Genomic DNA, 237,910 nt, shown 5'->3' with positions numbered 1-237,910 from the left:
GAATGTATAAAAAAAAAAAAAAATAAAACAATAATAAAGAACGAAAATTAATTGATAAAACAAAAAAAAAAACTCGAATCACACAGCTGCTGGCGAGGTCAGTTTTACCTCTCGTGTAACCAAAAATTCTCTCCTTTTTTTTTTATATATACATATATGCGTGTATATATACTGTATACTACATGTATATGTATATATATATATATTTATTTATAAAATATACGTGGCGAGATGTTAACGTTACAATCGATATTTATATATTTTCACGGAGCTGATGCGATTTCGTACGTGTCTCGACAGGCTATGAAACCGTCGACGTTCCGGTGTGTCCCGAGCTGGTCTCTCTCGCTTCGTTTCTTCTCCCTCTCCTTCACCCTTTTTCATCCCCACCACACACCGGAACCCCGTTCCGCCGGTAAATATCCATTCTTAGTTCTCTACGTTCCGCGATGCCGAGAGAGCACATGGCTCCCCCCCCCCCCCCCCCCACCCCACCCTCCCCCCCACCGAGCCTCGCTTCGGGCAAAAATCATCAATTCGACGTAGACTTTATTCCCTCCTACTCCTACTCTCTAACGGCCCGCTTCCTCCCCTCCAGCCCCGCCGGCGCTCCGTCATCCCCTCCACTCTCGATTACTCGCGTTCTATTGCTCCCAACCCCCGTTAGCCGGTTGATCCATGAGTCGCAGCCGGCGTTTTGGGATTTTTTACCGCTACGAGCAACCCTCGAATACATATACCTATATATATATATATATATATGTGTGTGTGTGTGTGTGTACAAGTGGAGATTCGAGGTAAAATTAGGAACGACGAAGATCGTTTTATTATCGTCGTCGTCTGTGAAAGACCCCGCGGGTTTTCAAAGCCTCCGCAAACCGAGTTCCGGACTGGTATACATAATAATGTTTGTGTGATTTATGAGGGATGACGATGCGCGAATGGAGTTTTATGATTTTTAACTAGCGCGCGCGTGTTTGTCGTGTTTTTGTACATTTGTTGTAATTCACTGATGTCGGAATGTGTGTAATAGAGGAATTGATATACGGGGGGGGGATTTTGTCGGGAGAGTTTGACGACCGGAGATATTAATGCAATTGTTTGGAAAGATTGTTGCTCGATTACGTGTACCTACCTAAGATTCAGGTGAAAATTTCTTATAAATAGATATATTTATTACGCGCTTGTGACAAACGATTAATATTTATTATACGATATTTGAATTGTAAATTTATTATAATTATATATACGCATTATACGCATATAATATATATATATATATATACATACATATTGTCGACGAGTGAATTAGAATTAATTCCGTGCATCGGAAATTTTTCGAGTATTAAGAATCTGTTGAATCGTTCTCCGATCGATTTGACGTGAAATTAAAGAATAAAAAAAATTTTTTTTTATACACCAATCACGCAACTTGAACCGTCTGATAAAATGAAGCTTGCAAAGACTAAAAATATGTTCGTAATCACCGTGCAAGCGTTATTAAAATTTCCCGGGAAATTTGTCTCGATGTTACAAACAGTTTTACACGATGACGAAAAATCACGTTGTTGTAACGTTATCATGATTCGGATGATAATATATGTAAATTAAAAAAAAAACCACTACTGCGAGTCGATTCATTCTCATTACGTATATCAGTGATCAAACATCGAAATTCGCGTGATTATGATTCACGATCTGCGGAACTGAACGAGAACAAAGCTGCGAATGATTACCGATCGGAAGAACGATACTTGTACTTGTAAAATGTACAAAGTAAATTTTCACTTCTTACCGCGAGACACGGAATTACAACGAAAAATAAAGAACGCGGTTTAATCGTAAAAATTGGGAAAATCCCACAGACATTATTTAGTTCGTTATAACGATATATACGCACCAATATTATATACAACATATTATAAATTCCCAGAACATTAGATTCGACGCTTTGACTTCCGATCGATAATTAATCACTGCGAGAAACGCCGAATCTTTATGACTAAACATTTCTACTTATTAACACATATACATGTATACATATATTATATGTATACAGTTATAACAGGCTTAGAATGTTTTCACTTTCATTTTATAGTAGAATATAAAAAAAAATTTCAAAAAAATGGCAAACTTCGTCGATACTTTTTCACGTCTGTAAAATATATGCGCAAAATATTAGATGACGATGATCATTGTTGTTATTACTGTCGGTGTTTTTTTTTTTTTTTTTTCTTTTCGTTTTCATTATTATTATTATTATTATTAGTGCTTGTCGACTTCGTTTGACAGAATGTAAATTATTTGCATATTAGGTGTGTAGGGACGACTTTGACATAATACGTACCAAAGTGAATTATCCGCAAATTTGCATGTCGTAACTTCGTGCCTTGTCTCATAAAAATTTGCCACTGTGGACGTTTTATTTTTTATTTTTTTATTTTGTTTTTCTTCATTTTTCTTCTCAATATACGCTCAATGATTCACTCTGTCTCTGCGGTACAACTAACAGTCATCGCATCTATTGTTTAGTGTACGTATAAATATATATATATATATATATATAGGTATACACGTATAGGTATGTATGTTGTATAATATCGGTGAAATGTTTAATACCGCGAATTGTTGAGTGCGTGTATGTATAAATGTAAGATTGCCGAGTCATCAAGACGTTCGAACGTTCAAATTTTCCATTCCACTACATGCTAAATAAATGTAATTTGGAATATTTTTTCGCAAACGCGGTACACTTTTTAATCGCACAACGTTAATATCGAATATTACAGGAAATTGACATTCCAAATAATACACGCTTGTACAACAATGTTAATCAGGTGCGATTATCGTACGCGGTAAGAAAAAAGGCAAACGAAAGTAACGATTAATTGCGATATGCGGACGCAAAAAAAAGAAGTAAAACGAAACGCCCTAATTTTGTACTCATTGAGTTTGAAAACGCGAGAGGCAAAACAAAAAAAAAACCTTCGAAACGGTTTACAAGGTATTCAATTATCGGTTTGATGTCGATATCGGACGTATAATAATCCTAAATATACATATATATATATATATATATATATATATGTGTATGCATATGTATGTGAACGATTAATTATTGTATTACAGTTTCGACAATTATTGCAATTCTGCAGATACGCTTACGATTATAAACAGAGAATATATTTTTTCATCGATATAGGTATATCACGATAACGTAGATCGATTACTATTATTATTCGGCGAAACTGAACGATTAAAAAGAATCTCGAGATATATTCTACGTATGTGTACATAAGCGTCATCATCATCGACGATATAATAAATATAATGAAACATTCTTCTCGTATCTGGAAAGATATGACTTACAATATAAATTTTCCATTCAATGTTTCTTTTTTTTTTTTTTTTTCCTCCCAGTGTGTCGTATTTTATTTCGACACGTTACGTGTTACGTTTGATTGAAAACGAAGCGCGAGTAAGGAAAAAAAAAAATTACGGAAGCATCGAACTTGAGTTTTTTTTCTAACCAATTCGATTTTTACGATTTTCTCGAAATATAAAGCACACTGAGAAAAATTTCATTTGTTAAAGTGACTAGAAAAATTCGGTAAGAAACTGTTTGAATATTGTTGGAATTACGAAAAACGAGGTACGCGTAAACATTTTGCGTTATCGTCGATAATTTTTTGGTTATTGCAACGGAAAATCTGTTTCCGAGGTTTACTCTACTTTTTTAGTCATACAAGGCTTTGACGTTAATTTATCGTTGCACGATCGTTAAATTTTCGCAACAGTTGCAAGAAAATATAGCAACTAAGGGCTGAGCGGCGACCGGAATTAAAAATTTCTCTCAGTGCGTGTTAAATAATAGTCGAAATATTTGAAATAGGAGTTAAATTTTCTGACCAATCGATCGCCGCTATTTATTTTTTAAGAGTCATTCTCGCAAGGCGAGAAAAAACGTAAATTTTCGAGTAAAGAAAAGAAAGAAAAACTCGATTTCTGAAACATTTACAAAAAACATCTCAATATCGTTCAAAAAGTATTTATTTACTCAAATGACGGCATTTTGAGTCCATATTTTCATTAGCAACTTGGCAGTGTGTATGTTTTATAGAAATAAAAAATAAAAATAAAAAAAAAAAAAACACTGCAGTAAATCACTTATATTGTTTATTCCAGTCTCTGACTTGTTATATTCATTGTAAATATATCAACGACCTTTCTTCACGTATGAAAATTATTCTTCGGATTGTTCGTTTAATCCCCACTCCCCGATAAGTTGTAATAAATATTCACACGACATAAAAAGCAATTTATCTTTATGCAGAAACTAATAACCTCTGCAGAAATTGTTGGGAATATTTACGGTACTTTTCCTACTTCACGTATAAATACCGCATTATAAGTTCTCGATTAATTTTTTTCTCAAACATTATTTATTCGTATCAGGGTGATTTTTTTTTTTTTTACGTACACTTCGAAAAGTTAGTTTTTAGTCTCGAACGAAGCCTCGTGAAACCGGAACTCAGTGGCTAAAATTCTAAAAGGCGACCAATCCGTTTTTCAATTTTCCAGACATTCTAGCCGAAATATCTCGAAAACCATACAAGTTGGAAAGTTGTTTTTGGTTTCATTTTGTATATTATCAAATTTTCTATAAAAAAAAAAAGGTCGAGACTACTTTACACTTAAATGTTCATCTCGTATTCGATACGAACGTTTAAATTTGGGTGCATCGAGTAAACGAATGAAGATGCTTGTTACCTTGTAAATTTTTATCTCACCCGTCTTCTAAGCTGATAAAAATAACGTCACGCAGTAGTCACGACCTGTTTCAAAGAACATTTGCCTATCTGCAAAGTGAAACCAAGAACAGTTTCCGAACTTGTACAGTTATCGCAATATTTCGTTTAAAGTGTTCCGAAAAATTCAAACCTAATGCGTCACCTTTTAAAATTTTGCCTACCGAGTTCCGCTTTCACGAGCCTTCGTCCGAGGCTAAAAAAAACTAACTTTTCGAAGCGTACGTAAGACGGTAGAAAAAAAAAAAAGAAAAAGAAGTTTAAAAAGAAACCCTAACCTAACACGTACGTTTAATAATAATTTCTCACACACGCCTGTAACATATATTATAATTATTATTACATGCACAGGAAATATAAAGCGTTGGCTAATTTTTTTTTTATTTTCTCATTTCATACTTCACGTATGCTTATAATTGTTATTACGAGACGTCACCCGGTGTAAAAATCAGTCTCAAGTATCGAGGTGGATAGTTTGTACGATGTGACACAAAACGAGAGATACGTAGAAGAGACGAATCGTATTTCACCTAATGTTACACACATGCATACACGCGTAATATATATATATATATATATATATATACACACACACACATGTATAATAATTGAAACTAGACGGTGGCGCATTAGCGGCATTTCACCTTTGTCGGCGGCGTCGATCCGTTTCGCACACACGTCTAAATTTGCATTTCTGTATACGTATGTAAAAATCCACATACATTAAGTGCAGAAAAGCATGAAACTCTACACCCATATACGTGAGAAAATAAGTCTGCACAATTATATACATATATATATATATACATATATATCGTCTATTTATTCTCATGCAAATGTACACAACATTTGTCGTATGTATATATACATATATGTATACAGACACGCACATTATTCGCACACATTAGCGATGCTATACGACGAAGATTTTGCAAAGGTATAATAACGCACGCCTCGAGAGTCACAGTCCGTCCTCTTCCTATTCTTCGTCTATATTATAAACCGGCAAAACTTTAACTGCGCAGTTAAGAATCGTTGGACCCAGGCATATATATATATATATATATAAATATGTTTATATACATAGATATATAATGTACACCACGTACCCTAAGGAACGTTCACGTGCCGTTCAGCAACGGATTAGTTCCAGGTTCAAGATTTTGCCTACAGCAACCGTGCACAGATGGAAAAATAAATTCTTTATATAACTGTTGACCGCTGCTTTATTCTTCCAGGCTCTTTCCTATTTTTAATATTTTTTAATTTATTTTACCTGCGATCCCATTTTTTTTTTTTTCTTTTTTTTTGTCTCGCAACTCCGTTTCTATTCCTTCTCCTTTTTCGTCGCGATCGCGCTGTGGCACGGTGCAAATCACTCGTACGTACAATGTGGCACAAAACTGGTGAGAAAAGAGTTGAATAAGAACGGGTATCGAGTCGGGTAGAGGTAATGAATTGAAAAAAAAAATTAAAAAAAGAAAAAGATGTAAAAAAAAAAAATTCCTACGGTTCGTAATAATATTGCAATCAAGGTCCGACTGGCGGATATACTTTTACACGTATATTTATATATATATATATATATATATATGTGTGAACATATTATCCGTATCTATGTAGTTACACCTGGATAACTGGGCGTCTATAACGTATAACTACCGATAAATTGCGTGGCAGTCTGTCGATCGATGACTGTGAAAAATCGCGACGACGATAGTGAAACAGGACGAGAAATCGGATGGTCGCGAGTAAATTCACGTTGTTGAATAATGACGGAGAAAAAACGTCATTTTTCAAAAATCATTTAAAATAATAATAATAATAATGATGATGACGATGACGACGATGATGATAATGTCGCACGGGGCGTGAGAAAATTAAAAACTCTAATTTTTTATTACACTGACGCATCGATACACGACAATTATTACTGTACAAATTACGCGAAATATTTTTATTGCATCGCTTTATACAGTCCAATATATATATATACTAGCAGCCCATCCCGGCTTCGCACGGGCATATAATAATATTAAGTAATAATATAAATGTTATTTTTCTAGAAACTCACTGTAAACATTGTGTATTTTCTTTTATTATATTATTATATGCCCGTGCGAAGCCGGGATGGGTTGCTAGTTATGCTGTTAAAATGTAGCTTATATGACACGTTCGTAGATTTACCATAGCAGCGCCATCTATTGATTACTTACTCAACCCAGTCGAAAGGTATCGACATCTGTTAGAATCATTCGGAGTTAACAGATAATTGTGACTGTCAAATAATAACAGACAAATAATTAGCAATATATTATAATTGCGACTATAATTTGAGATTTAAACTATCCTATCTCTCAAGTTGGATCGAACTGCACATGGTGTGCGTATTTTATTGTAATCGGTTAAGTGGTTTAGGAGTCCATTGAGGACAAACATCGTGACACGAGATTTATATATATTAAGATATATATACAATAATATCGCGTGACTAATGCCAAAAGGGCGTACTACAGCAGTTAGATAGGGATCCATGCCAAAAGGGCGTATAAAAAAAATTTTTTTTGCCATTCGACTTAAAATCACTCGAAACGTAAAGATCTGCAAAAAAAAATTTTTCGATGTACTAACGCCAAAAGGGCGTATCTCAAGATATACGCCTTTTTCTCAAGATATACGCCCTTTTGGCTTTAGGAAATTGCCGGCCTAAAGCCAAAAGGGCGTATAAAAAAAATCAAGATTTTTCAAAATTTTGAATAAAAATTGCATATTATTGAGTAAGGAATAAATTAGAAATTATTATCAAAAAAATAATACGCCCTTTTGGCTTTATAACTTGAGATATACGCCCTTTTGGCTTTGAAAATTTTTTTTTCATTTTTAGGCTTAGAATATATTGACAAAACGATTGGCACAAAAAAAAAAATTATACGCCCTTTTGGCATTAGTCACGCGATATATGATTTGCCGAATACGCGATTAGTTATACGTAACGTACGTAAAATATGTTTGTATGTAATAAGTATAAGAAAAAATAACGAGTTTGGTTTTCTTTTTTTCTCTTTTTTTTTTTTTTAATTATTACACTATGATTCGTTGAATTAAAAACATGCGAGTAGCCAGTTTCGTTTCCTTATCGCGCGGGAATTTTAACAAGAGTGACGAAAATGTATTGCTGTTGTTGTTGTTGTTATTGTTATTATTATTATTATCGTAATCGGTGAATGTCGAAGGTCAATATGTTTCTTAAACTGCGATCGGTTTGTCATATATACACCTACGCACGCCTAAATATATGTGAATATGTATAAATAAAACGTGCGTATTTGTTTAACGTATAAGCACCTACCACGCGTCAATGTATAAAATAATATCCAGTTTAAACTAGATCGGAAACTGGTTGCTACGGTGCCTGCTTTGATAATGATATATCGCGTATCGATATACTTGCATGTACTTATACATACATGTATGTATATAAATATGAATGTAGATACAAGAAATCGTAATGTTACAAGTCCAGGTCTTTGAGGCGTGATTCGGTTATAAAATTCTATGATAATTATTACCGACGATTGATTATGCCGATACATACAATATATACATGTTATACGCGTATACCAACCGATATGGTTATGTCCAACAGTTTATACGTAATGTTCGTGTAAAATTTGAAGAAGAAAATAAAGTGAGATGGAGAAAATAAATAACTGATGTAAATGATGAAAGGAAATACAAAAATTCTCAAGTTTCTTTCTTCCTTGTAACAAGGAACGTACGTCCGATGTATTAATACAAACGATAAATAATTGGCTAATGTATTTTTGTATTTATTTATTTGTATTCTTTTTTTCAATCATTTTATTCCCTGCAGATGTGCGAAAATTGTCGTTAGACTTGAACTTCCCTACGTTGATTATTATCCACGCGATCTGTAATGTTATGTAATAACGGTGTGAGGGGTTACCTTACGTGCGGTGCATCGATGTGACCGGAAGTCGTCGAGCAGGGTGCGACGCGTTGTCCGATAATAAAGTCATCCTGAAATTATAGACGGAGAATGAAATTAATTGAATTTATTTACCGAAACAATTCATGTACGTGTATCGTGTAAACACGAATTTTGATTTCTTCCAACTAACGAATAAAAGAAAAACCAGTTTTATTTTAACGAAGTTTGCTTTTTAGTAGAAACCAGAAAGATGTTTCGGATTATGAGAAAAATTACCTACTCTTTCAAAACATTTATTGTAAATAACAATTGAAAAAAACTTCAGATTTACATTTAAATCACTTTTGTACAAAAATAATATTGTTTCGGTTTTTTATCATCTGAATAATTGAAACGACAGATTTTCTTCAATCGGGAATCAGACTTTTTCGAAAAACATTAATTTTCATCCGTTTAATATCACTTGACGTGTAATAAATCACGTACACAAATCCCAGGCACAAAATCTCTGTATACTTTTGCTAGGGAAATTATCAAATCGTTATTATTTCACCCAAGACTACAGAAGCAAACTTCCAAGGGTCGGTGTATATATTTTTCCATCGTTTTGATGCATGAGAAATAAAAAAAACTAATTAACTAAACCGGGGCACAAAAATAAAATGTTTTTTTTTTTTTTTTTTTTTTTTCGTTGAATCAATTTAATAATTCCACCGTGAGATTTCCGCGGTAAAAATATTTGTGAAATAATAATAATAATAATATGTATCGTACATGAACCGTTATCTCGTATAAATAACGCTCGTAAAGCGGCAGTCCGATTAATTATCAATTATTTCTTGTTCACATCCGTCAACGCGGTTTTCAAAATATTACAATAAGTACGTACATGTAACATCATGTATTACGTACATCTAATCAATCTCCGGAGGAATATCATTTCAAATGCATGCGTGTCAGTGTCACGGCCAATCGGCGGTTATCTGTGCGTATAAAATATATGTACGTAAGGTCAGGCAGAAGAGCGTGAATGATAGCAAGAAACATCGCAGATATGAAACGAAGCCGGACGGCGTGAATAGATTACAAGCGGAAATTGTACATCACGAGGTGTTTTCCCCTTTCTCGAGACTCTGGGCGAGCGTAGAAAGTAAAGAGAAAGATAAAAAAAACGTCGGGATTTCTCGCTGCGTCACTATTTACATGTAATAGTAAAACTGCACGGATCATCGTCGAAGTTGAATGAAATTTTTCATTCAATTAACGTGATATGAGGTTTGCAATTGTTTGTCGCGATCTATGCATATATTTATAATTACACGTTGTACGTGAGATTTTTTAAGAATTTGATGTAACAAAAAAAAAAAAAGGAGGAAGAAGAAGTATCATCAAGCTTCTTCATCAGTTATTATACACTAATCAGACCCGTTTTGCACAATTTATACAGCCTGTTTTACTCGGGCAGATCTGAGTAAGAATTTGAAACAAGTTTCATGTAAATCGGTCGACTGGTTCTCGAGTTTATAACAAACAAGGATGCAGTTGGTACGAAATTGAGGTTAGGTTTTCGTAGTGTCAAATTTGTTCGCAACAGCGCATGCGCGCAGCAGGGTTGCCACCCTATCGGACGAACATTCCTTTAAATGGCGCCGAAACAATTATTTACATTTCTTGTTCGGATGGCACGACAATAATTCTTCATATTTCTCCTTTTCAACAGTGATGTTTGACGCTACTGAAACTCAATAAACAGAGGAATACGTAACATATTTCATCTTTTCGCTCTACAATATAGACAATTTTCCTGGTAATATATAATGATAATTAGTGGACGAGATAACGCAGACTGATTTATATATTCTCCAATCTGAATTGTAAATGGATATAAAGATATTAGGAACTTTTACTTATGTAATGTATGTTTATTTTAATATTTAAAACGACCAACTTATCAAATAAATGGGTTTTAAAATTACAGAGTCTATCTAACTCATGCATATCTTCTCAGAGACCTCACAATTGATTGATTTTTAGTCTGTTGTTTCGATTTCACAGACCATATTTAGATATTTCGTCAAAGACCTTCAGATTTTCTTCAGATTCCAGCCTAAGCGACAAAATTTCATAAATAAGAAGACAACTTTTCTTTTTTCTTTGAACGATCTCTAACTTCTCTACATCTAATTGTAAACAAACGTCTTCAAGGTTGGCAAAGCTGGCCAGCAGTATTGAAAAGACCGCTTTTAACTCGTGGGACAAATATTGAAAACACGTGTGGCAAAAAGACCGTTGCCTCCTTGCAGCGCACGATTCTTTACATAACAAGAGTATGTCACGCGTTTTTTACCAAGCACAAAATTGAGGTTAGGATCGCGCAATGTCAGGTTCGTTCGCGACAGCGCATGCGCGTAGTACAAAAAAAAAACCCACTTTCAACTCCTAGTACTCAAAAGTAGTCCTTTCAGCACTCCGCGCATGCGCCTTCGCAGTCTCTTTCTACCGTCATAGAAACGGGTACATTTTGTACGGAAAACACGAATAGAAAAAGATCTAAAACATGCTCGCGTTATGTTAAACATTTTCTACGTTAGTATAGATTTAGCCCGAATCGGCTCGGATCGAAGCGTCTTGCGGATTGACAGAGAGATAGAGAGAGAGAGAGAGACAGAGAGAGAGAGAGAAACCTCGTGATCTCGACGAGTCTCGAGCTCGCACAGGCAGCACGGTTTTATCCGAAGCACGTGCAGGCGATTCGCGATCAGAGCCTCATTCACGGCTGGAATCGAGTCTCGCGCGTCGAAGTCGACCGAACGTTCATCCGTGACTCGAGACGGCCGGCAATCAGCCACGGGGCGAATTACCCAGACGCCCTTGAGTTGTGCAACCGGATGACAAGGAGAAGTTACTATCGGAACGGCAACGCCAACGCGAAAGACCCTGCGGTGCTTTCCGAACCTTGTTATACGAGTCTATCATTGAATTCGTGTTCGTACCTTGGGTTCGTTCTATTTTTAGAATTCGATGCTACTGGTTAGGCGTTAAGGTGTTATATATTTTCGTTTTCCAATCGTTGGCGAATAAGTAGAGAATTTCGATGCAGATTCCGCATCAGCTTCGTACGACATTTTGAATTTATGTGGTAGGGAATTTATTTCTGGTGATTAACTTTACTCGGCGATTCTCAACTTTTGACTAAAAATGGTTATTAATTTACTACGAACTTGTGAAAATTTTTATTCATCTACGACTTCGGTAGCGGCAATTGTTTTTTTTTTTTTTTTCTTCATCTAAGACCGTTATTTTCTCGCTTAAACCATAAATTCAAGATGGCGGACAAAGCTACGGGAGATTCTGAAATATATTTGGAAAAAAAAAAATAAATGAACAGCGCATCTACAGCTTCTATTCGTCCGTAATGTGCAATGATCATTATTGTTAGTGGATTATAAGCGGATTATGAAAATACAAACGAAATATCGTTGAATATTAGTCACCTGGTTTTTTTTTTTTTTTTTCTACTTACACTAACTGTTAAAATTTATTTTTAACTCATTCAATGAAACAATTGTGTGATTATATCAATTCCGTATACCCAATAATTGATTTTAATTGGTGTATAAGAAGCGTTTGAAACCACGGCATCCATTATTTTTTATTTTATTCTTCCTTTAGTATTTTTCAGGGCGTGACCAAGAAATAAAAAATAAACAAAAAAAATTCGCATCAAAAGTTAACAGGACAAAAACGATCTATACTCAAACTAGCAATGATTTCGGTAATAAAAAAAAAAAAAAAAATGTTTCCCATTTTAGACGCAAGATCTTGCAAAGTGTATTTTCCACGTCATGTAACAAAGTCCCGCGACACCCTAAAACAAAAAAAGTAGAATAAAATTGTCAATTATAAGGTTCACAGCCTCATCAAGATTGTCCGAAATGCCCCGTACAGATATTATCATACCATATACGGACGTGGCACATACAGCAATAGCTACAAGTGTACGTAAATCTTTCAAACGTTATAAAACATGACGATCTCCTTATAGAGGATATTTTAATAAAAAATTTTATTGACTGATTCACCGTAACACATATACCTAACTTTCAGTGGGTGTATTAGGTATGTCGCGTGCGATGATGCATAATATGGGAAGAAACGGCGAGTTCACATTTGCAGTCTTTGCCATGTCCCACCTACCTAGATGATCTCTCTCTCTCTCTCTTCTCGCTCTCTCGAGTAATCGCGTTGGTCCAAAAAACATTTAGCATATTCTCACGTACCGTATAACCTCTGTACACGAATGAGATATAGATCTAGGTATATTACATCGAATGTTGTATAGGTTGGTAGGCATTGGTATGCGTGGAAACGCGTTGCGAGAAATGCGGGGAATGACGTCACTCGACGATACTGATCGTGAAATTCATTCGCCGGAACGTCACTCGCTATACCCAAGACGTTGCTTTACAAGCTGTAAGAAACCAAACCAAATCGAAGCAATCGAAATCGTTATTTTTGCCGCGTGTTTAAAATCCTGTAGAGAATCAGGTTCAATCGGGTCTTACACTCTGTATACGTAACTGACATACCGACAATGCAATGACTCAATTTCTAGAGTCAAGGACGACAAGGAATTCTAAATTCGTTTGTAATTAACGTACACACTGAGAGAAATTTTTATTTACGGTTTGCCGCTCAGTCCTTAACTATTTTCATTTTTTAACGCGACCGAAAAATATAGTTCTAGGTAGAAAATGAAAATTAGTTTTCTAGCTGTTACCGGAAAGTCTAGTATCCGTTACTATTCTTTCTCATTACGATCGCTGTTGCTATATTTTCTTGCAGCTGTTGCGAAAATTTAACGCTCGTGCAACGATAAATTGACGTTAAAGCCTTGTTTGACTAAAAAAAGTAGAGTAAATCTCGGAAACTGATTTTGCGCTGCAATAACCAAAAAATTATCGACGATAGCGCAAAATGGTTAGGCGTACCTCGTTTTTCGTAATTCCAACAATATTCAAACAATTTTTTTCAACGATACCTGTTTTACTCAATTTTTCTAGTTGCTTAGTTGCTTCTAGTAACTTACTGTCTGACTATAAATTTACAAAAAAAAAACACAGCCAGCGATATTCCGAAAGAAAGAAAAAAAAAAAAAAAATGTAACTCGGCAAGAACGAGGTTCATTTCATCGAAAGATTAAAAAATTCCACTCTTACGATATTCAAAACTCCCCGACTTTTCCTCAACTTTTACATGGTGTAAAAAAATACGTACACAACAATCCTCGAATCTCTGTACAATAATCTCATAACTTAACATTACACGCAACTGTTGTAACGAGTTTAAAAATATCAACGAAATTTCATACCTCTCGTTATAAATGTAACAGGAATTACATCCGTATCTTTTTGTGTAAACGACGATAAGGAGAACGAACGAACGAAATGGCGAATCTATCTACGTACATATGTAGGTGTACTTGGTTAAATGCATGGTGTGTATGGTTATTGTATAACTCAAAATAGGTACCGTCGAATGGTTAAAGGCGAGAAGTTGAAGGGAGATCGAGGGGAATCGACCAGAGAAAAGTGGTGGTTAGAGGGGAGAGGTTGGTAGGTAGATACGACATTCTTAGAAGTGCGCAGCAGCAGCAGCAACTGCCTTTCGCCGTAGTCCAAGAGTCGTGTGCTTCTCTCTCTCTCTCTCTCTCTCTCTCTCTCTCTCTCTCTCTCTGACTTCCACCGTCGGTACGCGCGTGCAAATGGATAGACAGAGACAGAGACAGAGAGAGAGAGATAAGAGATGCGGAGAAGGGGAAGAAAAGAAGGAGAGGGAGGGATGGTGGGTAGGGATTGGGGGGGGGGGGAGTTTTGCGATAGGATCGCGTGTTCGGAGCGCTGACTTCGGCGACTCTTGCCGAGGGCAATATCTCTCTCTCTCTCTCTCTCTCTCTTTCTCTCTCTCTCTCCCCGACGGTAGGTATAATGCACACTATATGCCATGCGGATCAGGCAAGCTTGTGTTTGTAAATATTGATTACACAACGTTTTATACGTCACGTGCAGTCGTGCATGGTCTTCGACCAACTTGTGTCCCAAACCTATTACATATATACATAGGTTTGCGACTCGAGAATGACCAAGAATAATCGATTATTCTCCCCTCCCCCACCCCGGCAATGCCGATCAATCGAGTATAATCGATTATTTTTCAAACACGATAGGTTTTTGTTTTTGTTTTTTTTTTCACACTCACGTGAACTAAGAAGTACAAGTATCGATATGCGTTATTAAAGTATCGATTATTATCATCTTCTCAATTACCGTGTACACACCTATTTGATGTTATTGGTGAAAGACGGATGAATATTTTTACATGAAATTGAAATATATTTTTAATGAAATTGTCGTATTGTCGGAAAACTTTTCCGCTATTCGGACTAGGGATTGGGAAAATTTATGAAATTTTTTTGATTTCAAATGCACAGTTTTAAAAAGAAAAAAAGGATGTGATCGATTAATTCTTTATCGATTCGATCGAGTAGTGTTGGATTATTTTTAGCCTAATGACCACCGCTGTTAAATGCGTTAAACTCTGGACAACTTTGTGCTTTTCGTAGTACCATGCTAACTTACACATGACGCACCATTTCGGGAGTTTCACTATTGCTTGGACAATTCAATTTATATACTCCATGCCGTCCGTAGTCTTCGGCATTTACGGCCTGCAGTTGGAGACGAAAAATCGAATACTGTAAGGTACGAGCAATGGTCGTAAAAAAAAAGCCTCGGAGCTATGAATTCGAATTCCTATTTCCCACTCTTTTATGTGATATATTTATGTGAGGTAAATTGTTTTTTATTTTTTTTTTTTAATACACGCGAGGACACGTTTATCTGTATATTTATATATAATGTGAGAGTTTTCATTCGTTTCAACGTTATAAATTAAACTTCCATTACCTATTAACAAATGGATTTAGACGTAGATGAAGATCTTTTGCCACAAGCTTCTGAAATTCTTTGAATGAATTTGTCGATCGATTCGGATGACATATCGGCAGGTTGGAGTATCAAGTTTAAGGTATTTGCCGCAGGACATTTTTCGGATCTTATAATCACTTATTTATTGGATTCGAAGATATGACGAATGGCCATAATTAATTGAAAAGAAAATTTATCTATCGGTGCTGTACGACGATTTATTGAAATTTATTTCAATATCATTCTCAAGCTTCCCATCGCACTTTCAATGTCGAATTAGCAAAATATTTAACCTAGTTGATTTAGGTGAAATTCGGACGAGAAATCAAGCCCGAATGCGTGACAAGAAACTGTTCGAACCTGACACTTTAGAGTTAAAGCAACTTTCCAGCGAAGGCATTTCGAATGATACAAATCTGCTAACGACCTGATTCGTTTAACCCAAATGCTTAAACTCCATCGATCTCTTATAGCTAATTCTTAATGCAAAAGCTTGTCTTCGATCAGGTTTGACGGAATATCCAATCTATTCGCTTGGCGATTCAAGGATTTAATCACGATTCTCAAAAATAATGGTACGTTGGTAGGACAGAATATGCAAAATTTGGAAGATGAATGCATTCGACCCTAACTTATAGATACAACACTCGCATGTCGTCAAGTTTCTCATAATAGGTACCCATCATCTCTTCCATTGAAGACGAAATTATTTTATCTGTGTAAAACTCTCAAAGAATAAAAACCAAACCGATGGTGAAACGTTTCCCCGAAATTGTGAACCCCACCATCTGTTTTGCGTCAGGGTACGTTGTACATCATGGCTACACTCGAGACATAACAGCCACTAAAAGCACTTGAAACGCAACGTCGAACCGTCGGTTTCGTACAAATCAACCCCGAGGGCAATAATTTCTAGTATACCTGGGTAGGTACCGTAGTCCGAACATTAATAATCGTAAGAACAAATGATAAGCAAATCGAAGTAGAGGTGCATCACATTCGACCGATGAAACACTTCCAATTTTTCATCAGTCTGCGCATATCCAACATGACGACGTCACAGAAATCACGCAAATAGTTTACTTGAGGTTACTACATTCATTTCGGTGTATTCTGTTTGCTGAAAATTGCAAATTTTTTTGTGGGATAAAACGTTGCGTAAATAGTAATCCAAACACTACCAGGACAAAGTATCAATCCTACACGACGTCACCTTGGATATCTGTTCCGATCGTTTCACCTTGTTTCCTTGCATCGTGATCAATAGTGATAAAAAAAACAAAACAATATTCAGGGGATGAAAGACGAAGAACGTTGTTAGACGCAGGAATGTTTATTTCCACCTCCTTTGCGGTTTGGCTTGGTTTCATAAATTTACGACGTCATTACGAAGATACACGAGATCATCCACGTATAGGTGTACGTTACCCATACAGAGAGAGAGAGAGAGAGAGAGAGAGAGAGAGAGAGAGATATGAATGCACTGTGTATATATATATATCATATGGACACACGCATAGCGAAGCGAGAGTTAAATGTATAAATAGATTCCCCCGTGTCCCGGGAGTGGCGCCGATAGTCTGTGGCTCGGAACTACATCCTCGAGTTGGGATTGGTCGGAATAAAGTGACGTCATATCTCCTCACCCTACCCCAAGTGAGACACCACCGAGAGTAGCAAACAAGAATCCGACCTCGGTTTTTATCTTTTTCCGAATGCTTGGGTCCTACCGTTCCTACACAAGTCTTCCCTCCAGTACGCTCCAAGGAAAAGACGCCGTCCCGTCCGTCTTCTTCTTCTTCGTCTTCTTCTTCTTCGTCCCTCGGGTGCTCATTTCGCGAGTAAGAAGTGCAGCCCCTCTCTCTGCTCCCTCAACTCCACGCCCTCGTTTCATCCCCCGAGTCTCCGAAACCCTCGGCACCTTGCCATAACCTTGAAAACACGCCAACGTAATCAGTCGACCGCGTCTCCTTTTCTGATCTTGCCCAGATCGCGGTTACACATCGATTTTGTCCATAAGAGGGGGAGTTTTTTGCCAACGTGAAATAGACGTATTCGTGACGTCACGGTTCGTGTTATACATGACATATTCAAGATGCGTGTATGTACGTGACGTTGCTGGTATTTGTAGGCGAATAAAGTCTCGCAAAAGTCGGTCGAAACCGTAGCCACGAGAATGGTGTGCGAAAAAAAGAAAGTTAAATGAAAACAACGCCCCGAATCATTGTGTGGTATGAAAATGCACGCGTCATATACCAATATGCCATTTTTTGTTGACACTGTATTATAGCTTTCGACCGCCATGACGGTACGACTAAAACTCAATCCCCAACCCTTTCATGCGTACGTTTTTTCCTACATGCGATTCACTTGATGTTTTGCATTAGTGGGCTTTTGGGGTCGCTGATTACGAATCTGAATTCGAAATTCGAAAATTCAAAATGGCTGATCCAATATGGCGGTCGTAAATTCAAAAAAGTTACTTGATTTTGATAAAACTTTACGTTACCAGGTTTTTGGGGTCACTGATTATGAATCTGAACTCTAAAATCAAAAATTTTAAATGGAGACAAATTGCTGACAATGAAGAAGAGACTCGTAAACGACTAATTCCCTTTCTCCTTGTATTCTAGTATTTCAAGTCCCTATTTTTTCGAGTGTTGGGCAAATAATCAGGATCAATGTCTTCCATAGTTTTCTCGAATGATCGCTACCATGGTTTATAAATACATTAGAAACGTACAGAGAGAAGTGCGTATGAAGTAGCAGCGAGTCGATCGGTTCGTTACAGACTCGTTTCTCGAAGCAGCCGTTGTTGAATGTTTATTGCCTATACACACGTGCCATAAATGTATGACTTAACGGACAATAAGTGTCGTGGGTGAAATCAACTCGACGCAAGTAATAAACTGGACGAGAAAACGTTAAATTTTTATTACCAGTAGTTATTTCATATTGACTAACGACGTGAGGATGATGGAAGAATAGGTAGACACGTAAGGGGTAGGTAGACGAAACTAGAAAAAGACACTTGTCTCTGACAGTGTAAAATATTTATAGTGACAAAAAATTATGGATTTGTCACGCGTCACAAATTTCCCTTTTAATCATCGTCGAATCTATAATTAGTCCCTTATACAGCGATGACAATAAATAAATCCAGAGTACGAAATTGAGAATACAATTTATCTTCGTTCCGAAATTTCTCGGAATCGCTTTCGTCTCTCAATATGTATTTTTATCCTCCAATGATAATCAATGTGTTATTGTAACACTTGATACCTTATACACCGGATGATAAGCATTACAGTGTCAAGCTTAAATGCGACGTACAACAATCATAACAACAATGTGAATAATTTCGAAAGGGGAAATAGTTGCATACGTATGTATGCATGTACCTCGTCGTCATCTTCGTCAAAAACAATCCAGTCCTCAATTATTTACTAACTGACGTTACGGATACGTGTAACTGAAATGTTTGTCGGCTTCATTATACGTTGGCAAAATTATAAGTCGCTCTTCTGGATTGCAATAACGCGTAGAAAAATTTATTAATTGATCCATGACGACCATATATATGTATATATGTATAATAATAAAGCATAGTTTAAGAAATTATACCATCGTTATATAAACGCTACAGATCCCATCCCGAGGGAGACGATATTATTAATATTATATCAAATTGAGCGGACTGATCAAGTCTAATGACGACGATGATCAGCGTTCTGGGAAAATTAATCCTAACGAGACTCGCTTTCGTCAAACTTACAAGGCATTCGCGAGCCTTGTTTTGTTATAGACGTAGATCCATCTCGGCGACGTTACATCAGTAGTATAAGGAGGGCGCCTAGGGTGAAGGCTTAAAGATTTTCTTAAAGATTTTTTAGGTATTTTTTTTTTAAGACAAAACGTTGAAATCAAATTTCTCACAACTTTCACGTTATATTTATCGACATTTAAGCAAAATTTGCGAATTTTTTGGAGACGAAATATTGAATACAACCCAACGTATAACGCCCGATAGGAACGTATGTAAAACAAAAAGCGTAGACATAATATCTGAAAGCAATAGACTGATTCTGCTCGAATTTTAACAGCTCTTTATTACGTGCCTGTACATATCGCGTGAACTAGGATAACTCAAAAAATTCACAAAGTTTGTTTAAACGTCGATGAATATAATGTGAAAATTATGACGGATTCTGTTTCAATGGTTTTGCTTGAAAAAAAAATAAAATGTCCAAAAAACCTTTAAATAAAAAGCCTTCGCACTAAACGACCCCCGTAAGAAAGACATCCGTAAGTGATATGAACGTGACGAGATTCGAAATCGATAACTAATATTCCCTGCAATTGCGACATATCGTATGAATGGCATGTGTAATTGATAACAGGCCACATTTGGAGAAGTTTCGTCGAATCCGAAAATCTCTAAAGTGTCGAGGATGGATACAAATCGTCAAGTGTAAGCCTCGCAGCTTCGGAGCTGCGGCATTATGCTCTTTTACGTGTAATAGCTCTCCATTGATAAGCCGCGGGAAGCGTAGACTGGGTTCCGTAATATCATAATCGTTCCGTATATACACATAAGAGTTGATTGTTATATTATCGTCGAGTTGATGCTGCGGTTGCTGCCGTTCAATGTCAATCTCTAACGTTAAACAACGACGTTATAAGGAGAAACGGTGAGGGTTACACAGTCCGGTGTAACAAATGAAACGTACATTACTGACCAGCATCCATGGTCAAGTTCCACCTCGCGTTGTGGTTATACGGGACGTACAGTCGGGTCGAAAATTTGTCGAAGCAAGAAACGGTCTTACAATTAGCAAAGGTTCGAAAAGTCCAACGTTCAGCGTTGATCGAAACATGTAAAAGAGTCGAGAACTTGGTTAAGAAGCAAGTCCTTAGATGATATCCAATAACTGAGTGTTCCAAGTATTTTCCTCGGATCATTAATTCAGCGACTTTGTATGGTTTTTGATGTAACTGTAGATTAGCTTCGGTGAAACATTTTGAACTATATATTGTTTCACAGCGATCTTGACCCAACTGTCGGTTCCACACATCCTTAATAGATGTAACGTAATACAACAACCTCGAGGTTCAATTCCCAACCAACCTTCCAGTGATGACTTAAAACTCTGAATGCTTAAAATGATCCGGCGGATACTCGCCATTCCTTCAAGTTTAATCAACGACATTTGTCAAACGGTTTTTTCTTATACCTACTCACGACCACATACACGCGAGGGGTTAATCGCTCGTCGATTCAATGTACACCTGATTTCAAGATTACAAGGAATTAAAAAGATTTTAACTTCAGAGGATTTCAAAAGATTACACGAAAGTATGAGATTTCAAAGTATTTCAAATGATTTCAAGAGATTTCGAAGGATTTTGAAAGATTTCAAAAGATTTCAGGAACTTCAAATCATTTCAAATGATTACAAAAGACTTTATGGGACTTCAAAGAATTTCAAATGATTTCCAAACGTTTCAGGAATTGAAAGTGATTTCAAAAGATTACAAGAGACTTTGCGGGATTTCAAAGGATTTCAAAAGATTTCAAATGATTTCTAAAGATTACAAACGATTTCAAAAGATTACAAGATACTTTATGGGGTTTCAAAAGATTTCAAATGATTTCCAAAGATTACAAACGATTTCAAGAGATTACAAGATACTTTGTGGGATTTCAAAGGATTTCAAAGGATTTCAAAAGATTACAAGATACTTTATGGGGTTTCAAAAGATTTCAAATGATTTCCAGAGATTACAAACGATTTCAAAATATTACAAGAGACTTTATGGGATTTCAAAGGATTTTTTCAAAGGAAAGTTCCAGAGATTCCAAAGGATTTCAGAAGATGTTAAGAGATTTCAAAGATTACAAAAGATTTCAGTGGATTTCAAATGATTTCGTGAGTGACTAACCTCTCGCAGATACAGGATTTGAGAGAAGGCATAAGTTCCATACCGTATATAAGAAGCGCAACCAATGGTCCGATGTGTGTACGTACTGTAAGAAAATACAGATACGGTATTAAATATGGTTCAGGAGGGAAGCGTACGATAAAAACAAACCCGTAGGACCGCCTATCCTCGATTGAGGCAGTTAAGGATCGAGTATTTGTCACTTATCTTGATCGTGACGAGGATCGACGACGGCGACGACGGCGCGTGCATGACGGTGACGATACCCATTATTTTTCCCACTGCGCAATCCCATCTGCGTTATAGACGCGATTGGATATCAAGGAGAAAATCATTATTGGATGTATTATATGTACATATGGGGCATTCCACGTCAAATTAGCAGTCCATGTACCTCACCCCCCTTCGATTCTGATCATTTCTTAGTACGACGTTCTTACCGATACAAAATGGTATCATTTTGGGAATTTTTTCAGATTTTCTTCAGTCACTGGTGAAATTTATTCAAAATCGCAAAACTAATTACGATAACGCAATTTTGAAAACTCTTGAAAAATTCACACTAATTCGGTGATTCAAAATTTGATTTTTTAGCAACACACGATAATGGGATCTCAGTATTGACTATTTTTTTCGCAAATCTTTAGTTTCACAGTGTCGAAATTTTTTTTTTTTTTTGCTTTCTTATATGCGCCTTGATCTAAATAGATTTCAGAATCACATTATTTTCATGATTCCGTGATCTATTTAGATCGGGGAATTAAAAAAACAGAAAAAGACTGAGATCCCATTATCTTGCGGCGCTTGAAAATCACATTTAAAATCACGGAATCTGAGGTCAAATTTTCAAATCTTCAAAAAATGCCATTCTCAGAATGGATTACTCGATTTATTTCCAATTTCACCAGTGACTGAGAAAATTTGAATGAAATTTCGAAATCTTTTTGCCCTGGTACGAACATCATACTAAAAGATGGTTAAAATCGAAGAGGATTAGGTACGTGGGCTGTTAATTTGACGTGGAATGCACCATATACACATATATACACACGTATACTTGTCGCGATGCAGATCTACGTTATTATATGGATCATGATCGTACGTACGAACATACATATGTGCGTAGACATACGTAATTAGGTATAATATACACACCGCGAGTTACGTCGCAGCGGATTTGATCATTTTGTCGTATAAATTATACGAAACTGACAATGAATAATTTTACGTTAAATCCTCAAGTCTTTATCCAAATACAGGAAACGAATACAAAATTAATAAGCGGATTGGCCCCAATTTTTTGTTTTGTTTTTCATTCGAAAACATTTTTATTAAAAAATAGACTTCAAGCCACCCTTCCCAACTAACCTCATTGTCAATGAGATAAGTAACGTTTTTTTTTTTTTTTTTTATTACAATTTCTCTGTAGAAAATTGTAATAAAATGGTTTTCCATCGTTATAATAACCGTTCAAATATCATTGCAATATTAAATCGCTTTGGTTTGCTTTGCTGAAATCGTTTTTTTTTTTTCTCTCTCTTTCACAATTACACAAGACGTCATCATCAGTTTATTACGTTTTATCGACACGAAGAATCATCGCAAAAGTTACCTGGTAAATAGAACAAAAAAAAAAAATATGTCAAGATTTTTTTAGCTCGCAACTGCAAAACTCATTTTCATTTTCCACCTTATAGGTACTTCGTTTTTTTTTTTTTTATATCATGGAAGAGGACGAAAATGACAAACACGGTCGTAAATTTCACTCGGTGCAATAAAAACGAGGAGGCGAGAGGAGACGAGAGGAGAAGATATTTGGAACGCGACCTAGGTCAGCTCTTGAATTCCCGGATCGAAGGAGCTGCGTGTCCTTGAGGAGAACGGTATCCTGGATTCCTGGAGACTTAACCTCGGTATCAAGAGCGGCAGCATCCCCTCGTCGAGGATGATGACGTCAATCGACGATACCCGGCGTCACGAGTCTCGGTGGCGCCTCGTTTTTTCTCCCTCAGCTCCCCTTCCCAGCATCCCTCGATTCGGAACTGTCGTTTGGAGAACGACATCGCCGAGGGGTCAGGAAATATTTCTAATACACGGTCAGGAGATGGAAAAAAAAAAAATGTCCGATGTAAAACGATTTACAAAAAAAAAGAAAAAAATTTAAAAGGAGAGAAGCAATTAAGAAGCTACTAACGAGTCACGATTAATCGCCATAATAACTAGGCGAGATACGCGTGTAAGTATACAATGTGTAGTATAGGTACGTACACATTGTATATACTAAAGTCAATCTCCGGACACATAGACCCTACAAGTGTTGTACGTCAAGTGTAACGTATTGTAGGTATGTACCTAATAAAGTCAAATAATTGGCGGGTTTAAAATTAGAACGATAAACATCAAGTATATGGGTAGTGCAGGAGATGTCAATTGGGGCTAAATGGAGTGCACAACTGCTGTCAAATCTGTTAGCCGACACGGCTCATCGGCGACCTGCTTCTCACTAAACTCTACCTCGTATGCAAACACGCGCACACGCGTTAACATATACACATACACCGTGACAATCTCTTGAAAGTTGAAAATCAACCGCGCGTGCGCCGAATAATTCAATCTCATTGGTCGGCCAAATCTTCCCGCAGCGATGTTCTTGTCCGCGATGCAGGTGAGCCAACCTAAGCATTAAGCGTTAAATTCCGACCGTTCTTTGAAGAATCGACTTTTCGACCCAATGACAAATGCTTCCGAAACCTTTCCGAGCCGCTGCCTCGATTATTTGCGATTCTAACCTCGAAAATTCGTATCAACTACATCGCGGGCAGAAACAGTTTGACAGCTGAAAACTCGGGATGGCAAGCCTGCACGAAGAGCCGATAAAACTCGCGCATGCGCGGTTGATTTTCCAGTTTCAAGAGACTGTCCCGGTATATGAGAAACTTTTTTGTTTTTTTATTTTTTTTTTTTTTGATTGGAAACAGGTTCAAAAGTTTCATTTATATATAAAATTACGCCTGCTAAAATTTGAGCTCTCAATATCAATATTGAGAGATTTCGGATCGCACTTTTCTATTTTCCATAAGAATAACACGGGAAATAATAGTTTCTTCTCTTTATGATCTGTACAACTAGCCAACGATACGTCGTACGGAGAATTCACAGACATATTTTTCTAGGAAATTGAACGATCTCGAAAAAAGGTATCTTATCATATCATGATAAATCTACGCTTTCAAAAGTTAATTGAGGTTAAAATCTATTTAAGGATCTTAATATTTTATTCTGAATAACTTTTGAAATACTAGACTTATCATAAAATGATCAGGGACCTTTTTTCTAGAGCGTTCGATTCTCTACGAAAATATGTCTGTAAATTTTCCGTACGACGCATCGTTGCTTAGTTACAAAAATAAAAATGTTCAAAAACCATTTTCTCCCGCGTTATTCCTAATGGTAAATAGAAAACTGTCATACGCAACCTCTTAATGTCAACATTACAATCTAACATTTCAACAGTCTTATTTTTATACCTAAAAGAAACTTTTGAACCTGTTTCCGAGAAAATCCTTCCATTTTTTTTTTTTTTTTTTTTCTTTTCATTTCCGCACTCAAATATTTATGCATAAATATAGCGCGTGGATGGTATATACGAATAAATTTCTACGGCACATATTTCATCGTGCCAGTTGATATCGCGACGCGTATAACGATACGATACGATAGTGGGAAAGGAGGCACTTCTGCTTATAGTTGTTACAATATACCTGAGAGAGTGAATAAAGAGGCGGTAAAAGAAAATATAACCGTCTTTATACGGAACCGATCACGAAGTGATCGCGTGATACGCATTGGTTTTTTTTTTTTTTTTTTTAATCATCGTTCGTTTCTTCGATTTCTTTTTTTTTTTTTTTTTTTTACCTTTATTTTTTTATATCCTCAAGTACAATAATACATAATATACCGCACCATTCACGGATCGTTATACCTAACAATAAGTATAACAACGCGGTGCAAATATTTTCTCGCACACGGTGTGTGCTGCTTCTTCAGCTCGAGCCGATCATGTGACTGACAATGAACGATGAAAATAACTCGACGCGACGCTTTAATTACAATCAGACAGTTACGATATGTTTTACTCCTTTTTTTTCTTTTTTTTATTTTTTTATTTTTAATTTCTTTATTCTCAATCCCCTTCTTCGTCTTCCTCTTCCTTTCCTTTTTTTTCTTTTCATTCTTATCCAGGTAATAATCGTAACATTTTTTGCTCGTCGATTCTCATTCGTTTGCCCTCCGACGATGTGTTCTTTTTTCTCAATCAACTCCACACGGCGCAAGTATCACACGTGACTTTTCGTTGATATTAAAACATTGAGGAAAGTTGAAGAAGAGATGAATGCGAAAGGAAAATTAGTAAAAAAAAAAAAAAAAACCTCATCGCGGTAAAGAATTTTCCGAAAAAGGAGAGGAAAAAAATATTAACAACGATGGAAAAAAAATTCCAAAAAAAAAAAAATAAAAATCAACAGCGATCATCGAAAGAAAAGATGTTTCAATCGATCAAGAGTTTATACATACGATTTGAAAATCGTTATTGAATATTTCTAATCTGATCCGTGACGATGCGTCTCACGATTCAAGGTACACGATAACGAAACGAAGAATTTTTTATCATTATCTCCGCGCAAGCCCGAAGCGTCGTATATTTACGAGCGGTGAAAAACTGTTGTATCAATTAGATGGAAAAATGTGTATCGGATAGATTTTGGATGAGAACGCGAGATGTCGTAAGTTGATTGTGTGAAAACAACAAACGCGGAATACTCGATTAATACCGAAAATATGTATCATCATCCGGACTTATGAATATCGTCATAATCTGTTTGTACAACGAGCGAAAAGTAGCGTCGCTATTTATTGAGCGAGAAATTGATTCTGAGCCGAGCTGAGCTGAGAGTTGATGCCGGGGATCGTGTGAGAGAGTTTCCGAGCAGAGTCCTCAGAGTCGCCACTACGCGTTGTCGAAACGCTCGGTGATCTCGACGTTACAAGCCGTCGGTATAAACGGAATGCCGAGAGACGCGATAGCCGGTAACGTTGACGTCGCTAAAACCTTCCCTCAATATTCGATTTCGGTATCGAAGAGAGGGGGAGCGAAGGAAAAAATAAAAAAAAAAAAAGAATTGAAAAAAAAAAAAAAATTGTCCACCCGATCGACGATCGCATGAAAATAATTTTCGACTACTCGTTATACTCGCCAAATTTGCTGCAGCCGCAGCGTTTCTTTAATTATACGTATATACAATGTGTACTTGTGTTGGGTCGGTTTTTTTTTAAACTTTTTTTTTTATTGTCTTACGTACGCTTTGAGAAGTTAGTTTTTTTTAGCCTCGGACGAAGGCTCGTGAAAGCGGAACTCGGTAGGCAAAATTTTAAAAGGTGACGCATTAGGTTTGAATTTTTCGAACACTTTAAACGAAACATTGCGATAACTGTACAAGTTCGGAAACTGTTCTTGGTTTCACTTTGCAGATAGGCAAATGTTCTTTGAAACAGATCGTGACTACTGCGTGACGTTATTTTTATCAGCTTAGAAGACGGGTGAGATAAAAATTTACAAGGCGACAAGCATCTTCGTTCGATTACTCGATGCACCCAAATTGAAACGTTTGTATCGAATACGAGATGAATATTTAAGTGTAAAGTAGTCTCGACCTTTTTTTTTTACAGAAAATTTGATAATCTACAAAATGAAACCAAAAACAGCTTTCCAACTTGTATGGTTTTCGAGATATTTCGGTTAGAGTGTTTGGGAAATTGAAAAACGGATTGGTCACCTTTTAGAATTTTGCCACCGAGTTCCGCTTTCACGAGGCTTTGTCCGAGATTAAAAAAACTAACTTTTCGACGGGTACTAAAGAAGAGAAAAAAATGTTTTTCAAACGCAACCTCATTCATATGCAGAGAAGATGCTGTATAACATATTTCTATTTCAAATCCATTGTATACATACATGTATAGATTTAATAAAAAAAATGTGTGCACGTGATTGAAAAATTTAACGACTTTAGAATAAATTTACAAGTATGATGTAACAGATTCGATGAGAGTTGAAAAACAAGCGATTATTATACACGTACCTATTTACGTACACATTGTACGTACTTCAACGTACAAAGTATATCAACGTCAATTAATATATTATGTCGGTCGTAAAAGAAAAACTGACGTAGTTTTATGCGCTATAAAATAATTATGTGGGTACATATGACGAAATTGTACGCCTCGACAATCGTTTATCAAAAACATTAAACAAAACGAATGTGTACAACAAACGCATTAAAACCTTGTACCGTAGCGGGGCAGCTGTATATATATATTAATATATCATACGACCGATTGTGCAAGTTTAAGAAGACTTTTGGCCGTTGTTTAAACGACGACGTTTTAAAAATAAGAGATAACGAATTTTTCAATAATTCTTCCTCGCGCTTGCGTTTCCTTTCCGTAGATACATACATATATGTATGTTATAACAAATGACCGGGTCTCTTTTCTTTTTTTTTTCTTTTTTCTTTCTTTCTTACAAATATTATAATCAGAATCAGCGACCTTCGCATAAGCTAATTACGCAAACAATTGTACAATATGTGTACTTGAAAATATGCCTATTTGGTTGGATGTTAAAGAATTACATACCGCATGAATAATTCATGTCCGTAAGTAACTGCATTAATGTATTTCGTTCTGTCGTTCGAGAAATCATTATGCGTCCATCGGACGGCGTTAAAATTGAATCTGCAAATTTTTTTTTTTTATCATCAAATAAAAATAAAAGAATGAAAACTTTTGACGGTGAAAATCGGGGAAAATATTAAACGCATTTAACCCTCGAAAATCATACCGTTGTACACGCGTAGTTGTGAATTAAAACGAAAGGGAGGGGGGGGGGGGGATACCTAAGAAAAAATACGCACGTTAAAAAATTTACAAACACCGCGTGTAACTTCCGAGGAGAAAGTTTCGCAAGTTTCGCTACCGAATAGAAACGTACAAGTTATCATACACAAATAAAAAGAGTGCAACGGTTACGCAAAACTTGTTTTAACGGGGATTAAAAGATTATAGACGAATTATTTTGTTCAGAATTTTTGTACGGAAAGTGAAGAAAAAAAGTGATCGATAAAAATAAAAATCGACTGAAAGAAAAAAAAAAATTATTAAATCAGGCTATTTTTTCTAGCTCAGGCCTTTATTTTTTTGCAACATTATCCATAATGTAAGATATAAAACCGGTGATCACGAATTTTGAGTCTGGATTCTAGATGTCAATTTTGATTTCTTCCACGTAACGAATAAATGAAATAATAGTTTCATTAGATAATGTTTCCTTTTTTCTAGAAACCACAACGGTATTTCGGATTAAAAGACAAATTAGTTATTTTCTCAAACATTTATTGTAAGTAACAATTAAACAAACTTCGGTTTCACATTTAAATCACTTTTATACAAAAATAATATTGTTTCGGTTTTTTATCATCTGAATAATTGAAATGACAGATTTTCTTCAATCGGGAATCAGACTTTTTCGAAAAACATTAATTTTCATCCGTTTAATATCACTTGACGTGTAATAAATCACGTACACAAATCCCAGGCCCAAAATCTCTGTATACTTTTGCTAGGGAAATTATCGAATCGTTATTATTTCTCCCAAGACTACAGAAGCAAACTTCCAAGGGTCGGTGTATATATTTTTCCATCGTTTCGATGCATGAGAAATAAAAAAAAAAATAATTGACTCTACCCAGGCACAAAAATAAGTGTAAAATTTTTATCTTTTTCTTATCCGGTGTAACAAATGTACCATCTATATTTTTACAAGTGAATAATACGCGTGACATTGGGAAACAAATAAAAGCGTAGACATAAAATTTCGCAAATTGTCACCGTAAATGTCTCCTCTGAATTTATATTTCTTTTATAATAGATCGCGTATCTGCGTCAGGCGAATATAAATTTATACGGCTCATCGGATGCTCGATGACGATCCAGACAGACGAAATTTACGGCGCCGAATTGTCGTCTCGCTGGCTCAAAGGCGATCATTCGCAACGATATGATTAGTGGGTGTATAAAAAGTGTACATCACACATATGTACAGAATTTTTTTCTCTTCAAGCTGGCTATCCGTACATGTAATATTAATACACCCACTTAAGTTCGGTTCGTGTAATAATTGGGTTACATGTATAACGTATAATATATGGGTAAGAAAATATGAGGAATAAGAATAGACTCTTTCTTTGTAAATTTCAAGACGTTGAATAAAATAAATTATCTACCTATCCGGCAATGGTTTGTTGAAAGATAAAACAAACTACGTGGATTGCGAATATTAAATTACACCTGTAACACGAAACAAGGGCGAAGAAGATGAAAAAAAAAAAATAGATATTATTCCCGACTCAACCATAAAGTAAAGTTTTCTGACCTCAAACGCGGGACAAAAGTGAAATATTTTTCCCGAAAAGGAATTTACGGGAAATATGAGATCGTGAGATCATAATTTCCCGCAAATCTGAATCAGCGGGATATATGAGATCAATTTAAAATTCCCAATTTTCAAATAAATATTGCGGCCAGAGTTGAATCGAGAATAAAGTCTTAATATGTAACACAGGAATAAAAGTCGCCTTTATTCCCTTGTTACATAATGTACTGTTAGGTACACTTCGATTATGAATTCAGTGTTGACTTTTGTTTTACTTTATTTTTTCTCAACATTAATATTTAGTATATACGCTGTCATTCGACCTCACCCCCTTCAATTTTGATAATTTTTTAGTACGATGATGCAACCGACCAAAAAGGGTCTCGGAATTTTTTTCAGATTTCTTTAGTTACCAGTAGAGTAGAAGAAAAATGAAAACCAATTCCGAAAACGCCGTTTTTAAAAGTCTGAAAAAATTCCTAATAAAAAACGTAGTCAGTGGACTTCTGCTTACCCAACACCTCGTCCAATTCACACGAATTTCAATATCTCCGTCTTAAATTAACCCAGACACCGCCTTGAGCCCTCAAAGTAATCCTGTACTTCAGCCGTAACTCGTCCTTCCCTGGTACCGTACTAAGATGAAAGTTCCGAAGGACTACGCTGATCAACGCCTTCATTTCCAACATCGCAAACTTATACCCTGAAGCGGAGAAACGTTCCAAGATCACTCGACTCGCGATCATCATCCGCACCTTGACTTACCGATACAGTTCCTCGGCCCCGCGCTGAAAGGGAAATAGGCATAGCGGTGTCTATTTTCATTGCTGTCAGGGTCGAATCTCGTCGGATCGAAGGTGTGGGGATCTGGATAGAAATGTGGTAGTCGGTGGGTGACGTAGGGGAGAAACATAACTTCGCATCCTGCAGGGATCACGTATTTTCCTAGAAGAGAAAGAGGAGTATCTTGAAAAATATGCTACAGAGGACATGGCTAGCTGTAGAATGAGAAGAAGAGGAACCTCCACCAACCAACTTTGGTGTCCTCTCTCAACTTTCTACCGAAGACCGGAACGCTCGGATAGAGTCTCAGCGACTCTTTTATGCACATCTCGAGGCAGCGCATCTTCCTAAGATCATCCGTCGTCGGTGATCTTGAGTCACCCTCGAAGATATCCTCCAGCTCTCGAACGCACCTCTGCTGCCACTCGGGGTGCGCCGCAAGAAGAAACATCGTGATGGTAATTGCAAAGGCGACGGCATCCTGGCCGACGAGCATGAACGCGCAGCACTCGTTGAGGATGTCGTTCTCCGTAATGCTCGGATTTTTCTTACTTGCTTCGATCATGAATTCCAAGATGGACGTCCTCCGCTGGGAATCGTCAACCTCGTGTTTCACATCCGGCTTCCTCTTCCCAATAACTTCTCGCCTCTCGTCCATCATCTTCTTGCAGATCGTAAGGAGCTCTGCGTGAAAGGCCTCTTCACGTTTTGCGGCGGCTGTCATCTCGTAGATCCGGTTCACCCAGAGCCACGGACGCATCAGACGATACAGAGCCGTTAATTGACCCCTGCCAATCGATGAGAAAAAAAAGCATTACAAATTTCTCTGCACATCCCCCATGAGAGAGTTGGTGACCTCAACGTTGTTCGACCAAATGTCAAGTAACTGTGCAAACTGGAACACCTTTCAGCTATGTCCGCTATATGTATTTAACAACGATTAACGAGACGGGATACTTTCAATACCGAGCTAGTTTTCCTTGGCTCTAGAATCACCGCCTTGGGTTCGTGGCACGTTGTCACTTACTTTCTGAAGGGTGATTCTTCGTCTTCCGTCTGCCTCTGCTCTTTGGAAGCTACAGTCACTCCAAAAACGATCTCTGAAAGTTTCACGTTCGAATTCACGGTCCATTCGTCGTGGCAAAAACATTAAAAAAAAAAATAAAAAGAAGGGAAACAAGCACGACACTCACCGTTCAGAATGTTGACGACCGAGTCGTTCACGAACTTGGTCAGATCGATATTCTTCTCGGCAGAATTCATGAGCTTCCGGATTAGGCGATTGGCACCATCGATAAAAGTGTCGGTAAACCGATTAAGAATATTCATATTGAAAGCTGGTTGAAGGATTTTCCGATGAATTTTCCAACGGTCAACATCACTCAGTACCAATCCATCGCCGACCAGATTGTGTAAAAAACTGTAGAAGACGTTCTTCTCCAAGTGCTTGGTGCTGCCAAGAACCACCTGAATGTCGGCCGGCTCGAGGAGGATCACCACCGGTAACACCGTCAGCCATATCCTGAAGATGGTACCGTACATGTCGTACCTCGTATGAGACATACGCTGCAAAACTGAGCAGAGGAAGACAGCGGTAATGGGACGTTAAAGGGTCCTCTCGTGGGTGGTCCTGAGGGGATGGAGATTACATCAACTCACGATCTTTATCTGTGACAAGACGGCAGTTCCCTACCAAAGGCAATGCCGGGGGGCCGTTTAAATTGGTCAGGATGAATTTAACGGTCCTGAAGTAATTCCAGAATGCACGAAAGGCGTAGAGGACTGCCAGCAGCGCGACGCACGCCCAAGCATGGCTCGCATTGAAATCCGACTGGAAAAATATGTCAAAGAACGATAAGGTTTTCGACCTCGGTACATTCGAGACGTGCAATGAGGTCCAACTGCCATTAGTGTCCTGACTGGTAAAACATGTCTCCATGCGATCCGTTCTCACGTATATCGGTGTACGTGAATTAATACCAACTGGACAAATCATAAAACAAATCGTATCGACGTATACACCTATTATTAAAAAATAAGTAGAGACAGTATTATGGTCAAAGTACAGTTGCTCATCATTATAAATTATACTATACCGATTGTTCATATTTGTGAATAAAAAAATGGAGTTTTCAAAGTAGATATAAGAATAATAGACAAAACGTAGATTGTATTGGCAATTACCTTGACGGGATATAGCATAGCCATCAACGGAAGAGGTAAACAACCGTGACAATATTATTTGCCACATTTTTCTATGGCCACTTGAATAACAATACGTGGTGTAATGGTTAAAAATAATAAATTTTCATCCGGGAAAATCTTTGGATAGAATTTCAAACGAGCTATCATTCCTGATGTCTGGAACCTTACTCAGCCAGTTTCGCAAAAGGTACTGAAGACCGTTTTGAGAACTTGTGTCGATGAATTCCGGGAGTACTTAAAAATTTTCATTCTCACAAAATTTATCCTCCGTGAAATGAATTATTTGGATAAATTGACCGTTCGGAGGTTTGAAAGACCGTCTGAAACTCGGTTCGATCCGTTCCAACCGATTCTTCGCAATTATTTTATCACGACGAACGATAGATTTGAAAAAAAAAATAAAAATTAATTCTCTCACGGTGTAAATTTTTCAAACAGTTCTTCGCGCGTGATTAGTTCGATTTTTCACCGTTGCTTGTAAGTGCGATTTGTCCGCCTCGAGTCACTCGAAGACTTGAGTAAAAAAGTTTGTACCGGCCATCCAATAAATAGCACATAAAGAGGATAAAATTATTTCATGTATTATAATCAATTTTTCAGTTCACCTTGTGCAAAAAAATTTTGCAAAGCAGTGCAATTAGTATGTAATACAGGTAAACGAAGAGAGAGAACAAATGTCTGTAGAATATGATCAAGTTCCAGCCCTCATTGGAGGAGCCTCATTAGATACGTTATACCTTGATCGAACTCCAAAAACCAAATTGAAGTATTTACCAAACGAAATTATCCATAAAAGTATAAATCGATAGACAAACAACCCCAACAACAAGTACAAAACTATATGGGATGATAGATTGATTAATGATAACAATCTTGAAATATACTTACGGGAAAGACGTGAACGGAAGACAAAGATTCGAAACCAGGCCATTGGATCGCCATGTTAGATTCTTACATAAAAAAACTTGAGATTTTTGAATACATAAATTGCTTGAACACTCGTAACCAAGACGAAGAAATTCATTTACTCTTAACTTCGACGTAGGTTACGAATCGATGGCAAAAGATGTATGAATATCTGAAGTGAACTTTCCTAGGACTATCAAGAAGGATGCCCCTACTATTCCGAATACCGGTTTCGTACGAATTAACAAAAATCAGACTAAAAACCAGTTTGTCACAAGTGGGAGCTTCCAATTGCGAAGCGCTCAGGAAACAAAATTTAACTAAAATAAATTTCGAAACTGCCAAGACAAAAATCGGAGTCCAAGGTCCCCGTGCGGGAACCTTTTCTTTTTTTGACCTTCAATTTCTACGATACTTTACATCTTATTAATGAAATTAAACGTGTAACGTATGTATACGTACATACAGGGTGTACTAATTTATAAGTACAAGCATTACGATTTCAGATGACCTGATAGTTCAATTGGAAAATGTGTCCTAGAAAAGTTGTAAAATGGTTCAGACGGTGGACGCGTGTGGAATTTTTTTCATGTGGTCCAGCATCATAACTGATGATGATACAGAGGAAGAAACAGATTTTTTTTTCTTTTTTTTTTTTGTAAACGGAAATCAGCCATTTTTGTCTCAACTTAAATATTTTTTATTCGAAAATGTACGAAATGAAACCACCGAAACCAGCTTCCCCGAAATAAAAATCCCTCGTATATATTGCGCATATACGCGTATATTTACAAATCTCTTGTATAACCGTAAGTGCATGTTAAATATTTGACTTTAGCGGTAGATATTTTACGCAGTATGAAGAGAATTTTTCTCTCCTTTCTTGTCACCCTCGAAAACAACCGACGTCAACACAATACACTTATGTACATACATGTATAATAAGCTAGATGATGATTTGTCACGAGAAATAAAAATCTTGGTATAATAAATACTTGACTTTCAGAAAGGAAAAAAAAGGAAGATTTTTTTTTTTTGTTCTTTCATCACATTTCATGCACATGGCAGATATCCAGAGACACATAAATTATATCTTACAGGTTAGAAATTAAACGCTTCATTTTGCGTTCTTTACATGTCACACCGCCAACGCAGACATACATGGGCTATTCCGCGTCAACCGGATCAGTCATCTCTCAGATATTTTTTTAATTTGGCATGTGGATTGTGTAGGGGGAGTTAGATTTTTGTGCCAAAGCGCGAATCTCATAATGCAAAATTCGATTTTTTATTAACAATAACAAATTAGACTCCCATTTTTTTCAAAAATTCATAACTTTGGCAAAAAATTAAATACAATATATTTTTTTTTTTCAAATTACGCGGAAAGCTCCATAGAATTTAAAAAAAAATACGAAATGGTAAAAAAAAGTTGTTATCAATTGTTTATTTAACAATTAATTTTTCAAAGATTTTTAAAACAGTGACTGACACGATCAAAAAATTTTTTTAAAATTCTGACATGTTCCTTGAATCTTACTACAACCTGTGAATTAATTCCAGAGGGGTGTTTTTTTTCGTTTTCGAGTAAAAAATCATTAAAGGTGTCGTTGCGCATGAAATTGCGGCGCGCCGAGTCTCTACGTAATGGCGGGCGGCCGGTTGCCGTCCACCGCTACCCCGCGGTGGCGTCACAGCGTTATTTTAGAGTCATTTTCACGATGTAGGACATGATTGAAGAATCTGAAAAAAATACTGTACCTTCACAAGGCCTGCTCAAAGCGATAAGTGAAGTTTCAGGAATGTGTTTTTCACCGTTTTTTTATTACAGAGATTCAAAATAACGGTTACACACCATGAGAGTGCACATAAATGATAATAATTACATAACTTGCTACTTATTTTGAAATAAAAACACATTCCTGAAACTTCACTTATCGCTTTGAGCAGGCCTTGTGAAGGTACAGTATTTTTTTCAGATTCTTCAATCATGTCCTACATCGTGAAAATGACTCTAAAATAACGCTGCGACGCCACCGCGGGGTAGCGATGAACGGCAACCGGCCGCCCGCCATTACGTAGAGACTCGGCGCGCCGCAATTTCATGCGCATCGACACCTTTAATGATTTTTTACTCGAAAACGAAAAAAAACACCCCTCTGGAATTAATTCACAGGTTGTAGTAAGGTTCAAGGAACATGTCAGAATTTTAAAAAAATTTTTTGATCGTGTCAGTCACTGTTTTAAAAATCTTTGAAAAATTAATTGTTAAATAAACAATTGATAACAACTTTTTTTTACCATTTCGTATTTTTTTTTAAATTCTATGGAGCTTTCCGCGTAATTTGAAAAAAAAAAATATATTGTATTTAATTTTTTGCCAAAGTTATGAATTTTTGAAAAAAATGGGAGTCTAATTTGTTATTGTTAATAAAAAATCGAATTTTGCATTATGAGATTCGCGCTTTGGCACAAAAATCTAACTCCCCCTACACAATCCACATGCCAAATTAAAAAAATATCTGAGAGATGACTGATCCGGTTGACGCGGAATAGCCCACATACATAAGTATATATATATATATATATATATATATATATATATATATATATAATATATATAAAACTGCGCTCGATCGTTGATGATAATAAAAAAAAATTTCAACAGTATATATCTTTCACTTTATTTTCCGACGATATGTGCGAAACGATGAGAAAAAAAAAAAAAAAAATCCAAAGTTATAAATCTTGAATGCTTGTTTCAAGGAAAAAAAAAAATAAAAATCGGATACGACTGTAAACGATGTATACTGAATTTATTATAACAACAATTAACATTGAGAATACCGGATATCGTACACGTGTGTAACATTTGCATGTAATACGTTACGTAGCAGGTATGTATTAGTGAAAGGGAGGCTGCCGCTGCCTGCATATAATGCGCTTTGAATAGGAGAATTAGGAAGGAAGCTGTATTACACGTACAATACGTTTGCATAATCACACGCAATAGTTCCAAGGTGGTATTATTTTTTCTCGAACAATCTATGACGACTTTCTCTCCCTCCCTCCCTCTCTCTCTCTCTCTCTGTCTCTCTCTCTGATCGTCGATCAGCTGCACCGGCAGGTCAAATTCCTGAGTCCCTTATATATCCATGGTACACGTATATCTATATGCATATGTATATAACGTATACATATGTACACCTACGGATCCTAGATATCATGGAGGAAGTAGGAAAGGATTTCAATATCACGCCTGATCCGAGTGCGAGGCGAACGAATGACGCTGCACAAAATTATACACCTATATGTACACGTTCACATTGTACACGTATGTAATAATTATACATGTATATGGGACACGAGACACGCGGACGAATATATTTTATTACACGTACAGTCTCAACGGTATCGTTACGCATACCACAGATACATAATATACTTGCGATAGAAGAGCACAGGCGGTCGGGCAAACCGGAAGGAGCTCAGAGCTACCTGCAGGATATCGCGGGAGATTTGAATCGAGCCTCCCAGGGTGAACCGGTTCACTCGTACCCGACGCGTGTGTGCGTTCAAGGTCGCATATCAAGGTCAACGCTGTGTGTACACATATACCAACGTCATGTAATATCTTAGACCCATCGCCCCGGGACTCGAGACCCGGGAAAAAGTTGACGTTAAGGCTATAATACAATGCAGATGGGTCATGTCTCTCCATTTACTTTTGTTTATTTCGAATACAGGTTACGTAAATTAACGACGAAAATCTGTGTGCAAAAAATGTCCCGAAGTGTTACGATTTTTTTTTACACTTTTTTTTTTTTTTTTTTGACACATCAGGGATAATCTCGATCGAGGTAAACTTGGTCTAAAATATTTTTAAAGCATTCCTTACGGAATTTCAAGGCTAAACTTCCTTTACACGATATTCGTGAGACGCTTCGTTTTCGAGTTACAGAGCCCGATAGTTGGGCCCAATCGGCATGCTGACACGTGACCAGTGAGGGCGGGGCGAGTAGTCGCGGTCAGCCACGCCCAGAGAAGCTGCACCATCAACGACTCGCTAACTTGGAGTTTCTCTATCTCGAAAACCATCGATCCCTCGAAATTCGCATAAAGGAAGAATCGTCTCGAAATTTCGTGAGGAATCTATCGGCTTCGTTAGGAATAATCTAAATTTTACCGTACTGTAAATATTCAATCGTACGTTCGATTTTTTTTTTTTTTTTTTCTTGCATGTTTCTTTCACGTCTCAAATTTGAGATAAGATTTTCACTATTCGAAAATAACTATCCGTTTACGTGTCAATATCTGCATTATATGTAGAAATATCGCAAGTTTTATTGTTTTGCGATAGTCGTAATTGAAAACAAAGAAAATAGACATGTTGAAACCGGAACAGTCGACCTTTCCCATCGAAATTTCCGTACGTATAATTCGTATATATATTACGCACGGCCCTGCATGATCAAGAATCCATTCCAGAGTCAAAGAACTTTGACTAACTATAGAAGTAGATTAGCGAGTTGAAGGACAGAGAGTGCCGTGTATGTTAGAAGAAGGATGAAAGGGGGGGGGGCCGAACAAAAATGGTGTAATAGAATTAAAAAATTCCAAGAATATAAAAAAAAAAAAAAGAAAGAAACACACCACGACCTCAAAAGTTTCCAAGTGCTCTCGGAGAGGCAAAAATATGTATATACGTATATATATATATATATATATACATAGAGTGGTAATATACAAAGCTGATTGTTAGTGAGTTACACGGACGACCGAGAAACTAGAAAGGTTCAACGGGTCTACCGCGTATTACAAGTACGTTGAAACTGAAACGAGAGATAAGAACCAGTTGCTACAGCCATAACACTCTTGTGCAGGTTATTACACGATGGACGTAAGTGGAAAAAAAAATAAAAACTAAAAAATAAAAATAATGAAAGGAAAATAAAAATAGTCAAAGATGCTCGAGGACAGGGATTGTTCAATGACTGTTCCGTACAACGTACACCAACTGTATCGTGACTTGCGGACACGTGATTCCTAGATGCATAGTTTGCGTAGATAACAAAACAAGTGGTTGTTAACTTCGCGAACTAAAAAAAAAAAAAAAAAACAAAAGGCAAACACCCTGATTAAGAAAACCGTAATATTGTTAAAAAGTTTTTTGCGCTAAACACAAAATCCAACGGAATTTCGAAATAAATCGACAAGGGCAGCGACGTACTTCAGCTTCTCGCAAACAAACAAAAAAAAAAAAATAAAAAATCCATCCATGACCCAAGGGTGAAAAAAAAGCAAAGCGTTGAGTCTAGCTTGTGTATAATATAAAAAAAAAATAAAACACGATCAGTCAACGTCGAACGCCAGCTTCAACGAGTAGAATAAATGTTTATTATTTCGTTTAATCTTTAGATTTATTTATATTACTTTCCGTTTTTCCTACAACGATTTACTGCACACACTGCGGATGCATACTTAAACACTATCGTAGGACGTGAAAAAGCAGAGGACGGGGTAAAATACGGGTTCGAAATTTTTTTTGGGTTTTTTTGGTTTTATTTCTCTCTCTCTTAAATACCAGCGCACGTTGCAGTAAAAACTGTTCAGTTTTAGGAAACATCCATGTAACTGTTTTCGCGTACCGGGTGGTCAGGATGAAAATCCATCAACTTCGGGTCAATTCGTAGAATTGAGTCAGGTTATTTACCCAAACTTGGGTACGATGCTATTCGAAGCCGCCTAGGAAAACTATACTCTACCTAAATATATACGTATATTATATGAGATATTCCAAGGCAATTGTTGGACGATAATTATCTTAAAAGTGAAAATAATTAGTTCCAACTCTACGTGTTGTGAAATTTCAACGAATGGCCTATAAATTTTGTTCAGTAAAGGTAATAACCATACCAACGACTTGTATAAATCTTTTTTGTTTCGGTTTTTATCCAACGTACGGTTGAATAGATTCTCATGTTGGGTATAATGTTTTTTTTTGTAAATTACAAAAAATTTAAAAATCAATTTTCATCGCTTTTTCGTCACAGGTAAATTCTCTTGAGAAAAATATTGAAAGCAAAACTATGTGTGCATACATTCAAGTTTCTCAAGTTGGCAATGGAACGTATGCTATACACCGGGCTCCTCGTACGCTGAAAATAGATGAAATATTTGCCCGTTTACAGTACAGATAAAGAATAAAGCGCTGCTGCAACGTCTGAAGAAGCTGTCTTAATTCACGCCTGAATAACGCAGTACAACATCAGGCTTTCCACAAATTTTGGAGAAATTTTCCCAGTCCTAGTAAGTTACTAAGTTTTTAATAATTAGTGATTAAAATTCGAATTAAAAAAAAGCTGTAACGTGGGACGAAAAAAAACAAAAATCCCTTTCAATTCCAATGATGAAAAACTACGTATTTTTCCAGCTTTCTCCACGACGAAAATAAAAATTCCCTAACGATTCCTGGTTTTCCAGACTTTTCAGATGAGTGACCACCCTGTGTATCATCTTTTTTCCTGTAACGCACTCGTCTCTGTAATACGTACATATATGTATATAGCTGAAAAAAGAGACACTTTGTCCAAGTATCCGAACGTTCACATATGCATATACGTACATGTATGGATCTAAGGATGAAAAAAAATTTGAAGAATTTCTAGAAATAGGTATAACAAAGTTCGTCTACCGGTACTCGGCAGCATTCGTCGCGAGATTCTAAGGAGTCTAATTCTCGCTGTGCTAGCTCGCATAGGTTAAAATAGTTCCGTGGTGTGTATTATTGTACGAAGCGGCACGTGAACCGGCGAGAAGTAATAAAAGTGAATAGTTCAAGACAGACCCTTATCACCAGCTGTATCAGCTTATTCATATATTGTTTAACATTATTATTAACGCAAGTAAAATTCAAGGTCAAACGATAAAAACGCATAAAGGATCAATCGATGTATATATATAATAAATATAACTTATCCGAGCACCGTTATTCGTATACATACATGTTATATAAATTTAACACTTAACGTTTTAAGGGTCGGAATATCGGAGTAGCGAGAATTTTTTTCATAAATAAAGGAAAAAGAAAAGAGGAAACAAATAATGATAAAAACATTAAACATAATCGAACCGCGTCAGTTTTAACCTTTTCTTTCTTTCGTTTACGATCTGTAGTTATAAATTTAGGTGTATCGCTATCTCGAATATACAAAACACGGAGTCTTTTGTAAGATTAAAATCAACATCGTTTAACTTTTAGCAGCGATAATAAACGGGATCGAGGTGGAAGAAGAAGAAGAAGAAGAAGAGAGAGGGTACATCGATAAGAAAAACTGAAATGAAAAAAAAAAAAAAAAAAAACACGTTCTTATCTTAAAATTATCTGGTAAATAAAGAATTTCGTATCGCAGTCTTGGGGAGGGGGGGGGGGGGGGGGGGGATCAACAGAAATTTATGAAACGTGTTTGAGAAAGTATAACGCAGGTTAAAGAAAATCATCCCATGTACGAGTCTCATCCGTTTGACGAAATTTCTCCCAAACGTACGTTAATGAATTATAACGGTGTATAAAAATCTTGCAGCAGTTGATTTATATAGGTTAATACAATTGTTTTATTATTATTATTATTATTTTTTTTTTAATCAATTTATTTCGTTATTTAATTTTTTTGGTTTCTTACTTTCTCAATCTTTTAATTTCAAGAAAAGATATAAAGGAAAATTGACTGACAAATTAATAATGATACGTTTATACGATGTAATTTCGTTTTATCTGACACGAAAATCAACCGTGTTTAAATCAACGCGATGAAAAATTTCTCGTTTGCCAATTAATTTCTTCTTCTCTATGATAATTCAAGGATTTTCAGTGAATTCCGTTTTTTTTTTTTTTTTTTCAATTTACATAAACATATTTTTATATATATATATATATATATATATATATATAACAGATCTTGTCCTCGTATAAATTTACAAAGTTACAAAAATACACAATCACGGTTCCTTTCCAATCAATTATTATAATTTCGTTTTTACAGAGTCGTGATGAAATCAAATCATTTCGTAGAATTGAAATATCACTTTCACGTACGGTTTTGGTGAGAAATAAATAATATTCAAGATACGCGCGATACCCAGCATTACAGTCACCGAACTGTCCAATATGTTATAAACATATATATACATATATATATATATATATATATTATACTTATCGACAATAATCGATTCTATAATATTAACCACACATAGAATTATTTTTAACCGCAGCAAGTAAAGATCTATTGAATTCTAATATTATTACCCTATCATACATATTGAAATAATACATCGGAACTCGAAACGATATATTCCTATCATATACGTTACATATATACTTGTAAAAATAATTACGGTACGGTATAAGAATTACATAAGCGTGAAAAATTTTACAATGGCAAAACGCTTCAGTTTCGATTATTATTCCTATCATTATATTCGTCATTAAAACAAACTTTCAAACATGTGTAAAGCTCGTTTGATTTCTTTATCGTTTTTTGTTTTTTTTTTCTCATTCTCTTTTCATCTCGTATAACCGTATAATACAAATATGTATACAAACAGTTATAGTGCCAAATGCGGTGCGATTTTGGTGTTTTATTCAGGTACAAGACGAATCTAACAACGCGCACGGTTAAACCTGGATATATATATATATGTGTTAAAAAGTATATATGTAAAATATATAAAACGTACCAAATTATATTTACATATGCACATTCATGTAGCGCAGTTCTTTCAAAAGTTTAAATGTCGCTGGATGAATGGAAACGGACGTATATAATGCGCATAACATATATATATATATATGTATATATATATACATTGCCCGCATACCTAAGCAAAGGAGAAGTTTACACGAGCAAATGAACAGGCGCCATGAGGCCCCCATGGAGGGGACGGGAGGGAGGGACCCCGAGAAGACGGGGCCGCAATGCTTACGTACATTATGTATATATATATGTGTGTGTGTGTATTTACACACATTTATACCGTTGGTACAGTCCGTTGCAAAGGAACGGCAAATATAACGTCAATTCTCGTGAGACGAATAAAATAATTACAAACGAAAAGTAAAGGAAAAAGGGAGGGGACGAAAGTAGAAAAACAATAAAATCACGATTGGATAATTATAAGTGAGTAATATAACAATAAATTTGGTACACTTAGAATACAATAACGTACAGTACACGTAACATGTGTTAACATATAGGTATTATGATAATTTATAACGAGTTGTCCGCAAAATGGCAATGGTTAAAATATAAGCATGACCGATGAAATAAATCAAAATACCTGTGCGGTGTTGAGAATTCTGTTTTTTTTTTTGTTTTTTTTTTTCTTTTTTTTATCGGTAACCGGACGTTTTTGATTCGTTGATGTTATTTTATTGTTATTATACGGATGAACGGTTGTCGGGAGTTACAATGTTGCGATGTATGTTTTCGCTGCGGGTTACCTAGAACCTTAATCTTCGTATCTTATTAAGGGGAATTCGTCGAACCGCGAAGGCTGTGAAACAGACGTAGTTTTGCCAGGGAAGAAAAAAGGAAAGAGAAAAGTAAAATGCAGTCAAGTGTCGAGATAGTAAAAAAAAAAAAAAAAAGAATATCCATAAGGTCGGTTCTGTGAATTAGTTGCTGCGGATTCGTTCGATCGAGGTATTTTAACAACGTCGCGTCGCCACGTGTAGGTAGAATTGTTTTTCTTTTTTTGTTGTTTTTCTTTGCAAATTTTTTCTCATTTCGTCTCATTCTTTTCTTCAAACAAGTGTACAGGTATACGCACGTATAACGTAAAGCCGAGAAGAGTGAAACCGAGAGTTTTGTCAACCTGACTTGGGACCGTAATATTTATTTAGAATAAACGTGTGTATTTTGTATCCATATATCTAATCATCGTACGGTATTATGGCGAAGGTTAGAACAAACTTCCTTACCGACCGAAAACATGACCGGTTCAAAAATCGTTCGAATCATCGCTCACAAAACATCCGGTGATATGGAATCGGGATAAAATCAAATTATACACGCGTTCGTAAAAAGATACGCTAGTAATTATTCAACGATATACCGAGACAATCTCTTGAAATTTAAAAATCAACCGCGCATGCGCCGAATAATTCAATCTCATTGGTCGGCCAAATCTTCCCGCCGCGATATTTCTGTCCGCGATGCAGGCGGGCCAACCTAAGCAAAATGTGTACGTTTGAAGTTTCAAAGAGCGTAAGCGTTAAATTCCGACCGTTCTTCGAAGAATCAATTTTTCGACCAAATAACAAATGCTTTCCAAACCTTTCCGAGTCACCGCTTCGATTATTCGAGATTCTAACCTCGAAAATTCGTATCAACTACATCGCTGGCAGAAACAGTTCGACAGCTGAAAACTCGGGATGGCAAGCCTGCGCAAAGGGGCGATAGAACTCGCGCATGCGCGGTTGATTTTCAACTTTCAAGATATTGTCCCGGTATATACATCGCAACAATCAGCGTATCTAAAGTCAAGAAAATAGATAATCAGCCGCCCAACAACACGTCGAATTACCGACCGAGAAAACTCGGGCGTTACGTAACCGACCGATCATAGTTATCGCCACTGGTTAAAATTTCTCCGTAAAAACGAGCTTAAGGCCCGATTATACGAGAGGGACATACGCGTACGAAAGGCGGAGACGGTCTGCAGGTTTTTTAGGTGCGGCCCACCGATAGCTGACGAAGAGACAGACGTTCACGAACACATTGGAGGTAGACTCGTATTCTACACTTATACCACGTTACATCCGCTCTTCTCGTCGTCGCTCATCGGCATTGAGCATGCGCACAGAGAGAGAAAGAGAGAGAGAGAGAGAGAGAGAAGCGCACAGGCGCGTTACTCGACCGGCATGGCAGTGGAAATTTCCACTACAGTTGGCATGCCACATCGGTTGTGAGACGGAGTCGGGTACAGTCTGGTCAAAGAATATTTATTTCAAAAATTCAATAACCCGCTGTCGAACGATACGATTTTTTTTTGCACCCTCCGCGAGGATGAATAGAAGGAGAAATACGAAATATAAAAATAAAAACACAATTTTACACAGAATTTTACACCAAGTAAAATCTTACCATTTTTCATTTTATTCTCACATCCGTAGTTTCTCGAGTTAATCTAATCGATATTTCATCATCCTACTTTCTTCCTTACCGTACAACCATAAATTGTCAAATTACAAATTACAGAAACGGTAAATCGGACGATTATTATGGCTAGTTGTATAAAAAATCTACATTTATCAACCACTGTTCCAAGACTATATTATACCGTATAAATATTTCCCGATGCACGGAAATATACATACGGCACACCGACTTTCACTTGTTTTATTAACTTTGATACATGCCGACGATGCGTGTAAAGGTAAGGTGCATACATTGTTAGTGGAGTGTCGTCGTCTCAACGGGAGAAGGAACAAACCGAAACGATAAAGGAGAGGAAAAATACGGGTAAAGAGTAGAGGTCAAGACGGAGAGGGAGAGAAGGAAAGAGAGAGAGAGAGAGAGAGAAAGAGAGAGCGGAAATTGAAGGAGGAAGCGCGACGAAATGACGAAAGTATTGCAAAGAATTGAGAAGCTAACCAGTTTAATCCAGATTTCGAAGTTCCCTACATACGTATGTTACATATATTATATTTACAACCCGTGCATGTCGATAACGGCAAGATTATCGTCGTTCTATGACGTGCGAAAAATTATCACTGCCGTCATTGTTATCATTATCATTATTAATTTTATTATTATTGTTATTATACTATACATATGCGATTTTATTTCACTCCTTGTAACCCACGTTATCAGTTATACGATTCGCGAAATGGCGCTAATTATATATAATATATGTATATATTTATTTATAACCTAACATTATCATTATATTTTCGATGATTATATGTCTAATGATTTTTTTTTTCTTCTCAATTGTTTACCGATGTTTCACGTCAAACTCTCGACAACTGTCTCCAAATGTGATTATTATACTCTATTGTACAGCTGTATCCCTATAATAACAACAACAACAACAACAACAATAATAATAATATCAACAATAACCGTATCATTACGCGTGGGAATATAAGATTCGCAAACCTGAATATTACAATATTACATACCTGTGTATAAATTTGAAAAACGTGACACCGTCACGACGAATATAATAAAATGATCAAATATTTGTGGTATTAAATAGATTTAGTACTTCGATGTTACATACCGACTGTGCGTGTAATTAAAAATTTATTATGCTATGAATAGAACAACGCAACGACTATCAAAGACGTCGCCGGTTTCATGCGAGTATCCGCGTTGTCATTCTGCGGGTGATCGAAGGTTTGCGTTGAAAAAATAAAATCTTACGAAAATATTGAGAAACGGTGTAAAAGCCGTGAAAACGTTCTCCGAGATATTTAACCCAATCTCAATATAAATACCTGTATCGTGCAGCGATATAAGTATAACTAAGTATACGTACAGCGAGCGTAATTATAACCGGAAAGAATTTGTGTCGACGAAAAAAAAAAATATCGTCGTTGGGGGAAAGATTTCCGAACAATTGATCGTTCGTTATATTTTCTCTTCGCATGTTCGAAATTTCGACATATCGGACATTCGAAATATTCTTCACTCTTCCAACTTTTGAACCCGCCCCCCACCACCCTTAAATAATTCTCGATTATATGAAACATGGACAGAATATTTTGAAAAATCCTACAACCGCTGTTCAATTTGCATAGAATTGTTATCAAATTGCGAGAAAGACGCGTATTTTGAAGATGAGAAAAAAAAACAACAAAAAACCACTCAATTTCACCGAAACGTCACCGAAAACGTCTCAAAGTCTTTCCCTACTCAAATAAAGGAGGTTTTTTGAACCGAACGTGTTGATATAATTGGACGAAAGTCTTAGACTCGAAACGCGTTGGGAGGTAAAGCAAATAATAGGAAATTTGATTTTCAAGTAAATACGATAACGATAACGACATCGATAATTTACGATACGTTCCCGAAGTACTGTATAAAGATATTCGATCGTGACTCACACGGTATTAAACATCGCACCAGCGCGTCCACCTCCTTTATTTTTTTTTTTTTTTTTTTTTTTTTTTTTTTTTTTTTTTTATTTACCTCATTATACGTTAAGCGTATACATATAGGTATGTAAAAAAAAAATATGCAAGTTAGATAGACGTTCCGATTGTGAGTCACGCTTGCAATTAGATTAGACGACGTACGTATAATATGCATACACAAGTATTCTATGAGTTATACATTTATATATATATATATATATATATATACATTTATATATATATATATATATTATGAGTATCTTCTCCGGTAACGAATATACCTGCAAAGTACACACGTACGAGATGATACATTTAACAAATAAGATAAGATTGCTGGTTTGAGAACGTTTTTTATTTATTTTTTTTTTTATGTTTTTTCTTTTTACTTTTTTTTTTTTTCATTTTGCTTCTCCTTCTCCTTCCATGCCGCGAATAGAAAGATGGATGAGTGCAGAAACCTCGTGCTGTGTCACTGCTTGCTGTATTGCGAGGTGACGAAATAGGCATAATGCCCTGTATGCGTGTGTGTGCGTGTGTGTGCGCGTGTATTTACATCCGTGTATTTGCAGGCGGCGCAAGCTCTTGTTCGTCTTCTTCTATTTACCGCTTTAATTTCATGCGATTAAAATTCTGACACCGAACGAACGACGCTGCTTTAATAATACCAAGAACTGCGTAGTTGGTACCGTGATACGTGTACATGTAGGTATATGGGGCATTCCGTGACGTCTCGATCGGGATTATAATTAATCAATGTCTCGGATTGGTTTTATAATTTTTTTTTTCTTTTTTTTATTCTTCACACGAAAGTACGCGACGAAGAACGCTATTTCAATTTTTTTTTTAATAAAAATTTTCATACCACCGTATCTCGGGTATGATTTAAAAACTTGGAAACAAAAAGCCCTACTTTTTTTAAAGCTGAAAATGTTTGGAAAAATTTTATAAAATATAACGGAAAATTTGGATACACGTTAAACGATGGAGATTTGATTTCGTAACTTCAAAAGATTAATAAGGAAGAATGGAGAAAAAAAACGTTATCGTTATTATTGTCGGATTGAATTTTTGACGTAAAAATAAACGTATACATATATATGTAAAATATGCAATGGAATATTGATAAATTTTATTTTCTCACTATTTTTCTTACTTATCTTTCAAAGTCACGAAATCTCAACTCTTTGATAGTTTTCACAAATTTTCTTATATATTTTATAAGATTTTACTGAATTTTTTTTCAGATCGTCACGCATGTGGCAACCGTTTGATCAGTAATCAAATGACGAAATTGCGATTTCCAAACAGAGGAATAATGAAGACAATTAGGTATATTGTAAACCGCAACAGGGGATTTCCCTAGGCATTGACGCAGATGTGTTTTTACATTAACAGTCTGGCATGAGAGATAAACGGGTGAGTACTAACAAGTAATTAAAACGAGACGCGATATACATATATATATATATATATATATATACGTATATGTCACAGAAGAAAATAGGAGAACAGCTGCGGTTAAATTCCGTTCTTATATGTAAGCAGCAACGAGTATCTTCGGCATAAATTTTTCCAAACTGAATGAGGAATGAGGAGAAGAAAAATTGTTATCAATCATCAGGTGAGCACGTGACGCGACCTGGATGCAATTTTTACGTACATGAACCTTAGGTTAAACGGTTAATGCCCCGTGTACCGAAACATAATTAATTTTAAGAATCTTGTATTTATTGTTAGATACCTGCACGAGATGCGATAAAAACAGTTGCGCCGCGTCGTGATAATAATATAATAAATAGATTTACGATTCTTAACGTATTTTTTTCTTGTCGTCAAACTACAGAAACAAATTCAGTCCCCGTTTGTAATGTAATACAGTTGTAGTTGTGCGGTCTGGCAAAAAAATTTCTGATGAGAAAAAAAAAAAGTACGGCAAAACTCTGAACAATGAAAGGTGTTGTTAACGGTGAATATAATATCGGCTACCCGCGTTTTAAAAATTTGCAAACGACGAATGTGTATGCGTAATTCGTACAGATATGTCTGCGAAACGTAGAGACTATTGATGAAACAGTGAGAAGACAATCGGCATGTACGATTATTACACAACGGTGATAATGGCACGCGTGTGTTCGAAGAATTATAAAAGAACAAAGGAAAGGGAACAAAATATAAAGAGTATAGTATATTTCAAGGTCAACGTTTATCTGTCGCCAGAGTTTTGATTATAATTCTAACAATTGAGTCGCAAATGTTAAGCATGATTTATTCCTTTGACAACATAATAATGCAGACAATACATGTAATGCTTGTTATTGAAAAATAATATAATGTACGACCAGACCGCGAGCTACGATGGACGAATCTCGTCTTCGTTTTAAAGTCGCAGGGTCCCGATAATGCAGAAGAAATAATCCGGCAAAACTTTCACGGCGGGATGAATTGTAATGAAAAAACAAGAGAGAGAACGAAAGAAGGAATTAGCCACGTGGCACGTTGACCACGTGGCAGCCGAGTCAGCTACAGCAAACGGCCGCGTGTTACGTCAGAAAATCCCGCAACGCATACATATGCAATGGGCAACGTATGCCTAACCTATCCCAAGCACACTTGATCCCTTCCAGTCAACCTTTATTTCTGTTTCCTTTTCTCTATTCAACGAACTTCGTGACAGGCAATTCAACCGAACGCAAGTTCATTACGGAGATCGGATATCGTCGTTGCGAGATATGCTCTCTCTCTCTCTCTCTTCTCTTCAAAAAAAAGAAGCCAGTTATGTATGGACGTGCCTCGGTGGGTAACTGGCATAAAACGTTTGGAGATGTGTCGGTAAGTATTACCGCCGATCGGTAAGCCTGTGTTACCATTTATTGGTAAGATAACGACGTCGATAAGATCAGACGCGCTCAACCGCTATCCATTTTTATCGGTAAATTGTGCGCGTCGAATATTTAGTTGCTCGCGAATTACCGCTCCGGCAGATATTTGTCTGAAAAAAGGGCCTTGTTTTATACTTGGAGAATACTCTTGACTCAGCGATGAAGCTTTGATATTTTTCACTGAAATTTTCAGCGATTTTTTGGAAAACATTTCTAGACAACTTTTAGTGTAATTTTGTTTAAAAAATGGCAAGATACCGTACACAGTCCCTGGCGTTGATCGACATAATACGTAAATAACGAACAGCGCAAAAATGCAGCCGTCAAATTAGTAACATGCCTTACAGGAGTTTTCTTACCTCGTCTTCGGCATCTCGACGAGTCTCCTGAAGAACAAGCAGAAAAAAATGAAGGTCAGGTGATACCGGGCAATATGGACAAGTCGAGCACTTCGGAAATTGGTCGTATTAACTCACAACGCGTCGACGGCATCCGTATGCCGGGTATTGAGCGACTGGTAATTTTCCACGTTGTAAACACCATCGCCCGCTGACCCGAGATCTGAGATCTAATCTATGTTTGTAAACAACACAGGATTACCGATCACGATTGAACCGACACTGCACTCTTTGTCGCGGGAAAGAAGGTCGCTGAGGTCGATTTGACCGTGCAGCGTCGTTTTAGGGTTCTATGATTTCGGTCATCATTCCCGTCTCACGATTATTCCGCGTTGTTCATTGTTCAATTCAGATGCTTAATTTCATCCGTACGGAGAAAAGAGAATCGGAGAATCAAAACGACACTTTGCGGCTCAAACAATACTTACTGCGTCGCGAACGATGAAGCATGATACGACTTACAATGACACAACGAAACGAACACTTCGTCTCCGCGGTCACCGGCCTACTAAATCGACAAATTACAACAGGAATAATACCGGCACCAATCACACAGACCCGCCGACGAGTCGGGAAGAAAATTTGTTACGAATAATTATCCACTCGGTCTCGTGGGCGAAATTACTCCAACAATTTAAACGTAATCAGTCGAGACGAACGCACGGTCACGTGACTCGGCGGCGGGCGACTGTGGCGCTCTCTTCTGGAATTCCATCCAACTAGTGTGGAAATTTTTAAGTCAACGTCGAGTTGTACATTCTTCTTACCGATCGTGGATAGATTGGCGAGCAGCTACTAAGCTTCGGTAATTGGTATAGTTAGATCGTAGGTAGTTAGTTCAGGAGGTTGATCCGGGTTTTAAATTTCAAGCATATACTACTGGAGATAGCTTCGCGTGTGCAGAAAGTGTAGCAGAGGAGTAATAGAGAGAGTTACATATGTTGCTTATAATCTGTCTCTCTCGCCCTACTCCTGATTGGCTGATACGATTCCTCTCAGCTAATAAAATGCAGAGTGAGAAAGACACATATATCTTTCTTTCTCTCTCTCTCTCTCATCACTTCGGCTGCATTTTTCGCGAGATCAATACTTGAGATGGGTGGCTCCCTCCAGTAGTGAATGCTCTGAGGTTTTGGAAGACGAAGACCGGATACAGTGTTCATACCACAGCTCGGGCTGTCTCCTTTCCATTCCGCGGTGTGTTTTATGCCGGCGGTCGCGTGGTTGTAATTTTTGGGAATAATATTTTCAATTGAAAACCGTCAGAAGAGCGTGCAAACCAGGCAAAGATGCTGGTTTTATTTGAAACCCCGGCGGGGTACGCCATATTTAAGGTAAGCTATTATCGGAGTTGCATTTTATCGGAACATAACCAAAACTCAAGTTCGGCCACAGGGACGCACGTGGCTAACGGAGTGAAAACGTTGTAATAAAAATTATATACTCATCGAGATTGTTTTCACCCTCACGTTCGTAATTTTTTTTTACAGCTACTCGACGAAAAGAAACTATCAGAAACAGAAAACCTCTATCATGACTTTGAGACGCCAGAAGCTGCTAGCAGAATGTAAGTATCGCGTACTCAGCAAACATGAAAATTGATTAATCTTTGGTAATTCTTTATAGTTTGATTATAAATACGATATTTAATTTTCATATTTTCCTCAGCGTCAAGCTCAAGCATTTCGAAAAGTTTGCGGATACGACCGAAGCTCTGGCAGCAACAACGGCAGCGGTCGAAGGAAAAGTAAGCAAGTCATTGAAAAAGATGCTGAAGAAGTATTGCGCCGAGGTTCAGGAGCAACTGGCAGTGGCAGATGCAAAGTTAGGAAATGCGATAAAGGATAAACTGAGCCTTTCCTGCATCAGTAACACTGCCGTTCAGGAATTGATGAGGTGTATACGAAGTCAGATGGATTCGCTGTTGACCGGCCTGCCGAAGAAAGAAATGACTGCCATGGCGCTTGGTCTAGCTCACAGCCTTTCAAGATACAAGTTGAAATTCTCACCTGATAAAATCGACACAATGATCGTCCAAGCGGTTTGTTTACTAGACGATTTAGACAAGGAATTGAACAACTACGTAATGCGATGCCGAGAATGGTACGGCTGGCATTTTCCTGAACTAGGAAAACTCGTGACTGATAACGTCGCGTTTGTAAAAACAGTGAAGATTATCGGCACCAGGGAAAACACGGCAAACTCAGATTTATCTGACACACTGCCCGAGGATGTAGAAGAAAAGGTTAAAGAAGCGGCAGAGATATCAATGGGGACTGAAATATCGGACGACGATATTCTCAACATCCAACACCTCTGTGATCAAGTTATAGAGATATCCAGCTACAGGACACAGCTTTACGACTACCTCAAGACCAGGATGATGGCTATGGCTCCGAACCTGACGGTTCTTGTCGGCGAGCTAGTCGGTGCCCGGCTAATTTCCCATGCCGGATCGCTCATCAATCTTGCGAAACATCCCGCCTCCACGGTGCAAATTCTTGGTGCAGAAAAGGCACTTTTTAGGGCTCTAAAAACCAAACGAGACACCCCCAAGTATGGATTGATCTATCACGCTCAGTTGGTCGGTCAATCGTCGACGAAGAACAAGGGAAAAATGTCAAGGATGCTTGCAGCAAAGGCGTCGCTGGCCACAAGGGTAGACGCTCTAGGTGAGGATGGCAACTTTGACCTAGGAGCTGAACACAGAGCAAAACTGGAGGCAAGGTTGAGAATACTTGAAGAAGGAAATCTGCGCAGGATCAGTGGTACTGGGAAGGCCAAATCAAAGTTTGAGAAGTATCACACGTCTTCAGAGGTGAAGCAGTACCCTACTGCTGCAGACTCGACTATACCGAGCAGCAAGAGAAGGCATTCACAGATTGATGATAAAAAGCCATTGATCGAAGAGATCGAAACAGTTGCAGAAGACGCTGCCGAAGTGCCACAGAAAAAAAAGAAAGTCAGGGATAGCGTTGGGGAACAGGAAAGTGCCGGAACTCCTGGTACCTCAAAGAAACAGAAGAAAAAAGTCAAGCAGGAAACTGAAGAAGAAGATATTGCTGCTGTAGAAGTCGAAGAACCGGAGCAGGAAGTTGAAGGTAGAATTAGAATTATCTATATTAAATGCAAATAGGTATTGAAGTTGGAAAATTGTCGTATCGTTGAAAAATGTTCGGTAATAACATCACTATTTATTCACAGTTACAGAATCAGCAAAGAAGAAGAAACAGAAAAAATCTAAGGTAAAGACGGACGTAACTGAGGAAGAAATCGCAGAACAGGTCGAGGGTCCATCCAGTGAAAAGAAGAAAAAGAAGAAGAAGAAGAAATCGATGCCAGACGATTAACTATTCCTCCATATGTGACAAGATAATTGTCCACGCAGTAATGCTATTGTTACTCTACTACACTACAAATGTATAATCGCTAACTTGGATATCTCTGCAGCGACATACATTGCTCCTAGGCCAATAAGTTGTTTAATTTTTTTTTTTTTTTTTTCGCCACCCTTTTCCAACCACGTATGAAATATTTAAATATCGGATACATGTGTACATTTCTACAAAAAAATGTTGTACAATTTGATCATGAAGGTTAATTTCGTGCAGTGTGTGAAAAAGTAAGAGTTGTATAATAAGTAGAATTATTCTTGTATTGTTGAAATCCGTTTCCATATTATAATTGTGCTAAAGGATTTATAAAGTACGTTTGATAAATGAGCATACTAGAACATTATTTTGAATACATAAGTTTTCCTGTTCTTATAAGCAGTACTGCTGTGTTGCATACTATTATAATTCAGAGAAAAGAAAATGTGTATCTATTTTTTAATAAATCTATTATTAACTACCCCACGTGTATTTTTACCTAATTATAAGTCAACATTCTTTCCGTGAAAAAGTTTTGACAAGATGAAACGGAGCGATCGAGGTATAACAAAATAAAACTATGATGCATCGAATAATCTGAAATTTATTGTTAAAATTTTCCGTACCCTTAATTATCGTTTATGGATAATTATATATCTGGTTACAATACAATATTTAAAAAGTATAAAATATGCTGTTGATTTTTATATTATTTTATTTAATTATTTAGTTATTTATTTATTTATTTTTTTCATTTATATATGTGCCTTAGAGCCTAACTAATTTTTAACATCTGATTTTAATTCTATCTCTACTGTATTTGTAATTCAAATTGAATCCTGATTTAATCTGGATTTAGTAAATTATGTACCACACACAAATTGCATCGAATCGGTTTCAATGCACTGAAATGAAAAGCTTCTAAAATATGAAATCTGAGAGTGAGATCAATGCATTTGATATAATATATATATAGCATATATATATCTGTATAGTACGTATTAGAAAGTGCAAACATTAAATGAGATTTTCATGTTAGTTTCGACGCTTTTCTTCCCACCGCATTGCCTACAGACCAGGTGTGATAAAAAATTTCATAACAATATACATATTGAGGTAACAAATTAAATCGAGACGAAATTTTTCATTTTCTTGCCTATAATATACACATATATGTATTTTTTTAAATTCTTTTTATCCTATCTAAAAATAAGTCACACTACATTCAAAGCTTTTATTGTTTATTCGGCACTAAACTTATGCATACATACATAAATACATATGTTTTATGCATGTGTAATAATATGTATATATACATATAAATTCGATAAATGTATTTAAATAGAGGATTTATAATCACACGTGGAAAAATGGACGACGCATGCTCGAATATAGTAACTATATTACAATGATAAGATTTGTGAATTGCGATACATTAATTATCCTTAATAATCATTAATTGCGATTAATATTTAGTGAATTAGTGGGTTCTATTCAATGACTTGATGCATTAGCCAAAGTAATTTATTCATTATTAGCAGTGTGTTTATATCCTAAATATGCAATAGCATCGTTATTAATGACAATTTATTCAAAGAATAGAAAAATTGAACGGAATTTCTTTCATTGGAGTACAAATAATAATCGTCGCTAATTATCGAATTGCCAAACTGATTGAAACGAATATAAAATTCCGTCTAATTTAATTCTTACTTATTGGTTGTTATATAGCATAGAATCTGCATAATATAAAACGCAAATTACCCCACAAATGGATATTTATTTACTATCTTATCTTGCTTGCAATTCTATCGATGGATCGTCAATACATGAGGAACAATTCACTTATCAATTGAATTTCGAATGAAATATATCAGGCTTTGCATCGAAGACGAAATTTTTAGCCTGCAGCGAAAACTGTTTGTAATTGCAAATTTGCTCGTAAGCAGTTTAGGTCAGCGTTTAATTACATAACATTTGAAACGAATGGCCAAATATTCATGTCATCTTTTCAATGTTAGTCCCTTCCACGCTCTGCGTATTATAATGAAATCGATAATGCGGTATTGCAATTTGGCACATTTCTGTCAAGGTATGACTGCAAACTCTTGAGAAAAATAAAAAAATTTGACTCTAGTTTAAATTTAGAAGAATATGAAAAAGAAAAGGCATAAAATTAGATTACTGAATTTAGTTTTGAAAAGTATTTTTTATTTTTTTTTTTTTTGTAGCTACTACATGATTATTGCCAATCAAAATGCCTGCATCTTGTTACAAGCGATTTTTTTTTTTCTCTAGCAATACTTGAATAAAATCCAAAATTGTACCTCGTTCAAATATCTGAGGAAGTGAATAATTCTTTTTTTTTTTTTTACACACGACAGTGAATAGATAACTATAATATATTAGTTTTGCTTTATATAAATTAGTAAATTCATGTTTCAGTTTAAATTTGTACAAATTACTTGACTTTGCAAAAATATTAGGATATTAAATTTTCGTTTTTTTTTTTTTTTTTTTCTTCATTTTTCGTTGGTAAATTTTTTTCTTTTCTTTCTATGCGTTTCTTGTCAGGTATAGTATATTATCGAGAAGTATGAGAGAAAAAAAAAAAGTAAAAATATATATATACATATATTATTTTTCATAGTAAGAATAAATGATGTATCTAAATTGAAGGTAAAAAAAAAAAAAAAAAAAAAAAAGAGGGATAAAAAATGAAAACACGTTTTCTAAGCAATTATACGTATAATTCATAATTTAGAAATAAATCCCCTCGACAGGAGGGGCAAGGAAAACAGCCTTCTAGTGTCTGTATAAATTTTTAAGGGGTCTGACTGGCCAGCCTGCCAATACCCGAGCGGACACAGCACATACGTTACAAGAGAGATAAAAACACATAATATGAATAATCTGCCCTTTTAAGAAACTACAACCAACTGAAAAAAAGTGAGGGAGAAAAAAAAAAAAAAATAAACAATTAGCGGGATAAAGAATCGAAAGAAAAAAAATATCTACACATTTATGGGCTCCTCGCCTTCGTTCAACTAATAATATGAAAAATTATTACAGGAATTTTATCCTAAGGTAAGCTAGATTCTAAGAAACATAAATAAAAATTTGTATATAAAATAAAAAATAATATTAATTCTTCACTTCCCGGCTGTACGACGTCAAAATAAACGCGAGCGAAATGACGGTGAGGATAAAAAAAAAAAAAATATGTATATATATGTTTGAAACAAAAACGTATACATATATATACAGTATATAGTTGAATAAATATGTATATATATATGTATATATGTATGCATTCATATATCCTAAATTAATGGCCCAAGTTTAAACTGCATACGAAATGTGTTCCGCAAACATAACGGCCGATCACAGCGTGCTATAAAAATATGTATATATATGTCTCAAAGACGTAAGTGCTTCCTAATAAGGTAATATGAATAATAATAATAATAATAACAAAATAATAATAATAGTGATAGTAATAAAGCTTGTCCAAAAATAATCGACAATTTAGTACTTTGTACTGGACAAAATTACAAATGACACTCATCTACCAGGATTGTCCTCTGAATATATTTTCTTGCTTCAAAGAAAACAAAAGTGAAAACTAAAAGCTCCGTTCTCTCAATATTTGGTAAGCTTTAGTTTTTGTTACACGTACCCAAGAAATTCATTTCCTTTAAAATTCAGCCGTTCAATAATCTACAGCGATTATTATAATTTCCGAACTCGTTGAGTGGGGGGGAAAAAAAAAAAAAAAAAGGAATATAATTTACACAATCTGTGCATAGTAAATAGATGCACTTATAATATACAATATATAAAGCGTAACTTTATTTACGCCCTGCAGTTTGCTTTGGTATTTCTCTTCTTGAAAGGGCAGATTCGGTCTCGACTGTAATAATGACTTATTGCACACAAGGCTCGGCGTGTCGCAGGCTGCATATAATATATAATATATAAATATATACATATATATATGCGCGTGTATATATATATATATATATATATTTGCGTGTGTGCGTCTCCATGAACTTACTCTAGTACGTGGTGTATTGTAATATTTGTCTAAAAAGCCTAGATCCATACTCACTGGTATTACACAGCTTGTGGCGCACCCATACTCTTATGTTATAACATTCATAAATTTGTTGGTGTTTATGGTTATTAGAAAATAGAATTTAGAGATGCCCATGCTGATATTCTTTTACCTCAACTCTTCAAATCTATCATTTCTAGTCTTCAACAAATATCCACGAGACTCTAGCATATTTCATTTCGTAAGACAAATTCTGATTTAAAAAACAGCATCTTAAGGGATCTTTGAATGCTACTTGAATAACGGGTACACACTGTACATAAAAGGTACAACAATACTGAAGTTGAATTTCATATTATCATCGATGAATTACGTCAATTGAAGGAGCGTAATAGAAATAAGTAATTTTGAGATTTCTTGATACAGGCAATAAAAAAATGAAGACACGAATATCAGACTAGATACGAAACAGATTTGAAGAGTTAATAAGTAGCGAGAATATATGAGAAAGAAGAATACGAATGAAAACCAAATCGAGGATTCTTCATTCTATCGCTAAGCACGCCGATATACATATACACACGTAATACATACCCATGTACATATACTGCATTCGTGTATATATCATGATTACTAATTTTGCATGATTTACAACCGATATATATATATATATGTATAAATTTATACAGGTATATATAATATGTATATATAATTTGCGGTCTATCGTATATTGCATATACATATTATACATATACATGTATAAATTGTATAATGTTTTTGTATAACATACAAATATGTACATTTGACGAGAGAAAGAGTGTAAAAAAAAAAGGAAAAAAAAACCAGAAGTATAAGTAATGTCTATCGGCTATCTACTACTACCTATTACTCCGAACAAATATTTACCTAATACTGGTAAATAAATTCAGTACAGACTTGTTCTCCTTTTGGCTTCTCGCCTTACTAAAAACGTTCCAAAATCTCAAAGTCTCGTCGCCAGCACCAGTCACAATGGCCTCGCCATCAGGCGACATTGCAAGGTACAAAACTCTGTACGAATGACCGGTGAGCTTAGCGACCTGAGTAAGACTCGGATATTTCCATACCAGAATCTGGTTTTGAGAATATCCGTGCGTACTGACCAGCTCCGAGCTGTGTTTACTCCATGCCAGATTGCAGACCTGAGATCCAGTGTCGACACACTGCATCGGCTGACCGGTCAAGGTGTTCCAGAACCTAATGCACCTGTCGGCGGTGCCTCCACCCGAAGCGAGTAAGCCGTGGTGATGAGGAGACCAGGCGATCGCTTTGACGGCTGCCAAATGTTCGGTGTACGTCTGAACAGGCGACAGGGAGTGAAGATTCCACACGTACAAACGGTTGTCGTTGCCTCCTGAAGCCAGGTACTGATTATCGGGGGACCACTTGAGCCCGCAGACCTCCTGACGATGGGCTCCGAGTCTCCGCTCTCCGACGACGCTCGGCGTTCTGACGTCCCTCTGGAGAATCAGTCTGTCCCTGCTCCCTGAAGACAGAACTTCGCCGTTCCAGGCCAAAGCTCCGACCCTGGCGCTATGTCCCTGTAGCTTGCTGACCTGTTTGTTAACAGCGACATCCCAGACCTGAATGTAGCCGAGATGAGTGCCGACCGCGACAAGGTTCCCCCTCTCGTTCCAAGCTACGGATGTGACGCTGTTGTTATCGCTGGAAAGGTCGCACAGCCGGGTGACTTGACTGGTGCAGGCGGACCAGAGATATACACAGCTGCCTAGGCCGACGCTGAGGACATTTTGGGAAGACCAGTCGACCAAGTTCAGATAAAAGTCATCCTGGAGCTCGGGGGCGTCGAGAACCTTGAACGGTATCCGGGATATCTTGCGAGTTGCTTTGCGGGGCGAACGCAGAAGCTTTTGGCTCTTGGAGCTTAGCGGAGACAGCGAGTAGGGCGAGCTCTGGTCCAGCAGGGTTCGATCCTTTGTCGGTGTTGTATACTTGAAAAGATTCTTACTCGCGAGTGGCGAGAGGACTCTGCGTTCCTCGCACTGGCCCTTCACGTCCTCGATGCTCGCTCCCAGGAGTTCGTTTTTCAGGAGACAGGAATAGGCGATACCGTCGCGACTCGCCTCCCCGCTCTCTCGAGTTTTCTTCGCCACCAGGCCGGCCCTGCCGCCCTCGGATATCATGGAAAACGTTGTCTGCCAGTTGTTGCCCGATCGCGTAGGTATGAAACGATCGAAACTGTTGTTCGTTGATTTCGTAGGCGAGAAATAAACGGGCGTTCCACAGCCCGAGTTCGCACCGCTGCCCATCATCATCGTCGTCGCGTCTATCGTGATATCATTATTAGGCTTCAACAGTCGCTTCTCGTATTCGTGATTGAACATTTTTTCCCCCAGAACTGAATGTTTTGTTTTTTTGCGTATTTTATTTTTTTCGTTTTCTCGGTCAACCTTTCCTTTCTCCGCTTTTCTTTTATCAGTTCAACAACAACAATAATAATAATAATAGTAATATATATTAATACCTACGCACTTCACACAACAACCGATCACCACATACTCGTGCGCCAGGCACTTTTTTTTTTTTGGAGTAACGTGTGTGCGTTTTTCCTCTCCTCTTCTCGATTTCCTTCTTTTGTCTCTCTCTCTCTTCCTTTCTCTCGAAGCACGCACTTTAATCGGTTGTAATACAACTGTATCGAGGCATATTTTCACGTCGCACAACGTATCAGTTATATTTTTTCACGCAATTTAACCAACCCGTTGTAACTACTAATTCAACCGACCAGCCAGCCAGCACGACGTCCATTCGATTCGATGTCACTGCGGTACGTATGAATCTCCTCTCGTTGCTCTTTAACTTGATGTTCTTTTTTCTTTCTCTCTCTTTTTACTCGAGCCGTGCAAGTTACAACCCGTCCAAGTCGCAACACGGACTGCCGCTTCTACGACTGCTGCTGCTGACTGCAAACTACGGCTCTACGCTGCGTGAGGTTCACATAGCGTATCGTCCTGTCCTCTTTATTTTACCACCCAGCATTCGACGGCCAATGGGGAAGAGCAGGATGAAGCTAATTTTTCACCCGTGCTTAGAGTCTGACCCGACAGGGGCGCGCGGACTGCCGAGACGAGCCTACTTCACGCCGGTTGAGTTCATTGGAACAGCGAAACGGTCGGCCGCCGGCAAAGGGGTCGGTGGGGGGAAATCACGCAAACCTTGGCTCACGGATTACGGAGTTACCTAGAGTCGCCGCCTCACGGCCGCGCGTGAATTTCAACTACTAGATCGCATACGTCCCAATGGCGTAGACTTCACTCAGCGTGCTCGGAATAATCGCCCGCGTCGTTGAAATTCAGATTCAACGATGTTTGTTCAGTATCGCATCATCATTATACGATCTATTTGTTGAGTTTTATGCAATTCTATGCGAGCTGTAAACATTTATTTTGGATTATTGTTCTATTCGCGATTTTATTGAAGAAAAATAACACATTGCAATAATTCTGTTGGTTAGGTAGTTACGGCGTCAAGAGATCTTGTGGTACAAAATTTACGATGTAAAAATGCTTGCTAATGATGAATCGTCAGATTAATTACTAGAACAGCTTCGCGAACAAATATCATTCGACTTTATCATGGGCCAAGGACAGAAGTGTCTAACCATCAAAGAGTTAACGGCACACTTTCGTTTCCCATATGTTTGCAAATTTTTCACATTGCAGACATCGTTACGCCACTGGGTGATTTCATTGTATGCACACACCAGGGTTAATTCTGTCTGCGGTATTTGAAATTATGTACACTTAGGGAACAAAACTGTCCCTTAGGAATTAGAATGACTGTAATACATTCAGGTCATATCGGGAAATTTACCGGGATAGACGATCCTACCGACGATAAACGAGTGGTCGGTGCTTCTACAAAGGTCTCGACTTCTTTGTTCGGAAAAGGTTCCGACTATAGTTCAAATGGGTCAGGTAGTAAGAAGTCAAGCCCTTCGGATTCTTGGCCCCTGATAATATTGGCGCGCTGAACACATCATAGCCATGAGTAATTGGTATTAATTCGCATTGAAGAAGTTACAGATAAGCGTATAGCGATTGTTAATTAAATGCAGCTGAGCAATGACAATCAGGACGACTTCCCTCTATCAGAACGATCCCGCATGCCCAAAACCAGACGATTTTGATTACAACGTGATCATTGTTGGGTCCGGCATTACCGGGCTTTCGGCTGCCCATAAAATCGCCGAAAAAAATTGCGGTATCTCCGTTCTAGTGCTCGAAGGTAGCGGTAAGTTTTTTTCCGTACAGACGTAAATCCATGCGAACCGATTTCACGGAAAGTCGTGTTATATAAACGACGGAATATTGATCGCCGGATCAAAAAAATCAGAGACGAACTTCAACTACATCGAGTCTGGCATGAAATCGGTGATAAGAATAGTGATGGGCATATTAAATATCGGTAAATATCCGAATCAAGTAGTATTCTGCCCAGTAATAATCTTGTATAACACTGCACAGATAAAATCGGGGGAAGACTTGCCGTGTCAGGTGTAACGAAGGGGTTTTTTATCGACAACAGACAGAGGCACATAAACAGCTTGATAAGGGAACTCGGACTGACGTCGGAGTACAGAAAACCAAGTGGAAACGAAGACAGGATTTACTACTCTCGAAGTGGCCCGATCGTCGTTCGACGAGAAAAGATTACGGACGAAATCGATGACTTCGTCAACAGGGTATAACGAACTGAAAAAGGAGGAAAAAATTATACGGGAATCGGTTTATTCTGTCATACATTATACTATACACGAAGATGCGTTTTCCAGTTGGACCAGACCTTCCAGTCGTCCGACCTTAAAATCTGCGCGGATTATCCCGAGGCGAAAAAATTGGCCAGAATGAGCTTCGACGCTTTCATCGACGACTGTATAACTGGCTCCGAAGCCCGAGAACTCATGAAAGCAATCGTTTTCTCTATCTGCGGTAAACCAGTCTAAACTATCACGGTTCAGTACGCATTTTCTGTGATCATTATATCGTACAACAGTCGAGTGGGGTGAGGGAAATTTTTCAGATCGGTAGACCGCAGTTTCCGGTCGAAGAAAAAATACCAAATTCAACTTTTCCTTGTACAAATAGAGCGAATCGTTCACCCGCAGGACTGGAAGCGGCCTCCGTATCCACTCTTTGGTTCATCGCGATGGCAATTGGCGCAGGCGGGTTAAAACGGAGGATAAAATTCGCCCTTGGAAGCGACTGGAGGAAATTTATACCGGTATATTAACCCTTTGAGGCACACGTTTTTGCTTCCAGTCAAATTCCTTGAAACTGCGTGTATGAGGGTTCTCGAGGTCAGTGATTTCAAGAGTGGGATCAGATCTGAGAAATTTTCCAAATTCAAAATGCCGGATCTAATATGAGTGAATAGCATCAACTTTTATATTTTAGTCCGCCGTATTGAATCCGCTATCTTGAATTTTGAAATTCCTACGCCGGATTCGTTTTCAGCGAATCAGAAACTCCAAGATTACCGAGTTCCACTTTTCTAGTCCCCATAACCTTCCCGCAATGACATCGATTGTGTAAAAACGCATTTTCAACACTTTGTTGATTTATATCGCTCACTATATTCGCGGAATCATCATAATCCCTGTTAAAACATCAACATTGACATCTAGAAATTCCAATTATGCAACAAAAAAAATGACAGCGAAATCTCAAAAATTGAATATAAATCTTGAATATCCAATTCAATAGAGTCGTCTCGTATATGAGACGCTGTGCCGCAAAGGGTTAATTACCGAGTGAAAAAGAACGAGGATTGTACTGTAAATTCTAATTTCCGAATGCTTTCCAAGGGCGGAGCCGAAGAAATACTGAAAGGACTCTGGCGGATGGCGGTTCACGATGAGGGGACCAAAATTCAAACGAACAGCCTCGTCAAGCTGATAGAATTCAACGACGTTTCTGCCTACGTGTCGATTCTCGACGGCGAACAATACAAGTATCATCACACAGCCTTTGCATTGATATTACATCTTGAATCTATGTAAACATGGCTTTGAAGCGAATCATGTTCAAAGAAGCGTTTTTTCTTTTCTTCGTTAAGATGCGAGTACGTGATTGTTGCCGTGCCGCCGCCAGAAAGTTCGAAAATAAGGATACTTCCAGCGAACGAAGAAGTGTTGAAAAACCAAATATCTCACGAGCCTGGAAGGGCGACTTTCTTCGTGGCAAAATACGACGAGGCCTGGTGGCTGCGGAGCAATTACAGCGGGGACATTCTTGGCTCGATAGAGAACCCGAGCGAGCTTCGAATCGTCTACGAGGCGACTTGCCCGCCCGATTTATCGCCAGCGTTTTTGGCGGGCTTTTTGAAAAGGAGTGCCGACGAAAAGGTGCGAGATCAAAATAAGGTGACGACGATGAAATCTCGTCCGCTTTTCGGGCGCTTCGAAGGCGCGTGTGATCCCGTCATTCATGTGTTCATCGAAGCGTACACCGGTATCCGAGTTTGTAATACGCGAGGTAGACATTATATCCTTGCATACATGGTTCATGTACCGCGGATAGAAGTCAGGGACGTGATACTCGATTCGTTTCTTTTCACTATACTGGTAGATTTTTTGCTCGTTCAGTAGACCATACCAACCGGTTAGGATGGGCTAGACGAGAAGAACGATGACGACGAAGAGGAAGACGAACGTTGACCGCTTTTACACTTTTTACGTTTTATTGATGAAAACAAAGTGATGCGATGAAAAAGATGAAAATAAATAATCAATAATTCATCTACACACATACTTAGAGAAGCATAGGAAGAGAGTAACAAAAACGCGAAGTAAAGCCAAGGAAAGATCGTTCTCGGCGTAATTACACGCGGGCAAGATCGACCGCTCGATCGGAAATGCTCGATCCATGCCCGGTTCAGGGGTATATTATTTGATATTTTGTATCTAAAATAAAACTACCCAGCCGCAGACCGAGCAGCGTTCATGCCGGGGAAAAAAAAAGAGTAAAATAAGTCTAAGCCTAGTATATCCTTAATCTTATCCTCCACCGACAGACGACCCATCCTCTCGAGGCCCTGCGAAACTGCTGGACGAGAACGGTTTGGGGTGCGGATGGATCGGCCCTTTCATACTCGACGATGTTGAAGCACTACGCGGAATCTAAATGGTCGGAGGAAGAAGAGGATTCGGGGATGAACCGAGGCGGCCAACCCATGAGCGCGATGAAACCTTGCCACGTTAAATATCACCTAAACCCAATGCTGACACCGCATAAAAGGTTCGCTCGATGCTTTCGGCAAAACGAAACGAAATATCATAAGGGTGGCGACAATTTTGTTCAGTAAAAAAAAATTCAGAATACCCTGACATTTTTCCCACGAAACTCAGGTAATGTTGGTCAGCTTTTATGACCATAACAGCTCCAGAAGTTGTGCACCTTGAATATTACACAAATTTGGATCTAAAAAACACGCAGTATTGCCTCGATTCACAGAAATAATTAGAAATTGAACAATGATAAAATTTCCAAAACTTAGCTTGACTGAATTAACGAAGCATATAGCTGAAGTTTGAAAACGGTTTATAAAAAAAAAGGCACGTTTTTCTCTATGGTGCATAACAACTCCCTGACTATTCCCATTTTTCTGAATGATCTTGATTACAAATGCTGATTTTTAACTGAAACAGGGTTTACTGGGCGTGCAGTGAGTACGCGCGATTTTGGCCTGGAACGATGGACGGCGGCGTTGAATCGGGAGAATACTCGGCCTGTTCTATTCTGTACCAGGTTCGTCCGCAGTCCCTGAACAGTGAGGAGCTACGTTTTGTAACCCCGTGAGTTTGCTGTATACTTGTAATAACCCGTGATACATAGAGATGGTGGTTACATGTATACTCGAGGTCTATGATGTACCTGCACGAGATGCAGGGATACAAGGCTGACGACGACGTGCGTCGACCTTCGAGGAATTTGAAGGGAATCAAAGACCGTGACGTTACGACTTTTCAGGAAGACGGCGCCGGTCGCAGCCAGGAAGACCGATCTACCTCTCGACTTAGTTGCACTCCACTTTGTCACCACGGGGATCGTAACCGCGATTTTAATCATCTACTGCAAACCGGTTAAATAAACACGAAATCGCGCGAGTCTCCAGTATACATACATATATACATGTATATATTTTTTTTACTCTCGCTGTTGGAGAAAGAGCAATAAAAAGGCAAGGTGTGTGGTGCAGGTAAGAGGTTGAAAAAAATAAAATAAAATAAACATTACAACTCTGCGTATAAACGATTGTGCCCGCTGTTACTTGTGTATACCTATTTAAAATACAGATAAGCGTACGGGCATTGATTCATAGGTAGGTATAGTACATTATTGGAATTCGATAGTAAAAATTTTGTAGTAACGGTTTTGTTTTGTTTTTCTTTTTTTTTTTATTTATTTTCATTTTTTATTTATGTTCCGTTTCTCTCTCAAGCTGCGCTACCTTTGTCTTATAGCCTGAAGCAGCGAGAGGTATATTATTATAATTCTATAAATTAGCCAGGGATTTATTCAAATCCTTTCATCCACGTGAGGGTAAATGAAAATGAGGTATAAAAAACGTCACAACGCGGTTTGTGAAAGAGTGTATAAGCGGTGGCGAGGAGATCGGAGATCGTAACAACAGACTATAGTCGTCGCGATTCGACGTACGGGTTTTACTATGAACCCACTACGCTGGGTATCTCCTCGCTCCGCTCCGCCCTCCGGACGTAATATCTTTAAGGAGAAAGAGAGACGAGACGAGCGGAGAGCGGCAGAGCGGAAAAAAGAAAGGTCGAAGAAAAGAGTAATAAAATAAACTGCGAGAATTCCATCGTAACGTATAGTAAGATTCCACGAAATATTCTCCGACCTACAACTACCCGAGTATCAACTCTGCACACACGTGTGTTATAGTAGGCCCCTTGTTTGACCGGTTCTTAATGCTTAAACGTGAAAAAGAAACTCGCACAACGTGCCGATCACGCCAAGATCCGTTGAAGAATTTGAATATCGAAGCAGAGTTTCGCGGGCCGCCTCCGTAGTTCGAACTGATGTGTGTGCATACATAATATGTATCTATGTCACATGATAAACTCTATAATAGAAAAAAAATAATAATAATACTAATAAAACTGAAGGGTTAGTTAGCTGCTTCTATACTTTATGCGTTAGTCTATGTATATAGAAAAGATCTGATTTTAACCGGTAAAAGGTCCGTTTGTTTTATGACGCCGTTTAAGAAAATGATCAAAAATTCGTCAACTTCGAGGGCTCAGAACTGTATGTATGCGCGGAAAATAGTATATTGTGTAACGAGGATGCAACTCGGTCTTTTAGGGCCGAACGTAAGTTTATAACATGACTCGCAGGTGACCCAAAAATGAATATTGCAAATACGCGATGCGAAAAGACCGTTCCCTCCTCGTTGCACACGATTCTTCATATTATAGTAAGAGTATGTCGCGCGTTTTTTGATCAAGCACGAAATTGAGGTAAGGATCGCGTAATGTCAGATTATTTTTCGCAACAGCGCATGCGCGGAGTACAGAAAAGACTACTTTCAACTCCTAGGACTTAAAAATTGTCTTTTCTGTACCCCGCGAATTGGATTCCTTAACGTCAAAAATGCTTAAAACACACGCTTTAAAAAGTAAATATTCACCTGAGACAACCAAAAACATTGAATTACTGTATGACGCAATATCACGATTTTTAGCAGCTACGTCACGGGCGCGTTTGTCGCCACTATGACACCTTGGCAGTTAACGATAAGTGGATAATCAGTCGATAATTTCAAAGAACCCATCCGATCTTCTACTTTCAGCAAGAGTCGAGGTCTGAAGTTCAATTTGAAATACATTGCGAGGCCGGCCGGCAACTGGCTGATTGCCGGCCGTTTGTAATACAGTGGCATACAAAGTCTCTTGTGTATGAATGTAGGATAAGATTATTATTGGGCAATAATAATGCCACTTGCTGCGACGATAAGCGTTATGCTCATTATAACGCGGTTGCGGTGCAGTTATCGCGTGTCGTTCGTGTCGGCGTTGATATAACAGTTTAACGATGATTAACGGATGCGCATTGGTAATGTCCACGTATTGTGAGTTTAATATTCCCGGGGAAATAGAATAATAGTGAATAAAGTATGATGCGTCAAGAAAACGCTCCAGTATGCTGATAACAACCCTGTGTTATACACGACTACAGAGTGTTGATTTTTCTTTACTTTTTTATTTCAGCAACTTGAGATAGTTATTTCAGCGTCTCCCTCCCGCCATCGAGTACAAACAACGATAAACAAATTTATATCGCAAGATAACATCCCGGATTCCTGCCAAACTCCACAGGGCTGACGAACAGCTGGCCGATTACTTTCGCAGACGGTGATAACGTTGTATTAATCGCCATAATTTCCAGGACCTGCGGATAGTTCTGCAACAAGTCGCCGAGTCAGTTCGAATTAGCCCTGCATTTCTTGCGCTCACGCGCGCTCCTTTTTCCATACGAGCCATGGATAATAAACGCGACTTGCCAGGATTCGCCGAGGAAATCAAAGACCTGGAATTTAATGGAGTGAGTTAGTTTTTTTTTTTATCACGATTTCATGAAGCTGAAGTTAGTAAAGTTAACGTAACGATACATCAGGAGACAAAAATTAGGAACGTTTCGTAGAATTTTATAAAATTGTAAGTACGCATAGTTTCGCAAAAAAACTTGTAGTTTTTTGTGAAAATTTGTATTTTTTCAGTAAACAATCTACAAGATACTAAAATTTTTAACGAAAATTAACAATTCTTTACAAATAACTATGCATATTTACAGTTTTGTACGAAATAATACGAAATGTTCAAATTTCTGTAAAAATTCGTAGTAGTTAAAATTTTCACCAGGGTGGTCAATTTTAGGATGACTTTCAAGAAGTTGGCTCTTCGGAATTATTGTACATTTTGTTTATTATAATTGGTTTACTAAATTTCGGAGAGTCATAAAGATGCGATTTAGCCATTTTTCGTAAACATGCATCTTTATTACGGTAACGTTACTAGTTTAATCCTCATAGCTCCATCTCTCTGTTCAACTGGTGAAATTCGTTCCACTACATAAATATCTGGCGTAGTTTTAAGAATGATCGTATTGATCTTCTTTGGGCCGGAGTTCTTTAATTTTCAGTTTGTTTTTTAGTCTTCTATTTTTTAACCGTCTTTCTGACGTTCGGCGATTGTTCTTTTTGCAGTTTCTCGACTGGTTTGTGGCTTTCAACGATGTTACCATGATGTGGAAGGCTCAACCAACTTACATCATGGTGCAGGTGTTGTGCCTAGTCGGTGGCTTTATCACCCTTCTCCATGGTAACCAGTGCGTCGTTTTAATCAATTTTCTCCCCTGCCAGAGTAACGCTTATTACACAACCGATTTATATAATATAAATCTTTGCAAAAATAGATGACAATACAAAGTCCAAAAACTCGTTTCGATGGATCATAAATTTTTTGGGAAACATTTTATGCTCTGAACCCATTAGAAGAATTTAAATAACTGTAATTATGCGAAGATAAGATGCACGGTTTCACGGATCTTTCCACTTAAGATCCGCTTCTCCTTTTTTATTCCGAGAAATCATCAAGTTAGAAATACGTTTCTTTAAGAGGTGTTAATTGGTGTCGAAGATTCTTTACCATAAAAGTTTAAAATTAAATGCAATCGTTAAATAAAAAGAATCGTAAAAAGTGAATGAAACAAGAAGTTGCAGAAAGAAGTAAATTTAAAAATTCGAATTTGCATAATAAAACTCCTGGCTTTCTTGATTACAAAATTGAAAGAAACCTGAACTAAATGTTCGAATCGTTTTCAAATGCGAATTATAGATTACAGGATCTTTAAGAATTCCTTGATTTTTAAGCTCCCTCACCGATTAGGCGACTATCACAATAATAAATAGGATTCGTCTAGATTTAATTTCAGACGATTAATCGATCAACGATGGTGTAGAAACCTGGTGGATAAATTTATCCGAAAAAATATAATAATCAACCACACTGCGATCTCTTTGAATTTCTAAAATAACCATGGAAAGGAAAAACAATTGATAAACTCTATATTTAAGCGTGCGCAGAAATTGATTTGAATATTTTCTGATATTCACTGAAAATCTAGCAGTAAGAGTCCATCAAATTTTTATATTCACTTACATTTTCGTATAGCGTTGAAAAGCGGACGTCGCTACGTGCATTTATGGGTGGGTATTATACTCCATGGAATAGTTGTAGAGGCGATTAGCTACAACCTTCCAGACATCGACAACTTTTGGCATTCCCAGACACCGATAATTCTGATTGGACGGCGTTTGCCGCTCCATATAATCTTGGTGTGTGAGTATGAAGTTGGAGAAACGAGTTCGCTCCTTCTCAATACTGTAACTTTCACAATGAAAGTAGAATTTTGGAAAAATTTTTACCAAATCTTCCAGATGTTGTATTCATATACAACGCATCCATCGCTGTGAAGCAACTGCGACTGCCTGCTTGGAGCGAACCATTCGCCGTAGGCCTGATAACAGTCCTCATTGACATTCCTTACGACATAGTCTCTGTGAGATTCCTTCACTGGTCCTGGCACGCCACTGATCCCAACATATACGATCGGCACTACTTCGTTCCTTGGAACTCGTATTACTTTCACGCAGCGTTTGCCGCAAGCTTCACCTTCTTCTTTCACGGAACGAGACGTCTCTTTACAGAAAGCAAGGAACAATGGACGGCGAGCAAATCGTGAGTAAGATTTTTGCCACTTAGTTTACCTCGCCAAAAATGATGTCGCGTCTGTTTGATCATGTTTTCGCAATCCGTGGTGCAAAAGTACCGGAGAAAATGAATCGTTCTGTTCGTACTCTTCGCAGGTGCTTCAAGGAAACTGTGTGCACTGTGCTACCAGCTTTACTTGGTATGCCTGGCGGAGTCCTGCTGTTCTTGCCTCTTTACCATCCTCTCCACGACCACTACGGCATTCATTCGGAAGTGACTTTCTTCTTTTTATTTACTGTATTCCTGGTTCTCGCATGGAGCGGCGACCGGTGTAGCTTGAAGAAAAATTCCATTGTCAGTAAGAGAACAATCGACTATATAATCCCAGTATATTTGCTGGTGTATTACTCGTTATTCCTCGGTGAGTACGCATAAAACATTTGAAAAACACTTATGCAAGCGTCAATTTAACACGACAATTGTTTCCATCGTCTAGGTTTAACAATTATTGGCGATCCCTCCAAAGAAGTATCTATTGGTTTCCATGAGCGTATAGGTCCGTGTGATGAAATAGTAGGAATCACTTCTGCTCTCGGCCAAACCCTCTACAAGAATAAATATCTGTGTACAGAGAATAATCGAGAAGATTACATCGGCTGGGATTGTTTACCAGGAGGAAAGCCGCCGCGTCACGGTTCACATTGGTACACGGCATGTGGAACTCCCTTGAAAAATCGAACTGAATACATCACTGTTCTTGCGACAATTTTTATAGCTGCATTCGCTGTTTTTACTAACTGTTTTCTCTGTGGTAACAACAACGGCAAAGCAGTTGATGCTAAGAAAACAGGTCAGGTGATAAGTTCGAAAAAAGTTAAGAAAAACTAAAACCACTACACGTGTTCAACGTATTCGCATTAATCTCTTTAGAGCTGTCGAGATAAGTGATAAAAAATCGTGTAATAATGATGAGCCATTGATTATTATGCAACGATCATCAATGCTTAGAATTATTACAAAATTACTAAAATTAGGTGGAATAAGTTTCACCCACTTTTCACATTCTGCTACACCCTATCTAGTCGCCAAATATTTTGTACTTTTCAGATTTTCGCTGATAAGATTAATCAATAAAGTATGTTCTTCAAATACTGTCAAACATTTATTTCAATCACTATTAAATGTTTATGCGTCAATGTATACTTAATCTGCAGAAATTAAATTTTCTGTAAAATTTTTTTCTTCCCTAACAGTTAAAATTTTTGTCAAAACATTTCTATTTACCTGGATTACCTTTCGGCTGGTCATTTCCAAAATGAAATTAATCAATGTATCCCTTAAACAATCAAATACTATTGATTTAAATTTAAAATGTGTAAGAAATTTTTGTGCCTTGTATTTTGTACTTGTCTAGATAGATAGATGAAAGTTTTCTTAATCTAACAATAAATATCACGTCAGAATAAAGACTAAAACATACACTGTAAAATTCCAGACACCAAATTCACTTATGTTTATACCCTTATACTTGCTGTGCACGAGTTGTTCCAAAATTAAGGAAGGACCATTGCTGGTTTGATACACAGTTTTCGCACCACATAATGCGACTCTAATACGTAATAACATCTAATGTTCGAATAATAAACTACCCGAATGTGGGTAATACAATCATATTGTACCGCACAATTTGGTCGAAACAGACCTATTATTGAAATTCATTGGGATGAAATAAGCAATAAATTACTAAAGTAAACAATAGTCCACGATACTTCAAGATCCCTGTTGCGTAACGATTGAGAAATCCAAGTATTATTCTTTGGTACAATAGAAATTAATGAGGTACCATTTGCATGTCCACGCTATAAAAAGCGACCAGGCAAGCTATGGCAAATACCAAGATAGCTGCGAGCCACTTAAGGTAGTTAAACTTTGTTTCCTTAACGCGCGGTTGGTCATTCGTCTTGTCCTTACACTTACGTCTAGGTTTGAACTTTCTTTCAAACTTTTCCACCTCTCTTTGGTTGCGCAATTCTTCTTCTCTCTTTTTCCTCTCTGCCTCAGCCTCTTGGGCTTGAATTCGTTCTTTCTTTTTCTCCTGACACACAGCGTCACATTCAACTACAGCTCCGCCCGATCTTATAATGCGACAAGAAATGTCTTTCTTCAATCTTTTACACTTGCACCAAATTTTCACTTTTTTATTACACTCTTCAGCTCGTTCACACGATCCTGGATGACAATCATCTATGCAACGATGCCCGCATGGATACTGTGGAATGTAAACAACAAATTTTAATTCAAGTTATCTTTACAGTACAATATTAAGTGTCGAGTTTTTTTGAAATCGTATACCAATGATGGTATCATTACGACGATACTTACATTCTTAGGACACTGATTTCCACACTTGAACATCTCCTTCTTAGTCTCTTCGTTAGCCGAAGTGAGCTCAGAGCAGCGAATATACAAAGTATTGATGCTGCAGTGACAAGGAAGTCGTACGATTTGTTTGCAGGGTTTACAAGGAGCCGGATGACAGATGCTGGGGCAAGTATGAGTGCATCCTTGAGGTCTGGGTATGACGCACGGCTTTTCGCATTCTTCACATGGCGTTGGTTGTCCATTGTCTCCCGACGCTTGTACAACGTGACACAATAACATGCAGGTATGATTTGTGCAGCTCAACAATTGTCCGCAAGGCCTTTGGCAACAGCTTGATACCGCCTTGTGGCACGGCCACGGCAAAGTTTCATGCCCACCTAAACAAGTGACCATTACTGAAACTTGGCAGGGTGGACAAGGCAGAGTTTTCAGCTGCATCTTGTCCCTCTGTTTTTCCCACGGCCCAGCTGGTTGAGTTATACCATTCACCTTTACCCATACCTTGGTGTGACAGGGCACTGGGCAAATGTGACCGCACTTTTTATGCGCCAAGGCACATTGTTTCTTGCAGGGTGGACACTGTCCTTGGTGGCATTTGTGCGACTCTCGTTTTGGATGGTGGCAAATCGGTGGAATTTTACACATTTTATTACAGTGAGGTGGTTTAATCTTCTTGGCTGTACCACAAGGTATGACAATTTTGCTTGAACCGCATCGACACTGTATAGTGTCTGTCCTCTGGCAGGGATAGCATGGGCCGCTGTGGCAAGGAGCGGAACATTTGTGTTTGCGACAACTTAAAGTACGGTCGCAAGTCTTTTCGCAAGGATTGAAATTATTCTTCTTCACGCAGTCGCAGCATTTTTTATTGCACGGATGCCGTCCGCACAACCGAATCTGCTTACACTTCGTGTCGCAGTGAAACACTTTGGCGCAAGCTATCTCTTTTTTGTGAGCACCGCATTTGCACGATTTGGTAACCACCTCCAAGCATTGCCCGCAGCTATCGAGATGACAGCGTTTGTTGCAGTAATGTGCTCCGCAATCCAGTAATTTTTCGCAAGTATCACCGCACGTCGCTGCCTCCTGCTTGCAGGAAATCTTGTACTTCCTCTTCCCGCACGGACACGACCTGTTTTTGGCCGTCAGGCAATCGCCACAGTCTCCGGGCAGATGGCAGACGTCTTGGCAAACGTGGACGTTACAAGATAAGGATTTTCTGCACGGTTTATCGCATCGCCACACCGTGTCGAAACATGGCCTCAGCTCGGTCTTATTCCCACAGTGACAAGTCGCGGAAACCTTCTCTGGACATGGCGGACACTCGCCACTATGACACATTTCTCTGCACGTGTGTTTCCCGCATTTCAAATTCCTGCTGCAAACAGCGCCGCAGCTCCATTCTTTGGCGTTACAGCGTCTCGGACGAGGGGCTGATTTGGCACAGTAGCATTTGGAAGAAACCATTTTCGGACACGGAGGACAAGGTCCGGGATGACATAGCAGAACACAGGAATGCCCGCATTTTGGTTGGAGAAGTTTTCCACATGCTTCTCCGCAAGAATGTGGTACGCACCATGGTTGATATGATGGATCTCTCGTCTTTCCGCAAAAACATTCATAGTGTTGCGGAGCCTCGTCTTCGGCATACTCTGTACGACATTTTGGGCTGCAATAATCAGACTCAATTGTCATTAACTCTGGACATCGATAATAAAGGTGGATCATAGATTTATTTGCTTATCAGACTTGATTTGAAAAGAACAAAAGTTGTCAGAATTTAACAGCGAGTTAACAATTGATTGAACCCACCATGCCCATACTTGAGAAATTCCACGGTCCCGCTTGTAAGCAAGGCTGTCTCGAATCCAGTGCTGAATGCACGGGAGATGCATAAATGAGTAGCACATGGTACAGCTCCATATCTGCATCAATAATTTATTAGGATAAAACATGACAAAACATTTTTCTACTGGTTGAACAGCGATGAGAGTGTTATCATGACAAATTCTTCATTCACACTGACCGGGTCTGTTTTCTTCACCGACGAAATACATATCAAGCAAACAGCGCCGTTAGATTGAAAAGTATCAGCCAAATAAGATAGGATTTTTTCAGGATCTCCACCTTGATCTTGGTAGGAAGTCAGGACCTTTCCAACAGCTTGTTCCAATATCTCTTGCCCAGTTTCATCTTCTTCGTCGCTCGACGATTCTACCATAGGATGTGTAACCATGTGCCTTTCGATCGCCGCTTGATTTTGTGCTTGCGCTCTCTTAAATTTCTTCATTTTGAATCCTAAAAATCCAAGCTTTATAATGTAGACAAATTGTCAAATAATTCCTATACGATCTTCAGTTTTGGTTTGAAAATGAAAGCCTAATGTGAAACTTACGTTTTGTTGATTTAATTTAGTAGTAATTGAACAAACAATAAAATATTTTCAATTACCACAAAGCTGTCAAACGGTCCTTATGAACCTAAATATAAAACACAACTGCCTCCGAACCTCTTCTTTATTTACTTCGCATACCTAATTACAGATCTGTAAACAAGTGTACTTTCAGAAAATGATAATTGAGGCTTACCAAATGCAAAATAATTTGCCTAGCTACATTGACATTAAAATGGGATTGTTACTTATTCTCTTTTTCAAACATCTATTACGTAAAAATCATAACTTACTAAATCAAGCCTGTTGAGGGGAAATTTTTCTGGAGGCCAAGATAAATAGAACTACAAATAAGGAAATAATTTCAAGATAGACTCGTACCGATAGTTACGATAATTGACGTAAATAATTCTTATCTCAATTTTGTTAGTTACATATCAATACTGCAGAAAAGACAATATTAAGACTTTGATAATGTTTAGAAGAATGAGAAACGCGGAGTGGAAAAAAAGCGCATGAAAATTTGTCGCAAAATTCTATCATGATTTTTAAAAACACGGTGAAACTGACCAGAGTTCATTCTTATTACCTTGTTATTTTCCTCTAAAATGGAATGAGATCAGTAAAACAAAACTCATAACCTCTATCAACGTCATTAATTCACCACAACCACACCACAACCACTTCAGACACCAGCATAATCATTTGATTACTGCGCATATGCGATCGATACGCGCCTCATTTCCCGAAATCACGTGATCAGGATTTTGGCGGTAGTTTCGATTCAAATTTGAATTTCACCGTGATCTCGGGATTGGATATGTAAAAAATAAAACGCAGGAATAAACATTCTGGTTGTAAATGAGAAAGTAAAATATGTGTATTCTTGTATTACCGATATTGTTTAACAAATTTGAACCCTAAATTAAGTTTCCTTAGGTTTAATTTTTGGATAATAGCTCAAACTCGGATTTGAATTTATAATAATACCTAATACTCATATAAGCAGACACGTAGTGCCCAATATTTCTGTACAAGTATAACAATATACCTGATTTTATAAGAATTAATGTATCATAAATGAATAAAAAATGATTCGTGTGTCGATTCATTTCCATACTAACTAAAAATTGTCACATTAATTTATACGAATTTTTTGTAGCACTATTTATCAGAATAAAATATTATAAAAAAACTACAGCATCGTTCCATGAATATTTCACTATCCCCCACCATTTTCGATAGTATTGAATTTATTAACAGTGAAAATTCTATCTGAAACTAAATTCCTTCATCTAATAAATATTATTTGGTTTAAAAATGTGTGCTTCACATAACATGCTGTTCACTGATTTCATAAATGCTTTAGACATCTTCAAGACGTGATCACGGCCTCGTCCCATGGGCCGTAAATATTTTCTTTATAAGTTTGCCACCTGATATAGCAAAGGGGACAAACCAGTTGTAGAAATATGGTAACTCCGATAAATACGCACGAAATTGTTGAAGATATGACGTAAAGTAGATAAGTCGTAGTGGCAGAAAGAACAATTGTGATACACACTTTGCCATCGATTTGAAACATGACAAACGGCAAAAGAACAAAGCAAAGAACGGCTGTGGTAAGGAGCGAGAAGGCGTGCAGAGGCGAAACGAGTCTGGATGCTAACATGAGCGAGCCAAAAATTGAGGAAGTTATGGAGAGGGAGTCGGACAAAGAGACTTGTGGGGAGCCGTATTTGCTGAATATAAGATGTATCAAAAACATAAATATTGTCATGGCATATATTGTGTCCGTACTGACGGTTGCAGTCAGGGTTTTCAATATCGGTGATAAGATGTAGCCAAAAGCAAGAAATATCAAGACAGTTCTAAGGTCTTTGGACATTTTTTCCAGCATGTCGGACTTCTTAAAAGTATGAAGAAAATACCCGGCTAATGTGAGAATACCACTGAACACAAAGATGGCATTAGGCGCTATCCACTCGTTGTCCAACCAAACGAAAACTATGACGAATAAAATTACTATGTTCAGTTGGACGGACACACTCGCCGCGAATGATATAGCCTCGATGGTTGTAATGTTACTTGGGTTTATATTTTTACGCAATTCTTCCAGGAACGAACTGTCCGTGTAATTATCCGGCAGCCCACGAGTTTCATACAAATTTTTACGCCACCGTCTAGTCACAACTCCATTTGTTTTCTTTCCATTCATAACAGGCGCCTCTAATTCACAATGAGACATTCTTCTTTTTTGCGTTAAATGACTCTCCAGTGGAATGTCATTCATTGAGTAACTCATTCCAACATTCAGTCAGAAATTCACAATTTCACTCCCCGGCTTGACGTTATGCTAGAGTTTTTTGGACAGCTGCCAAATTTTAAGCATTGTGCTTCAGAACTGTTGAACTGAAAATAAAATATAATGGTACACGTCTGAGATAGTCTCGTTGCCTGATTGTATCGCACAAATTGTTATATGATTTCTCGTTACTCAACTACCTGTATATGTAGACTGTAGTTTTATAAATATTTATGGAAAGTTACGGGATATGGATTAATTAATGGATTCAGTGAACGACAAACGAAAAGCTTTATAAAATTCAATATAAATTCTAGTTAAATTAGGTTAGTTTGGGGTTAAATTCTTTGTAGTTTGAAAGCGATACGATAAATAGATCTAATATTGAAATAAGTTCGAATTGCTTACCGAGAATAATTGAAGTATAAAAAATTTTTCATTCTCATGCGTCATTCGTGACAGTCCGTCGAAGAAACAAAACTATTTCTAAGATTTTTGTAGATCCAAATTTGTTCATGACTTGTGTCAACCAATCTCAACCACGAGTCAAGGGATATTTTATTACAGTTTAGAAATCATTTAATTATCGCTAAAATATGAAAATACATTCCTTTTTCACAATCATTAAAAAAAATGGAACAGGTAGATTAACATCTGACGAAGATAAGTGTTACCTTTGAGGTTATGTTCAAGGCCTGAATTTGATTGATTATGCACTGAATCACGCAGGCCGTACCGTACTTGACGTATTTCTCATATCTTGTATTTAGTTGGATTTGCATCAGAACGACCAAATTTTAATAAATAAGAAAAAAAAAAAACACACAACACAAATAAATAACAGTGACCTAAATTCATGAGAAAAAAAAATCTTCATTTAATATAACAAGTTATTTTTTATTAATACATAAGAAATGATTCAGAAGATTATGTCTCGCATAAGCTTTTCGAGGCGGCGATATTGGACTGGAATTCAAATTTGGTTTTGTCTAAATAAAATACTGCTACAATATTATTTGGTGATAATAAACTGCAAGAGTCTTTTGATCCGTCGAACTAATGCTTCGATAAAAGATCGATCCGTCGTAGTGAATTCTCTTGGTGTGTCCATTAGTTGGGTAATAAAACTGTCCGATAGGGTGGAAACAAGCCCTTGCTTTAGATCGGACAACATTTCTGCAGATATTCTCCACGAGACTACAGTTTCATCCAAGTTACTCGAAGACACTGTAAAGAGAAGAAGTAATATTTTACCTATTGGAATATTGTAAAAATATTCAACATAGATCTCCAGATCCCGCTTACCTTGAGATCTGTTGTGACGCGTCATTGCTTGCATGGCAAAGAAGTCTAAGTGACTCCATAAAATGTACAGACTATGTTCTACGATTAATGAACAGTACTTGAGATCTCCGCGTTTGCATCGCGCTTCTTCCGCTAGTCTTTTCTCGGCTATTAATCGCTGTTTTTGAATATCCAATTCACCTTCCTCTTCTGTTATGTACTGAAAAGAAAAAACAAAATTTGATTTCAATTTCAAAGAATGTCATCGTTGAAATTTTAAATTAGAAACGTGTTATCATGTTAGCACTCACTTTTTTAAGGTCATTTGAACTCATGTCTTTTATAATCGAAGCATTTTTAACCATTGTGTCTAAATGCGGCAGTTCTGAGTGAAGTAACGAAGTAGAAGAAACAAGTTGCCCTATAATTGCACCCAAATGTATTCCACCAGTGGAATCTTTTCCTCTTCCATCTCTAAGCCCAGGTCTGTCTGTTAAATAAGGTTCAAAAAGTACGTTTTTTATTTTCTGATCCATCCGGGTGTGTTCCATCTGTAAAAGCGAATAAAGAAAATTAGAATTTTGAACACAGTTCAATCTTCAATGAATGTAAATGAGTTGCGTCGGTAAGTTTGACATACTTGATTACGAGTGTACAGCATAACGTTGGCAGCAATTTGTATTGCGCACGAATGTTGTTGGGTAGCTTCCATTTGTTGATGTAGAGGTACGACGGGAGGCAGTTGTGGCTGAAATCTGGAGACCATGGAGAGCATCAAACGTTGGAGCCTATAAAGATGGGCTCGCAATTCTCTCATGCCTGTACTATCTTCAGATTTGTGTTCGTTAGAGTTGGCTCTGGCCAATTCCTCGTCAACAAGTTTATACATGTCTGAAAAAGAAGAGAATTAAATATTTGCATAGAATAAAATAGAAATAAAATCATGAAAAAATCAATTGAATGAGAGATGCCTACCAATGTTGGCAGACCTTGCGATGACCCCGGTGAGACTGGCGACTTCTTTGAGGAACAGAACATTAGAATGAGGTGATGCATTCCGTAAAACCATTTCAACGGTATCTCGATGACTCTGTAAAAATCCGCAAACTTGTATGGCACAAGACTGATTTTCCGTTCCAAGGGTAGTCAGCAAAGCATCGCACAAATAAAGTGCAGGTAAGAAGATTTGCTGATATCGCTGACCTATGGAAGGCACAAAGGATATATCTCCACCTTCAAAGCCCACATTTACGTCAGGATGCTGATCGAAAACACACATGCTTGATAAGCAAGATAGGACTTTATTTTCCAGAAGACATTCGGCACCCAGTCTGGTCGACGCCATTCTGCAGAGCGTTGCCATTTTTGATTCGTATAAATACAGGGGCCGCAAAGTGAGTGGATCTGGTTGAAGCATTGTTCGCAATAAATTGTCAGAATCCAGAAGACTGTCTACCATGTGTTTAAGGTACCCTCTGCTAGCCAGATATGTGACCCACGTATTGCTGCAATCGAATTCTAAAATTTTGTCGAGGCACGATAGTGACAGCATTTTACAGACATCGTGTCCACCGGAACAATCGTGGGACAATATATCCATCAGCTTGTTACCGTAACTACTGATCACTTGTATCGTCGCATATCGATGCGAACGCTCCTGTATCGGCGTAGTTCTATAATACGAACTATCCAACTGACTAACATACATGGAATCCATGTTGGTCACAACTTCCGATCTTTCCAAACTGACTACACAGAGGAAATTGAGAAGTGCCCCATAAAGATGGGTTCGAACTTTTTGTGAGGATACTCCAGAATTTAAGATCCATTGAAGAATATGACTAAGGATAATCTTCATCATTGTTGTATTTGCAGCGGAAGACGGTAGCAGCTCATCGTCAGATTGCATGGAGAAGCTATTACGAAGGTTTACTAGTAGTACGAGCACGGTTCCAGATACAAGTGTTTTGATTTCGTTCAAAGCTTCGCAAGACGTCATCTTCTGCAGTAAATCATGTGACAAATTTAGCAGAAGATTTTGCCTCTGAGCAGCGGGAAGTTGCTGGTTCGTTGCGACAGAGAATAAAATTTCAGTTGTTTGACACCAGCCCTCGACGAACTTCACAGTAGCGTAAGAAAGGGTTTTCGTTTGATTTCGTTTCAAGGCGTATGCAAGGATAGATTGCAGCTCCTGTTGCACAAGCTTACGCTGAGTCGCAGTTGCGCTAGTTTGCGTACCAGCCAATTCTTCTGTTATAAGATTGTGAAGTTTTCTGATATCTATAAGCTGGGGACTTCCACCAAGTGGAACTGGAATGCTGCAGCGTCCCAACACCATTTCAATTTGAGACGGATCAAAGTATTCCCAGGACTTTGGAGGATCTAGATTTAACTGGAAATCGATATAGTGAAGTAGATCCATCAGGAGTTTTTGGGATGGCACAATTTGATCTCTGTCATGGATTAGATTGCCGACTAGTCTTTGAATCAGGGAGTTCTGAAGGCTGCCACCAGCGACGCGCAATTCAATTGCCGATATTTTTAGCAGCCAGGACATGCAGGCAAGCTCAGTCGCTCTGTTCGCTCCCTGGAATGGCAGCTTGGAAAGATGACGTTGTACGAAATCTTGATTGGTGGCTGTCCGAAGGAACCGAAGTACGGAAACAGAGGTTTTGTTATTTGAAGCCAGTATGTGAAGGAACCAGTAGCAAGCCTCTGTAATCTTGTCACGGCCACGCTCCAACGATAATTCCAATATCCCGAGTATAGAGTGCAGACAAGTCCTCGGAAAGCCTAGTATTCCAGGTTGTTGAATTGCAGTTTTTCTTATGTCCTTAGTGATGTCGAATCCAAGTAGGTAATGAGCTATGTTAGGTGCAGGGCGTGTTATGCTCTGCATCAAAAGGGACAAAATCCTGCCCTTGCAATTACCGCTTCGTTTTTCATTCCCAATTTCTTCCTCAGGCTCAAAGTTTTCGTCAGAATCCAGACACTCTACGAAACTATGCCTGATCGTCGTTGCCAACGAAGGAGTAGACGTGAATGTAGAAAGTAACTCTGAATCTGCTCCAGGTTCGTTGGCGACGCCTTGAACAATGCCAACTGACACAAAAGCGTGTTGAGTGAGCCATGAGTTGTAGGATATGTATTTAACGATGTTAATCATGTGGTCCGGTTTTCCCGTGCGAGGATTTACACCTAGCAAAAGGCGGGATAGCCCTGTTAAAATTCTGTTGGTTGAGCTGGCTGCAGCCAATTGAACCATGTAATGATATTGGGCTGCCAATCCATGCTCCAATATCTGCAAACAGTGCAAAGTGCTGCTTTCGAGGCTTGTTTTACCAGGAAAATCGTCGTAAGTATCCAAAAGATGGCATCCTTCGTCAAGTATGAGCAGAATGACGTGTAGAAACTCGGAATTTGAGTGTAGCAACGTTATCAAATGGTGTCCAGGAGGAGGATTGATGACGGTCGATTCACCGCCTTGTAGTTCTATTTTACATCCGATAAAGTCTTCGATAGTTGGCTCATACTGTGTTATCAATTTAATGAATATTTTCAGACAGGCATCGGACACGTCCCACTTTTCCCCAGGATTTTTATACGACCGTGTGTTGAACCGCAAAAATACGGAATTTATTATGAAATGTAAGTACGGATCGAAGCCTGGATTTCTTAGGCCAACACCCAGAAGTCGAGGTATCGGAAAATCAGTAAGGACATCTAGAAGCTCCAACATTGCTCTGGTCAAAGGAAATTCCTCGTTTCTAGATTCAATTTCTTCTAGTTCCGTTTGAATTCCTCTCGGTTGGTAACTGCTGGTCGTTGGTACGGTACTCAGTATTTGCGCAGCTTCCAAACTTTGCCATATGGTGGAAGAACTCTCCGGAGATTTTGCCAGAGCTGCGAGCGTTCTGACTAACGCACCTTTTAATGGAATTGGCATAGCACAGCCCACCAAACCGATAATAGAAGGCAAGACGTTCCAGCCTGGATGCTCGCATATCGCTATTCGAGAAACTTCATCGTAGTAAGCAACAACCCGAACCACTAGAAGCACAGCTTCCAAGCCTTTGACCTCGTGAGGTGTGATACCTTTGGGATGATTTCTTTGACGGTATACCGTGTCTTGTGAAGGTGGGAGTTCTTGTCGCAAATTAAAATAGTAGCGACTCAAGGAGTTGAAAAAATGATCCCAGGAAATAGTCGTTGCCCCCGAAGGTCCTGAAAAAATGAAATGCAGTAATAACACAAGATTACCTCTTATTAATAGACTTTCAAATCAAGTTATCAAGCCGTACAGCTTACCATTAAGTTTCAGAAAGTTGAATGCTTGCCTAGCCGCTGGTAGGGAAGAAGCAAGTGATGCTAGCATTCTTAGGTAGGGTCCAAATAGCCCACTGGGCAATACTTCTCCGGCGACTCTGACAAATTTGAACAGAGCAACTTGCCTTGGAGGTAATCGGCTCGCATGCAAAGTGCTCGGCATATGAGAGGAGTCGGAATGTTGACACCAATAATCCATTGCAAGGTTCAAGTTGAGGGGATCCTTTTTGTACAGTTCAGCGACAGACAGCATGAGGTACTCAAAATGGTTGTCAAGGTTCATGGGAGGTTCGATGCCTTCTTGTTGATAGGCTTGAACGATACGCATTGATTCGTCGGCTCTATTTCTCAACTCTTTCACCTTCAAAGGCATGAGTAGTATAAAATCAGAGATGAGTGTGTGAATGTAACGAACATAGAATTCCTCATTGTGGATGTGAGAGCTTTGAAGTAGAACTTCAGCCAAAAAATGAAAAGCCTTGTTTGCCAGAGCAGCTTCCACCAAAATTTCATCCTCTTCGGTGATATTTTGTGTAGGACACAGATTGGGTGCAGATTTTATAGTTGCTATAGCAATAGCTAGCGCAAACTGAATCAAACCACGAAGTCCGGCACTTTCCCAATTTACATTACCAGAAGTTAGCTCGGTTACGAGCTGTGGCAACATGTCAGGATCGTCAATAAGCGGCATTGCTTTAACAATTGCTGAAATTTGAAAAAAAAAAGAAAGTAAATCATCGTTCGACAGTCAAGGAATAATATGCACTGATCTGGATAAGGCTACTTATTATCGTAGGCATACTTTCACCGTCCTCTCTGGTGTGAAGTGAGCTGAGATTTATAGAATTGAGCAAAGCCATAATCAATGCCAACGTGACTTTATCAGGGCCACCAGTCCCATCCTCAGCCTCCGGATGACGATTGTGAAGTAACGACAAAAGTCTGTGAGTGATGTGACTGGGCAAAGCTGACTGAGCTGACCAAAGGTATAAAATATCGGCAAGATCCTGCCTGGCACCGTTATAAAGACGCATGACCATGTGATGATGCTTGGCTCCTCCTAAGCCTCTGTTTTGCTGCAGCAGTTCTTGTTCCTAAAAGAAGAATCTACTTATAATAGCGCCAAGTTAAATCTTGTGCTATTACCAAATACAAATTTTTTACCTTCGTCGGATCCATATCCTCCAAAAGGTTCAGGATCCTGTCCAGCAGACCGTCTTCCTGCATTTTGTTGGTATACTCCGTAATTTGCTTAGTAAGCGTAACGGGTGTGTCGAGAACCCAAGTATGACCATTTCTGGCTTGAACCAAAGTCCTCAATGTTGAGGTGAGAGCTTTCTTCCCGTCATAGTACAGAAGGACAGCAGTTAGGCCTCGTGTCAATCCAGGATGATGCGGCATTTGAAGTTGAGCAGTACAGAGTAAGTCAAGAGCCATAAATTCATTTAGTTCGTACATGTCGGATAATATAATTGTCTCGTCAACCAATTCTTTGGACAAAACCTGGTGACCTAGTCCAGGCAAAGTTATACCCTCCGTCACTGCATTTTTAATTTCCTCACGACTCTTTGCATTCTTTGCCTAGAATGAGGATATGATAAACTTAGCACATGGCAATCAAGGTCTGCAAGTCGCAGCTACTACATGTTGAAATATTATGCTTACAGGATTGCTTAGGAGATTTAGAAAATTCTGTCGGTGATTGCGAAGCGCTTCCATAAATTCATGGTATTGTGGATCGTGGGAACTAGGTGCAGAGGTAATATATTGATCGACGAGACTCTGGAGTTCCTTGTAAGGAGTCCACATGTCCTCCGTACTTGTCTTTTCTGTAATAGTAAATGGTGTCGATGTGACAAAACTTAACCTAGGAAAATTCAAATTCACGCTAAGACGAATTATCAACCGAAACGTGAATTGTATCACTGAACAAGCATACACAATGTGAAGGTAAATACAACCACGTATTTTGACAGACAATTGATCATAAACGTTGTTGCATTTGTACCGGTTGATGAAATTAGGTTAACCTAGGTTATGTCACGTTACAACCGGGAGAAGAGTTTCAGTAATTAATGAGGAATAAGTTAGACGCATACGCAGACCTACCTTCAGTCATCCTTGCGCTATTTAAACTAAACTCAGACGGTCAAACTCAACAATCACTGAAGAAAGAGACAAACACTCATTCGTGAATTGGCGGTTGGCGCTGATTTGTAAAACCGCGTGAACATGGCTGCGTTCATGATACATGGTCGCGAGCGAGCAGCGGTCGCCAACTTAAAAAAGGTAAATAATTGATCAATGCCACCCACTTAAAAAAAAAAGAACCTTCTTCATCAATGGAACTCGGTTGGGTCCAAGCGTCATTGGATTTCACCACTACGTTACTCAATCCGATCGCTAAATGCAGTTTGGATCAAATTTATAACAAAAAAATGTGCCAAAATTTAACCAAATATATATTTATAGCGCTTTTTTGATTTATGATGCTATTTTCGTTGGCCGCTCGACGAAAAAACGTCATTACTCGATGTGTTGCGAGACTCGTCAATGCGAATAATAGGCGATAAATGCAACGATTTATCAGCTCCACGCAATCAAAAACGATGATTCGTTCGATATTAAATTTCCAAAATGAAAAATAACGATCGACAAGCTCGTGGTCGAATATAAAATTTGATAAAAGATACCGGAAATGGCCGAGGTCTAAATTGTATTTCGAAAAATAAAGTATATACGTATGCGAAGCACGACTTCCGGAAGGACAGCTGCGATCGAAGTAAGAGCAGCAAGTTGTCCGTGAGTGTAGACAAGTGTAGCATAAAAACACAGTGAGATCGGTATCACGGAGTACGCTTTCACCTTTGTCTGCGGGAAGGAAAAATGTTTTGAACGGTCAGTACTAAAGTATATTAATCTAAGCTTGAAAGAATCGCATTTATTTGTTTTTTTTAATAACCCAAACGCCGTCCGTCGCAAAGCGTCTGGAGCGTCTGTTTTATTTTCGCGCCGTCCTCAGACGAGACGTCACTGACAACTCGGATGGGTTATGTTGGTCCACCATATCTTCGATGTTTTTATAGACTTCGGTTGTACATTTTGGAAAAAATTTTCGCCTCGCGTCGCGTTTTTGAGATGCTCAGTTATGCTTAAACTTTTACAATTTTTTTTCGTAAAAAGACGAACTTTTTTTTAACGTTGTTGAAAACCAAAATTAACCACTTTTGTCGCGATTCTGTGTGTGCATTGTCAAAATCAGCTGCTTCATTGTTAGTTTATTACTACATTGTTCGAATCAAATCCTGCTGCATTTTCTTGACCCCCCTCAATTTTAAGAGGCAACAAGTATATCACACACTTGTGTACATATTCTCCATGTTGTTGTCTGTTGTCTGACATAGCGAAGGCTAGAATTACACACTAGGTTCAAAAGTTCTGTGATTTATATTTTTATTTCTTACTTTTCCTTAACTTCAATAGAATACAAATTCCATTTATTAATGCTTTTTCTACCCTGAACGATATTCTATTTTCAGGAAAACCATCAACTTTCACTGTTGCCTTATGTTAAATTCAAGCATCGATGTTTTCGATAACACAGGTTCTACTACTGTACCTTTAATCGTCTCACCTTTACGCGCAACAATTACTGAATATCATACAAATATGCATGTTTTTATATTTCTCTTTCTGTACCGTTCTGAACAGATTCGTTTGGTTTTTTTTATTCAACAATTAATTAAGTCACAAAGTAGACAAACTTGTTCTAATGATCACCGTTCATTTTCAGGGTTTACAAGTCGAACATATTGGAAAAAAATAGAAGCAGCACTGTTAAAGAATAAAAAAAAAAAAAATAAAAAAAAAAGAACAAAAAAAAAAACGAAAAGAGAAACTTGAAATTATCCTGAGAAATTTTAGAAAAATGGAGTAAGAGAAAGACTGGATATGAAATTAAATAACTTAGGTGATAATAAACAGAAGCAATTTTCCAGTGTGTTAAATGAAGCGAAAGATATTCTTCGACGCAGCTTCAATTGTCTAGAGACGAAGTTGCCTGCCTACGCGAGGTGAAAATGCGACGTCCGTCGAAAGGCAGTAAAACCGTGTCGATAAAGAACTTTGTTAGTAAAATTTTGAGGAGAAAGAAAGAAAAAAAAGAATATTAAAATTATCATTGAATACAAACAAGCTAGTGTAATTTATGCAACTTGTTAAAATATGGAGGAAATGCTATTCGGCAATGATTTTAAAATGTTGAGATTCTTTCCAGCATAGGCAGGCTAGCTTAACGTTGGAAGTCTTGGAAATTCTCTCTCTAGTGACAACGGAAGATAAAGAAAGAAAGAACAGCTCTGGTAGCTGCGAAATTTTTAACAACGAGGACTTCAAAAGTACGAAGGCGGGAGGATCGAAAAATCTAACGGAAAACGGAACGGTGGTCAATGCGGTGGATGGAAGAGAGATGGATCCGTCAATGTTCGTCACTTACACCCCTCAAACAAATGGAGTCCCACAGGAGTCCAAACTTGCAACCTACATGGTAACAAACAAATTTCATTATTTTCGTATAAAAATGAGGAGTAGCACTCGCGAACTAAAATTAAGAAGGTCTAGTTAATTTTCACCTTGAACTCTGAAAAGATAACATCCTAAATTGTAACATAGTGCTAGTCGATCAAGATTTTCCGTTAATTATACTGTTTTTCCATTGATTTTTACACAGTAATTTTGCCTTTAGAAAATATTTATAACATCGAGTTATAGGTAATAATTTTCACACTTAATAATCGTGACGTTTTCTGAATCTAGAACTGCCAAAGCTCTGGAGTTGCCCTAAACACAGCTGTAGTGACAAAACATCTCTCCGGCCTCTCGCTGGATGCACAAAAAAAAACTACTACCAGTCCGGAATTTGTGCCGGGACGAGGAATTGCAGGTAGCAATAGTAGCTCGCCAAATATATTCAACAGCTCCTATCATTCCCAGGAGAATGTCGGAGGAACAACTTATTTCTACCTCGGGACGTCGACAACGGAAAATGTGTCAAGCGAAGAAGGAGTCGAAGCTGTAAGTTCACCAGACAGAGATTTGAATTTCGCCTCCTTAGGATAAATTTTAACTCACGTAAACGAGAATCAACCACTAATGAGGCGAAAAAGTTTATATTTAGTAACCATAGTATATTTTGAAACTTTTGTGTTCCGGTAAAGCGACTACACAGAAATCGTAACGAGAAGTATTTCTTCTAGATTGGAACCGCTGGCGCAAGTCAGATAGGATACGTTTATCCAGGGACCCCCTCTCACCTGCAGACTGCCAAAGCAGCAAAATCTCCCGCATCGAGTAGTCCCTCGGCTCCTTCGACGCCCCCTCCACAGGCCGTTCCGAGTTTTTTTGTCAGCGAAGGCCTGCGACTGGACATTCTCCAAAAAAATGCACTAACGTTAGCTCAGCCAGACCCGGTGCAGTTTCCAGATTTGCCAAACGAAGTAGATAACTACCATGAATTATGCCCTCTCGAACCCATCCATAAATCCACATCGACTGTCCTCGGCTATCAAACCTCCACGTACAAAGCGACCAGTTTGAAAACCGGGACTCGCTATTGCCTGCGCCGAGTACACGGTGAGTCGTGAAGCATATTTATTGCTCTGGTTGGATGGTAAGCGTTATTGTACACGAGCAATCTTACTGTAACTGAGAATTATTCATTTCAGACTTTAGACTTGCCAATACAAAATGTATGGTCTTGGTCGATATGTGGAAGCGGTTAACGCACACTAATTTGGTCCAACTGCGAGAAGTCTTCACCACCAAGACCTTTGGTGATCATTGTATGTACCCAAGTATTTTTCTCCCACCTTTTTCATATTAATCTTTTTTCATTTCACTAAATTAGGACTATTTCAGCCATGGTATTCGTCTACGACTACCACCCTGGGTCCGAGACGCTCTTGAACAAACACTTCTCTGCTACCGAGCTCAACGGCTACTCAGATCCGTTTTCGTCCGACCCCAACGCTCCCCGTCCTTACAGCCACACAAAGAACACCATATTGAGACAACAGCACAGCAGTATGCTGCCAGAAAGCGTTATTTGGAACTACATTATACAGCTGACAGCTGCTCTCCGGGTTATTCACGCAGCTGGTAAGTGATTATTTCATTTTTTGAACATTATTCAGACTTATAGTAACAGTTAGCAGAATCCATATGGCTCTACAATCGCAAAGTTACAATAGAAAGAAGTAAATTGCCAAGAAATTCGAAGTTTTTATTATATAATCATTGGTTTAAAAATTTTCTTCAGGTATTGCGTGTAGATCTCTGGACCCTACAAAGATAATTCTCTCGTCACGAAGTCGGCTGCGTCTTAGCTGCGTCGCGATTCCCGACGTCGTGACGTTTGATGGTACAGCTGCGAATCCGTTGGCACTAATGCCGCATTATCAACAAGAAGACTTGCTCGCATTAGGAAAACTTGTGCTAGCTTTGGCTTGCCGTAGTCTCCTAGCGGTGCATCGTGACAACATGCAGGCCTCCCTGGAACTGGTCGCTCGCACCTACTCGTCTGATCTCAGAAACCTTATATTGTACGTATTTATATTCCATTCTGACATTTTTGCCTATTCTCTTGACCTGAATACGTTTTGTCGAACTTTATTGAGTAGTTTACTCTCGCTCCAGTTACGATAAAGAAATTCGTCATTTCAGGTACCTGCTATCTTCTCAGCAGCGGAGAAGCGTCACTGATTTAATGCCAATGATTGGAGCTCGGTTTTATACTCAACTCGACGCCGTCCATCTTCGTTCAGACGTTCTGGAAGATGAACTTGCCAAAGAGCTAGAAAACGGCAGATTGTTCAGACTACTCGCAAAACTGGCGACCATCAACGAACGGCCAGAGCTGAACATGGAGCCGACGTGGGCTGAAACCGGCGACCGTTACATGCTGAAACTGTTCAGAGACTACGTGTTCCACCAAGTAGCGGCGGATGGAAGACCGTGGTTGGACATGGCCCACGTTGTATCTTGTCTGAACAAACTCGACTCTGGATCTCACGACAAGGTGAGTGTTTAGATTCGAGTGATTAGAGTGTTAGATTCAGAAATAGATAAACGGTTGGCATTACGAAAAAATTTCAAACATTGATCAGTACGCCACTTCAATCGATCCTCGATATTTCCTGTTTAGATTTGCCTGATGTCGCGGGATGAGCAAAGCGTGTTGGTCGTTAGTTACGCCGAGTTGCGACAGTGTTTGGAAATGTCATACGCCGAGGTTGTGCATTCTGCAAAGCTGGACGCCGCTTAGGCAATAAAAAAAGCATTGAGTCCAATAGCGGCACAACAGCATATACTCCGAACCATCATTGTGATATCAACAGTTAGCGCTACTACAATTTCCACATTACTCAGGATCGAGGATGATCCAGAGTTGTGGACATGGATTTGGAAGTTCCGGACAAGTCGAAGCGGATGGTGACGCGTGGAGTGAGCTTTTTGATGTGTTTTTGAGATTAAAAACGAAATAAGAAAATAACAATATAAGGAAAGGGATGAAGGAATAAAAGGAGGTGGAGACGACGAAGAATAACGGCCCAAAGGAACGCATCGATTGATGATGCGTTAATTTGAATATAACATAGGTACAGAAGAAAATCATTAAATGATGTAAAAATCGAAATAATAGTACATATTTCAACATTCAATGAAATCCGCTATGTTGCTACATATACGTATGTACACACAAACACACAGAACTTAATCATGCGCTAAAATCTTAAAATGATACTACTACAACCTAATACACGGAGACTCAACACAGCCTGTGTATAGGATAGAGATCATAGGTTTTAGGATACAGCTGGTAAGCATTAATTTTGAAATAAATGTTTATTTTTGAAAGCAATCTTAAACGCACGTCTTGTTACTTTTTTCGCAAGTTTTCATTGTGCGAACAATGTCCATGTTTCCATCGTAGGGTCAGAGTCGGGCTAGGTTCAAATTACAGTCGAAAAGAAACGAGATTTGAGAGAAAGAAAATAATTTCCCACATCCGAAATCTCGTTTCTCATTAGCTGTAATTTGAGCCTAACCCGATTCCGACCCTACCATGAGAACATGGCGAATAAATTATCCCCCTCCCCTCGTTTTGAGCCGATAACAACTACGATCTGCAATATCGATTGCCGGTAAGAATGGAATCACGTCGGAGCGGGGCGGTTGGATATTAATCATTTGAATACTCCTCCGGCAGCCCGGTGACAGCGAATTATTGTCTCCTCAGTTACTTCCGCCGCCTTGTTCTCCTCTATATCTATGTATGTACGTAATAAAATACGTACATACGTACAACGTACGCGTGCATAAATAGGTAGATGTAACGTTGTAGCCGCATGTAGTGCATTACCTCCCTCCCACCCTTGCGGACAGGCTCGCACTCAAACTTGATCTCATTTCCTTCGCAATTACTCGCGACAGTCGAGTAGACAGACGACGTAGGTATATTAAAGTTCGTGTGTTACGTACATAGGTATACACACGTCGGAGATGTCGGTGATCTACGTATAGATTACGCATACACGTGGAGCCCGAAATAAGCAGCGATGCAACCCGTCAGTCAGTCAGAATATATATTCCCCGTTGTCAACCGACTCGACAACCATCATTCATTTAATTGCGTTAACGTCACCGACGAATTGTAATTCCCTGCCCTGAATCATCTGGATCGCTCGGCTGGTTTTCTTACGTCGTCCTAAGACGCTTTTCGGTGTTCGTTTCATACGTCCGGCGGTTGGCCCTTGGGAGTTTTTCAATCTCCCGTTATTTTTTCCGCTTCTTTCCCGCATTGTAACGATTTAATGCGAATTTCATGTCGCATATACGAACTCGCCGAAGAAAAGAAATCCCCTGGGTATTCGAATGAACGTCGAAGACGTATATCGTTCCTCTCTAACGGAATTCGATTCAAACTTGAAACTGAATCGAATTCTCGCGACTTTTCCGCCCCGCGGTATGCCCCGAAACCATATAAGATTGTTGGGGTGACGAAGAATTTCACTGAATAAATGATACGCGTAAGGAACTACATACGTGGCTGGTAAAAGAACATCGGCTATAACGGGAAGGAGAGATACTTTGTGGTGAAAATGGAACGCGGTATGGTGCAATATATATCACGTGTAATAACTAGGCAGACACAGAAATGGGGAGATAAAAGAAGAAAGAAGGCGTGAGAGAAAGAAAAAAATAAAAAAACTGTCGTATTATGATGAATCCTCTACCGCTGCAACTCTCTCTCTCTCTCTCTCTCTCTTCTCATAGAATAATTTTTATCTTTTTCTCCACGTTAGCGAGCTGCGCGGCTCAACTACGTTGATTAAAAGCGTTCTAATAGTTCTTACGGAGTTAAAAACAACGGCCGTACATTTACAATTCGATGTAAACATATACATACACGTTGCGTATACGTGTATAACGGATGGACTGAAAATAAGGGTTAACGATGAAAATACGACGAGTTATACTGCGGGGCAAATTTTAATAGAAAATCCGCGAAAGTTGGCGAGCCAAATTATCATGCTGTGCACGTAAAATTGTACACACTGAGAAGAATTTCGTTTGTTACAGTAACTAGAAAAATTGAGTAAAACAGGCATCGTTAAAAAAAAAAACTGTTTGAATATTGCTGGAATAACGAATAACGAGCTACGCGAATAACATTTTGCGCTATCGTCGATCCTTTTTTGGTTATTGCAACGGAAAATCAGTTTCCGAGGTTTACTCTACTTTTTTTACTCAAACAAGGCTTTAACGTCAATTTATCGTTGCACAAGCATTAATAAGAAAGAATACTAACGGATACCAGACTTTCCGGTAACAGCTAGAAAACTAATTTTCATTTTCTACCTAAAACCATATCATTCGATCGCGGTAAAAAATGAAAATAGTTGAGGACCGAGCGGTAACCGGAACTAAAAATTTATCCCGGTACAAAATTTGATACAGGAATAAAATGTAGAATTTTGCATAATTTCGTACGAACAGGTATACGTACATATATCTGCAGTTTTATCGATCTCATCGAGGTATATAAAGACTGATTTTAAATGAGAAAAAATTTTCTCCACGTTATAATACGCATCTCGCAATCAAAGTTGTGACGCGTATTTATACCTGTATCCAAGGGGGGGGGGGGGGGGGGGGGGGGGGGCTGCATATCGATCCTCTTCGCAACATGGACCGAGTGAATAATTTGCCAGCCTTTTGTCCCTGCGAACCGTCGTCACACGACTCCGAGGTATTCATATGGACGCTTTTTTTTTTTTCTTCGCAGTCTGCACGAGCCACGGTAAATGCAAAAAATTTCAAATATTTACCCCGCCTTTTCATCTGGAGCTTTTATCTTCAAAGGATAGACGTATTATACATAGGCTGGGAGGGTTGACATTATACGAGTGCACGCTGCTCAAACGTTGTGTGAAGAAAATGAAAAGATAATTTCTTTTCCCCCCCCCCCACTTTTTTTTTTTTTTTCTTTTTTCTTTTTTCTTTTTTCTTAATCGTACGAAATTGGATGTTCACAGAGACTGTGAAACAGAAATAACGTGAATATATTGTCGGTTTTCTCGTACCTGTTAGAATATTATGTCTTTTATAACAGCTGCGGAAGCTGCGAAATGCGAAAAATGAAAATTAAGCATCAGTCGCTATAATTCCGAGGATAAGCCTAATTTCAGCTGTTTTCTTTATTATTCGAAGGGATTTGGTGAAAAAGAGGTGAGAAAGTAGAAAATTGCGGGGCATCTGGAATTTTAACCATGAAAAATTTACCATAAATATCACAAGTCAGGATGGAAATAAAAGAAGGATGAAGAGGCGTGAGAAAATTATCAAGACGAAAACTGCGTTGCCTATAAATGCTGTAGCTAATGATTAAAAACGTTAAAAAATTCACGGAGCGTAAACTTATAATCCTTAGAAACGTGAAAAGCCGTCTTTGCTTCCGGACGGATCCGATATCCGATTGAGGGGAATAAAATAGGAATAAACAAGCCGTCGAAGAAGGATACGACTGACAAATTCCTGGCCTTCGAATCCTGAACAAAAAGACTCGAAATCCTGCGAGCAAGAAGTTTTTGGGTCTTCGTAAGATGACGCTGATGGGACGGACGGATAAACTGACGTGAAAAAAGGGTCGGATCAAGGAAACGAAGTACATGGAGATATCTCGATGGACCAGATTGAAGTTGGCAACCTTAAAGTAACGAAATTGTTTTTAAAATTTGGAACGACTTTAAAGAAGTTTAATTACCGAAATCCGAAAACACATTGCTTGTTAAAAATGGACCAACTTTTGAGACGTTCCTAAATTTTCGAAACAATGATTCTTCCCTAAGAATTAATCGTTACGAACTTCGCTCTCCTCGCGACGAATGGTTCGTGAAATAGTTTAAAAAAAACGCGACGTAGATGCTCGGTATTTACCTTACACTGTATTATCGATAGAGCGTAATCGTATTGCAGATTATAATTTTTGTAAACGCAAATATTTCACTATTTGATAAGATAAGCCGCGGTTTTTTTTTTTATGGGGTAAAAATACTCTCCCGACTGTTATACCTGTAATAATTAGATTTTATACATACAGGCCAGTTTTATCGACGCGATCGGCGCTTCGATTTGATTGATTTTTAAAGAGCACCGTGTAATTCCCAAAGGGTGGTAAAGCCGAGCAAAAACCGAAGGGGAACCTGAAAAATGAAGTAAGAGTATACCATTAATCAGGAGACGTGTAAGCGGTATCAATCTTTCGCCTTATCTATATCGACCTGTGAGAATCGGTTTTAGAGATACACACATAAATCACTGCCCGATGTGTACAACGGGCTTATAATAATAATAAAACGTCGGGAAGAATTATGAACCGTGAATATTATACTCGGAGAACAGAGATTGAAAATTAATTTGACGAACCGTTGTACAAACAAATGGAGAGAATGGTAAACGGTTTGAGAAAAGGAGAAGAGACAAATAAAAAAAAAACAAAAAAGACGTCTTTTCGCTGGTCGATAAAACTGACCAGATTTTCATACGCAGAGTATGGAGCGGAAAAAGCGAACATGTGACGAAGAAGTTTGAGTCTTGACTGTTGGCGTCGAAAAGCAGATGCAGTTTCGTTGATGCCTGAAGAGTTTCGTTTACTGAAAATTAAATTTGGATAAAACTAGTCTAGATATTATTTGAACGTTTGAAATGATTCAAGTTAATTTACAAAGTTTTCTCGCTACGGCAAACGGAAAATCATCGTGCATAATTTATTAGAATCGTACGATTTGCGTAACGAGGAGATGTTAACTTTGTTTGTAATAATACGATGTTGAAACTGATGACGAATTTTCAAAGACGCCTTCGAGATCAGTTTCGTACAATTCGAAAGTTTGGAATATTGGTCGGAGTATGTGGAAAATTCAAAATATAGAAAGGTAAAGTATGTAAGTCGAAAATCAAAGTGACTGTCAGAATTCTGATGGTAATTATCCGTTAATCGGCTTTCCATAATCCGACCTGTTTCTACACAATTATAAAGGTAATTGGAAATTCTAAGAATTATATTTCCAGCCCTTTAACCCTTAAGTCACACATTATTTTGCCGATTCAAGTTTTATGACTAGCCGTTTGGAATTATTATACGGTCTTTGGGTTCGCTGCTTACGAATCTAAAATCGTCTTTCAGTTATCAAAGACGGCGGAAAAAAATTTCAAGTTTAATCGTATCCCGTCAAAAAAAAAAAAAAAAAAACAAACTCTATGCAGTAATTTTCGGGGTCGCTGATTGGATTCGCGATAATGAATTTTCAAAATCTGCTCTCAGATACGTAATCAGCGATCCCTAAAACCCGTGGACAGAGTTTTATTCTCAGATTACGATCGAATTTCGAAATTTTTTTTCGGCTGTATCGGATCCGCCGTTTTGAATTTTTTCAATCCAATTACAGTTTCGCGATCAGCGAACTTAAAAACTTATAATTTATACTAAACACGTATACGTGTATAGGGTTAACTTTCTCGTAAACGAATTATTCCATCAATTTTCAATCAATTTGTTTACAACAACAACTTCCGTTGTATCGCAATAATTACTCTCGAGTGTTGATAACTTGTCGGTTCACTGCAAATAAATTGCAAAAAAAAAAAAAAAATAACAAAAATGGATAAACAAGAAATAGGTGTTAAGAAACTTACCACTTGATACACTTTAAATTCGATCCTTCCCCGATATACAAATCGTACGATAATTCCGTCAACGACTTTCCGACCCCCTCTATCCGCCCACGTATTTCCTTATAAACATGTAAAAATAATCAGGTTCCGCAGAGAGACAGAGAGAGAGAGAGAGGGAGAGGGAGAAGTTTCGTCAGCTGAAGCATAAAAAAAAAACAAAAAGAAAAAAACAACGTACCCCGAATATACCCGCAACATTCCCGACTACAACAAATAGCGCGTATTAAAGTTGATAACGACGGGACGTTAGCCCTGACTCGACGTTATACGCACCCACACACGCATACATTATACGCGTATAATGTACGATTGTAATATGGGAATAAATCCTGCTCTGCCCGTAGCGGGTTCGTATGCACGTACGTATATGTACGTCGATGCCGAAGGAAGGGTACGAAGAGAGAATGAGAGAGAGAGAATGAGAGAGAGGGAGAGAGAGAGAAGGAGCGTAACGAGCGAATAGAGGAAGAAGAAGGGAACGAACGACCGGGAGAAACGGGAGCCGAGATAAGAGCCGGGGGAGAGGGAGAGGAGAGGAGAGGAGAGGAGAGGGTGTCGTGGGCGCTGGGCTCGCGTTAGCTCGGCGCAGACGCGTTTCTATCCTCGAGCCGCAGCATCGGCAACACAAAACCCGGCACACCGTTGCAGCAGCAGCAGCAGCAGCAGCAGGAGGATCATCATCGTCGTCGTCGTCGTCGTCGTCGTCGTCGGGATTCACCGAAGGAGAGAAAACGACGGTCCGTCAGTCGGTTGTAATCGTGACGTACATCCGCGGCAAACGCGACGCCGAGGATTCGAGGATTCGAGGATTCGAGGATTCGTTCGACTCTGTGTTCCGTCATCCCAGTCGCTCTCATCAACCCCCGGCTGTCCTGTAAAGGGTGAAACTTCGTATCCGCATAAGCGACCCGAGGTACGTTAACGTAGTAACATCGATCATACCCTCCCTCGGAACCGTACACCCTCGATTTTGAGGGTGCGAGGTGAGGAGGGGGAGAAAACTTACCCCACGGACAACTACAATCGCTGGCTGGTTCTTTTTTTTCACCGTTCATTTTTCGACTGTACATACGGGCGAACGTTTCTTCATCTTCCCCCGACGATCGGGTGTCGGGGTGAATTACTCCTCATCCTCCCCCTCGTTCTTCCTCCTCCCGTACCCCACGCATGCCCCGTGTTTTCATCGATTTTCACTACGAGGATACGCCCCGCGTATCTACGCTCGTATTTTTTTTTTATTTTTATTATTTTTTTTAAACATTCCTCCTCCTTACGGGTGAAATTTTGAGGCTGTTCTTAAAGGACGACGAGATAGTGATGATGATGATGATGACGATGATTTTACTTTTAAGGTAAAACTTTTGCGTCCTACGCGATTTTAGAACGTCGATCGATTTTTGTCTGGTTTCAATCGACTCGCTAACTTTGAGCATAGTCATTCTTTGATTCGTACCCTTAATCCTCACCGCCGTGTTTGAAGTTGGTAACTTATGATAGATCGATGATGAGGAAAAATCGTTAAAATCGCCGATTGAGAATCATACGAAAAGTCGGCGAACCGTAACGAAAAACAAGACTTGAGTCGCGTTTTGAATTCTTCGTACCTTTTTTTTTTTTTTTTTTTTAATTTCCTTTCATCTCACCACACGTTTCGTTGCGATAAAGTTACCGACTTCGATATCTTCCTCGTCACGGCGAATCAGGATCCCGAAGAATCGTGAGATATTTTTTTTTTTTTTTCATCACCGTTAGCGACAGCGAAAATTTATCCCGCGTTCGTTCGCAGTTCGATAATACATATATTTTACACATCATACGTGTATTCGTTGCAATATGTATTTACACTATTTACTCGTACGTGTCGCATCGTTTCGGGCCGTTTGACATGACGGAAGTAATTTTTGAACCGTGAACGTGAAGCGTTCGACGCTATTTTTCTTTTTTTTTTCTTTCTTTTTTGTTTGGTTTTTTTTTTTTTCCTTCTCTTTTCAACGTACACGTATGATATAATAATCAACGTTGACCCAGATGCTCGACGTACCGTGATATGCACAAACACGTTTCGTAACAACGTCACGAGTCACCCTCCGTTTTCATTTTTATTTTGTTTTTTTTTTATTTATTTATTTTTTTTTTATTTTTATTTTTTTTCACACACGCCCGCACAATGGTTATAACTGACGTTTGATCGAAGGATAATTAATTTTTAGCGCAAGGGTGGGGGGGGGGGGGGGGGGGGAGGGGGGTGTAAAAAATGTATAGAAAGATGAAAAAAAAAATTGACGGTCCGGAGTATGGAATTTTTAGAGAAGCGTAAACTCGGTTTGTATAGGATTAAAAAATTTTTAATGTGGAAAAGTATAGTGGATAAGTAAACGAATGGAGAGGTCAGAACGTCGAATGTCGAATTAGGATTCTGTCATTCTGTACTTCGATTTTTCGTATTTACGAATTTTCTTTACGCGGACTTTCCGCATTTTTTTAATTTTCCGAATAACATTTTCGCTTCAACGACGATTCACCGATCGACAATTCTTACAGTAGTTTCTTACCCGTACCATTAATTTTCTGTCAAATCAATATTGTTAACAAAGTCGAAGAAACGTCGCTGAAATTTTTCACGCGTTCACCGGCGTTTCAATGTAATACGAAGATTATAAATTGACGTGAAACGCAAAGTACGAAAATGTCGGAAAAATATATATCCCCGTTCAAATTTTGACGATATTTTTATCTCTTTACTTCTTCCGCGGACGGCAATGTTTTGCAAATATTAATAACATCTTTGAAAGGAAGAAGAAGAGTAAAAATGAAGGTGAAAATATGAACAATACACTCTTTCGATTAGTTCGCAATAAAAACGTGATGTCAACCGCCGGGCAATTCGGATTGCGACAATCTTTGCGTAAATAATAAAATTGATCGTAATACCACCACGGCGTGTGTTAAATTCCCGCTGTGCCGAGCCGTCGTTTGGTTCGCTTTACACGCACCACAGGAACGGTAGATTAAGAAATAAATTCCGCAATTAGTCTGCGAGATGCTGGTTTAACCTTACCAACTAGGAAATGAAGTTGGAGCGCTCTGCCCGCTGTCGCAACGATAAATCTGATAATTCGGAAGGAGGAATGGGAAGATTTTACGAATACCGGACGGGGAACAATCTCAAACGAACGTAGAAAATCACGGCAAAAAGGTGCTTCCAGCTTTTCTCTCTGATACCGAGACAGAGAAATTTCTAGTCGCGGTTGATGTATTATTATTATTATTATTAATGTCGTTGTTGTTGCGTAGAAAGATATTTTACACTTCTGATAACGAGTACGAAATTAAGAACGTGAGCAGAAAATACACACTGAGATAAATTTCATTTGTTACAGTAACTGGAAAAATTGAGTAAAACAGGTATCGTCGAAAAAAACTGTTTGAATATTGTTGGAATGCAAAAATGAGAAGATTTGAAAATCTGAGACATCGAAATTCGGTATTATCGAAGATTTTTAGTGTTCCATGAATTTCTGGATCGATGAAATTTCGCCAGTTTGATCTTTCGTTGTTTTGGATTTTCGATATTTCCACGTTTGGGAATCTTGGTGATTCTGATTTTTTACACATACTCGTCGAGTAAATTTCAATCCATCGAAACTTTATTTATCGGAAGTTTACTTTTCGTAAAACTTGAATTTTCGGAATCGTGGGTTTCGCAACTTTGAGCCGTCGGTTTTCCGATCATTCGAAACTTTGTTGTTTCTCGAAAGTTTGATTCCTTCGCTTCAAGCTTAAGCGAACCAAATAATTCGGAGTTGGGCGCTTTCGGAACATTTCAAATTCGGAACTTCAAACCTCGCCCCGCGATCGCGCAAGAATAACAATAAATAAAGACGCTGCGACTAAATTTGAGCAAAATTAAGTGTATTCAACAAAATTCCATAAACAAACGTATCGGATATTGCGATATAGTCAGAAATTCGTCTACCAACAACTCTGAATATATTTAAACAATACTCGAACCGTTTCAAACGAAGACGATCACGTTACGCTCGTTTTCCTTCAAAAATGCCCACTTTGCACGAAAATCGACTTCCCTGTAGGCTGCGGATCCTGATTTTCAACTCCTCCTCAATTATACATATAATATTCCCACGCACAAGGGTGGGAACAACGGAGGGCCGTATTTGCCTCGAGGACTGGATACGAAAGCAGCTTTACAGTAGCTTCCGCAAGCTGGTGCACAGACGCGTTTTATCTTCGCCCACTTCTCAGCCTCCGGCGCGTCTGTTTACCTTCGCTTTAAACTTCGTTCGCAGGATGCCCAGAGCCTGCTTTTCCTTCCCGCCCGTATCCGGGATTCCTGCACGATTCGAGGATTACAAATTACGTATTAATATCCAACCCTCGGCTTTGTAACCGCGAACTTCTGTAATTATACCGATAAAACTGCACTAATCGCAATCGCAGGGTTATTTACACTGATTTATACCGGAAAGAATTATTCCAATTGAAATTTCTGAAAATTGTTCTCGGTTTATTATTTATACGTGTAACAAATTTTCGTAATTTCGGTTTGAGCGATCTCTCGGTACGCTGGAAAAACGTTGCGTTAATCGATGGACGCGTTGAAATACAGAAAACAAAAAACAATAATTCGTTATCGGTTAGTTAAGCTTGAAATTAATTTTCTTGACACTGAAAACTGTTGAATCACGAATTTAATTTACACGATGAAAATTTAAAATGTTTACATATTTACTTGTTTATTTTTTTGAATTCACTTTGTCGTTTTTCTCAACATCTTCTCCGAGTTTGAAAAATCGACGTAAGGATTCTCGGCGATGACCGAAACGGTTTGAACGAGCTTAAAAAGCGACAAGTCCAGCAAAAAGGCGACGCGAAACGCGAATGAAGTGAAATTACAGCCGTACATTACAGGAGCGTAGGTTGAACAATGTGAAGCATAAATCCAGCAGTGACTGGTATAAATATTAACAAGATGCCGTTTGTCGAGGGGTCAGTTTATCGCTGCAAATACGGTACAACAAAGTTATTCCACATATCTCGTCTGAAGTATACGCGTACAATTGTAAAAGATTACAGAGGTCCGTACGTGAAACGTGTTCGGATGTTGAGAAAAATTTCCCGACAAATTGAGATAGACAAAATGAGAAGCCGAATAAATACAATCACGTCACGTCGCGCCGCAAGACGAGAGCTAAAAGTACAAAAATAACAATTTTCTTTTTTTAAATTACAAGCAAATTAGAAAGGATTATACATTGTAAAGTGAAAGAAACGAGCAATGCTGCCCCGGCGTCTATTATTAGCCTCGGATTCTGACCTGCGTGGGGTGCAGAGAAGGAAAACTGTGTATATGTATAAGTTTTTTTTTTTTTCATGTATATGCATAGCGACGTGCAGCATGCGCGTGCATAATGATAAACTCCGTGGGTCTTATAAATAATACGCCCGGGAGGGAAAGAAAGAAGAGTTATATTTACGGTCTGTAATTCATGAGCAACGACAATACAGTACGAGGATGCGAGAGCTTTTTCGAATGGAAATGAATTTTAGAAATCTATTTTGCGATTAAATTTTTCAACCGAGAAAAAAAAAATTAATTCAGAAATAATTTTTTCTATTTTTTCGATTAAACGGAACGATTAGCACTAAAATAATGTAGATATACGACGTTTTTTTGTGATTCTACGCGTTGCAGATACTTATGCATGTTGGATGAAAGACGTTGGATGTATGTAGGTACACTTGGGGACAATGAATCTGAGACGGGTAATTTTTTACACTAGACAGTTACGTTGGCAATACTGAGAAACCTACAGCGCCTCAGTCGGCTGAGTTAGAAACTAACTCAATCTCAATATACGTAACGTAACCCGTGACCGTCGAATCTAACCTTAGGATAATGACTTGTTGGATTGACATGTATTCTTTTCTATTCACGTTTATTGAGATTGAGTTTGTTTCGGGCTCAGCCGACTGTGACGCTGTAGGTTTATCTGTGTTGCCAACGTAACTGTCTAGTGTAAAAAATTAACCGTCTCCGATGCAATCTCCCCAAATGTACGTGAAATAATGCGAAATATGATTTCTTTTTCAAATGCAAAGATCCTAAATCGCAACGAAATTTATAATATGCTCGAGAGATAAGTCGCAAAAGAGAAGTTTTCGAGTTTCATAATTTATAGACCATCGTTCTCGTTCACCCGCAGTAATAATGAAGCTCCGCTCGAGTCTGTTGGTGATCAGCGCCGCGGCGCTTATGGCGATTGCCGTCGCGACGCCTGTTCAGGATCAGCCGGAAAACAATGGACTTTGGGACGACGATATGCACGACGAACTTCTCGTTAGAGTTTCACGGGGCGCCAAGGATCGCGGTACGTGAATAATAATTATACCTTTGTCAAATGCTCTCGTTGTACCGTGAGCTTTTCTTGAAAGGTCCTGCTCGACGGTTGCAACTCGTCTAGTTCATCAGCGTAGCCAACTTCGTGAAAATTTTACCAGGATCGCGGCTGCGCCACAAGTCCGTCCTTCTTGACCCTCCGTCGGTAACTCGGGCCTTTTTCTATCTTTCTGAAGAGCGGCTATTTTGTTTGTTTTTTTTCAATTCAAGTTGGATTTAACAAAATCAAGCAATTGAAAATATCCTGTAGATCCAAAAGGGTACTGGTGAATTTATTCCGAATTTTCAAACAACTATCACACCGAAAAAATATTATATATCCACCTTGCCGACGGAGTCGGCAGAAACTCCACCTTACCGACGCAGTTAATAAAAACTTCACCTCGACGGAAGGTTAATACGCGAGAGGTTAAGATTGACTATCAATTGTCAATCGGTCGATCCTAGGGAATTTTTTCTTCTCAGCACGGATGTCAGCCAATCAAAATTGAGCAAGTTAAAGCGTCCTTTCAAGAAAAACTCACCTACGGTACCATCGATTCAACAGGCAGTCAGACTATTTTATTTTAAACTTTTTGACACTATCATTATATAATGTATATCGTTCCTACCGACCGGCAGTTTCCGCCGGCACAGCATCCTGCAGATACGAGAAAAGCGACTGGTCGGCTTGCGACATTAAAACGAACACGCGGAGTCGAACTTTGACCCTGAAGAAGGGCGACCCAAAGACGTGCGAGAAGACCAAGAAGCTCGACAAGAAGTGCAAGAAAGGTAGAGATTTTTTAACATCGGTAAAACATGAGACCTACTTTTTTCTCTCCGCTATTTCTTTTTACCAATTACCTGAACATACAGTAGGTGTGATAAAAAAAAAATCTTTAAATCATAATCAGACACGCGAGTAACGATGATAACAGAGTTTTTCGTTTTATGATTATATGCGTGGCGCTGAGCACAGAGTGTCGCTACGAAAAGGGAACATGGAGCGAATGCGTCGATCAGCAGATGAACCGGATAGACAATCTGAAACCGGACAGCGATCGTTCGTGCGAAAAAACGCGACGTCGCACAAAGAGATGCAAGCCGGAAACCAACGCGAAGAAGACTCCGAAAAGTAAGTTTCGATCTTATCGTTATTACTGTCACCTCGATTTGTTACATGCATCGCATACCCTTAAAATTTTTCACCAAAAATATAATTATATTCGCATTTGTCCGCGCGAGTTCGCGGTTTATTGAAAATAATACCTCAACATGTACACATAATTCTCGAATATGATAATGTGAAATTCGATAAATACAACGGGTGTTGTTTCTCGTTACAGGCGACCGGTCAAACAAGAAATCTGGTAAACAGTAAATTATCGCCCCCTGCATAAAAATCATCAGCACTCATCGATTATAATAATTGTATAATATCGCGTATGTGTATACAACGCCGCATATCATCCGATTATACGGCAATTATATAAAGAAATTCTTAAGTTTCGGGGTATAAATAAGTCACCCCAATTCGTTTCATCGTGACTAATTTTCTTTGTGTTTCTTTCTTTTCTCTTATTATCATTAATATACTTGTTAACTTTTTTCTTTACAACTTTTTTTTAATCACCAACGTTAATCATTCTTCAATTAAGACTCGCTTATATACTGTACGATAATAATGGAACCGAAAAAAACAAATTGATGACGTAATTTCTCTTTAATGTTAAATTATGATTACTGTTATTGTACCCGTATAAAAAATGTGTATATTATATACATATAAATATCCATCTGTGAATTTTTACCACACCATATATTACGAATAAATAACATCCACAAAAATTCTACACCAGTCGTCAAAGTCGACCGCGAGAATTACCTTTCCAAAAATTAACTCCTATCGTTAATTCATCGACATATATAAATATATCGACGTACATATATTCGTATAATATACACATATTACATACATACATATATATTATATATACACCCGCCTATCAGACGTCCGAACGTGAATTATTCAGCATTGCGTGCAGAGATGAGGAAAAACGTGGGTTGTAATTTTGACGTTGAACTATGTTGAAAAATACGCGGTAAAAACGGATTCTACAATCGAAAAGGAAAAGAACAAAAGGAAAAATAAAGAAACGAAAGGTATATAAGTGAGTCGTAATATGTGACACGTTGTTCTAGGATATATGCTATATATATATAAAGATATATATTTCAAAAATATATACAATATATATATATATATACATATATATATTATTGACAAATGAATCAATTATTTAGTTGATATATACATTATATATGGATATCTTAACATTGCTATATACGTATATATATATTATATTAATTGTAATAACACTTATCATTATCATTGATATTATGTATAAATAATATAAAATTAGTTATTGTATTATTATCATTATTATTATTATTATTATTACTATCATTATCATTTCCGGTCTGTGCAAGTTCGCAGATTAATATAATGTACGTAATTGATTCGTCGAAATTTATGAAAGTAAGGGTCAAAGGATAGAAAAATAATAATTGCTTCCAATTTACGTGGCCAAACGATCATCGTTATTACAAAAATTCCATTACGCATTTACACGACATCATTCGTATTTGTACAATACTATAATAGTCTCGTAATTATTGGTCGTATGAGTTTCATCACTACTACTACTATTATTATTATTATTATTATTATTATCATTATTATTATATGCTGTTACGATTGTTTGAAAAAATTTTTTTTTTTATCATCATTACAGTCATCATGTGCTATATAGGATATTAATCGTTGAAGTTTATAATCACGTTTTGGCCAGATATTATTACTATTATTATTATTACTATTATTATTATTATACCTAAATGTAATAACAATAGGATTTAGAGAGTAAAAGAATAATTTTAGAGTATCGAACATACGTACACGAATAGTGACTGGAGTCTTTGGCCTGTTGTTGCTTAACAATTAACCATCCATCTGTCGAATAATCGATGCTATACATACATATACGTGCATATAATTAATGATGATATTTATATGTATATATGTATACATATGGAAAAGTGACACGTATCAAGGCAACAAAAAAAAAATATATTATATCAATTATATTTATGATAATAATATGATATAAATTCTTTCGTCTTTATTTCGTCTTTCCTTCATTTCGTATTTTCGGTTTAGTATTGATTTTTCGTTATCTTGGTTCGGCATCCCGTTAATTTCAATTCGTCGACGCATTGCAGCGGAGTACCAAACACGCATTTAAAATTAGTTGATAAGTAGTTGTTATTTGTGTATAAAACGTGAAAACCGCGATGGATCGATAAATCGAAGTGTGGAAATTCAGGAATATGCCAAACATTCGGCAATCGAGATTCAAAGAGACTCGCATTACGGTTTGCGTCGTAGTTAGGAACATCGAAATCTTCGACATGAAAGTACGTATGCTTTTGATTTGATCCCTTTGAAATGTTTTTTCTTGGATTCGATAAAATTTACAATATTTTTACGTTCGGAATCCCGATAATTTTTATTTTCGGTTTTTTTTTTTACATTTTTTACAACCACTCGACGAGTAAACTACGCTGTCCGAGTATATTTCAACATTCGGAAATTTCACTCCGTCGAAACTTCATTTATCGGAACTTTGCGCTTTTCGTAACTTGGAAGTTTCGGAATCTTGAATTTCTCAACTTTGAGCCGTCGGTTTTCCGACCATTCGAAACTTTGTTGTCTCTTCAAAGTTTCATATTCCTTCACTTCAACTTTCGCCCTGAAATAATTCGGAATCAGTCGCCATTCGGAACTTGTCAAATTCGGAACTTGAACATTAACATTTCCAACGAATATGCGTTTCTTTTTTTTTATTTATTTATTTTTTTTTTCACCCTCAATTCATTCTCGAAGTCGGCGAAACGTATACAATAAACTCCTTATACGTCGAATGAAATAAAATTAATGAGAATCTGTCTACAAATCGCGATATATGTGAGAGAGACATTCGAACAGACTCGCGTCTCAGAATTTCATCGAAGCTTATCAACGCTAATTACCGCAATTCTAATGAATAAAAATTAACGGTAAAATTTAAAATGAGATCTGTAATCGTTTCCAACGAACCGCGAAATTAATAATTATAACGTATCGTTAAATTTTACTATAATTTATACGCAGAAATTGTCTGTAATTATACATTATATACACACACACACGCGATCTTTCGTTATAACGATTGTCGCATATTCTTGACGCGAGGCAATTGGTGAACGGAAAAACGAAAAGTAAACTTGGCGGAAATACACGTTCGTGGGTATGGAAAAATTTCACGAACTGATCGAGATCGTGCAATATCGGCAATTAGAAAATAACTGACAGACGGACATAAACGCAGGCCATTGCAATGGATCAGTCTAACGATCACGAAGTGCACCCGCTCTAATACCATATCATCAAATAATATACCTATAATACACATATGATTATCTATACACTGTTTAATAAACGATAGGACGAATTCTCCGTTGGTATAATAGAATTTAAGGTTATCACCGCGCTTGTAACTCTGCAGTTATTACATCATTATTATTATTGTTATTATAGTTATTGTTGTTATTATTATTATTATTATTATTATTATAATTATATAGTATCTACCTTATACATACTATATACATATATTATTATATTATGATACGCAACGAGTGCGCGAAAAAGGAATATGAAAAAGATTAAAAACACGTATTAAAGGGTGAAAAAACAAATAAAAAAAAAAACCCCGATTAAAGAAACAAAAATTAAACAACCAAAAAATTAATACTGTTCTTAAACGCAAAAGGCAAAAAATAAGATAAGTAAATGAAAATCTCGATGTGTTATTGCTGCGTTGTAACGTAGCGTGAATCATAGGTATTATTATTATTATTATTATTATTGTTGTTGTTGTTGTTGTTGTTGTTATTATTACCGAATCGTCGAAGTTATTAAATCGTGACGATTTGTAATATTATATGTATACATAATGCGTCTGTAATGATTAGACTTCTTTCTGAATTATACGCAGATTGAATTGAAAAGAAAAAGAAAATTCAAATGAAACAATGAAAGAAGGAAACGTTTTTTTTTTTTTTAAAAAAAAACACCAGTTCTGATTGTGCACTTCGATTTAATCCTCCGATTATAGGTATAACGTACAATTAATAATACAACACATCATGATGATTACTATTTCATTTCTTTCGTTCGTATTATTATTATTATTATTATTATTATTATTATTATAAGGAATATATTTTGTCGCATTGTATACATCTATATAATTTAATATCCAGATGTGTATAATGCGTAGTGGTAATGTGTTCTATATAACATTCATACATACACACGTATACGTACATATATAATAATAATAATAATAATATTAGCATTATTATTATTATTATTATTGTACTGTATACCTAACGCGACACGCAACGAAAATTTTAAACTATACGAATAATATATCATTTTTCAATCGAGCGGGAATGATTTTTCGCCTGAAAATTTTCATCATTCAATATATTTACCTTTCATTTTTGCTTTTTCATCGAATTCAATTCATAGTATATATGATTGAAAAAAAAAAAAAAAAAACAAAACAAACTGGAAAATGTTACATAGTTCGCAGTTTGTCATTACAATATATAGAATATAGTTATACATTTCGTATTTTCACGTTAAGCTCTCGCTCGGCCAGTTAATTAAAATGTCGAGCTATCGATGTATATTATATTAAATTAATAATGTTATTATCATTGAAGAAGAATGAAAATGTTTAGAATAAGGAAGAGAAATAATTTTATGCGTGAACGCGATGATTTTTATCACACTGGTACGGTTTTAAAACTCTGGCAAAATGTCTGTGTCTAAATAAGAGTTCAATGGATAACGAAGAGAGAAAAAAAAAACAAAAATAGAAGGAAGGAAAAAAAATGGAAGAAATTTAAAGCTGGAAATAGAATAATTAAATTTTATCGATATTACATTAAATACAGATAATAATTTACGTTTTAAGGGATGACGTATAACTGTAATCGTTATCATAATTATTATTACTATCACGACACCTGTACATCAATAAAAATCCAATATTGTCAATAAAAGTCAAAAAGAAGAAAAGAAGAAAATAAAAGGGGGAAAAAAAAAACACTGTATAAGTAACGCGAGTGGTTTTTTTTTTCTTTTTTTTTTTTAATTTTTTTACTTCTCAAGTCAATTCTTTCCCTCCGTTTCCTCTGTCTAATATTAATTTTCTTTCTTTTCTCCGTTGCTGTCATACCGTACACGTCGCCGTCAAAATATATCGCTCGTGTCACCAGGAAAATCAAATTCACCGAGAATCGGTAGATACGATGAGGTAATGCTTTTCAAGCAAAGAATGATAAAAAAAAAATAATCGATTACTTTAAACCCGATTGATCGACCGACTCGATCATTTTTCATCGTAATCGGTTTTTGTCTTTTACTCCCATAAACGATGCAATGAAACATCAATTATTATCATCGTCTTACTAATAAGAGAATATTTTTACCTGAATTTGAAAAATATTTTCATTGACATTATAAATTATCAATCAACTTTTCCACCATTAAGAACACGTACAGAAATCTATAAAATTTTGATTTCTAACGTAAAGTCTCAAAAAAATACGAAATAATCGATTAATCTAAAAATATTGTTAGTGGCCATCGCTATATATTGCTCTATATCAAGCCGTAGATCAAAGTTTTAGTTCTTCATTTAATTTTTTGTAATTCAATGAACAATTTTTACAAAGAGGGGTTTCGGAGGAATTTTTCAAATCGATAATAATCAGCAATTGATGGTCATTATGTTTTATTGAAAAAATTCTAAAATGCATTTGTGACAAATATATATATATATAGCGTGTATGTATAACTACTGTGCTACATACTATTCATGCGTATAATCGATAGGCGTACATTTACTATATATATATAATATTCAATACATGGCGTTAAAACTAACGATGTATAAGTATAAAAACTATTGGACGGATTGCGAATCATCGATATGTCGATAAGTCTGTTCAAGTTGTTGACATTCTGATAAATTTGTCTATAGCTGCTATATCGAATCATATTTAGTTATGACAAATAAAGCGTCAAATTAGAAAAAAAAATAAAGAATTGCATTTGGGTATGTTCGACTAATTTATCAGAGTATCCCCGCACGAGATTCTTATAATATGTATAATACCATTTATGTTCTTATTGTAATTAGATTGGAATGATTACTCAGGTATGCGGTATATATTCCAGGTCGATTTGTGGCCTGCATCGTAGATTATAAAAACGTGGAATATCATTTTGGTTTTATAAAAATGAAGAAGAAAACGATAAGGTAATGAATCCACAGTCGCGCGAAAAAATACATACATAATCATAGATTCAATTTAATTATTACATTCAATGTTTATGTTCAACGATTCCAAAGCGATTTCCGTTTCGTTACTCGAGGCAATTTATTTTCCCGTAATCGAAAACGATTGCCGTATTCTTTGCAGACTTTTGTTTTTACATGATTATATCTATGGCGCCTGCAAATAGCAGCTTCCTTTTTTTCGCATTATTCTATCCCCAAAAACAGTCGTCGAAAAGGGACGTTGTTAAATAGATCGAAGCTGACGGGATATCGATATAACTGACCGGAATGAAAATTGCGTACGTTGAAATGATAATTTAAAATCAAAACGTTAACATCATCTCGTGGTTTTGATGTTTTTGGACGGAATAAAGTTTTATAAGTTCTAGAAAACGCGAGTACGTTATAATTTTTCTGGCAACATGAAAAATGTGAGCTTTCATTGATATGACGGCAGTTGATTTTGATTAGTTTCGAAGTATATAATAATGTAATTCTATATATAAAACAATAATATATTTAGTAAATATTGAAATAATTTTTTTTTTTATAATCTTCCCATTAAAAGCGTGCGTAAAATAAAGCTGCGATGAAGTTAGACCGATAGAAACGGGGGAAAAAAAAATTACAATAAGGCAGCAAAATACTGATACTACGCCATCGAGATTGATATTTCTCGAGAATAAGACTTGGCCTCCCACTCCTGATCGGAAGGCAGAGGCACGTGTCTGGCATTAAACAAGCGAGGACCGTACTTCAAGATTATCATTATTACGCCCACGACGAACATTGTCAGGCAGGCAGTAGCTGGCCAAAATACGTGAAGAGACATTGTCTGGCGAATAAGCTCAGCTGCGATCGAGTCTCGATTGTTTTTGGGACGCAACGAAGGTCAGAGTTGGATTTTTATATCTCGCTTTCCCTTTTCTGCAGTCCCATGTATTCCTGCGACTGCGGTATCACCTGGATGTCAGGCTCCCGATGGTGATACTGAACAATCTGTTCCTGGTGCCGCGTGTAAGTCGTCAGTCCAGTTTCCAGCTCCGTAAGATCCAGCGGTGGATTTTTGTGCGGCGTATTCGTCCAGATAGACTGTACCCAGCGATTTCCTGTAAGGATCAATGAATGATTTCATAAATTATCCCTTTCATCGCTAAGTTCAATAGAGAAATTCTCGTGTAATCGTATAGTTAGATGATTGGTTTTACGTTGAGATTGAAATCTGTAATTACATTGTATACGAATGGAAAAGATTATTCGGAGCAATAGATTAATTCTTCTCTGCTTACCGGTGTGACGATTTTGCCAGTAGCTTCGCCACGGGGAACACCAACAGAATATGAAATTCAGTGTAAATAGGACAGCACCGATAACCGAGCAAATAGTAATGGCGATGTAGAACGGGGTAAAATCGCCGTACTGGTGCTTAGTGAAAAACGGATTATCCAGGTACGCCTTCCGATCTTCTAGAATTGACATTTTACAAATTTACTACTCACTTACTTCTCACTTACTTCTGAAAAAGAGAGAAAAATGGGACTAACTTCAGTACAACAAACATATCACCCAAATCATCGAATTCCTTCGTTAATCGATATAGAAGAAACGCGAATATTCATTTTTCGAAAGAGAATGTAACACAACAACAACAACGTGAATGTAAATCGGTGCCTATTTCGATACGGAATGTTGAACCAATCTTGGTCAATTTATATGATGAACGCGCAGAGGCGTGGCACACAAGCGTTGACAATCAACGGAACGAAAAATGCTGAGCGATGCCGTTTCGGTTTCTAATTACGATTTGGTGGGCCTAACGAACCGATTTCGCCGATAGAACGAAGCGTGAAAGAACACAGAAGCAAGAAAGGATTTCAGCATGTTTTCAACCGCGGTTGAAATGATTTTTCATTGTTTGTTCAAAAGGCGAAAGGGTAAAGCCTGCAGGCGCAGGTTGCCGACAAGCGGATTACAGTTAGACATACATATAACTATATGATATAGTAACGGACACGCGTAGTGAATTAGAATTTCGAAAATAGTAACCGTAGCAACGAGAAGGCATTGTGACAAAGAGGAAAGGGTTTTCATTGTATTTTCAATGTCCAACTTACCAAATATCAACAATACTAGCAAGCGCACACGTTTCACCTCACGATTCGACGTTGTTTTGGGACCGTCTCTGTTGCATCGAGTCGCAGGTGGTTCACGCCTCGCGTGTATTCCACACTTGAGCAAATTCTACGCAACGACGCGACGCTTCGAAATGTTTTGATGTGTGAGTCGGTGACTCCTGCGCTTGGGTGGGGCGAAAGTTCTCTCATCGCTCCGAGTATACCCATGTGTAATATAGTATAATTTCTTTTCAGGTCGCGTGAAAGGGATTTAAAGAGAAGGGAGTAGGAGTCGAAACATAGATGTATAGGAATATGGGCGGGAAGACGGCTCTGAAAGTGTCCTATAACTAGAAAGAGAGAGAGAACGAAAGCTGTCTACCTCTCTCTCTCTCTTTCCCTAACCGCACATGCGCAGTCATCCACCTTCAAAGATGGGCAAGAGAAGTGCGAATCAAACGACCAGACTCTTGTAGAATCATGCATATTTTATTCATCTAAACTATTTTCCAAGCAAAATCCTATGAAATTTTGCATGTAAACAAGCTGTAAAATTAACCTGCTCCTGTCACGCACCGTCTCAGATAATTGTTATCGTAGTGCGCATGGCTAGTAGAGAGAGAAAGATAGTCACCTTTCATGTTCTTTCTCTTTCTAGTGGGGAGACACTTCCACTCGTACGAGGGCCTAAAGCTACCCTACTCTGTTGTTATATCTCTATGGCCGAAACTCTATTACCATTAACGTGCGCCGCAAAATTCCATGACCACTGAACTAAACCGTGTATGGTACACGAAGAAGATGAAAGTTGATTCATTCATCGGTACGAATAAATATACGCTTCTGCAAATTCTTCACGCAACACAGAAAATTCTGGATTTTTTTCACGTGGCAGAGATACGCCTACGCAGTTGCGCAAAGGCAAAATGCATTGATTGGCGTTTGCAGGGTTGTCTACCTCCCAGGCTTAAACGGAATTCGGAAGGATGCGTGATTAAAGAAAGGTACACAGAAGACTTGAGAACGGATAAAACGGTTGTAAAGATTTATTGACCGATCATTTTGTCGTAGATTTTCTTGACGATACGATGCACATATTTTCTAGAGAAACATCAGTAGAGGTATAATTTATCAACTGACAATCGAAGCCGGCGTTCTTGAGGTACTCGACGCGACCCCAATTCAGTAAGGCCTTCACCTTCCTACCGATAGATTCACGTTTTTGAAGTGGGCTAACCGAATCCGAACTGAAAACGCCAGAAAAATTGTTGTGTGAATTGAAAATGAGGATTTGGCTTTTTGGGGTACTCGTTGAGTGAATATAACAAGGAATTTACCCATTCTGATCGCCTACGCTCCCATTATCGTTCTCTGTACTTTTGGCACTCCTACTTTTTCCCGAGCCGCATGTTGCCCAGCTAGCTATACTGCAGAGTATCGAAAACTCCGATGGCCTAAAGCCACATGTTTTCTCCAAGTAATCTTTACCCACATACGGCGTATATTCGCATCTGTGATGACAGCAGAACGCGACCACCATACCGGCCACATGGAATTCAGCTTCGCCACGCATCGCTTGAACTAAACAGCGCATTGTCAAATCTGAAAAGTAACTGTTCAGTATCGAGTATCGTGTGGCATTATTCAATAACTAGGGTATTCTCATCGGTATAATAAATGGATAAGCATACCGGTGGCAGCTCCGCAAAGGTGCTTGGCTATACCAACTTTGTTTTTGAAGTGCTCTATTTCCTTGACAGAGTTCAAGGCAAGATCTGCAATGTCTGCTCTGACACGTATAATATCTAGAGAGATTGTCTCGTTCTTTAATTTGTTGTCGCTTTTGTGTCTATGGCTGGAACGATCGACTAACATGACGGCGGAACTTTTTTGCTCCTTAATTGCTTGTGCTAGCCAGTACGTTAGTTTGCCTAAAACCACAACTTGTCAGAATAAATGACATCACTACGAAAATAAGGGCATATCCGCTTCACCTTTTCCTGCTCCAAATTCGATGAAACATGTATTGTCGCGAACCAGATCAGCTCTTTGCAGATGAGCGATTAAAGAAGCATTCTGAAGCAGATGTTTTCTAACATCTTTGCCATAGGTATCATTGCTCAATTCATCTTTGAGGACCGAATGAGCGAGTATTATCTCTGGAACGTGCGGTATAGATTCTGGAAATAAGGTAGCAATCTCAGGAATAATGTAAGAAAGTCACCATGAAATTAAGGACTCTGTATATGGAGCAAGGATATTAACCAACCAACCATAAGCAACATCGATTTTTTGCAAAACTCTATCCAAGGTGGAATTGTCGAGTTGCGATAGTGGAACATGAGGCAAGGACTCGATACTAGTTTCCCCGCAATTAATGCCTTTGACGATGTAGTCAGGCTGCGCATCCCTCAGCTGTTTGACGTTGCAAACTTTAAGATGCTTGACAAGTTTGGTTGCATAACAAGTGCTGGAAAGATTCTACAAATTTTATGTGAAGTTGGTATAAAGTACGGTGCGAAACAAAACTGAACAATTTAGGATTACAATTACGTACTGAGTCGGATCCAACGGACACGCTACCCTCTTACGACTCGCTTTGACATCTTCGGTGCCAATGCGTGATTCCGAGGGAGATTCACGCTCCTGCGGAAGATGCTCGCCACAATAATTGCTGCCTTGTTTGACGGTCATTCTGCAGTAGCGTTTTTTTCGTTTCACGAAATACCGACAGGTCGACAAACTCGGGCTCGACATATTTGCGGCGCTTTATAACCTATTATTATTATTAATAATTTCTTTTTTGAGGTTAGATCGGTAAAACAGGGATCTAAATTGTTCACCGAGGGTTCGACGACGGCAGTTTAAATTGAAAATGTCAGATGCCGTCTCTGGGAAAAAGATTGTTCTCAACCTTGAGGAAGAAACATAATAGCAGAGGTGCTTGAAGAAGCCATTGAACAAAAGGAAGAGGGTCCTAAGAGGTGTCAGGAGTGGATTTAGAAGATTGCAAAGCTTATTGCGGCGGTTATATTCGCGCTACTCTATCCATTCCGACTATACGAGGATTCGGCGCGCCGGTCGATTCGCACCTTCGAAAACCTCGATCAGTCTACAAATGTTCGGTCCGTCTGGGCATCACTGCTGCTACGTAAACTCGAGATCGTGACACGTTCACGCGGCGTCGGATGTTTAAAGGTTGAGAACCCTATATTTTTATTACTAATATAATTTTTCAAATTTGTTCATTTTCACGCTGGTTCGAATTTTCAAATTTACCATGTCCCCGAGGCTCGCCTTATCGAATCATTTTCGCTAAAAACATGCCAGACTTTTGTGACATTTTCCTTGTTTCGTACACCGTCGAAATATCGCATCCTATTGTTGGCAAAGGTAATACCTGTTCTTTTGAGGAATATCCAAACTTTTGTCGTATCGACAGTTAGCGATAACGCTTCATTCAGACTATTACTGACGCAGCATGACTAAATTCTTCTAGGTGAATTCGTGAACCGAGAACCCGTCAGAATCAAGGATTTCCAAATAAATTCATCCCCTGTCAACGGTGTTCATAAGTTCAACGTTGACGCTGAGACATGAATGGACCATTCAACATTCACTAGCTGAATCAGCGACAACGGAAGAGTAGGAGGTGAATTTACATTTGGAGACAAGTTTGGTATGGAAAAGAAAAGGATGAAGTACTCACGACGATCGGTGGATTTTGTTTGCAGAACCACCGCGCTGGTTGCATAGTTCCAAGCTGGCAAAGACGATGAATTCAAACTACTTTGACTTGCCGCTTAATCTGGACAGAGTGTGCAGAGTATGTCTTTCGGAAAGTACAAACTTGTCGCCACTATTTTGCACCGATCCTGAAGCGACTGAACTTTCTGGTCTTTATCAGAAAATAGAAGTTTGTGGCTCGATAGAAGTCCGGGAAGAAGATGGGCTGCCTTCGCTGATCTGCGACGTCTGTATCTACAAGGCGACTGTAGCGCATGAATTTCGACAACAATGTCAGAACTCGGACGCTCGATTAAGATTGTATTACAATAAGCCGGCAAAGTCCAACATCACGGTTGGTACATAATTTTACGATTTTTCTTAATCAGAGATGGAAGATAGAGGAGTAACGATTGATATAATGTTTCTCGTGTTTGTTAGTAATTGCAGGTTTTCCATTTTTTTAGAATTCGAGCACACAAACTGATCCACAAACGCGAATTATTCTTACAACAAAGACTACGAGTTCTCTAGGGAACTACTCTGTGAAACAAGAAATGCAGACAACAGGTTCGCAGAACTTTTCAACGTCAGGCGAACCGTTTCCTTCAACTGAGTCATGCGGAGCTGAAAACAAAATGCGGGAAGAGATAGTGGAGGAGAGTAAAGTTTTTAATATATGCAACATCGAATTTGATGGAAACAAGGGTGATGAGAAAAACGAGATGTTGGAAGATGACACTCGTCACTCTCCATTTCCGCAAACAGATTTAGAGGACCCTGGAGATCTGGGGACCGAGCCATCGCTGGAGAGAATAGAGGAGCAAAAACATGTAACAGAGTTGCCTGCCGTCAAACAAGATGAACCTAAGAGTACAGAATTGTTGGAAGACGATTATCTTGTTGAAAGTTTGTTGAATGATAACGCAGAAGGAGAAGATGTGCCGCTCATACAAAGGGCGCAAAGTAGAAAGGTGAAATCGTTGCCTACCAAGAGTTACAGCGACGACGAATGTAACGACGATTATTACAACGAGGTAAACAGCGACAGCCAAGACTCTGATTCGATGAAATTTAAATGTAAAGTGTGTGCAAAGAGATACGCGACGCAGAAAGGCCTGAAAAAACATTCCCTTGTTCACGAAAAGCAACATAAATGCGACATATGCTTCAAAATGTTTTACAAGCTGGAAAATATGGAAAAACACAAAACAATACACGCCTCCAAGCCACACGCGTGTCAACTGTGTCACGCCTCATTTTCAAAGTCACAGAGCTTGGTCCGCCACTTGAAATCCCACACGGAAAAAGTAAACGACATTATAAAACAAATCAAGAGCGATGATCCAACTGAGGAAAAAGAGCCGACAAACGAGTTTGAAATCGACAATGATACCGACGATGCGAGTGAAACTAACGACGAACCCGACGAATTTGAAAATGCTCCAGAGTTATATAAATGTCAAGCTTGCAGCCAGTACTGTTCGTCGTTGAAAAATTTAAAGAGACATAGCCTTGTTCACGGAGAAAAGAAATATTCTTGTACCGTTTGTAAAAAGTGGTTTTTCCGACCTGACTCATTGAAAAAACATGCGGAAAAACACGGTCACGGACTGCTGGATAATCTAATGTACGATAACAAATTGTTCGATTCAGACGACGAACCAATTCCTAAAAGAAAAAGAAAACCGGCCACCGATAACGGTGAGAGCACGAGAAAAGAGGGAAGCGAGGAAGATGGCGGAGGAGAATACAAGTGTCAACATTGTGACAAGATCATGGCAACAAAAAAAGGCCTCAGACGTCACGTGTCGATGCATAAGCCAAAAGCTGAGCCGGCGACGTGCGAGATTTGTGAAAAAGTTTGCGCTAGTCAAGCCAGGCTGGCTCTTCATCAAAAAACGCATAATAAACCCAAGGAAAAAGTACCGCGAGAATATCTCTGCCATATCTGCAGCAAAGTATACCCGAGCAATTCGTCGTTAACTTATCACGTGAGAACGCACACGGGAGTAAAGCCACACGTTTGCAAAATATGCAACAGCGGTTTCACAACCACGACCAGTCTGGCAAATCATCTTCGGATTCACACAGGTGACAAACCGTTTGTGTGTCATGTTTGCAGTGCCGCGTTTGCCGTCAGCTCGGCATTCAGAAGACATTTGACTCGCCACACGGGTGAGGCAAATTATTTGTGCAAAACGTGTGGTAAAGCATTCAAGAGACTTAGCACACTGAAGGAGCACACTTATACTCATTCCGGGGAAAAACCGTACATATGTAAAACCTGCGGGGCAGCCTACAGTCACAGTGGGAGTTTGTTCGCGCACCAAAAACGCTGTCGAGCTCAATATGGAGAAATTGGGGTCCTCGAGGACCATCATCACACGGTCGCGCACCACATTCACGTCAATAATGTTCAATCTGCTGTTCGATCGCTTGCTGTTATTGGCCAGATGTTCTAAAAGGTCTTATCGCAACTTACAGAGATGAACTCGTCGATTGTTTTTTTTTCCTCTTTTTTATCTCTCGGCATTGATGTCTCAAAATCGTTGTATATTATGGAATGGTTATGAAATCTGGGAAATCTGAAAATCTCAAACAATTTCTATTGAGTGAAGTTTTTTTTGCCTGCCAATCTTATTATTTGTTTTTTTTTTTTTTTTTTTTTTTTTTTCCCTAGCGATGAGCGCATTTCGAGTGAGAGAGGGCGCAAAATATTTTTTTCCAGTCCTGAAGAACATTGAAAATTCAGAGAAGATCTCTCGGATCTCTCAGTTTTTACGGCCAACCGAACACCAGCACTTGTGATAAATTGTCATATCCACGCTTATTGGCATAACTTCTTACCGAAACTGGTAAGACAATTTCTATTGTCAATCGTACATTGTGTGTGCGTTCTCATTTTAGTTAACAGGAAAGGGTTAATTATACAACATTTTACTAATATTTCGCAACAAATGATGTAACGGATACCAAATTGTATGAAACAACGTCTAAGCCACAACTCAAATTTCTTTTGATTATACAATTCTGAATATTTTTGTAACTTTGAGAAAGCTAAAATCGACTTGGGAAATGTAATATCATTCCAATGAGGGATAAAATTCTGATCGAATAGATTATAAATATATTCGAAGATATAAATATTTTTTGTGTTAATCATAGGTTTTTTTTTTTTTTTTTTAAGAAACCGAAATTTTGCACGAAGCAAGCACAAACCCGAGGAGTTGACCAGCCTTTAAATCTAGGCGAGTTCGCGTGAAATCTTTTGAAATTTTGCAATCCTGAAATTTGTAGTGTACCTACACATAAATTTATTGATGAGTGGTTAGCCCCTTGGCGCAAAGAAATTATTACCTCTTATTCGCAAATCTCAAGGAAGATCTAGCTTCTACCGTTTAATAATCAATAATAATCTTGAACGGTGTCAGCGGCTCGATACTTTGAATTTTAACCCTTTCCTTTCAGAGCATTTCACAATTGGGTAGCGTAACAAGTGCATGCTTTTGTCTTATGGCGATTTTGCCAAAAAATTACGTCAAAGTATATTTATTGAAGGAGAAAAAAAAATAAAATAAAAAATATCGCAATCCAAGTGTGAATTTCCTCGGATATCACGTTATAGTTTGTAAGTAAGAAATGGTAATGAAGCGAACTTACAAATGTCTTGATAAGTTGTTAGAATAATGATAATAATAATATTCGTAATACAAAATTGCATAATATTTCTCTACCAGTTATTATGTAAAATATACGCATTAATCATTAAGCATTACACCCAGGATAGAATTGTATATAAATATCTTTATATTTCATTCACCGCTAAGAGACTATTAGGAAAGACTTTCCGAAAGCAAGGCGTTACACAAGATCATATACCTAGATTAGATAAGCAGCTGTATATTAATTATTATGAATCTATAGTAGGCTGTGTACGTTTTCATTTGATATGCGATCAATATATCAGGTTATATGTGTGGTCATTGAATGCATGAGAACGAATGTGTTGGGTGAATTTGTAACGCTCTTTAAAGTTGCTACGAATATGAAAATTGTGTGAAAAAAAATATCACTCAGCATCCGTATTATATGATGTACAATAATTCCGTGTTGTTATTGTATGCGATTTTTATAAACATGCTTCAATAATACCGCTGTATAATTATTTTGTTCGTCCTTCTACTCATAAACAACGGAATGAAAAAATTTTATTACAGATTTAATAATTTCAACCGATTTTTTCGCGAAAAATACAAGAATCAAATTTTCGTGTATTTAGTGCTGAAATTTGAGTGACGACACGGAAAATCCGTAGAGTTCATTTCCGGTGGACCGCAAAATACGTGTAGGAACAGCAATTTCAAAGGCATGCGACTCACTCGTTCCGCCTTCTCCGCTTTCTCACGCCTGAAAAACCAGCCCATATTCCAGATCTTTGATAAATCACCTCCGCTGAAATGGAAGTATAAAAATGACGCCTTGAAATTAAGTCCGTTGAATAGCAACCTGTGTTTTACATCTCTATGTGTGCTTTGCGTGTAGGAAAGACGCGAATCCGCTTATCTGTAGGCAACTGAAGCTACATTCACAACACGGTTGCCTACAAACAGGTGGATATAAAATTCGCCGTTTTTTTTTTGTAGCAAAATCTTACCGGTCGAACACCGGCGTTAAAAGTTAAAACGATTCCAGAAACGTCTTAATTTTCTTACCTTAACGCTGTATCGCAAGGAGTTTCATATCTCTTGCAAACGCGGATATTTTCATCACATTTGAACAACTTGATCGATCCAGGGGACGATCGCGCGGCTAATAAACACTGACAATTACAAAGATCCTTGCTGCACCTTATTACGTTCGAAAAATGGTAAAAAACGCACACTTCACACGCGATTATTCGCAACGACTGTTTGACCGAACTTTTTGAACGAAACATTTGAATGTCGGCCCATAACGGATCTCTCAATTGTTTTAACGTGACGTCACGGATCCCGCCGAAACTTGATCAAAAATCGTACCGTCAACGCCATCTTCATTATGTTGAAAAATATGCGTCGATATTTCATAAATCATTTTCTTTTTAGCTTTGCGAAACTTACTTAAATAAAGAACAGACCTATTCCTGCGTGATCATTTAATATACAGATACAGAAGAGAAAAATTGTACTCGGATGTTTTATGCGATATTCTCTTCCTTACTGGTTATGGTATCGAAAAAATTAATACTTTTACTCACAACAGTGATCAAGATGACTACGAAATTTTTTCGCACAAATCAATAGGATTAGCTTTTACTGAATATTTCCATGATAGGGATATAAATGATGTGGCAATTCTTACGCGAATATACGTCGACCGAACTAGTCGAAATGAACTGAAAATTTTAGCTTGCCGCGAAACATCCAGCGATGATCATCATCAGTCTAGCCATTATCGAAATGAATATGATAATATGTACGCGTTGATAATCCACTTAGAATGTATCGATGAATATAAATACTTCACTCAAGTCAAACTCTGGAACATCCAACTCGACTGCGTGGAACGCGAGAGAAAACAAAAGCAACCTACCTCAAGTGACGATCGCACTTTTCGATTGGTCGTTTTATCGATACCTTAGAAATAATTTATAACAGAATGAAATTTCCTTGAATGTTTTGGGCTTATCAATAGTAAATTTTGATCAAGAGATCGTTCAGCCAGGAAAATCGGTCATGTCTCTACGATTTGTGATCATTTTTAGTTTTTGCGAGTCCTAAAATCGTCGCAACGAACTTCGCGTCGTTGACTGAAGAATATATCGCGTTCTCGTGAAACAAGTGACGATTTGAACTGACGATTTTCCGCCAGTTGCATTAAGAATGATTAATAAAACAATCAGTAGGTGGCGACACATGAAGGGACAAATTTAAAATATCGGAAGCATTTATTTACCAACTGCTCGCGCCACTTTTTTGAACAATAAATAAATGTTCCACCGAAAGGTGGCGCTCTAGTAAAAACAACTAAATAGCGACGCAACTTTCAAAATATTATTCGAACGTTTCATATCCGTGGTTTCATATTAACGATTTTTTAATCAATCATTTCTCGTTGCCGGCACGTCGTAATGGAATTACTGGTGTATGCCAGCGCTAGATAGTAATGCTGAGAATTATTTCACCTCTTGCAGCCAACAAATGAGGTATCCTTCACTCTGATTTTCTTGGCTTAAGCGCGAAGACAGCTGTTTCGCCCTCCTATTGATCACGTACATGTGAACAATTACGCGTAAATTTTTTATCTCATAGGTGAGTGGACATACAAATCAATGGGAATAGTTGTATATCCTGACTTTCCGGCGTCGCGTCGATCAGGTCACCTTCAATTACCTCTGATCCACGTGGCATTATCAGGTCATTGACAGCAGACCGCACTGTCTTTATCCAGGAAAGTTTTCTTTTTCATGTTTACATTACATGTAGACGATAACAGACGCCTGTTATCTTGACACAGTGGGTATTGAGTACCGCTGATGACGCTTGTAACCTCAATTAGTCCGGGCTTCAGCTGGTAACAGCAACCGAGTGCAGGAAAGAGGCGTCTCCTCTGCCTCAAAACTCAAAGTGGTACAGTGGCATAGTTTGAAAATACAGTATATGATTACTGCTACACCAATTTTTACTACATCAATTTGTTAATAATGATTTTACGCGGCTTATTACTACTGTGCTATTGTGCAACGAGCTATTCCTATCAAGCCGACAACTACGTCGTAATGATGAACAATGACGATGTCGAACAATGGAACAAAGAAATTTCGCAAAAAGAGATGAATGGATTCCTTGAAGATGAGCCTCGAGACAAACCATATCAAGCAACCTGGGACAGTCTGGATAAACGACCGATACCAGACTGGTATGAAGATGGGAAGATTGGTGTTTTTATTCACTGGGGTGTTTTTAGTGTACCTAGTTTTGGATCTGAATGGTTTTGGAAGAATTGGAAATGTAAATTATATTTATTAACTTATTACACATTCCGAGTTACTTAACGTTTAATCCCTAAGTTTTTTAGTCCCCCCTTCCTCTCAGCTTCTAAAACCACCATTCTGTTTCACAGCTGAATCTGGTAAAAAGTATCAGGACTTCATGAAAGCGCACTATGCACCTGACTTCAGTTATCAAGAATTTGCTCGTGACTTCACTGCAGAATTTTTCAACGCTACACAATGGAGTGAACTATTCAAGGCAGCTGGAGCTAGGTATGTCGTACTGACGAGTAAACATCACGAAGGCTTCACCTTGTGGCCATCAAAGTACTCCTTCAGTTGGAACTCTGTTGATGTTGGACCACATAAGGATCTCGTAGGTTTGTAGATGTTTTCTTCTCTTATATATTTGGTGTTGCAATTATTGATCCGTATTTTAAATATATGTATATATCTAGGCATGAAAAAGTCATATACAATCCATTGGAATGAAAAATATAGTATCTAAATCTTCTGTCTTCATTTTTGATAATACACAATGTGTACAATTTGCTCCTGGTTTTAAATCATATTTCAAATTTGTAGGTGATCTTGCACAGGCTGTAAGACAAAATACAGACCTGAAATTTGGTCTGTATCATTCGATGTACGAGTGGTTCAATCCCATGTACTTGAATGACAAGAATAACAACTTTGAAACAGATACCTTCGTTACTCAAAAGATATACCCTGAGCTTCTCGAACTTGTCAATAATTATCATCCAGAGGTAATCTGGTCTGACGGTGACTGGGACGCCTCGGACACATATTGGAAATCTAAGGAATTTTTAGCCTGGTTGTATAACGATAGTCCTGTCAAAGATACAGTTGTAGTTAACGATCGATGGGGATCTAACATTCCGTGCCATCACGGTGGCTACTACACCTGTACAGATCGTTATAACCCAGGTAATTGCAATTGTGATTTCCAATTTTTACATATTCATCAAAATTCAGAACTCCGTGATCTTACTTTCAGGTGTGCTCCAGCCACACAAGTGGGAAAATTGCATGACTATTGACAGGAATTCTTGGGGATTTCGAAGGAACGCTGTTCTCGCTGATTACCTTTCACTGAAGGAGTTAGTACACGAACTGGTAGTAACTGTAAGCTGTGGCGGAAATCTGCTTATGAATGTCGGACCGACTAAAGATGGCATTATCGCACCCATTTTTGAGGAAAGGCTTCGTGGTCTAGGTATTAGTTCGTTCTACACATATAATCAATTACCATATTCTTCAATATCTTCATATTAAACAATCTTTGCCTTTTTTCCCCCGTTACGTGGCGATTGATTTATTTATTGCGTAGGTGCTTGGCTGGCAGTAAATGGAGAAGCGATTTATGGCAGCAGACCATGGAGCGTGCAAAATGATACGACGACCGGAGATGTGTGGTATACACAAAGTGCGAATAAGCAAAACCTTTATGCCACCCTTCTGAGCTGGCCCAAGTACGACACTTTATGTTTGGGTGCAAAGGAAATACCTGACAATCCTCAAATATTGCTACTTTCTGATAGTGTGAAACTGAAGGTACCGTACATGTTTCTCGAATTATTTCCGATGGATAAGGTAAAATTGTCCAACTAGGTCGGAGTATGGCCTATTTATTATTAAATTTTTCTCTCTCGTTTTGCAGTGGAAAAAAGTTGGTGAAACTATTTGCATAAGTTTACCTGCAGACGCCAACAAAGGAGAACCAGCATGGACACTTCGTTTTCAAAAAAAAGAATAAACCCGAAGTGAATTAAAATATATAGCTATTTTATATTTACAGTGATGTATTTTGAGTATTAACTGTGATTAATTATATTTTTCCTACAATATTTAAAAAAAATTACGAATAAACTGCGTAAAATTGAATCGCATGTTTGGTCATTATTTTCATTTGCCATTTCAATTACTGATGAAAAAATGATTTCTGACATTTGAAAATATCGGATTTGCCCAAAAGATGAATTTAGTGATGAAAGGGCGTATAATTCTTTTTTTCGCGGCATTAGTTAAAAAAAACACTCAAAACGCGCATCCACATTTGAATTAGCCGAAAAAATAAATAAAGGTAAAAAGCCTTGTGTTTAGTGGATCCGCGCTTTCAGCAACGAACTGTGTTTTTATTCATCACATTTATAAATGGTTATAAAGTTTCATTCTATACTTTTGCATTTTTATTTGGAAACGACACAAGAACCATCGAAATATGAGAATTTATTGATTTCGGGCAGAATTAAAAAATGTTATACATTCTGTAACGAGGCATTTTTGATGCCCGTCACAAGGGGCTCCTTGAACCCTCGGCGGAACCAAAATTTAGGAATTTCCGAAATTGAGTCGCGAAGTTTTTGCAAAAGAGCGCCAGGACTAGAGTCACGCATCCGAAACTACAAGAGGGGACACCTTAGCGAATAGCGTAAGATATTTCAGGTTTTTTTTGTTTTTTTTTTTTATTTTTCGAGCTACAACGGCATCAGGCAAGAAGTCGACACCGAATTCGAGGAAATTGCGAAGTGGCGGACTAGCGACAATTGCGAAGGAAGGATGTCGAGGCTGCGGAGGGGGAGCCAACGCAGATCCCCGCATCGCGGGAATCCAAGGTGGACGCGATTCCCGCTGGCGGCCGGCGCGCCGCAGCTCTCCCCCTTCGCCCCGCCAACAATTGACCGGCGAACTTGCGACGGACCGACTAGCGACGAGGGAGCACCACGCTCACCGCCAAGACGTCATGGAGCTGCGCGGAGGACGAGATTGCGATCTAGCTTTAAGTTCTGCGCAGCGATGCTATTGAAGGTGTGCGTCGAGTAGCGCGATCGACGAAATCGATGACGGATCGATTATTGCGTATTCTTGTGGGTATGACGTCACGTGTGGGATGGCGTATCGAGATCCGTGTTGCGGCAGGTAGTAGGTTTTTGAAACCACTCTAGTTCTGGCGGTCGTGATAAGTAGTCACGTTTTGGGGAGTTTCGCGAAGTAATGGAGTCGCCCAAAAATCGCGAGGGGAATGGAAAGGGGGTTGCAAGGATGTAGAAGGTAAGCGCTGCTTCTATCCCCGCGATTGAATTTCGAGCATAATTGCGAAAAGGCTTGCCGAGTACCGGATAGCCGTTTTGGATTTGCGTTGTAGAGAAGTACTCGAAATTCTTTTGCCGATTCTTTTGCTTGATGACCGTAGCCTGAATACGCGTGTTAGAGTAGAGTAAATTTTGAGTTCCTGAGAAAGTTGAGTAGAGTCACGGGTTTTAGTTGAGTCTTTCTCGTTAGTGAAATCAAGTATAGCCGAATTTCGCTGTACCGGGTCGAGCCGCGTTATCGAGTTTTTAAGTGTCACCTCTCGAGTAGGTCGGGAAGTGCCGAATTGGAGTGCTCGGATTAGCGGGTAACGTTTTGGAGCTCCGAGTCGGGTGAGATCTCGAGTGAGATTGAGGACGCCGTCTGTTCGGTAGCCCGACGGCGCACCGTCGAATAATTAGTTTTAGTTTCGTTTCGAGCAATAAATACTAATTTAACAAACTTACGCCTCCTATGTAGTTGCGCACGTTGAGCTTTTCGTTTTGGGAATGTGCACCATCATCGCCACAGCCAACCGGCAATAGGAGAACGTTCTTACCAGTCACTTCTTGGAAAGTTAGCGTCACAGGAATGGAACCACCCTCACGCGACAAATCCGGATCAACCTTGTAGACGTGTTTCGTTGCTTTACGACCGGCTAGGTAGTGCGGGTGATCCGGATTCTCTGTCCATGGTTTTCCACCATGACCCATGCTGACTTTCATTGTGTTGGGACTGCCTCTAGTCACCCATTGCTTTTCCAAATGACGTCGCACCAGTGACTCAACCTCGTTCGGGGTCATGTCTGGCACTATTCTTATCGAAAATTTGCCAATCACCGTTCGTGGTTAACTCAGGCTACGACGTCGCGAATATACCGGGTGACTGAGAAAACCCTGGCGTATGTTCGCGCGCACATTACCCTTCTGATGGTTTGCCTGCTATTATCGCCTTTCCATTTGCTTTCTGGTTTAAATTTTATTTGGATTTTTGGTTTCGATTTTTTTTCGTGTCTCTGTTTTTTTTATTATCACGGGACGATTGCGGAACTTTCGATTGCAGGTCGCGGCTGATTTTTTTAGTTTGTTTGGTTTGTCTTTTTTTTTTTGCCGCAGGGGCGACGGTGTATGATTTCAGCCCGAGACTATTGTTTTTGATTTTTGTGTTGTGACGCTATCGCAATTACTTGAGTTGAGGATTGTGGGTGTGGGTTCTCAGTGTTATATAACAGATACGCTTGCCCGGGATGACTCCTCTTGTTCGCTACAGAATGTTTAGAATTTTGAATTATGTTTGGATTTTGAAGACCGCTGTTGATTGGCCGGTTGGTTTTGAAGGTTGTACTTGAAAACAGCTGTGGCGTTGTTTCGACTGACACCATCCTGAGCGCTGTCGTGTACAATTTTTTTTTCTCTTTCTCTTTTTGTTTTGATTCCACGGTCAAGGTTTGTTTATTGGATTTCGTTGGTCGCGGTTATGATACCAATACAAGCGGGTGCGAGGGGTAAGTCCCAGTAGCAAGTGGTGCTCAATAATTCCAGATACGATTGCGAGTCCGAGCACTCACCGTGGCAAAATTGCCACTGGGAAGGGAGGCAGTGGCGGTAGTGGCGAAAACCAGGAGGCTCGGTCATCTGATGTGACCCAGGCGGAGGTCTCTTGGATACGGTTATCGATGCATTTTTTTTTAATGTTTTTGTTTGTTGATCAATGAATACTGCGCATTGGCGTGTAATTATCTTAAGCTTGCGGTCACCTCGCGGAGTTCGGCTCGCGGGATGCAGCGCTGGCGCTCTGACACCCCCCACGTTCCGTCTAGGGGGGGGAGAATTGTAACGTGGCATTTTTAATGCCCGTTACAAGGGGCTCCTTGAACCGGGGCGGAACCAAAATTTAGGAATTTCCGAAATTGAGTCGCGAAGTTTTTGCAAAAGAGCGCCAGGACTAGAGTCACGCATCCGAAACTACGAGAGTGGACACCTTAGCGAATAGCGTAAGATATTTCAGGTTTTTTTTGTTTTTTTTTTATTTTTCGAGTTACAACGGCATCAGGCAAGAAGTCGACACCGAATTCGAGGAAATTGCGAAGTGGCGGACTAGCGACAATTGCGAAGGAAGGATGTCGAGGCTGCGGAGGGGGAGCCAACGCAGATCCCCGCATCGCGGGAATCCAAGGTGGACGCGATTCCCGCTGGCAGCCGGCGCGCCGCAGCCTCTCCCCCTTCGCCCCGCCAACAATTGACCGGCGAACTTGCGACGGACCGACTAGCGACGAGGGAGCACCACGCTCACCGCCAAGACGTCATGGAGCTGCGCGGAGGACGAGATTGCGATCTAGCTTTAAGTTCTGCGCAGCGATGCTATTGAAGGTGTGCGTCGAGTAGCGCGATCGACGAAATCGATGACGGATCGATTATTGCGTATTCTTGTGGGTATGACGTCACGTGTGGGATGGCGTATCGAGATCCGTGTTGCGGCAGGTAGTAGGTTTTTGAAACCACTCTAGTTCTGGCGGTCGTGATAAGTAGTCACGTTTTGGGGAGTTTCGCGAAGTAATGGAGTCGCCCAAAAATCACGAGGGGAATGGAAAGGGGGTTGCAAGGATGTAGAAGGTAAGCGCTGCTTCTATCCCCGCGATTGAATTTCGAGCATAATTGCGAAAAGGCTTGCCGAGTACCGGATAGCCGTTTTGGATTTGCGTTGTAGAGAAGTACTCGAAATTCTTTTGCCGATTCTTTTGCTTGATGACCGTAGCCTGAATACGCGTGTTAGAGTAGAGTAAATTTTGAGTTCCTGAGAAAGTTGAGTAGAGTCACGGGTTTTAGTTGAGTCTTTCTCGTTAGTGAAATCAAGTATAGCCGAATTTCGCTGTACCGGGTCGAGCCGCGTTATCGGGTTTTTTAAGTGTCACCTCTCGAGTAGGTCGGGAAGTGCCGAATTGGAGTGCTCGGATTAGCGGGTAACGTTTTAGCTGCGTCTGCATTGAGTTCCGTACCCGTTAGTTAAGATAATGTAGATTTAGTTGCGTTACCTTGAGCTTGTGTTTAGTTGAAGTTAAATGTAGTGGTGCTTGCGCTTAGTTAAGTTGCCGTTTAGTTAAGATAGTATTTAGTCGAGTTGAGGTGATGTATAGTCGAAATTGCCGTTGCGTTGAGCAGCAGTTGAGACGAGAAGTTTGAGCATTGAGTTTTGGTTGCGTTTAAAATACAGTAACGTTTGCGGATTCGTTTAGATTTAGGGCAGCTCGCCCTAAAACTTCGCGATATTGTTTTAGATCCAGGGTACATCGTGGACGCCAAATTATTGTGCACGCGGTAAGTTCTAGGTCATTTTCTCCGAGTGACCGAGGAGCGGGAAAAAACCACGTCACAATTCTTAAAAAATAATATCGAACATAACGGTATAAGGGCGTATACTTCCTTAAACCATTACATGCGATATGTTTAATTCGATACATTTTGATAATATCATAATATTCATAAATCGGGACGTAAGAGTATCAGTGTATTCCTCGATACGCGTTCATAGACTTATAGGAAGATTTAGTGTTGTAGTTGAGCAACTTCGTAGAGATAAGCTCCAAGTAACTTTGTCTGAAAGCAAAAATGAACATAGTTAGTATCGGTGTGACACGAACATTTGTTTTTTTCTTTCTTTCAGAAAATATTGTTATACAGAATGTTAAATACTAATTTAACAAACTTACGCCTTCTATGTAGTTGCGCACGTTGAGCTTTTCGTTTTGGGAATGTGCACCATCATCGCCACAGCCAACCGGCAATAGGAGAACGTTCTTACCAGTCACTTCTTGAAAAGTTAGCGTCACAGGAATGGAACCACCCTCACGCGACAAATCCGGATCAACCTTGTAGACGTGTTTCGTTGCTTTACGACCGGCTAGGTAGTGCGGGTGATCCGGATTCTCTGTCCATGGTTTTCCACCATGACCCATGCTGACTTTCATTGTGTTGGGACTGCCTCTAGTCACCCATTGCTTTTCCAAATGACGTCGCACCAGTGACTCAACCTCGTTCGGGGTCATGTCTGGCACTATTCTTATCGAAAATTTGCCAATCACCGTTCGTGGTATCACAGTCTTTGCCCCAGGCTCACTGAAAGCTCCTTCGATACCATGTAGAGAAAGGCTTGGATAGCGCCAGCGGTGCATCAATAGTTGCGTCTATTTTTTAAAAATCATTTGTAATTAAAGTAATAAATTTTTTTTCTGACACTACAAACATTCTGAATTATTATTTATCCTAGTATTCAGTAGAAAAATTCATTATACTGCGACAGATAACAAATTAGACAAACCTTGTCCTCATTGTGCGCCAACCTGGACGTTCCAACCTGCGTACGGAATTCATCCACATCAAATTCTATTGTCTTGTAGCTTTCGAGTTCAGCATCTGTGATCTTAGCAACTTTGTCGTAGATGCCATCGATTTTAATTCGACCGTCGATATCCACTAACGTGTTCATTAGGAAGATCAGATCGGCCATAGCTTCATATACAGTACCGCCGAAAGTCCCGCTGTGCAGATCTTTGCTCGCACAGCTGACCTCCAGGTTAAAATAGCAGATACCCCTGAGACCGTATGTTATGCAGGGCTTTGTCGTACCCAGCCAGTAATTGTCCGAAATGCATACATAGTCGGTACCCTTCAAGAACGTATCTTTACGATCCCACAAGAGCTCGTCAAGACCTTCGCTTCCGCTCTCTTCCATGCCCTCAAAACAGAACTGAAATAGCCAGCGTAAGTGAATGGATAATCTATTGGTGATGAAAGATTCCCTTGGGTCAATGTTGCGATATTGGTCTTTCCGAAGAGATGGAAAAAGAAACTAGAATGTTGAACAAGCGAGGTATATATTCACCTTTATATTAACTGGGATTTCTTCCCCGATAGCCTTATATCCTTGCAAAGCATGAATCCATCCAAGGACAGGACCTTTGTCGTCAGTACTTCCTCTACCGTAAAGTTTTTCGTCTTTTTCGACCAATTCAAATGGCTCGGTGTCCCAACCATCTTCGACTAAAGCCGGCTGAACGTCTAGATGTCCGTACAAAAGTACGGTCTTCTTTTTTGGGTCGGAGCCAAGATCTCCCAGCAGAATTGGTGGCAGGGGAATCTGCTTGCCGTCGGGAAGTGTTTGCTTTCCAATATCCACAAGTTCTGTTGTAGATCCCAATTCCTTTAGCTTTTTTTCTGCCCACTTCATCATTCTCACTATGTCGTTCCTTTTGTCGGGCCATGCTGAGACGGATTTTATTGCAACAGCCTCCCTGAGAGCCTCAATGTAATCAGACTTGTGGGCATCTATATGGCTGTAAAATATTGTCGAATATGAGGTATTCTGCAATACATTAACTCGGAATCTAACAATTCTTTATCTTGTAATAGTATTAAATTAACATTTGCCTATCGCTCTGAAATTAATCTATGACTATGTTCTTGATCCTGTTTTAAAATGATATTCAGTGATGGATGGATTGTCAGAAGTGATCTGAAGGGAATTAATCAAAATTAGGGCCACGGATCACATCTAGTAACGTAGACTGCCTTATCCACAATGTATCCCAAATATCTATCACAAGATAAGCCGCTGTCTGATATATTAAGTGGCCCGTCAAATCGTCAACAAATAAATAAGGATAAGCCAAATTATCAGTAATCAGTCACGCTAGTTTTTCTCAAAATAATTCAATAAATTATTGTTTATCGTATGGAAGGCTCGTTGAATCAAATTAAATTATCTGTCTTGCAGTATCGCACAGGACTTTTTTATTTCTAATTTTCTAAATACATGCAAATAATTTTCTTTGGCATATTGGTGAGGTTGGAAAAACATTATCCTACAAAATGCTCCAGACACAAATCATGCATTTTAACTAAGGTATTTGAAAAACAAAAAAAATCGTTAATTACCTAAACAGTTTGCTCAACGTTGCCGGTAGTGGCTGATCCATGGTTGATATTGGATTACGTCCTTAGGTCGGCTAAAGAAGAAAAGCAGGAGTTCAATTGTTAGAACTGGTACAATGAGAAGATCTTTTGAGACAAGAGAGGGAATTTTTACCGACTGACTTTTATAGCAAGCAAAATATTCTTATCGGTTCTGCTCTAAGCTGAACACTATGGTGTGCTGTGTAAATTTATCTAATCTTTGTACGGAACGCCTGTCTGCCAGTATCGCGGGTATATAAATACGCTTGGATACTCGTACTTTAATTGAGTAAGTGTTGTCTGTATGGGCAACAGATGAGATACGTGGAATAAATAATGACTATCACGTTTTTATCTTGTCAGTAGGAAACGTTTACAGGACTATAACGGGTCCGATTTCTTTTCGCCTAACAACACGCGGGTATATACTTATGTGTTATTAATTAAATGAGAAGAGATGGAAAGAGGACGTCAATTCTGGCACAAATTAAGATAAAAGGACCAGAATTGGATTTTTGTTTGCCACGTCGATAGGTTTATTTATAGTTCATTCAACGGTAATAATATGACAATTTTCGAGTTTTGTCACGAATGATAGAGATGAGACGAAATTTGACATGCGTCGCTTCTCATTAGCTATATTCCATATGTATGTACAAAAGAAAACGAAACGCCGGGCTTACGTGAGAATTCAATTACCGATAAATGACCGTGTTTATCGCTAGAAGTACAAATTCCGGTGCTTCAAGTGATGACTGTGAAGTGCCAACTTGCGTTGCGTTCTAAAACAAAGAAATCCCGGTTTAATGACCGTAGATTTCTGTACACAGGCCACACAGGCATAGAAACAACAATGACAACCAAAAAATAATTTTCGCTGCGCTGGTGTTGGCAGACCTGTTTCAACATGTCAAATTCTCCACCCGTTTCGCTTACGTGGATACCGTTTGACTTTATTCTACTTTATTCTGCGTAACATATTTTGGAGTACTTTATCTGTGACTTCTTTCTGCAATAAACAATATAAATACGGTAATATCTGGCAATTTCATACTCATTTCCACGATAATTCATCATCACGCGTTGTAGGTTCTATCAATTTTCGTCATTTAAAAGACATACGTAAAGCCGGTTTTTTTAACGAATACATGCCAATTCGCCGGATTAATCATATTGTATTTACACCAGCAGAAAAATAGCCCAAACCGCGGCTTAAAAGACGGGCAGTAGTTAAAGTAACCGAATTTGCAGTAGAAAATGTACCGATCGACCATTCTTGAGTCTGAATAGTGTAAAAAGACTTACTTGTAAATGCAGATAGCATTCGTTTGTCTGTCAATATAATTGCCTAAGACATCGAATCTTTGTGATACTGGACAAAAACACTGTGTATGAGTATTAAAATCCTCGAATATATTATGATCTATATTTTACTCCTAATCTTAACACCTCTTAATCATCAGGATCAATTTACAGTCTGGGTTTTCAACTGCAGATATGTCGTCCAGGATGAATTTGAAGGATAAATTACAAGACGATACTTTGGATCTGAGCATGTCAGACCTTCAGGAAGTACCTGTAAAAGACATTGTGAGTATAAGCGATGATACTTTGTTATTTTTTGATTAAATTTTACATAGATATGACTTTGTAATCTGCGAATGCGTCGACATTGTTAACCATGCCTAATTTCTAATCATATTAATTTTTCAGGCTGTAATCAGAAAAGCATCCCACTTGGATCTCTCGAACAACAGGCTGGTCTCTTTGCCCGTAGGTTTGTTTTTTCGATTTAATTTCAAGTATTTAGTGCTGCTCAAATTTGTGGTGGAACAATTTCGAGTAGGAAATTGAATGATTATTTTAGATTTAATGAAATTATTTACATAAGTTCTAGCACCTGTTTTCAAATTTTATTTCATATTCTTTACAGAAAACATTTGCCACATTAACACACATAGTCAAGCTGGATCTGAGCAAAAACCAATTGACGGAGTTGCCGGAAAATTTTGGAGATATGCGCCAACTCAAATATCTTGATCTCTACAGTAACAATGTAATTGAAATGTCATCAGTTCTTAGCTCGCCACAAAATAATCTGCAGTAATTGCAGTCAGCCTGTAATATATGTCATGTGAATTTCAGATAAGTCGATTACCATTGAGCTTAGGTGAGCTAAAGAATTTAAAGTGGCTGGATTTAAAGGAAAACCCTCTCACACCAGGCGTAGCTAGTGTTGCCGGATTGTGCAGTAATGCCAAAGAATGCCAAGCTTGCGCTCGCAATGTTGTTGCGTATTTATCTAGTGCAAAACGAGCTATTGACGAGGAACAACAGCGTAGGATAATCGCAATTGCAGCAGGTGCGACTACCAGTTTATTAGCAATATCTCGTGATAAATATTTCTTTTCGTTTGACATTTAAATTTCAAAACTGATATACCAGCCAACTATGCTCTTCTTATCAAAGTGTTGTATTTTGTTTAAAATTAGTTGAAGCAGAGAAAGGTGCGGCACCTACGAAAAAAGATGGGAAAAAGAAGAAGAAAAAAGCAGAACATAAGGAGAGCAGATCGCAATTAGATAGGGAAAATTCGGCAGGCCTTAAGTCGGACCGACAAAAGACCAATGGGCATACATCTGCACTAAGACTGAAGTCCGAATATAAAAATACTTACGGATTATCATCTTCGCCGAGAGGTAACGAAGATATATCATATGTGTTAATAATTTATAGTAACTTCCAAAGTAATTTGAAAATTCGGTAACTATGAACCTGGATGAAAAATTGTTACGTACAAGATCAAAACTATGTTATATTAGCCGAGCAAGTTGTAAGTTTTCTTTTTTTTTTGTTTTTTTCATCTCGTTTCAGATGGAATTGCAGGTAGACTGTGCAGAGGTTTGATCAAACTGTTCTTCTGGTTGATAGCGATAAGTATTCTTGTTGTATTAGGGCTTGTGTCATTGCCCTTGTTTGACAAGAAACGGGCGGATTCTATTTCCGATTACTTGGAGCTCCAAACGGGACAGCCAGTTCGGTATTACCAACAATCAAGTAGTGAATATTTAGACAAATTTATTGACAATGTTATTCTATGGACTGAACAAGCACAAATCGTTTTGAAAGAAATTTATTCCAAGTATTTTGCTATTGGGAGTAGTTTGAAAAACGATTTATAAGTATTTGACGTAAATTTATATATTTCGTCGAAAATGCTCGATTAAAGTTTACATTTATCTACAATTGTTGATATTGGCAAGTTATATATTATGTGTACTTATTTATATATCCAATGATTCCTCTTTGCTAACAGAGAAGCTAAGTAATTCAATGTATAATTGTGAATACAAGGTGATTTTTCACGTGAATTGAAAAGATTCGAAAATATCAAAGATTCTTTACATATTACCCATGTTTAAAACATACCTATGTGGCATCACTTTACATCATATTCAACAATTTTAAATTTACACCTACAAATACCTGTATAGTTCGATACGAATATACAAATTTAGACATGCAGCTTTTTTGAATTTTCTTTATTTTCAAAACATATATCAGTTAAAATATATACAAACAAAAAAAATCACATATGTACAAAAGTATAAAATATTATCATATGGCTGCTTAACACATTAATCTTTAAATCGATAAGCCTTGTCTGTCAAAAGATAGAGGCATCTGTGATTTTATGGAAAAAAAACCCATGAAAACATAAAAACATCACAAGTTGCCAACAATTAAGAGATTAGAATTCTTTTCTTATAAACATGCTGACTTAAATACTTGTTTGATACATATGTAGACACATTAAACATTATACAACAGTCATTCCCAGTTATATGTAGGTATACTTCGGGCTTTTTCCGTCAGAATGTACAGCAATCAGAATTGAAATTTTTGATCCCATCGATATTTTTATAGGTGATTAAACAAATGAGAGGAAGTTTCACAACTTTTTTCGAATATTTTCGTACATGTGTTCTGGAGATATGAATTTAAAAATTTTTTTTTTTAAATTTTGACGGAGAAAGCCCCTTTTATTCTATTGAACAGTTTTCACAGCTTGCATATTCACCATCAATTGTCGAACTGGCTCACAGCATTTCTTGATTTTTTGTTTCTCTGTTACTTAAAATGTCATTCAATATTTTGACACTTTAAGCGATTCACTTTAACGGCAATCGTCATAAATATCATTCCCAATATGACATGCTCCACGCTTTGTAATATATTGTTTAGCTTGGGGCATTTTGAACTTTTTTCCACCACTAAACAGTTGTCGAACTTTCTTTTCTGAACTCGATTCTTCTGGCTTGAATGTAGAAAATTTGTTGGTCTTTGCAAATAACTTAATTTCTGACGATTTTGCTTTAGGAAGGGTCCAAACACCATTTGATGGAGTTTGTACCATAGGTTTACTTTTGGCTTCCTGATTTGTACGTTTCTTTTGAGCGACTATCCCTACGTCATCATAAATTTCCTCACCATTATTGTCAGACAGGCTATTCGGATGCTGCGTCTGCGCACCTGCATCTGGATTCACTGGTATTTGGTAATGTTCTGAACTCTCTTCGAGATTTGATTCGGCAGGTTGATTCTGATAAATATCATCTTCAAAACTTTTATCCAAGTTACGCACTACCTTTGAGAATTTTTTGTACGACAAGCTTGCGACTGATTGTTTTTCAAAGACTGATTTATTATTCATCAATAATGCATTAGTCTTTTCTTTGTCATCCAATATCTTTACAGGTTTAACGATGCAATTTACAGGCTCATTGCTTTTGATACCAATATCGTCATAGATCATTTGTTCCTCTATTTCATGATCCAAAGGCTTTTTGTCAAGAAGCGGTCTTGGCGGTGGTGGACTATTGTAGTCTGATAAATCAAGTGCTCCTGTATTTATGTCACTAGGTTTGAATTCCTCAGAATTTTCATCCAAAGGTAGTGATTTATTATACGGAGCTGATATATTGTCGTTATTTTGAGGGGATAAGGAGATTGGGTTTTTCTTTGAATCTCCTTTCTGCGGCGATTCGCTCTTTTGCCTTATTCTGTCAAGTATAGATCTGAATGCTGATGACTTTGCCAGTGTCTTAGGTGCCTGTTTCTCAATATCGTTTTCTGTCGTTTTTTGCATTACTTTCTCCATCTTCCTAAGATTTTGCACTTCCTCTTTTACCTGCACCACGTCATCGTATGTATCGCTTTCTTCACTCTCGTGTACACTCGCTTGTGTTTGCTGTACTACATCGACATTCCGTGTTTCGATTGATTTCACCTTCTGCAATATACTATCTATGTCATCGTACAAGTCTGCTTGTTCCACATCACCTTTAAAATCAACATCCTGGCTGGTATGATTTTCTTCAGGAATCATAGAATAAACCATATCTTTATCTTCGTTAGGAAATTCTTCGGACAAAGGTAGAGATGGAAGTTTCCTCGGAGTGCGGATTAGAACCCGAGGTGGTGCAGGTTTACTAGGTTTGCTGCTCTTTGGTTCAGATAGTTCCTCAACATATTTTGCAGGAACTTTCTGTGGTAACATTGGAGATTTCGAATTTATTGACGACTCTGCGGTGCTAGTTGTTAGTGATTTTTCATTAACATAATTTGAGGTAGGAATCTTTGGCGGTAAGTTTAGTGCTTCCTGAATGCTAGTGATAACAAGGTCCTCGTAATCTTCGTTTGAGTTTCGATCTGTTGGACAAGGTTCAAGTTTCACAGGCTTCGGGATTGCCTTCACTGGTTGCGAGGCTTGATTTGCAGTTGCGGTCTTTTCTTGTATTTTATGAATCGCTGTCATCCACTGCGACATATTTGTTGGGGCGACGGCTATGAACTGAAACCAAGTAAAATAAAACTCATAAGACGTTGTTTACACGTGCATCTGATTTAATAATTTTCGTGTATTTATTGGCAACGATGCGTCACCTGAAACTTTCTATTGTCCTTCAAGCAAATCTCGAATGTTGAATCTACCAGCTTCTTAGGACTAAATTGCTTGGCGTTCACAGGTTGGCACATAGAACCCTTTAAGGGTAGGATCTGTGTAGGTTCTGGATCTCTCTTATTGTTGTAGCAAAGAATATGTGCGTCTAAGAGAGCTGGAAAAGAATTGGTAGAGTAAAGTTCCGAGCTTCCACATGGAGCATGATTTTTCCAAGTAGTTCACCGCCAATGATGATTGACAATCTTCAATCGGCGGAAAACAAAAAAACCGTTTATTTTTTGTTAAAAAAAATTAAATCAAACGTTGCATCTTCACTTGACGTTAGAGAAGTTGTAAATAAGACCCGTATCGCCGATTCAAATACGTATTTGATATCAAAAGTGATATACACACCAGCCCAAAATAAGCGAGTGCCTTCAAAGACAAATCTTCTCTCCTTTCTCCGAAGCTGCTCAAATTTCTGTGATTTTGCTTCGGCCTCTTGCGCATTCATCTTAGCGTATATTTCTGTACTTTCAGAATCATCGATTTCTTCGACGGTCGCCAACTCATCTTGCTTGACTGTAGATACGACATTCGTAGATGACTGTGTATCGTGATACGGTCGTTGAATAACAGGTGAATCTGTAGGAGGCAACGGCTGGACATAAGTTGGTGGTCTGGATGGTGATGCAAAGTGTTTGGGAACAGTAGTCGGAATTTTAGTTTCAGTCGCAGACCGTATCTTGATCAGACTATTTTTATGCAAAAAGCTTGGAATACAGGGTGTTATATAATCTTCCGATGAATCTGGTCGTTGGGTTGAACAATTTGAAAGCGGCTTGTCAGGCTGCATGTTGACATATTCGTCCGGTGGTTCCCCGTTGTCTCCAATGCGTTTCAAAAGTCTCTCTCGCGAGGCATCGAGCGTCGGTGGTAGGGCAATAGTGGAGAGACTACGCAAAAAGCCCAGAACGTCTGAAATTTGAAAATGAAATTCAAATGATGTAATGAAACTAGAAGAAATTTCAACTATTCCCTGTCCATTATTCAGACGACATCGCTTGCAAGAGAATGAGAACAATTGACTCAACTTGAAAACGAATTCCGTTTGGTTTGCCTCGATTGAAAATTAAGAAAAAAAAAAAAAAAAACTTAAACGTGAATGATTAGTCACAGTTTACGCATTTGAACTAATAAAAACTTTGTGTCATCTTATTTCATCTGTGATATCAATTTCAATCAACGCTATCGCTTTCGCTGGGCCAATTTGTCAAAAGTGGTCAGCGACCGAGAAATCCTTAGTATAGACGACGTTGAAGTTCGTAAAGTTGTAGTAACGAAACGTTGAGAAAAGATCACTATTTTCTTTTTTTTACAATGATTTTGAAGTAACTAGGATTGCAGAATATAAGTATGTTTTCTTTTACTACGGTTGACTGTATTTCAAACAGTTCGAAAATTTCAAAATAACAGTTTTTCCTCGGCATGCATTCTTACGATAACGTTACTAACTTCAACATGATTAAGGTCGTGTAGTACTCTTACCCTTACCGACCGAGCAAACTCACCCTTTTTCTTCTTTCATTAATTAAACAAACAAACGGAAAGGATTCAAATTTATGAGTAACTTTATTGAATTCCGTTACATAAGAACCATGCATCGAAATTTGAACCCTTTCCGTCCGTTTGTTTATGTAATGTAGAGATAGGAAGAAAACGGGTGAGTTGGCTCGGTCGGTAAGGGTATGAGTACTGCATGAGCATGAGCATTATATAGAAAAATATGCTTATCTATGGGGAATTTGAATTGTCAGTAATGATTGAATAATTTTGAAAAAAATTTTAAGGAACGTGCGGCTTTTTAATCTTTGAAGGCAATCGTGGACATTGTCGGATAAAAATTCGGGAACATTGTTCAAATTAGCTCGAGACTATCCCACTCTTCATAATAGCCACGTGAAACAATGTCAAGGATTTTGCCGCGCCTCATTCCTAATCGACATAATATAGGTTCGATGAAAACACGAACCGACAATGAAATCGACGATGAATGACAGCGCCTTTCAAAAGCCGACAGCCGATCATTTTCCCCACGGACATTGAGGATAGGAACAAAGATATCTGATTACATCACTGTTAGTTCAACCGCAATTTACATACAGTTATGTATCGGCTATTCCACGATTACCAAACATAAACTAATTTTCATCGCAGTCTCGAGTTCATGCCTTTAAAGAGTTAACGCTTCGCACGAATTTCACTCGACGTAATTTTCCATAAGCTTAAATTTTTATTTCAAGAAAATACCTGTTGATTTACACGTAGTATACCTGTGACAGATACATATCTGTTACTTAATCGTGGTTTCAACCAAATAACTTATACAGAATAACTTGTCTGCAGTCGTAAAATAAATCTATAATCTAAACGGTATTGTTGACATGGATTTTTTTTCAAATGGCTCGATAAAAACAGCCCGTAATTTCTGACACATCACGACAATACGTATTATGGGAAATGGGTGTGGTTCATAAGTGTAATTATACACTTGACACATAAAAACACGAGTCTGATTGAAATCGAGATGACACATTTTACGGGAGATAAATGCTACGCGAGTCCGCTCTGACACACAGCGGTTGAATTTGAGATAAATCATGTCGAGGGATGAAATAATCACTGACGCATTAGCACTTTTAATTACAGTTTACTTACCCTGCCGAAGTTCGTAGTCAAATTCCATTTCGAATGTGTGGGAGTCTTCCACATTGATTAAATTATTATTTTATCACACCTTGAAACATTTATTCGACACTGTTTCATTTCTCATTTTTTCGTGGTCAGTGTTAGCAGGTGTATCCGATGTATTTAATTTCGCCAATTTTACCTCTGGAACGGCATCGCGCTGTTATCTTCAAACGTGACAAAAATATTTCGTATTATTTGTTTGAAATATCCATGCAAAGTGAAGTATAAGACGAATTAGTTGTGTGACGTTTGACAGACTGGAGGATAGAATTCTGGCTACTGGAGTATTCAAAGCACGCCCCCGCACTGACCGTCATTGATTTAATATGATTTTTAAAACGCACAACGAAACCGTCGTACTGCGTTCTCATACCGTTTGCTCTTCACTATTTTATTCTCAGTTATTATTAAATCTGTAGTGAGTATTGAATGAGGATATACACTGTGCGCACGGCCGGATGCTACAAAGATAAGTTACGTTATCTGGTTTTCCATTCGTACGAAACATCAGAAAACACTAGCAGTAAAAATACGTTCGAACAAAGCCTGAAGCCGAAGTGGTCAAGTTCTTCATAGAACTACATAGACTCTAAACTAAAATCACCTGAAATTATGGGACAAAAATAATTCTACACTGTATAATTTATCAATGTCTCATAATAGTTACATATATGCTCACGTACACTGTTTCGCAGTTAACACATGGGTCATGTCGTTAATTGAAATAATTTACGGCGACATCGACTGCTGCAGTATATTGGTATACCACCGTGGAATGTTTTTCGTTGTTATGCCATTGTAAAATAGTAAGAATCACGACAAACAAACAGGAATTAATGATCAGGTGTATAAGCGTGATTGAAACCAACGGACGTCGTCGACTTCCAAGGCAAAACAACGCGTTCACCACGAATCTTGAAGCTCGAAGAAAAGTTTACCGTATGTATACGATAAGATTTCTCCTCAAGCATCCTCTAATTACGTCACTCTCAAATACAAACTGCACGAATACCATATCCCTACTTGTTAAACCCGACCACAAATTGCACCTACTGTGCCGACAGTTGGACCTGTGTTCATATTCCGAGTGTCCAAGCAGCGTCTTCCCACGTATAATTGTTACTGAATTTTATTGGCCCTTTACCATTGTTAGCCATGCGTCTGGCCGCGTTGTCTTTGTCGATGCAACGCCCACCTATAAGATCCGTCAATTCAGGGTGTCTGGCTGTCGGAGAAATCTGGAAAACCGGGAATTTTTCGTGCCTCTCGAAAAACCGGGAAATGTAGGGGAATGCGGGCTTATGTTCTGGAATTTTTGTATTTCCTTCCTGACTAGTGTACGATTTTCTTAAATGTAGAAAATTACTCTCCGTGAGACGATTGAGGAGATTAGTGTGAAAAGGGTACAAGTCACGATAAATTTGGTTTTTGGGGGTACTTTTGAAAATTGATTAATTCACCTTGAGTACTATGTAAAATTTATGAAAAATGTAAACAATTGCTAAAATGTTTCATGTTTCGGTAAAATGGCCAATCCCAATCTTCCGTTAGTTACTTATAATTGGAGTATTTATATTGATATATTTGGTTATTGAGTTTAAAAAAAAAAAAATAAGCAGAAAAAATTATTCTCACTTACGATGAAGACGTACGTCTAATTTTTAACTAAGTGAGTTTTTTCTAGTAAATTTAGGCTGAAATGAGTCCTCGAAAATAACTATTTTCGTCTGTAAAACCGGGAAATGTCAGGGAACTTGTGTTTGTTCTGAGAGTTCGGATGGTTTTCAAAATTTTTCGGCCAACGTTTCGATACATTCGGAATTTTTGTATCGTAAAAAATGTCAAAGTTTCCGCAACACGATGATAATATGATCGAACACAGAAATGGACACGTGTTTCGGAAGTTCGGTTCGATCGATCCAATGTGAGCGAGAAAAGAGCCGCGAGAAAGCTCTGATGTCGCTCTTAATCAATCGTACAATCGTCTCCGAAATTAAAATCGATCAATTTTCATCAACCCTCGTGACATAGGTATGTATAACAATTGTACGATATCGGCACAGTAATCTGTCACGGACATCTTAACCGTCAGGTCTGGAAGTCAAACTTGCGGTTGAATATTTGCCACTTCTTGACCACTAAACTGATACCATTTAAACACCAGAAAAAAGGATATCCCACCGTAACTTTTAGCTCGGTTCTACGGTTCTCTACATCCCGTAAATACAATGTTCGCTGAATACCCACATGATATTAGTAAAAATCAAAGTAACGCTCTAAGAAAATGAATAGTAATGTTAAAACGTCAGACGATACCAAACGTTGACAACCCCCCAAGTGAATTCACTTCGCGGCATGCAAAACTCGCCGACTAAAACAACTCCGACGACTGTATATTACTGGCTTACTGAATGGACTGAGTGCCTTTCGTGATGGTTATTTAAAATTCAATTCACTAGCCGTCGAGGACGTTAACCAACCGCGTATATGCCTCGATGGTCACAGTGTTGAGCACGTGCGACGTCGCTGGTGACTCCCGCAGAGTTCTCGGGCGCCAGTTGACGTCCAGGAGTCAGGAACTCTTGAATCACCATAATACTTGGCCGTCTTCTCCCTCCTCCTCTGCTGTAAACTCTTTCTCTCTCCCTCCCTACTCTTTCTCTCTCTCTCTCTCTCTCTGCGTTTCTTACGGAAATACAGTACCAATAATACCCAACCAGTTGTAATCGCCGGAAAATCCTCTGAGGGCAATTTTCATATTATGTACTTTCTTCCCAACTATTATATCAGTTTCTGCAATTACTCATGTCTGCTAAGTTTCAGAGCAGCAATCGTCGTCGGGCAGTATCCAGAGTTAATGTGGTTTATTTTAGACAATATGTACATGGCTAAAGACTGCGTTCCATATGCAGCACATCGTTACAAGATCAGAACCCAAGCGAACGATCGCCCTGCGCCTCTGGTATCAGTGTTTACGTTTTTCGCCGGCTACAGGCGGAGGACGTGGCATCTTCATGAAGACCTTGAAGGCGTCATAGATGAACCATTGCAAAGCGGTCAACGTCCCAATCATGATAATCCGGGGTCCCAGTCCGCTCCACAGACCCACGAAGCCGACCTTCTTCACAATTTCTGCCGCTGTTGAGCCCTTTTGCTGGTTCAATTTGCTGACAACAGTGTCGGCCGGGTGGCTGACGACGGCGCAAAAGATGCCGGCGATGTATCCAGCGGCAAAAGTAACCAGAAGCTGTTCCGCTTTGGTACACTGGGTACGCGGTTTGGGAACGACATAGCGATAGAGTAGCTCTAGCGTCTTTTCGAAGGATGTGAACTTCATCATGGTGTAAGGAACCTGTCGGAACCACAGCGGCACCAGTCCTTTGTAGAAAACGCCAACGCCGTCCTCTCGCATCATGACGCCCATCGCCTTGCTCATGGAGGTCGTGAAGCCCGGAGACGTTTGGATCCGGACCTGGAACAGCGGGGGAAAAGCTGTCGTAAAAATAGGCTGAAGACTTCGACGGCGATTGAGGTCTGGGAACCTTGACAGCCTCCATCGGCGCCAGTCCAATGTCGGCGAAAAATTCTGCCGATGCTGAACTCGTCAGATACAACCACGTACGATACTCGAACGCGTTATCGTCTCCGATCAATTTCGCGTAGTACACCTTGAAGAACTCGTACAAACCGAACTTGAATAAACCCTGAGTCGAGTAGCCCAGGAACGTCGGGAGCCATCCTCGCGTTAATCCAAGCACTCCTTCCTCCGCTATGGTTACTCTGAACCCGTTGCTTAGACTTTGGTACTTGGCTCGATCGACCTGATGATGTCAATTAGATGAAGAAAAAATTGTTGGAGACATTTTTAAGGATGTACTGCTACACGTTCTGAATCAACCAAAACTGACAATGAGTCTCTTGTTGACAATATTGAATACTTTATGATGAGATAAAAATCGGAAAAAAATCGATCACAATAAAGACGTTAAGAAAATTAAATTTGAATAATAACAATGCCCAAAAGTTATCAATAAGTTTTTAAAACAAATTTTTAGGGAATGTTATTTTTTTGTCGTGTAAAATAAATTCGTTGAGAATTGTCTCACTATTTTGAAATTTCCGTTTTGGAAAATTAAAAATTTTTATTCATGGAGGTAAAATCGTGAATTTTGGATACGTTTTCGTAAAAACGTTGTATATTACTATTAAGAAGTTTCCGTGGCATTGAACAAATAGTTTTGTAAATACGGTCTTTACAAATTTATAAAAACGGAAATTTCAAAACAATGAGAAAATTCTTTAAAAATTCATGTGTATTCAGAAAAATCAACGAATTCATTTCACATGACAAAAAAAAAACGTTCCCCAAAAATTTGCTACACAATGTTTCGTTTAAAAAATTTATTGACAACTTTTGGGCATTATTTTTATCTTATCATAACGTATTCAATATTGTCGACGAGACTCACTTTTGATATAATAATTTACATAGCCAGTTACACATCCTTAAGCATCGAAGGGGCGGAGAAAGTTATGCGGTTCACCTGCAATCGGCATTTAATCAAATCTAGAGGCGTTATCAAGGTGTGAGTACTGCCGCACGATGTTACGCCCCCCAAACCACAGAGCAGAAAATACTTGGTACTTCCAAAAGCACAACTTTCTTCTCCGGGCGGTGCTCCGGACGAGGAATCAGCCTTGAGCACCAACTTTTCCCGTAGCCAATTTCGCATGGGCCACATTTTCGTTAATAAAACGTTTTGGGACAATTTAACCCATATCCTCTTTCATACCGATCCGACAAGATGTGTAACGGTCCAAAATTTCACATGGTTCAAACGAAGGCTGCCTTTTAAACTTTAGAATTTTTCACCGTTCATTTATATTTTTCAATCGATATTGCGAGCTTGATAAGGTTTTTTTTTCTAGTATCACTGTCAACCTGAGCGTGAAGCGACGTTTGACGTGTGTTATTGATCTGACGTTTGTCATTGTACAACTTTGCGTGTGTTAACATAACAATGTGTGTGTTCGTCCAGCTGCCAATAATTCGATCAACCTTTCATAGCGACCATTCGATCCTCGAGTTTCGATCCAAACAGCTGGTCGACGAAATGTAATATTTTTGCCATCTCCAGTTCTCTCTTTCTCCAAATTCTTGGTTCTTTCTACCGTCACGTCATATTCATACTCCCTATCGCGAGCAGCATAAATCCGGAACCAAAATTTCTGTGCAGTGTGCGAAAAAATTTGAAAGATAAAACGTAAAGAATGGAATAAGCCAAAGGCATGTGTTAAAAAGTAAAGTAGTAACTAAAAACTAAAAATGGCTATCAACGGTCTGCAAGCTACTGCGTGCTATGGAGGTCTGGGTACTTACGTCTGTCGCGGGGAAAATCGGGTCAACGATTTGGAGTATCACGCAAATTGTTTACGAGAAAGACTAGACAGATTGGAGGCGATGCTTCCGGTCGCTTTAATCGAGGCCAGCATTGCTGTCCAGAAAGGAGAACGACCCCTCGATCTTTTGCAACTAGCACACGCCGACGATGATCCAGCGGGAAAAAAACGCGAGGGGGAAATCGGCGGAACGGAAGGTACAAGATGACACCTTGTTCGTTAATCGGCAATGCATTGCTCGGGAGATCGTTGCCAAGGGATCACCATTGCGGAGATTAGTATATTGTGTAAGAGGGATGCAAACACGGTCCTTTTGGGCCGAACGTAAGTTTGCAGTATGAGTCGTAAGTGAGCCGAAGACGAATATTGAAAATACGCGAGGCGAAAAGACCGTTGCCTCTTTGTTGCACACGATTCTTCGTATAACAAGAGTATGTTACGCGTTTCTTCACCAAGCGCAAAATTGAGGTTAGGGTCGCGCAATGTCAGATTTGTTCGCGACAGCGCATGCGCGCAGAACCGAAAGAACCACTTTTCACTTCTAGGACTCGAAAGTGGTCTTTTCTGTACTCCTCATGTGCACATTCGCAGGCTCACTCCACCGTCATAGAAACGGGTACTTTGTCCACGGATAACACGTGTATCGAAATAAACGTCAAACACGCTCGCGTTATATAAATACTTCTTTCCCTATGTCATAATCTGCAGTCGTTGTGACACAGTTGATAGTTCCTCACCCCCTGTGTACAGATTCGTCTGCTCCCATCCCAGAATCGGGTAACATAATCGACGACGAGGACAAGCCTCGGGTCTGCATGCTACAGGTGTTGGCCAGGAAGGAGAAATCTCTTCGCAAAAAGATATACGAAATGGAAGTGAAGGAAGAGCGATACAAGAAGGCGCTGTCCGAGGCTGGACACACTTTGGGCGAGGCCAAGACCGAAGCAGCGATGAATGAACCTGCGGCTTGCAAGCCCGAATGTCCGGGCGCAACGAATCAGACTGTGAATGACTGCCGAGTCGCTGGAAGCTCGAGTGACCCGGTGAGGCAGAGGATTCAGGAGCTGGAAGCGAGCAGCAAGAAGATCAGCCTGAACTTGATGAACCTGCATAAAGATCGGGCGGATCTTAGCTGTCAGGCAAAAAACTTGACCGCTGAGCTCCGCTGTACCCAAAAATGTCTGGGCCAAGTCCAGCAGCGGGTACTTGGCAGCTCGCCGTCACGAGTCATCCCCATCATGTGTGATCCTAGTCTTAGCGACGTCTACGAAAAGCCGGTGCCATGTTGTGCTAATTGTAAGAGTGTAAATGGAACGAGAAAATTGCCACAGGATCCGGAGGCCCTGAGGACTCTAGCTGGGCAGTTCAAGGAGGCTTATAAAAATGCTGAGGTGTTTGTTTCGGGGTGCTTGCGCTCTTGCGCTGCTTAATCAGTACTTGTGGATACGGTGACGCTAGGGAACTTTTTCTTCGTTACAGAACGCAGGATTTTCCCCCTGCGTTAGAGAGCCGATACGAAAAACTGCGGAGCGCTTGAGAGCGCTAAGCAATCTCGACCCTGATGCCTGCCCCTGCGGTCAACCCATCAAGGTACTTTTTTAAGGACTTGAATATACGCCGTGGTTTTGTCTTGATGATTTTTTCTTCACCCTGCAGTGCGATAGTTGCGTTATTTGCTCGTGCGCTGAATGGGAACGTGATCTGGAAGGTGGCGGCGGTGATGAACCACCGGAAGAAAGCTCGTCCGATGACGGAGAATCTCTGCGGAAAGGAACTGCAGCGAAGAAGAAGCCGAGAAAAGCGCAGGTGACGAGCTGCAACTGCGGCTGCAACGAAACTTCGTCGGAATCTGAATGTCCCTGTGGTTGTGCAGGACGTCTGGCTGGAGCGGTCGAAGTTTGCCCGTAAGAAGTTTTTGAAACCTATAATTAACATACATCTCGGACAGCGAAGCACATTTATAACGAACAAGAGGAGAAATGAATAAAAATTTTGAACGATAGTTATGACGCTGCGTGATTGTTATTTTAATCTTCGTTCAACGTTTGAAGAAAATCCGAGGGTTTCTTCCAGATGTAGTTGCGAACAGGCGGTAGAATCCAGCGCTATATCGACTTCTGATCCTTCGACAATAACCGAGACCACAATACCTTCTTCTGAAATTGATGATTCTGGATACAGCCAGGTGGGAAAAGGAGATGCCAATTGCCAAGCGTACAACACCTTGGATAGCTCTTTTTCGTTGTGTACAATTTGCAAAACCGAATCTCCCCAAACGTCAGGTGCGTCATTCATACGAAACGATGACGTACTGTTCAAATATGACCTGCACCATTTTCTCAGACTTCTTTCGCACATCTAGGCCGAAACAAACAACGTATTCCTGACGATCAATGCGAAATTTGCCGACGCGAAGTGGAAAACGATTCGTCGATGAGTGCCGGATTCTGTAAAGTTTGTCCCTGTGCTTGCACGATGTGTGATGTGAACGAAAATCGGAAAGGATCGCCCCCGTGTCAACTGTGTCGCCCGGTAGTCACGGAAGTCATTGATCCGCAGAACTACCCTAACGACTCGGTTGAATGTACTTGTTCACATCCTGCGGATGTGCCGCCTGAAATCCAGAAGGTAAAATAACGGTAAAAATTTCGACGTCTGAAAGCCAGAACCAATGGGGTAGGTCGTAATCTCTCAATTAAAGAGGTCACCGAACCGACAGATTGCATACCTACCCCTGACTTTGATTGCGTGCCTCGTGCTCGCTTGTTCCTTGTTCAATTCTAGTAGTTTCCCCGCGGGTGGGATCATGTCACGTGGATGGAATTCCAGAGTCCCACTCGTCTTGATTGATGATAACTGTTACTGTGATGATAAGTTATTGCGCTTCGGTCAGGCTCACGCGAGTCGGGCGAATGTCTCGTGAAATAAAACTGGGAACAAATTTGGATCCCATAGAAGTAGAGGCTTTATCGGTGTTTTTCCGTCCTAGGTCTGTAAGGTTGAGCAGCTTCGGCAAGGCCTGGAGAATTTAAAGAATCGCAATCACGCATTGCGCAATATTTTGAAGAGCTGCGGGTGCCTGAACCAGGTCGATGATCCCAGTCTGTCTGCCTCTCCTAAGGAGAAGATACTCTGCAATTGCCCGACAAGTGGGAATTCCGTGAAGCAAACCAGCAGCGGACTGATGTGCACAGTGCGTCTTCTGCAGAGCAAGTGTCGCACTAAGGATGGAATGATAATAGCGTTGGCAGATGAGTTAAGGAAGGGTGCTACCCCCGAACAGATGTCAAGGATCCTCGAGTGTCTCGCTGATCCGAGCTTTTGTCGCGGTGCGAACGACTTCGACCGATCCGAGCTGTGGAATTACCTGAAAACCTCATCGGGTAGAAAGCCGCGAGTGAGTGGAAGGCAGACGTGCCAGAGAGATCTTTTGATCGGGTTGACAGTGCTATTTTTGATCACCTTGTCCCCGGTGATTCGTTCGTATTCCCTAATACCACCGTTTTCACAAATTCTCACTTGTTTTAAATACTGGGTCGAGGAGATCCCGGGCAACGTTGGCTACCTGGCCAACGTTATGTCCAATTTCGCCCGCATCGTGTTAGAGAAACAGTGTTTTGTATCACTCCTGCAATTCTTTGGTCCGTTTTCGATCTACCTGGACTCAGTGAGAAGCTTCTTTTGCTCAATGCCTGGGATGCAGTCGGTAATGATGCTCGTTAAGGTGGCTTTTAATCACCTGGACTCCTCTTGTCGATGCATCTCTGCGTTGGCACAATCGCTTCGAAATTTTCAGGCAAAAATGTGTCACCATCTATGTGGGGTGATGGAATACTTGAACGTCGTTAAGAGGCTTATACTGTTTCAAAAAACCCACTTACCTTCCCTAAAATCTGCGGCCGAAAGCTGCGGGTCATTGGTGACCTCGCATTTTTGCAGAATTTCTCCTATGGCAGATTTGCTACCCACGAACTTGGTCTCGTCTTTTATTTCCTTTCTAAAAATTTTACTTTCTCACATGTTGTGTCTGTGGACGGTGATCATCGCGTCTCCAAGCCACCTGGGAGGCGCTAACTCTTTGGTGCTTTATGTTTTCTCATGCGTCATGAGAGCACCAACCTACATTCAGATCGTTTTGGAACGCAGTTTTGATGCTCTAAAAAAATTGTCCTCACAACTCGGTATCAAAGACCGCGTTATACCCTTCATTTCAAAAATACTCTCTAGCGTGTCGTACTTGATGGAAAGTTGCTGTTGTTCCGGTGCGAATCCATCCTACGGGACTAGGACGTTATGTAATTCTGAAATTCCATTAGAGGAGCCGAATCTCAGTGATTTCATAGGTAAAACCACCTACTCCAGTGTGTCGGAAAATATCGATCCCTCGATGCTAAATCCTGCAGTATTTACAAATTTAACCGACTTTACAACTCGTGACGGTTATTTTTCTAATCTTCTTTCACCAACGTGTTCCGGTAAAGTTCCACGTCTCAAAACTTTCGAGGACGTTCGAAACGACAAACCGTTGAGTGCATCCGAATTTTGTTCCGAAGACTGTAACCGATAAAAATTTACCAAATATCACTACGGACCGCAAGTGAATATTATCGTCCTCTTGTCCTTGTCCGATTTATGTCCGTGTATGTGGAGCAGGAGCTGGGAAACTCTGAAGGTGAGGAAGATGCAAAGCAGTTAGAGACAGAATGCAACTGTCCGATCAATTCGACAAAACCTCAGCCCCCGAGGAGTCTTACTATCTGTGCTCGGGTGTCGGGTTATGGCTTGATCATCTCCTGGCTTCCTCCACTTTCCGGACCCGTCGCTGGTTACGAGGTTGGTATGCTCAACGTAACGAAATTCGTCTCTCTGTCAAGAAAGTTGAGTTTGAAGTGACGGATGTGCTTTTAACGACCACCGATAGGTTCTGGCCGAAGGTGAAATTGTATCTCGCATCCGGACGCCAATGCGCACGAAGACGTTTGTGGATGGACTTGATCTCCGGCAAATGGTGCTACTGGAAGTGCGAACAATCAGCAGAAACGGGCTTCGTTCAGGAACCGTTGAGAAATTATTTAACCCAGCCCGTTCTACGGTGTGATTTGAGATTTTTGTGAAATGCCTCTATCTAAGTGGTATTAGGTACGTGATTACTCAATACCCAACTTCTTATCCCTGGTAAAAATATGTAACGTAACTCGTTGACTGATCGATTGAAAAAATTAAATTATCGAACGGTCAATTGAAAATATAAGCTTTATATACATAATATAGGTATAAGTTTATCTTATATATCAAATTTTCTATAGTATGTTGAATAGAAACTGGAGACGCTGCGCTTATACAGCATAATGTATGCCTTGAAGAAGGGTTCTGTAAATTGCGTTTCGTTCACAGTTGTGCCCACACATAATCAGGTGGTACTGTTTTGTAAATTTGTTGTCATGCTCCGTAGCCGTTTCCAGTCTCGATGTCACGGAGGTTTCTTGATTGCCGCAGTATTTCGACCTGATTCGTTTCATGCTTGCGCGCGTTGGGATGCTCACGCGTTTCACGCTCTCTTCTTGATGTTGCGGGGACTCCATTTGTCGGCGGAATGGTACTTCCGCTATCATATTTCCGACGTCGGTGACATATCCCTGACATTTTCTCGAATATGCTGGTTCGTACTGTTGACTTGACTCCGAACCAGAAGTATTATTTGACGCTGGGCGATCCTGTAAGAGGAAAAAGGTTTGGAACGAGTGGGATCAAGGAAAGGGAATCCATTTTGTTACACGCAGAGATGATTATCGGTTTCGTTCTGTGACGATCATTACACAAGGCACACAATTAGCATTGAGGTAACGTGTTTGTAGGTGTCTGCTTTATTGGTATCATCCTCGTATCTGCACTAAATACACGTTTTTATTGCTCCACCAATTTGGCGAAATATACGTTCATCGGGTATTTTACATCGTAGAACCATTATGGTATCAGGAAACGTTGAATATTACTCAACCGATCTCTCAGTTATAAATCGCAGTAATATTGGACAAGATGCAGGTCACTTGCAGATGACGAAAACGTAACCCTACAGCCGAGAACCTCGCTGAATCTATGATAGAGGAAAAGTGAGGTGAGGGATAAAAGGTGATCATAACGGAAATAGTAGTTTTTGCATCTGTAGCTCAGTTCCAACGCTGTTGAAACCATTCAAGAAAAAAAAACCCTAAACGTTGGATAAACGTCCAAATATTTTTTGTAATCAATTCACGCAGCCACAATGAAAGTCTCTCGTAGACTGGTCAGGCGCTCAAAACAGTGCCAGTCGCTTGCATGTAGGAGATCTCCTCGACGTGGAGCGAGTAGAAGATCTTCCTTGTTTTAGGGTCAGTTCGCGTCGCTCGGAAGCCGGAAGATTTGCGAATTTTTGGCGAGGAGCGAAGCAAGTATGGTGCCAGCTCGTCCCACCAGCGACGAGCGTCGCGACGCCGGGCGTCACGTACCTGTTCAAAAGTTATCCTCTCATCGTGTGCAACGTGATGATTATGGCGAGGACAGGTGCTGTTGTGCCGAAAGTTTCTGACCATCGATGAAAACGTTGGAGCTGCTATCCGATCCATTTGAATCTAGAATTTTTACGACGATTTATCATATATCATATTCCCGAGACCATAAAGAATTATCCATCAAATTTCTGTCAACTGTACTCACTTTGTTACGCTTGCAGCCCTTGCGACTCTGCTGTGAACTTTGTCGCACCGGTAATGGTTGCTGCTCTTCTTTTGGTTGCGCAGGCTGCTTGTTCGGATCCCCGAACAGACCTTTGGCTTCGGCAACTTTGATCATGAAGAGAGAATTGAACTGCATCATCTCCTTGCGTCGTATCAGTGCAAGATAACAGCCTCCGTCCACTAATTTATCTGATGACTTGCCGCACAACTCATCCACTTGACCAAATTCGAACAAATCGCTGTCCGGCACCTTGAGAGAACACGGTCCAATTCTGGAAATATTTATACTTCAAAAACACAGAAAATCTCACCTTGTCCTCTATCGAGGGTGATATAGAGACTTCGTCCTCATCGTCATAAACTGAAGTCGATCTTCGGTCTTCGGGTTGTGTTTTGGGAAGTTCAAGAGCCAGCTGACTACGCTTACTGGATTTGATAGACCTAGCGCTTCTACTACCAGCCTCTTTACTTGGGAATTTTCTTTTGGGCTAAATTTATTGTGTACCACAGATTAATCATTGAAGACTCTGACGATAGTAATAACATCACCGTGCGAAAACTGTGAAAACTCTCACCGAGTGCTCACGAATGTATTTCTCAACAGCCATTCTATTCGCGTACTGTGTCACCTGCTCTACCATTTCCGTCGTTTCAGCAGGGAGAATGCTGTGCGCCTGATAAATCAGAAGCTGAACATTGGGCCTCGTCAAAGCGTGTCTTAGGGTTTCCAGCTGCTCGGCAAGCAGAGTGTGCGGTTGTCTAAGTCCGCCGTCGATGTCAGTCAGGGCTTCCAACAACAGCGTTTCACCGCCTCGAGCAACAGCCAGATCAACGGCATCTCGTATACCGGTATAGCTGCATGGTGGAGTTGCCAATACTATGGTAGCCCTTTCCAGTTCTGCGGAACCCGGAGGCGAGGTGTACCTAACAAAATATCCACAATCATATCCGGTTGGCCAGAGCGTAAGAAGTGCGAAGAAAGTAATCCAGTGCGATTTACGACTCAGCGAATACACGGCACTGCTGAAGCGTCACTCCAAGATTTCGGAGATACGTCTCGTACTCTCGCCGCAGTTGACCTGTGCCGAATGCGAGGAGTCGACCAGCGTCGTCTATGTCTGCGAGGAGGCCCGCCAGGTAGCCAGTGTGTCTTGGCGCTAGGGCATGAGTCAGGACTACTGGACCACAGAGGTGGCCCATTCTCACTGCCTGTGCTAACGCTGCTGCGCCTAAACACAACGACCTTTCCTGTGGCGAGAGATGGGACGATCCAATGTAAGAATTGTCATATTATTAATTATTATTGCGTCAAATTACTATGGCGCGGGGTTGATCGTGATCTGAAGCAGGATTGCAGCAGTCACAGATCGTTACTCCCACAAACGCGTAGGACAACAAATTAAGTGTCGCGTGATTCAGGCACCGTTGATGGGTACTTTGGTATCCCATAATCGTGTGCACCAACTGCTGACATGAACGTAGGCGGGATAATTGCGAGGCGATAGTTACACCGAAAACAGGACTCACGTGGTGGTGAGGATATCGATTTACAATGCGCGTTGGGTTGTTGGAGCAAACGTTGAAGAGTCTATTACGCGACAAACCAAAATGTCGCGTATAACATGCAGCTCTGATAATCGATGATCATGCAGTGATTGTGCAATTTAGGTTAGTCCTTTAAAAGCTCATTTTTGAATTACGACCGGCTAGCCTCCCAAATCTGCGACAGATGATACAAAAGTAATTTCATAATTTTTCTAGATTTTCACCTCAACTTTAACCTGCTCCCCCAAGAAGGTGGATTTCCCCATACAACCCTTTCAGGGGCACGTCAAATCTACCGGGGGAAATATGCGGGTGAAATTTAAAAACGACCTTTTTAAGGATCACTCTATTCAACGAAAACAACGGAATTAAAGAAGATATTACGACTACTCACCATGAAAACAAATTGATAACTTCGAACGAGGCCGGACCTCGCAATGGTCTCTCGAGCAGCGTCGTGGAAGTTGACGACTTTCGGACACGTCGAATCGAACCGGAATGTTCCTTCGTCGATTTCCTCCGCGGAGCAGTCCGTGCACAGGGTCAATCCCAGACCGGTCATTTCCCGGATGAATTCTTTCTTACTGGATATTTTGAGGGTGTTTACCCAGCCGGACGCTACGGCTCCGTTTTCACCCCAAACCACGCCTTCGGCGGTTCGAAGGTGCTGCGGAAGTAGTTCGCCTGTTCGAATATCACGCCATCAATATGCCTGCGATATTTCTGATATAGTGGCGAAAGATTCGAGGGTATAAACATTACTCAAATTGAGGGCTGAGCCACCTATGCGGAGCCGCGATACACTCGCGGCTAAGCGCGTCTTCGCCTTGAGCAAAGCGTCCTCGATCTCTTTGAGACCGGCTTCTTGGAAGGCCTTTTCGCGCTCAGCCACCTCGTTCACCTCACCCCGGCGACCAAACTTACGACCCTGCATGTCGTAGAGAAGGAGCCAAACGATTCTCTCCTCATGTTTGTAATCCGGGTGATGATACCAGAAGCCAATATCCTCCAGGGCATGATTGAGAATATTTTTGTCTGCCAAAGCATTATAGGGTACAGCTTTTGTTATGACCAAGACCCATGAAATTGGTCTGATCTCATCGAATTAAGAACTGCCTCCAGTGACTTAATTGATGTGATGGACTGCCTGGATTACAGCTTACATCGTAGCACGTCGTAAACAAGTCCGAAGACCCGTCGCATCTCTGCTTCGTCAGTGTACGTCGGTGGTGAGGATTGTTTCTGAAGGACTTTCGATGCCAGGATTAAATCGCCGACTCGCCATCCCGGCTGGATACAAGCCTCCGTCATTGAGCCACCAGCGCTTACGATTGCCTCCCACGAACCAGCCGAGGTATCCCTTCGTCCTTTCGGACGCAAAGGATATCCATTGGCACCCGGCGTTGGCTGCCATTCCCATTCCTTGCTGTCCTTTGGCTCTTTCTCCGCGTCAGCCTCCATCCTGGGAGATTGACAGTGACGGTGGGTACCGGAGTTAAAGAGTATAATTACTGCCGAAAATTAGTTATACATATACGGTAAACACGTCATCGCGAATTCCTCAATTTGTCTGCTTCTCGCGTGATGAAAGCATGAGCGATACACCGACAGCAGATTGATGCAATTTAAAGATGAAAAAATAAAGAGAAGAGTCAGTCAGTTGACCGCGCTTAAGCGGACGTAACGTCGTCGTGCAGCTACTGGGTCAGAGATGAGTGTGTTTCGTCGATCAATCATCGGGTCACTTGTTAACCTTATCCCAGTTAGGCATTCGGAGTAAGATCGTGTCCGCCTGCAGGATTGGGAATGGGATGTTTTTTTTCTTTTTTTTTTTTTATTTTTCGATACGAGGACGAAACTTTCGAGGTGTGGTGCAGAGCTGGGATTTAGAACCCTAATCCTTGTCGGACAATTTCTTTTTTAAAACCATGTATGTGCAAAATCGTGAAACGCATGAAATCAGGATTTATGGGCTAACTAATGAATCGATTCAACTAACAATAGAATCGCGCTATAGTACAGCTTCATACGTTAATTTGCGTTAATAGTACAGATCTGCAACCAAAAAATTGAACAGGTGTTTTACATTGTTTCTCATAGATTTTCACTCACTGAAACCGGGAAAAATACTCAAAAAGTTCCATCACGTCAGGTTTTTTCTTCAACTCGTGTTTGCAGTTTCATTTAGAGTGAAACTCGCGTTTAACTCGAAATCTGTCATCCTATTCTTGATTATAAAAATCCTATAAAAAAATGATTTCTTACTTCCATTTAATAAGTATTGGAGTAAAACTCAAAAACAAATACAAACAGGGAAAGCGAAAATGGAAAGCGGAATTATATTCGGAGGTGTATCAAAGAGAAGAAGAAAAGGTTTCATAGGCGAAAATACTGAACACGGAATGTTAAGTTCATTACGTAAAGAAATTATTTGTTCAATTTTATAAGAAATAACATTTAGTTCATTGTTATAAAATGGTGGTTTTTTCATTCTTATTATACTTTTTTTCATGCAAACGCCTTGTATACTGTAAGAATTCTGTACATGTAATGGATCGGGCTTTTCGACGAGCGCACGTAATTGAACTTGGATTCAGATTTATTGGAAAAACAAGAGGTCTTGAGAAATTCTGATAATTGTCTAGCCGCCGGACACCCGGGATTTCTCGTCTCGGGTGTCTTCGCGTCTTTAAGTTTCTTACTCCACAGCTTCACCTTCGGCGTCGATTTCACGCTGCAGATCCACCAGACGATAATAAACTTGACGACGCCACTCCTCATTGCTCGGTAGAACAAGTTCCTCCAATTCCCGCACATGTTTTTCCTCGTTAGGATCTGTGTTCTGGACCCACCTGGCCAGCATAACCCGGAAGATCTTCGCGTAGATCGTGAAGAGGCTGACTTTCCTCGAAGCTTCCTTCCTCTCGCCAAGTTCCCGCATGAACGGTGATTTCCGTTCCTCCTTATCAACCGACGCGATATCCTCTAGTCGAGAATCCCGGCTGGAGGATTTTTCGAGAAAACTCACGGTTCCCGTCATTTTCAGAAATCAAACCGGAAACGATGAATTATCAGTCATAAATGTTCAAGTTTCACATGGAGAATAGGCGAGATATTACATGACGTCTCACAGTGAGGTTAGTACACTTGTTACGGAGGTCAGATGCCTTGAAGTACTTTTTTCTAGTAAATGCTGATCTAGACAGCGAAAAAAAAGATTTCGACAGTCATCCAGCACCCACTTGGCAGAATAGTTTCCTGTGGCAAGGCTTAGGGTCGAGGCAAAGGCACGACCAAGACTAGATAGAATAGGCGTGAGAGGTTTCGGCGACATCGCGTGTCCCGATGATATCGCTTGTGCAGTTGTCCTGCACGTAAAGCATAAATAACCATACCTACACATTTCTGGCTCGGGAACGCAGTGCTACACAATCCTTTCTCTACTTTTCTATTTTCGCTCACCTTATAAACAACTAGAAACTGTTTCCTATAGATAATCGATTTGCAATCGAACCCTCGCGTGGTCTGAGGAGAGGCCAAGTGGATCCCAGGTTCTTATTCTTTCCTTAACTTCTGATCGACCACGAAAAACATCGCGAGAGAAGTATAACTGCAGAGAGAAGCGTGTCTTGATCCCCTATAACTTGGTCTATCTGTGTCTTTGGTACCGTTCTCTCTGCAGATGTATCAGATTTCCCCTATATTCGGAAGAATATTTCACCAACTTTTATTCCAATGTATATTTCAAGTGTCTCTCTGTGTATTGGTGTATCGGTGGAGAATTATGTGCTCAGCAAGACCAAGAAAGAGACTTCCATAAATCTTTAAGCCTGTAAACGTTTTTAGTCCTGCTGTGAAAAGGTGCCGAGCAGTACCAAGCGGATTCTTAATTTCATGCTTTTATCACCGTACTGCGATCAGGGTCATCACAGCTTTCAATCGCATAAAAATACTACGTTATTACCAGATTTCGAAGGTTTCCAAATAAAACAAATTTGAAATATGTAATTCTGCTATTTAGTATTCAGATACGAAAGGTACGATGTTCGAGACATTCGCTTGGGTTGCAGCGATTAATTGTGTGTTAGAAAATGTCGCAAAATTTTTCATTTCCCTTTCAAGAGTGCATTAAGTAGCCTCCATAAGGGTCTGAGGTGGCCGTGGGGATGTCCATTAGACTGTTTAGCTTCAATTCGAAACTCTATGCGTCAATGAGAAAAGTTTTGATTAACGAAGAACATCGTCATTATTAAAATCACGTTCGGTGGAAAACGTAATTTACAATTTTAGGTATAATATCATACCCAGAGGTCGTTAGCCACCCTACATTAAAGACCGCACGAAATTCGAGGCGAAATGTCGAACGAAAATCACAGTTTTGAAGGTGATATGTATCCTTTTCGTGATCTACGCACAAACAAATCTACAATATTAGTTTGGTATCCCGTATCTCTGAATAAACAACGGTTTTGCGAACTGATTTTTTCCCTGGAAGAAGCGAACATCGTGATAACCAAAACAGTATTTTCTGATTTGAACGCGATCGTAGACGAAACGCTTTCTCAAAAATCGAACGAGCATCCTGAAGTTCCTACTGACCATAAACATGTTCTAGCTCGTAGAACGGATCGTTTTCACGCGATACAAATGGAGAGGGAATTTTCGTATAAAAAGCGGAGAATAAGCGGTCGGAAAAGGCGCACATGGACAGAAAGCGGCTGCTTGAAACAGGATGAAAGATACAAATTGCTTTAAATTGAACCTGTATGAACTTTGCTGTGTGATTTCAATCGAAACTTGACCTATTCTCATACGTGCAAGGTTGATCCTGGCGCTTCCCCGTACGTGAAGTATAGACTCCTGCACTACAGCTCTCGCCGATTACCCTAAATGAAAGATAAAAAAACGTCAACTAGTAATGACATTTATCTATTTTGGTCGTAGGCGTTGTATGTTATCCTATACCAAGTGTTTCTTTACTGAAAAAGACTCACAGTTTTTGGTTAAACAAATTTATTCGGTATATTGTAGTGTAAATAAATGTAAGCGTTGTTACAATATACAGGTATAAGTATTTCTAAAACCGATTTTACACATTTGAAAATCTTACGGGGTTAAAGAAGACACTGTGATTGTTATTTAGTATCAGTATTACGTGATACTAAAAAAGGCACCAGAAAAGTCACGATTCAACATTTAAAAACTTGCGTGCATGCGCGTATTGTGCAGATTGGAAAATGTTAGGAATTTCTTATATTCTTATGCAGGAAATTATCTTTGTTTTCGTGTGAAATTACCTACCGCGGGAATTTGTTACATAGGTATATCCAACTAAGCGAAAAATATCATCTTCTTTGGTTAGTCAAATTATATAACATTATTAATTTACATTCGAGTTTGTAGAAGCAAAATGCTACCTGCTCCGGTATCAAATCTAAATATTCGTATTATCTACTCTTCTGTAGACTAGACGAAGACTGGCTGAATTAGCTGCTGCAAAAATAGATCAGGATAGGGAGAGTAGTGTAGCATTTGCTAAATAAATAATAAACATTAATTCATTCCCTTATACTTTGTAAAGAGATTGTACAGAACACGAAGGGTAGACTTCAGATCCAAGTTGACGATATCTACAACAGAATTACAGAGTTGATAAAAAGCGGTTGCTTCAAAAAATACAGAGCCGAATTATTTATTTACTCCATCAATAGGAACTCACCCTCGGGTCTAGCTTTGGGCTTAGGGAGTCCGATTTCTTGCATCAGGTCAAAAGCAAAAGATACATTGTGCACTTTCTGATCATGCGTCTTTGGAGTCAGGTGAAAACTGCCCAATGGCACAAAGAATCCCTCCAAGAGACCCAGAAGTAACGTGAGGAATACTCCGTCGTGAAATTGGGTGTCCAATTCCGTTACTTCCAAGTGCACTTTGCTCAAATGCTTGTTGACAAACGTGACCAGCGACTGTGGAAAAAAACAGAATTGTTATGACTTTATCATTGCCCCAAGTATAAAGTAACGAAGCTACGATATAACGCCCACCTTTTTAACGACTGCAAGTTTTTCAGGGGCGTGATCAAATAAGGTATCAAACGCGTCGCGTTCGCACCGCATTCCCAAATCCTCGTACGTGGAAGTGATTTCTTCCCGCACTGTCCTGTGGATCAGCTGACCGTCTTTCTTTCGTACCACAACAACTTGAATTGCTACTCTTTCAGGCAGCCTTACTGGTGCACGGAATTGCCTTGCCAATCCGACGAGAAGATGTAAAATCGATACAATATTTTTGGAATGTACAGAATCAACGCTCCATTTGTAAGGCGGATAACGATTCAGTACTCGATTTGCGGCTGACAATACTACAGCCAGCTTTTGCTTCTGACCCTCCTCAGATTGTGTTACTTCCGGTACGTCCAGTTTTTCACCGGTTAATCTCTCTGCAAAAATAATAGTTTTCAGTCATTCTTCTAACTGTATTGCGTTTTTTTTTCTCACATGCATATCGAGGAAACAGAACACATTACTAAATTTCATTACCTAACAGTTTTTGCAGAACCTGGCCATCGTACAAATCCTCTGCTATATCCTTGACGATGATTCTCTGGTCAGCAAGTTCGTCATTGATCCATTCAATGAGTACGTAAATTAGCTCCTGCAATTTAGAATCTTCCAGGGACCTAGGATCTGTCATTGATCTTTCCTCATTTTCATCAAGAGTGTATTCTTCCGGTGGCATGTCTGGGTTGGCAGCTAGCCCAGGTGAATCTATCGCATGTTTACCCTCCTCTTGCACCTCTTGAACTGATGTAAAACGTATATTGCATTATTATTGTTGTCTGATAATGTAAATCCGAAAGAAACAGGCCGAAACCACTATATTGCTATCTAATCGTGTCAGATCCACAGATAATGCCAGTGTTGTGTCACAATAGAATGGAATTGAAAGAACAAATCAATCTGATCTGACTAAAAGCAAAAGCGAACGCGATTCGTCATCATCATCATCATCGTCTCGACCTTATTAGGTAAAGACGTCACGACGAGGAGAGAGACGAGCAAGTAAAAATAGGTTAAGTCAGTCGAATTATTCTTTACCTTCCTTGATCCGCTTCTTCCGACCAAGGGTCCCGATTTTTTCCCAAAAACTTTCTTCCTTCTCATCTTTCTTCGCTGACACTGGCACTGGTCGAGGAGATTTTGGTCGTGGTGACGCCATTACAGGAAATGCTGCATGGGCAGGGCGAGCGACGAGGCAAGACGATGGTGCAACAGAAAAAACACCAAGGTAAACGGTATGCAGTCTTTCACCGTGCCTACACGCGAGATACGTGTGAGCGCATATGTATACCAGTTCCAACAGTTTGTGGGCCGCGTTAAAAATTACCTACGCGGATGGAAAAAAAATCCTACGGCGTTCTACACATGTGAGTGGAATCCCCCCGCCTATTTATGGCTCTGACAGCCAGACATTCTAGGTAAATATACATGTGACAATTAGCCGTGTGTATAGTTGTCTATCCTTAGGCGTTAGCCGAAAAATGAAAAAACGCCTAAATGTCGGCAACCAGACACAACCATTGAGAAATTTCGAATTTATTAAATTTCATTACCATTCCATCGCATTATTCATTCCAATTTCCACCAGCGATGGCAAACTGTATAATATCTCTCAGTTTTATCATGAAAAATAACAAAAATTGCGTTTTTCGTTACCTTTTATTGTACTAACAGGCGCAGCTGCGTCAGTCTTATTTCCTAAAGAACATGATTCTTCGTCTTCTTTTTTCGCGACGCTTGCTTGAGTTTCGACTCGGGCTGACTCTGAAACATCCTGATTTATCGTTGTAGTTAAATCTACCGTTGCTACCGGATTCACAGACGGCTGCTTTGATTTCGTTCGTGATTCTTCAACCTGGTCGGATTCTTCACAACGACCTCTCAATTCAGCTATCAGCGATGCGCTAATAGCTCCTCCTACAGTTGATGCTGGTTTTTGTAGAGATTCCTTTCTGGGATTTGGAGGTGGTGCAATTTTCTTCTCTTTCGATTTCACCTTGGGTACTTCATTCTTTTTTGTTGGTACTGTCGGTTTTTGCTTGCTTTTATTTGGTGTTGCAACAGTCTCGGGTACAGCTATTTTCGGATCCGCTTTATTTGCAGGCATTACCTTAATTAGCCCAATATTTTCATATTGGTTGCGCAGGTTGTTTATCGAGGATGGCTTTGAAGCTGTATTTTTTCCAGGAGTCAACTCCTGAGGCTTATCCTTATTTACGGACGTGGATTGCTTGTCTTCATCCCCAGAATCTGAATCCGATGGAATGCAAGCTTCCAACGGGGTTTCCATCGATGATTGACGACGTAAGTCCCGAACAATCGGACGCTGGATTTCATCCTCCATCGTTCTGAATGACCAATATAGCAGTTAAGAATCAAATCTAATATTCTGCAAGACAAACGAAACAGAATAAGAGTAAAAATGGAAATAAAAATTTGTAGGCTCATTTCCAAACGTTAATTTTAGGGTGAGATGAAGCTCATTTTGAAACGAATATCTTGCGACGCTTAAATGAAAGGGCGATAAATTGCGGTATCAATTCGTGTGATTGATATTATTGACTAATATATATATATAATAACGTACCTATAGCTGCAGTATATCGTGATAATAAATTTTAATATTCAAGCAGCACGGCTGAACCGCACAGAGTAAAACACTGACCACACCTCGACTAGTTACAGAGCATCATTCGATAACAAGCATCCTTATTTCATAAGCTTCAACTGACCGCGCGGTTTTAAAAGGAAATTCCACATCCGTGCTGGTCGTTGCAGCTGATACTGATCAGCTACAAGTATGTAACACTACGGTTACTGTTTTATACTACGTGCATTTTTTATCAACAGATATAATTTTTTTTAAATTATATGCTGACGCACCTTAGATTAATTCTGAAATGTTAATGGCCGTCATATCAATCTTTTAGTCAACGTTAATCTTTAATTTCATGAAAATATCATACACACATTACGTTTTAACGTAGCCGAAGAAGCAGCGGGAGTCAAATGCAGTTGGTATCGAAATAATAGATTCATCTATTTAGATACAGAGCATTTGACGTCTTGAGCGAAGGGACGGCTTCTAATAAAATTAGATGAATACCAATTTCGTGTGTAGAATAGAATCTTAAAATTATCAAATTCAAAAATTGTAAAGTCGAACCAAATATCGATTCGTATGAAATCGATACTGCGACTAATCGATACTCGATACTATCACCACATTCGAGTCAAGACTTAAATTGACTTGTTGGTGTTTTGAGGTTAAGGTAAATGGAGAATTAAAGATAATCAATAAAATGTCGATCATCACACGCTTAGGAGTGAAAAATACACGGGAAATAGCAAGAATATCGAGTTTAACTTCGTCGTTCGCAACACAATCTGAACCTCCGAGTCCCGTTGCACCAGGTAAGCCCTCTAAACTTGACTTAACCTCACTTTCAGCCGCAAATTTTGTTTAACTTTTTTAAATAGATGAAATAAATACCACACTCATATTCCAACCCTATTATTACTATTTTTGTTACCTGTCAAATATGATACAGTGATAAATATCAGAAAATTCTCATTCACCGATCCCTACGATACGTACGTACATCCTTAATTATAGCAATGAGCATTTTTCAGTATATTTTGTGGTACATTCAATATTTCTTCCTGGCAATGAATGTGATTTATATGAAAGATTCCAACTCTTAACTTCACGCCCTGACTAAAATATTTCAGATGAATTCCGAGTCCTCAAATTAAGACCAGACCCAGTACAAGAAAGACAAAAGCGAGAAATTCGACGAACAGAAGTACCTCCGCCTCGATCGACTCAAATGAAATTTGACCAAGATTGGGGATCAGTCTGGCCTGCCGCTCGCAGTTTCCACCCGGCAACGGTACCTCTGCCTGTGCGTCAAGGATACCCCTTAAAGAACGCAGCTCCGCCCAACAAGTATGGAAATGCAGAGCTTATGAAGATACCTAACTTTCTCCATCTGACTCCACCTGTTGTAACAAAACAGTGTGAAGCTTTGAAAAAATTTTGCACTCCTTGGCCTGCTGGGCTAGAAACCGATGAAAAATGCGAGAAGCACTTTCCAGTTGAAGTCATGACTTCAGATTACTGCTACTCTTCTCCGACGGTTAGAGAACCCTTGGCCAGAGTTGTTACAATCAGGCTAAAACTATCGACTTTAAACTTAGACCAGCATGCTAGAGATAAACTACTTCGACTGGTCGGAGATAGGTACAATCCGGAAGACGACCTACTCACTATCACTTCTGACCGATGCCCAACTAGAAAACAAAATTTTGAGTACATCGAGTACCTCTTGACTGCCTTATACCATGAATCTTGGGTGAGTAACTTCTTCAGATCCGTAGAACGACAACTGTGCTATGCTCTAAATTTTAGCGCCAATGAAAAAAGCAATTCTTGATGTGTTATCTTTTCTTCAACAGCGCACAGAGCCATGGGAAGCTGAGAAGTCTGAAGCTGACATGGAGTACTACGATTGGGACAAGAGCAAGAGCCGAGACGGATTAATAACCCTGTATTGTTGGCCTGAACCTCCTATAGATAACGATTATGAAACTATTCCACATGCTACAGAGTATAAGATCGCAGTTTCTGACCTGATAAATAACGGGGAGGATGAATATTCACTAAACAAATACAAGGAGGCAGTTAAAAACATGCTTTTCTTAGAAGGGCAGGAAAAGAAATAAATCGATGACTTATAGTGTTGTTTTGGAATATGAATAAATCGGTAGCATTAAAAAGAGTAATTTTATTCCCATGATCACTTTAATTTTGATTAGTAAGCCGAGAGTATTGTCAGTGGTAAATTCTTTGTAGATCGGAGGAGTCATTAAGTACAAATAGACTCAGAGGAATTCTTTTCACATGCGTTCGGTACATCAGAGCGATTATTTGAACATCAATTTCAATTGAGACTAACGGTCAGAATGTGACGCAAATTTTTCACTTATGCAAAGTGTCCAACTCGTGCACCCCGATGTTACTCAAGGCTCATTGGCCAACGACAATGAAGTTGTGCTATTAGAATGTCATCCTTAGGTAAACAGAATAGACCTTTTCATAATAGTCGTCACACAGGACGCACCCAAATTCACATAAACGATCGTGTGTCTAAGAGCGTAACAGACAAGTGGAGCGAGCCAAGTATGCCTAATTGCGTTCTCTCGTTATACGTTGGTATATATATACATATATGTATATACACATCTTACATCGCCCAGTTTGGAGTTACTCCTTTTGTTTCCAACATCCCAGTAGTGAAGAAGAAACTATAATGAGAGGTGCGTTGTTCGAATTTGGTGGTGCCTGATGGAATGCAATTCGGTACGCATGGGCAAAGTTAATATCGCCTTGTGTTTAAATAAAATACGAATTTATGTTTTGCATATTCATTCTCAGATGAAAATGTTGTGGATTGGATTACTGACAACTTTTCAACTCTGGGGATCAATCGTCGCGCAACAACAGACGGAGAATATTCGCACAACAGAACATCCGTACACAACAGACTTGTACTCGGTATTTTTAACAGCGCTGAAGGATTTGAGGGCATGCAAGAGTTTGACGCTCTGCGAACTCGTGGAAAGGTTCAGAATCCCTTTGCAAGATTTCTCCAAGTTTTCAAGCAGTACCTCAGAAAGGCGAAAAGGAACTTACTACGACGAAGTAAAGCCAAGAAGCTACTACAACACTTACGGAGCTCCAGCTGCACCAGCTCACACATATGTACCAGCGTTTCTGTGAGTTCAATATCCTGTTTCTCAAAGTAGATAGAATCGTGAACAACGTTGATAGATCATTTACTTGTGATTATTGCAGAGGATTCGACCCCATAAGCATCCTGGCTTCACTGGCGTTTTTGGCATTCTTGATACAATCCTTTGTTTCATTATTTGATCGATCAAGATCCATCATTCCTACGATTGTTAGCAGTCGGCAGTCACTGGAGGCTAGCATCCAGGACATTGCAGAGCGAGTATTTCGCGCCATGGACCGTTATGTGAGCTTTCATGACTTTTCAAATGTTTTCAGTATATTTTTTCTAGGTATAATAAAGCAGTTCAGCCAAACTCATTTTACTGCGTCAAGAATATTTAATTATGTCTTACACGCGAAAATTGAGTTTGACAAACTGGTAAGAAATTGTCTTTATCGTTTACTTTATTAATTAATTTAATTCGATTATGAGACTTATTCTTATTTTTTGCAGGAGTTGTTCAATGAAAAAACGTCTGAAGAAAAGCCGAGTGAAAATACGGTGTGAAAATTGATTAATCAAATTCTTGATTATCGGTAATGCATAATACGATAAATAATTCCGATTTGTATATTTAATATCAACACAATCAGTTTAGGTTGAAAAATTTGAAGCACATCACCTATGTAAAGCAATTTTTAATAAGACCGCTGATGAAATAATATTTAATCCTGAATGGATAAATAACCATAGCGATTGTAGAATTTGTTGAATCAGGTGTAAAAAGTTACCTCTGAGTAATTCGTAATTTCAGAATTTTTTTTCATAATTGTTGCACGATAAAGGAGGGTCAAGAATTTTCCAGAAATCATTATTATAAATAGGTACTTTACTTTTTAAAAAATCTCATTTTCTTAGGATGTTACAAAAATAATATCAAGTCAAGTGCGTAAATTAAAGAGATATGAGTTAATTTTTTTTTTTCACAATACAACATCTACATTAATAAATTCTTTACATTATACATATACATATATAAAGCTACTATCAAATATTTATAATTATTGTGGTCAATAAAGTTTAATGTATTATTAATATAATGTAATACCGGTATTTATTAATTTAGAAATTTTTACATATCTTCATCACCACCCATAAAATTTTGGACCCAAATGACATGGAAAGACATACGTATTATGGGGAAAACATGAAAGCTAATTTTTAGTCACCGCGCTACTTTTTTTTAACGAAATCACCGAGTTGAATTTAATTATTAAGCTATGAAAATATTACATTATATGGAACTTATAATTCTCACGCTCTTGTACGTTCATGTAATTATTCGTGTACCTCATGATAATCGTAATATTTGCATATGCAGCTCATTGATTGGAATTAGCAAGAATATTGGTTGCAACTCGATACCTGGTATCATGTAATTGCAGTAGAAAGAATAATGTTATTCTAACCAAGTTTAGAAATAGCAATTACACAGTGTTTGCAAACAACGTCTTTACTGACTCTGAATCATATAATTTTTTTTTCACTTGGGTAAAATGCATAACGAAGAAACGTTTGTACTAGCTCGTAGGATCACCAGGGGACCCGTGAAGATGGCAGGGCTGAGTTAAATCTAAAAGAATTACTTTCGTGAATGAAGTTAAAAAAAACTTTAATTAGTGCTATGATAAAATTTGAGTCAAGCTCTGTGCTGTGATTATTATAAAATATGTTTTTCATTCCCACTTTGGAGGCACTGCATCAAAATGATTTTGAAAAAACAAACAGATACCTCGGCTAATAATTTTCCTATCGAGGTTTTCCAGGTACATACATACATACATAAGAACATTTTAAAAATGCTTACCAAAAATACTGATCTAAAATATAACTTACTTCTGCTTTGCACTAGGTCTGTTGTAAGGATGCGAGCTGGACAACAAGCCTCTTTTGTCTTTTACACGCATCGTCTTTGTATGGACCAAATTAGGCTGATCGCTGAACGGTTCGTTTACGACGGTTTGCAAATTCTTCATCCGCTCAGCTTTCATTTTGTTCAAAATAGCAATACTCTTAGCGCTCATAACGCTTTTGGGGACAGTCTTGTTCTCCTTGCCAGTGGCACTGTTATTTTCTCGCAAAGGTTTCTGAGTCTTTTGCGGCGTTAGTTTCTTTGCCAGTTTACTCGCCGTCGGTTTGCTAGTCACGTGATTTTTATCCATTAAAACACGTTTCTTAGCTTTATTTTCGATCAAATTAAACGTATTGTTCAACTTCTCCGTATCAATTCCCTTCTCATCAGTTATTTCATCGTCGCCGCAATCCTCGCTTTCTAATTCTGTCAAACTCGCCTCCTTTGCATCGACCGTCATTGTCGCATTATTTAACTTTGCCAGATCTTCCTCAGTGGGAAGAGTATCAAACGTTGTATTTATTATGCTATTATTCGCATTTTCGTCATCCTCTAGTAACACCATTGGTGAAGGTGGTGATTCGTGTTGCAGAGGATTGTCAAGCTGCTCAATACTGAGAGAGCCAAAATTGTGAAACTGTTTTTCTTCCATCGTTAATTCCTCATCCGACCACTTGATGCTCTTAACTCCTTCAGATGTTTTAATAAGCTGTTTGAATTCTTCTCTCATTGGCTCAGTTATCGTTCCATACCCGTGCATCAGGTTGAAAAATCTGACCAAAGTTTTACCCACCAGCTGAACGATGTTGCCTGTAGAATGTATTTCGGACTCTTGGAGATTAGAAAGTTTCTTCGAATGTTCTAGTTGTTGTTCGACTATGGACTGATTAATATCTTTCTTGCAAATTAATATTTTGTCAGCCAATTTATTCGATAGGCCGTTTGATTCTATTTCGAGATTCAAATTATGAAGTTCAGTTTCAATTTCTCTTAGCTCATTCCATGCAGCGTCCATTTGAATTTTTATACTCTCTCTCTGCCTCTTGAAGAAGCACATTGATTTGTTGACACGTGTTTTACCACTGGTGTTAACGTCGTCAGGAACCACAGCATCAACGTCAAAACTTAAGGCACGTAGTCTAGAGTTTGCCTTCTTTTTATATTCTATTCGGCAGCATAATATTTTGTCCGTACTTTCAAGTGAAAGGATCTTAGCATTCAAGACTCTCTTTTTCGCATGCAACTGCGATATCCTCGTATGCCATTCGGATAAATCTTCTTCTTCTCTAACCAAAGGCGCAGCTGAGCTGCTTCCAACCTCCAACAACTTCCGCTTAAGGCTCTCAATTTCCTTCTTTTGTTCCTCCACCATCTTGATATAGCCTGTGATATGTATTTGGCAAGAGACAACATTCTTCTTCATGTTTGTCTTTATCTTCTTTGCTCTATTGGCATATCGCAAAGTATTGTAAGTGTCTTCATAACTGAAATTTGAGGGACTGACATTGGCTATCATGACAGTGTGGCAATTTCCACCCAGTGAATCCTTCAGTAATCTTGTGAGCTTCGAGTCTCTGTATGGAATGTGGCTCAGACCGTCAGCCAAATTATTAATGCAGTTGCCAAGTGCCAGCAAAGATTTGTTGATGTTAGCCCCCTCTTTGAATCTGGCTCCCTTGCATCCCGTCGCAGATGCCCGTTCAGAGCCGGCTAAATCGATCATCGATAATTTTACATGCCTCGCTTGACCATCCAGCTTATTTTTCATCTTGACATAAACCTGGAAAACTGCGTGGCTTCGGCTGCTCTCCGCATTAGCGTCAGTCGGATGCTGAGTCCGATTTTTATTCCCCTTTGCCAGAAGGGCCAGTAGTTCATCGGCACTTTTTATAGTTATAATTGTCAGTCCGGCTACCATGATGCCACGACTTCCATCTTCCCTGATGTGCAGAGGTCCAGATTTAACGAGTAAGTCCTGAACATTTTCGTTGTACACTTCAAGATAACTCACCCCCAGGTTGAACTCCTTTCGTTCACTCTGTTCATTGATTTCGGAAAAAAGTTCAGCCATAGTGAGATAAGTTATTCCAGGATCCCCGTCACCCCCCAACATTGTGTGAGTTTTTCCGGCGCCTGTTGCACCGTACACAAAAACGGAGCAGTTGTAGCCATCGAGGAGAGTGGTTATGACATTCTTGGTGCTGCCTTGAAAGACGTCCAGGTTTGTGGCCGTCGAGTCGAACACCCTGTCAAAAATAAATTCCATCTCCTTGTTCTGCTTTTTGAGCAGGTCGCGACCCTTCTGGGCAACGCCTTGATAGTAGAAAGGATTTTCCTCGGCTTTCGGGTCGAATATAAGCATCTTGTCATCTATTGTCTTGACGATGATTCTCTGATTACCTTGCAATTCCCGCTCATTCTCTGGACGTACGCGAACGATCACTCGCACATTTGCTGCCCGGGAACCTCCCACATCGCTTTTTACGGAGTTTCCCGCGACGCCGTTTGTCGTACATTTTTGCGACGAATTGCCCACCATGGGCCTCTTGCGAGCATGTACCTTCAATTTGTTCGGCGAAAACGCTTTCGCGAGATCTTTGCGATTGAAAACCATCGTTCAGTTATTGTGCCGCCGATGTAAACGCTACCCCTGAAACTTGTATATATCTAATTAACCACCCGCTTTGATTTGATTTATATCTCATTTCACCAGTGTAAAATACCTTATTTACGCGTCCTGGTTTCGCTCCAGTACTCCTATGCGGTGTTGATGGTATATATTCACTTTTAGTAAAATTCACACTCTTCGTTGGGGGTAAGATTAGAGCCAAACAAACAACGGTAAGCATCGCTGGCCGTTAAACAGCTATCAAATTTGAATCTGTGAGGCGGATCACGGGTCTGGTAGCGCGCTATATAGCATACTGGATTATAAATATTGCCGAAATTGTCGCGGTTAGAGTTCTGTAGGTGGCGTCACACGAACATCGGTTAGTTTCGCTAAAAAACCACGCTCAACGCCACAAGGAAGCGACATTGAAAAGAGCCCGCCAAGTTCAAATTCGTTTCCAGATTCTTAGTACCCACGAGTTATGGCAACTGGCAACAGTTAAATGAACGGTGTAGTGTTGGACGGGGTTCATCCCATACGAATAATTATTATATTTCTCAATCACTGTAGTACTCAACGCTGTAGTCGTTGTACATTTTTCTCGTTCCAACTTGAAATCCGCATTTGCGAAATACGAGTTGAGAATCACTGATTACACGTTTGAAGTTAGCAACAAATATTTGCGCGAACACAATCCAACCCCGTGCTCGTCCGAGGATCGGAGCAAGAGACGAGGTCAGTCGCTGAAATTGTTAACTATTTTAAGACTCGAAGATTTTCTATTTGTTAACTCACAGGGTGAGAATGCCCTAGAGAAACAGTGTTGAATCTGCCAATAGTAGCCTAAATTAGCGTGAATTTAATTCATCAGCCAGCCAAGTGTGGCAAATTCACGAATCTTCTAACCTTCTTCCAGTGTGCCTAATTTGAAAAAAATGTGCTGGAAAAGTGGCGGTACCGTAAACAGTTTTTATATCTTTTGAAACAAAAGTTTCCCCTGTAGAAGATACGAAATCATTATCTGTAAGGTCTGTAGGATGGTACTCCGTAGTTGTGCCCCCCGGCTTGTTTTAAACTGCACCAACGTCAGTACCAGGCACATCAAATATCCAGTCGATAAAGCTCAACAGCGATTCTACGCCACCCTACCTCGTCTCACTCCTCAAGAGGTATGAACCTTATTTAAAATTATTTTAGAGCATGCAGTTACTATCAAACGCATCAATCTTAACAGATGAACGAACAATTATCACTCATCTAATTGAACATTGATTGAGCTCATGCTTACCACATAGCACTTGTTTTCGTTACTCCTTGATTCCATATAATCTAATATAGGTTGGTACATTTTTCCCATGGATAGTCAATAAACAACTGATTCACTTTAACTGGAAGATAAAATGAATGTTACTTGTTTAAATTGTAGGTGACGTCTATATTACAAGCCAATGAGTATGCCAAAGATTTTGATGGTCCAAATTCAATTAAATGCTACGACTCAAATCAACTGGCATCTAATAATCCTATAGAGGACACCAGATCCGAGGCACAATGTCTTTTAACAAAAGGTAAAAAATACATGAATTCACAATGCTTGAAATTTTTATTGTAATTTGTTCCACGTGCACAGTATTATATTGTAATAATAGTTTGGAAACGTCGATGTGGGTGGTGTATCAGATAGCTTAATTATTGCAAGCATGTTTGAAGAATTGCATGAAATTTGTCGACTCAATAATTCGTTGATTAAATCTCGGGTCTTGTGTGCGGGAAAGCTATTTTAGACAGACAGAATAGCAATAGGAATATTTACAGAATTGTACATTTTGTTGTGTCTTCTGAAAAAAAATAAAAATAAGAATCAAACGAACAATGAATGAATTTCTTTTATTAGGTACGTTGTTGGGAGTATTTGATGGTCACGGAGGTGGTGCCTGTGCTCAGGTTATTTCGAAACGACTGTTCCACTACATTTCTGCATGCTTACTTCCCACTGAAATATTAAAAAAGTATCTCAACTCGATTGAGAGTGACGATAGGAGGTTGGAACTGATAGAAAGTTTCAATGATAAAGTAGAGCTTGTTGCCGATATCCGAGAACTGTATCAAGCAAGTTTTTTTTCATTCGTCAAAGAGCTGGTCGAACATGGATCTACAAAAGAATTTCACATGGAAACAGCTCTTGAAAATGCCTTTCTTAGATTGGATAACGATCTTTCCTGCGAAGCCTTGATGAAACTAAGTAGAAAAGATGCCGCAAGGACTCTCGCCGTTGCAATGTCTGGTGCTGTGGCTGTGATAGCCCACATAGACGGACCTCACTTGCATGTTGCTGGTCTTGGAGATTGCCAAGCTGTGCTTGGCGTACTTTCAGGTGCTACATATGTATAACATGTTCAACATTAAAAATTCATTTGTTACATCTAACTTGACTATAAACTGTGCGAAAAAACCATTATAGAATACCATTCCATCAATGCACTGACAAAGTGATGACAGAATTTAGAGGATATATTATTGAATATTGAATTTTCTTTCTCATTCTCAGAAAATGATGCATGGTCAGCGAAGATGATGACGGTGGAACATAACAGTGATAACCGTACAGAAGTAGAAAGGATTTTATCTGAGCATCCGAACAACGAACGGTCTACTGTAATAAAGATGGAGCGTCTCCTTGGTCAACTCGCACCTCTGCGTGCTATGGGAGACTTTAGATATAAATGGAGTAAGGAGATATTGAAGGATGTAGTAGTGCCGTATTTTGGTGAAAGTGCTATCCCTCCGAATTATCATACTCCTCCGTATCTAACTGCTAAACCAGAAGTACACTATCATAGATTGACCCCAAGAGATAAATTTCTGATAATTGGTAGCGATGGATTGTGGGAGTTGATATCACCTTTGGAAGCAGTCAGACTTGTCGGTGAGCACATGAGCGGAAAAGTAACTCTGAGTCCGCTGAAACTCCCGAGAAAAAACATGAAGCTATCAGAAATTAATGAGATGCTACTACAGCGTAAAGATGGCCTGAAAAAAAAACCACTAGACAGTAATGCAGCTACGCATTTATTGCGAAATGCGCTCGGAGGTACGGAGTATGGTATAGACCATGGAAAATTGTCCCAATTATTGACATTGCCTGGTGAAGTAGTTAGAGTATTTCGTGATGACATTACTATCACTGTCGCGTACTTTGACTCTGAATTCTTAAGGCACTGTCCTCCGTGATTATTATATAAGCTTGAAGTCATTGTAAGCAACTTCTTCAGTTTTGAATGCTGAAATGCAGATGCAATTACCCAGTGCTGAAGGAGATAATCTCTCTTGACCCTATTTGAATCAAACCGTTTCACCAAAACCAGTATCTTTATATACTTTTATTTCTGCTGAATCAATCGCTGGCGATTTTACGCATCTCTACTTACTGCCATAGATTATTTTAGCGTATTATACGTATATTTATGTAATTCACATTAGCAGCATCGACAGAAGTATTCATCAGCTGACCTTTTTAAACTTGCAACGAAAATGCTTATAACTATGTGCAAAAGGCGCTATAGCAGTTAAAGTTTAACAAGTATAACCGACTTGAGAGTGTATAAGAAGTTTTTGAATACCTGCCAGATAATGAAGCTTAGATACGTATTTACTATTTATTGCGAGATGCAGTTGGGCGGTACCAAACTCAATATAAGTAATGAAAAATCGATGTTTATTGAGCTTGCCGAGGAAGGGAGTGTGAATTTTTTGTGATGTCATTAGAATTGCTGTTGCACAACTTGGTTTCGAATCCTTTAAAAGTATACGATCCTTTTCAGCTAAATCCGGACTTCTCATTTTGTGATATTTTTACAATTCAGGCGTTTATTGAAATGCAACTGTGAACTGTCTAATTCAAATACATTATAATAACTTGTTATTTATTTAGTTAACAATAAAAACACAATTTACATAGTACAAGTACTAATTATACTTATTATTAACACATTGATATACATCACGTATGGATGAAAACCTGTTCGGATGTTTTATTTTGCAATTTTGTGAGTACCTCGAGCCTATTTTATTTCTTATTCATTGCCGGTGAGTACACAGTAATGTACACCTTCCGTATATATCTTAAAAGATCATCTCGATATTAATTGCATTAACGTAAAAAATTGTAAGGAAGTAGAAAAATATTATTTAATAATCAATGATCATAACTTTGTAAGAAATACATCTATGGATTCTTAGCTACGTGGAAACCGAGGGTGAAAAAAGCAATTGACTGATTAGCAATGCCAAGAGTAAATTTCATGTAAGTGCAGCTACTCTGTTCGTAAAATTGCAGATTATTTTGCTGCGACCGTAGACATGACTTATTATTCATTTATTTTTATTTATTTCTGTCAAACGTAATTATAATATTTTCGCAGATAGATAATGTTGTATATTTAATATTTATACATTATAATTACATGTAAAATTACGCCCAAGGACTGGTGCCATTCATGCTTATCGTTGGTAATTTATATAATTTTAATTCAATTGTATATCATCGACAGCAAAAGAAATATGTCGAGTATCTTACAAGGACTTGAAAGAAAATCTGGTGAAGCTATTTTTCATTTTCTTGCTTTTTTTTTTCATACAAACGCTAAATCTGTGTTTCATCCTAATTCGGAATAAGGCAAGCGTGTATAACTTTGTGTATGTCTTAATTGTGGGTGAAATTCTTTTGTAACTGGATTGTAGATTGCTTCAGCCTTCTTGGCCGAAATCTTCCTTAAACTTCTCCAGCTTTGCCATATCATCCTCATTAACTGTCGGACGTGTGGTAGCCAGTGACTTCATCATGTCTTTCTAAATTGATAAAAATAAAAGTGGTTAGAATCATCATTAAAAAATGTCACTGAATAGAAAGACAAAAAATACACCCACAATTCTGTGCATCATGTTTTTGTTTACAGAAATATGATAAAATTAGCAAATAAATTTATAGGTATCGGCTAACTCATCCTTACCATAGTGACTGGAGGTTCGAAGAGTTTATCTCCCTCAACTTCCATCCAGGTCATTTCGATGGCACCAGGTGAGCCCGGAGAGCAAGGGGTGAGAAGGTCATCGACAATTATTGTTGGATCTTTCGGAGAAGGTCCGCGCACTTTTTTGAAATGGGTGGCCGTTTGAACTTGCCTCACAGGTTGCATAAGTGCGTCACGAACAATAATGCTTATGTCAGCTCCCGAGTAGCCATCAGTTGCGGCTGCTAATTTCTTAAAATCATCCTCGGACAGGACGTGAGCGGTATTACCAAGGTGAAGTTTGAACATAACCATACGAGCATGCTCTTCTGGAAGGGGAATATAAATTCGCTTCTCAAAACGTCTTCTGATTGCAGAGTCCAATACCCAGGGTATATTGGTTGCACCGAGAACAAGAATTCCCTCGTTGTCAGTCCCAACACCTAGAAGAAAAACAAAGGGTGCGTTACATTCAAACCCTGAATGAAACTGGGAAAACTGAGCTCTTTGAATTTTATCTTCACACCTTGCATTTGAACTAGAAATTCGGTTTTTATTCTGCGAGCAGATTCAGATTCGTTGTCTGATCTTGAGGAGCAGAGAGAATCTACCTCATCAATAAATATTATACTAGGCTTGCGTTGGCGTGCCAATTCGAATAGATTCTTCACTAGCTTCTCAGATTCTCCGAGCCACTTACTGACCAGGTCTGATGAAGATACAGACAAGAAAGTGGAGTTGTTTGCTTCAGTTGCTACTGCTTTTGCTAGATATGATTTACCAGTACCAGGAGGCTGAAATAAATATAAACATATATAGTGGGAATACATAACAAATGATACAAAAATATACATATAACATAAATTGAAGGGTTTTGGATCTGAAACTTACGCCAAAGAGCAGAATGCCTTTCCATGGGATACGTTTCCCAGTAAACAGATGTGGGAAACGAATGGGCAAGATAACAGCCTCTTTTAGAGCTTCCTTAGCAAGGTCCAACCCTGCGACATCACTCCACTTTACTTGTGGTTTCTCAATTACTATTGCACCTTCCAATTTGCTTTGTAATTTCTTTTTTTCTGGATCGCTGTCACTGTCGCTATCCCCACTGTCACCCTTTTTATCATCGCTTTTAGAATTACTCTCTCCATCTTTGACCGGTTTCTTTTTTCCCTTCTTTAGATATTCCTTCAGCTTCTCAGCTCGGTCCAGGTATTGTAAACACTTTGTCCTAATGCTTTCCTTGGCTCGTTCTCCCTGAGCCTCATCTGAAAACAAGTTTGATTGGTGAAATGAAGCGAAGTTGAATGAAGTGAACATTGAATAAAGTGTTTGCATTTTGAAAACAAAGTCAACAAATATGTATTTGAGAAAACTTATTCATGCCACAGAAGTGAATTGGAAGAAGAATCGAGAGTCTGAGGCATGTAAATACTGATGATGTGTACATTTGATTGAATGAAGAAAGTATTCAACGCCGTGTTCATAGTGCTTCAGAGCCTCTTCATAGTTTTTGTTCCGATCTTCTTCGGTGGCCTTGGTAACCAGGTCTATGGCTTTCTGTATTTATACGGGTAGAAAACGAGAATAATTGGTCAATTGAAAATATCCAGGCTTAAAATTTGAGGAAACCTTCCCAATAGTTAGTACCTGTAATGTTGTTCCTGCTGCCATTTTATTGTGAAATGGCTCCTCCCTAACCTTAGCTCACCAGAGTGAAGTATGCGGAATTCAAGAAAGTCTTGAACTGATGATATTAATGCTGTTTTATACACGTGCAAAAAAAGCTCAGTTATCCATAAATAAATTATCGAACGCACGTTGCGTAAACTGCCTCGATCGTTCTCGATTGGAGAAGTTTGCGGTTCTGTCAAATTTTTAACCTTCAAAATTTAGGTCTCTGACGTCACTGACGGTGACTCCTACTCTACCATTACCATGACCCTACCACCGCTGCATCGGGCTGATCCAGCGAATGAATTTTTAAAAAAATGTATCCCGTACGCATTGACTCTCCAGGCAAAAAAAACCTTGGGCGATCTCATTTGAACGCAGCTTTGGCGTCCTCTCACGGAGTTCCGGGTAAACTAGTCGTGTAGAGATGTGGAAATGAACACTGATCTCGTGAGCCCCAAATCATAAACCGACACTAGCGCTGCAATACCCGAAGTTAAACTAACGGGTCGCCCGGGTGATGGTCTATCAGAAACAGATTTAGTCACATGGTCTTGTCACTTTAACCAATGACATACGCAATAAGCCACGTGATTCGTTAGTTCCACTAAGGCTATTGAGGCGCTGGTATCGATTTCGTCTGCTTCTGGTCGAATCAAAAAGGCCTAGGTCGCTAGTCACTAGTCAGCCATCCAGTTAGTACAAAGATCAGTGGAAACGCGGCTAGAGTGTGTTGAGAACGTGGTCTTTTAACCGAAGTAAACGCATGTGCAAAGGCATCGTGCGAAGCACGGAGTTCGAAGGGAACAACTTCGGTTCGTCGATGGATCCTACGCCGTGTTTATCAGCGTTTATTGTTTTTATTTGCAGAGATTAGTGGTGGAATAATAATTGTGGGGAATAAATTTGCGAGATTATAACCTAACCGAGGTGTACCCTACGAGAAATGCGTGGCGTGGGTAGTTGATAGAAAATTAATTACAACCCCGAACAAGTTGGGACGTCTCGCGCGAGGCGAGACACTGAATAAACCCGTACCGCTGAAGGAAGGCAGAGAAGTGGAAATCAGTCGACCATGTATGAACCTATTTGATTTTTTCCACACTTCTTTCACCGCCGTTTTGCATCTAGCCATTTTATCGAGTGGTAAATCGCTCCCTGCTTCCCAGGGTGTGGCAAACCGGCCCTTTGTTACATTTTCTCTTAAAGGCTATCTTCAAAATGGCAAGTTCTACTTGTGATCTTTTTCAAGGTTAGGGTTTACCTCAATTGTAGTTCGAATTATCATCCATGTATCTCATCCGTGTGATTTTTATCACACACCTCAATTCACCTCTCTTACCATTTTCACATATTTTCTTTAACCTCCATTAAAATCTAATTCAATTCATTAATACCTTCGACTGATTATTATTATGTATCAATTGCTTTCATTTCATTTCAAACCAATGTCATGACCATACTTGTCGTCGATCACAGGTGTAGCATAAACAAGTTTCTTTTCATAACTGTGGCTCAAATTAGGAGCAATATTGCAAATTGGAAGCTTTTCATTTTTAATAGCAGTGATTTGGAGCTCTTAACTTTCATTTAATATTTACTCTATCTCAAAGAATTCTCTAGCGGCAGTGGCTGTGCAAAATTAGCACGATATGTTATTTTAGTATGAAACATCTTTTTACCGTCCAAACATTACACAGCAAAAGATTAATATGACGACTGTTTGACCTAGAGAATCTCACTCCAATATAATGCTTTCAATTTTCTGGGCCTGTGATAACGCCAGAACTCAGTGATGTCTACCCCTTCGTCGTCGTCCAAGGCGTTAGGAGGAGAAAAACCAGGAGGTACAAGCCCTAGTCCCGTTGAAGGTGTTGAAGGTGTTCCAGGACCAAGTACACTAGATCCTCTCCAATCCGCACTTGTGCACGATGGGGAGTCTGAGGATTATGGAGAAGAAGGCGAGGAAGAAGAAGAGGATAGTATGGATGAAGAAAGCGAGGTAGATAAGAGAAAAGCATTGTAAATACAAAAGTATGTTGTCGTTACTCTGCTTATTTAAAACTTTCTTTTCATCAATGTTCAGACAAGTGATGGGGGCATGTATTGCGATGCCGAATGTGGAGAAGAGAATGATGCCAACGACTGCCATTCGTTATCGTTGCAATCATCGCCGACATTACCACCGAGACCTCTTAGTCCCATACTTCACACATGTGTTCCACTAGACGCAGTACAGCCTCAGAGGAAACGTAAAAGCGAAGCTGAGTCTACACTGCCCTGTAAAAAGCTTAACCCAGAGGAAAAGACTTATATTATGTGAGTAGTTTGAACTTGTTACATTTTTTGTTTTTTTGAAATTCAATATGGTACATACAATTGTTTAACAATGCCAATTTGCTTGCAACAGGAAGATATAATTGTGTTAGATCATTGTAAACTATTTTTAATTTTAACTAATTTTGTAGGGTTGTGAAACGGGTTGACGACAAAGGGAAGCATGTGAGAAGCATCATTCCGACCCGAGACAATCCCCCACCTGAAATGAGCAGTTGGTTATTACAGTTTCAGGTAAGTGGTGAAGACTGTGGAGTTTATGTTATTAATGACAATTGACCTTTGAGTAAAATAAATTGTTACAGAGATGGTCAAATGCAGAAAGGATGTTGGCTATTGATGAGCTAATAGAAAGATGCGAACCAACCCAAGTTCGGCATATGATGCAAGTCATCGAACCACAATTTCAGAGGGACTTTATTTCGTTACTCCCTAAAGAGTTGGCATTGTCAGTCTTAGCCTTCTTAGAACCAAGAGATTTATTGCGAGCCGCGCAAACATGCAGAAATTGGCGCTTTCTTGCAGATGACAATCTATTGTGGAAAGAAAAATGCCGAGCAACCGGGATAGAAGACCTTAAAGATCTACCTACGCCAAAACGTAAAAATAGTCGAAATTCAAATAGTTGCTCCTCGCCATGGAAGCAGGCGTATATGAGGCAGCATAACATAAAAATGAATTGGAGAACTAAACCGATTCGTACACCCAAAGTCTTAAAGGGTCACGACGATCATGTCATTACCTGTCTCCAGTTTTCTGGCAATCGAATTGTCAGTGGCTCAGACGACAATACCCTCAAAGTTTGGTCTGCTGTTACAGGAAAGGTAATTCAAATGTTTTAAACTCTATTTCCTGTACTTTATAACAATTTTAAATTATTCTTTGTCAAGTACCTACTTTATAAAATACTGTATTCGGTAAAATTCATATGATTATTTTGTTAGACCCAAGTATTCTGTACGATTTTGTTATAAATTACAAAATTTTATGTTCGATATCGTATCACATCCTATCTAGTCCTATGTTGAATGTTGCGATATTACTTTGTTTAAAAATACTGGGATTTTTTCACATTCATTTCTATTGCACCATTTTTAAAGCATCTGAATAATGTTCATTGACGTACCCGCTATGAAATAAGAACATTGCTCCATATAAAACATGCAGAAGCAAGCACCCTCGATACAAAAATAAAACCACATCAATTTTATGTCAACAGTGTTTAAGAACACTGGTTGGGCATACGGGTGGTGTCTGGTCCTCACAGATGTCTGGTACTACAGTAATCAGTGGGAGCACAGACCGCACCTTAAAGGTTTGGAACGCAGAGACGGGCCAGTGCATACATACGCTTTACGGTCACACATCGACAGTAAGGTGTATGCACCTCCATGGCAACAAGGTGGTCAGTGGCAGCAGAGACGCTACACTAAGGGTGTGGCAAGTTGATACAGGGGAGTGTCTCCATGTTTTGGTCGGACATCTCGCAGCTGTTAGATGCGTGCAATATGATGGAAAACTCGTGGTCAGTGGGGCTTATGACTATATGGTCAAAGTATGGAATCCTGAACGAGAAGAGTGCCTTCACACACTGCAAGGACATACCAATCGCGTTTATTCCCTTCAAGTAAGAGCTTTTGGAAGAAATCATTGCAGTTTAACTTTGTGTAATATTTAGTATTGTTATCCGAAACAATTTAAAATGTTCTTAGCAAATAGCTGCTGCGGTATAATTACATCATTTAATAGTAATTGCTATTTCCTCTTGTCTCGTTTAGTTTGACGGTATCCATGTGGTGAGTGGATCATTGGACACGAGCATTAGGGTATGGGAAGTTGAGACGGGAGCGTGTAGGCACACCCTGATGGGTCATCAGTCTCTTACTTCGGGCATGGAGCTCCGTAACAATATTCTTGTATCTGGTAATGCCGATTCTACAGTCAAAGTTTGGGATATTGTTAGTGGGCATTGTCTGCAAACTCTTTCCGGGCCAAACAAACATCAATCCGCAGTTACCTGTCTGCAGTTTAACAGTCACTTTGTGATTACATCCTCTGATGACGGGACTGTCAAACTGTGGGATGTTAAGACTGGTGGGTCTCATCTCTTTGCTCAAAGCAATGTCACAATATCAGAGCTACCGTATTGGAACCGAACTGTAAAATGATATTTGTTTTAAAACGTGATTTTAGGAGACTTCATAAGAAATCTTGTGGCTCTGGAGAGTGGGGGTAGTGGAGGTGTAGTTTGGAGAATTCGAGCAAGCGATACGAAGCTGGTGTGTGCCGTGGGCAGTCGTAATGGTACCGAGGAAACCAAACTGCTGGTTCTTGACTTTGACGTAGAGGCCAAATAGTCTTCCCGTCTTTGGGCGAGACGACGCCTCTATGTGACTTCTGTACATACTATAATTAGGTAGCATAACCAATCTACTGTACAATGTTCATGTATTACATGGTGTGATTGTGATAAGACTGCATGAAATTATTGTGAAGGGAGTTCTAAAATGAGCGTTAGGTTCTTCGCAATGAATATTTGTTGATTGTGGGTCGTACGTACTGCAAAGTACAAATATAAAATTCAAATCTTACGGCAAATTACGGAATATTAGGAGCTATCGAAGTTATTACGCAATTGTTGGACAATTCAGGATAAATCTTATCAACGGATTCATACTGTTCTGAAAGAATTCAATTATTGGCATGTACATATTATGTCCTAAGAGGAAGCAAGATCTTAAAGGTTTACCGCGCTAATCAGCTGAGTTCATAGAACAATTTACAGAATTACCCCGCGCTGAGAAATCGCTATAATCAAAATTTCCATTCATACAGAGCTGAGCTGTGCCCCATTTATTTGAATTGAAATAAAGTTGATTTCGTTTCTTCTCACAACTCAATGTGAAACTTGTGCAACTCATCAAAACTTTAACGTAAAACCTAGTTTTTTTTGTTTTTTTTTATCGAAGCATCGAAGAAATATCGTAAGGAGTTAAAATTAGCGACTTTGTATGTACAAAGTTTGGCGTTTTTCTCTTGATTGACGTCTTCGCTCTTATCATATATATGATGGAACAAAACCACTTACTCGTTCGATAGTAATAAATGGGACACAGTGCACTTGACAAGTCCGCAAAAACTGCCCTGAGACGTAGTATGTCACGTTAACATACGTTAAGTTGAACTAAAGTACAACGAAAATAATGGCCAGAAATATTAAAAAACAGTACGAAAACATTCTAAAAAAAATTAAAGGTCTTTGCTATTCGCCGATTCACTTTTTCTTCACCGGGCAACCGCAGCAGCGCAAAATTTGTTAGAATATATCAGTTTCAAATATACGAGACCTACCTGATGTTATCTGAGTATTTAGAATGCTATGCCTGGTTGAAAAGTCATATTTTATCGCACAAAATATATGTATATATATTTATGAAATATATATATATATATATATTTTGTTCCCACGTATCATCCTCAGATAGGAATAGGTCGAGAATTGTTGCATATACACACACACACACACACACACACACACACACACACACACATATATATATATATATGTATCAAAATTGAATCAATAACGCATATCTTCTGGACCTTGTGATCTTCAATGATAAGATTATAGCATGAGTACAACAAAATGCATGTTTTGTATGCTAGAATTTGACTTGGAATTAATAATGTGGACACTCAGAAAGCAAACATTTTTCAATCTATGCCAGTAAAGCAATAATTGTTGATTGATTTTTTTTTTCCTCCTTTGTCTTTATAAATTCTGTTGAATTATTTTGAACGAAAGTGGAAACGAGTGAATGATTAGGGCATTATTATTTTCGAAAGAATTATAGATTTCGTTAATTTTATCAATTACTATTTATTGCTGTTAAATTAATTCGCATCGGGATCTAGGTATTGAATACGGCGATTGTTAATTTGAAAGAGAATATTCCTCTTGTGAATATCGCCTGGAAGAATAAAAAGAATTTTTTTTAATCTTGTAGAAATTTATTGTTTCATTTGTATTTACATTTGGAAAATGCCGTGCTAGAAATAATATTAGTATTTTACAATCAACGATGATCTCTTCAATGGATCAAATTGCACAGCAATACCTACTACTAACATACTATTTATCAAAGAAGATTTAAAAAAACCGTCGGGTTCTACAGGCATTTAGAATCTACCTTCTAGCCATCCCTAGATTATTATATTAAATCTTGTCACGTATCTTATGCGCATAAAATTGACTGATTAGTAATTCCTTGGCTGCTAAAAGTTCATAATTACCGTATTGAGTGAGACATGTTCATAACACGAATCGAACACGGCGTACACTCCAGCCTATACTTTATATATAAGATGGATCCCAGCTAATTCAAAGTTACTTAAAAAGAAAATAGAAAATAAAATTCGGATTCAACGGAATCTATGAAGGATCTATAATGCTTTTGTTGAACATGTGATCGTCCGTTACGGAAGATTACGTGCTTTACACACTATCACAATTTGAATAAATTTCGTTGCTATTGCCCTGGCAGAACAGAAAGCGAGGCGAGCATAAAGTCAATAATAACTAACATAATCAAAGAATTACACTTCTCGTCATGTACGTTTCTATTGTTAATATTATTATTACTGAGAGTTGCACGCAATTTTAATTCAATTCTGTTTTTGAATAATGAGATCCTCATGTATGTGCCTAAATTAATGAGAAGCATTAGGTATTGAAAAAAAAAAAATTCGGTAAATTTTCTATGTACAATGAACGAGTACGTGTATATCCTATATTTTCATTGAAATGAAAAAGAAACTGCGGGTAAAAAATTATTGATAGGTGGCGAATATTGTTGTGTAGTGGAATGTAGATTTGATTTGCATATAACTTGCTAAAAGAAAAATTACCAATTTTTTAGGGTTGAATTTCGTATTTCACACAAATGTGCTAGTATTATATGAGTGAGGTGTAAATCTATAATGAGCGTTGGAAGAATTCATTATCAATATTGGATTTCTTTTCTTACAGTAATATCGTTTTCATAATTTTTTAAAGGGCGTACCGCTAGGATGAAATTGAATTATCTATATTATGTACAAGATAAAAAATTGAAACATCATTCAATTACCGAGTAATACATAATAGAAAAATAACGATTAATCAGTGGGACAGTACGTGAGTTTTACGACCATAAACAATTTCGGCACGATTAACAGTGAACATTTATTCAAGAAGGAAACAAATTTGAGCTCGCCATATATTAATATTCTGGTGAGATGTCTTATAATGTATAATTGCTGCATAAGCTGCAAGCATTTACCACAATTCGTGCCTATTTCTCATTAATATAATGCAAAAAAAATTATATGGCGATGTATTGGGGGAATTAACTTGAGGATAAGATCTGCGGAGGGGCAATTAAAAGCAAATGTCATTAAAATTTAGGATTGTAATTAACGTAATTCGTGGATTTACCTAAGATAAGAGGTACTATATTATATATTAGCATTTGTGCGAGAATTTCTTCTAGTATTGAGCAACTACTGTGAACCGAACAAATATTAACGATCATATTAATAACAATTCTCAATCATCATTCTCTACAATACTTTACAAATGTTTAAACTATATGTATATGTTTGTGTTTTAAAAACGGTTATTTAAATCGTATCATGGCTATGAGTTCGGCAGCTTTTTACTCGAGCTTAACAATTATTTGATAATTGTTTTTTTGTGCTAAAATTGTAATTATGTATCTCTTAAATGATAAATCCATGTACGAACTAGTTAATTGTAAAAAAAAAAAAAAAAAAAAAACAGGAGAAACGGAAACGAAATTAAATCCAGATAATATTTTGGAAATGCAGTAAACGGGTCAACTTTTATGTAGCGACCTTCGACTTGAACATCTATTTTATGTATAACAAAAGTCTGTTTCAGTCATGATACAATGAGAAGAGTTGTGTTTTACTTTATTATTATTTTATTTTTTAATTTTTTGTGAATTTTTCAAACTTGTGCAATACGCGTGCAAAAGTGAAGATTTTCACGCGAATCAATTATTTTTCATCGAGAAAGAAATCGTTACTATGAATGGAATGCGATTTTTTTTTTTTTTTTTGCGATGCTAAAGTCAATTATTGTTGAGCTACGTTGTAAACGGCGCTGTCTAACTAATAATTGAAAGGAACTGAATGTGTGATCCCTAAAAACGCATCTTTACTTGTTGTACCATGATCTTTCTCCAAGGATCATGTTTTATTTGTATATTGCTCAATAGTTTATATTATAAGAATGTGTTATCTGTTGTATCATTTTTTATAAGAAATAGAAAATGTTGCTGCATTTTATATGCGTTATATGTACACATATTTATTTCATCCTGTGTTTTCAAATTTTTCAAGATATTATTCCTTTGTACAATATGTATATTAAATTAAATTAAATTGTCTCTTCTATTAACTAACTTATAGAAAAAAAGCCCACAATTACCGATGAAATTAAAACATCAATTCTCACTCTTTTGTGAAAACGTCTAAAATATTATTTCAATAATTTAAGATAATAATTAAAGAAAAAACAAAAAAAAAAAGAGATTCATGTCATCTTACAATCAAGTTTCTACAATAATCATGAAAGTACATTCCTCGCAATAGATGTGCAACAGGTTATTTTTCTCTTTCAGATCTTCGATGTTTACGGAATAAGAACTCCCGCATCTGCAGGGATACGACATTGCAATATTTTCTCCAGTAGTTTCCAATTCTTCTGGTTTTAACTTGGCATAAACAAGCTCACAATCAGCTTCTAGTTCTGCTTGCTTAAATTCAACGTCGTACTGCCTCCTTAAGCAGGGGTCCCTCAGGATCTTCCACGCTTCGTCAATCTTGCGAAATTTATTTGCGTCGCTGCTCCCTGTAGCAGAAATCTTGTCAGGATGATAGCGTAGGACTAGCTCGTGGTATGCCTGTTTTAAATCTTCATACGTAGAATCTCTATCACAACCGAGGATCTCATAGTAATTTGTAAAAGATTCTTCGCTCATTTTTACCAATTATATTCGATTGAAGATCTTTTGCCTCAATTACTCATGTCGCTTTATAAGAAATCTTGTAAAAACGGTAGTTGAGGAAAATTCATCGCGAATTTTCTTGAATCACATCGATGCTGGTGTAATATAGAAATTTTTTCAAATTTTAGAAAGAATTTTGTATTGAACATAACATAACCTAGCTTTAATGACAGTGTGGTTACAATCGCCATGCTGCGTGATCAACGCACGTGGGACGCGGGAAATTTGAATATTATTTTTGTAGGATCGATTTCTACAGACCCTAACATCGAAAAGTTATATTTTCCATAAAATTGATTTCGAGAATTTGTTTTTTTTTCATTTCGAAATAACATTACGATGCGATTGTTCTTCGCATTGTTCAGTAACATCTAGAAGAATAAAACAAATTTTATGGATCACGTTGAGTGATTTTCAATTTGAAAAAATATTGGTACTCGCATATTTTATAACATTAGCGACGATTTTATTGGCTGAAAAGTAACATAATTAATACTATATTCTAAGTATTAAAAATCATCGTAGTTTATAAATATATATTATATCGGATGTATATTGCAAAATTCGAAAATTCATTGTAATAAGCCATCCTTGTAGAAAATAGTTCCAATTCAGTTTAGTATATCTGAAACAAAAAGTAACATAACATATAAGTATGTAGAATGTAAGCGATCGCGTTTCAGAGTACACATGCCAGAGTAATTGAAAATTGATATCACTCAGCTCCCCCACTTTCATAACTGCAGACCTTAAGAAATGAAGATTTTATACATTATCGGTACCAGTGAATGAAAATACCTTAGTAACCAAACCAGCAGCTATAGTAGAACCACCCACACGCAGCATAATTCTGCCAAGTTGCTTAACGTCTCTGTATAATTCCATGCAAATAGGTCTCTGAGTTTCTATTTCAACGATAGCGCTAGAATTTTTGGGCAGACATCGAGGTTTTTTTTTTATCACTTCCCCAGAACTTTTGTGGAGCTGAGCAATGAGTTTCTTTAACACCACTGGCTCCACAAGCGATTGGTGATGCATTACTACCGGAAGGCCACGAGTAATCGGCATCGCTACAGCAAATATTACTATGTGCGCTTCGAATCGAGTCGTAACTGGGACCGGGTGCTGGGGATCACATAACAAGTCGCCAACAGCTATAATCTGCTGATCTATCCCTGTCAATGTGAAGACAAGATGGTCGCCGGCAAACCCATTTGTTACAGGCATATCGTCTATCTGTAAGCCTGAAAATAACCGGTCATGATAACTGTCTAACAAAGATAGTTAAAGTTGAGTCACTGATTTGATTATTCAACCCAATTTTAGAAAAATCTCTAACCTCGGACAGAAGCGACTTCGTTGTGAGGTAGTACTAACACCTTATCACTCGTAGCAATCATCCCAGTCTCAACATGTCCCGATACACAAAATCCTGAGCCAGTTCCCTTGTAAATGTCATTCACCGAAAACCTGAAGGGTTGGTCAACAGGTCGTTTTGGACATTTGAACTGATCGATAACTTCGGTCAAGGTGGGTCCGTTGTACCTGACAGACATGACAATCGTATATTAATAAGAAATCTTGATACGTACTTCCAAGTATGGTCATTGTAGTGAATTTATTTTGAATATTGAGGACTCACCATTTAATCAGTCCTTCCTCCTTGGATTTGGAGATTAAATTTTCCCCGGACAAACCGCTACATGGTACAAATGGTACAGCGTCTCGAAAACCAGCCTGCTTAAGGAAAACTCTCATCTTTTCAACTATTTCATCGTATCTATCCTTGGACCAGTCAACGGTATCCAATTTGTTTATTACTACTGCCAGCTGAGAGACACCTATAGGATATCAGTTTAAATATGAGTATATATTTTTTTTGGGAATGTAAATAGTTCAACTTAAACTCTATATGAGCCATGAAAATTTATTAAATTTCAATACTTTATCCTCAGATCTGAATGTGATATTTCAAAATATTGGAGTTTTCTAAATAAAACTCAGAATCGGGTATTGATCAAGGGTGTGATATAATAATTACCGAGAGGGCGTAAAAGCAAAGCATGTTCTCTTGTTTGTCCACCGCTGTCAAAACCAGTTTCAAATTCTCCTCTCGTAGCATCAACAACTAGAAGAGCCACGTCGGCTTGGGTCGCACCCATAATCATGTTTGGAATAAAGTCTTTGTGACCTGGGGCATCCAAAAGTGTAATAGTTTTAGTAGCGGTTTCAAATTTGGAGTGGCCAACGTCCATTGTGACACCACGTTCCCTGAGTGAAATAAGGACACATATAAAATTATAGTACGCGTTGAACGGACGTCTTCCGTGGCAATTAAATAACTTGTTTACCTTTCTTCGCCAGTTTCATCGAGCACCCATGCATATGCAAACGATTGCTTGCCAATCTTCTTGCTTTCAGTTTGAAATTTGTGTAATAATTTTGAAGACACCTGTCCTAGATCGCAGAGCAGTCTACCCAGTAATGTGCTCTTTCCGGCATCAACATGGCCGACGACTACCAAGTGCAACTGCTCCTTTATGTCTCCACGAAGATTCTTGAACAGGCTGATCGCATCCAATTTTTTACTATTTAATTTCGATTTGTTATCTTGTTCTACTGCTGGGGACTGACATCTTGGGGTGTTTGATTTTGATGAAACTGTTTTAATGTCTTTTCTTCGAATATCAGGTGAGGTTTGCCCGGAGAATGGACTTTGAGATCTCGGACTCTCAACTGTTGTGTTAAGGAAATCTCCGTCTGTTCCACTAATGTCGAAGCCTTTGACGACCGACCGTGTCGCTGATGGAATTACTTTTACAGCAGGGGAGGATAGTAGCACAGGTACTGCTGGTTTAGCGGCTAGTTTTTTACCTATCATAAAACTATTTATATACTTACTATTCTTTCACAATTTAGTAAAATAGATTATCCTAATATACTAAAATGTGTAGTAATTTCTTCTGGGAATGTCATAAACAGGTTCAATTTTAGGCTCGAGAACATTGCACATATGCTGCTTACTTAATCCATTTGTCGGGATTCATTATTAATTGGAAAAAAAAGTTAATTGAAACTTATAACAAATTGTTCGACAATTACTTTATGTACATACGATAAAATACTAGAATGACTACTAAAAGAATTATGATTAGATTATTTCAACGCTATTTTTAAACTATCTCCAAATCAGAATTGTTCAAAGTAACAGTAATATGACATGGAGCTCATTTCAATCGAGGCTTGTACAGTCAAAAATGTTTGTTTAAAAAGTTGAGCAACACTATTAATAGGGAAAAATTTGTATAAGATCATAAAAGAAATTAAGGTCTCAAAAAATTACATCAGTTAATTAATCCTAGTAAAATTCATCGTCCTGAATAAAATCATTGTGATATCATGAGTCAAGGTGTGGTATTTATAGTTGAGTTTCAATATATGAGTTTAAACAAGAATTCTGCTAAAATCTTTTCCTAAGGTGTACGAGAATTCTGTCATCCGGGGATGGTATTGAAAAATCAAATCGTTTTATAACTTCCACACTTCCTTCATTTTTAATATAAGGTTTTCTAAGTTTCCATCTTTTACACAAAATCTTGCCAAATAATGAAACCATTCTGGTCGTATATGGAAGTTTGATATGCTGCAGGTTACTCAAGCTCAAATTACAATCAAAGAAAACTTTGGAGGGACCAGCTTCTATTGCATCCGGAGTATGAGTATTCAGATAAATGTCAAGCCTAGAAATACCGTGACTCAAATCATCAGTCGATTTCGAATGTGATTCATCATTTAATGGCTTAACGTGAGGAAATATCTCACTTAATGCAGAGCTTAAGTCAATCACCCAGTTATCCGGAGACGGAGTTCTCGTGCATTCAAAGCTAGCCTGTACAGGTACATGGGTGTCAATTTTAGAATCAGTTTCAGAACTTATACAACTAGAAGCGTCGTCAGGATCAATAATCTGTCTAGGAAACGAATATTCGGAAGGTTGTTTAAATGAAATTGTTGGGGGTGTTCCTGAAGAATTACTAATCGTCCTCAGTTTTGGGATTACAAAGCCAGTATTCGGTGAGCCAATTACTGGACTACTAATTCCACCTGAACTACTGGACTTTCGCAAATGATGGGCAGTCAAATCAGCCAATGAGCCAAACGTTTGAATATTTGTGTCGCTTGGCGAGGCTGTTGTTTCAATGTGATCAACAATTTGTTTAGAGAATGAAAAACCTGCTTTCGGCTCGAAATCATTTTCTATCAGTCTAGTGCTGTCTACAGATACTTCATCATCTAGAGATTGATCTAGTGAGGAGCAGTTATTCATTTTTTTTTTAAATTGCAATTTGGGAATTACTGGGCCCGATGGGAAAGAAGCTACTAAACTACTAAGAGTCCCAAATGTAGAAGCTTGGCGATCTTACCTTACCAATGAAGTAATACCGCACATGAAAAAAAAGGTAAGAAGTCAACGTCATATAGTTGTCAATATTTTGCGCTATAATATTCTATTTGTAAAAAAAAATTCCATCACTAACGGCACAAACAAAAAAATAAAAAGCAACATATTATCAGGATAAAAATACTCTCAAAGATCGGTGCAAAATTAATGTGTAATTTTTTTTTTGTGAAGTAAATATTACTTAATAGGAATTAATTATTAAAATGTACCTTGAAGAAGATCCTCATTATTTTGATTGATGGCTGGCTTTTCTGTAAGAAAAAAATGAATATATACAAAATTACTTTCTATCTCTTAATAGTGAAAAATTGAAATATAATTTCACGCTGGCGCTGGCATACCAGATGCATTGTTTGACGACGTAGTAGCAAGTATAGCATCAAGTGCAGCTTCTGAGTTAAGGTTATGCTTGAGAATATTTTCCGTGAGTGTGGACTCAGGGATAGAGTCACCGACAACATTTTTTATAGCTTCGATGCAGGACTCTAGTTTTGTTGCATCAAGAACTGAGAGTTCCGGCCTTTTATAGCTCGGGGGCAATGGGGTCTCCTCTTGAGTTTCATCTTCCTCCACTATGTCATCTTCCGTAATGTATGAAGAAATGTTATGCTGCTTGTTTCGGTCAAATAAGAATTGTTCCGCTAAAATTGAAACTTTGTCAGTACATTTTGGAAAGTAAAGTTAAGAGAAATAAATTAATTCCACATGTAGTCAGGTGATCAGATGGTATTTACCACTTGGAGAAACGCAATAATCATCTTCAACGGAATGCCCATAAACATCATCATATCCATCATACTCTGTAATGTGATATATTGAAATACTTTTAATAGAACGTATATGGGATTCTTCGGAATTACGATAATTCCTCAAGCCAACAGTTCCCTTGTTACAAAACCTAAAGTTCCATTCATATCTGAGTGACTTTAAATTGAAAGTGATTATTTGAATATCGTTTTCATAATTTTATCAGCGCGAGAAAATGTGTGACAATTTCTAAACAAAAATACGTGTGTATATTTTGAAAGACGCAAAAAGAGCTGAGAAAGATAACCTAGAAAATATGTACCATCAGAGTAATTCATAGAACGGACGTTTCTGTGTCGAGACATTTTACAGAGTTCAAGTAATCATTGTACGTAAATGATATAACTAGAAAAACAGGCGCAAGCACCGCATATATTATCCCAGTATTTGCTATTTATAATGCCATACGGGTGCTAAACCACCAATTCACACGAATTTCATTCGAATCAACACTCACTCTCACTTGACTTCGGACATTTTGTCCTTTCAATTGTTGCAAATTATTGTCCAGCTTCACTGTCAGTGCCACCAAAGAATATGGGCAACAGTCCCGCTCCCGTCGCACGGCGGGTAAATCGGGAACCACGGTGAAACATCTACGTTATCGCTCATAGTTCATGACAAGAGAAGGTTTTGTGATGTGTTTTGGAACACGGCGGTAACCCCACCCATCGGGTATGACAAATGCAACTTTTACTTCCGGTTGCGTTTGGCCTGTGTGCAAGATTTTTTGGGTTTAGCAGTATTCTCGCGTAGTGCCTGTGTTATCCTATTTCATCCGTCACTAAACTCAATTGTAATTGCAATTTGCAGATCTATATCTCAAAGGGATATATTTTGTTTGTCGTATGTCCATCCAGAATCTTAACACATTCGGTGAGTATTTAATAACGATATCTAATGTAAACTCCCTCGACTGGCCCTCGAGACACTGATCAAAATGGCGTAGCGTCTTTGCTGCGTCATTGTATCCCGTAAAGCTCTTTCACCCGTCAAAATTAGCTTCAATTTACTTCACCATCTGTAATTAATCAACTCATTTAATGCCAGAATCTATTAACTTGATTTCCGCGCTAACCAGCTCCGTGTATTTAAGTTGGTTTTCGAAGCATTTTTACCGAGCATTGTCCTATTTCTAGCTGGTATTTTTTTGTTTTAGACCCCTTTGCAGATGCAATCAAGGGTTCAGATGATGATGTCCAAGACGGTCTCGTGCATATAAGGATTCAGCAGCGAAATGGTCGTAAGACCTTAACCACGGTGCAAGGACTCTCTTCGGAATATGACTTGAAAAAAATTGTACGGGCATGTAAAAAGGTAAGGTATAGAGTAAATCTGTCACATTACCAGCCTTTCTTTATAGCTGTCATCCGCCTATGATAAGTTTAGTCTATATTTAGAAATGACGCGATTTTATTTTTTTCCACATTGCTAACTGAGAGTTGCTATTTTTTTTTTTGTCTCTTGTTCGTGAAATATTTCATCTCTTCTGTAAATATTTTACAAGTTTATCATTGTGACTGTACTCATTTGATATATTTAACCAACACCAATACTTGTTCCTGTGTTTGTGTTTATGATGGAAGAGTTCTAAGAAAGTCTAATGTATTCGTACTTATCGACCTTCTCCCAATTTAGCATAGTTGATGCCGATTCCGGAACTTACACAGCCATGTGAAGGTCTATCACAGTCATGGTTAATTGTAAATGTGTTTGTGTATTTGACTTTGAAAATCGAATTTTTTTTTCTCATGCTGAGTAAGAAATATAATCAGAGAAATATATATACTCAAATCCTTCAGATTGGAACTGTTGATATTAGCTTACTAATTCTATACATTAATACCGAAAATTGCTTGATAATTTCCAGGAGTTCGCCTGCAATGGGACAGTAATCGAGCACCCGGAGTACGGGGAGGTGCTGCAGCTGCAGGGGGACCAGCGAGAGAATATATGCCAGTGGCTAACAAAATCAGGTCTGGCAAAGCCTGACCAGTTGAAGGTTCACGGTTTTTAAAAAAACCAACCACCCATGCCACTACCTAAGAAAACTCCACAGCCATTACCACCAGCAACACCTCATCATCATAAATTATCTGTATCAGTCGCTTCAACTTGTTGATACTTCGTGAGATATCCTGTTATATATATACGTATATATATTTCAATAAAAAAAAAAAGAAAATATATATATATAAAAAAAATAATTTGAAAAATTTGAAGAAAAAAAACGTTAAAATAGAAGAAAACATAACAGTATACCGTATAGGCATAATATTCTAATAATATTATAGGAAGCAATATTTTTCAGCCTTATGTTAGGTAAAATCCGCTTAAAAACTTTTGTCACATATTAAATAGTTATTGTAGAAGAATTTAAAGAGAATTAGAATTTTGAAGAATAAGAAGAGAAAAAAAGGATCATACATTATATACGAAATAGGTACAGATACTGATAGCAACGGATGGATTTTGGTTTTGGCATTAGGTAATATGTATTTGGGTGCAATTGATGTATTCAGAGAAGACGCAGCTACTGTCACTAGGCGTCAGATTGGATTCTCATAATTTGTAAAACTGTCAATTTATTTTTTTGTGTATACAGTAAGGACAACAAACGCTAGTTTGTGCTTGATAATTTATGGTTGGTTTCTCAATTTTCGTGCCTTTAATCCCGCAGCAACTGTATTATTTATTAAAATATAGTATTTTAATTGATAATATGGATTGAGTTTCTACTTGATTTTCTCTTTTTAAAATTTTTGTTCGACAACACTTATTGAACAAAATATGTCACACGTCAGTTGGAATGAGTTTGACCAAATTGAAATATATAGCATAAAAAAAAAGAAAATAAAACAAAAACCCGAAGTAAGGAAAAGGTATCAACGCTTTGTTTTTTTTTTTTTATTTTGTATTTAAATTGTGGATGTTCTTAGATAAATAAATCAATAAATGAATAGTTTGTCATACTGAAATTTTATTACCTCCCAAATTTAAACACAATTGTGAAGCTTTTCTAAGTACCATGTCCACGGTACGTTAAATTTGTTTGCTTGGGCCTCAGCCATAAACATGGCTTCAGCAGCATACATTGTGTGTGTAAATGGTTGGCAGGTGTCGAGTCATGCAGTTTGAAGTACTGTATTTAGTTGCATCGGTAATAAATACAATGAATAATGCTCTAAAGTCGCGCCGTTTGAAAACTCGTCAATTTTCTGTCCTATTGGCCGCCAGTTATTTCTTCTTTTTTTCTTCTCACAAATGCGTGTAAAAAAAAAAGTAACGTAGATTGGATAAGCGCGTATGTGCCAGTGAAATCGTATGTGTATCATACGCATGGTACATACAGCTACCAGCAGGGTTCAGTATCTCGCAGCTAGCCGAGAAACAACAATATCCCTTCTTTTGTGCAGTGTACGTAAGTGTATGTTCAATACTTGTGCCAAGTTTCCTGCAGAACGAGATGACGTTAGTTAATTACTTAAGTAATTAATTAATTAAAAGTTTGAAAATGCCAGAGATGAGACTAGTTTCGTTCTCGACCGGTAAAAACGACGCGGGAATACAACGTGCTAAAGGTTATAATTAGATGATTATTTATTTTGAACGGATTCACATTATATAGGCATTTGTGGTATGGTCACCTGTTAGGTGGTAAAAAATAAAGAGACAACACGTAACAAAAAGATGCGAATGGGCAGCAACGATACTTCCTTGTCGTGTTGTGGAAATCCCCCGAGTCGTTGATATGTAAACCTGATTTCATATTTCGCATGTCGTCGATCGTGGTTCGGCAATAATGCCAAGAGATGGCGCAGTTTTCAGCCTATATACCTGCAACCCATAATGCATTGAGCTACGGCATGTGCCTTTCTGTGTCGGCCATTTTGTAGTTTCCTTGAGAAATTGTGTTGAGTTGATTCTTCTCCTCGGTAAGATTTCTTTAAATAATAAAACGTCGTAGTACGTTATTATTTGAATGACGTAGATAATCGGATTCGCGTGTTTTCGCCTGATTATTATACCGTCGAAACATACTAATAGGGTGCGTGTCTCCACGCAGCGGTGCGCCCGCGGGGTCCGTAGTTGCGAGAAGAAACGAGTAAACGAAGCTGGCTGGTGAGCAGCCTATCGATAAAGGCACATGGAATCCGGGATTGTTTCGAAATGAATGGTGATTTCAGCAATGACACTTACTAAACATAAGTGGGCTAGAGCCAGTTGTCACTGTGTATTCGTATTCTTTAATACCCAGCCGCAATACGATTCTATATTTGGCCAGTCACATCCAACATATTGCATATCTTCTCTTTTCAAAATTCTTATCTCCAACTACGGGACCTTTTTATTTGAATACTATCGACGGGACACTACACGTTTACACGATTTGAATTTTAATTATTTAACGTCAATTATCAACCAACAATTATACCAAACTTACAGTATGGTTGTACATTTTCACCAGACAGTGTCCACTCTTTGACTAACGCATAACAATATTCAGGGGGAAAAAGTATTCTATTAAGCCGTGTGCACACACATGCATCTGTTCAAACATTTTTCTCCCTGTTCCTCTACACCGATGATTTAAAATTAAATTTCATCATTCGTTCAACGCCTTGTTCGAATATCTGATTAACCTTCTTGGTTCATTCAAAACGTTTATCCGACATTCTTGTTGCGCTGTTCTAGGGTACGTGTACATGAATGGGGACATTGGGAAGCTCCCATCAGGGGCGGGATACCCAACCACCCCTGAGTCCCTGGGTACAGTGGGGGGTGCACCAACCAATAGTACAACCGGCCTAGATTATAGCGTCATGAACGGAGGTCCTAGTGCAGAATTGATGTTAGAACAAGGTGCTAGCAGCCTAAGTCCGGCGCAGCAACATGCCATGAACATGGGAGGGGCAGCTGCTTACAGTCCGATCGACATTACGGCGCTCGGAGAGGCCTCTGCCTCCATCGGATCACTGGCCGACGTCTCCATGCCCGGCATACCTCTTGACCAATTGAAACAGATGCTCTCTTCGCAGCTCGAATACTACTTCTCCAGGTAGTAGGCAATCTTTGAAGTCACACCAAAAACATAATACATCTTCAAACTGTACGATGACGCATCAGAGTTTCCTACGTATTATATCATAGTTTGTCAGTTTATTTCAATTTTTGCCATATCAGAATACAAACATACACTGTACATGTCAGCAAAACTTACCCGAAACCTTTGTTGTAATTTGAGCTGAATACTCATGCGTCAGATTTTGCAGTTGAACTACTCTTCTTTTCTTCGTACGTTTATATGTGTGTGTGTATATTATTCATTTAAAATGGATATATTCATTTATTGATGTCTGATTTATACAAATTCTGATTGACCTTTGGTTCTCTCCGCTAAATATTTATTCACGCGGATTCTTAGAACTGATAAAGAGTTGCTGGTAAAATGTAATGGATTCATTCATTGTTTATTTGAAATCTTACAAGTTTAAAAATTCCGTTATTATCAAAGTCTAACCATGGTGAAAATTAAGCTCTGGCTACTACAATTATCAGTAAATTTATTAAATATTTAGAATTTCAGAGAAGATATCTTGGATCACAAAATTGGATTAACTGTTTGAACTATGGAGTTCACTAAAAATCCTAAGTTCCTGGTTGATTAGTATACCTGAAGCAGCCCTCCACAAATAAGAATAAAAAATCAAATTTCGTTAGTTCAAAAGGACAGTTAGATTCATATAATCTGGTTGGTGGAGAATGACAGATATTTACTTCTAACAATCCTTCATAACTCATCAAGAATATATCCATTTCCGTGTTTACAATTTGCGTGACTACATAATTTCTTTGATGGTTAACTTTGTGCATTTTATGTTCTTTTTTTCTTAAACTGTGTCGATTTTCTTCGAAATTTTTTTTCGTGATTGGAACTATTCTTCAACTGTGTGAGGAGATAAAAATGTGTTCATCAAAGATGGGTTTCTGTAATTATTTAATTTGAAAACTTTTGAACCCAAGTGGTCTGCGCCATGTTTACTCAACACATTTCAAGTTGAAAATATTATGGGTCAACTGATAGTTTCTGGCTCACGAGGCCCATGGCAAGGACACTTATTTGCTTTGAATTAAAGCCATCACATATGCATGAATAAATAAGCAAAGAACTCACCAACATTAACTTGTGAACATCAAAACGCTCGTTTACACTAATATTCCATCATATTGATCTCTTCAAATCGTTATCTCATTATTTTCTCTTAGCACTTGCTTCAAAATCACAAATTTTATTTGTAGCAGTTTATTTTATAGCTTATCACAATCCAAATTTGATTTTAAGGTATCTGTAACTTGGCTGTTTGGAATTATTGCAAGGCGATTAGAAAATTGCATCATACAATGAATACCTCTCTATTTTAGTAAATTTGCTGGATTTATTTTCTTCTTGTAACTTGGAACTGCTGTTAAATAAAGAATAACATAACGTTATTGCAAGTTTGTACATAAATTTATTTTTACTTAACAGAAAATTTATTCCACAAAACTGAATACAGTATGGTTTACATGCATATAGTGAAAAAGGCGATAAAAATTTAATCTACACTGCCAACGATTTGTTATTCGAACTTACACAGCGTTACAATGCAGTGACCTTGTATTTCTATATGATGGATTACAGTAAAGCACACTGAGGTCTCGAATTGCTGAATTATAGTTACCACTAACTGATTATCGTATCGAATGCATGTATTGTTCTATCGATACAAAAATAGAAAGTTACACGTTAATTTGACTAAATAATTTTTTAATTTTTCAGAGAGAACCTAGCCAACGATACATATTTATTATCTCAAATGGATAACGATCAGTATGTACCAATATGGACAGTAGCAAATTTTAACCAAGTCAAGAAGCTAACTAAAGATATCAAACTCATAACGGAGGTACTGAGAGAGTCTCCCAATGTCCAGGTGGACGAAGAAGGGCAGAAAGTAAGACCCAATCATAAACGGTGCATCGTTATTCTACGCGAAATACCGGATAGTACTCCACTGGACGACGTTAAGGTAAGCTTACATACATTTTTATTTTTTTTTTTTCCCCATCCATTGTTTGGATTGTTGTGTAATAGAATATTTAGGCAAAATTCATTTTAGACGCATCTTTCCGAGTAACAAGATCAATTCTTTACAATGATTCACAGCTGAGCACACAAACAGGAAAGCTAGGCAGTTTAATAATTAATCGCTGAGTTTACGGATGCATCAAATTAAGTTGTTAGCTTGTTGTGCAACAATGACCTGTTTTTTTTTTTTTTTTGATTTTTTTTCATTATAGAACACCACAATTCGTGACACTTTTTTTAATATACCAGTTACGGCAAGTGGGTAAATGTTATTTCATTTGAGACAAACAATTGCGAGTATTGCGATTAAAGTAACTGATTTTTATGAATCAAATGATACTTTTAATTACTGATGGCTTAATGCATCTAGAAAATATCTCAATGTCATCGGCATCGTATCGAGTTCTACCGAGAATATTACTTTTTCATAGGTATGAATATGTGGAAATCACTTTTCAACTTTCTTGTGGGTGCTTTTAGCGATTAAATAGGGAGACCTCCGTTTTCAAAACAAGCAAAAAATGTTTAGCTAATATTTTTATATCTGTTGGTGCATTTTGTAGGCGCACTATTCATACCCAATTAAATTTCACTTGATCTTGTTGAACATTTTTTTTTATCAATTGTTTATTCTCTTTTTTTTTTGAGTCTAACAATCAACCAATTATTCTCCAATCAACTTTAATTGAATATGGTATTTGACATATAGTATTATTATTTCAGAATTTATTCTCAGGAGAGGGATGTCCTAGACTCATTTCGTGTGAGTTTGCACATAATAGCTCCTGGTATGTGACTTTTGAATCCGATGAAGATGCTCAAAAGGCTTATAGGTTTCTACGTGAAGAGGTTCGAGAATTTCAGGTAATTATTTCCCTCATATTAAATTCGTATCGACGTATTTCATATCCGTATAAGTGAATGACAGTGCTCATCATGCTGCAAGTACACTTCTGAAATAGAAGCAGATGAAACGATATTAAAAATTCTTTTATTCGACACAGGGAAAGCCTATTATGGCTCGCATAAAAGCTAAACCAATGAACAGGCTACCTATCCCAGCAGTTACTGGCGTTGGTGGGATTAAAAATGGATATCGGACTACTCCACCTCCTCCGCCAGTTTATGATCCAAGCAACTACCCACCTGGCCAACAGCGCTTTATGTACACAACAAACGGCAATGCAATGCCGCAAACTACTATGCCACCGTATGCGAATCCAGTTATATATGTAAGTATGAAAATTTTCTTACTCAACGCTCTAAGAAAATATCGAGAGCTACAGTTTTGATCGACAGTCGTGAGCACACATGAGTTTGGGCAAACATATTGCAAGATCCTTGGTGGATTGAATGTTCATATTTCTAAACTGATTGTGGAACGTGTCGCAATTAAAAAAAAAAACCTTTATAGTCGTCTGTATCATCAATTTGAGAGTACTATAATACTACATCCTCGTTTTTAGCATCAGCCATTTTATCCTGCTGGTATGATACCTTGGACTCACGGCAGTCCCACCGCTTATTTTGATATGGGTGTGTTTACGATGAACGGAATGGCGCCACATGGTTCATTCAAACCACATAACACAAGATTCACTCCCAGAAACAGGTAAACGAAATTGAGTTAGCACTTCGATTGTCAGATTGCAACAGACTGCAAAACTGCGTATAACCCACGAATGAAAACTTTGTAATTTTTTCATAGAAATTTTGTTAATCATGGGGCGTTTAAGATAATAATTTGAATTCTGTAGAAATAAACAAAGGAATGGATCTGAGAGAGGAGGTTTAATGGACAGTGGAGGTGGAGGAGGAATGGGTTCCGCAGGCCGATCTAACCATCCTCTGATAAGTGGTGGAGGAGGAGGAGGTGGTAGCAGCGGAGGAGGAGGAGGAAGTGGTGCTGGTGGTGGTGGCGGAGGAGGCGGAGGAGGAGGTGGAGGTGGTGGAGGAGGCGGAGGGGGGGGTCCAATGGTATCTGGTACGAGCACATCGGCTTCTTCGTTAAGCTTGCCACCAATGAAGCCAACATCCTCATCTTCCTATCAGACTGGCACAAAGTTCCACTCTTCCCATGCGACAACGTTGTCGGGAGGAGAGCCTCCTCAGTTCAGTAGCAGCAGCAGTGGAAACAGCAGCAGCAGCAGTGGCGGCAGTCACGTCAAGGCATTGATAGAGAACGATGCTCAGGGAATGGACTCGCCTATTCAGTTTCCCCGCCATCGTACACATCGCAGGCCCAAAGACCAAGACGCAATGTCAAAGGCGAACAGTAACCCGCTTCCACCGATAAGAGAGTCCAATATAGCGAACAATTCTCAATACAATCGTGGCGTACAGTTTGACTTGGAAGCAGCAGCCTTCCCACCACTTCCTGGCCTGGATGCTGATCCTGCCAAGCTGCACACCGCCTCAACGGAGACCGCCGCAACCGATAGTTTGCAATCGCACTGGGAGAACAGGCTTTCAGACGTTGTAAAAGGTACTGCCAAGCTGAAAAGCACAAAAGATAAAGAGCCGACAGCGGGGGGGGTCGGTCAACAGCATCAGGAGCAACAACATCAACAACAACAACAACAACAACAACAACAACAACAACAACAACAGACCAGCAACAGCAGCAGGTCAGCAAGTCCTGGGTCAAGCACAGGAGGTCCGTCGTCGTCCGGTACCTTAGAGGCTGTCGCCAATTCTGGCACATCGTTGGCAGCACCCACCACCTCCACAGTCTCAAACTCCAATTCCTCTGCCAGCAACACTGACTCTACAGACATCGCTCTCAGCACGATCACTCTCACTCCCCCGTCATCTCCCGATAAGTGAGTGCGCTTTATTCTTACACAGTAATTACACGCTCGGCACGTGCATTCATGCATATGTAAGTGTATACCTCTCCGCTCTTTGTATACGACTTACGTATGTATGCAACGCATGTGTTTATGTCTATACATGAATATATTTCTCTTAATCACTCGCTCCCTCACACTCTCATCGTTCTCACTCTCTCTCTCTTTCTCTCTCTCTCTCTCTCTTTCTCTCTCTCTCTCTTTCTCTCTCTCTCTCTCTCTCTCTCTCTCTCTCTCTCTCTCTCTCTCTCTCTCTCTCTTTCTACGGAATGCAACTACGAATTTAATTTAATTTTCAGAGTATTCTTTACGAAATTATTGCTATTACTATTATGATTATGATTACTATTATTATTATTAGTAATTTTACTTTTGATTGCTTTTGATAGTTTCTCCCCCCAACCCTTCTTGTATTTGTTTTCTTTTTTCTCCTTTTATTTTTTATCACTATTTACAATAATAATTGAAGATAAAATTTAATAAACATGTGTATAAGCACATATACATGTCTACATATGCACATTCACGTATATATATGTATTCTATAATATGTATATATGTATGTTAATACACTCAATAAGGCAGAAACGAAAAGGAAAATTTGTATAAAAGTAGTATACAAGCACATAGTTTGGAGGCTGAGGCTATGCTGAGTTGTGTTAAATGTTTTGTTTGGCTGTGTTATGTGCTACTACATGCTGATATTGCGGATGTGCTGAACGTACCACATATTTAGATACATATATATATATATATATATAACCCTTATATATATATATATCACCCTTGTACACTCAATAATGGAACGTGCAGTAAACAAAGCAAAACACGTACGCTTTACGCATATATGGATGTAAAAAATTTATGAAAAATAGAAAAATGAAAGAAATTAAGAGACGTACAAAGGAGTTCCTGCACGACTCTCAGGAGTGATTCCGCTGTTGCTGCTCTACTGCCCATATGTGTCGGTTAAATATTAGATATGATGCGTGTCCGGTTTTATTGATTTGCCATTCTTGATTAATATCTAATTTGTTTTTGACAATTACTGTTGTCGTTGTCAATATTTACTTTTTCTATTTCTTTTCTCTTTGTTTTTTTTTTTTTTGTTTTATTTTTTATTTTTTTTTTTATTTTGTTAGTTTCACAGAATTACTTCTCGTCTTTATTATGTTATTTTTATTTTTTACGTTTTATTCCCTTTAATCCCTGTATCCCTGTAATGATAGTTACATACAATATCAGGGATGGTGACATTTGCATAAACGCAAGTTTTTCGTCCGATCGAAGTAAATAATAGGTGCACTGTGATTGTTCCTAATTCTAGAATAACAAATAACGAAGAGAAAGGAAATGGCAATTAAAGTCTGCAAACAATTACATCAGACCTAGTATAAAAATGTTGGAACAACCGTGTTTTTTTTTTTTTTTTTTTTCCTTCATTTCTTCTTACACAAGATAGTCGACAACAAATATCCACTGCTAAACGTATAAATGACGCGCTGGTTATACATATATTAATATTAAATTAATAATATAACATAAATGTCACAAAAAAAAAAAAAAAAATCCAAAAAATAATAAAAAAGCGACAAACAAAAAGTGTATGAATATATGCGAGAATGCATTCAGTACTACGTGGCGGCACAACGCACAGGTTTCTTCTCCTATGCAGGTTGGGTATCAAGTGCCTGTACTGTTGCTACACATGAACAATACTTGAGGACTACTATAATATTCAGGGTTCTTTAATATTATTATTATTATTACTATTATTATTATTATTGTATTAATGTTATTATTAATTGTTCGGTTTCAAGTTACTTTTAAAGGCATTTTGATTAAAGTTTTAGTTTTTAATATCAATAATTATTAAGCTGTAATTTTCGACGAGTAAAAAAAAAAAAAAAAAATACAATAAAAAAACAGAAAGCATGGTTCATTATTATTTGGTCGTGACTATAGGTAGAATCATTGTCAATGAAAGTAAATAAACGATGTGTATACTGGTTTGTTAACCGTATGTGTTGCAACCTTGCAAGACCCATTCCCTAAAAGACACAAAAACAAATCTTTGCTACTATTTGTTGGAGAAAAAAAAAAAAAAAAGTCAGAGAAAAGTTATTTATTGTGCGGTATTGCCAAACTCCGCAATTATCGTGCATGCCTTTTTTTTTTTATTTCTTTTCTTTTTGTAAAGCACCCTGTTTTTTTTTTTTTTTTTCTTTTTCTTGTCTCTTACTTTTTGTATCTGTTAAATTTTTATTTTATTTTTTTCTTCGAATTACCTCGTTATTATGATTCGTATATGCACGTCTTCCTGGTAAAGTTCCTATATTACTGTAATACACCGCTGACAGATTTGTAAAGACTGATGACACAAACATGGTGAACGGCGTGGACGAGGCTATTAGTACAAATCCACATGCGACGGAGGATGTTGAACCGGTAACCAGCTGCAGCTGCAACGTCTCTTCTACGCACCAGAGTAACCAGATACAATCAGGAGTGACGTCGAGCTCTCTTATAGTAAGCGATTAATTCGATTACGTTAACAAATTTCGTCCGTTAATTGATGATTATATCAAAAATTTGCTATTTTTTAAATGTCTTTGTCGATCTTTTGTACAAATATAATATTTTTCTGTATATCAAGTATGTAACATTAATACGAATTTTGCTCTTTTTTCCTCATCAGGACCTCACCAGGCCGAGCTATGCTCAAGTAGCGCAACATTGCCGGGAACTACGTTGTACAAAACACAAAACTGATGAGAAGGATGGAAATATGTAAGGCCGATATGTAAGTAGAAGTTTTATTTCATTGGACATATATGACAATTGTTAGTCTAATATTCTGTTTTATTTTATTTTTTTTAATCATTCGTTGAGTTCAAACTGTGGTGAATTTGTAATTTTTTTTTTTTCCCCCTCACGTCTTATTTCATTTACTCAGATCATCCATTTATACAGTTGTATATACTCTTACAGATTTCACTGCAATCAATTTCAATAATTAGCAGTTACATGCACCTGAAAATGGGTTGGACGGGTCGTTTGCCAGCCGCTTTAATCTTAAAGCGAGTATGGTAGGCATTGAAAAAACAAATAACAAAGAAAAGATTATAAGAAAAATGAGAAACGAACTTTTTACATTGTATACAGTGACTTTGCCTATATTATACTAATTGTGGCATCGATAAACGACAAATGATAAACGAGAAGAAAAATCATAAAACTAAAGGAGAAAAATACAAAAAAAATTAAAACAGCAGACAAAAAAAAATATATATATAAAACCCAAAAAAAAAAATGAATAATAATTCAACAAAAACCAAGTATTCAAGGAAACAGTAATTTTTCCCTTACAATTAAGAAAATAATATTAATTGCTGACAGGATAATACACTGTGTAGGAGAGTGTCGTCGGTACTTTGGTTCGGTCATTTCGGAGGTATATATTAGTTGAAATTTGTTTCGATTTTTAAAAAAATCGTGAGTGAATACATACCTTTAATATATTTATTTGGAAAATAAATTTACTTCTTTTCACACAAATTATCGGGCCGTAACTATAAAATGTTCACTACCTTCGTGCCAAATCTTGACACTTGTTTACAGCTTGTATGTTTTACAACATATAACTTTGGCCAATCGTCTTTCTGTAACAATTTTGAGTAATTCATATTTATATTCCATATAGGGATAAAGTTCAACTTCATGTTTGCTGTCAATTTACCTTCTCAACATTTGTTGTTCAGTTCAAAGTAGGAAACGAATTTGAAGCAGTTTAAATCTATTAAATTTTCATTTTTTCTTTTCTTTTCTTTTTTTTTTTTTTTTTACCTCATATATTCCAAAGTTCTTTTGTCACGTTGATATGAAAGAGGAAAAAGGTCTTGTAATTTCCAGAATGTCAGCGATATGGTTCTGCTTATAGCAATTTTCTTTGCTCATGTAGTTATAAAAAATTTCAACCAACCAGATTGGCGTTGACGATGGTATGTACATATATATATGTGTGTGTGTGTGTGTGTGTGTGTGTGTGTGTGTGTGTGTGTGTGTGTGTGTGTGTGTGTGTGTGTGTGTGCGTGCGTGCGTGCGTGCGTGCGTGCGTGCGTGTGTGTGTGTGTGTGTGTGTGTGTGTGTGTGTGTGTGTATGTATGTATGCACATAAATAGACATTATACCCTTTTAGCATCCATGCAACCGTTTTTTTTTTTTTTTTTTTTTCTCGTAAATATTTCCCAACAATATTTTATCGCCACTTCAATGGTTATACGCTATGTTGGAATTATTTTGCTACAACACGTATATTTCACACCTTATGAACATTTCATTAATTCCAATAAAATTCAATCAGTAACAACGTAAAGAATTTGATTTGAAATAAAAAATAACGTTAACTTCAAAACCATTCGTGTCTTTTAAAGAAGAAGAAAAAAAAAAAACTAAACTCTTGGTTGATTTGGGACGCTAGGGTGTTTTGGCGCCGAACGAGTTGAACTTTTGCGGCGGATATAAAAAAAGTAATTGTTACTTGCTACTATGGGCATTATAATTGGCGTCTCGTGTGGGGAATTAGTTATATCTTAGCTCGATATTATTACTTGTTATGGACATTCTGGAAAGTAGTTTCTTTTTTCTTTATCTCGAACATGCAAATTGTAATACTAAACAATTTCAAATATATCATGATAACTTTACTGCCGTTATAGACCCTTGTTACGGCACTGTTTTATTTTCTAATGATATATTGTTGAAGAAATTCATAATAAAAAATTAAAGAATATCAGACGACGTAGATTTATGCTTTAGCAAGTAACATGATAATTATACCAATATTAATATTAATAATAATAAATAATAACAATAGTAATAACAATAATAACAATAATAATATTAATAATAATATTAATAATAATAATAATAATAACAATAATAATAATAATATTGATAATGGTAATGATATAAAAAGAAGAAGAAAACGAAAAAAGATTACAAAAAAAGATGTCACGAAAATGGTATTTGAGCACACAAATAAGTGCCTCAAGTGTTGTGTATATTACAGGAGCTTGGCTTTAGATGTTATACATAATTATATGTAACTACATAATATAATAGTTAAGAGCGCATATGATATATTTGTTACTGATATGCATGCAGAATTAAGGTTGCTGAAAGATTGAGAAAACAAAACAAAAATGCTGGAAAAGAAAACAAACAAACGAACAAACAAACAAACACGAGAAGAAACAATCTCCTGCATAAAATGAATTACCGTTGTATGTAATTGATATTTTAAGTTTAAACAAGCTATGCTGCCTTTTAATTTTCTTTTATATTTCAAACAATTGTTCGCGCCTACAAACAATCGTACATTGAGAGATGTAACTAAATTAATAGTCAGCTGAAAACTGATATATGTATTAGTTGTTTCAGTTTCACATTTTGGTGCTGTAGGCGATTTAGTATAAAAAGAGGAATAAGCGAAAATAAAAAATAAATAAAAAAAATAAATAAATAAATAATAGGTCCCTCAGCTTTGGCCCAGTTTTTATTCATATAATACTAATTATTAGATGAAAAAAAAAAAAAAAAAACTTATAAGATATCTTTTGGGTCGTTTACACACAAATATAAATATATATATATATACATATATACTACCACACCCGCATTAACACAACAAAGAGAAACGCAGAAAGAAAGAAAAATACAAAAACAAAAAAAAACAACAAACGAACAAAAATAACAAAAAGAAGAAGAAGCCGCAGCGAGTTGTATAATAATAAAGGCTGGTTTATGCGTAAAAGTAATCGATTAAGAATGAATAAATAAATAATTAAACTTGTTGTTTAATCATAAATTAAATAACACTCTAACTATGTGTGGGCGTGTGCGTGCCTCTGTGTGTGCGTGCGTGTGCGTGTGTGTGTGTACGCTTAATTAACTAAAAGTTGACAAAACTTTTCACCAACAACGTTGTTTTCATCCTATAAAGCTGGCTCTGCATTTTTTTTTTTTAACTACAAATTTTTTTTCCTTTTTTTTTTTGTGCTTCTTTATACCTGTACATACAGTGTTTTTCAGTGGAACGCAAAATCTTTCTAGTTTATTTTTATTTATGTTTTCGCTTCTTCGCGTGGAAGTTTTCGTAATTTTTGAATAACTAGGAATATGGGGTGAAAAGTTTGACGAAAGGGGAAAAAAAACAAAAAAACAACAACAACAGCAACAACAGAAACCGCGTCCGATGAAATTATTTGTACGAAAATTTGTTTCAATTGAGAATTTATTTCAAACACATGAGGATAAATGATAATTCGATTCGTGTTCAACGTAACATGGCTTGCCGCAATTTATGACGTAGCACGAGACTTTGATTTTGATTCATCTTTTATATTTTGTTAGTTTTTTTTTGTTTTCTTCTTTCTTTTTTTTTTTTTGTGCATAATTAATTTGTTACTGTTCAAAACGACAGTGCTACCTTGATCGATATTGTGGCTGGCAGTTATTAATTCATTCATCAACTGGCTCAAACTGTGATTAGAATATAGCCCCCCCCTCTCACACCTACCGAGAAACACAAAATGGAAAAAAAAAAAAAAAACTATAATGTACTATTTCATAGGCTACAGGCCTTAAAAGTCTGATTTTTTTTTAATTACTATGAAAATGTGTATTATAATATGTGATCTTACGACGTTTGTTTATTATACTATGTAAAATGACAGATTTCGAAATTAAAAATTAATTACTGTTATCATTGGTTCAATTCTTATTTTCATTACTTCTAATCTGCTAAAATATTGAGACTAATAATTATTACTCCTAGTAACATCTCATTTCTAGTTTTCATATTTAATTAATCTACCACTGATGTTACGAGCATTAAATTTGTTTGGGATTAAAAGAGTTACTGTATAAGTATCTAGTTTTTTTTTTTTTTTCTCCCCCTACCCCCTAAAGTTTGGAATATTGTTGATGTGAAAATTAAATCATATATTCTTTTGATTTCATTTAAGACCAGTAGATAGGGCAAAAACAAAATAAAAAGAAAAACATAATTAAATAAAAATCATCGCTGCTAAATTAAATAAATGAGACTGACAGAATTTGTTCCGCAAAACAGATAATAAACAGTAAAATGAATGAATGATTAAAACAGTTCAATGAAAATTACATGACATTTATATACAGTTATCAACAAATATATAAAAAAATTCTTATTTGTGGTGTAAAGTAAAATAAGCCATTTTGCGAAATAAAGAGAAAAAAAGAAAGAAAAAAAAAATTCATTTCGCAGCTAACAAATGACTGATTCTTGTAACTTTGAATTTCGTTGAATCAAGTCAAACTGTGTCAAGAAATGTTAATTAATATTGTATCATGAATAGAAAATCTATAATATTTTTGTGTAATTTAATTTAATCCTGAGATTTCTGAGAATTTGAGCGATGCGAAAGTTTGACTTGTAAAATGAACGTTACTCGAATTATTGGACTTTCATATCGTAAATATTTGATATTGCGTCATCGTTTGAATGAACAATAGCTTGTTACGATTAAACAAAGAAAAAAAAAAACGCTTTTAGATCAAATTTTTTGAACAAGTCATTAAGAGTTGAAAAGACATAAAGATTTTGTGCACTTTTGAATCAAAGTTTATTTTGGTCTAAAATAGATAATTGATGTGGTCACAAAATCCATACAATATGACGAGAGTGAATGAAATCACGCTTTTTCTTTCTCTAAATTATCTATTGTATATTTGTAGACTAAAGTTACATATTTATATATTAACGTATGAACAATTCATCATAGTTTAGCCAAATCAGGAGGAACGAGAAAGAGAAAGAGAAAGAGGTAGAGGGAGTGAAAGAGCGATGAAAAAAAAAAAAAAGAAAAGAAAATGGTATGTTTATCAGCGTCAGATAACATCGACGAGTAACAAACCGAATTTCATCAAACAATGAAAACAAAAGTGAAGAAATTAATATGTGGGTGTGGAATTAAATGATTCAACTATATTAAAATGTAATCTGTGATTATGATGTTTCTGTAAAATAACCATAATTTTACGTTAGATAAAACGAGTAAAATTAGAGTATTCGAAAGCAGGGAATGCTTGACATGATTTACTAGCTTAAGTTTATCCTAATTGAGGTTTTCATCGAACGAGAGTAAAAATCTGGCCAGCCTTTGGTGAGCCATTCATCGTTATCCCTGACTATTGGAAGTGAGAGAAAGAGAAAAAGAGAATAAGAGAAAGAGACAGAAAAGGAAACAGAATCCATTTGAAATTGATAGAATAATTATTCGTAATATTTAGAAAAGTTAAATCACTGACACACATTTTGTTATCGAAACTTAACAATATTCATTTCACGGGTAAATTATTCATAATATACGAAAAGTATGTTTACCAATTAAATCAAGTTATGTTTTTAATTATTTCACAGTAGCTTAATATCTATTCATTATGTTTGTTGATATTAAAAAGTTTGTGGGTATTTTGAACTTGATTGTAAAACCAAATAAGATGAGGTATAGAAGTTCGGAATCTACACCTAGAATGATATACATATTCTCTAATCTATGGTTCGTTTTGACAGATATCCTAAAAAAACTTAGAAAAAACTATTTAGAAAAAAAATAAATAAATAAAAAAAAAAACAATGAAAATAACAAATGTAACAATGTGAAGTAACGATCACAAACAGTCCTATTTACATGGCTACAAAATCACTGACTGTGTTTCCACTAGAGTAAGAGCATATCGATGCGAGGCAACTGAAAAGTATGTAGTCTAAAGTAATAAGATGGTATTTAAAGAGATATAATTTCAAATGGCTCAAGTTATTTTTATTTTTTCCTTTATATTTCATGGACTGTGACTTTTTTTCTAATCTTGTAAACGAGACTTGAGTTTTTTTTCCATGCATTGGAATAGATTTCCCATCCATTATTAAGATATTTAATTTGAAAAGTTTGACTGTAAAATTTTTTTTCTACAAATAACCGGTGGACTAGAAAAAAGAAAAAAACTGTTATGAATTAACATGACGTATTCATGTACGAAACGAACTCGAAACTCTGGTGAAAAGACGGCCACTGTCGTTGAGAAAACATATTTTTATACCTTTGTTTAATATTGCTTTATATAAAGTGAAGTGTGTACGAATGTTATATGGGCTATTATTGTACATCAACATTACTACCTTATAACATGGTATTCAAATTAATTCGATACAAAATTAAACGGAATAGCTATGTATACTACTTAAAATAATTGGAATATAAAATTAATCACAATGCATTAGTTACATACCTATATATGTATACTACATATATAAATAAATATATGTATATATATGTATACATTTGTGACTATGAAATTTTTTGGTGTAACTATGATAATATATAAATGTATATATATATAAATGAAAGAAAGAAGTAAAAAGGAAAAAAAATAATATGAAATAAAATAAAAAATACAATTACCCATTACGCCCAACTTACAGATAAGCCCAACTTTGTACATAATATAAATAATGATACAAATAAATAGATATACATACCTAGCCTAACAGTGCGCTTTTACATATTTGATCTCTTATACGTTTCTCAGGATTTTCCAAATATTTTTGGGTTTAAATTGATATGCTCTTAATTGGCGCGAGTTTCATTCATTTGAATGTTTCCGACCAATGAGATTCCTTACCGTAATGCTACGAGTTACGACGGACGCCTCTCGCGACGGCAATTCGGTAGGCATCAGGCTCGTTCGATTGTTGCTTTGATCAGTGTTTTTAGATCAGCTAACAAATGATTATCAGAGAACTTCTTGTCATACAATGATCTTGACTTTATTTTAACGTATATTGTAATGGTAGACGGCTTCATTCAAAATTAGCGCGCAAATATATGATTAAACATATAACTGTTTCACCGGTGGATTTCGACCACGGAGCAGTAGGAAGAATACAACACTCAGCGATAAAACTTGTACCCAGTTTTGCGGTAACGTAAGAAGAATTGTCTGAATGCGAGTTAAGCGCCTCTTACGGAAAAAGTGAAATTTTTGCTATACAATGTAAATAAAAAATGAAGGGTGGCGATCGTAACCTATAAACCTCCATGCTGTAAACATCCTCCGTAAATTCGTAAAATACGCATTTGAAGTGAGTGAAAACCAGTGAAAGCCGAGTAATTGCCGTTCCAACCTCAACCGACATTAAATTCGAGGAAAAGGTAGCAAACTGCGAATCGTAAGATCGCCGGGTGGAAGGGGGAGAGCGCCATACGGAATTACACCGCAAGAGGCGCTTAAATCGCACCTTGAGAATTCCTCTTACGCTGCCCCAATATGTCATAACTAGACCAACTTTTGAGCCGAGCGCTGTTCCAGTGTTGTCTGTTTCCTACTACTCCGTGGTTTTGACGGTTTTGAATGTATTGCATTGTGGCATTTGTTTGATTTCCTAACCTAACAATAATTTAACCCTCAAAGGGTGTACACCTTTTGTATCAGAGAATTATCGATTCGTTTCGTCTGTAATTGAGTCTTACCTTTCGGTTACTTAGTATTGCTTTGGTGCTATTTTTGGGTCTTGTATATCCGCAAAAATGTCGACTGACAAAAGGCTACGCGTAATCGTTTTTGACTTAGGTTAGATGTGCACCATAAATTAGAAAAATCATCACTTCATTACAAGATAGTCTTCTTCTCAGTGTACGTAATTTACGTTCTAAAACACTGATTGAACTTCACTTTGATTTTTGGCATTTAAGTTTTCAACACTCTACAATGAATGAAAAACATTCCGTGACCAATCAGCAAACTTAAATCCTGTATAGACCTGCCTGTAATGTCACGAATGACTATTGAGACACCTGTTATTCACTTTCTCTGCATTGTCCATCATTTGAGGAATAGTACAATTTTTAAAATACATCCTAAATATCAGTATAATATATGTCCTCAGATTATACTTTATGGCCGTTCTGGGTCGACACTCACGTAACGCCTCCCTTCAAGAAAGGGTTTGTATTTACTGCAGGATTCAAAAATTTTCCCCTGCAATTTTCTCAATCACCCCTAACTCCGCCTATTCCGTTGACAGTAATTTGCGCATCTGTTCCAATTTAGAAACGGTGGTCAAGTAGTAGACGCTCTGAATCATAAAATTAAATACTACCCTGAAGTACCGGAGGTTCTAAAGGAGCTGGTAAAAGACGGTTATGAACTAGGAGTGGCATCGCGCACCGGAGAAATTCAGGGAGCTAATCAACTGCTGAATCTTTTAGGCTGGGATAAGTATTTCACATACAAGGAAATTTATCCTGGCTGTAAAGTAACACATTTCTCAAAGTGAGATCTGGATCAGTTTTTTTGAAATATCATCATTTGGATACTGCAGGAATAGGTATTAACTTTTGTCTTCCTGTACTTTTTCAGAATCCAAAAAAATTCTGGCGTCAATCTAGCGGATATGCTATTTTTTGACGATGAGCAAAGAAACATCAAGGATTTAACAAAAATGGGTGTAACGTCAATTTTGGTTCGCAATGGTGTTAATAAAGAAGTTGTTCAAAATGGTCTACGACAATTCGCACAGTAGTTGCAATAATAGGCAAATTAAATAATTTATTATTTTTCAGTTGGCTTCAAAATATTTCAGTAACTGAAATAATGATGCGTTTTATTACGTAACAAATTGAAATATTGTTCAAATCGATGTTTTAGTTGAAATAATCAAGATTAGATTAATAATGTATAATATAAAATATATTTACAAATTCACTTTCTGAATACACTAATAGATACGTATAGACATATACGATATTTTAGTGGAATTTTTATAAACAATTTGATCGGTTCACAGACATGACGTATAAGCAAACAAACGAAAGATCAAACAGAACAATACAAATTTAAACAATGCTTCAGTCTGTGGTCTTCATTCATTGCTAAAAGTAAGAAATAAACTCAATCGTATTCTTTCATTAGCTGATAATACTGTACCGGGCTGTTAATAAATGTGTTGTCAATGTTTTTCATGCGTTGCGATTTCAAGAAAGATGCGCAGGCAACTTCCGGTTTCTGTTTCGAAAAAGTATCCAGATATGAGTCCATGTTACTTTGCTTCATAACACATCTTAGTAGCTCTTTCAGCTTGTCTCTGTCAAAGCTTTTGAAAGGGCAACCACCCTCGTATCTTGGCCCATTTGTATTATTCTGAAAAAAAAATTAAAGCTAAGTTAAAAATTAAGTTAAAAATGAAGCAATAATCAAGTCAAAGCTGTACGGAACTTCGACTGCATGAATAAAAATTCATTTCCTAGAGCTGAGTAGTTTTAGAATGGTGAGGCTTTTGCCAAGATATCTATTTTCAAATATATTGTAATTTCAAGCTCTGTGGAATGATGTGGCTGAAATTATTACAAAAGGATAGAATTTTGAACCTACGCAAATGACACTGCAGTTTGGAGTATTATAATTTTTGCGAGAACCTTCAAGCCCATACAAATGCCTGATACTATAGGTGAATCTACGAGTATCGGACTGCCAGTTGTGAGAGCATGAGCAAGTACATGTGTGAGGCTGTGAGTATTCAAGTCTCCAGAATACTAGGGATTCGTCGACAGTCATTCCACTGTCTTTCAAGAACAGACTATAGTAAAATCGTGCATTGTGACTGAGTCTATGAAGCCGGCGTAGTGTGAAGTGTAAATGGCTCATACACAGGGGAAAGTTATAAACTTCCGAATCTATATTATTGACAGTTATTCTACTATTTCCAATCTGCCCCCCTTTCATCAATCGCAACTCTATTCTTTGGTGGATAAAGTTCAATCGAGGGTCCGACTTTATCATGTTTGTCAGGCATCCTTTCTCCAGATTAGCTTTATCTCTCGATAGGAGAGACTTGAATAATGATTTGATGAGCTGTTTCCATCTTGAACAAAATATTATTGCATCGCCCTCTCGAAGATCGACAAGCCTTTTCTTTATCAAATCTGGTACTGTCTGAAATTTGACTGAAAATTGAGTAGTAAATATTTGATGCGTGTCTTTTGATTTTCATACAGTGGAGAGAGATTATTCAACGCACGTTTTACGCTGTAGTCTTCGCAGTAGTCGGAATGATTTTTACCAATTATATGAGAGAATATATCTCGTTGCAAAAAGAATGTGCTAATTTTGTGCAGCGCTGCATGGAGTGGGTCATATTCCATTGTCGACTCTACAGAGTTTTGGATATTTTTGAACATGCGGTGTATCTGTCTCTGGGAGACATGACCCAGCCTATATTCGAGCAAAATCGTTTCCCTTGTCACCCAGTAGGCCCACAAATCGTTGGATGCTGAGGCCAGGAGTCTACAACGTGACGGTAAAGTGATCATTGACATGTAATAATCGATTTAAAGGACTCTGATTATTATTCGATAAGCAAAAACCAGTAGTAGCTCTCGGTTAACCTCAAAGTGAAATGGCCAGTTCTGTCATATTTTGAACCCTCGAATAGATATTCTATGTTGCCCTCAAAACTGTCAACTTTGTTGTCGTAAACAAGTTCGAGGTAGTCGATCCGTGTATCAATACAGGACGTCAGTGTGTTGAAGGCGAGAACCCCTCTCGGGGGTTGGATGTAGAACATTTACGAGAATATGGAGAATGGGCCCCAATAGGCCCCGAATCGAGGTTGCAGTTTCTTATTGACGACTGCTGACTAATTGTTGCTCATAACTATTCCAGCCTTTCATCATGAATTCAGCCACGATCTCTGGAATAGATTTGAATTTGAATTGGTATAGATCAGTGGTAGTGGTTGTCGGGTAATTGTTTTGTTATTTGTTTTGTTTGGAATCCAGGCACGATCTATGGGTAGATTCGAATGGATATAGATAAATCGTTGACTGATCAGTCAACGGATCAGTGATGGTTCTTGGGTAATGGTTTGTCTTTTGTTTTCTAATTCAGGCACGATTTCCGGGTAGATTCGAATTTCAATGGATATAACAGACAACACCAGTGGTAGTTTTGAGTAACGGTTTAGTCTTTTGTTTTGTTTCGGACGCGAGAATTGCGAGTAAGTTGGCCGTGGTCGTGGTCGGCCGTGGTGACGTATCCCCCACCTGCGTATTGCGATTCATTCGCAGTCCGTGGTTTTGGAATTTAGTGTGTTGTGAGAGGAAGAGCGTTGCGCCGTGGTTGGGCCGCGCTGATTGTGAGCCCAGCTGTCTGCCGCAGCCTGCAGCGCAGTGACTGCAAGTTCGTAAGCAGTTGTAAATGTCAATATTCGGTGCAGCAGCTGGGGCGACGATCGAAGATGGATGATTTTGTGGACAAAGATCAATTAAGGGAAACTATCGAGACGTATAATAAATTGGCCGAGAATTTTTCCAATCACGACACTATGCTAAAAGTGAGATTACATCATGTTCGCTATGTTTGGACTATTCGACTCCTGTCTGCTTCCGATATGCTGATCATGTAATCTTCTTTCTCTATTTTTTTTTTATTCTCACAGGATAAAACCGTCCTCTCCTACCTGGCTTATGTCCTCGAAATGCCGGATACGGAGGTCGTTAAACTCGCACTTGACACCCTCGAGATGTTCGTTAAAAACGTTGAAAACTACGGTCACATAACCTCTACTTTTGGTGTCAGAGAGGCACTCGATTCTGTTATTAACAAACACGCTGAGAACGATCCGAAGCTCGCTAAACAGGCTAGGTGCATCAAAGACGATATCGAACGACTAAAACCACCTATCTACAACCTGCATAGTCGATGCCGGAGAATCATTGAGCCTAAGAAACTACAAACTCATGTCATCGTCCTCCACGTACACGGACTGCTCCCGGTACATAGCTTAGATGATGTCTTAAAACTTGATCTTAATTGGCGTCTCTATCTGAATAAATATCCTACCTTCACATCTAACGGAAACAACCACAACATTTTTTTCTTATTAGGAAACTCGAGCTGAATTAGAAGCTACTTTGATAAGAATTGACGGACTGATATCGCTCGTTGTTGACGTCGAACATCAGCGAGTTACTATGCGAACTCTGAGTAGCCTCACAGCTCGACAAATTGCTGAAATTATTCGAAACAACACCGAGAATATGGAGGCTAGGCTAGTAACAAGGAATAAATACAACCAGGAGTTTTTAGTTAAGCTGGTAAGTTTTTCAGTCAGATTTTATCAACCTTGTGGATGATGGATAATATCACTACTTAAAACGCAGAGTGAAAAAATGGCAATGTACTCACCTTGAATGTTGAATATTAAGCTATGCATTTGTTTTACCCAACTTTTACCATATCTTTGAATGTGTGATACTCCATAATTATTTCACTATAGCTTTAGCTCCACTTTGTTTATCAAATATTGAATGAATCGCTGATATTAGGCAACATAGAAACCAATTACTATACTCGTGACCATTTGATTAAACTCATGACGATTTTGTTTCGTTTGATGCTGTTGACGACACATTTCTTCTGCGTCTCTTCTTTGTGTGTTGTACGCTTATTGAATTGTGCAAACATGTACCTGGAGTTAGGTTAACGAATAAGGTGTGAACCTCAGATATCTTCAATTGAACCAAGGAATTCTTCCAGACCTTGTTCTGTGCCATTTTAAACGAATGTTTGTGTAGCTCCAAAAATAAGGAAATTCTAACCGCAAGTATATATCTCACAGTCAATTCTCTTTCGCCTGTTTAAGTTTGAAAGTCACACTGCCAGCTCAGTCGTTTTACCAGTCCTGATCTTGGGAGTTTGTATAGATTACGAAATAAGTGGCACGAGTGCTTGTTACCACTTGTGGAATTGTTAATTTAACAGGTAAATACAGAGGCCGGAGATTGTGAAGAACTACCTGAATATTTGCCAGAAGAGGATGAACGGGAGGAAGAAAAGGACGGTGTGGTTTCTCTTTTTACTGGTCTACGTCAGAGCGCTTCCTCGCTATACAGATCGACCACAGAATTTCTTCAAAACTCTTTTTACTGGTGAACATGTTAGAATTTCGTTATAGGAAAATTGTAATTATTATTTTATTTATTCGATAAATATGTATAACGTTTGCCCTATACTCAAACGGCACATTTTCGAAGAAAATTTAAATCTGAATTTAATTGGTCTCTTTCCTTACGCAGCCTGGAAAAATTCTTACGCCCATGTCCAATATTACAGGCATCATGAAACACGGGTTTTGTGCTCATTCTTATAGATTTGAGAATGCCAGCACATTTCTTTGATTCTCCAAGCCTGCATTTAATTATCTCTTTTGCCAGATGTACAAACAGTTGATGTTGATGCATACATTGTCTACAAGAATTATGTAACATAAAAGTATGATCTTATTACAAGTTTTTTAATCACAGGCTTAAAAAAGAAAATCTATATTCCATGTTAGGTATGCAGATAATATTGCCATTGACCAATGTTGAAAGATTTTAGACTGTCCAATTGTGCCATTACTCGATTCAAGATGACGTTGAGTTCACTGATTTCGAGGTTCCTTTATGTTCCATGTATCTATGTACCACACTGAAATATAGTATATCCTTTCAATCGTTCTCAATTAAATGAAATCGGAATGGAATTCACATTTGATTTTAACTAATTCGTTAAAATTTGGATTAGCTTCGACATTTAGTTAACGACTAAATTACAAATGTGATACAAAAACGTTACTTAAATATAGGATTCCCTAGATATTCTCTATCTTCATCGTCAATGTTCCAGTAACTTTGTATCTTTAACGTGAAGAAATAAGTATACAAAAAAAGACACATTTTTTTCCGTTTACTGAATAGTTGTTGCAGGCTATAATTCTGATCATGCGAGTTCAATTCTATCTACAAAGCAAGATCTGAACATAGCATTATGTGATAGTAATAATACTCTGAATTGAAAAAGGCAATTAATGAACTTGTTCACGGTTTATATCATTAATTCACTAAGTTAATTGCAATATTCAATAACGAAAGTTTGGCTGTCATTGAATCTCATGCTTTCTGTTACCTAATATTCAGGTACTCATTAGTAATTACTAAACGTGACAACGAAACTTACCTCCGAAAAAAATACTTTGATCCAAAGCTCTCTTGCGGTTCAATCATTCGTTCTTCATATTTTTTAAGCTATTGCGAAAATTTTTCGTTTCACATGCAAACATACAAATGTATATCACACGTCGATTACACGATGAATCGACGCTTCTGATGATATACTTTCAATTCTAGAGTCATTAGCGAAAGATTAGCTTTGCCTTAATCCACGACATTATTGCATGTCTGTAATTAACTTTAATTGACAATGAGATATAAATGTCTGCTTAGATGTTATCAATTCTACCTAAAATAATCAAGAGTAAATTTACATATATATATATATATATTAGTTTGTTTATAAATATATCAACATATATTTATAAACGTCATATATATTTTGTTCTAATTGTAAACTGTATACCCAATAATATATGTATATTCATTCACTTGGTTAATACATCACGAGAATTTATCAAATGCAGTACCTCTGACTAAAAATAAAAATGTTTGTTTCAAACTTTTCATTTAAATCAAAATCAATCTAAATTTATGTAGATTCAAGCTTGTGAAATGAATTTACATATGTGAGAAATGAAGAAAAATAATGTATTATCTTTAATAATGTATAACTGTAAATTAGACAAAGTAAATATAAGGTATACTTACAAGTTTTCTGTAAAAATTAAATAACCATTCATTCACTGGCTTGTAAGTCTGGTAAGAATACAGCTTCATGTGGTACGTGATAATATTATGTAGAGATATGTGTTGTAAAAACGATTTTAAAGCTGTATAAAAGTGAATACATAATAATTATAATAAAATAATCGATTTGTCTTTGAAAAATTGTAAACATTTAGTCGTTCAATAATCCTTGAATTTGAGACAACGGTTATTTAGTGCGATGAAAGAAGATACATGTATAGGCATATGTATGTAAACACATATATATCGGTATACGGATGTAAAGAATTTTATTGTATGTATAGAATTAACATACAAATTTGTGTACTAGTTTCTAAGATTATAGGACTACAGAACCAGTCATCAATTTTAGCTGCCACTCTGTGAAAGAAATTATTTAGCCTATTACTACGCATAAATTCGGTGGATACATTATTACATAATAGGCATTATAAACTGAACATGTGCCTAAACATATCAAAGGACAGTGATTCCTTTTTTACTGAGCATAACACATATATGTATATCATATCGTATCTTGGGTTCGTATTAATTTTTTTTATTTCTATTTTATTCTTTTTTTTCATCTCTTTTTCCAAAATTGCAGATGTATTGTCTATATTTACATGCTTATTATAATTGTCATTAAGGCAATTTGAGTTTCGAAGCAGGTACATGAGATGAATGCAATGCAAATTATTATTTCTGTTAGCTTTCTGTAAACGTCGTTTCAAACTGGTGTATATCTTGTTGTTAGTGATGTTCAAATATTTTTTTTTTCTCATTCTTGTCTAAATATTTCCTCTAGTTTTTTTTTTTTTTTTGTTTTGGAATTAGCATAGAATAATATGCTTGCGTTACACACATGATTACAAGTTACTCGATGCTAAAGGCATCTATTGCTGCATGTCATCCATAATTCTTATGAAAAATTTCAATCAATTTCTAAACCAATAAGTTGTCTTAAGAAATATAATTTTGTCACTTTAATTACCTGCCTGTAGGCACTTATTTCTTTACATCTTTTCAATAACAAACCTTTTCTAACAAGATGCTTTTTGAGTTGCGTATAGTTTGTTAAAGAAATCTTTTCCCAATATCGTTCTCTCTCAAACGATTTACATTTCATCAACATTGTACAGTTGAGTCTACACGTTACAGAGGAAAAATTTTAATATTTCAAAATATTGAATTTGCAGTAAAATAAAATAAAAAAAAATGTATGCGACATATATTTTAGAAAATTTGAAAATTGGAATCAAGTTTTGCGGATATTAAAACTTTCCATCACACAATTATTGATTTTATATATTTGATGCTTAGACATCAGATTGGAAAAGGTTTATTGTTGCAACGATGACTAACTGTAATGTAATCTAAACGCACTTATAAATTTATAATTTCTTTCACTTATCATGTTTTTTTTTTTTTTTTTTTTCTTCTGCCTTACAAGTAATTTTGTATAATATTGTAATTTTAATGTATAATTAACTTAGGGACAATTATCGAAGTACACATTGAACATACTTCGCGTAACAATTTTTCTTGGAACTCACTTTTTAAATGGAATTTTAGGAAATAAATATTATTGTTAGAATGAGTAAACGTGACATGATGGGTCGTATTATGTGTAATTTATGATTATGTCTTAGAGTTACAGTTAGGGTAATAATAGTTATAGGGTCTCTATCGGCTACATCATTTTTCCTGAATCTTCACTAAATACAAATTACAACATAGATATACAGGTTGAGGGGTTTCAATTATTGGCTAGACATTATCAGGGATTTAATCAATATGTTCAACGACCGAGTTACCTGAATAAAAATAAAAATCACTATAATCTAAGTATTATTGAGAGCAAATACAAGAAACCATTTTCGTTATTACAATATTTTGTAGGTAGTGAATTTCTGCGAAATTGAGATTAAAAGTTAACAGATATAACGGAGAAATAATCATTTCTAGGTAATTTTTTGGCAGGAAAATTAGCAAGATTCCAAGTGCAACCATGGATTTTTCATTGACTCGGATATATTTATTATACAGTGTACTTAATCAATTGTTGTTCATTTACTTATGAGTTTTTGAAAAATGTATCACATTTTTTAAGACTAACGAAATAAGGTGCCACAGGATTTGTACAATTTTGAAAGTTAATGAAACTATTTTAAGTACATTTTTCCAGAGCTAAGGACAGATTTTTCAAACGTTTATCACCTAATCTTGTACTTTTCGCATCATCTTTTTTTTGATACCTATATTCAATCAGTGGTTTTGGAATCTCACTCGGTTAAGTTTTGGTTTTATTACACAAAAGTTCAATAAGCATGAATACTATTTTCATTTTGAGTAAATAAGGCACCCGACAAGTGAAAATTTTAGGACATCAATACATTACTTTTAAAAACGGCAATCCTCCATCACTTTTGCCAGATGAGTTGAGTACATTTTCCAAAAATTTCATTCATCACATTTCTCACTGTTACCAAAATTGGCGCTTAAATTTTTCCATTTTATCTTTCCTATATTTATGCTCTCACAAATAAGGATTTACTTACACGAAACGATAACATTTATTGACTAAAATATTTACTAAAAGGAACTATGTAAATTAAATCGAAATTTAACGAATAATTTTTTTTCATACAATTTAAAAATTGAATCTCTTTAAAGTTTCTTACTTTGACATGTGTAACGGTGCTACAAAAAGTAGATGAAAAAAAGGTACTACAAATTCGTCTATATTTACATTGCATGGAACAAACTGCAAAGCACGTGAACCATAATACAAATTTTGTAGTGATAATCTTTGATAACGTGTTGACTTTTTTTTTTACTTTCAGATAAAGCTCAGGGCTGTGGTGTTTTCGTTATTTGTTATAGTTAATTCACTGCAGTCGTCGGTTAACAAGTCTTATACTGTACATAATACGCTATAGTTACCTATATGGCACTTTTTCTATTTCTCTTACTTCTGATATTATTTTAATTCATGGACTTGACTTTTTCCTTTACATATCTCATTATCGCTTGAGTCGTGTGTATTTATGGAATGTGAAAGAATTACTAATCAAAAAGGCTTCCGAGGGTTACTGAGAGACGTACATTCACAAGCTTTACTAGAGTCAACTTGGATGTATCTCATCTTTTGGTCTCGCTGAAGGAGTGAAAAGGACAAAACGTATTTAAGGTAATTCGAGTAAGGTTTTGTGAGCATGGTTCACTTCATCCTTAAGCATTCGCTACGCTTGTTTTGAAAAAAAAAAAAAAAAAAAAAACAACTAACAATAATCGTATTGATCCGAGTATAAGTCGACTCTCATTTCTGATACAGTATTTCAGGGTGTGTTTCTTAGTTAACGACAAAAATCCTCGGCTTATATTCGGAACAATGCGGCATTATTGTGTTTTCTTTTTCTCTCCTTGTTACCCTGTTTATAAACCATATAAAAAGTAGTCGATTTATTGCATAGAAAGTATTGAGAATGTATAAGACACGTTGTTATCCAGCAGTTGCCTGGCGATACATTATTGTTTTCATTAATTTCAAATCTTCAGTCAACGTTTTAAACTTCCTTATATGTTATGGTAATGCTCTGCGAATTTTTATCTTTATATAGTCTATAATTCAGGTTTTCTTTTTGTTTCTTTTTCTGTATCAAACTACTTTACCCTATACAGTGCTTTCAATTTTTACAGACGCCTTTGCCGGCTGTGATGCAATTGTTGTATCACTGACCTCGTCGGTTTCCGATTGACTGGATGTGTCAGAAGTGCCCTCGTCATCTAGAACTTTTCTCTGTAGAATAACGTAGCAAAAATTAACATTATACACCGTTTCTCCAGGTATGATAAAAATGGTAGACGAAAAAATTATCATTCATAAATATTTCGTCAAATTTTTACCTTCTGTGAATGTTGTATGTGTCGCAATACTCGCTGGACATCCGGATTGCTTTCTAGAGTTGACGATTGACTGGATGGTGGGTGTGAGTATTCTGAAGTATTTTCTTCATCAGAAGCTAGTACACATTCAGTGTTTGTCGGCGTTTGCTTGGTTCTTCTCATTCTGCAACCTGGTCCAATAGGCCTCCTTGCAATGCTGCAGGGATCAACAAATTCATGTTTAAAAATCGATTCTGTTATTTGTAGATTCCGTTTCACTGTTTGGTAAACGAACCTTCTACGCCTAAGAGAAAAGTTATAGGTGTAACTAGGATCCTCGCCTTCTTCATCGGACCAACTCTCATCACACGCCTCATCCTCGTGATTGCAGAGAGAATCCATGTTGTCTGAACATGGTTTCGATTTGAGGTCGGAATCATTGTGTACATCAGTACCGCTAATTATAATTCCACAAATTTGACCTGGCAGTTTCATAAGTTCATCTTTTCCCCTGTTGAAAAATTGGACATTGAAAAATAATTTAGTATTCCATGTAAATGGAAATTCCGGAAGATACTCGAGTGAAAATTTTTTCTTACAGGCCCTCTTCCTTACCTGTGCGATATAATAACATCGTCACAATTTCCGTTATCAATTGACGATATGAGCCTGTTGGCATTAAGTATCTCGCTGACTTTTCGACCAAGGGTTTCAAGATTATCGTCGTCGCTGCAATCTCTAAGGCGTTCGTTTCCGTTTATGTGATTTTCGTCGGGTGGTTCAGGGCTTGAACAGGGACTAGATTGCATCCTGTAGTGAGTTTCTGAGTTAATGGTATTGCCATTGAGGCATTCGGATTTGCGTCTGGACGACGATTGCCTGCTGGATAATTCCAATATAAATTTGTCTACAGAGACAGTCTGTGCAACAGGGCTGAAATCAGTTTCGCTCAGATCCATCACATCTGTTTGAGTTTGACTATCGACGTACCGATGATGAGCTGCGTCAGTGTTCTGAAATCCATATTGAAGGTTTGTACGATCATTTAATTTCCTTCGTTGAAATACGTCTGTTTCAGTGATGATAATTACTTTTCTTTCATGGTGCGGACTTGTCCTAGGACTTGAGCTGACACCACAACCTGAACCTACTCTACGATGTCTGTATTTACGCTGTTTAAAGCTATTGCTGGGAGCCAATACCGTCTCTGGTTGGTTAGATTCATTCAATTGCGTATATAAAGTTGCTTTCACTGGACTCTATGGAACGTAAATGATAAATAATCAATTATTAATGATAACGAAGTCTAATTCTCAAATAATGGGTTATTGGAGGTGAGAAATAAACATTCACCTGTGGAGATTCAGCAGAAGGAGAAGGTGGAGTCGTTGGTGTTGATGAGGTAGACAAGTTTATTGTTGGATTACGTTTGCGGTGGAACCTCTCTTGAGCTTTGAGCAAAGGATGTACCAGCCGTTTTTTAGACTGTTTGTACCCAGTCTGTTGTTCTCTCCTATAAAAATTGGACAATAGGCTATAGTATTATTTACAAAACTATAAGTTGGAATATAGAGTTGAGACGATTGATGGATATATTTTTCATGGTGATATGATTTGGTGTGCTGGAAGTACACAGGTTTCAATAGAATTTCAATTTTCTTGTTGTAAATAATTTGGAATTTCCATCGTTGATTCGAAATTCAAAGGGAGACAGAGTGTCAGTGTCGAGGGTATTATTTTACTTACTTTACAACATCTCGTTCGCGTTGTTCAAGTTGCAATAAAACAGCGCTCAGCTCCAAGTAGAGATTATTAGTTCTTTCGAGCTTACGCTCGTAATGTTCCCTGATATCCTGGGCATGCCTCAGCTCATCTTCTCTGCGACGAATAAGATCTGCCTCAAATCTTGGTGTGCTGCAACTATTAGTTTGCATTTGCTTCATATGCACCCTGATTTCTTCCTTCCAGGATTGCTGAGGATCGTTAAATGTGTATTTGAAAAGTCAGACACAAGGTTTGCCAGCGTGCAAGAAATCCGTCTCATCCTTTACTACACAGTTTCCTTCAATTTAAAACAGAGAAATATTTACTTGTGTTTTAAAATATTCGTCAGGCTTTCTGCTGAGCACTTCCACAGCTGCGATGTCAAGGTGAATTAAGATGTTCTTGAAGGATGGTCTGTTACGCGGCTTGGCAGCCCAACACTGTTTCACCAGAAGTCTGAAACCTTCCGGACAACTGGCGGGAATCGGCAGATGAAGAGAGTTATTACCCACGCCCCAAATTATCGCCGAGGAATCTACATCTTTGTACGGTATCTCTCCGCTCAGTAATTCCCACAGCACAACTCCGTAGGACCTTAAAATTGGTTAGTATGCTTGTAAGAAAGTACATGGAACGCCTAGCTCTCATTCCAAAATTCACTATACACATATTCTTGCAGTGACAAATCATTATAAATAAAATCGTTTACCATATATCAACTTTTTCAGAACAAGGTTCACTTCGGATAATCTCTGGGGCCATCCACGCGACGGTCCCTGCAAAACTCATCCGCGTACTAATCTCATTCCATTCTCTGCTCGTTCCAAAATCGCTGATTTTTACGACTTCACCACGACCAATTAATACACTGGAAAACGTAATGACTTATTACTACCATGAAACTTTGCCAAGACTAAGGTGAGCGTTGAAAATTTTTAAATATATCCGAAAGAAGATCAGAGGTTTTCAGACCGAATAATAGATACTCGTCTTCTTTCTGAAAATCTTTGCAACTTCCTTCATCAGATACCAACTAGCGAGAGGACTAAACTACAATTGTTCTTACTTGGGACTTTTCAAATCTCTGTGAATAATTTTGTGAGAATGCAGGTAGTGCATTCCAGCTGCAATTTGTCTCGCCCAAGAAACAAGACGAGGTGGAGGTACGGGTTCTCCGGCGCGTAACAAGTCGTACAGTGGTCCATAAGGGCAAAACTCCATGACAATACAGTAGCATGGTGCTTGTGTACAGACGCCTCTGTAAACGATCAACATTATTGTTTGATTATGTTCGTTTTATTTTGTTAAATCAATTTTTGCACAAGACTCAGGTATTAATTATTAATGACAATTTAACACGCAGCAGCGACTTACTTGAATTTTACAATATTTGGATGATTGAGCTTGCGCAAATGGCGTATATCAGTCTCACGAGGTTCTCTGACTTTTTTCACAGCGACTATTTCCCCGGTTAATTTTCCCCTGAACACCGCACCTTGAGCTCCTGAACCAAGCCACTGTAATTCGCTGATAGATTCGAACGGTATCTCCCAGTCATTGGCTGAACATAATTGTACGGTCAATAATAAGTACATATCGTTTGCAAGTCAATATTATTATATTTTTGAATACACCTCAACAAGCAAAATCTTTTCGAGTTTTGATATTCATTTTATAAGGAATGTATCCCGGGTTGATCTCTTCGATTCGATTTCATTTCTAATGTGTTATAGTTGACTAAAAACTAAGCGACTCGTATTTATTTTTTTATTTGCCATCTGACACTTTAAGAGGGTGAAATCACCCTCCAAAGTAAGGTATGTCACGGGACGTTTTTACTTGAGAAAATCGCATTTTTCATTTCTCGTTATGAGAAATCTTCTAGTTGGATTGGTTAAAAAATATTGTTCTACTGGGTGAATCTGCCAAATCATCCCTCGACATGCCTTACTTTAGAAAATAGTTTCATCCCCTTAAAGTGTTTAACAGCAGATAAAAAAAAAAAAAAATACTTGTCGCCTAGTTTTTAGTTTACTACAACATATTAAAAAAGAGATGAAATCGTAGAGATCGACTTGAGATACCTTCCTTGTTAATATTGATAATTTTCGCTAACAACGTGCGAGTGTTATAATAAAGTAAAACATACTTTGGTGTCCTTTAATTTCGTTAACGGCAGCTTTTCCGATTATCGTCCAAACTGGTCGAAGACATCCGAAAATACCCTCGATCCAGCCGGATCTTTGAGCGTCTAGAGTGCCAGAAACGGGGGAGCACTTTGTTCCACTCCCACTCGACTTGCTGTTACTCTCCGTAGTACTGCTATTAGGTAGTGGTATTTCATGAGGACTAGCGATCGTTAGTCCTCCAGCAATGCCGCTCAGCTGCCCCAGCTCTTCTTGAATACACAGCATACTGGAAGCACGAAATTTTTCATACATATTATCCTCGTTCGTCGTAATTTAATTATCAAAAAAAAAAAAAATAGCCTAGTTTCTTCGCGAGAGAACTACCGAACTTTATTTGTAAATTCGTCTAACAAAAGGAAAAAAAAAAAAAACTAATAAACAGGGCCTCGAAACGATATGATCGTTTCAATTTTTTATCCTCTATTTAATTATACTGTAGCAATGAGCGGTTAGAGAAATTTTTATTTTCTATACGATTCTCACATCGTGCCTGAAGTAATTATCATACATTTTTTTTTCCTTATTCTTCCTCGATATCGTAAAAATTATCTCGGCTAATAACGTCACTGTCGCAGATTATGAACTAATTCCTGTTTTACAAGTATAAGTTTATAATTATAATATGAATAAATCACTGGTATTTCCCATTCTCGTACATTGTACATTGTACAATACAAATGTATATACGGATGCAGGACGTAAACACTTTCATATTTGATCAGGAGATTCGCGGGGTATGGCATACAAACAAGGCTACTATCTCGTTATTCTTTGACGTTAGTTGCGTCACGATCATATCAAGTGGGTGGCATTTGTGATCCACCACCTCCTTCCTCCTCCTCCTCCTTCTCCTCCTCCTCCTCCTCCTCCTCCTCCTCCTCCTCCTCCTCCTCCTCCTCCTCCTCCTCCTCCTCCTCCTCCTCCTCCTCCTCCTCCTCCTCCTCCTCCTCCTTCTCCTTCTCCTTCTCCTCCTCCTCCTCAAGAATAGTATCTTACAATTGTGACGTAGGTGCTGGAAGGTATCTGCCGCTATTCCTATCGTACGTAATTATTGCTCCTCGTTGCGTTATATCCACATTCCGTTTTAAAAAAACCAGCGTCCATTCGATATTTATTATTGGTATATACTATAAAAATGCACACCATTTGCAGCAAGCGATTTAACACTCAAATATTGAGACAGTGAGGCGTTACGGAGTTTTAGACAACGGAAGCCGTGTATTCCCTAACCTGTATAATAATAATAATTTTTGCCTTCCTAAGTAAACTCGACAAAAAATATTGTACATGGCAACTGCGCGATTGTATTCCTCTGCAGATCATTATGATGTCATAAATTTTCATCCGAATATTAAACGGTAGAATAGTTGCGTAACATTCAGCCGATATTTATCACGCACGTATATGTAAGACTTGTGTGAATTTCTTCTAGGTGTTTCACGATTCAGTATTACTACGGCAATTTTTGTACAAAAGGTGGTTGAGATAAAAAAAAGGATAATAGGACAGATGTCGTCGTCGACGTATTTTGACGACGGTCATAACAATTCACTCGTCTCACGTGCCGATGAATTTACAAGTGATAATTTTTCACTGCTATTTATATAATCTGATGGAATGTCCATCGGTTAAATTTACTCTATGTATTTTCCCGTCATAAGCTGCGGCCACGAGACCAAGGTTCAAAACAATGAAACAGCGTAATATTGTATACCATAGCTGAAGCAGCTTTTCTCCGTTTCTCAATATGTGAACAACAGTGCAAGTGATTTCTATACTTCTTCTTCTTATTCGTTGATTCATAATAGCGATTGGTATGGTTTCGAAAGACTCGATTAGGTTGGTGACAGAGAAGTTTACATTTTTACGCGATTTATAAAGAGGAGAATTCGTATATTCATACGGAAGAGAAACTCGGAGCTGAAGTTTAAGGAAATCGGTTATTTGTGTTTATTCGTAAAGAATTTGGGAAACAAGGGTCAGCGCTGGGTAAGACTTAAGACCCCGATGAAAATGGAATGCATATTATTTTATCATGGTTGTTCAAATAGACCCCCCCATTTCTGACCATAAATAATACCTCTTGTATAAACATTCGACATCGTATAACCGTATATTCTTACTTTCTCTTTACCTGAGTTTTGAGCGACATTGTTTACGCGTGTTTAGGCAACATGATGACTATTGTCGTGGCGCAGGTATAAAATTAACGGTAAATTCGCCCGTAACTTAATTGTTTTTCGAAATCGGTTTAACTGTATACAGTATAATAGGTCTAATACACTTTACACAGTCGTGTACACGGTTCTTGAAATTTCTAAACTGTTATAAAATCTCGCGAGTTTGCGTAAGCCGAGGTCTTATCTTTTGATTGCAATGAATTGAAGGCAAGTTGATGCGAGTTGAATTACCCGCAAAGATGAGTATTACCTTTACACACCGTGTTGTGTATACCCTAGTAGCGTTGCCTTCAGTTACAAAAATTTGAACTGTCTCTGTGGGAAGTCTTTCCACTACAGATTCAATACGGAATCTTTCCTGCAGCAACTTTTTGCCACCTGACAATAGACTTCGAATAATGCAAATTCTGATGTCAGACCCGTAGTACGAGGCTGAAGTTAGTAACGTTAAGGTCACGAAACATCAGGAAAAAAATCATTACTGTGCAAATTTCTGAATGACTTTCAAGTAGTTGGTTTTGAAAAATATTAGTATGTTCTGTCTAACATTGTTTATCAAATTTCAGATGATCCTAAAGGTGCGAAGTAACGAGAGTTCTCCTAAAAATGAATTGTCAGAGTAACGTTACCAACTTCGTCCTAATCCCGTAGTCGAATATGGAAGTAGACACATCGTGTCTGCAGTTGAAGCCTGTAGGCGGACTTACCTCAGAATGTTACTAGGGTACAAGTACATAGTGATAAAACGAAGTGAACTTGACGTCAACGGGTATAGCAATAGCATATTATTTCGACGCTCCATGATCATATATAGATAGTTATAACGAGAACGAAGCAAAATTTTTCATTTCGGTATAACTAATCACGGAGGTAGTAAAAATGATACGCCAAGCGTCGCTTTCCTACTGCATGTTTTAAAGAGTAAATCGTACTGTGGCCAATAGCGTATCATCCTTTGTCAGTGTAGTATAGGTACGTGCCATGCCTAGGCCATTATAACCCGCTTATCGCATAACGCGAGTGGGAGACATTCCAGCGGTTTGTTGTCTGCAGACGTGTTGCATTTAGAAGTACGGACTACTATCAATGGTGGCCTTCAACTCACCTCGAGGTGAGATTGACTGGTACCGTGTTGTCATCGTGTGTCTTTTTGACGAAAAATCTTGCAAACACCATTGTTTCGTTTCAAACATATGGACCGCACCTCACACTTTTGCAATATCACAATCACAGACGGTTGACGGTGTAACAGAGAATGATAGGATAATCACGTTTCACGCTGGGCAATGCGAAGGAAAACCAAGGGTTCAGATAATCGGAGGAAGTAAAGAAACCGAGACGAGCCGAAGTCTTCTCGAGCTCTCAGATTAACGAGATAAAAACGAAATCATGGCAGGGACTGGCAGGACTGAAACAAGTCAAGAGACGGTCAAAATGAGGAAAGGAGAAAAATTATAATAACGAAGAAAGGGACAAGCAAGGCACACGATGCTCTGCGCAGTCTCAACGATTATCCTCCAACCACTTATCTCTTCACTTGCGGCACCAAACTCTGTTCAGTACAAATGCCACCAATGAAAGCGCCAGCGATACTGTCGATTGTCGATTCCGTTTACCGTAAACTCCACCCCCTTCTCTCTCTCACTCTCTTTTCTCTTGCTCCTGGCCACTTCAACTTCTCGCCAAAGTCCAAACTCTGGTCCCATCAGAACCGATGCCAATGTGCTGCATACCGTCTGTGGCAGTAGTACATGAACCTCACTATTGTGGTGTATAACGTGGCGGTAAAATTCCCACAACCAGTCCCACTAAACCGCGACTTGTTTTTCCACAGAGACAGGCAGGCCTATTAGCGAACGATAAGTCGAAACTCGCGTGGGCCTTGACGTTCAACTGACGTACACAGTACATTCTACCTACTCGACATATCAGTAACACATGTAGGTACATATCTTCATTACTCAATCCCCACTGCCGCGTCCGTCCCGATCATGCCGCTTGTTTAGCCTCACAGCAATCAATGTCTAGGTATGTATAGTAGTGTGTTATGCAGACATCTGTGGATTATACGCCTATTCGCAATTTTCCCCGGTTACATACACGCGACAGATTGTGAGCCTCGGACATCTTCTACTAGCGTTAATTTTAAACTCGAACGATCATTGAACTGTGTTTTGCAATATTTAGAGTCTGCGATTCCGCATTATTTCAACTTCGGGATGAAAAAACTCGACAAGTGTTTCTGGATTGCTTGTTCCGTTTTCTTCTTTTTTTTTAAAACTGGCTTCTTTGAGGGAATTGTCGTAAAACTGAAGTTTTTGCGTTCCGATAATGACCGCGTGAAAAGTTCTCGCATCATTTTGCACACGAGTTTCTTTGTTTATTTATCATTATTTTTTTCTGTCTATGTAATGTCAAATCGTAATGAAACAAAGTGTTTTTCCAGATATATGGCCGCGGAGTATAAGGTAAAGATGGTTAATACGAGCTGTAAACGGTGCATACACTGGAACGAGCAAAGACACCTGCACGATTAGCACAACGTCCGATTGTTTTCGGAGATAAGTTATGCAGCAAGCTCCGAAATTTCGTCACCGTTGATATTCACTTCGAGGTTTCGCGAGTTGACACTTCGGAACTTGGTGAAAATGGTAGACTTAATTAGCCTTGAAAGAAAAAAAAACATTGAGACTCTTTCTTTTACAACAGTGGTTCGTTTGTCCGTGAAAATTAGATTATTAATCTCATCCCGTCTCAGTTAACAATCGTTCGAAACCATTCGATATTTTAACAATTAATTTCCATATCTATTATTTAACCCGAGTATAAAAATCTTATCTCCTTGGTCTTTCGTTTGTAAACACTTGTAGGATTTATTTTTAAAACTTTGCACCGAAGGTCAGACAGATGCCAGTGACACTCTAAGTGCGCAAAAACCGATGCGCTGCTATATCCCTTTGTATGGTATTATTATTACTTGGTTTTACATGATCACTACATTTTTATTACAATTTTTCAATGTCGCCCTTAATAATATAGTGTTTTACGGTTAGATGTAAAATTTTTTAAAACTTGCATTTATCGCGTCTGTAATTTGCGAACGGATATTTCGATTCGGGTGCAGGTGTTTAGAGAAGGGATCAAGGACGCCAACTTTGCCTGAATAACAGGTCCGATATACTGTAGGGAGTGGCGGGAAATTTGTTAGCAGTTTTGAGAAAAAAAAACAACAAATAACATCACCATATCATATTATCTTATTCGCGCAAAAATCCCCGATGTTTTTACGTTCTATTTCAGTAGTTACATCCTGCTATAAAACAGGAAACAAAAGGCTTGAACCGCAACGTAAAGCTATTTCCAGACTATATATTCTCGTTGATGGTGTACGGCGGCGGTGAGGCATTTTTGTACATACATATACGCTATGCACTGCATCTAAGTTTATATCTTATGCAGACGAGTTTTTGCACATGAAATTCCTCAAGAAAAGATGCAGAGCAAAGACCAGTTGTTGAACGTAGTACAAAAACATCGATAACCGATACTAAAGTGTGGTGGTCGAATATTTTCTCGTGAATAGAAAAACAAGGTTTTTTTTGAGAGTTGGGTTCAAAACTTGGAAGGATCAGTATTTGGAACGGTGGATATATCTAAATTTCAAACATGCGGAAATAAAATAACGAAAGATGAATTGTTCGAAATTTTTATTGTCGAAAGTGTCACTGTTTAGAATGACTACTAATCAGTGGCTCAAGATTTCGAACAATTCATTTTTCCTTATTTTATTTTTGCATGTTTGAAATTTCGATATATCGGCCATTCCAAATATTGTCCCTTCCAAGTTTTGACCCCCACGCTTTTGTGGATAGTATTTGAAACCCCTTACCTGTTGGTAAAAATATGTGTCTCCGGCTGGGAGGCGGACAGAACAACCTGATTGACAGCAGCTGCCGCCTTTTCCAATTCTGAAGTATCGAAGGCGAAGGCCTCGGATTGAGACAGCGTGTCTGCTTCTGCCGGGGTGCGCATTCTCGCGCCCCTGCTTCCACCGTCCTAATCCTGCAGGCGAAAATAGAAGCCAAATGTGATTAGAACCGTCAGGGGAGGTCATTGCTGAAAGTGGTAGTTGGCGAAAAACCAAGTGTGTTAGTGTGTGACTATGAATTCATGTGTAGATCTCGACTACGGGGATTTTTCCTTGCTTGCAGCAATGGATATCGTTACAGAAACTGCTGAATTTGAATTTATTTTTATCCGCGTCTGCTTTATCGTATCGTTGATAACTGTATCACATTTTGCAGACTCGAAACGTACGCTGCAGGAATTTCCATCGTTGGTATTTGAGTAAAAACGCATATCGCATCAGCATGAGCTAGCTACTCTTCTGTGTATCTTGACATTCTTGACCAACACCGAAATGTAACTAAACAGATTGCAGCTACTGGATTCTCGTTCCAATTTCTATAAGTTCCTTCCTTTTAACATATATTGGGATTTTCTTTATGTCAGCCCAGCCAAACTGTTCGGCGGTAAACAGATTGTTAGGCATAATATCGTTGATTACTACTCTTTCTTTTGGCACGTTGTTAGTCCCTAGTCAGGTATACATATACCTGGACAAGGGATAGAGAACCCTGATAGTTGTTTTCGAAGAGAGATAAGCTTTTCGTGACGACTGTACACACAGTGTGCAGCAGTCCTCGGGGTAAAGTCCCCTTCATTTAGTCCCGTCCATCAAGGTACACGAAATTCTTGGCCCCGTGCAATTTCATTTCGTTTCATTCCGTTCACGGCTGTACGACCGGGGTCCCTTTTACCCTCGTGCACTTTGCCCACCAGGCGTCTACCATTTACACCCACTACCATTATCACTACCGCTACCACCACTACGATACCACACTACTTTTGTTTCTCGTCAATTCCCTCCCTGTGTCTCCCCTCGGCCACTCCTATTACTTCTATGCCAACGTCCACCCCGACGCCAGGAACAAACCAAGCAGACTAGTCCTTATCGCTGTTAGAAATCATTCGGGTTTCCGGACACTGTGTATACAATATGAATGACTGAAAATATACTCTTCTGCGGTTGTCCCACCATATCTACTGTATTCATTACCTGCAGCACAGTTTGTGTGTATCTCAGCAACTGCGGGAGGAATTTCTCCTTGGTGAAATAGCAGTGCGATGCATTCGTTTTTTTCATTCCTCGATTTCGACTCATTCTTATTCTAAACTTTTTGGTAGGAGAAAATTCTCGGCGCCTGACTTAGTTAGGTGCGTCTTCTTCTTTGCACGCATATACAATATAATCCATGGTCGTCCAAAGCCATTGACCAGCATAATACGCCGTGGAGCACTACTCACCTCCGCGACTCGCGTGAGCACCTATCTTCGGTTTGTCTCATAAGTGTGGGTGAGTCAATTGTGCATGCACGTAGTTTGCGTTGCTCATAAAGCTTGCGGGCCTTGTTTTTTTGTTATGGGGTTTTTTTCTTTTTTTTTTTTTTTTTTATCAATGCAGTAGCGTGTTCACCTCTCTTTGGTTTGATTATGATTGCGTGTATGCGTGTATTCAATTCTAAATCGGTACATACATGATGCAGAAAGTGAGTATTCACTGTGTTGATCACGTGGAAAAATAATATTAAGTATAGTGAATGTTGTTGGTTAGAATGGGCTTGCTACAATTCAAGAACTGTAGACTTATCTTTGTGTTGTGGGTAAAAACAATTGGGTTCTGTAGTAACGGTACATGTTTGGGCTTTCTTCCACTTACTATTTCTCTTTCTTCTACCCATAACGTTTTTTCGAGAAACGGTAAAATCGTTGCACTAAATGTTGCACTTACGTACAGTGTTTTTCCAGGCATTCATATTTCCGCAGTGTTCAGCAACGATATGTGTTTTTGACCAGCGCAATTTCTGACCGATCATACCCATTTGCAGGATTTTTTTTGAACGTACATCAATGTTCAGGTAAATTGTGCAGCACAGTTTAATATTGTGTATATAAATTGTAAATTCGCAGTATTCATGATTCATTATTCATATCTTAATGTCTGACTCGTGAAGGGATCGTAGAGAAATATGAAATCACAGGTAGTAAGTCTGCTGACAATGAGTTAATACGTAGAGCAGTACGTGTAGTAAGGATCAAAACAGTGGGTATGGTAAAAATAAGACCATACAGAAGAAAAGATTGAGTTATGCAGAGGATAGGGAAAAAAAAGAGTGAACATTCTTCTGTCGTTGTGTAACCTGTTTCGGGACAAACTATGGCAGGTATGCGAGACCTGCGATCAGACCCTCAGGTGCTTGAGGGGCAGGAAGTCTTCCCGGACTGTACCGCTGCAGGTAGTTATAGAATGTTTGAAGGTGTAAAGGTATTGTACAGACGTCTGTGGCGTACATGTGTGGAAAGTGGTTAGTGTGCGTGTAGATGAACCGGCGTTTGAGAACGATCAAGGCTCGTATCTACTGCTGAGGAGAATCTTCATGATTTCAAAGTGATTGCGGTGAGAGAAGCAGACTCGTCGATGTTGACAAATTTTTACCAAAACATAGCAATCATTTAGTTAACAAATCTATATCTCTCGGGTCACGTACAGAGCGGCAACTTACGAAGTATAACATACGCGCGGCGTTAGTTAAAGGCTTTCACTTTCTGCCTTAATACCTTACACAATTTAATATCGTTACAGCGCAAGGTCCAGCTATCGTAGGTAAATGCATGGTCATTTGTTATTGGGTTTTTTCTTTTTTCACTCAGCGTAAACCAACATTCTAGTGCTTGTGACCGGGGCGAAGTAGATTTCAGTTTGTTAAAAATACGCGTAGTTGTGTTTTATAGAGACGTGCGTGTAAACTGGTGTCCTTTTCTCTTACCTGGCCGTCGCGCAAAATGTATTCAAATCCTGTTGTTGGTTTTTTTGTTGTTGTGGATGGCTCGAGCGTCGTTCTCTTCACCTCAATAACGCCTCTCGCCGAATTATGTTCATTATCTCGCGGAACAATTATAATATATTATTCCTCCAGCACTTTTTCTACTCTCTTCCGATAGGTATTTAATAAAATAAAATATCCTACGAAATTAACACACTGCACCTCGATAATAGTGCCTCGCTCCACTGGCACACCTCCTTGATCACGACAATGTCCACCACGGAGACCTCATTCATTTGAGGAATATAAATAAAAAAAAACACCCCCGCGAAGACAGATAGTCGCGACCGAAGCGTCTCTTTGACACTAACACAAAATGGCGTATAACATCGGTGCTGTCCGGTGGTGCGGGTCCTAGCGTCGTCGCGTGCGTGCTCCTCACTAGCTCGAAACGCCTTCAGCCTGCAGGGGGACGCCGAAGCCGAAGCATACGAAGCTCGATCCGTTCTCTCTCGGACCCGCTTCTCTCGTCTCTCGTCTCTTGCCTCTTGCCTCTCCCCGCTTCCTTGCGCTTCCTAAGCGCTGAAAGGCAGCTCGAACCCAACGCCACGTTCACTTTGCCTGCAGGTTTCAGCACGCTGGAACGGCGTCTGCTGGCCCGACGAACGTCCGCGCCGGGTAGAGTCCCCTTCGCTTTACTCCAGGTTGAGAGTTTGTGTCTTGCCGCCTTCCTTCTCCTCCTGCTCCTCCGCTGTCTACCCTGCCACCAACGTTCGTCCTTTTCCCGCTCGTTCGCTGGGCCCTTAGCCGTAGAGTCGCCCCGT

General features: G+C 38.2%; 35 protein-coding genes and 2 long non-coding RNA genes across 94 annotated transcripts; 17 read left to right on the top strand and 20 right to left on the bottom strand.

The window, feature by feature from the left end:
- Positions 1-5,783: 5,783 nt before the first annotated feature.
- Positions 5,784-34,238, bottom strand: LOC124298482 (probable cytochrome P450 4aa1). Of its 7 annotated transcripts, XR_006906819.1 has the most exons (9): positions 34,057-34,238; positions 32,623-32,794; positions 32,157-32,537; positions 31,991-32,063; positions 31,213-31,751; positions 30,946-31,125; positions 30,695-30,883; positions 8,776-8,849; positions 5,784-6,211 (listed from the first exon to the last, which is right to left on the bottom strand). XR_006906819.1 is itself a non-coding variant. In XM_046750548.1 (8 exons), exons 1-7 carry the CDS (start codon positions 34,108-34,110, stop codon positions 30,723-30,725), a joined length of 1,560 nt encoding a protein of 519 aa, XP_046606504.1. In that variant the 5' UTR covers positions 34,111-34,238; the 3' UTR covers positions 8,582-8,849; positions 30,695-30,722. The 7 variants fall into 7 exon arrangements, 6 of the variants coding, with proteins under 6 accessions (XP_046606504.1, XP_046606503.1, XP_046606505.1 ...); XM_046750548.1 differs by lacking the exon at positions 5,784-6,211 and having other exon boundaries at positions 8,582-8,849; XM_046750547.1 differs by lacking the exons at positions 5,784-6,211; positions 8,776-8,849 and adding an exon at positions 16,672-17,678.
- Positions 34,239-51,624: 17,386 nt separating this feature from the next.
- LOC124299190 (nucleolar protein 58) lies at positions 51,625-54,347 on the top strand. Its single transcript, XM_046752194.1, has 4 exons — positions 51,625-51,829; positions 51,986-52,062; positions 52,164-53,596; positions 53,700-54,347. Exons 1-4 carry the CDS (start codon positions 51,785-51,787, stop codon positions 53,843-53,845), a joined length of 1,701 nt encoding a protein of 566 aa, XP_046608150.1. The 5' UTR covers positions 51,625-51,784; the 3' UTR covers positions 53,846-54,347.
- LOC124299192 (fizzy-related protein homolog) lies at positions 54,001-60,914 on the bottom strand. Its single transcript, XM_046752196.1, has one exon. It carries the CDS (start codon positions 60,305-60,307, stop codon positions 58,826-58,828), a length of 1,482 nt encoding a protein of 493 aa, XP_046608152.1. The 5' UTR covers positions 60,308-60,914; the 3' UTR covers positions 54,001-58,825.
- A 236-nt stretch (positions 60,915-61,150) lies between these two features.
- Positions 61,151-66,214, top strand: LOC124299191 (amine oxidase [flavin-containing] A). Its single transcript, XM_046752195.1, has 9 exons — positions 61,151-62,216; positions 62,450-62,667; positions 62,758-62,914; positions 63,091-63,206; positions 63,790-63,935; positions 64,041-64,329; positions 64,998-65,221; positions 65,632-65,778; positions 65,954-66,214. Exons 1-9 carry the CDS (start codon positions 62,048-62,050, stop codon positions 66,072-66,074), a joined length of 1,587 nt encoding a protein of 528 aa, XP_046608151.1. The 5' UTR covers positions 61,151-62,047; the 3' UTR covers positions 66,075-66,214.
- Positions 66,215-68,413: 2,199 nt separating this feature from the next.
- LOC124299194 (uncharacterized) lies at positions 68,414-71,868 on the top strand. Of its 3 annotated transcripts, none has more exons than XM_046752197.1 (6): positions 68,414-68,551; positions 69,213-69,327; positions 70,180-70,347; positions 70,446-70,746; positions 70,875-71,140; positions 71,216-71,868. In XM_046752197.1, exons 1-6 carry the CDS (start codon positions 68,489-68,491, stop codon positions 71,605-71,607), a joined length of 1,305 nt encoding a protein of 434 aa, XP_046608153.1. In that variant the 5' UTR covers positions 68,414-68,488; the 3' UTR covers positions 71,608-71,868. The 3 variants fall into 3 exon arrangements, with proteins under 3 accessions (XP_046608153.1, XP_046608154.1, XP_046608155.1); XM_046752198.1 differs by lacking the exon at positions 68,414-68,551 and adding an exon at positions 68,937-68,986 and having other exon boundaries at positions 69,212-69,327; XM_046752199.1 differs by lacking the exon at positions 68,414-68,551 and having other exon boundaries at positions 69,219-69,334.
- Positions 68,433-71,268, bottom strand: LOC124299196 (uncharacterized). The gene is made up of 4 exons (XR_006906956.1): positions 71,128-71,268; positions 70,168-71,054; positions 68,866-69,361; positions 68,433-68,536 (listed from the first exon to the last, which is right to left on the bottom strand). It is a non-coding gene; the product is annotated as an uncharacterized LOC124299196 (long non-coding RNA).
- A 130-nt stretch (positions 71,869-71,998) lies between the features above and the next one.
- LOC124299189 (NF-X1-type zinc finger protein NFXL1) lies at positions 71,999-76,182 on the bottom strand. 4 transcript variants are annotated; one of them, XM_046752191.1, is made up of 6 exons: positions 76,121-76,182; positions 76,064-76,082; positions 75,128-75,399; positions 74,914-75,026; positions 73,102-74,770; positions 71,999-72,988 (listed from the first exon to the last, which is right to left on the bottom strand). In XM_046752191.1, the coding sequence occupies exons 2-6, from the start codon at positions 76,071-76,073 to the stop codon at positions 72,551-72,553; spliced, it is 2,502 nt and encodes an 833-aa protein (XP_046608147.1). In that variant the 5' UTR covers positions 76,074-76,082; positions 76,121-76,182; the 3' UTR covers positions 71,999-72,550. The 4 variants fall into 4 exon arrangements, with proteins under 4 accessions (XP_046608147.1, XP_046608146.1, XP_046608148.1 ...); XM_046752190.1 differs by lacking the exon at positions 76,121-76,182 and having other exon boundaries at positions 76,064-76,085; XM_046752192.1 differs by lacking the exons at positions 76,064-76,082; positions 76,121-76,182 and adding an exon at positions 75,875-76,036.
- A 676-nt stretch (positions 76,183-76,858) lies between these two features.
- Positions 76,859-78,614, bottom strand: LOC124299195 (phosphatidylinositol N-acetylglucosaminyltransferase subunit C). 2 transcript variants are annotated; one of them, XM_046752202.1, is made up of 3 exons: positions 78,473-78,614; positions 78,207-78,387; positions 76,859-77,905 (listed from the first exon to the last, which is right to left on the bottom strand). In XM_046752202.1, the coding sequence occupies exon 3, from the start codon at positions 77,796-77,798 to the stop codon at positions 76,869-76,871; it is 930 nt and encodes a 309-aa protein (XP_046608158.1). In that variant the 5' UTR covers positions 77,799-77,905; positions 78,207-78,387; positions 78,473-78,614; the 3' UTR covers positions 76,859-76,868. The 2 variants fall into 2 exon arrangements, with proteins under 2 accessions (XP_046608158.1, XP_046608156.1); XM_046752200.1 differs by lacking the exon at positions 78,473-78,614 and having other exon boundaries at positions 78,207-78,466.
- Positions 78,615-78,674: 60 nt separating this feature from the next.
- Positions 78,675-85,672, bottom strand: LOC124299188 (nuclear pore complex protein Nup205). The gene is made up of 10 exons (XM_046752189.1): positions 85,518-85,672; positions 85,074-85,237; positions 84,573-84,989; positions 84,211-84,502; positions 83,391-84,113; positions 80,058-83,306; positions 79,723-79,973; positions 79,394-79,633; positions 79,104-79,302; positions 78,675-79,025 (listed from the first exon to the last, which is right to left on the bottom strand). The coding sequence occupies exons 1-10, from the start codon at positions 85,525-85,527 to the stop codon at positions 78,811-78,813; spliced, it is 5,760 nt and encodes a 1,919-aa protein (XP_046608145.1). The 5' UTR covers positions 85,528-85,672; the 3' UTR covers positions 78,675-78,810.
- Positions 85,673-86,172: 500 nt separating this feature from the next.
- LOC124297608 (PAN2-PAN3 deadenylation complex subunit PAN3) lies at positions 86,173-91,333 on the top strand. Of its 4 annotated transcripts, XM_046748819.1 has the most exons (10): positions 86,173-86,306; positions 87,202-87,535; positions 87,685-87,954; positions 88,224-88,481; positions 88,664-89,039; positions 89,132-89,248; positions 89,325-89,564; positions 89,725-90,007; positions 90,129-90,483; positions 90,610-91,333. In XM_046748819.1, the coding sequence occupies exons 2-10, from the start codon at positions 87,488-87,490 to the stop codon at positions 90,727-90,729; spliced, it is 2,067 nt and encodes a 688-aa protein (XP_046604775.1). In that variant the 5' UTR covers positions 86,173-86,306; positions 87,202-87,487; the 3' UTR covers positions 90,730-91,333. The 4 variants fall into 4 exon arrangements, with proteins under 4 accessions (XP_046604775.1, XP_046604777.1, XP_046604776.1 ...); XM_046748821.1 differs by lacking the exon at positions 87,202-87,535 and having other exon boundaries at positions 87,690-87,954; XM_046748820.1 differs by lacking the exon at positions 87,202-87,535.
- Positions 91,334-97,294: 5,961 nt separating this feature from the next.
- LOC124298769 (uncharacterized) lies at positions 97,295-105,365 on the top strand. Of its 2 annotated transcripts, none has more exons than XM_046751233.1 (5): positions 97,295-97,614; positions 102,926-103,090; positions 103,741-103,893; positions 104,063-104,236; positions 104,448-105,365. In XM_046751233.1, exons 2-5 carry the CDS (start codon positions 102,931-102,933, stop codon positions 104,480-104,482), a joined length of 522 nt encoding a protein of 173 aa, XP_046607189.1. In that variant the 5' UTR covers positions 97,295-97,614; positions 102,926-102,930; the 3' UTR covers positions 104,483-105,365. The 2 variants fall into 2 exon arrangements, with proteins under 2 accessions (XP_046607189.1, XP_046607190.1); XM_046751234.1 differs by having other exon boundaries at positions 97,298-97,614; positions 104,081-104,236; positions 104,448-105,363.
- Positions 99,956-106,642, top strand: LOC124298772 (uncharacterized). Its single transcript, XR_006906879.1, has 3 exons — positions 99,956-99,977; positions 100,198-100,204; positions 105,525-106,642. It is a non-coding gene; the product is annotated as an uncharacterized LOC124298772 (long non-coding RNA).
- A 3,353-nt stretch (positions 106,643-109,995) lies between these two features.
- Positions 109,996-111,393, bottom strand: LOC124298771 (uncharacterized). Its single transcript, XM_046751237.1, has one exon. The coding sequence runs from the start codon at positions 111,391-111,393 to the stop codon at positions 111,214-111,216; it is 180 nt and encodes a 59-aa protein (XP_046607193.1). The 3' UTR covers positions 109,996-111,213.
- A 74-nt stretch (positions 111,394-111,467) lies between these two features.
- LOC124298770 (uncharacterized) lies at positions 111,468-112,790 on the bottom strand. The gene is made up of 3 exons (XM_046751235.1): positions 112,676-112,790; positions 111,851-112,066; positions 111,468-111,670 (listed from the first exon to the last, which is right to left on the bottom strand). Exons 2-3 carry the CDS (start codon positions 112,038-112,040, stop codon positions 111,468-111,470), a joined length of 393 nt encoding a protein of 130 aa, XP_046607191.1. The 5' UTR covers positions 112,041-112,066; positions 112,676-112,790.
- A 907-nt stretch (positions 112,791-113,697) lies between these two features.
- On the bottom strand, positions 113,698-115,472 carry LOC124298766 (tRNA:m(4)X modification enzyme TRM13 homolog). The gene is made up of 6 exons (XM_046751224.1): positions 115,233-115,472; positions 114,949-115,145; positions 114,670-114,855; positions 114,367-114,606; positions 114,013-114,277; positions 113,698-113,922 (listed from the first exon to the last, which is right to left on the bottom strand). Exons 1-6 carry the CDS (start codon positions 115,430-115,432, stop codon positions 113,733-113,735), a joined length of 1,278 nt encoding a protein of 425 aa, XP_046607180.1. The 5' UTR covers positions 115,433-115,472; the 3' UTR covers positions 113,698-113,732.
- A 170-nt stretch (positions 115,473-115,642) lies between these two features.
- On the top strand, positions 115,643-120,546 carry LOC124298762 (zinc finger protein 345-like). 3 transcript variants are annotated; one of them, XM_046751215.1, is made up of 4 exons: positions 115,643-115,873; positions 116,175-116,320; positions 116,410-116,756; positions 116,869-120,546. In XM_046751215.1, the coding sequence occupies exons 3-4, from the start codon at positions 116,451-116,453 to the stop codon at positions 118,864-118,866; spliced, it is 2,304 nt and encodes a 767-aa protein (XP_046607171.1). In that variant the 5' UTR covers positions 115,643-115,873; positions 116,175-116,320; positions 116,410-116,450; the 3' UTR covers positions 118,867-120,546. The 3 variants fall into 3 exon arrangements, with proteins under 3 accessions (XP_046607171.1, XP_046607169.1, XP_046607170.1); XM_046751213.1 differs by having other exon boundaries at positions 116,175-116,327; XM_046751214.1 differs by lacking the exon at positions 115,643-115,873 and adding an exon at positions 115,911-116,068 and having other exon boundaries at positions 116,175-116,327.
- Positions 120,547-122,420: 1,874 nt separating this feature from the next.
- LOC124298763 (alpha-L-fucosidase) lies at positions 122,421-125,279 on the top strand. 2 transcript variants are annotated; one of them, XM_046751216.1, is made up of 7 exons: positions 122,421-122,588; positions 122,695-123,393; positions 123,506-123,754; positions 123,960-124,322; positions 124,393-124,611; positions 124,726-124,949; positions 125,056-125,279. In XM_046751216.1, exons 2-7 carry the CDS (start codon positions 123,087-123,089, stop codon positions 125,149-125,151), a joined length of 1,458 nt encoding a protein of 485 aa, XP_046607172.1. In that variant the 5' UTR covers positions 122,421-122,588; positions 122,695-123,086; the 3' UTR covers positions 125,152-125,279. The 2 variants fall into 2 exon arrangements, with proteins under 2 accessions (XP_046607172.1, XP_046607173.1); XM_046751217.1 differs by lacking the exon at positions 122,421-122,588 and having other exon boundaries at positions 123,176-123,301.
- Positions 125,280-126,417: 1,138 nt separating this feature from the next.
- LOC124298767 (leucine-rich repeat-containing protein 59-like) lies at positions 126,418-135,678 on the top strand. Of its 8 annotated transcripts, none has more exons than XM_046751231.1 (8): positions 133,302-133,444; positions 133,604-133,801; positions 133,908-134,002; positions 134,126-134,185; positions 134,346-134,468; positions 134,558-134,774; positions 134,905-135,111; positions 135,287-135,678. In XM_046751231.1, the coding sequence occupies exons 3-8, from the start codon at positions 133,910-133,912 to the stop codon at positions 135,592-135,594; spliced, it is 1,008 nt and encodes a 335-aa protein (XP_046607187.1). In that variant the 5' UTR covers positions 133,302-133,444; positions 133,604-133,801; positions 133,908-133,909; the 3' UTR covers positions 135,595-135,678. The 8 variants fall into 8 exon arrangements, with proteins under 8 accessions (XP_046607186.1, XP_046607188.1, XP_046607181.1 ...); XM_046751227.1 differs by having other exon boundaries at positions 133,889-134,002; XM_046751228.1 differs by having other exon boundaries at positions 133,876-134,002.
- On the bottom strand, positions 126,899-133,212 carry LOC124298765 (cytosolic non-specific dipeptidase). Of its 5 annotated transcripts, none has more exons than XM_046751219.1 (6): positions 133,096-133,212; positions 132,395-132,465; positions 131,343-131,793; positions 130,779-131,207; positions 130,171-130,644; positions 129,837-130,057 (listed from the first exon to the last, which is right to left on the bottom strand). In XM_046751219.1, exons 2-6 carry the CDS (start codon positions 132,433-132,435, stop codon positions 130,007-130,009), a joined length of 1,446 nt encoding a protein of 481 aa, XP_046607175.1. In that variant the 5' UTR covers positions 132,436-132,465; positions 133,096-133,212; the 3' UTR covers positions 129,837-130,006. The 5 variants fall into 5 exon arrangements, with proteins under 5 accessions (XP_046607179.1, XP_046607175.1, XP_046607176.1 ...); XM_046751220.1 differs by having other exon boundaries at positions 133,112-133,212; XM_046751221.1 differs by lacking the exon at positions 133,096-133,212 and adding an exon at positions 132,554-132,706.
- A 143-nt stretch (positions 135,679-135,821) lies between the features above and the next one.
- On the bottom strand, positions 135,822-143,664 carry LOC124298761 (uncharacterized). 19 transcript variants are annotated; one of them, XM_046751195.1, is made up of 7 exons: positions 143,424-143,491; positions 142,747-142,834; positions 142,252-142,454; positions 141,075-141,271; positions 138,771-139,334; positions 138,359-138,531; positions 135,822-138,266 (listed from the first exon to the last, which is right to left on the bottom strand). In XM_046751195.1, exons 4-7 carry the CDS (start codon positions 141,100-141,102, stop codon positions 136,590-136,592), a joined length of 2,442 nt encoding a protein of 813 aa, XP_046607151.1. In that variant the 5' UTR covers positions 141,103-141,271; positions 142,252-142,454; positions 142,747-142,834; positions 143,424-143,491; the 3' UTR covers positions 135,822-136,589. The 19 variants fall into 19 exon arrangements, with proteins under 19 accessions (XP_046607151.1, XP_046607160.1, XP_046607150.1 ...); XM_046751204.1 differs by lacking the exons at positions 142,747-142,834; positions 143,424-143,491 and adding an exon at positions 143,588-143,650 and having other exon boundaries at positions 142,252-142,345; XM_046751194.1 differs by lacking the exon at positions 142,747-142,834 and having other exon boundaries at positions 142,252-142,345; positions 143,289-143,505.
- Positions 143,665-144,072: 408 nt separating this feature from the next.
- Positions 144,073-145,849, bottom strand: LOC124299169 (phosphate carrier protein, mitochondrial-like). The gene is made up of 3 exons (XM_046752168.1): positions 145,652-145,849; positions 144,650-144,928; positions 144,073-144,579 (listed from the first exon to the last, which is right to left on the bottom strand). Exons 1-3 carry the CDS (start codon positions 145,847-145,849, stop codon positions 144,073-144,075), a joined length of 984 nt encoding a protein of 327 aa, XP_046608124.1.
- A 6,534-nt stretch (positions 145,850-152,383) lies between these two features.
- On the bottom strand, positions 152,384-158,335 carry LOC124299168 (uncharacterized). Its single transcript, XM_046752167.1, has 10 exons — positions 157,468-158,335; positions 156,932-157,008; positions 155,929-156,276; positions 155,528-155,800; positions 155,160-155,449; positions 154,221-154,468; positions 153,796-154,144; positions 153,532-153,708; positions 153,201-153,470; positions 152,384-153,115 (listed from the first exon to the last, which is right to left on the bottom strand). The coding sequence occupies exons 1-10, from the start codon at positions 157,803-157,805 to the stop codon at positions 152,792-152,794; spliced, it is 2,694 nt and encodes an 897-aa protein (XP_046608123.1). The 5' UTR covers positions 157,806-158,335; the 3' UTR covers positions 152,384-152,791.
- A 1,780-nt stretch (positions 158,336-160,115) lies between these two features.
- On the bottom strand, positions 160,116-163,186 carry LOC124297356 (beta-parvin). Of its 3 annotated transcripts, none has more exons than XM_046748286.1 (6): positions 162,478-163,186; positions 161,860-161,991; positions 161,302-161,565; positions 160,807-161,201; positions 160,485-160,728; positions 160,116-160,395 (listed from the first exon to the last, which is right to left on the bottom strand). In XM_046748286.1, exons 1-6 carry the CDS (start codon positions 163,163-163,165, stop codon positions 160,319-160,321), a joined length of 1,800 nt encoding a protein of 599 aa, XP_046604242.1. In that variant the 5' UTR covers positions 163,166-163,186; the 3' UTR covers positions 160,116-160,318. The 3 variants fall into 3 exon arrangements, with proteins under 3 accessions (XP_046604242.1, XP_046604244.1, XP_046604243.1); XM_046748288.1 differs by lacking the exon at positions 162,478-163,186 and adding an exon at positions 162,153-162,215; XM_046748287.1 differs by lacking the exon at positions 162,478-163,186 and adding an exon at positions 162,149-162,211.
- Positions 163,187-164,008: 822 nt separating this feature from the next.
- LOC124297358 (28S ribosomal protein S35, mitochondrial) lies at positions 164,009-165,615 on the top strand. The gene is made up of 3 exons (XM_046748289.1): positions 164,009-164,235; positions 164,554-165,176; positions 165,280-165,615. Exons 1-3 carry the CDS (start codon positions 164,124-164,126, stop codon positions 165,544-165,546), a joined length of 1,002 nt encoding a protein of 333 aa, XP_046604245.1. The 5' UTR covers positions 164,009-164,123; the 3' UTR covers positions 165,547-165,615.
- An 84-nt stretch (positions 165,616-165,699) lies between these two features.
- LOC124297355 (uncharacterized) lies at positions 165,700-167,293 on the top strand. Of its 2 annotated transcripts, none has more exons than XM_046748285.1 (4): positions 165,700-166,140; positions 166,259-166,599; positions 166,679-166,859; positions 167,070-167,293. In XM_046748285.1, exons 2-4 carry the CDS (start codon positions 166,259-166,261, stop codon positions 167,121-167,123), a joined length of 576 nt encoding a protein of 191 aa, XP_046604241.1. In that variant the 5' UTR covers positions 165,700-166,140; the 3' UTR covers positions 167,124-167,293. The 2 variants fall into 2 exon arrangements, with proteins under 2 accessions (XP_046604241.1, XP_046604240.1); XM_046748284.1 differs by having other exon boundaries at positions 165,700-166,183.
- Positions 167,294-167,427: 134 nt separating this feature from the next.
- Positions 167,428-171,385, bottom strand: LOC124297354 (kinesin-like protein KIF18A). 2 transcript variants are annotated; one of them, XM_046748283.1, is made up of 3 exons: positions 171,192-171,385; positions 168,453-171,118; positions 167,428-168,189 (listed from the first exon to the last, which is right to left on the bottom strand). In XM_046748283.1, exons 2-3 carry the CDS (start codon positions 171,080-171,082, stop codon positions 168,150-168,152), a joined length of 2,670 nt encoding a protein of 889 aa, XP_046604239.1. In that variant the 5' UTR covers positions 171,083-171,118; positions 171,192-171,385; the 3' UTR covers positions 167,428-168,149. The 2 variants fall into 2 exon arrangements, with proteins under 2 accessions (XP_046604239.1, XP_046604237.1); XM_046748281.1 differs by having other exon boundaries at positions 168,453-171,124; positions 171,192-171,384.
- A 287-nt stretch (positions 171,386-171,672) lies between these two features.
- LOC124299364 (pyruvate dehydrogenase [acetyl-transferring]-phosphatase 1, mitochondrial) lies at positions 171,673-175,248 on the top strand. The gene is made up of 5 exons (XM_046752552.1): positions 171,673-171,814; positions 171,996-172,248; positions 172,506-172,647; positions 172,974-173,453; positions 173,628-175,248. The coding sequence occupies exons 2-5, from the start codon at positions 172,117-172,119 to the stop codon at positions 174,308-174,310; spliced, it is 1,437 nt and encodes a 478-aa protein (XP_046608508.1). The 5' UTR covers positions 171,673-171,814; positions 171,996-172,116; the 3' UTR covers positions 174,311-175,248.
- On the bottom strand, positions 174,704-178,109 carry LOC124299366 (vacuolar protein sorting-associated protein 4). The gene is made up of 6 exons (XM_046752555.1): positions 177,739-178,109; positions 177,537-177,648; positions 176,980-177,356; positions 176,615-176,882; positions 176,089-176,531; positions 174,704-175,927 (listed from the first exon to the last, which is right to left on the bottom strand). Exons 1-6 carry the CDS (start codon positions 177,760-177,762, stop codon positions 175,826-175,828), a joined length of 1,326 nt encoding a protein of 441 aa, XP_046608511.1. The 5' UTR covers positions 177,763-178,109; the 3' UTR covers positions 174,704-175,825.
- Positions 178,110-178,525: 416 nt separating this feature from the next.
- Positions 178,526-185,977, top strand: LOC124299363 (F-box/WD repeat-containing protein 7-like). 2 transcript variants are annotated; one of them, XM_046752550.1, is made up of 8 exons: positions 178,526-178,839; positions 179,549-179,764; positions 179,849-180,081; positions 180,231-180,333; positions 180,405-180,923; positions 181,319-181,726; positions 181,878-182,193; positions 182,293-185,977. In XM_046752550.1, the coding sequence occupies exons 2-8, from the start codon at positions 179,558-179,560 to the stop codon at positions 182,454-182,456; spliced, it is 1,950 nt and encodes a 649-aa protein (XP_046608506.1). In that variant the 5' UTR covers positions 178,526-178,839; positions 179,549-179,557; the 3' UTR covers positions 182,457-185,977. The 2 variants fall into 2 exon arrangements, with proteins under 2 accessions (XP_046608506.1, XP_046608507.1); XM_046752551.1 differs by having other exon boundaries at positions 179,495-179,764.
- Positions 185,978-186,713: 736 nt separating this feature from the next.
- On the bottom strand, positions 186,714-187,145 carry LOC124299167 (dnaJ homolog subfamily C member 24-like). The gene has a single exon (XM_046752165.1). The coding sequence runs from the start codon at positions 187,143-187,145 to the stop codon at positions 186,714-186,716; it is 432 nt and encodes a 143-aa protein (XP_046608121.1).
- A 469-nt stretch (positions 187,146-187,614) lies between these two features.
- Positions 187,615-192,933, bottom strand: LOC124299362 (protein HBS1). Of its 2 annotated transcripts, none has more exons than XM_046752548.1 (10): positions 192,704-192,933; positions 192,369-192,434; positions 191,976-192,287; positions 191,844-191,885; positions 189,524-190,046; positions 189,214-189,443; positions 188,815-189,013; positions 188,512-188,717; positions 187,971-188,416; positions 187,615-187,797 (listed from the first exon to the last, which is right to left on the bottom strand). In XM_046752548.1, exons 1-10 carry the CDS (start codon positions 192,744-192,746, stop codon positions 187,789-187,791), a joined length of 2,076 nt encoding a protein of 691 aa, XP_046608504.1. In that variant the 5' UTR covers positions 192,747-192,933; the 3' UTR covers positions 187,615-187,788. The 2 variants fall into 2 exon arrangements, with proteins under 2 accessions (XP_046608504.1, XP_046608505.1); XM_046752549.1 differs by having other exon boundaries at positions 191,976-192,275.
- Positions 192,934-193,136: 203 nt separating this feature from the next.
- On the top strand, positions 193,137-195,162 carry LOC124299373 (eukaryotic translation initiation factor eIF1). Its single transcript, XM_046752569.1, has 3 exons — positions 193,137-193,317; positions 193,601-193,758; positions 194,312-195,162. The coding sequence occupies exons 1-3, from the start codon at positions 193,290-193,292 to the stop codon at positions 194,456-194,458; spliced, it is 333 nt and encodes a 110-aa protein (XP_046608525.1). The 5' UTR covers positions 193,137-193,289; the 3' UTR covers positions 194,459-195,162.
- A 657-nt stretch (positions 195,163-195,819) lies between these two features.
- On the top strand, positions 195,820-205,892 carry LOC124299374 (la-related protein Larp4B-like). The gene is made up of 11 exons (XM_046752570.1): positions 195,820-196,022; positions 197,137-197,500; positions 199,262-199,511; positions 200,294-200,434; positions 200,575-200,802; positions 201,037-201,182; positions 201,328-201,425; positions 201,534-202,392; positions 204,780-204,948; positions 205,118-205,222; positions 205,411-205,892. The coding sequence occupies exons 1-10, from the start codon at positions 195,956-195,958 to the stop codon at positions 205,211-205,213; spliced, it is 2,418 nt and encodes an 805-aa protein (XP_046608526.1). The 5' UTR covers positions 195,820-195,955; the 3' UTR covers positions 205,214-205,222; positions 205,411-205,892.
- A 6,888-nt stretch (positions 205,893-212,780) lies between these two features.
- LOC124299372 (magnesium-dependent phosphatase 1-like) lies at positions 212,781-214,479 on the top strand. The gene is made up of 4 exons (XM_046752566.1): positions 212,781-213,093; positions 213,410-213,467; positions 213,574-213,795; positions 213,883-214,479. Exons 1-4 carry the CDS (start codon positions 213,051-213,053, stop codon positions 214,043-214,045), a joined length of 486 nt encoding a protein of 161 aa, XP_046608522.1. The 5' UTR covers positions 212,781-213,050; the 3' UTR covers positions 214,046-214,479.
- On the bottom strand, positions 214,414-218,189 carry LOC124299367 (DNA primase large subunit-like). Of its 2 annotated transcripts, none has more exons than XM_046752557.1 (5): positions 217,991-218,189; positions 215,907-216,211; positions 215,540-215,805; positions 214,894-215,465; positions 214,414-214,662 (listed from the first exon to the last, which is right to left on the bottom strand). In XM_046752557.1, the coding sequence occupies exons 2-5, from the start codon at positions 216,083-216,085 to the stop codon at positions 214,414-214,416; spliced, it is 1,266 nt and encodes a 421-aa protein (XP_046608513.1). In that variant the 5' UTR covers positions 216,086-216,211; positions 217,991-218,189. The 2 variants fall into 2 exon arrangements, with proteins under 2 accessions (XP_046608513.1, XP_046608512.1); XM_046752556.1 differs by lacking the exon at positions 217,991-218,189 and adding an exon at positions 216,564-216,679.
- On the top strand, positions 216,699-221,101 carry LOC124299371 (uncharacterized). The gene is made up of 4 exons (XM_046752565.1): positions 216,699-216,853; positions 216,959-217,294; positions 217,407-217,616; positions 218,284-221,101. Exons 1-4 carry the CDS (start codon positions 216,758-216,760, stop codon positions 218,452-218,454), a joined length of 813 nt encoding a protein of 270 aa, XP_046608521.1. The 5' UTR covers positions 216,699-216,757; the 3' UTR covers positions 218,455-221,101.
- Positions 221,102-221,546: 445 nt separating this feature from the next.
- LOC124299361 (mitogen-activated protein kinase kinase kinase 12) lies at positions 221,547-237,483 on the bottom strand. 3 transcript variants are annotated; one of them, XM_046752544.1, is made up of 14 exons: positions 237,090-237,483; positions 234,092-234,264; positions 227,983-228,248; positions 227,208-227,394; positions 226,900-227,091; positions 226,543-226,701; positions 226,160-226,427; positions 225,816-226,042; positions 225,423-225,582; positions 225,161-225,328; positions 224,685-225,082; positions 224,365-224,580; positions 224,091-224,286; positions 221,547-223,983 (listed from the first exon to the last, which is right to left on the bottom strand). In XM_046752544.1, the coding sequence occupies exons 2-14, from the start codon at positions 234,232-234,234 to the stop codon at positions 223,858-223,860; spliced, it is 2,706 nt and encodes a 901-aa protein (XP_046608500.1). In that variant the 5' UTR covers positions 234,235-234,264; positions 237,090-237,483; the 3' UTR covers positions 221,547-223,857. The 3 variants fall into 3 exon arrangements, with proteins under 3 accessions (XP_046608500.1, XP_046608501.1, XP_046608503.1); XM_046752545.1 differs by lacking the exons at positions 234,092-234,264; positions 237,090-237,483 and adding an exon at positions 231,308-232,113; XM_046752547.1 differs by lacking the exons at positions 234,092-234,264; positions 237,090-237,483 and adding an exon at positions 228,679-228,789.
- Positions 237,484-237,910: the final 427 nt, after the last annotated feature.

Source organism: Neodiprion virginianus, chromosome 2, assembly GCF_021901495.1.
Source record: "Neodiprion virginianus isolate iyNeoVirg1 chromosome 2, iyNeoVirg1.1, whole genome shotgun sequence".
NCBI classification, from domain to species: Eukaryota; Metazoa; Arthropoda; class Insecta; order Hymenoptera; family Diprionidae; genus Neodiprion; species Neodiprion virginianus.
Note: the sequence above shows the minus strand (reverse complement) of the source record. Positions and strands in the feature narration are given on the sequence as shown.

Bases quoted from the DNA above. Each gene is read 5' to 3' on its own strand.
- LOC124298482 (XM_046750548.1), bottom strand. From the start codon at position 34,110: ATGGCGATCCAATGGCCTGGTTTCGAATCTTTGTCTTCCGTTCACGTC. The intron at 32,795-34,056 runs GTAAGTATATTT...ATATTTTTCCAG, and splicing joins CTTCCGTTCACGTCTTTCCC to TCGGATTTCAATGCGAGCCA. The intron at 30,884-30,945 runs GTAAGTCAAGGT...TCTCCGCTTCAG, and splicing joins GGGGCCGAGGAACTGTATCG to GGTATAAGTTTGCGATGTTG.
- LOC124299190 (XM_046752194.1), top strand. From the start codon at position 51,785: ATGCTGGTTTTATTTGAAACCCCGGCGGGGTACGCCATATTTAAG. The intron at 51,830-51,985 runs GTAAGCTATTAT...TTTTTTTTACAG, and splicing joins CGGGGTACGCCATATTTAAG to CTACTCGACGAAAAGAAACT. The intron at 53,597-53,699 runs GTAGAATTAGAA...ATTTATTCACAG, and splicing joins ACCGGAGCAGGAAGTTGAAG to TTACAGAATCAGCAAAGAAG.
- LOC124299192 (XM_046752196.1), bottom strand. From the start codon at position 60,307: ATGTTCAATCACGAATACGAGAAGCGACTGTTGAAGCCTAATAATGAT.
- LOC124299191 (XM_046752195.1), top strand. From the start codon at position 62,048: ATGACAATCAGGACGACTTCCCTCTATCAGAACGATCCCGCATGCCCA. The intron at 62,915-63,090 runs GTAAACCAGTCT...GTTCACCCGCAG, and splicing joins AATCGTTTTCTCTATCTGCG to GACTGGAAGCGGCCTCCGTA. The intron at 64,330-64,997 runs GTGCGAGATCAA...CTCCACCGACAG, and splicing joins AAAGGAGTGCCGACGAAAAG to ACGACCCATCCTCTCGAGGC.
- LOC124299194 (XM_046752197.1), top strand. From the start codon at position 68,489: ATGGATAATAAACGCGACTTGCCAGGATTCGCCGAGGAAATCAAAGAC. The intron at 68,552-69,212 runs GTGAGTTAGTTT...TTCTTTTTGCAG, and splicing joins AAGACCTGGAATTTAATGGA to TTTCTCGACTGGTTTGTGGC. The intron at 70,348-70,445 runs GTGAGTATGAAG...CAAATCTTCCAG, and splicing joins GCTCCATATAATCTTGGTGT to ATGTTGTATTCATATACAAC.
- LOC124299189 (XM_046752191.1), bottom strand. The intron at 75,027-75,127 runs GTCAGTGTGAAT...TTATTGATGCAG, and splicing joins CGGTGAAGAAAACAGACCCG to ATATGGAGCTGTACCATGTG. The intron at 72,989-73,101 runs GTAAGTATCGTC...TACATTCCACAG, and splicing joins GAAATCAGTGTCCTAAGAAT to TATCCATGCGGGCATCGTTG.
- LOC124299195 (XM_046752202.1), bottom strand. From the start codon at position 77,798: ATGAGTTACTCAATGAATGACATTCCACTGGAGAGTCATTTAACGCAA.
- LOC124299188 (XM_046752189.1), bottom strand. The intron at 79,974-80,057 runs GTAGGCATCTCT...CTTCTTTTTCAG, and splicing joins CGCAAGGTCTGCCAACATTG to ACATGTATAAACTTGTTGAC. The intron at 79,303-79,393 runs GTGAGTGCTAAC...TTTTCTTTTCAG, and splicing joins GTTCAAATGACCTTAAAAAA to TACATAACAGAAGAGGAAGG.
- LOC124297608 (XM_046748818.1), top strand. From the start codon at position 86,454: ATGGGTTATGTTGGTCCACCATATCTTCGATGTTTTTATAGACTTCGG. The intron at 88,482-88,663 runs GTAAGTTCACCA...TATTTCTTCTAG, and splicing joins GCGAAGAAGGAGTCGAAGCT to ATTGGAACCGCTGGCGCAAG. The intron at 90,484-90,609 runs GTGAGTGTTTAG...TTTCCTGTTTAG, and splicing joins ACTCTGGATCTCACGACAAG to ATTTGCCTGATGTCGCGGGA.
- LOC124298769 (XM_046751233.1), top strand. From the start codon at position 102,931: ATGAAGCTCCGCTCGAGTCTGTTGGTGATCAGCGCCGCGGCGCTTATG. The intron at 103,894-104,062 runs GTAGAGATTTTT...TTATGATTATAT, and splicing joins CGACAAGAAGTGCAAGAAAG to GCGTGGCGCTGAGCACAGAG. The intron at 104,237-104,447 runs GTAAGTTTCGAT...TTCTCGTTACAG, and splicing joins CGCGAAGAAGACTCCGAAAA to GCGACCGGTCAAACAAGAAA.
- LOC124298771 (XM_046751237.1), bottom strand. From the start codon at position 111,393: ATGTCTCTTCACGTATTTTGGCCAGCTACTGCCTGCCTGACAATGTTC.
- LOC124298770 (XM_046751235.1), bottom strand. From the start codon at position 112,040: ATGTCAATTCTAGAAGATCGGAAGGCGTACCTGGATAATCCGTTTTTC. The intron at 111,671-111,850 runs GTAAGCAGAGAA...TGATCCTTACAG, and splicing joins CTGGCAAAATCGTCACACCG to GAAATCGCTGGGTACAGTCT.
- LOC124298766 (XM_046751224.1), bottom strand. From the start codon at position 115,432: ATGTCGAGCCCGAGTTTGTCGACCTGTCGGTATTTCGTGAAACGAAAA. The intron at 114,607-114,669 runs GTGAAGCGGATA...TTGTGGTTTTAG, and splicing joins CGAATTTGGAGCAGGAAAAG to GCAAACTAACGTACTGGCTA. The intron at 113,923-114,012 runs GTAAATTCCTTG...TGGCGTTTTCAG, and splicing joins AGCGTAGGCGATCAGAATGG to TTCGGATTCGGTTAGCCCAC.
- LOC124298762 (XM_046751215.1), top strand. From the start codon at position 116,451: ATGAATTCAAACTACTTTGACTTGCCGCTTAATCTGGACAGAGTGTGC. The intron at 116,757-116,868 runs GTTGGTACATAA...CCATTTTTTTAG, and splicing joins CGGCAAAGTCCAACATCACG to AATTCGAGCACACAAACTGA.
- LOC124298763 (XM_046751216.1), top strand. From the start codon at position 123,087: ATGATTTTACGCGGCTTATTACTACTGTGCTATTGTGCAACGAGCTAT. The intron at 123,394-123,505 runs GTAAATTATATT...TCTGTTTCACAG, and splicing joins GTTTTGGAAGAATTGGAAAT to CTGAATCTGGTAAAAAGTAT. The intron at 124,323-124,392 runs GTAATTGCAATT...TCTTACTTTCAG, and splicing joins TACAGATCGTTATAACCCAG to GTGTGCTCCAGCCACACAAG.
- LOC124298765 (XM_046751219.1), bottom strand. From the start codon at position 132,435: ATGGATCAGCCACTACCGGCAACGTTGAGCAAACTGTTTAG. The intron at 131,794-132,394 runs GTAATTAACGAT...AATATTTTACAG, and splicing joins ACGTTGAGCAAACTGTTTAG to CCATATAGATGCCCACAAGT. The intron at 130,058-130,170 runs GTAAGTTTGTTA...TTTTGCTTTCAG, and splicing joins TGCGCAACTACATAGAAGGC to ACAAAGTTACTTGGAGCTTA.
- LOC124298767 (XM_046751230.1), top strand. From the start codon at position 133,910: ATGTCGTCCAGGATGAATTTGAAGGATAAATTACAAGACGATACTTTG. The intron at 134,186-134,345 runs GTAGGTTTGTTT...TATTCTTTACAG, and splicing joins ACAGGCTGGTCTCTTTGCCC to AAAACATTTGCCACATTAAC. The intron at 134,775-134,904 runs GTGCGACTACCA...GTTTAAAATTAG, and splicing joins GATAATCGCAATTGCAGCAG to TTGAAGCAGAGAAAGGTGCG.
- LOC124298761 (XM_046751209.1), bottom strand. From the start codon at position 141,102: ATGGAATTTGACTACGAACTTCGGCAGG. The intron at 138,532-138,770 runs GTGTGTATATCA...ATTCTTTTCCAG, and splicing joins CACTCGCTTATTTTGGGCTG to CTCTCTTAGACGCACATATT. The intron at 138,267-138,358 runs GTGACGCATCGT...ACTTGGTTTCAG, and splicing joins AGGACAATAGAAAGTTTCAG to TTCATAGCCGTCGCCCCAAC.
- LOC124299169 (XM_046752168.1), bottom strand. From the start codon at position 145,849: ATGTGGCCCATGCGAAATTGGCTACGGGAAAAGTTGGTGCTCAAGGCT. The intron at 144,929-145,651 runs GTGAACCGCATA...TGACATCATCAG, and splicing joins TGATTAAATGCCGATTGCAG to GTCGATCGAGCCAAGTACCA. The intron at 144,580-144,649 runs GTTCCCAGACCT...CCGCTGTTCCAG, and splicing joins CGCCGATGGAGGCTGTCAAG to GTCCGGATCCAAACGTCTCC.
- LOC124299168 (XM_046752167.1), bottom strand. From the start codon at position 157,805: ATGACGGGAACCGTGAGTTTTCTCGAAAAATCCTCCAGCCGGGATTCT. The intron at 156,277-156,931 runs GTTGAAGAAAAA...AATTTTCGGCAG, and splicing joins AAATGAAACTGCAAACACGA to TAATTATACTCTTTAACTCC. The intron at 153,471-153,531 runs GTGAGATTTTCT...TGTTCTCTCAAG, and splicing joins CACCCTCGATAGAGGACAAG to GTGCCGGACAGCGATTTGTT.
- LOC124297356 (XM_046748286.1), bottom strand. From the start codon at position 163,165: ATGGAGGATGAAATCCAGCGTCCGATTGTTCGGGACTTACGTCGTCAA. The intron at 161,566-161,859 runs GTAAAGAATAAT...GTTTTACATCAG, and splicing joins GAAGAAGCGGATCAAGGAAG to TTCAAGAGGTGCAAGAGGAG. The intron at 160,729-160,806 runs GTGGGCGTTATA...TTTTTTCCACAG, and splicing joins AACTTGCAGTCGTTAAAAAG to TCGCTGGTCACGTTTGTCAA.
- LOC124297358 (XM_046748289.1), top strand. From the start codon at position 164,124: ATGTCGATCATCACACGCTTAGGAGTGAAAAATACACGGGAAATAGCA. The intron at 164,236-164,553 runs GTAAGCCCTCTA...AAAATATTTCAG, and splicing joins TCCGAGTCCCGTTGCACCAG to ATGAATTCCGAGTCCTCAAA. The intron at 165,177-165,279 runs GTGAGTAACTTC...TTTCTTCAACAG, and splicing joins CCTTATACCATGAATCTTGG to CGCACAGAGCCATGGGAAGC.
- LOC124297355 (XM_046748284.1), top strand. The intron at 166,600-166,678 runs GTGAGTTCAATA...TGATTATTGCAG, and splicing joins ACATATGTACCAGCGTTTCT to AGGATTCGACCCCATAAGCA. The intron at 166,860-167,069 runs GTGAGCTTTCAT...TATTTTTTGCAG, and splicing joins TTCGCGCCATGGACCGTTAT to GAGTTGTTCAATGAAAAAAC.
- LOC124297354 (XM_046748283.1), bottom strand. From the start codon at position 171,082: ATGGTTTTCAATCGCAAAGATCTCGCGAAAGCGTTTTCGCCGAACAAA. The intron at 168,190-168,452 runs GTAAGTTATATT...TAATTCTTTTAG, and splicing joins AGACCTAGTGCAAAGCAGAA to ATTTAACTCAGCCCTGCCAT.
- LOC124299364 (XM_046752552.1), top strand. From the start codon at position 172,117: ATGGTACTCCGTAGTTGTGCCCCCCGGCTTGTTTTAAACTGCACCAAC. The intron at 172,249-172,505 runs GTATGAACCTTA...TTTAAATTGTAG, and splicing joins CTCGTCTCACTCCTCAAGAG to GTGACGTCTATATTACAAGC. The intron at 173,454-173,627 runs GTGCTACATATG...TCTCATTCTCAG, and splicing joins TGTGCTTGGCGTACTTTCAG to AAAATGATGCATGGTCAGCG.
- LOC124299366 (XM_046752555.1), bottom strand. From the start codon at position 177,762: ATGGCAGCAGGAACAACATTACAG. The intron at 177,357-177,536 runs GTACACATCATC...ACTTGTTTTCAG, and splicing joins CTTTCTTCATTCAATCAAAT to ATGAGGCTCAGGGAGAACGA. The intron at 175,928-176,088 runs GTAAGGATGAGT...TTATCAATTTAG, and splicing joins TCGAACCTCCAGTCACTATG to AAAGACATGATGAAGTCACT.
- LOC124299363 (XM_046752550.1), top strand. From the start codon at position 179,558: ATGTCTACCCCTTCGTCGTCGTCCAAGGCGTTAGGAGGAGAAAAACCA. The intron at 180,334-180,404 runs GTAAGTGGTGAA...AAATTGTTACAG, and splicing joins GTTGGTTATTACAGTTTCAG to AGATGGTCAAATGCAGAAAG. The intron at 182,194-182,292 runs GTGGGTCTCATC...ACGTGATTTTAG, and splicing joins ACTGTGGGATGTTAAGACTG to GAGACTTCATAAGAAATCTT.
- LOC124299167 (XM_046752165.1), bottom strand. From the start codon at position 187,145: ATGAGCGAAGAATCTTTTACAAATTACTATGAGATCCTCGGTTGTGAT.
- LOC124299362 (XM_046752548.1), bottom strand. From the start codon at position 192,746: ATGTCTCGACACAGAAACGTCCGTTCTATGAATTACTCTGATG. The intron at 191,886-191,975 runs GTATGCCAGCGC...TTTTTCTTACAG, and splicing joins GTCGTCAAACAATGCATCTG to AAAAGCCAGCCATCAATCAA. The intron at 189,014-189,213 runs GTAATTATTATA...GATATCCTATAG, and splicing joins TTTGCTTTTACGCCCTCTCG to GTGTCTCTCAGCTGGCAGTA.
- LOC124299373 (XM_046752569.1), top strand. From the start codon at position 193,290: ATGTCCATCCAGAATCTTAACACATTCG. The intron at 193,318-193,600 runs GTGAGTATTTAA...TTTTTGTTTTAG, and splicing joins CCAGAATCTTAACACATTCG to ACCCCTTTGCAGATGCAATC. The intron at 193,759-194,311 runs GTAAGGTATAGA...GATAATTTCCAG, and splicing joins TTGTACGGGCATGTAAAAAG to GAGTTCGCCTGCAATGGGAC.
- LOC124299374 (XM_046752570.1), top strand. From the start codon at position 195,956: ATGCCAGAGATGAGACTAGTTTCGTTCTCGACCGGTAAAAACGACGCG. The intron at 200,803-201,036 runs GTAAGTATGAAA...CCTCGTTTTTAG, and splicing joins ATGCGAATCCAGTTATATAT to CATCAGCCATTTTATCCTGC. The intron at 201,183-201,327 runs GTAAACGAAATT...TGAATTCTGTAG, and splicing joins AGATTCACTCCCAGAAACAG to AAATAAACAAAGGAATGGAT.
- LOC124299372 (XM_046752566.1), top strand. From the start codon at position 213,051: ATGTCGACTGACAAAAGGCTACGCGTAATCGTTTTTGACTTAG. The intron at 213,468-213,573 runs GTTTGTATTTAC...GTTCCAATTTAG, and splicing joins ACGCCTCCCTTCAAGAAAGG to AAACGGTGGTCAAGTAGTAG. The intron at 213,796-213,882 runs GTGAGATCTGGA...GTACTTTTTCAG, and splicing joins AAAGTAACACATTTCTCAAA to AATCCAAAAAAATTCTGGCG.
- LOC124299367 (XM_046752557.1), bottom strand. From the start codon at position 216,085: ATGTTCTACATCCAACCCCCGAGAGGGGTTCTCGCCTTCAACACACTG. The intron at 215,806-215,906 runs GTTAACCGAGAG...GTCACGTTGTAG, and splicing joins ACTGGCCATTTCACTTTGAG to ACTCCTGGCCTCAGCATCCA. The intron at 215,466-215,539 runs GTGCGTTGAATA...CTCAATTTTCAG, and splicing joins CGAAGACTACAGCGTAAAAC to TCAAATTTCAGACAGTACCA.
- LOC124299371 (XM_046752565.1), top strand. From the start codon at position 216,758: ATGGATGATTTTGTGGACAAAGATCAATTAAGGGAAACTATCGAGACG. The intron at 217,295-217,406 runs GTACATAGCTTA...TTTTCTTATTAG, and splicing joins ACGTACACGGACTGCTCCCG to GAAACTCGAGCTGAATTAGA. The intron at 217,617-218,283 runs GTAAGTTTTTCA...TTAATTTAACAG, and splicing joins AGGAGTTTTTAGTTAAGCTG to GTAAATACAGAGGCCGGAGA.
- LOC124299361 (XM_046752544.1), bottom strand. From the start codon at position 234,234: ATGCGCACCCCGGCAGAAGCAGACACGCTGTCTCAATCCGAGGCCTTC. The intron at 227,092-227,207 runs GTAAGTCGCTGC...GATCGTTTACAG, and splicing joins CCAAATATTGTAAAATTCAA to AGGCGTCTGTACACAAGCAC. The intron at 224,287-224,364 runs GTTCGTTTACCA...TGATCCCTGCAG, and splicing joins TTTTCTCTTAGGCGTAGAAG to CATTGCAAGGAGGCCTATTG.